Here is a 239,840-nt window from a genome sequence, read left to right on the forward strand (position 1 = left end):
TGCACAGTCAAACTTGCACATGCGGTGTTACTTTAAAATGCAGTGATACGTGGTGTGCAGGATATCGTTTTCCACATTGGCTAAGCAGATGATGACCGTTGGCTATCAGTTACTTATCTGAATAAGCTGTTGCAGTGGTAAGCCATAGAAAAGTATTTTTCGCAAAAAAAAAGATTTTATTGTTGCTTTTATATTGAAAAATCTGCCACTTTATAATGTAAACATGTTGTTAAAAAATGTTCTTGGTCTCCGAAAGAAACATATGTATTAAATTTGCCAAAGACAAATCTTTTGGTGGAGCTAAAAAAAAAACAACTGTGAATTTCTCAGCTACGTAAATCCCACATGAGCAGAAATGCCAAAGCATCTCAGTCATTTAAGCAGCCGGCGGTGAACTCGCAAATCCCTTTTCTTCTGCATCTCATGGCTTAGGGCTGCAAAGCTAAAAAAAAAAAAAAAAGAAAGAGTGGCGGCCTACAGCACGAGTCTTTGAGGTATTCAAACATACATGACAGGATAGATAGCCCGCCCGGCACATGCTTACGTCTCACTATCAGGTACGTCTTAATATGTATTCGACGAGCCACTGGAGCAGAACATGCCTGCAGATTTTTCCAGGCGTGAAGATTGGACACAAATCGACACGTATAGTTTCCATAGGAGCCACATAAAAAATGTAGTAGAATATAATCTTAACATTGCAGTAGCAGGAGTTACGTCACATTTCCATTTTTTCACCAGTTTATCAACTCCACGTGTATAGTTCAGGTTGGATTGTAGGAATATCTCAACTGAAAAATGTCTAAATCATGACTGTCAAGTGAGACATGACTACTCTCACTAACCTTCAGCTTTATTCTGATCGATTTATGACTTACGACTCATAAATATTGTGCTTTACATCTGATTGCCTCAAGGCCCCATGATGACTTGCAATCCTGAAGTGAGGATCACCACGTTCCCCTGAATTTTGATTGACAAGTCAACCTATCGTCCTGGAATCTACCCAGGCCATAATTCATTGATCCAACACACAGAACCCTACAAGTTGCACACGCAGAATGACCCAACACAGAAATACAAATGCAGAAAAATCTTTTGACCAAAAAAAGAAGGAAAACATGTAACATAACATATTTTTTAAAGACATTGGTAACAGTTTAATAGTACCAGACTTGTCCTTTTAACATAAACTGAAAATGAAACTTAAACTGTTATAGAACTAAAGAACCAATTATAAATAATAATCAGTCTCTCTGTCTTTATTCAATCTAGAAAAATGTCAACAGTTAGTTTGTCAATTTGGCTGGATATGGCTGTTTTTTCTTCTTTAAAACCCAAAGTTCATGATCTTCATTAGCCTTCTTGGAAAAAATAAACCATTGATTGCTGTTAAAAACGAATTTGTCTTTATATTTGGCTAAGCCTGGAATTGGCGCTAGGGTCTCAGAGCAAATACACAGTTTCTTTAGAAAACGTGTTTGTGCAGGTCTGGGTGTAAAGTGTGTATCCTGTCTTTAACCTTCTTCAACTCAAATGTTTTCCCCATTTCCTTCTTTACTCCACGTAGCCTTAAAAACTAGCTCGATGGGCAGGGTGACAATATACTTATACTATAATGACGCTTTTCTTGTTGTTGATGAAAATGGAATTGGAAGGATTTAACATTGGTAACAGTTTAATAGCACCAGACTTGGACCAATTACAAAGGAATTGCAGAATTGAAACCGAACAACAAAAGAGGAAAAGGCATATGATTACCTGAGCCTTTTATTTCCTATACGGACTAGGTGGCATGTTGACAATTTAGATGATATGCAATGTCTGTTTATCCCACATTTATTAAGAAGCTCTTAACTGCTACGAAGTTTAGAACAATGGGAAGAAAGGACGTATTTCCCACACTCTCAGCTTAAGATTTTTCACTAAAAAGAATGCGTTGACACATTATTTATGGCCAGATGCTCAGTGATCAAGCCGAGTCATGGAAAATATATACCGTCCACTTTTAAACTAATAAAACAATGCTCAGTGAAAGGAAAATGCTTTATTGTGATATTGTGAGTTTTCCACACCTGCATATATGAATTTAAAGTACTACTATAACTAAACCTTAAAGACATGAAATAATCGTTGAGAGTCTCGTTAATCTGTAAAACTACATTAACTCGACTTTTTTCATTTATGCATTGCAATAAACTCAACATATATTTGTGTAAGACAGGATGAAACACCCTTAACTTTATAGGAAATGATGCATTCAAGGATGTAAAACAAAACGAGAAAAACACACTTTAACTGTTTCCACTCCATTAAAACATTAAAATTTCTAACAGAACAACACACATAAAAAACATCAACACTACATGTATCAAGGCAATTTAACTCATAGAGGGTCCGTCCTATAAACGTATTGCCAAAGCTTCTTTAGCATGATCTTAAGGTTTTTCTTAGAATACAGATAAGAAAGTGCCTTGGAAACAACATTATCTTAGCAATTCTTCTCAGCCTAACCTTTCTTAAGAGCCTACTAACGTCCTTAGCCCTTTTGTTATATCATTTGTTTTAGGCCTTAGGGTCACCTTGACCCTGATAACGCAATGGTTAAAAACAATTGAATCTGGGAAACTTGCCCATTAACGGTATAAATACAGAGACGTAAAGAGTGCTTTAGCTTCACTTAAAAGTTATCTAATGGTATTCTTGTTTTGACCATTCACAAGCTAACGTCTGTGTGTCTATTTTTGAAATATCAAAAAACTCATGACTTTGTTTGGAAGATCATATCAATCTTTTCATCCCCATGTTTTGTTAAGAATTCCAAATGTTTCTCATCTAGTGGGAGTAGATTTTTAAGAAGGCATCCGGTCACCACAACCTTTATATCACAACGTATTTTATTGAAAACTATTCTGCCTGCTCAGGTCATTTCACTTTAGTCATTTTTGAGTTACTCCAGTATTAAATTTTTCTTCATCTTGTCACAGCCGTGCTTTGCAGAGGTCAAACTGCCAAGATTGTAGATTTACAAAATAATTCAAAAGTTTCTTCTTCTCTGCACGTAAGTGGTGGGTGAAATGATTGAAACTAGCACCTAACATTTTTTTCTTGAAGTAAAGGTCCATCTGGAGTATGACTTTGTTTCGCAGAAACTATACTTTGCCTTCTGGTTTTGTCAATTTATTAAAGCTAAATTGAGGTATAGGTGAAGGGATGTTAGTCCTACTTCCCATTCATTGGCGACATAATGAATTGAAACAAACATTTGTTAAAAGAAAAATAAATGGGGCTTTGTGTACGTCAGAGAGAAGTACCAATATATAAAACGCCACTTTAGTCCTTTTGACCCCTGATTTATTCCTGAAGACAATGTAGAGGTGATTTTTGACATACAAAGTTTATTCCAAATGTTGGCGCTATTTTTTAACGTGATCTCTGACTTAAGATTTATGTTATAGGGTTTTGAAAGAAAGTTTCTGTCAAAAGTTACACCCCCATGTGCTAAGGTTTTACAGAAACAACATGAATAGTTAATTTAACTTTCTTTACTTCAAGTATCATTCTTTATCTAAGTTAGTTTTTGGACGAACGACTGAATCACTTTTTCAACAGAAGTGTTTCCCCAATATTTGAACAATATAAAAGCTCCTCATTATCAAAGTCAGACTCCAAAGAGATTTTTTCTGCATTACATTATTAGTATCCTACTTACAGAGTACATTCATTGTACTTTGTGTTTTAGGCTGAACAAACATGTAAATTACCTACTTATTAAAGACAAATACAGTTTGAGGTTGTTGTTTGATGTTCTAAGTTTGTAAGGATGACCAACATCAATGTTTTACAAAAGTGTTTCTTGAAAATTTGAACAATATAAAGCTCCACGATCTCAATATCAGACAACAAAGTTGTTGTTTTTTTCTATAAAACCTTACTAATACCTGGAACCTAAATGAGAGGACGTAACGTTAAGGGACATGGAAATCTAACAAATTAAGTTTGAAGAATGCCATTTTGTGTATCTCTTGTACAATTCTGTGCTGTTCATGTAGTTTTCACAAGAGTGTTTTTAGATGTGATGTTGATTCAATCTTTAAATTCAGATCCAAAAAGATCACTATTGTTTAAACAGGTTTAAGAAAGAAGAGTGGTTTCCTAGTAGATAGGGTCTGATACTGAGGGTCCCTTTGATTCCTCACTTTCACTAGAGACTTTGTCAAAGACGGTTTTGTTGCAACAACGATATATATTTTGATCAGACAGGGTATTTTTTTTCCTATACAACTTTATCATATGAGGTCGTAAATTTTGACTGAAACTTTCTTTCAAAATCCTGTGTCACAAAGGAGTTGATGAATGGAGAGATTTGTAGCTGAACTTCTATGAACCCTTAATAAAGACGGACTGTGAAGCAGAAATGTACAACAGCGTCTTTAAAACTAGTTTTGTAATCGTCATGAATGATGGTTATGGAATACTGAACACAGACAAGGACAAAAAAAGAGAGTGAAGACTACCGGTGTTTCCAACTACTGCTCAGTTCTTTTTTTTTTTTTACCATTGCTAGGATTTGAATGTAGAGGACAGTTAAATAAAATATGCAGCTACCAGGTGGACAACATTCTCCATTAAAAAAAAGCTCATTGAATTGAAAGAGAAGCAAATAAAAGGACGTCCGGTTTTACACACTCACATGTCAAAATAAATAAACATAAACTTACAAATACAGTACAAATAATAACAAATAAAACAGATAAGCATCTCCTTTTTAAATAACAAACACACCTAGACATGTAGAAAATATTAACTAAAACTTTGTACGGTAAAAACAAAAAAGGTTTTACCGAACTTCGTAGTGATTATCGAACTAAAGCACGGATGAATGAAAGCCTCAACACACCATAAAACACTAAGTATTTATAAGAAGAAAAAAAAATCATAATCAAGATTATTTTAAACAGCAGTGTGAAGTTGTGAAAATAAACTTTACAGTATATTCTTTATTTTAGAACCTTATTATTAAAGGTTTCTAGTCTATTTATGTTGATGTTGTATGTATGAACGGACCACCTCCTCACACCTACAAGACATTTATTACATAACTATTTTGCTTTCTTCTAGAAAAATAACTGAAATGCTTTGTTTTCATTCGAAATACAAGCGGTTACATCATACAATTTGCCTGAAACCAGCAGAAAGTCAGCATTTTGTTCATCATTTCACAATTAAAATAAATAAACGACATTAGTGGAACAATTTCACAAACTATTTTGTTTAAAAGTTGGACCACTTCACGTGCATTTTTAACTCTTGAATTGATGTTGATAGTTTGCTGCCACATTACTAACGTGTCAAAGAGATATAGACGTAACATGACTCATTTAAAGCTGGAAATATTGACAAATAAATCAACTGTTTTTTTGGTCAGAGCCAGACATGCCAAGTTAAGAACAAATGCCTTTTATTCCATATTACAATCAACTGTCATCAGCTCATAATATTCTGAAAAAAGTGAATAAAGTCATAATCCTCAAACAAACAAAAGAGAACTTTCTGAAACATTATTTTGTTTCTGAATTTTGGTGAGAAGTAGTGATGGTCTGATGAAGCTTCATGAAGCAGTGTCATTATTTTCAGAGTCCACTAGATGGCGGTCTCTGAACTATTTTCCTTTGTTCTAATGAAACATCACATCATTTTTAAATGGATGGCGCCACCTACTGACCTCTAAACAACATGAAACTGCTTCATGAAGCTTCATCACTAGCGATAAGTAACCGATCCTCCAAACTTATGAAAACACTTAATTTAAGAGACAATTGGCTAAGAAAAATGGACTGAAGTTGGACTTTACAATGAGTATAATGACTGAGTATTTTTCTGAAATATCTAAACGGCTCATTAATCCATGCAGATGGCAGCAGAAGCTTGATTGATCGCGGGCCAGCTTGAGCGTCCGACATTCATCTCTTGTACTGGACGGCCCCCGCTGTCTCATTAATTGTCAACACTGACCACCTCCTCGCGCACCTTTTTTACGACGGGGGAGCTCACAGTGGCCCCAAACAACAGCCCTGCCCATTCGTCATCTGGCTGCATCAGATTCTAATCCATCTCCACTCCCTTAAAAAAAAACAAAAAACAGATTGTTCTCTGCTTCTGGGAATATTTCTCCCTGCCTCAAGCCATGATCAAACCTTGGATTGGAAAAAAAAAAAAAAGTCCTTGAGAAAAGCGTATCCAGAGCACTTGGTGTCAGCGATACAGCCTGTCTCCCTGTGATCCTCACCCGTCCATCCATTACTCCCCTAAAGACAACCTCCCCCCTGGTCCTTTTCCTCCCACTCACCGGGTCTTCTGATATACTAAATCACTTTGAGCCGTTATCTTTTGCCACAGAAGGAAAAGAGGGGGAAGCTGCAGGGAGGTCAGACAGAGAGAAGGGCGGGTAAAACATCTCCATTGACAATTCACCGAGGTTCTGTTAAATACAAAACTAATAGAATAATCAAGACATTTCCAATCCGTTACAACAATTTGCTTGTGAAATGTTCTTAATGAATTAAAATCGCATCCTCGAGCATCTGTGTTACAACGAAAAAGTGTGAATGATTAGTGTAACTTTGATTGATGGAAATGGCTAATCGATCAAGCCTAAAGGTCGGAACAGAAATATTGTATTTAGGATTGATGACTCGTGCTTCTTCTCACAGACCTCAAGTGCTTTCTATAGGAAACATCGTGGCCTGTATTCTCCATCTTTATTGCATTACTATGTTCCTTTTTAGGATAGAAATGACAGCTAATTGGCTATTTTATTCGGAAACTTTGTAGTTATAATTAGTTGTTGAAGAAACTTTATTTCTGCTTTTCCCTAAATATAAGCATGAATGTATCTCTCTTTCTTATCTTAACGTCTTTTAAACTCCCAATTTACTTGAAAATGATGAAGTAGACCAAGAATTTGTGTTTCACTCAAGAAAAAGTTTGTGTTTCACTGATTTTCACTAGTTCACAGGTTCATTAATGGAGTAAACTTGACTGAAACTATTGTCTTGACATGTCATGAGTCACAGGCTAATGTCGTTTCAAAGAAAATACTACATTTTTCCATCATGTCACTGGAAAGGGGAGACAACGGACCCTCATTGTAGCTCATTGGGTTTGTTGTAAAAACAGTTAATGAAAAAGAAAAAAAAGTATCAAAAACCATGGATTCTGGAAATTCCTGCAACTCTTTATTATTAAAGATATTAAAGGTTATTCTTCAGTTTTGGTTGACTTTGGAGGTGCAAGTAAAGCGGTAGTGTTTTTGCCTGAGGAAGACCACATTTCCTTGTGAGGACAGGTGCATAGCGCGGTAAAATTGTCCTCTCCAGACTGTCTGAAAATCATTTTGATTACCAAAACTGCCAGTGGATGTGTGAAGAATAAAAAGCCATGAGGTAATACATATAGGATAAACCATCAAACGACGAAATTGAAAATATGAAGTTTTATGGGTTGCCAAATGTTAATGTTTTTGTACGGAATTTGTTTTACTGATCATTCAGAGTAATAATGTGGTCAGACTTCTTCTTCAGGAATCACTGCAACACAACAACAAGACGACAAGAATCCTATTGACATTATCATCAAAACTCAAACTTTATATGTGTGGCCTTCAGTCATTGCCTTGTTGTTTATTTATATTCCTAACTTTTGAGTTCATTGCGCGGTTGGTTGTGTCAATATGGAACTGAAGTATTATCTTATGGCTATTTATTGCTACCATGACGATTTCCTATAGCTCATGTTTCGATCTTGATATGAAACTACTTACTTGTCCAGCCATAACAACGCCAAGGCAGGATCGCAGTTTCTTTGCTGCAGTTTCTGCCTTCATAGCGTAATGGTGCATGGACTCTCCTGGCTTTGGAACAGAAAAGGAGGAAGTGACGTATGCCATTAAGAAGTCCACACATTTATGGGTTTATTTTGCGCCTACCACCCTCCTTGTTTTTTAGTGGCAGTGAAAGTAACACAAACCCCCTCAGGCCGTGAAAGAGGTGTCATTGAACTATTTGTAGGTTGATGTATCATCACAAAAGTAGTACTAACAATGAAGGATAAGACAGGACAGGGACAAACAGGCATTATGGAGAGAAACGGGAAATGGAACCCAAACCAAAATAAAAATGAAGTATGTCAGGGTTGAGGGCCGTGTCCCAAACACACTTACACTTAGTATTTTGAGGGCACAAGTGTGTCCTCAAACTGCCAGAAAATTGTGTGTGGATTGTTGGACACTTTCCACCCTCAACAACCACCATCTACGTTACCGATGACATGTCGTCTGAGCAGATACAAGCGTAAATATCTTGAGAAAATTTTCATTTTACCACAAAACAACACAACAACATTAATAACGTATTTAAACACAACTTCATAACTTGTTTCAATGGGCGATAAGCGCAATCAGTGTTAAAAAGTAGTAGAAAAAGAAGCTTTGGAGTGAAGTGTGTAGCAGCAGTGTTTGATTTAAGACAGTACTACCCAGTCGAAATTTGCACACTGGCCAAGTAAATGCACTGACTTACAGTGTACTTTAAGGCAGTGCACTTAGAGAAGTGCACATTTTGACACACAGCAATAGTTTCAGATTTTTGTCTTTTTTTAATGCTGCTTTTTCCAGTTTTGAAACGTTTATGTTTTTAGGAACTTAGAGTTTTTGGACTAAACTAATACTTTTACTCTTTTTGGTCAGTGTAAACTTAAATAAAAAAATGTCATAACACATTTCACAGTATGTGCCAACCCTGGACATTCCAAAAGGTCTGATCTTAATTACATCTCTAGCATGATTAATACATATTAAATAAGGACGGATTCCCTTTCTCTATTTTTTATTTATTCCTTTTCTGCAAACCCCAACCAAAACAAACCTAGAACTTATGGAGCAAGGGCAAATATAGTATATAATGTTTAGTTCGATATATAAATATTAAAGCAACATAATATCATAATAAAAACCTTTTGAGTCTTGTACTTAAAATGTAAGGTTTATTTTATGTGGTCCTATCATAAAAAGGCTATTTTTGTTTTTTGGTTAGATGGTTTCTAACTATGTCCTGGTGTATTTCACTTCAAACCCTGCTATAGGAAGTCTGATTTTCTGAAGTTTCTGAATAGACAAAAAAGCCGGCGCATGACTCAAGACTAAACATTTCCATCATAGTAAATATGAACAGACGCCTCAGTCTGCATGAATGAAACCCAGAGATGACCTGCTGTACACCACCTGTGAACCAATACTGTGATTAGCTCCAGCCACAAGCTCTTTCCTCGATCAATATCGTGCTGCCAAGAATGAGAAATAGAAGGAATGATGGAGCGAGGTGGGACACGCAGTTGCGTATTCGCCGCCGCGCGGTTATATTCGGGCAATATAATAAAAATGCATCATTACCTCTAATAAGATTACATTTCACTTTGGGTAGGCCTTGTAAAAAGTGATCCCAAACATTCCGAATAAGGTCATTTTATGATCAGATGAATGCTTTTAATTTTCCTAAAAGCTACTTATAAAGCCTGCCTCTGGTGCACAATGTGCCATTACATGAATATATGTTAAAAATGTGTTTTGCAGTAAAGTGTGGAGAGAGGCAGAACAACAACAGGATCTATTTAGTTGTACTTTTCTCTCTTTTTTTTTTTGTTGGCAAAGCTTTAACTTTAGCTTTTTCAACCGTGAACTGGTGTAAAGAAGCAGCGAAATGTACCGTCTGTCTTTCAGGACGGAGCTGCGTCTCGACTACTCTCTTATGAGATGCTATTCGCGTGACAAACAGCCCAAGGCTCGCCAAGCCGAAGAGAGAGAGAGGGACGCAGGCTTTTTAATATTGGGATGATGGACACACTGTTCTCAGCTGAAGGGCCCTAAGCCAAACCGGAGTCTTTAAAGGAATGAATTAAGCCCAATGTCCCCCCACAGGAGACAGGAAGTTTGCAGAACTCGACAGAATCACAGGTGCTACACTTACACGCCATTGATTGATGAGATGCGAGGACACGTTTTGCTCGGTTACAGTCTTCCGCTGAAATTAGAATATCCCCTCGCCGTGTTTTCTCACTCCTACCTCGGGCTCGGTGGCACTGACGGCTTTTTGGATGTGTGTGGCAAATCTTTAAGGGACGACGCCGGAGCTCCCGCCAATTTCCTACACAGCAGCTGTTTAAGGCGAGCGTTCAAGCATCCCAGTGTTGTTTCCATGAGCGATTGCAGTCGTCAGCGCTGTCGCGGCGAGGAACAATGGAAGAGCCCCACAGTGGCGCCGATGTCAGGGACTTTCAGGTATTCAGCGGGAAACAGCCTGAGAAATCAGGCTATTGTTTTAATAAAGTTTCATTAGAACCTCAAAGGTTGGATTATTGAGTGAAGAAAAAAAAGAGAATATTCATGTGATTTTTGTTCACGGTCTTGTTGAAGTGAATCATGTTAGTTTAGACTACACTGCTTTAAAAGGTATTAACTGAAATAGTGACATTAAGAGCCTATCTTGGTATTACTCGTAGTATATATTATATTATATCATATATTTATTCAGGATACAGGCATACAGGACTACAACTGAGATGATGTGAATCACATTAACCTCTTGCCCGAGGGGCAAAATCCAGTCCGCCAAGTCATTTTCTGTGGCCTCGATGGATGGTTGGCTCAAAATCAAAGTAGATTAATGTTCGTATTGATATGGTGATCTATAAAGATGTCAGTGGATAAGATCGGATAAAGAAGAGAGATGATGCATGCCTGGTTGGTGAAGATAAATAAGATAAATTGAGCCTCAACTAAAAAAAAAAAATGCTTTTTTAAAATCAGCCGCCTATGTCCTCTTATGTTCCCCTGTTAATGATGGTCAAGAAAAAAATATACATATGGACAGTAGGGAATCTTAAAATGCTAAAAAAAAATGTAAACATTTCTTTATTGATTTTTCAAAATGTAGAAAAACACTGCAAATAAATAAAGTAAAGAAAAACAATACAACAAAATAAAATAAAAACACATAAACAAAAAAAGGGGCAATTCCCAATACAATAACACTGTTCAGCTTTCCTCAGACCAAAGTTTCATTGACATGACACTCATGTTCAAGGAAGTCCTAAAAAAAAATCCAAAATTGATAAAATATGCCCACGTAACTCTTTCAAGGGCTAGGTAAAAAGTAAATCCGTTTTTCCATTGTGAGACTCAAATGTGAGTTTTTTTTCCATGATTTTTTCAGGATTGGCTTCCAACAGGCAAATATTCAACAGTGATTTTTCATTTTTATAATCATAACGCTGTTTGATTGTTTTTTTTTTTTTTCATAAAATATTGATTTTAAATGAGAAATATAATCCTAGCTATGATTCTTTTCTACTTATCTCCTTTTACTAACTCACCCTATTCAACTTACATCTATCAATTCATTTCCATTTTTCTATCCAGGTATCCTGTTGCCTTTAAATTTTGAGCTTGATTATGCCAGGGTCGGAATAATGCTTATTCCAAGTGCAAGTGAGAGCATCCGGCCTACAAGGTAAACAGCAATAGAACACGATTAAATAAAAACAATGTACACAACGAGTACAAAAAAGTAGATAGGGCTGATGAAGCAGTGTCATGTTGTTTAGAGGTCAGTAGGTGGCATCAGTTAAAAATGGTGTGATGTTTCATTAGAACAGAAAAAGAACAAAGAAAAATAGATAGAGACCGCCATCTAGTGGACTCTGAAAATAATGACACTGCTTCATGAAGCTTAATCAGACCATCACTACAAAAAAGGACAATACTCCAATATCTTCAAGTTTCTAGTACAAGACAATATCTCAACAGTCCAAACCCAGCTTGTCTACCAAAAAGGGGAAATAAACAAGAAACAATTGACAAAACAGTCAACCTGGAAACAGAAGAGAAAACAAAGAGGTTAAAAAACTTGCAACGACAAGGCACCAAATGATGCATAAAAAGTCCAAAGAGGAAGATATAAAGGTCAAGACTGTAGAAACAAGTTCAATGATGATGGTCAGGACTCAGAGAGAGATATATTGATGATATTGACAACATGGTGAGGGATCTAACTATGTGAAATGATGTATTATGACCATCTTTCTTTGTCGATCAAGGAGTTTGTATGGATTTATCTGCATTTATCTGTGTGTGTGACAAGAGTTACTAAAAAAAAAAGATTATTCAAACTCAATAAAATCTTGATATTGAACAGATGGAGTTGACGTCTGCTCCCTGCTCACAACTATGTGGGTTCAGCAAGGTTGTTCCAGAAAGTTACTACCACACATTTCCCATTGAGATCCCAGACTGCAACTGTATTTTGTTACCATTTTTTTACACTTCAGGGATATGAAATTATATGAATTAAATAAATGATGGGCAACAATATTGGGTAGAATAACAAAAAAAACCACATTTGTGTGAATTAGTGGCTTCGCCCTCTTGATTACTTTTCTATCACCAGGTTTGTACCTTTTTTTTTTACTGAAAATATGTCCTTGTAATTTAAAAAAAATAAATAAATTGGCCCTTTGAAAGTATGACACTTCTTTTTTTCTGAATCAAGTTTAGCTCTCTACAGCTTGACCTTCACTTCCCGCCCACATTACATCATCCTGTAAAAGTTCTGTCTCAGAAAACATTCATTGTTATTTCCCTCCTTTATTTCACTGTGCCCTTTAACATCATCCAGTATGAATGCGATGAACCGTACAACAATAAAGTCAAGTACATAATAGCAGGAATGCTACTCACACCACTGACCTTGCTATCTACCGGTCGAGTGCTCAAAACCAATCACTCTACCAATTAAATGCACTACAGTCCCCAAGACCACTTCCGATTAAGCAGAAAATCAAATTGTGTGGCTTCCCTTTCATTGTTGTGTGTTTCATCAAGAATTGCAAACATTTGTAAAACATACCATTGTCCATCCTTTTCTAAAGAAAGCAAGATTGGGCCCTTTTTTTTCTCTTGGTCAGGTTGAGATGGAATAAGCCAAATGTTTTCTACGCGGAAAAAAGGTAAATGTATGTTTTATGGTGTGTGAAAAAATAATAAAAAATGGATTGATATTGATCATTTCTACACCAAAAGAAAACCCTTATCGTAACCTTCAGGTGAGAATAGGAGAGATTATTCATGGCAGGAGTCCCCTTTATAGGTCAAGAGAGCCTGCCCCCTGCTCGGTGGCAAGTGCATTGTTTTCTTTTCTCAGTAGCGGGCCAGACCATCAGCGAATCTCTCCTGAAGGGGCAAAGCATGCATGATGTAGAACTTCGGAATCATATAACTTTTTTACATGTTTTATTATTTTTTTTATTATTTGCTGTGATGATGGTTTGATTGTGAATGATCATGACGCCTGTAGTAGAACTATTTAAACAATTCTCCTTCTCTTTGCTTAACTGTGCATGGAAGACCTGCCTGGAGATTGTTTAAGATACTTTTTTGAACTAACCAGGAAGATAAAAGAAGAAACTGACACAACAAGAGGTGTTATCTTGTTTTGTAAACAAATCCACATGCAGCCGTGTGACAACATCGCTCAAAACAATGTTTTCAAATTACGTATTGATGATTTAAAATCCCCCTCAGCTTCAATAATCCACATTGCACCTGGTCATAAAATAATTTCTAATATAGTAAATGATGGTCGTTGTTCCTGTTATGAAAAACGATAACACAAATTATGTTTTGTATTATTTGTTAAATTACAATTCTAATGTATTACGGTGACTTAATTGTAAAGCTCTATTTGTGAGTAGTTTCAGACACAAAGTCAACAGAAGCTTTACATTTAAATTTAATTTCTCACAAATTCCTTCCTTTTACATTTGCCTTCTTGTTCTTTACAACCGTAATGTTTTTGTAAAAATAATGTTCAACCATCCCGAGAGGTGGTCCAAAATAATTCGGATAAACTGTAGCTTTAGATTAGCGACTAGCATTAGACCGCAAAACCATGGAGGGTATTTCCTCGCCTCACGTATTCATGTAACTCATAGTTTAGTGAATGTAGAGGGAAGATAAGTGGAAGGAAATGAATAAATGGATGCATTTCAGAGTGATACTTAATAACGGCAGTTTGTATTTGAGGTTGAAACATAATTTAGTTAGCCTGAGCTTTTCACTTTGTAGTGTAATATTCTATTATAAATAGATGGTGTAAATATAAATATTTCATATCCCAGGGTTTAAAAGCTGTTATTATTGCTTTTTCAAAAGCTATTTTTAGTCGTGGAATATATTATTTTTGTTTGTGTTTATAGATACATAGGTCATTGGTATCACACTGCCACCAACAGCAACTGTGACAAAAAAAATCCTCTAAGTGTCCGTAACACAAGTATGGCCCAGTCAAGAGATTTTAGACCAACAGATGATGATGTAGCTACAAAAGTAAGAACAGTTGGATTAGCTTACTCGGGCAGAAGCAGTAGAGCGACAACAAATGCTTCAGGACACTGTTACTTCCCAACGATTTCATGCCTAGGATTTGACGTCATAAACTTTTCAAATTTAAAGAGATCCAGAAAACATCATAGAGCCACTGCAGTCACTCTGGGTGAGACCTGAAGGGACCATGACTTATTGGCTGGAAACTGGGTGACAAAGCTAGTCTGATCTTAAAGCGGTGGTGGGAAAAAGTCATTAGGATTAAAACCCCAATTAGACACTCGTCACATGATCATTGGGGACCCTCTCTGGTTCCACTCTGGCTCCAACACATCCGGACTAAAGCAAACTATGCATATTGGAGGCACGAAAAGACGCTGGCGTGACTGACAGATGGGCAGACTGACAAGGTCGTGCAGAATTTTCACGTCTCTTAACCGGATGCTGGGAGGGAAGAAAAGGGCGTTCATGCTCCTGAAGGGATCTTACTCACTTATTTAAGCACACAAACCATGTCACCGCCAGAACACACACATACACTTATACACAAGGGCAAAGACGCATCAGTGATTAAACAAGCTTATTTAAAATGTGGGGCTGGCAAACCAAGGAGCACAGGCAGATGGTAATAAAAAGAAAGGAAAGGAAAAAGAAGTTGGTCAGTGAAGACATGTCACTATTTGGAGGTAATATATATATATATTAAGTAGTTTAACATGCACATATTCTACTGCTTACATACAGTCAGTCCAGAGAATTGGACCATACACACGAACAGTGGCGGCGAGAAGCAGGCCAATGGTTATGACAGGAGCTTGACAGGCAGCCTAAACCGCATTAGCAGAAACAATGGACCGCTCAATATCTTTTGCATTCCCGAGGGAGTTTCCGGAGAGGAACAGTGCGAAAAGAGGAAGGAGATATAGACTCGTACGCGTGGTTACAGGCCGAGGCTTCAGCGTGACCCTGTTTCCATGTGCTTGTCTGTCAGCGGGTAATTGAGGAATAGCCAGGTATGGGCTGATGTCAGCGAGTCAGTGGATAAGTAATGATCTTCTTGGGTCATTGACCGCCGTCCATTATGGTTAATTTAATCTGAAAAATAAATAATGGTAGTCGACTCTAACTCTCGGCAGTCGTGTTAAAGTGTCGGCACTGGTACTAAAAGGCCATTTTTTACACAGTTAGTTCAATAAGGAATGAAAAACTTTTGACCATGATTTTAATTGTTGTACTGTATTTTCCACACTTTAAGGCGCACATAAAAGCCTTTAATTTTCTCCAAAAACGACAGTGCGCCTTATAATCAAAAAAAACAATTTCCCGAAGGAGACCTCCTGAGGGATCAATAAAGTTTTACCTTACCTTACCTTAATCCGGAGCGCCTTAAATATAAACATTACCTGGTGGGTGACTTGTTTACAAACACTTTCATGACTTTGCGCCGACTGAGCCAACACGCCGTGAGTGGGATTTACGTCATTGCGCCATCACAGGGTGGGTTTACGACGTATGTCACATCGTGGCGGATGTCTATGGAGTGATATTACTGCCACCGGTTTGAGCGAGTGTGTCTTGGTTGTTGTACGCTCAAAATTACTCTGCTGCCTGCTCAACCAGTCATACACGTGCGTTCAACATGTCATAATCCGGTGCGCCCTATTTATGAAAACGGTTCTAAAATAGGCCATTCATTGAAGGTGCGCCTTATAATCCGGTGCTCCTAATAGTGCGGAAAGTACGGTATGTTAATATCTTGTAAAAACTGTCTTACATCAATGATCCCATTGTATGATATCAGACATGCTTGTTTATCCTCTTTAGTAAAATAATAATAATTGAGACCAAACGGCGTGAGAAAAATCTGCTGGGTGGAGGGATGACTGATATCTTTATGCCTCATATAATGGATGCAAGTTGAAAGAGTGTTCCGCTTCAGAGGTACAAATGTTGCACAGTTCCTATTCGCATGGTATGTTCCATCTGCTCTGTCAAGAATACTAAATCCCAAATGTAATGGGAATTTTTTCCTCCAGATGACTCAGGAACTGACTATACAGAACTTCTTGTTACAATCTTGGAGATGATACCTGAGTACTTGTCCCATTTTCAGCTCAAAAAGTTGTTGTTCCCTCTGTAAAGGTGTCGTATCAATGCTGCTCTTGGACTTGAGACGGGGCTCTTATAGTCCTCCACTGGTCTGGCATCATTCATCAGCAGATACTGCAACTCTGGACTAAAAGACGGTGTGGCACCCACATGTATTTATTTCGTTGTTGAAAATATCAGCAGTAAAACTTCTTTTTACCATCAAAGTAAAAAGGATCGAAGGATTGCTCAATGCTTGTGGGAGAATATCACACTTTTACCTAAATAAACACGACTAGTTTAAGACCCAATGCCTAGAAGCCTCCACCTCCTATTTAAAAGAAAAAAGGATGGTTGGTCGTTTCAATGAGATGCTTAGGGTACATCAGAACTAACACTGCCTTAACACTAGAAGTCCTAACATTTTGCTTTTCTACCCATAAAACCAAAACCATTTTGTTATGTAAACATCGCGATCATTGTCACAACACAGGAGGGAACATGCTGATAGGGTGAGGGGAAGGGGTGTGGCAGGGTGAGGATTGTGACTGTAACCTAACAAGTTTCGGGGTCGTTGAACCTCCTCACTCACTGACGCCTTACCTCTTTGGTAACTCTCTGGTAAGATCAGTTTAAAAAAAAGATGTGGCTCTGTGTGGACAAGTCATGGAGCAGAAGGCTAATGCTTTTGCAGTTTAATTTTGGGCTAAGGTTATATATAAGGTATATGAGAATATATATATGTGACGTTAACTTTTCTTTACAGTGCAGAGTATATAACATGAAAAACTTCCAATTATCTTTTGATGCAACATTTCAAATATATAAAACGGAATTAAAAATCATCAAAATTTGTGTTCTTGTTAGGTTGTTTGTAAACTTGTGTAACTAGCCTGGTTGAAGGTTTGTGTAATGCCACTTTCCTCTTTGAGAACGTGGGGCCGTGTGTGCAGCTGGATAGCACACTTATCTGTGTGATTCATTCGGTTGTCAGCTTGTCAAAAACAATTCTTTCAGCCATATTCATGAGTAAATAATCAGCTCCATTACTCAGCAGGACTAACTGCTGCCCCACCGTGTCATCACTCTTCTATTGATTGACTATATTCTCGCAAGTTTAAAAACATGACAAATGTGCAACAAAACTGGGACACAACACTGCATTATGCTGTTCTCATGATCACCTTTTATTATGACAGTCCACTGTAAACAATTCAGAGATGTAAAGCATGTTTTCCACCTGATTTATTTAGCTTTTGTCATTGTAATGAATGAAGCGATTCTGAGATATAGATATCAAAACAAAAGCATCTTCAATAATCCTTGGAAGTGTAAAAGTCTTTTCCCACCCTTGAGGAATGACTCACATAATGACATCTAATTAGTATCAAAGATTTACACACAGCTACTCACAGTTTTTTTTGGTTCATCCAAGTATAGCCAGATATTTTAAGTGACGATCAATAGTGTTATAATCCTTTTTTTTCAATGAAATTGACCTTTTTCATATCCTGAAGTTGCATATATTTCAAATCCAAAAAAGGTTGGATTATTTCGTTATTACAGTTTGTCCTAAATATTATGATTTATTTAATCTTTTTAGGTAGTTATACAAGGTAATATTAAGGTAAGGTACACATCTTTACAATTGGGAAAATTGTTAGAAATTGTGTTTATTTTTGTATTATTAGAGGTATGGCGAGTGGTTTATTATGATTCTTATGTATATTATGAAAATATTATTGCTGGGCTGGCCATTCATTTTGTTTATTTTGTGTACTTTGCGTCTTATTTGGATGTTCAGGTTTAGTTTCCCATCCCAAGAAATCTGTATTGACATCTATTTTTTGTATATTTATTACATCATCATATACTCTATGTCTTGGTCTTATACATGTGGGAGATGATCTACAGTATAATAGGGGCCCGGATGGTAGAGTGGTTGCTCACGGTCTGAGAGGTTGCAAGTTCAGCTCCAGACGAGTTTGTGGCATTGTGTCCCTGAGCAAGACACTTTACCCTAATTGCTCCTGATGGCAGAGCTGGCGCACTGCATCACAGCCTACTCCCATCAGTGCTTGATTGTTAAAGTACTTTGTGACCCTGGTCTAGAAAGGCGCTATAAAAATAGACATTATTATATACCCTTTTGTTATCAATGGGTCAAAACACAAATTAATCAGTGACATCTAACATCAGATTCTTGTATCTATTTGAGCAATTGCAACATTTTCCAATTACATTTTTGATTTTTAATACAAGATGTGCTCTGGTGAAAAGATTTAATTTAATTTCTAGTGTCATATTGTAACATAATTATCTCACAATATAATTTAACAGGCAGAAGCCTCGAGCAGAACCAGAATGATTATTTTTCCCTCAAAGTATATCTCAGCCAAAACACAAATTAAATGGTAAATATGGCCTATAGGTAAAATCCAGCAAATCTAGTAAATTCAAGTAAAAACTAAAAAAACATTCTAGTGATGGGTTCATGGCATCATGACATCAGAAATGAGATTAGACTGAAGTCAAATAGTTAAACTACTTGATGGAACTTTTTGAATCACATTTGGAAAAACAACTCCTAAAAGCTCTGCTTTATATACAACGTACATTTTAGTAGAAGATACAAATCCAGTTTGGATCTCACAATTATAATGCAAGCCGCTGCTTGTTAAAAAACTCCAAACTGTGATTAAACGGTCATAATACTGCATGTAACACTGCAGGCATAAATGATGAGAGAGAAAGTGTTGCAGTTCAGGGGCAGGGATGCAAAGATATTCATATCATATATATTATATTATGACCATTAATGTCAGTGATTAATAAGTACGAGTAGGAGAAATAAATGAGCTTGAGGCAACAAGTTAAAGTGCAGATATCTGCTTTGAATTTGTTAGAGTTACACAGACATATCTGGCTATTTGAAGTGAGATTCCACTGCTGGATTATTGATTCATTTTAATGTCAGCTGCAAATTGGATCCATCATGGAAGAGGAGTTGTGAAGCAGAATAAAGAGAGACTTGGATAGAACTTTCACACATCTGATCGAGATGTAACAGAGAATTGATTCATATCATGACTCGTATGATGAAGGGTTTCTGCTCCTCTGGATGATGGAGTGTTTCAACTGGTCCAGAGCTTTTGTTTAAACCGATGTGTTGCTTGGAAAAATCCACAAACACAACAAGTGTATATCTTGATGTTGGTTTATTTTCACCGCAGTAATAATACCAACCGTCGACCAAAGTCATGCTACAGTCCTGTCCTGCATCTGTAAGAATCCCAGTGGCACTCCAGTACCTCCACCTCTATGTCTGAATCAGAACTTTAAAAGAAAAGTATCATTATCTAAAAACTATTGACCTTTAAGCCCATGGTGTCCAAACATTTTTTGATGATGCCAAAAACTAAGTTGGGACATATGTGAACTTTTAAGTCACACATAAGTTTATAAAAATGAAAATATCTTCAAAATATGTATATCTTTAACAAAAAATGGTCAAATTCATTAATTTTTCAGTATAATTAGCATTGACGCTTCTTGTGTTTTCTTCATTTAACTCATGAGATGTTATCAGAAAAAGCTTGTGTGTCATTTGAAATAAAAGTTTTATCTTACAATTCAAATGTGTATTTTACGTTAAATGACACTGGTTAAAACGTAGACGACCAGGGGCCGCATAAGATCGATTAAAGGGCCACAAATGGCCCCCGGGCATTGGCTTTGGACGTCCCTGCTTTAAGCTAACCAAACTAAAAACATTTCTACAGATCACTCTCTTGATGCTCTCGACAGAGACAGTGGTGGAACAAAACAATATCAGGCGTATATAATGGAAATTGAATATCCCTCAAAAGAGTTCACAGCTTTAAAAGTAAAGAACTGCTCATTTGAAAAAAACACCAACAAATTCGAAGAGATTCACCTGAACTGGGGGTTTCATTTTGACAAGTTTATTACCTTAAAAACAAGAATATGTCTTCAAGACAATTCAAATTGACTCAGCTGCCAAAATAATAGTCATTTAAGGGGCAAAGGACTGACCTTGTCCACCACAACTATGTGTTTTATTCTCTGTAGTGATGGTTCCTCTTATTATGGCTGTGATTGTGCATTCAGAGTTGACAGGCTGATTTGAGGCCACGTCCCAAGATGTGTCAATTTTTTTTTAACCGTTCTCCTTTTCTTTCCCCTCCTCTCATTTTTCTGCACGCAATTGTGCAACTTTTTGGTCCAAATATTCCATTCAGGTTAAGAGAAAATGGGAATATAATTAAAAGGGAAATGATACAAAAAAACAACCCCCCTTACAGTTCGTCCTGATAGTGAAAGGAGTATTTTTTTAACCAGGTTGTAATTATTTTTAACCCTTGTGTTATATCTGGGTCAAGGTGGCCCGAAAACAAATGTGTTTGTGGTATCCTTTGTGTTGTGTCTGGGTCAAGGTGAACCCAACAGATATCGCAAACACATTTTTTTGGCCTCAGGGTCACCTTGACTTTGCTTGTGTCAGTGTTGTCTTGACCTTTTAAGTATATATATATTATTGGGTATAGCTTTGATTGTTTAATAAATGACTTACTTACGTAACATACGGTCCTTCCGGAGCCAGCTAGTGGACACTCAATGAACTGCAGCTTCTTGCAATTCATTAAAAACAAACTGGATGCAGTTCCTGTAATAACTGGAATATATTTAGCCTGAACAATAAACATTACCACTTGGTAAAGAAGGAAGAAACTAAGCATACTTTAGGGGTCACCAAAATGTTTCCCGGTGGAAAATTGGCGCACATGGGGATCAAAAACGTAGCTTGGCCTCTTTAAAGTATATTCTGTTAGCTTTCTTGTAATTTTTGATTATTTATTATATATATATATATATATATATATATATATATATATGTATATATATACTGTATATATATAATTAGAATTCATTTATTTTTCAATGTTTTGATTGTTGTGCTACGGTGTGCAGCAGTCTAAAACAATGTTTTTATGTTTTTATAGTGCAGATTTATGAAACCAAACTGTCTTAAAGATTGCATAAGAAAAGCTGTGTATATTACCTGTGATGTCAATGACTCCGCCTTGACCACTTTCACCTTCATCATGACATAATATAATTGTGTTAAAACAGGAAGAAAAATTAGATGTACTTTATGTTTTGTATTTCAAATGTGGTTAAAAAAACTAGGTTGATCTTGGGATTAATGGTTTTGAAATGGATAGGTTTTATGTACACACAATATAATAAACTTTTGTTTGTTAATACAAAACCAACTGCTATTACAATGTAAACTAATCAAGTAATTAGTATTATATGTTTTAATGACCTGTAATATTGTGGTTTAAAAAACCCATTCAGTTCTAATATTCAATCTGTGGGTTAAATTAATGCCTAGTCTGCTGTTTTAATTATATGTATTGAGATATTTCAACTTGAAACCTAAGCCACAACTAAAGGATAATTGTGTCCATAAACTGTTTTAAAACTTGCTTGACAAGAGGAAACTTTATAAAAAAAAAACACATCTGTAAAATAAACCAAATTTTGTCTCACTGTGTGACAAAATGTGTTCATATCTTCAATCGATGTTGCTTTAAGAGACCGATGGCTCTGTAGTGCTTCAGAGCTAATGTTGGTGGTGCAGATGTTTTAGGACATTGTGAAAGTTGTGATCTTGATATATACAAGTTGTTTTTGTTAAGTTTATTGTATTATTTGTTTTTCTTAGTTGTTATTTGTCTGTTATTTGAAGAGATGAACACAACTTCTATTTAAAAAGAAAATTAATCTTACAAACCCAAGGTGATAAAACATTAGGCAAAAAAATCTCAACAATTTTTCTACTAAATCTATTTCTCATAGTAACATTAAATATAGTATAGGATCAAACATGGATACATTTGATTTGTCTGTAGGCTCAATGATTATACTTTCTGCTCAGGAAGCAGCCAAGAAGACGAATAATTCAAAGTCTGTCATGACAGAAACTTATTTTTTATCCGTAATAGTGAAATTAGCTTCAGGAAAAATGTCTTACTGAATTAAATGCTCTGTGTTGGTTTTCATGTTGTTTTTCTTCTTCTATATTCTTTGACGTGTCCAGTTCGCTGTTTATGTTGATCACACAGCTTTGCCTCTACCTTTTTTTTATCTCCTTCTCCTTGATGTCCTTGAGATTAGGACCGAGGCTGAGACGAAAAAGAAAAAGGAAAAACTTGCTGGAGTCGAAGCACATTAGCATCATATTACGGTTGATATTGATGACATTCTACTCTGTCAATTGATCTCTGTGGGGTTGACTTTAATGCCCACATTTGTGTCAATTTGTATGAATAGAAGAGCTGAAAAATCACCACTGTCTTTCAGACCACTAATATGGCTGGAGAATAAGACAGGACCATAGAACCTTGTTACCAAGATAAGGCAAAGACCACAAAAACGTGGTCTCCAGACCAATGCCGGCCCCGAAAACTAACACGACAAACAAAATAATATTGAATTAAACAAGGCTTAATACATAACTGACCACCAAGATTATACAATTTTATTTTTTAAGATGTATTCGCTAAGTTACAATGTAGTTAAATTGCAATTCGAATATATGTAAACATTTAAAAACCTTTAAACCAGCTTGTCAGATTAGGAATCTAAATTAATTATTTAACTTAAACAAAGAATAAAAATCAGATCTGGTTTAAAGATACATGTTTACTTACTAGTAAAAGTGAGAAAAGAAAAACAGACTTTACGTTCGCTGAATCCTATTTGAAGAACGGAGGTGTTAGTTCGCTATTATATCGCATTATAGGGCTGCCAAGCATCACGCTTTGCGTATGACAATCACACAATTCCACCGATTCTCTGACTACACACAATTTACTTATTTAATATTCTATTTATGTTTTCTTGACAGTAGAAGTTCATACTTTTTTTGCTCATCTAGCCAATCATGAAATGCACCACACTATTAACTGACCACTAAAATTGTTAATGTTAATTTAAGATGTGTTAGCAATTTCAATATACTCTATATTCTCGAAACCCTATTCAGAAGAAGGAAATAAACTTCAGTCTTTCAAATTAAGAGCAGCGCATCATCACAACGTTCTGTCTGCACTGATATCCTTCATTATCTTTTTTTATTATTATTCATTAGTTCACTAATTGAAGTTATTTATATTGATTGATTAAAATTATGTTGGTCTATATTTTCTCGATTAAATAGGTTTTAATAATTAAAAAGTTTAGGCTGCAAAATAATAACCTTTCATAACATTTGAATGTCGAATTTGGATAAATTGATTATTATAACATCATATTTTACAATCAATCTTCTCGAGGATGTTGACTACTATCCCAAAAATATCATGAATTAAATATAGACTTTGTAAACTGTAGGACCTATTCCTTTGATTATTCCGGGTGGAGGTCTCTCAGTGCTAACATTGACTTTACTGGCGTCTTTAACGCACTCAATGAGCAGGTAAACTACAATTGATCCCATAGAAAAGTGTTTTTATGCCATACTCTTGACGACATCATTAATTAACGTTAACTACTGGAGGCGAAGAAATTATGAGCGCTTGTAATTTGGTCACGTGATGATGAATGGCCATCATTGTGTGTGGTTTGAAAGGCGCCGGCAGGGACAGAGGCCTGCATCATCTCTTTGTCCTCAGGAGGATTTTGCCGATTGCACCCTGCGACCCTGCACTCCCGGAGCATTTAGCGCGCCCGCTCACTGACTGCTAATCAATGATTCAAATGGTCTTATACATAAAAAATGATGTGACAGCACCTGAAGGTGAGCCATAATGAGTGCGGGCTGTCAAACAAAACTGTCTCGTTTCTTCAGATAAAAGTGCAGGTGGATTTATCTGAAGATCTTTTTCCTTTTGGAATAAAAAATAGTTCTGCCCTGAATATATTTGAACGATCATCTTTGGTTATTCTTGTGTAACAGATGTACAGTAACCATTTTTTTTTTAAATACATGTTTTTCCAGTGCAGTTGGCATGAACATGCACTTTTGCAAAAATTCTCCTCCTGCAACCCACTCTGAAGCATCCATAATAGTTTTCCCAGCCTTGACTTCTGAACTCGTCCAATAGCTCCCGGTGTTTTCCAGGCTTTCCCTCGTGTGCCTTGTCTGTACACTCCTCCCATGGCAGGCTCAGCTTGGGGTTGTCTAGGGGGTGGTGTCTGCTGCTGGAAGATCTGAGACACCCAATGACCTGCGGCTGCATCACTGAGGATGATTCCAAGTGCTTCCACAAGATGGATATTTCAAACTCTTAGTTTGATCAGCTGCTTATTATCATGATTGCATTGGTAAAAAAACAAAAAAACAATATTGAAAAGTACTGTGAATAAGGAAAAATAAGCCTAACTTTGAACATAAATAAGTAAAAAATGTAATTATATATATATATATATATATATATATACATATATGAGTGGGCAATGATTAAAATTAATTCCCTGATTTCTCACAATTTAGTGCAAAATCCACTAATTCAAAGCAGTAATGTGCACTTTAATTTCAATATTCTTCTGCCAAAACATTTTTTGCAAACACTTTTAACAGTACTTGTAATAACGAAAATAACAATAATGAATAAAACTGCCATGGCATTAATATGTCAACTTGTTTTCTGTTCTTTATGAAAAGTAAAGAAGAAAATGTATGCATCAAAAATTAGATTTTTTTTATTTTTTATACATACTGTTGGCTTGGCTCACGTCTGTATGGTTTCTTGCCACTTGTATGGGTGTATATATAAGTAAGTAAGTAAGTAATTTGTATTTATATAGCGCTTTTCCAGAACAGGGTCACAAAGCGCTTAAACAATCAAAACAATACTCAATAAAATATATTCTTTAAAGGTCAAGCTAATACTGAGAACAACACAGGAGTTCCAGAAAATCAAGGAAAAGCCTGAACAAATAAAAATGTTTAAAGATGTTTCTTGGATGAGTCAGTGATTATAAAACTAATTATCTTTGATGATCATCATAACAACATTCATAATTAAAATAATTATACATTATTCTGCACATGGAGAAATGACAATTGACAAACACAACATCTTTGTGTGCAATTCTCTGATCTCATAATAGACTGTTGAAAGTTTTTCTTTTATCTTCTCAAAGATACGCAGCACTTTAAACAACCTTCGGAGAACAGTCTGAGCTATTATTTTCTTTTGTTAAGCACATCCCTGTTATCATGATTTGCAAGGGCCCATAATTGAAAAGACCAGATTCAACTGGAACACATTATATTGAATATATTCAAATTCCCATTACAGTTTTAGTTATCCTGGCTGCTAGCTTTACTGCTTGCCAAGATCTACTTCTAGTCAGGAGAGGATGGGAAGACGTTGCCCCTGGTTATAGGTTTGGTTTCCTTCTTTTTCTAATGGCTGAAACATAATTACTTTAGGCTTGTGATGGTCATTGATAGTTTTTTTTTATATCAGGATAGTAGCAAATGCCCAAAGGCACCTGGTGGTAGCACTAGCAATAGTGCCTCTCTTCAAGCGGCTTTGGGCAGCAGTTGAGGGTTCCAGGATCTCAACCCTCAACTTTAGGCACATTTTTCATCGAGGAATATATTTGTAAAACTCAACATTTTTAAACAGAAAGAAAAAAATCTCAAGAGTTAGCAGACATTAGAATAATGGGTTCAATTTAGTCCTGTATTGGTTTGATTCATCAAAAGAATCAGGGGTCAACAGAAAGATTTTTTTGTTGTTGTTTTTTTTTCAGACAATATATTAATAAAGCAGGCGGACATGGTAGAGAAGCGTTTTTTTTTGTCACTACCTTGAAGTTTGTAGAAAGTAAAAACATACACAGAGCTTGATTAAGTACTCTAAATTGTAAGTAAGTAAGTAATTATTTCTAAAGCGCCTTTCTAGACAAGGGTCACAAAGCACTTTAACAATCAAAAACAATACCCAATAAAATATATACTTTAAGGTCCAAGACACATAAGACAAACACAGGAGTCCCAGAAAATCAAGGAAAAGCCTGAACGAATAAAAATGTCTTAAGATGTTTCTTAAAGTAGTCAGTAGATCTATCAAACAGAGAGAGAGTGGAAGATCGTTCCAAAGCTTAGTATCAACAGTCTGGAAGGATTTCTCTCCTCTGGTCCTGAACCGTGTGCGTGGAACCATCAGTAGATTCTGATCCACAGACCTCAGAGCCCAAGCTGGGTTGTAAGGCTGGATCAGATCACTGATGTAAGGAGGAGTCTGACCATGAATAGATCTGATAGTTAGAACCAGAATTTTAAAATTCATCCTGAAAGAAACTGGCAGCCAGTGAAGAGTTTTAAGGATCGGAGAAATGTGAGTTCTTCTACTAGAGCGGTCCAGAATTCTCGCTGCAGAGTTTTGTATTAATTGCAGGAGAGATATGCAGATGGATAATGATGGATAAAGAATGAGTAAAAAGTTACATTTTATTGGACAAATTATTGGGGAATTGGTACCACAACCCACGTTTTGTATCTTGAACATTCATTCGGTTAATTTCATGTGGCCAGATCCTATAAGAGAATTACTTAAAGGGATAGTTCGCCCAAAATTCTATACTCAATACCTCCAAGTGGTACAATGGAATGATATCCTATTTAGCTCAGGAGTGAACAACTTATTTAACAGAAAACTAACTCGCCGAATTCTAGTTTCTAAAAGAAAAAAAGACTAATGGACAGATATTGATACTTTTATATTGCTATTTAAGTCTGTATTCAGCCACCTTTTTCCATTTTGTTGGACTGTATTTATTTGTTTTTATTTTCTTGGGGTTTGTATTGTTTTTGTTCTTCCACATCTTGACATAATTTTTTGAATTTGAATTGAGGATTTATCAATACTTCTAATTTTTTGAAATTTTTTTTTTCGAGTTTCTATTACTATTGGATTTATGTTTATTCATTTTTTTCTTAGTACACAGCTAGAGTCTTGGGCTTCTAATGCCAATGTCTTATTCGTTTTACATAAAGTTGAGGATTATTTGACACTGTAATGTAATGCTTCTGTTGACAAAATATGATTTATATGCTAAATAAAACACGCCCTTACAATTCAGATGATTAAAAATTAATACATGATCTTAAACATAAACCCTAGGGTGGGATTAAAAAAGAAACACACAAGCCATGTATATCTTCTGTCAGTCATAAGACTTTAATTATTTGGAAAAATGCTGAATTTCCAAAGTGACAAGGGTTTTATTCACAAGCATCAGTCACCACCAGCTGCCCCCCGGAGACCAAGAGTACTCGGACCCTTTTATTGGATCTGAGTGTGTGTGTGTTCATGTGCTTGACACCAGGAGGCGAGAAACACTGCCGGGTTAAAGGAGGATAAGATATTATTTTTTATTTATTTTCATTCCAGGACCATACCTCATAGGGATATGGCAGCCACACGTGGATTCATTTACAGAACAAGAGACACACACAAGCACACACAGACACACACACATTTCAAGGATTAAAAGCTTCCGTTTGGTCACAAATTAAATGTGTTTTTTTGGGGAGGTGAGCGTGTGTGTGGTTAGAATATTGTGAGAGGGAACTTCTGCTGGAGTATCGAGCGGCTAAAGAGATGAAAGCAATGAAATACATATTTCTGCCTCTTTAAATTTGCTGGGAAGCTTCATGACACATGAAGTGAACATCCCTATAGACTGCAACATCACTTACCAAACAGCATCCCGCCATCAAGACCAAAGAGCTCTCCAAATGAAAGTGACCAGAGGAGCACCATCAAATCCATAATCATTAGAATCAAAGGGAAATCAGAGACAAGAGAGTTCACCTTAAATGAGCAGCAGTTTACCTTCAAAGACTACAAAGTATTATCAGGTTTTTATAAGAGAGTTTTTGAGGTTCCCCAAAAAGCACGTGAGCAGCACTTTAATGTGTGGCAGGATAGCTTCAATTTCGGGCAATGTTTAGGTAACATCTTGCTGAGGGTATGTTTTACAGCTGCAAGGTACAGGTCGAGGGTGAGATATCCGCTATAAAAACTGCTTCAGTCAGCCTAATATTAGAGATTGGGATTAGGGATCACCTTCCAGCAGGACAATGACTCAAAGTCAGGGATTCCCTGAGCTATTTTTCACATCAGACTGCTTCACTTTAGGTTTCTCACAAACCTATGTTTCAGGTATGGTGGGTAGAAGCAGCGAGATTATTAGCATGACAGTTTTTGATTGACAAAATGTTCTTTTTTTTTTGGAAACTTTACCAGACAGTGACTTGAAATGTCAAGAGTAACTTTAGGGGAAATATGTTTTTTGTTTTTTTAAACATACACCCGTCAGGCAATTATATGACCAAAACCCGAAACTAAATACATTTATCTTTATATAACAATGGTTTGGAAGCACTGGTTTAAGGGGAATACTTAAATATTAATGTGTTTAAGTGTATTTCTAGTCATAGCCAAGACTTGGATTTAGTTAACAATGACCTGAATTGACTTTTAGTATGTTGTTTACGTTAAGAAACCAACTAACATGCAGGAACTTAAAGGGCAATTAATGTGAAAAACCCAACTGTGATTCACTCACATGTTTCAAAAAATGACTTCTTTATCTCCAAGATAAAGTAAGTCCCTCATCATGACCATGTTTTGAAGTTATTACTATATAAAATTCTCACTCATCTAAAAATCTCGGCGAACGAGAGGTAACGAGAGTGGACCCCATTATGACGTAAGAAACCAACTAACATGCAGGAACTTAAAGGGCAACTAATGTGAAAAACCCAACTGTGATTCACTCACATGTTTCAAAAAATGACTTCTTTATCTCCAAGATAAAGTAAGTCCCTCATCATGACCATGTTTTGAAGTTATTACTTTATAAAATTCTCACTCGTCTAAAAATCTCGGCAAACGAGAGGTAACGAGAGTGGACCCCATTATGACGTAATAATGGCTTCACTCCTCCTTCAGCCAGCTGTAATCACGCCCGCTTTGTTTATACAACGAGTCCTTTGGAGGTGGAGACTTCCAGGATTTATGACAAACTCCAATGCTTGACCATCGCAGCAGAGTGGGTGTGGTTATGGTAAACAAGTTTTCATCTCCAGAAAAACGTGTTTTCAGTGGGCGGGGCTTTTTCTAATGTAAATAGTTCAATCAAAAGAGAGTTTTGTACAAACAGACACATACTGATGAGTAAAATAGAGGTCCAAGATCTAATTAAGACACACTTAGATCTGCACATTAGTTGACCTTTAAAGCTTGGGAACAACTGCCTCAACAAATCCATTTTAATTCCAGGTTGAGAGTGTTCGGATATTTTCAATTTGGGTTAATACCTTGGCAAGGTGCTATGCATGCAAAATAAAACAATTTCATAATCACCGACTACAGATGAGCAAGTGAGGAAGCGAATTTTAGTGTCGGCTGTAAATGGCACTTCAGTGTTTTATTTGCAAAGCAGTCAGATGAGTACAGTTCAGGCGAACTCCCCCCGCAGCATCGTAACGCACACGCACTGTTGTGTTCTGGGATCAGTCAACTTGCATTTTTACCGCCGGTTTGATTTACATTCACAAGAAAGAACCAAACACGTCGCCTTGAGTAAAAGATAGGAGAAAAGGATAAGTACACAATCTTGACAAACAGGGTAAAAAAGACACAGCAGGATGCAAACACGAGGTAGTTGAGAAGAACGAGGAGGAGACGAGGAAGTCTCAGCGCAGATGTAGATGGAGGCAACGGGAATCTGTCAAACGGCGGGCACGCTGAGAAATGCTGCTCTGACCTTCATGGGACGAGCTGCTACCACTGGCAGCAATTTATGCACACGCTCACTTTGTATTATTGGCTTTGTACCCGTGCGCTCCGGCTGACGTGCATACGTGCATGTATGCCCAGCTTTTTCGGCATAAATGTCTTCCCCCCGCGAGTTAACGACGGAGCTCTTTCTCTCCATCGCACACAATCTCTGTCCTCGCCGCCGTCCAAAACCCCCTCGACTCTCCCCTGTGAACTCCATCAGAACTTGCACTGTGTTATCTTATCCCCGAGAAATGGCCGTACCGCCGGTGGTGGAGAGCAATTATTGAACACCATATCTCAGGAGGCGTATCAAATTAAACATGGCTCGGGTCATGCACCTTCAGCTTTAAGCACATTTAGTCCTCCGTTCTGTAACTGTGGCACACCTTGATATTTGCCGAAGCAGTGGATGAATACATTTATCTGATTTTCTCTCTCTCTCTCTTTCTTTTTTTTTTTTTTTTGCTGCACATGCAGAGTTGTGACAACAACCCGAGGCGGAGAATACAAGAAAAGGTCACTGTTCAACGCTGAGTTACACAAACTTAGGGTAAAGACGTTAATCATAAGGCAAACTGAACGTAATGCTATATGTGTTAGTGACTCCCCCGGCAGGTGACAGGGAACGTCAAGGAAAGGTGGTCGAGGGAACATAAGTGCATTAATTGTGATGCAATGGCGGTGCTATTCCTTCTTAGCAAAGCGGCCCGCAGCCTTGTACAGTGATCCTTGCTGGGATATTAACCCTTCCGCTTCTCAGGGGGCCTGGATTGACACAGCCCTGTGCGTATCCAGGCGGGTATTTATAGATAGCATTGTTGGCTTTTCATAAGCGGGAAGCAATGGTACCCGCAAACGTAACATTAGCCTCAACAGGAGGATTATTCATCTTTTAACATCTTCAAATGAAACCATCCTGAAAGGAAGTTGATGGAAAAAAGCATTAGTTATAAATAAGGTTCTACTTTTATCTGGTACACCCATGTTGAAGATAATTATTATTATCTAGAGAATTATTTCTGACAGACTTAAATGTATCTGGCCATTTGTTTGATGCACAATGTGTGTGTCTGGTTGTAATCTGTTATGTGTTAAGCTGCTGAGAACATATTGTGGAATACATTTTATCCAGGAATGTTGCATTCAGGAGATGTTTTATTGATGCTTCTTACAGGGTTTTTCCATGTTCAAAACTCTTAACACAGTCTGCTCACCTCAACAGTTAATCTTATGAACACGTGTCTTTGTCTCCATCAACGAAACACTTCATACTTTAATAAAGTTCTATTCCGCACATGGTCTCACTTTCGTGTCACACACTCTTAGAAAATGAACGACAAAATACTAACAAATAAAGATTTTAAATCAAATACATTTCATATTTCAAGTAAAAATGATTTGTGTCAGGTAAATCAGTATTTTATGTAGGATTTAAAAATAATTGAATATAATTATTGTATATTTTGGAACAAGAAAGTATCAGGGATGCAGTGATTTATGCAAAAATATTACGATTTAGGATGATAAAAAAGATAAACTTCAAGAACGGTCAAAGAATAATTTAGAATCTCAGAATTCCATTGTTAGAATACAAATTATAGAAATATATTCAGATCCTGTCTTCTGCATTTGCCCACATGTTTTCATCAACATCACATATTGTGTCTTCTCTGGCAAAAAATCTATGCTATAATATTCTTGAGTGTCTGCTCCTTTACTCACAGGAGAAATATCTTAAAGATAAGCTAGACACAGTTTATCTACCATGCGTGTCTGTTTCGCAGACTGTGTTAAGAGTTTTGAACATCGCTTCAGTTTCGACCAATGCACCTTACCAAAGGAAAAATCAATTTTGTCCAGCACTTTTGATCTTTTTTTCTTAAAGTGATAGGTCGCCTAAAATGCAAACTTCAATCATTTTCTACTTGCTCTCATGTCAACTAAGGGTTGGGATTATTTTAGAGTCATCCGTTCCGTTAAATGTACATCCATTTTAATGTAGCGACAGGCGCTCATTTGTTTTTGTCTTCATCTTCGTCCAAAAAGACACTTAAAAACATCCAAATACTGCCGTGGTGCTCGTCTGTAACGTCTATCTTCTATTAAAGCCTTGTATTGAAGAGAATTTGTTCCGAAAAAAATATAGACAAGTCTATATTTTCAGGTCGTTTGTGGCAGAAGCTCAAAGGCTGAAATGCTACACTGACAGTAAAAACTCCTTAGTGCTTCTAGCAATACAAGATAAAAATAATAATAAATACTGATAAGTATATCAATACATGTTCGAATATATATGTTCATTTTGTTTATGTTATTCAATTAAAAGTTAAGACCATGGCAGAACTATTGTTCCAATTTCTCTGAGGGTGTTATTGAGCGACCCACAGACAAGCTACTACTATTTTTTTCTCGTTCGTCTTCCTGGTGGTGTGAAGATCATGAAGTAGTTTTTGCAAGTACTGCACCCAGAAATAACTTTTGTAAATACTTTTGTATATTTGTAAATTTAAGTAGTCTTTAAATCTAGAATTTAGTTATATTGTATTCTATTCTTTTTATTCAATCTTTTTTTTTGTTTTTGTGTGTGCTTTTGCTTGCTTTGCTTTGCTGTGGAATTCCCAAAGTGAATTAAATTACCTGGATGTGTCCTATGAGATGAGTTTTATTCTAATATTATTGTTACTGTTGACAGAATGCTGATTTAATGTCTTTTTTAAAATGTAGTTTTCACGCCGGTATTTCCAAAACCATAAAGTTTGTCATTTTGGACTTGAGGAAAGTCACAGAAATATTTAGCTCGGATCTATAAATTCAAACTAAAGTGCCATCTAGTGGTCTTTCAAAATGAAAACCCTGTATCATGATACCTAATCAACCCATCGCTAGTCTTATTAGTATCTGTACTATTGTACTCTACTATTATTCAACAAGTTGAGTTAGTGATTGCAAATAATCACGATTAAAAGGTTTCAGAAATGAAACAAATGACAAACCCCAGACTCACACAAATCTTTGTTCAAAATTCTTATGAAGTCTGAATTTCTCACTTCCGTTTTGATATTTCACTCTACCCTTGGCACTACACATCCCAGGAGCAATGCTTTTGAAATTCCAAGTCTTTGGACCATTCCTCGACTAGTTAGAACATTAATCAATGAGACATTTTTTTCAAAAGTATAGAGTCTGAGTGCTTTAAGAGTTCATTAAAGCCATCAGCCAGGTGTCAATTAAACAAGCAGATTTGCTGTTTTCTATCTGGCTGGATTAAATGAATAAAATTGTCTGATTGCATCGACCCGAATATGCGACGGCCCCCGAGGCATTGCCCAGTACTTCTGATTACCAGTCCAATCCAGTGTCGAACAAAATTGGGAACTGTGGAAATTTCAAAATGAGCCTTTTTTTCATTCATGGTTTGAAGTAAGTGAAGCGAGACTCTCTTAACAGAGGGATGCGTCTGTGCACACGTCGGTTATAAACTTTTGTTTATGTGTCAGAGTTAAAAGCAATTTAACTGTCTGCAAATTGTGTTTTGCAAACTCACCTGACGTACTTTACTTTCATAACTAATTTCCTGCCTGAATGATCCTATCGACATAGACCACATGAAGCGGAAAAAATAGGAATCAATCCTACTATAGCGGCTCAGTGTGGCAAAAATAACTGCTTTTGGTGAGGGAATAAGTGAACTAAATGAACAGTTAAGACCTGAACGAAGGTCAAAAAGAGTCAAAAAAACAATGACACTTTGTCAGGGAGCTGGTGAGATACAGTATATATTTCAGTGACGTTACAGTGCCTTTATTTTTCTCGGTTTTCATCACAAGCAGCTCAAAAGTGGATGCATTTCCACAAGCACGGAACCTAGAAGCCAATACTACTTTTAGTACGTTGGACACACAACACAACATTAGTGTTGATTGGAGTAGAGGAAAAGTGCAAGTAGAGTCCCACATAATGAAACTGATTTTTCTTGAAGGGTTCTTTACTTTCAGAAACAACATTTTTAAATTCATCCGGAAAGAAACTGAGAACCAGTGAAGAGTTTTAAGTATCGGGGAAATTTGACTTCTTCTACTATTGCACACTGTTTTCAAAAGCCTTGTCATTTATTACATTTTTCAACAATACTTCCAAATGAATGCAAGTGAAGACTGCTTCACGAAGGAGATTTATTGAAACATGTGTTTACCAAAACACAACAGAAGCATCAAAAAAACATGACCCTGAAACAATAACGCCTGCGTAGTGGCCTTCTTTATCACAATGCCATTCAAATTAGCAGGATTAATAATCCCACCAATAAAGAAGGTTATCTATTAAAGTATATCAATTCCATCCGAATATTGATAACGGTTAATATTTTTTCACAAAATTTCAGATATCTATGACGTTTGTTCAAGTCCCCTCGCCTACTGTCTATCCCTCTTTCTGTCCAAATGAAGAATTTTAAATTAAATGAGTAAAATATATTGATTTGAATATATACAGTATATTGATATACAGATTTGTAACACCAGTAACACTGTCCATCCCTGCCTTTGATGCACCATGATTAAAGGCACTGAACTTGTTTGAAGTCTGCACTGTCTAAGAGCTTTTCTAACATGTCTAACATTAAAATGTAACCTTCCTTGTCAGAAGACAAATAAACTGGAACGTTAGTTTTATGAAGAGGTCATACCACATAAGCAATGAAAAATTGAACACCACCTACTGTGTGTACCAGTCTAGTTCATTAAAGCATCAGTATACACCTCAAGACAAGCAACTGTTGTGTAGCGCTGGCTCGTGCCAGGCTTCTGTCATCTTGGTCCAAAAGTCTGTACTGGATTCTGGCTGAATGAGTAATTTCCTGCACGGTTCCTCCAGGGTGGTGAGCCACTGACACATTGCTTGTCAAGTACCAAGTGGGAACCTTTAGGGATATTTCGGTCGAAATATAAATCGCTGTACAAAGACACGATAATTACTCAATTTTTTGGGTTTAAAGTGCACCGCATGACAAAGTGCATATAGCACGTTGCAGCTTCGAAGTACTGTTGTAATACTACTGAGCCTTGCGTAGCAACTTCATAACTTACTAAAGTAAGAACTGCAATTAATACATAAGGCAAACTAGATTCGTTTTTTTAAAATTAAAGTTTGCCGTTTAGTCTGAAAAATACGGTACAATAAGTATAACTGTTTTAAGTCAAGAGAATCTGCTGATAATGCAATTGTGTTCATGCGGTCCAACATTTTTAATGTACGAATATGAATAAATGCAGTCCACAGAGCCGCTAATATATTATACATGCTGGGGTTTTGCTTAATCCTTGGTCAGGACTGTTGATCCCCCTAAGATACACTGCTGATTTAAATGATCCGTCACAGTTATGAATTGGGCGCGAGTCGGAGCTGTGAAAAAAGGATACAAAAAGTAATGATACTTGATTTTAAAAGGTAGAAGTAGACTGTTTAATCAGCTAAAACCCAAATGTGCTCTTATGAAATGAGCTCTTCAATGCGCTCACACATTTTGATCAATAAACAAGCATGCACTTAAAATTTAAATAAATCTTAAATTCAAATTCCGTTAAAATATGTCCTTGTAGTCTTTACTTGTCAATCAATTTGTTATTCATTCATTCATTCATTTTCTTTACCGCATTATCCCTTATGGGGGTTGCAGGCGGGCTGAAGCCTATCCCAGTTTCCCAGAGTAAGAGGCGGGGTACACCCTGGACAGGACATACAAAAATACACACATATTCACACACACACTCCTACCTATGCACCCCGGAGGTTTTTTTTGTTCTTTTTTTCAAAATTCAAACGTTGTTTTTTAATCAAAACAACCTAGTACTAAGTGTATTGATTTCTATTCAACTAAAAGTCTCACAAGAGATTTGAATCTGAGTATTGTCCGTTTTTTTTATCGTTGACTTATTACTGAAATAAATGCAACCTGCTGGGATGAAAAGAGATGAACCAGGAGTGACATGTTTCAAATGCTTTCCACGCGCTGCCGTACCTATTCTGTAAGCAAAACAAATTACTTCCCCGTAGCTACGCTGCAACAATAACGTGCTAAAGGAGACGGCACAAGGGAAATGTACCGATTGCTATAACTGCAGGTCCTTTAGATGCAGAATTACATGTATATTATCAGAAAATATGGATACAATGGGGATACAGAATCATTTAGTTAATCATGTGTTCTTCAATATTCTGTCAAATGTTCAAGAAGCAGAACAAAAAAAAAAAGAAGAAAAAATTTAATTTAATAAATGAACCAGTGCGTAGCATTACATGTTACTATTCCCTGATTAATCAACTGACTCTAGGTTCTGCATTTTACATTTTACACTTCCCTATATACGATGTTGGAACTATGGAAACATTATGTATTCATTGTTTGTTTTGTTGCATTTGAAGGCTAAATATGTTAAAATAAATATTTTAAGTTTTATAAAAAATGTCCCTTCTTTGAAATAGTGAGACGTTTATGATATACAGTTCTGTGTAAAAGTTTTAAGCAGGTTTAAAAAATGCTGTAAACCAAGAATGCTTTCAAAAATATAAATAATAATTGTTTATTCTTTAAACAATCATCTTTACAAAATGAAAAGTGAACGAACAAAAGACAAATCTAAATCAATTCTATATTTGTTGCTACTACCCTTTGCCTTCAAACCAGCATCGATTCTTACATTCTAAGGTACATTTGCACATAGTCAGGGGTTTTGTAGGATTATAGTGTATGATCAACAATTATACCATTATACTCTTTTGAAAAAGCACAAAGAAACAGGCAACGTTGAGGATCGTAGACGCAGTAGTCGGCCAAGGAAACTTAGTGCAGCAGATGAAAGACACATAAAGCTTATTTCCCTTAGAAATAGGAATATGTCCAGCCATGCCATCACCTCAGAACTGGCAGAAACCAGTGGGAACCAGCTACACCCATCTACTATCCGGAGAAGTCTGGCCAGAAGTGGTCTTCATTCCTCCGACATGGAAACAAGGCCAAGCGACTCAACTATGAAAGCATATGAACTGGGTGCAGAAAAATGGAAGCAGGTGCTCTGGACTGATGGATCAAAATTAGAAATATTTGGCTGTAGCAGAAGACAGTTTGTTCGCCGACGGGCTGGAGAGTAATAATAATAATAATCTCTATTTATATAGCGCCTTTCTAGACCAGGGTCACAAAGCGCTTTGACAGCCATTCACACATACTGATGGGAGTAGGCTGCACCACATGGCGCCGAATCTGCCATCAGGAGCAATCAGGGTAAAGTGTCTTGCTCAGGGACACAACGACACAAGCTTGTCTGGGATTGAACCTGCAACCTTTTGGACTGCAGGCAACCACTCTACCATCTGAGCTATGACGACCAGAGTGGTACAATAATGAGTGTCTACAAGCAACAGTGAAACATGGTGGAGGTTCCTTGTAAGTTTGGGGCTGCATTTCTGCAAGTGGAGATTTGGTCAGGAATAATGGTTTTCTCAAGGCTGAGAAATACAGGCAGATACTTATCCATCATACAATACCATCAGGGAGGCGTATGATTGGCCCAAAATGTATTCTGCAGCAGCTGGTTTGAAGGCAAAGGGTGGTCACACCAAATGTTTATTTGATTTACATCTCTCTTCTGTTCATTCACTGCATTCTGTCAATTGATGAAAATAAACTATTAACACTTCCATTTTTTAAAGCATTCTTAGTTTATAGCATTTTTTTCCACACTTGCCGAAAGCTTTTGCACAGTACTGTGTATGTATGTATGTATGTATATATATATATATACACAGAACATCCTTCAGCTGATTCCTTTAATTTGGCCTGGAAAAACAATGACTTCAGCTTCCATATCCACACATTTCCCAACAGCTGCCTTTTTATCAATTGGTCCTGCAAATATATAATCTTGTTCTCTTCCCCCAAAATCAACATCCTTTTTTAAGTATGAAGCAAGTTTATAGAATAAGGGACAACTGATTTGGTCAATCTCCTGATCTCTGTTGCAGTCATTTCAGTATTAATCTTGAAAAGAGTGCGTTATAAAAACGCTTAATTAATTACACTTTAGTGGCAATTCAAAGACAACTTTACCCAGACATGAGTGTATTAAACTTGACCCATCGCAAAACCAGTACCTGAAAGTGGCTTCCATGCTTGTCGCTAATGAAACAAATATGCACCGTTACCGTTGAAAGTACTACTGAGAGATCATTTTTCAATCACCAATAAAACCTTGGATTTCAAATCTTCCCTTCTTAGTGTATATATGTAGAGATGGTCTGATGAAGCTTCATGAAGCAGTTTCATTATTTTCCACTACAGAAGATGGCGGTCTCTACACTATTTATTGTTTTGAAAGAATGTTTTAATGAAACATCACATTATTTTTAAAGTGATGGCGCCAAATACTGACCTCTATACAACATGACACTGCTTTGTGAAGCTTCATCAAACCTTCACTACACAGCATAACTGCTTTGTATCTGGACAAAGCCTTATTGTTCATCCGCAAAAGCCAAAAAAGTTGTCCGCTAATACTCCCTTATTATTCTTATTAGTGGCTCAAATATTAAGCAAGTTAGAGCTTACAGTTATAGCTTTTCACATATGAAGTGTAACATACTTGAAAGAACAAACGTTAGGGATTGTCAGAATGCAGAGCGGAGAAACCCAGGCGCAGAGTTCAATTGTGGAAGCTTGCTTTTATTCCGAAGGGGAAGGCAAAGACGTAATCCAACAGAACAGTATTTGGTAGTTATGGGTCGAGCTCATAGAGCATAACCCCGTGTCTGTGCGCGTACCGCTTTTAGAAACCGATCCTGAGAGGGTTCGGTCACGTGATCGATACGCGAACTGTGTCGAACTGATGTCTGCGCGCCAATCTGTGTTTATAAGGAAGCGCATCGGTCAACGAGATGATGCTGCCAACAGAGTCGCCTCACTTTGACGAAGACTTATTTCAAAATTGCTGTCGTAAGAGATTATTGAGCAGCCTCCAGCAAAAAGAAAGATTTCGCCCGTGTGGGAATATTTCGATCATATATCGGAAAATAAGGTATTCGTGTTCATATCCTTGTCGTTTCATCCTGTTTTCTCAAAGTTTCCACTTGATCTATTGGAATTAAAAATAATTTCAAAATGATTCTTAGTTTACTATTCCTATTATTTTCTGCAGGTTAAATGGCGCATATGTACGACGAGAATTGTCGTATTTTAACAAGTCCACCTCCTCAATGCTGAGGCATTATAGGGCCAGGCATGAGAATGAAGTTCAAGAGACACCCAGGATAAACTCAGGTATACAGCCATTCTACAATTTACTCAGTTTCTTTTTTTCATAATTAATTCCTTTCTTCTTTATCTCATTTTTAACCATCAAGCTACCAGGAAGCAGATGCTGGATGAGGCTCTGCTGAACTTCATTGTCAAGGACTGCCAGCCCCTCAGCATTGTGGAGAGTGAAGGGTTCAGGGATCTGGTGCAGCCATCATATGTTTTGCCAACCAGAAAGGTTTGTGTTGAAATTATCTAAAGTTGTAGTGTATATTTCAAATTTATTTAATATATAAATTAAATATGTTGATTTGCTTTTGGTTTAATTTGGTGTTATTTTCAGACCATCAAAATAATGCTGGCTAAAAAATATGAGGAGGAACGGGTACGAGTGAAATTGGAAGTACAGCAAGCTGTGTCAGTGAGTATAACGGCTGACATGTGGACATCAGTAAACATGGAAGCTTACTTGGCTCTTACCTGTCACTACATAAATGCTAATTTGCAGTTGTGTACATCTGTGTTGGGAGTGCAATACTTTCCACAAAGTCACACTGCAGACAATTTGGCCCAGGTCAAAAGGGGCATGATGGCGGACTGGGCCATAACTAATAAAGTAAAGTGTTTTGTGACAGACGCAGCACCAAACATGATTGCATCCACTAGACAGCTCCAAATTCGACACTCAATTTGCATTGCACATAGTCTTAATTTAGTAGTTAGAAAATCATGTGACCAGATCCCCACACTTGCATCCATCAGACACAGAGCTAGGCACATACTTTAGATCAAGCACTACAGCTAAGGATAAGCTTGCTCAAGTGCAGCAGCAGATGGGACGACCAACCCTGAAACTCATCAATGAGGTGGCAACACGCTGGAACAGCACATATGAAATGCTGTCAAGGCTAAATGATGAGAAGGAGTCAGTGTGGGTATCTCTGGCCTCTCTTAAAACAGATTTGACTCCACTTACAGCTGATGAGTTTAACATCATAGGAGAAACACTTATTGTGCTTGCTCCTTTCCATCAAGCCACAGTGGAGTTGTATGAGGAGAGGCGAGTGTCAGGGTCAAAGGTCATCCCGATGATGAAAATGCTCTACGTTGCACTAGAGCACATGTGTCAAACCAGTCCAGTAAAGGGCCAGGGTGGTGTAGGTTTTTGTTCCAACCAGTCAAGCACACATGAGTTGAACCAATCAGGCGTCTGAAGACAGTAATCAATTAATTGTCAGTCAGGTGTTGCTTGTTAAGCCGACACCTGATTGGTTAACTCATGTGTGCTTGACTGGTTGGAACAAAAACCTACACCACCCTGGCCCTTTACTGGACCGGTTTGACACCCCTGCACTAGAGCATAGTGCTTCAACCTTGCACACACAGGCAGCCAAACACCTCCATGAACACCTGAAGCGTCGAATCACAGACACTGTTTCCAATCTGGAGTCATTAAGTGTGTTGACCATAGCAACACTTCTTGACCCCAGATTTAAATCACTTGGGTTCCGTAGTTCAACAAAATTGAACGAGGCCATCATTCGGCTGCGTTCTGAATGTGCGTCAGTGATCGGACGCACAAATGAGCCCCTGCCAGGACCATCTGCAGAACAGCTGTCTGCACCCACTTCAGGCATTTATTAAGCATTATTTGTTTGTTGTTTGAAATCATGCAATAAAATGCATGTTTGTTGTTTTTATGATGACCTTTGGAAACATCTGGACATGGAAGTGGGAAGGCAGACAAAAAATTCTACTGCAAATGCAATACAAGAGGTCCAAAGGTACCTGGCAGAGGGAAATGTCCCTAGGACCCAGGACCCCTTAGAATACTGGGACCATCAAAGAACCACCTTCCCCAACCTATTCCAGCTTTCACTGCAGTTCCTATGCACTCCAGCCTCCTCTGTGCCCTGTGAGCAGGTCTTTTCGAAAGCCAGAGATATAATCACGAAGAAGCGAAACAGACTGAAATACAGCACTTTGGAAAAACTAATTTTTTTGAATAAAAATGGGTAAAAAAAAAAAACAGTCCACAAGCATCCTTATTCCCAACACGTTCTCTTAGATGTCCATGTTATGATACATATTCACATTATTTATTGACCATCTAAAAAAGATAAAAAGCTATCTTATTTAAATGAAGATATGAAATAATACTATATGAAATACAATGACTTGGATTATATTAGTGTATATACTAGGTCTTAAAATCAGTGTCAGTTGAGTCGGTTCATAGGTTGCCTGTAGGGATTTTTAATGTCCAGCAGATGTCAGTATTCAGTGACACAGTATCGACACAGTATCAATACAGTGTTGCTATGTGTTGAAACGTTTCATGACGCCTCATCGACCCATCACTAGTATTTGGCAACAAGAGGCAGGCAAGAGGTACGGGTACTTAGCGTATTCATACGAGTCCAAAACGAAGATGACATCAAGACGAGGACGTGACAGAAAGTGGGGTTTTAAATAGACAGGGGAGCAATCAGCCACAGCAGGGGGCGGGACTAACAAGACACAGCTGGGAACACTTACAACTCAGACAGGGGGGAAGTAAGACTAGCACAGACACAGAAGGGAGCTGATTTCACAATAAAACCGGAAACACAAGGAGGGACATGTAGACTCATGACAGGGATAATAAGATATTTTTTATATGATAAGAATAAAGAAGAAAAAAAGAATATATATATATATATATATATATATATTTTTTTTTTTTTCTGAGACTCGTGTTTGTCTCTGTGACCGTAGTATTTATTTTATTGGGCATTTTTTGATTGTTTAAGCGCTTTGTGACCCTGGTCTTGAAAAACGCTCTATTAATACTAACTACTTACTTACTCCATTTACTTACTTATTAAATGCATAGTTCCGATAAAGTGTCAGAAATTCAAAGGATGGAACTAAATACTATGAATTCACTTAAGTTCTTTAGGTTTTCGATCAGTTCATTTTACAGTATATACACAACGTTATTAACATCGGAGTTATTAACATTAAAGTTATTAATATTACCAACAATTTCTCATTTCTAGAATAAATTCATATTTGTATTCACAGTTTACAACCTAAGTTGCACAACCTCAGTTCTTTCTCTAGGGTCAAACTTGGACTTCAATGGCTGAAGACTTTTGGTTCCTTGTGTGATTGCGTTTGACACCCCTGCTATATATATATTAGTCAATTGACCCCTCTAGACTTCGACACACATGATACACGGACCAATAGGCAGCTGATTAGCGGACCCTCCTAAACTCCCTGCTGGTAGCACACACACATACACTGTACACACAGATAGTCAAGGAAGTTAAAGAGGTTTTTCTGGCCTGTGCTTGTCCTTGGGCAATATCATCACAGAGAGAATCAATAGAGCCATCGCTCAGTCCGAACACAGAGAAGGAGCGAGACGTTGAGAAATGTATGGGGACAGAAGAGAGGAGGGGTGCACAGAAAGAAGGAGAGAATAATGGATGCGAGGTGAAGAAGGTGACGGGAAGAGCCAGCGCAGCAAAGACACAGGGAGAAAAGATGAAAAAAAGAAACAGTGACTAAGGTACAGTATCATCGGCGGGAGTGAGAAGCTGGCCAAAAAAACCAAGCCGGAGACAAAGTGACAAGGATGGATGAGGGGTGATGGTTAAAGAGGAACAGATGGAGGAAAAACACGGCGGCAGAAAATAGACGAGTGAATAAAGCGTGCGAGGGAATAAGTAGAAAAGAAAGATACAGATTAGGCGAGTGATAAAAAAGGAAGGTGGGATAAACGCAGAGAACGGAGGAAATGAACGCGACTGACAGAAGGGAAACATGGCGACGAGAGACCAGTGAGTAAAGGGTTCTCTGATGAATGCCGACAGAGTGACCCTGTAGTCCAGCCTGGGAAGATTCATGTCACACTTCACATTAGTGACACTTATTACGTCTGATAATCAAATTGTGCTGTAATTGCTTTTGTCACGCTCTGCTATTACATTTCAGACAATAAATTAAAGCATTAAAAACATGGCTAATGATTTAGTGACAGATCTATTTAATTGTTTGAATGTGCAGAATTGATTTGCTGCTAGAAAAGAGGGATTTAATCACGCCCGCGCCTCTAGGTTTTTCAACAGAAAGTAGTTTAGGGAGTTGTTGGATGTAATGTAAGATTTGACTGCCGAAAACAACTCAAATATTGTTTCTGAGATAACAGTTTCATTATTGGTCCAGACTTTTATTTCCTTGCGTATAAATTCTCTAATGTGTTTTGGACTGGGGTGACGTCTCCTAGGGTTAGAGGTTAATACAGATGGGTCACATTGAAAGAATTCAACTGCTGCTCTTCCGCAGACTCATTATAAGCGCCAAGTAAGTTGTACTTGAATGATGGTTCATGAACACATTTTTGGAAAACATGAACTGAAGGTAGTTGAGTACTGACTGATTATTGTGAACATTTTTCTGAGCGTGATACACCGGGCCGAAGGTGTACAACAACCAAGACACACTCGCTCAAAACAGTGGCACTCCGCCATGATGTGACGTGCGTCGTTAATTAAACCCCGTGATGAGGCAATGACAAAATCCCGTCCACGCCGTGTCTGCTCAGTCGGCGCAGAGTCATGAAAGTGTTTGTAAACAAGTTACGCACCCGGTAATGTTCATATATAAAGCGCTCCAGATTATAAGGCGCACTGCCGTTTTTGGCTTTTAAGTGCGCCATATAGTGCGGAAAATACGCAACTCAAGTACAACAACAATACACACAGGTCTTAATGTAGAACTGGCAAAGTGCCAAATCTGTTAATACCAGCCACCAGTTGCGCAGAACCACTTGCGTCATCCAAACAAAAAGCAGCAATCGAGAAGCTACAGCAGCATGTAGCCGAGAGACGCGACAAAGTAACAACGATCATCCTATAATCATTGATAGAAACTTTAAGCCAAGGTGAATGAAGATGGGAACATTTTTCATTTCAACTTTCATCTCTGTGCAGACTTCACCCGCTGGGTTTTCAAATATGAAATTCAACGTCAGTGCGGTGAAAGCTGCAGCTGTTATTGTGGACTGAATAGACAGAAGCATCAAGTGTTGAAAAAAAAAACCTACTTAAAAGTAGTTTTGGAACTGTCAACCTTTTTCAAAATGTAGAATTATGAATTATGACTAGAAAGAATAGTTTATTTTTAAATTTGTCAACTAAACTTTGAACTAGTTCCAGTAGAAAGTGAACTTTCCCAGCACAGGCGGCGACATTTTGACTTTGTTCTTTTATTCTGTTTACAAAAGTAAATTTATATCTCCATTGACGCTAATCCTGTAAACAAAGTGGGTTGGTCAAGCCATTTTCTAGATAAACAAATCTGCGGATTTCTTTCTGTTTAGGTCTCTTTACATCGATGCTTCAATTACATTTCCATGATCCCTGGATACAATTAAAAAAAGTCGTCCGATTCCATCAGCCTCGAATGTCATGTCCTGTCATTAATGGTCCCTTTCATCTCACTTCCTGGTTTTATTGTGAAGTCCAGTGCTGTGTCTCAAATCGCATACTAGCGTACTAAAAGCTAGTATTTTTAGTGCGTTAGTGCGTCTCAATTCTTAGTATGCGAAATTTAGTGCGCCATGCACACTAAATTGGCGTACTAACACGCCCACAAAACTGAGCATGGTTCGATGGACACTAAACACACTAAACAGCCGCCATCTTAGTGACGTTTTAAACGGAAGTTACGTCATATATAAATGCATATATATGCATATACTTACAGGTGCATTTTCCGCAGCAGTTGGAGGATAAACACGTCTTCGCTGCTGATACCAGCTTAAATATCTCGCGATTATTTAGATTCTCATATTTTTTCTTTATTTCTTTTTCCAAAGTTGCAATACGTGCTGCCAGCAGGTGTCGGTGATAGCGTTCAAACAGCTGGTTGAAACATCGTTAAATAGAAGTAGAAGAAGAAGCTGTCATGTGATCTCCGGTTAGTGTGTAGCAGAAGTGTTTGATTTGAGACATGCTGTGGAGAATTTGCGTACTAGTTAGTACGTACACTAAACTGATGCATACTAACTTCTAGCATACTAAGAGTAGTATGCGATTTGAGACACAGCACAGGGCTGTGTCCTAAATCGCGCACTTCTCTCTGTGCACTGGTTTACAGTACACATACATACACATACAAATAGTGCACGTACTTGGCCTGTGTGCAAATTTGGACATGGTAGTACTGTCTCAAATCAACAGTGTCACTACACACTTACCTAGAAATGCCTCAAGAGCTTCTTCTTCTACTACGTTTTAACGCTGATCGCAATCAGAAGTTTGAACACTATCGCCGACACTTTACAGCACTTTTCGCCAATTGAAACATGTTTTAAATTGTGTTTCATCGTGTTATTGTTTGTGGTAAAATTAGTGTTTTCCTGAGACATTAACGCCGGTATCTGCTCCGAAGACGTGTCGTCAGTGACGTAGCTTCCGATTAGCGTCGTCTACGTCACTAAGATGGCGGCCGTTGAGGGTGGAAAGTGTCCATCGATCCACACTGAATTTTTTGGCCATCTGAGTGCTTATTGCACACTACATTCTTGCACACTGCTAATCAGGACACACTTGTGAACTCAAAAAACTATGTGTAAGTGCAGAAGTGCTTGATTTGGGAAAAACCACTGATCCTTAGCTGTGTCTATAATCGCGTACTTGCCTACTTAAACTTTGTATTTTTAGTGCATAAGTTCTCATACAATTCTTAGTAATGCGAAATGTAGTGTGGCATGCACACTAAATTGGCGTTGTAAAACGCTCACAAAACTTAGCATGGATCGATGGACACTTTCTAACCTAAACGGCGGCCATTTTAGTAAACGTTGACGTTGTAAAAGGAAGTTACGTCATATATTTATATATATGCATATACAGGTCCATTTTCAGCCAGCAGTAGGAGGATGACACGGTGCTGACACCGGTGTAAATATCTCGCAAATATTTAATTTTTCATATTTCGTCATCCAAGTCACGTGACCGATACCCGGACTGTATCGTTCTGAAGTCAACGCGCCGAACTGTGTTTAAAAGGAAGCGTGATGCCTTTGCCAAACTAATCGCGGATCGTTTGCATAGTAAAACAGTCAAAACTGGAGTCCGTTCCGTTGCTCCATAAACGGGTCTTAATACTTCGCTTTGTGGAGAGAGATGAACAATCAGTGTGTCACGGGTCGTTTATTCGCCGCTTCAAGTCAAACAAAATACAAGCTTTACGATCGCGACTGGACACACTTCCTCTCGGCGACTGTACAGTTCAATAGTCCCGGAGAAAAGGTCTCGAACTGTAGAAACATTGCGATATTTAAGGCAAATATCCCGGCCGGGAGGTCTTCCCTTTCCGGCTAAACTGGTTCTTTCAAGTACCTTGTCTCTCGATCACAAAACATCCTAACTTGCCCTCTTTCAATCTATCATTCAAATGTTTTCTGGTGGGGGCTTCCGTCTTCCAGCCCCCCCTCCCGGATGTGTCCAGCTTCATTCTTTGATCCACGACCCAAGTTGTGAAAGGGCAGACAAACAGATGTTTTAAATAACCGGTGTTGTATCTCTAATTCTGTTTCACGCTTGAGACAGTGTGTCAGTCTGGAGTGAAATGTTGATTGTGAATGTGTATTCAAACTTTAAACTCTTAGATGAAGCGAGTATTTTATACTTTATATTTTGATTATTTTTTAGCGTTAATTTAAGTATGGCGTATACGTATAGTGTATAATAATTTTTAATCTAACAATAGATACAGATTGAATCATGGAGCAGCCCAAAAATAAAAGATAGCTTTCCACCATGTGGGACCACTTTGATCTGGTCTTGGAAAATAAGGTATTTTCGTGTCGTTTGGTCCTGTTCTTCTCAAAGTTTTCCCTTGGTCTGTTTTAATTCAAGTGTAGAGTTTTAACTTTTCATATTTTTTCTGCAGGTTATGTGTCGAATCTGTTTGAATAAATCCACCTCCTCAATGCTGAGGCATAGTCGGGCCAGGCACAGGTCCCACAAACGTCCAGGATGACCTAAGGTACAAAACATTCAAGATGGCTTCATTCATAATTTGTTTATATTACTTTATTGTCTCATTTTAACCATCAAGCCTCAAGTCTTGTTTATTTCCTCTTGTGCTCCTGATCGGATTGCCTTGATTCATGTCACCTGTGTCTTCATCTCACCTGATCCCTGTTCCTCTTGATTGTTGTGAGTTTAAAAACCTCCTTTATTTAACAGTCTCTGTTGTGACGTCAAACTTCTGTGGTTCTGTGGTCCTGACATCAAATTTGCGACAACAATGCTGGTGCATCTAAATGCAATACAATACTATAAATTTTAGTTAAAAGCAACTCACCTTCTTAAAACACTTTGATTTTGCCCAGATGTACTTTACTTGTACAACTGATTTCATGAGTGCATGAATGTACCTGGTAGCTCTAATTTGACACTGCATATCTATTTTAGTGGCCTGGAAATCTGACGAAATCAGAGTCCACTGACTGACTAGTATTAATTATAATAACCATATGACAAAAAAGAATAAATCCTGGACCATGTTCTACTTGTTAGTAGTGATGGTCCACTAGATGGCAGTCTCACAATGTTTAACTTTGTTTTGAACAACTGTTCTAATGAAACATCACATCATTTTTACACTGATGGCGCCACCTACTGACCTCTAAACAATGTGACACTGTTTCATGAAGCTTCATCAGCCCATCACTATGATCAGTGCATGGCATATTACAACCTAGTTATCTATATTCAGTATGTATGTATGTATGTATGTATATATATATACATTTAATTCATTATATATACAGTATATATTTAATTCATTCATTCTTTGTGACGGCTGCATGCACAACTTCCATCTGTTCTGTTTTAATTTTGTGTATCACTTTAAATTAGCATGTTGACAACCATATTTCAATTCCTTGTGCTGATTTTAATATATCACTTTAGTATCATAATTTGTTTATTTACAAAAATAGTTCAAGAAGGAATCTCTCTGAAGAAAAATATAAACCATTGAAACGATAGAATGATTGATGTCTAATCTGTTATCAGATCGACATTAAACGGATTGAGCAGAGAAAAAAAAAATCTCTTTATACTAATTGGTGTTAAATTTCCAGACTTCCATCATCTGAAAACTTTTAGTTTCACCAGCAGTCTTGCCATTTCGTCATCTTACTTAAGCTTTGATCCGCATTATCTTCCACTTACGCTCATTTCCATACAATCTTCGCAGATTGCCTCAGATGGAAATTAGGGTCTTGTGTCGTTAAAATGTGAACAAATCACGCGACGATTGTTCTTGATCAGTGTAAGCAGGGTAATGTGTCTTAACATATGTTCACTTGTTGGCGGGTGTGTTGCTTCGCGCCTGCAGTCTGAGCGGAAGAAAACATCAAAGCTCATTTGCATCGTAAAAAGATTAGCTCAACTGTTTACGCTTTATGGGAATAGACGTTTCTTTTCCCGGGTGGAAAATCCTATGTAGCAGCAGCCAGTCTTGGTGCGATGCTCTGGAGGGGATATCAGACGGAAGCAGACGGTTAAGGTGGAGGACGATGTACATGGTGAAGTCCAAAGGTTAACGTGCTTCAGGCTGACACTGGGCTGTAATAATAGGTGGAAGCTGTGCCCGTTACTACCATTGTTGTAGCCAAGGATGGACTTTGCTGAGCTTGCATTGCTTTCGCACAAGTGATTACATTAATAAAGGCCAGAATGTGTTCATGGCACTGGGATGTCTATGCAAGGAGCAAAGAGGAGAAGAGAGAGGGCACAGCAGCCATTGACCGGGATATAACAAGTGTGTTAGACCTTTTATCAGATCTCACATTATCTATTACTATCAGCCTATTTCAAAAGAAGCCGGCTCACCACTTGAGTGACATGAGTCAATAAGCAGGTACCTGACCAGGGTCATAGGGGAGGCTTAGAAAAATGTATTGCAGTTCTACATATTACATATATATTTTATCTAATAGTCATCATTGATTCAAATCTCTACATCAGATCTTTCCACACAAGCTTTATCTGTGTGTAGACTGTTCAGTAGGATGGTGTTACAGAAAATATTTTTCTGTATCGTCCCTGTTGGCGTCTAAACCCCAGAATTAACTGGATCCAAGTGCTTGAAATGACTTAAGGCAACAACACAGTTCAGTACATATACTCCAACAATCTATTTACCAAAGAAAAAAACACTAAACAATTGATAAATACGGAGAAACATAATGCATTGCTGAAAAAATAACTGTTGAAGAAATCTGAAACAAAAGGGAAAAACAAATATATCAGCTACACACATTGATCATATATTGCTACACACATTGATCATAGAAAATGGTAAATAAAAGATTTTAAAAAAAAAGATCAGATAAATAACCAGAGCGAATTCCTGAGAACACATGCAGAGGAATGGTGAGGTTTGACGTTATCAGCATTTTACTATAGATGATCAGACACCACGGACTGGAACAAGGGAGCTAAAGACCAGCTGATGCAGAATGGTTCCAGCCAGGTGTCATTTATCTGTCAGGATCACACAATGGACAAGAAGGGACAATAAAGAAAGCGCGCAAACACAAAAAAGATCATGTCAGTGGGCAGAATGATATACAATCATTCAGGGCTATATTCAGGATGAGGTCAGTTTACCTTAGCTCATACTGAAATATAATACCAATATTACTAAAAGTACACCTTTTTTTTTAATGAACATAAATACAGGTAAAACAGAAGACTTTACTTTAAATCAGTATTTCTTATGATCTAAATCAAAGCAACACCGAGAACCGCAAACCTTGCATTTAACTGAAGCAGTGTCTCTCTCAATAAACTGTCTATTTTTGAGCTTTCATGTATAAAGCACACCAGTTTATAATGCACATAAAGCAGGGGGAAAAAGTCAGATAATTCAGTGCATCAATCACATGACTTTATTAGACGCGTTCACAATAAATTTTTAACGCATTGTGGAAAAAACACCGTCTGATACAGATAAATCAAATGTAACTATATCCAAAGTTCTTCAGTTATTAACTTAAAATACAACACAATACACTCATTTTTCTGTTTCTAGTTCATTCCTCATTCCTTATCTTCAGTGTCAGAGTTTAAAAGGTGGGTGATTAGAAAATTAAATACTTTTAAATGTGCCCCAAGTTAGTTATCGTACATAAAAAGCAAACATGCAATATGTCATTACAAAAAACTTTGACAGAAATCCACTTATTCTTATGCTTAAGTACCTCTGTTTTAGGGGTGCCACTGTTGTTCCCATGACCTCGAGATGCCAGGATGACGGTTTTGTATCATCCATAACTTAAATTTACGCTTCACTGTCAGTGCTTCCATGTGTTCAACCATTAATCCATCTCTCAGTCTTCCTCAGAGAATCTGGCTCTTGGGAACAGACTTAATAAAAGTTTGTAATTTATACCGTCATCAGCAAGGAAAGTGTTTTGGGAGACATTGTTTATATCCATCTGTGGCCATCAGTGACTCCGATTCAGGAACAGAGAGAAGAATAAGGATGAAGAAACACTGCGGAGAATGGCTGGGAGCAAGATCAAACTACCACCTTGGAAATGTTTAAATGATTAAAAAGCTGGGAGTGAAAACCCTTGACTGTCCGACTCTTTACTCATTGTGTCTCACAATTTGCACCTCATCATTTTTGATAATTGCCCCCACTGGCAAGACTTCACTCCGGCCTTCTTTTTTTTTCTGCATTGTGTTGAGAAATGAAGGCATTCCTCCCGCGACCCTGACCCGCTCCATGCTTGGCATTTGACTGACAGACCATTAGCGAATTATTGATTGGTTGAATCAAGAATTGTGAGAGTCAATCTAATTAGGCCAGAGTCCCTCCTTGCTGAATAACAATGGGGACCCTTTGAGGATGGGGAAAAAAAAGTCATGGCAAATTAGGCGTCTCTAATCCTCAGAAAGGAGACTAGTTTTTTTTTTTAATGAAACAGGATCAGTTCAATTGAAGTACAAAAGATTACCAGGCCACGACTCTTACCATCACGGCTGCTGGAATAAGTGAAGGAATGTATTGTACTTAAAGACCTTTGTTCCCTTTTAAGATGCCGTTTTAGCTCAGCTGTTAGCTGAACGAAACAAAAATATAAAAGCCCTCCGAGAGTAGATTAATTTAATTTCACTAAATGTTTTTTATATTAATATCTGATTTACATGAGCTAATCTTTAAAGGGTTGTGGATCTGGTTGGTAGTTAAAAACACATCCAATATGTTGGCTGCTTTTCCTTTATCAAGATTTTCTTTCAAATTAATTTGTATAATCTCAATATGACAGTCATACAAACAAATCTGCCTGATTCTTCTCTGCCTGTAACATGAATCACTGTATGTCTTTTTACTGCCTCCTCTTCCCTGTTCGGTGATGGTTTGATCTCCCGTCTCGGCTTAACCTTCCTCCTGCTTAATCACAGCCCTGTTGTGTTGTTCGCCAGCTCTGACCTCTAATTTGTTGTCCATGTCCTGTGTCTGACCTTTGCCCTCCAGCCTTTATGATACACTCTAAGTCGAGGAGTTGGATGTTGCTATTGTGTCCTGTTAAAAAACAACAGAAAATGGGGAAAAAAGATTCTGCTAGAAGTGCAGTAGCAGCAGAGTCAATAAATAGTGTCATACAGAAACGAATAATCTAAAGGTTTAATGATAATATGCAGATGACCTTGATCAAGAGACTTATTCAATTTTTCGTTTCTTTTTTTTTATTCCATGCACCGTCAACTCTAGTGAAAAATACACTGAGCACATACGCATCGGAAAATCGATAGCGCAAGTTCCAAGCATGGACTAAAAATATCAAAAATGTGATCATTTGAGGAAAATCACAACAATATTCAATAAAGTATATACTTTAAAGGTCAAGATAAAACTGATAACACAAAAGGAGTTCCAGAAAATCAATGTTAGATAAAAGGATCATTGAAGGGGAACTTATTTGTTTATTAGCGTGTCTTACATAGATTTTGACCCTCTATCCCTATCATCAATATGTGTCTGTTTATACAAAACTCTCTTTTCATTGAAATATTTACATTACATGTGCTTAAGCATGGCCCACTGAAAACATTTTGTTTTTATGAAGATGAACACTCCTCTTCCAGGCAGCTGGAAACCAGTTAAGACCATTATTACATCATAACGGACTCTGCTCTCGTAACCTCTCCTTTGCAGATATTAAAGACGGGTGAGAACTTTGTAAAGTAATAACTTCAAAACATCATCATGATGAGGGACTTACTGCATCTTGGAGAGGAAGACTAAAGGCCTTGACACACCACGCTGATTTTAGGGCCAAAGGGACTCGGGGCGCCGCCGACACAGGACTGCCCGACGGTGCCCCGAGTCCCTTTGGTGTTTTTACCCCCCAGTCGGGAGTCGGCGTCCTCGTCGGACGAAAAAAGAGGTGGGTGCACGCGTTCAGTCTGGAGTCGGGAGTCAGGCTCAATGGTCGATCTGATTGGTGGAGTGCTAGGTTTGAAACGCCGCAGGACAATGAAACGGAAGTGACTATTGTACACACTAGGAGTGATGGATTAAACTACACTTTTATTGAAAACTTCAAACCAATATTATCACGTGAACGAAGCAGCTCAATGCGGCGCAGTCTAGACATGGTAATCGGGTCCTTTCACATGCATCGAGCGAAAGATAACGATTTTTTAAACATGTGAGTGAGTCAGGAGAGTTGGTTTTTCCCATGAGTTTCCCTTTAATTTTTTTTTTGTACAGGCCTTTCTCTCTTTGAATCATTGCTACTGGCTACTTTGGAATTCAACGTTTCAAAAAGCAGATGTAAATCTTTTTAATAACATTTTGATTGCCTCAATACTTCTGCAACGGTTTAAATGAAATGATAAAGTAGCAGTTGTTGGTGCCTCTCTTCACAAAATGGGTTAAAATAACCTCAAAAAAAGAAGCAAGCACTTCCTTAGGGACTGGCATTGACACGAAAAGTGGTGTGCAGCTGCTGCTGTCACCAAGGCACACTACAATGTGAAGAGAGTTTCTTGAGATTACGGGAAGGATTTACCAACGGCCTTTAAAGTGGTTTAGTCCCATCATTCAAATGCTCACGATGAAGGAGAGAAATTGTCCGCACGATTTTAACTAGCATGAAAAAGTTATTTTTAGTATTACTACGACAGAGATTCCCCTCAGACTGTTTTGAATGTGTGGTCCTTCCTCACTTGAATAGGGATTTATTGGAGAATCTAAAGGCTACGTGATCTACAATTCTGCAGGAAAAAACACCCGGTAAATACTTGTGGAGAAATGGCCTCTTCAATAATACCCTGAAACCTCCTTTGTATGTTTACTTAGCAATATTTTGACCTACATTTTTGTGTTGGGTGGCTGTATTTGAAAAATCTAAAAAGTAGAGGTGGTGCTCCTACACAGCATGGGAGGGTGGTTAAGATGACCGTTTGTTTTCTGGACTGTTCTGGGCGCGGTCAAGTCCTACCCTCTCTGATCTGACAGCTGCTTCTCTGATCGACCTTGGATAAAAGAGATAGATGGATGGATGTATAGAAAGCCTCATATACTATAAGCCTACTAACCCCCCATTTGGGAATACATATAGTTTACGTATTTACATAATCCATGTCCTAGTTGAATATAAATGTTGGTAACTGCTGAGAAAATCTCAAATCACAAGAAATTAACTGCATTTTGCAGTCTAAGTAATTAGTCCAAATTGCAAATGTGACATTTAGCCTGGTGTTAATGTCATCTTTGAAATGTTACTCAAGTAAGATAGCTGTTTATATTCTGCTCATGATGTGACACCACCCACAAGTCAGTATAATCGAATCTAATCTTGGAAATATTTTCCTTTTTTAATGATAGTTTTACTTCATTGTCTGTAGATATGTCTATTAAATGAACATGCCCAGTATAAAATAAAGATTATTCACTCTGAAGCAAACATGCCAATCTATCCTCCTGCGTAGTTCCTGTATATATTCCCATGGCTATCTTTTGGAGCTTGAGGCTATGATTAACGCTTCACTAGGGTCACCAAGCACAAACCCTGACCGTCTCTGAGGGATGGTGATTGAGAGGATAAGCTTACATTAGATTACATACCTATATAAGAAACAGCTCTCCTTTGCTCACGTGCCAAAGATGCTCAAATATTCCGTCATGGGTAAGATCTGCCCTGAGTTCAGCTCCTTATATTTTCCCACACTCTTATTAAGCCATAAAACCACGTGACCTGAATTTGGGAACACGTATATTTAATTGGAGACCACACTTATTCAGATATTCTGTTCCGTCTTTGTCTAAATGTATCATTTACAATAAAATATTTGAAATGTAAATTAACAAAGAATTCTTGTTATATATATATATATATATATATATATATATATATATTAAAGTTTGGAGCTTTTTATCCTCAAAGTTGGACAAGTAGGAAGAAGATGTTGTTGGGAATGTAAGACCTTGTTTGGATATGGGAAGGTCTCATCGTGTTGAGAAAAAAGATGGTCCCCCGAAGACACCTCAAGTTGTCATCAATCTATTCAAAGTGACGTCCAAACCTCCCACTTAATCTAGAGTTTGAAGGATTTTCTTTGGGGAACCAATGTTGAATGCTGTTGGGAATGCTTTTATTTTGAAATAAATAACACTGGACAAGGAGGAAAGAGTGGAAATAATTATGATAATTTAACATAAATGTATGATAGCAATAACAATACACAGTTCGAAGATACATCTGAAGTCTGAGACACATCATGCTACCACATGTAGTTCCTCCCAGCGAGGTTTGAATTCTATAAAGTGGAAATAAAAGTCTCTAAGCACTACTTCAACAGGCTCCTAGCAACACTCTGGTACCTTATATGTTTTTGTGATGCACTATACTAAATCTTTACCTCTTTGGTAAACCACTGTTGAAAAAAAAGCATATAGATGGCCAGAGATGATTTGGGAAAATATGTAAATTATGTTCAGCCTCCCTGCATGATGGTCAAAAGTCCTTGGGAAAACCCTGCTTGTCTATTTAATGAAATGCATTCTACATGAATTTATTCATGGTCCAGATCACAGTGCATTTGCCCCTTGAAGTAACATGTGACATTTTTCATTTTAGAAAAAAAACTGTTAGCAAGGCGATATCAAGATAAGCTTGATTATTATTAACTATTGCAGTACCAAGAGACCTTCCCTGACCTCATTCGCAAAGCTAAAATGCATTTTAATTCAAATTAAAGATCACTTTCACATTCTGTTTTAAACGTTTTTTTATCTCAGATTTTTTTCAAAAAGGATATTATTATAAATATATAAGTAACATACCTTTACCTTTCTAATATTGATGGATGACATGATCTAACAGAACAAAAATGTAATGTTTTTAAGTGCTGTCAATAAAATTTAGACTCATAGAGCATTTATAATCTGGACAAGGGGGTCTTGTAATAGAAAAATCTGTGTTTCAATAAAGAAGTGTGTTAACACTCACTGAATCTGATATTTTTCGGAATACACAATGGAAAAACAAGACAGTTAAGATGAATTAAAAAGATAAATTCATACTTTGCATGTGTACTTTCCAGCAGGCAGCCCCTGTTGTTTACCTAATAAAAATAGATTGTTTAACCAGTGGCTTTAGATTCCAGGTTGTATTGCCAAAGTCCTTTAGACTGAAGGCCAATAAAATATTTGCTTCAGATAAATCTTGGTTGGGAGGTAGCTTTACGACGTTCAACCAACCTCTGCTCACTGTGCCACTTGAAACACACACATATAAACTCCCAGACACACATGCGCTCACACACTGGTGCAGCTGTTGCCGGCTGATAAGTCTCTCTCCACAGTGTATTTGCACATCAGTGGAAGCAGAGGGTGAAAGGAATTGAGAGGAATGAACTTATGTTGTTAATTTGTTTCAACACCAAAAGACACGGCCGACGCCAAATCTTCCCTTAACATTCCCTCGCACTTCATCTCCAACTCCTTCTAACCCTTCCCAGCTTTGTCTTTCTTTTGCTCATCCGGTCTTCCGTATTTGTACCTCACCCTGTCTTCCTCCTTGTAAGTGAGCGTTGTGCTAAAAGGTGATATTAGCCCCCTTTTTGGGTTGTGCCAGGAATACTAACGCACAGCTTCACTGGCATCCGAGCAGCATTACCAACACCACCACAGTCTGCACCATCCGATTACACAGGATTACATTTTCACACACACACGCAGGCACGTGGATGGAAGAAGCGGCAGGCATGCACGGTGGGAGATTCTCCAATTTACAGAAGAGTACTTACCTCGAGAAGAATTGGCAGTTGTTTCTGGCTCACCTCTCAGTTAAACCACTGGGTTCTCCAGCAGTCCTTTAGCAGCCTAATTGCAGTTTCGGTTCAAGGATGGATCAGTGATTTGGGCTAATGGTGAGGGCGTCTTAGATTTGGGGTGGGCAACTGAAAACGTGATAATAGATCAGAAGGATGGGGAATGAAGGTGGTATTTGTGATTGTACATGGAGGCCAACGGAAGGATGTCAGCTGGAGCAAACAGAGGGCAGAGGGTGATGAGGGATCTAGCACTGTGAAAGAGAGACACTGCATCGCCAGCGGAGATGAAGGGCTATTTTAATTGGGTTTCTGATGACGGCTTAATCCTATTCACCGTATTAATCCTTTACAATGTACTTAATCAAAACAAACACAGCCATAAGGGAGTTCACGGTAATAGGAAACAGTAATACCCATATATTGTGCATGTGGGGGGCCTGTTGTTCAACCTTTAGGGACAAACTAAGGACATGTCCCTGGCATCGCTGTCCCACGGCACCGGCTGAGCGCCGAAGAGCTTTTCAAGCAGATGTGAGAATCCTAAAAACCAACTGTCTCTTAAATTAATTTATTGTACTCATCAAAACTCTTCCAATCACCTCAAATCTATATCTTCCATAAATTGCTTTCATCCATCCATCCAAAGGTAAAATCCAGCATCATTCCAGAAAATATATTTTACTAAATATCTCAAAACCACCTTTATATCCAGATGGCAACTAATCAATGAAGAAGTCCAAAGCAAAAGATCTAAATATATCAGCAGTACACTTACAATGAATGGATGGTAATGTATGATCACTCAGCTCAGCACAGAGGCTGGAAGCACTAAGGAAACAAATTTATGACTCGCAAAAAGAAGGCCAATGTATCATAGATGGTGAAGACACAATAGACAAAATTTAAAAAGTAATAATATAAGCAACCGCACCAATGGTCTTAACATCACTATATGAGTCATGCTGTTCAGTGCATGTAAATGCAATAACTACATGGATTGATGGTAACCATGTAAATAATGTTCTATTTACCATCCCTGCTCTGCTGCTAAAGTACACCTTCAAGTGAATATTGTGTGTACTTTGAAAAAGTAGGGAAAGTTAATTTCAAGTTAGAGTTTTGCTACATAGAAGAAATTATGAACCCAGAAGTCATATTTTGAACATGATTGTTTTCATCAGGACTGACAAAATGTTTCCAATTCCTGTCATCTATGAGCCATGGCTGATTGTATTCCTGTTTCACATTCACTGTCGTTCCTAATGGGTCACAGAAACAGAGCAGTGTTTCCAGTCATTCACTGTCTGTAATATTTATGACGGAAACAAGTTGTATATTTTTGTTTTTGGTGTGCAACTTTTCTTTTAATAATTTGGTTAAAAGTAAAAAATGTTATTATTAATGTCAGTCAACGACAAAGAAATGGACTCAGTTAACTAATTGTTAAAAACTTAAGGAAACTAAAAGTAACTGTTTAATTAATACTGAAATGTGGAATTAAAATGCACTAACTACATTTTAAAGGACATATTCATCCAAATTATTCCAACTATACCTTCAGGATAGTTCCAAGTGTAATGTTCGTACAAGCAAGGTCTGCAGCTGCTCCTGTATCCTATGATCCGACATATCAAGTGATGGACTATCATAGGAACACAAAATGAATACTCACAATTCACATTTATTCCATAGTGACCATGTTTTTCTAAACAAGATGCACAATAGCCTGAATATCTCCTGGAGGTTTGCTGCTTCTTCGGAGAGAACAGGAAGTGTAAAGTAAAAATAGTGAGTTATTTTGTTTCAAATATAATAGTCTGCTACATGCAATGAATCCAGAGATCTAAGAGGCAGCAATTCAACTTGCAAATCTTTGCAAACGTGCTATGGTTCATCAGCGAATGCAGTAAATGGTTCAATATTGTTCTTGTTGATTCATGCACTATGCTACAGTGAGATCATCATAGAGCTAGCTGTCACAATGGTTTCAAACTAGTCTTCAGCCTCTCTGAAAGCCAGATCCAATTGTCCTGTGGTGCTAATATAATTTCCTTACACCAATAAATCACATACAGCCCTACAGAATAGGAAAGTGGTCAGAGCCAAAGCTGCATAGCTGTAGATCAATGCTAACACAATCTATAGCGCAGTTGAAAGCAGGTGTGTCTGTTAGCACAGACATCAACTACACCAGGCCAATGCAGTGTGTACCTATAAATACACTTGGTATTTGATGTTATTACATCATCTTAGGTTCTCCCTGTGGAGTTGCCAGTTCAAGGTGGCCCAGATGTTTACTCGGGCACAGATCACCCGGACTGAAATTAGAATTTCTCATAATAAGGTGTTTATATGCATTAAAAGCCAGATGAACTCTCAGTTGTAAGAAGAGGTGATATGTGTTTGTTTTTTTTGTTAAGAGACAAATTGGCACATCCAGGCCTGATCACTCTGAGCTACTATTATCAGGCCGACCACTTCTCACTCGGACTTCCCTCTCCGCAGAAACATCCTCCAGCTCTTTTAGAGGAGAATCAAAGCTAGCCCAGGCTAACCAAGAGACACAATCTCTCTAGCCTTTCCAGGATACAGAAAATAATCTCCAGAGACTTCAAATACAAGAGTGATAAAAATGATAGCAAAGACCGGCAATAGAAAGTTTGAAAAGTAACAATTTGTGAAGTGCATTGCAAGGCTTGCTCAAAGGACAACCTGACGGATTTAGGAAATGGGTTTTCAACCAAGATAGGGTTAGGGTGGCGTATTGTCCAAAATACATTGAACAAAATACATGAGAATACGTGTGTGCATTAAAGATGAAGAAGAAGTTTGCCAAGCGCTCAGGTATTGCTGGGGTTTAACTGGATATCATTTCTGTTTTTCTTACAACAGACCCAAAGTATAAATTGCTTGAAATAACAAATCTTTCAACCATGTATCTGTTAAAATGACAACACAGTTCAAAACACCATTACACTTTATACAGAATTCACTAAGATGACCTTCTAAGCCGTCTAGAAGAAAGGCATCAGTTATCTGCAGTTAATATTAAACTCTGCAGCAACAATTCTGACCCGCTCTAGTAGAAGAACCCACATTTCCCCGATACTTTAAACTCTTCACTAGTTGCCAGTTTCTTTCAGGATCAATTTTTAAATTCTGGTTCTTACTTTCAGAACTATTCATGGTCAGACTCCTCCTTACATCACTGATCTGATCCAGCCTTACACCCCAGCTTGGGCTCTGAGGTCTGTGGATCCCAATCTGCTGATGGTTCCTGAACACGGTTCAGGACCAGAGGAGAGAAATCCTTCTGTTGCTCCTAAGCTTTTGAACGATCTTCCTCTCCCTCTGTGTTTGATGGATCTACTGACTCCTTCAAGAAACATCTTAAGACATTTTTATTTGTGCAGACTTTTCCCTGATTTTCTGGGACTCCTGTGTTGGTCTTTTGTGTCTTGTTCTTTTAAAGTATATATTTTAACTGTGTATTGTTTGTGATTGTTAAAGCAATTTGTGACCCTGGTCTAGAAAGACGCTTTACAAATAATCTTTACTTACTTACTTATTTGTTGATAGAATATCCTTTAAACGTTTCCCTGATACAAGTTTTTTGCTTTTCTTCTGAATGTAGTCGTTAAAAAAAGCTTTAAATTTTTTTTGGTTCACAATGCATACTGTATTTATGTGACTCTCATGGAGTCAGAATAGAACATGTAGAAAGGTTAACAATTTCGTTTTTAATATAATTATCTTTTATTATGCCCTTCTTAAGTTATTTGTTCCCTTTTTTGTGACTAATTTGAGTGAATATTGAGGCAATTTAGAAAAAAAACATCATTAATCATTCAGGTTTTTAATAAGGGATATTTTTTGTGTGTTACACATTGGATTCATCTTTTTCTTTTCTCCCTGTGTTTTGTCTGGAGTTTGGTAAATTATAATTTACATAATTTAAATGATGTGGTACTAATAAAATTCATTAAAAAAAAGCAGGGTTTACTGAATTAAAGGTCAAATAAACTAACAGACCAATAACAGAACACAGTGTGGTTCGCAGGTTGTTTTTTTTTTTTTTTTACATTAAAAGGCATATTTTGGCATTTAATGATGTAACCAGTGATGAATTGAGAAACTGAAGCAGATCAGGAAAAACGACTGAACGATGAATGGAAATGACATGAGGTACTGCCTCTCACAGGATCAAGCTGACATCCTTTTTATACCTTCAGGCAATGTAACATTTCTATTACATCCACCTGTAACCAACGTCTCTCTTAAGGCCTCCCTACTATAAGATCTTTTTTACTTTCATCAGCACTGACAACATTTTCAATTCCTGGCTTCTATGAGCCACGGCTGATTGTATTCCTGTTCCACATTCATCGCCGCTGCTAATGGGTCACAAAGGCAGAGCAGCAGTTCCATCCATTCTTTGTCTGATACCTTTCTGACTCACTAACATGTTTTGTTTGGAAACGTCATCATCCAATTATCCATACATCCACCTGCAGCCATGTGTAGCAAACAACCTCTTATCTGTTCCCGGATAAATAATAATGAATCATTTCCTGTAAGACTGAATATTGTGAAAGTTGACAATGTTGCTGTTCTTCAGGATTCTGCTTAGGTGTCCATCCATCCATCTGAGGTTGATTGGGGTCTTCAGGGAATCGTCCTTGGGTATGATGTGTTTGTATGTCTTTGTGTGTCCTGTCCAGGGTGTCCCCCGCCTCTTGCCTGAGAAAACTGGGATAGGCATCAGTCTGATTGGGTTTCTTCTGCACAAATTAATACAAATAGTAAGATGGAAATCATACCATTAAGAAAATGCTGATAAGGCACACTTGGTCAATGGTATCCTGAGATAACCTGAGCTACTAATGTCACAAGATTTAACAAAAACACAGATCCCACTAGTGTTTTTTTTCTTTGCCTATGGTATCGTAATGATGTTATCTTTCTTACCACTTAATAGCTTCAAATTAATAGCTTCAAATATTAATAATAAATAAATAAAAACACAAACCGCTTTACATAAAAGCCGAAAAACAAACAATTCTTCTTAAATTGACATAGTACACACACAATAATAACAATATAATAGAAACTAAAATGGATTTTTTGAGCTTATAAAGTTATACATCAGAATAAAATGCAATACAATTATTTTAAGAGTTAAAAATCCTCATTAAATCCTGTTAAAAGTTTAAAAAATCTAAATATGAAAATACATTAAACAAGTCTGTAAAAACGTTTTTAAAGGGATTTAAAAGAAGATTTGAGGCAAACCAATTGCATGATGAAAATGATTTCATCATATATACATATTCAGAATCTCCCTGTTTGCAAAAGAAAATGTTTATTATTCGTTCAGTAAACTTAATAAAGGCATAACATTACATACATTTCATCAGGTCATTAGGAACGTATGGTTGACCTCAGCAAGAACTTCACCAACAGTCTTTAGTCATTAGTTTCTTGCATTTCTATTTCCTATCCAGCAAGTTTTCACAGATCATCGTAAAAACAATACTGTAGTCATTATGTATTGTTTGTTTTCCTTTGTTTCACTAACCTTTAAAACAATCAGTCAGAGCAGGTCATGACCCTGAAATAAGATCACCAGTGCAGTACCAAAATAGGTACACCTCTTTATATGAGCAAGAATGTGTCTTGTATGTCTTTGTTTGTAGAACACTCAATATTTATTTTCTCTTTAATGCGTGCACGACATACAAGCCTCTGAGGGTTTTGGACATTAGCATTTCAAACAATAAATTCCATGACTCATGCTAATCAGCCTCACTTTGGATTAAGTATTGACTCATTTCTCATTTCTTAATGGTATTTCCCAAGTTCTGTTCATGAACTTGTAATGGAATACATTTTAAAGGCTTTACTTTTGATTAGCACGATCGCTCAATGGAGAAGAAAAGCTGTTGTGTCAATACACATTGAGAGAGTTTTGCGAACGTATATTTCAATTAAAATAAAAATTGAAGTTGGTAAAGTTCGACAATTACTGTTATCATTGACGAATATCACCCTACAAACTACTGGATCTTATCATCCATATACCTCAGACCCTGACACTACTATTGTCTTCATGGCTGGAAGCAAAAAGAAAAATCAATATTTTTTTTTAATTAACTAACATCACCCACAACACCTCAACTCATGCCTTAAAAATCAGACTAAATGAGCCAGAGTCCTTTTTGAAAAACTGTTCTAATGAAACATCACATCATTTTTAAACTGATGGCGCCACCTACTGACGTCTAAACACTATGACACTGATTCATGAAGCTTCATCAGACCATCACTACCTGCGGGTGCTGGTTTGGCTTATTTGTTTTTTCTGTGTTAATGAGTTATTTTCTTGTTGTTCAAAGGTTTTACTCTAATCCAAGAACTTGGTATGTAATGAAAATTGTTTTGTTGATTTGATAGTATCTTGTGCTTGTCAACGAATAGATATTAAAATATTTATACTTATTTTCTACTGTAGAATCACCCCTTTTTGCCATTATTTCTCCACAGTAATTTTTTACTCATTCCTTAGTGGTGAAAGGAAAGTAGATGTTTGTGGTTTCTGAAAAAATTCAAAAAATTCAAACACATTACCTCACTTGTGTTGAGTGAATATCTGATTAAAGGAGAAGCAGCCAAGGTTGCATGCTGGGTGCTGTATGGTGCAAACAAAGCTACCACGGCTGCTCTGAGCGATACAGGAAAAACACGCCTGGCTCCAACAGGTGCACAAAGGCTTGCATGAATAGCCATGAAAGTTTAATGATGCTGATGCAGAACTCAAAACTGTATTCTGTTTTTGAAAAAAAAAAGGATTGCAGTGTGGAGGTATCTGTCACCTGCATCACACCAAGTCAACCAGTGGGCTGTGAAATAACTTGTTGATCCCTCCGTTGCGAGTAAAGGAATCTGAGGCAGTGATATCATCCCCAGAACACTTTCATGTCAAAGCAAACATTGGTCACGGCAACATCGGAGAGTTCCCTTAGCCAGATATTGTTCTTCTTTTCAAACATAACTGAGTAAATGTAAACTGCAGAGACAAATCCAAGACACCCACAGCTACTTTCCTCACAATTGGCCAGACTTTAATCCAACATCCTATTCTTCTTTAATAAATCCAAAACTTTTGCATGCTTTGGATTAAAGATTAAATTGGTGCTTTGTGAACTGTGCTGGCTGACGTGCTGTTCTGTTGTTACACGCAAACACACCACTCTCAAGTTGAAGTTTAGTTCACACGTGGTTGTGCTGATGACGTTTTATAAAGACTGTATGTGTTGGATGTCCATTTTGAATCCCATTTCAAGTTTGAAAATTCCTGTAAAGCAAACAAAGAATACAATATTCTTGCATATCTTTAAACCTGTAATATTTTAGGAACGAGAAGAGGCTTATATGTTCACAGGAGCAATTAAAAAGAAAACTGAACTTGTGTTTATTTTGTTTGATTTTATAAGATAAAGCAACTTCTGTACATCGTAAAGACTAATGATGGTCTGAAGCTTCATGGAGCAGTGTCATTATTTTCAGAGTCCACTAGATGGCGGTCTCTGCACTATTTTCCTTTGTTTTGAATAACTGTTCTAATAAAACATCACATCATATTTAAGATGATGGCGCCACCTACTGACCTCTAAACAACATGACACTGCTTCATGAAGCTTCAGACCATCACTAGTAAAGACGCATCTCAACATGAAACACAATTTTTGTCAAGTCCACCTCTTGTTCAGGTTCCAAAGGACACAAGGACAACTCAAAACTTCCACTCAATCACTTTAATTTGTTCCTTTCAGCTTCTCAGTATTTCGGTTGTAAACCTTTAAAGACAGACAAACAAAAAACATTTAAATTAAACATTTAACGAATTTTATCTTAGTTTAAACATTCTAAATTAATTTTAAATTAACTTAAACATTCAAAAACTTTAAATTCATTTAAACATTTGAATATTTTAAATTCATTTAAACATTAGAATATTTGAAATTCATTTAAACATTTTAATCAAATATTGTAAATGAATTAATAAGCACTAAATCTAATTTCAAAACTTTTTAGTAAAGCTCTGATATTTAATTTTTTACTATTCTTTTGAATCTTTAACCTTTAATTTTCCAAACTCAAATGAAATGTTATTTTAGCAAACCTATTAATCACAAAATCAATATAGTAAATGCTGCAATGTGTTCCTTAACTAATATTTACCGCAGTTAAACATAAATTTGAACATCTCAGAGGCATTCCAAACACAATGAAAGTAAATAAAACATTTCACCAACCATTGGGGTCTTTGGACTGAACCCATTGTGCACCTGGAGTGTCTTCTCTCTCTGACTGACTGAGAATGCTCCACATTAGTGCCAATGACTGAAGCAGCTGGTTTGCTGCTGCCGGTGCACTCTGGGAAGTGTGGTTCTTTGAAACATTCTAAGATTCAACACCTTCCACTTGAGCTCCAGGTTTTCCAAACCCAGAGAGGTCACACAAGCCCTTTACGCCTCTGCTTGTTCTTCAGTGGGAAGGAGAATGAAAAGGCGTCTGACGTCTCGAAGACGAAGAATTGTGCCATTTGTTTCTTATGAACAGATTAGGTCCAGCCAATTGGCTCCACTTCCTCCAGAAATGGCTTACCTCTGCTTGAATATGTTTAAGTCTCTTGTAAGGGTAGCCATCAAACTGGAAATCTCCCGGGTCTCCCTTCGTATTGGCACGTCCTAAAAGCAGAGAATTCGGGATGATGTTCACTACACAGTCAATTTCTATTTAATTTTTTAACTCTTAATACTATAAACTTAATTTGTTTAACTTGTTTACAGATTAAATTCAGTTCCCTTATCTTTGTGAAGGTCACTGTATCTTAATGCACAAACGTCTCATTGTGAGCCGCAGCCATGACTACATGTTTATTGTGATAAAACTATAAGCAACATAAATTCTTTAACAAAAACGCTTGCTTTTTAAAATGTGTTTTGGATAGTTCAAGGACTGTAAATAAAACAAAACAGAAAGTTGCCTCTCAGAACCTCTTTATTGTAAATCAAGACGATAATAATTCTTGAGATCCAGGAGCCAATGCCTCGTAAATAAATTTAATTTAATAGCTGATTTATGCTGATAACAAATCACTTAGCTTAGAAAACAAAGTTTAAAGATCGGAACATATAATCAATAGTTAATTTTTATCACATAATAAAAATTCTATCATGTCAAAAAACATCTTGCACTATATTGAGGCATATTAAGGATATTGTTCAGTCAATAAAATACCTGTTTTTACTAAAAAGTGAAAATCTCCACGCCTCAGTGGCTCCTGGCAACTAAAGATTTGTGAGCGTAAAGTGTGCGACGTGAGAGCAACAACGCAGATCAAAATAAGCAGCCGACAAAAACATTTACCGAATGCTCGGCTCAAACGATGGGAATTAGATGCAAGAGGAAAGAAGTGAGCGCTGAATGAATTAAAGAGGGTCTGAATGAGCGAGACCTAATTGGCATTCACACTGGAACCCTTTGTGCAGCATTGGTGCCAAAAAAAATGTAGATTCTCAACAGATAATGTTTTACTTGGACACCTGGAAGGCACAGGAGTCAATCTCGTGGTGTTTAAGTTGGCCAAACATTTCAACTCTTAAGGAATGTTAATATAATTAAATTGAATTGTGTATTAGTGTGTCGCAGGATCACAGATGAGTCTCTTCAGTATATTTGGCAAACAACAAAAAGGGTATTAACATTATATAAGCTTGAAATGTTAAATAAAAATGATGATTTAATTAAACAAAATGGACGACTTTCTATTTACGGTGTGTTCAAATGTGTATTGGGCCGCCTGGTGAGACCAGTCCGGCTTTGCCATTATAAGCGTTCAGAGAGAATTTAAAAATCCCAGCGTAGCTCCGGTTTATTAATCTTTCGTTTGTGTAACTTTGCTCTTTCAGCTGCAAGATAACCTCAATTGCAGGCACTAGCTTTAACAATAAAATACATTAACGTGAATGAAGAAGTATATCAGGAAAAAAGAAGGTTAAACGAGTCAGAGGAATGGAAGATAAAATATATATTTTTTAGTTTTATATTTCAGATTTTTCTGAAAGCAAGACAAAACGCATAGTTGACCAACTCTCGCATTAAATATATATAATGTAGATATATTTATTACATTTAATAACACAAATATTACACATTTTTAATACGTAGAAAAACACACAGCACTCGTAAAAACACAAAACGATAATAGATAGATGATCCAATTGTAAAGTATACGTTGTTGGAAGTAAATTGTTTTTGTGCAAAAATAAAGAAAAAATGTGTTATCCAACGACATGTTTCTTTTCCTGTCCATTCATGTCCATGTAAACTAGCAAACGGTGGCTCTAACAATCACTTGTTACAATGTGCTTATTGTTATATTGTATTCACCTTTACGCAATTATCTCTTATTCCTGCACACCTTTGGTAGGCTTCAGCCGTTTCTTGCAAGTAAACAGTTTACTTATTTTTAAATATTAAAGGACAAAAAGTCAAAGTCTGATATTTTGTCAACATGTCGCCATGAAGAAAGCTTCACCATTTAACTGACAAGGAGTGTCACAAATCGCGCACTACTGCACTTAAACTACTTTGAGTACACAAGTGCGTCCAGATGACTAGTGTGCTAAAATGTGTCGATCGATGGACACTTTCCACCCTTAATGGCCGCCATTTTATTGACATATTTGATGCTAGACTGAAGATACGTCACTGACGATACGTCTTTGGAGCAGATACCAGCGTAAATGTCGAAAAAACAACACAACAGTCAAAACAACATTGAACACAACTGAATAACTTGTTTAAATTGGCGAAAAGAGCTGTCCAGTGTCTGCGATAGTGTTCCAACGGCTGGTTGCAATCAGTGTTAAAAGGTAGTAGAAGAAGAAGGTGTCGAGTCATTACCTTAAGTGTGTAGCGGCAGTGTTTGATTTGAGACAGTACTACCCTGTCTTTCAGTGTACTGCTTTACAGTACACTGTAAGACAATCCAGGGTGTCCACCCCCTCTCCCTCGCCTTGACCCCCATTAGGGATTAAGTGGTTAAGATGATAAATGAATAATTATTGACTAAATAACTTGAATTTTAACAACATTTTTCTAATTTGCTCTACATTTGTTACCTGGGATATGATGGATTGAGATTGTAACAATAGTAATACAACAACAACTCTTATAATTGTTTATTTTTTTTAATAAAATGGAATCATTCTTGACAGAAGCTAACAGCGTGGTGTGTCAGAGTCGACCTGAGATAACCTTTGTTGAGATGATGCTAAATAAATAAATTCTGACGTGACTTTATGTTAATAATATAAACAACCAAAGCCAGGGTTGTGATCAAATATTGATAACCTCTTTATGGTCTAGAAAGCAGATACAGCCAGAGGTTAGATTGTCTCTTACGAATACAAAATATCTTCAGGGTATTAAAATGCACGAGAGATTTTTCCTTCTCATTGCAGTCCTCGATGAATTTCAAAAAAATGGAACAAAACACTTTAAATTCAAATAAGTCGTTTATTTTGTAACAACAGAATTTGTCTCTTTAAAGAAAAACGTTTTAACGTTTCAATACTTGTGGCTTTAACTTTGAAATATTTACAAGTCAAACTAAGGTAAAATAAAATTCATAATACGCCACTTCTTTTTTTTACCTTTTGGAATGTGAATGTGGAAAATGAGAACTGAAATGATGTGACACTTTAAATAAAGTTGAATTGAATTGAAACCACAAGGACCGTATCTTGCTTTTGACATCCGGCTCCAATACAAGCTGTTTATTCTACGGAAAAAGCCCAGGCTTCAGCGGTTATTGTACTCAGGGCCCTCTGATCTCTGTAGTTAAAAGTAATTAAAGCGAGACAGCTGTGAATTAATGTTCCACAAAACGTTCCATGCTGGAACGAGGATGTCTTTGTTAGCAAACAGATGTTGTATAGAAATGCTGTGAAAGTAAAGTCCAAAAGTAGATGTAGAACAACCTTTTTTTATATCATGCGGGACTGCTGGCGTCTTTATTTACACCATGTTATCCAGGTGAACTTAATTTTTAATAGATTCATTCTTGGTTAGGAAATATTTTAACCATCAACAGTGAAGACAGTTTGGGTATCAAAGGTTGAAACATTGTTCTAGAAGACTTAATTTGCGAGAATTAAAGGTTAGTCTTTGTGAAGAGTGAAGTAAATTGTCAGGATCTCCTTGAGAGAATCATCCATCATAGCTAACTTTATTTATTTCTAGAATTTTAGAGTCAAATATTTTGTGGAGAAATTTAAAGTCATCGAGAACAAGACCTTTTTCATAGAACATTCCATATTTTTGAGCTACAATTCCCACAGGGGATGATTTATTGCAACAGTTTGTTTTCATGTCTTAGCAAGAAAGAGCTGTCTCTCCTGCAGTTGATTCAGAACTCTGCAGCGAGAATTCTGACCCGCTCTAGTAGAAGAACTCACATTTCTCCGATCCTTAAAACTCTTCACTGGCTTCCAGTTTCTTTCAGGATCAACTTTAAAATTCTGGTTCTTACTTTCAGCTCTATTAGTGGCCAGGCTCCTCCTTACATCAGTGATCTGATCCAGCCTTACACCCCAGCTCGGGCTCTGAGGTCTGTGGATCAGAATCTACTGATGGTTCCTGAATACGGTTCAGGACCAGAGGAGAGAAATCCTTCCTGTTTCTCCTAAGCCTCCTCTCTCTTTGCGCTTGATGGAGTCTTCTGACTTTCATCTTTAGACATTTTTATTCATGCAGGCTTTTCCTTGATTTTCTGGAACTCCTGTATTATCTTGATATTTTAAGTATATATTTTATTGAGTATTGTTTTGATTGTTTTAAGCGCTTTGTGACCCTGGTCTGGAAAAGCGCTCTATACATATAAATTACTTACTTACTTACGACACACATTCTCTTTGTTCTGTAACTTAAAAATCCAGTGTCTTTGTAGTAGCCAATACATGTAAAATGGTAATTTAAACTATGGGATGGACATACATGAACATTTATCTTGTCCCCCCCCGCCTCTCGCCCGACGAAACTGGGTTAATGCTCCCATTAGGGAATGAGCGAAAGAAAACGAATATTACTGCAACCTGTTTGTTATTCGAGATGACAATTATGTAGAACTTTTTCCATGAAATGACATGAAAGGTGGGAGGTTTGTTAGACATCTACAATCAATCACCGTGTATCCTGGCTTGTCAAACACGATACAGAGTAGATTTAATTGAGGCAGTTGCTGTTGTGATCAGAGAGAAATGTTGGGAAGGAGATTAATGAAACGTTATTTGTTGGAGCTGAAGCAGATGAGACGACTGATGTCACAAGCAAAGCCTAGATCTCTGTCAATTTGCAGAAAATTAACTGACAAAAACTCCACATATATATACTCTAATTTGTTTTAGACTTCATGTGAAGAAAAAGACACAAGAAGGTAAGTAAGTAATATTTATTTGTATAGTGCTTTTCCAGACCACGGTGACAAAGCGCTTAAACAATCAAAACAATATTCAATAAAGTATATACTTCAAAGGTCAAGATAATACTGATAACACAACAGGAGTTCCAGAAAATCAAGGAAAAGCCTGAACAAATAAAAATGTTCCAAAGCTTAGGAGCAACAGCCTGGAAGGATTTCTGTCCTCTGGTCCTGAACCGTGTGCGTGGAACCATTAGTAGATTCTGATCCACAGACCTCAGAGCCCAAGCTGGGGTGTAAGGCTGGATCAGATCAGTGATGTAAGGAGGAGCCTGACCATGAATAGCTCTGAAAGTAAGAACCAGAATTTTAAAGTTGACCCTGAAAGAAACTGGCAGCCAGTGAAGAGTTTTAAGGATCGGAGAAATGTGAGTTCTCCTACTAGAGCGGGTCAGAATTCTCACTGCAGAGTTTTGTATCAACTGCAGGCGAGACAGCTCCTTCTTGTTAAGACTGTTGCAGTAGTCCAGGAGAGAAGACACAAACGCATGGATTTATGGTGTCATATGAACCATTACCAGTTTTTGCTGTATGATTTAGTGACTTAAGATGCTTTTTTTCGCTTCTTACAATCGTAAATATTGCCCAATAGGAGTCAGTGCCTCACCAGCCACCGCCAACAACACGTATGTAACGGGAAATATTTAAAATACAAAATAAACACTTAAAATGAATTAAAAACGCTTTAAATAATAGATAGAAAGGGAATAAAATCCTAAACTCAAGTTGTAAATAATGGAGGCTGTGGATTAACTTGGAGGAGAATTAGAAAATCGATTTGGAGGCGGGAGCGCGCGTGGACTGACACCCGTGGTCGCGTGCGCGCGCCCCTCACAGCACAGCGAGCGCTCCTCGTGCGTGTGAGTGACAGACGCGCTCCGCTCCGCCGTCCACGACGCGTCTGTCACTCCCTGAAGCCCCAAAAAAACTTTGCCTATACGCCGCCGGATGGTCCTCGCCCGCGCCCACGACCCACCACCCAGGAGCCGCTGAGAAAAGTCCGGGAGAAGGCGTCCGAGAGAAGGGAGCTATGCCAGTCCTCCTCTGCTGTGTGTCGGAGCTGCAGCATGGTGTCTCTCCCTGGACTCTGGACCTACAGCTTCACCCCCGGGAGACCCCGTCTCCATGCAACTCTCCCGCTGCTGCTGCTCCTGGTCGCCTCCGTCTCCGCCGCCGCCTCGCAGCCCTGCGCCCCGCACACCCGGCCGTGCCACCTCCTCACCCGGATCGGACACACGGTGCGCCTGGGCGCGCTGCTGCCGACCCGCCAGCCGGCGCGGATCCAGAACGCGCTCAACCGCGCCCTGGCGAGCCTCCGGCACCAGTCCGGCGGGTCGGACTCGGGGGGCTCCACGACCCCGTCCCAGACGCCCCCCTTGCTGCCCTACAACCTGAGCCTGGAGATGGTGGCGCGGTCCCCGGCCGGATGGGACCCGGTGTCCTTGTCCCGTAGCGCCTGTCAGGACCTGGTGGTCAGGGGGGTCTCGGCTATGTTGGCCTTCCCCCGGACCAGGGAGGAACTGATCCAGGTGGAATTCCTCTCTTCTTTCTTGGAGATCCCCTTCGTCTCCATCCTGGAGGACACGGAGCCCCTCGTCACTAAGGTATGACTTGTTCTTTACTTCTTTATAATAACACTATAATAAGCTTTTTTTTTTAAACTTGACTTTTAATTTGAGTTTATTTATTACTCTTAAAAAACGCCGAATGAAGGTGAAATATACTTTAAAAAAGCGAGATAAATCATCACCAAAATGTCAAAAGATTCTTACACTAAGATGAATAACGTGCAGCATCTTCACGCACTTGTTACACAGCTCATGTCTATTGATTCGGTATATACTGGGGAATTTTTCTGACATTCAGTTTAAAAAAAAAAAAAAAAGTACTGAAGCCTGAAATGACCTCCACAGCCTGCGCACTAAACCTGAAATGTGTTTTTAAAGTGTTTTTTTACGCCTCATTTTTAACAGCAAAGGTCATGTGATGTTGTTCACAGGTTAACAGTTTCAATGCATCAATTGAGTTAATCAGTTTTGGTTTTGAAAATTTATTTCAATTCATGTTAATAAAATTGATCATAAATCTGTGTGAAAGAGTGTTAAACATTTAACAAATATACGTGGACAGAGACCCTATCGGTAAATATACTCTGGCGAAATATGAAAAGGTAATTCAACAGATGTTCATATCCTTAAACAAAATGCATGATAGAAAAAAGAACATCTATCCATCCTTGTACCTGCTAATATCAGGGTGTTCTGGTGAATCTTGGCTCATAATGTAACTTTAGAATTCTAGTTTTTTCTTTGTGTTGTATTTTTGTCACTATTCTTGTAGTCGAGTTCGTGGAAACCTGATGTCAGATCGATACGGGAATTCTTTGTGGATGGAAAGGAGTGTAGATTCTGAATAAATGGGCTGAAATTCAGTAACCTAATCAAGTTTTGAAAAAACATATTTAATTATATTTTAATACAGTGTAATAACTAATAAACAACAATAAATAATGAATAACAACTGGTTCCCTTTAAGGATAAACTGTTTTATTTCACAACCCAAATACCAATGAAAAACAACCGAATATGTTTATTAACACAGGTTTTTCTTCCTCAATTCACTCATTGTAATAAACCAGCTTCATATTCAACAGGTAAGAAGCTCACGATACAATACCTTCTCACGGTATTTATGACACGATGTTTTGTCACGATATACAGTTGTATACTGCTGTGTTAATACATCCGAGCGATGTCTCTGAAGATGAGTCAGTTAGAAGCTGTCGTCGATCTTTCTAAAGTATTTTATGGCAGTAACAGAACTTGAAAATGTAATTTTCCGTTCTCAAACATAAGCAATATTTCCAAATCTTTGCTCTTAATTGTTTCAGTGTGGTTATTTTTGTAAGCCATATTTGCTCCCTTCACCATCAAATTATTAACATTTCCAGATGGCACATCTATATCATATCGGAAGTCGAAGTATCGGAATATATTTCTGGTTCAACATTCCTCCATTCAATAATCATTTTCATGAAGTTACCGTATGAGTAACTCACCATCTTTAGTTCAGTTGCTGTTAAAAAAAAAAATCGAAATATTTACGCTGTTCAATCCTATTCTGAGTCTGAGATAACGATTTTAATCTAAAGCGATCATTTATGTTCACTCACCATAGGACATACCTTTAGTGATGTTTCCCCCACTTTTATGTTTTCATATGAGCCTGAGTTTGGACGGAAATTGTAGTAATCTTTGGAGTTTTTACTGTTGGACACCATTTCAGTGAAATAATTTCACTTATACAGATTCTCCACCTTTTACAGGTGAACTCGAGAATAATACTTTGTTGATATGGTCAAACTTTTCCAATTTGTAAGACCCAAAGCTAAAGAAAAAGGAAAATAATAAAAAAAATAAAAAAAATTCCAGTGGCAAAACCACATGAAATTGTGATTTTTGAATTTAACAGCTGGTTCAACCGCCCTCAACATCCATGTTTAATATCCACGCCGCTGACTGAACCTTCACGCTGGGAAGGTTTAGTGCTCAATGTGTGTCCAAGTGTGTTCGTGTGCACGGGCGCGTGCACGTGATTGAAGGCGGCTGTGTTTTGGCACCTATCTGAATGAATCATTCAAACACTTGAAATAGTGAGAGATTGATGTTGTGCAGAGGTGCAGTGCTGTACACACACACATACACACACCAATGGATCGTGTTGCTATGTGTGTGTGTCGGCTGGAAGTTGATAGTGTGTGAGTGTCAGGTTTGTATTCCCTGCAGCACTGGGGATGCTTGTCAGTCAGTTAAATCCACCTTTGTCCTTTTCAACGGGCAAGCGAGGCACACAGACACACACATCTCAGTGCTTTATCTCGACTTTCTCGATATATATTCTATAATATTGAGTGTCCCTTTTAAAAAAGATTTCAAAATCTACCCACTTGATGACCACGACGTTGGAAGGAGAGGGAGAAAGCGACGGATGATGCAGGAGAGGGGAGGGAAAAGGGGATTTTCAGGACTGTTGAAGGCCCTTTTTAGTTTTGCAGAAGTGGGCCACTCGGTGCAAAGGAAAACAACCATCACTTTTTTTTTTTCTTTTCGCTGAGTCGGCTTGAGCTCCTCTGTATTTCTAATCTGCAGCAGGATAACAAGAGAAAAAAAAACACATTGCTTGTCAAAACATTCTGTTGGTGTGTCAGGGCTTCATTTAAGAGTCTCGCCCTCAGAATCACGTGTTGATTATTTCATATCGTTCGTCTGCCATTCTCGTGTGAAACATATCAAAATAAAGTGATTTTTAAGGTTATAATACAAAAATTGTCAACAGTAGTAATTCCAAAGAAAGGAAATTTATTATAGAAGTATACAAACATGAAGGATTTTTTACTTTTTTCATTTGCTACACTTGAAATTTTCTTTTTTCTTATGGTCAATTCAGACCAAGATGTTGACAAAATTAAAGTATTATTGTTGTTTTTTTGGTTTATTTTTGCAAAACCCTTATATATTAGTTATTGGTGATGGTCTGATGAAGCTTCGTGAAGCAGTAACATTATTTTCCACTAGAGTCCACTAGATGGCGGTCTCTGCACTATTTCCCTTTGTTTTAAACAACTGTTCTAATGAAAAATCACATCATTTTTAAACTGATGACGCCACCTACTGACCTCTACACAACATGACACTGCTTCATGAAGCTTCACTTTACTACCACAAACCACTGCAAACGAGAATTTTGTACAAGAAACGGTGCTGAGCTTCAATGATAACTTCTTTACTTAAGGTAGGTTTTAAATTAAAAATTTGCTTTGAAAATATCAGAGAAGGTCAGCATGAATAATTACGTATATGTAATTAAAAAACAAACATTTTTTAACATTAAGATTATGATGGAAACAAATGAAACAAAACCACAAATTAATGAAAATCACATTATACCTGAACCTTGGTTTTTCGTTTTATTTTACAAAAGAAGTTACAATTATTAAAAAAAAAATTCAGATCGACCATAAAATGGGATCATTGAGTTAGAATGGACAAAGTATTATAAAGGGACCAGAATAGCAAATACTGACCCATAGAGGGCGCTTGGGCACAGCTCTCCCACCAATTTGGCTGTGTTTATTGTTAGTCTTTATATTTTTGTATTTGATTCATTATTATTATTTATTTTTTAGTTAGAAATACTCATCAACAGTTATGATTTCGTTTGTTTGTAGAAGTCTTCACACCAATATACTATATTTGCATAGATTTACGTTCTGATCATTTCTATCCGGGGTTCACTTTCTGAAGAGAACATCCCCATGATCTCATGTCGGTTAGCTCAATTTCTAACATTTTGCACTTTTTTTGGAAGTTTGAGGAACTGAAGTTTTGCCGGTTCGATTCCCGCTCTCCACATTTTAATTTTACTTAAGTTTTTTAAGTTTTTCTTTGCACTGTATGTTTGTGTGTTTGTTATAATTTGGTAGAAAGTATGTTTTGGTGCAGAGGACAGTGTTTTAATAATTTCATTTATTCTGTATGATGTATGTCATAGTATCATTTAAATGTGTTTTAATTTGTATCTAAACAAGGCGCATAATAAATTATTAGCTTCCAAAGTGTTGATTTCTACATGTAATTAATATTGTCTAAGTTTAGACACTTTTCGACTGATTCTATCAATGGTATAGGCAGGAAAATGTTCTGGAAAAGAGGCCAACGAAGAATGTTTTTCACCAGCCGCCATTGCTTAACAGGTATTTAAAATGGATTATGAAGGAAGTTTCATTACACATTCACAAATCAAAATTAGTTAATGAAAGAAAATATTATATTTGATAGAAAACAGTAGTTGGACACAGTGTGGCCTTTTGCTAGTGCAATTAAGGTTTTAAAAATATACATATACATAACTAATCATAACAAATGTTAAAGTAAATAAGTATTAAGAATTGAACTAGATGCTAAAATTCAGACACGTCACTATTTTCTTAATAAAGCGCACAGACATAATGATAATACAATACAAAAAATCCTTCATTGTATACTCATTCAAACATACAGGATTTTGGTTAATCCATACATTTGATGCAACATAATATGCTCTTTTAAAGAAAAACAACTTTTTTTCTTCTCAATAATAATTCAGACCAAGATGCGAACAAAGAGGAAGTATTTTTGTAAACATGAGGACTATTACGTTCTTGGAAAGCCAATAGAAAAAAACGCACAATTGAATATTCCTCCGGGCTGCGGTTTAGGTGTATAAACAAACTGAATTATTTAACATATGTCAGGTTCCTCTTTAAGAATATCAACATGTCAACATTTCCTGGTAACAGTTGAGACCTCTGACAGCTGACAATATCCACCGCTGTTGAAAGAAGCTGCCTCGCAAGGAAGTGGCAGGAAGTGCTAGATGTGCTTTTGGCAGTGAGAGTTCTCTCTCCACACCAGCGGATGACTTCTGCAGAATTGTTTTGGCGTTGCAAATGATGCGTCAGGTTCGTACGGCCTGCTGCAGTGTGAGGCGTAGAGTACTGCGGACGGTTTTGTGGACTCCATAAACTCCTCTGGCTTTTTTTGGCATGTGATCCAGGAGTATTCTGTAGGTCCTTGTTTTCCCACTTGTTGTGTGTTTCTTGAAAAAGAGAATTTCTTTGCAATCTTAACCCTCGTCTCAGGGTCAAGGTGACCCAAAGGCCCTAAAACAAGTGTGAATAGATGGACACTTTCGACCCTCAACGGCCGCCATTTTAGTGACGTAGATGACGCTAAAAGATACGTTTCTATTTGTTCAGGCTTTTCCTTGATTTTCTGGAACTCCTGTTGTGTTTTCAGTTTTATCTTGACCTTTAAAGTATATACTTTATTGAATATTATTTTAATTGTTTAAGCGCTTTGTGACCCTGGTCTGAAAAAGCACTATATAAATAAAAATGACTTACTTACTTACTTACGAAACCAAAGATACGTCACTGACGACGCGTCTTCGGAACAAGTTACCAGCCTAAATGTTTGAGAAAACACATTTTACCACAAAACAAACGGTTATAACAAAAATAAAACACAACTCGACAACTTGTTTCAATTTGCGAAAAGTGCTGTCAAGTGTCGGCAAATCAGTCGAGTGATTTCCGACAAGAGTGTAACTTCAGTGTTTGATTCGCGCACTACGAAAGTATGCGCACTGCCTTAAAGTAAACCAGTGCACTCGGAGAAGTGTGCAATTTAGGACACAGCCCTCGTTTGAGGTAATTGAAAACCTCTGCGCCTGTTGCTGCAACAGCTGCAGCTCTTTAGGCAATCAATCCCAGCAGCAGGCGCCAGATTATAATCCTCGCTAATTGGTGTCACATATGCGTCACGTGTGTTTCCAGACACCACAGTTGTGCTTCAATGATACGTTTTTCCTTGTTTACTAAAGGTATATTTGGAATTGAGGGCGCACGTCGCCTCACAGCAAGATGGTTGCCAGCTCGATTCCAGGCCAAGGCAACCTTTCTGTGTGGAGTTTGTATGTTCTCCCCGTGTTGCATGGGTTAACTCCGGTTTCCTCCCACAATCCAAAAAACATAGAAGTTAATTGAGAACTTTGTGAAATTGTCCATAGGTATGAGAGTGTGTGTGAATGGTTGTCCGTCTTTGTGTGTGCCCTGCAAAAGACTGACATCCTGTCCAGGGTGTCCCCTTACTCTCGCCCTATGACTCTGGGATAGGCTCAATACAATGAATGAATGAATGAATATTTGAAATTAAAATAGTTTTAATTGAAAATACTTGTGTGTGGTGAAGGTATTGGTATTGTATCATTATTGTTTCTTAAGATTTGATTAAGAAAAAAACCCCAAACTGCAATAAAGGTTTTACTGTGTATCTCAGAACTACGGTTTGTATCAAAACTTGTGTTATTATATGACCATGTACAGTTATAGTAAAAGAATAACCAGTAGTGTAGTAACAGTACAGTTTCAAAATTAAGTTGGTTAAGTTAAAATATTTTAAATAATTGGTGATAAATATTTATCATGGGAATATGCTGATCAGTCTTCTGACTTGAGTTGCACTGTGTTGATTCTGAAACTGTCTGTAGAAAATAACTTAGAGTAGATTTATTTTTATTTTTAGAAATAAACCTCAAAAAGGAGAAGTTCACATATAACCAGTGGCGACTTGGCCACGTCGACAGCTTCCTGCACAGAAGAGGGAGAGAAAAAAAAAAAAGGGAAGATCGTATTTAGTGGACAGTCAATTTAACTGATTAGCTTTTCCGTTGAGTTCATCCTCGTCTTGACCCTAAAAGTAATTAACCATATTTCACTGCTAGCATGACAGCAATTCCAAAACCTTGAAACGATTGCTTGGCACTAACACATCTCTGTTGAAGTAACACAACAAATGACACTGTTTCCTGTTAGATACACAAAGGCTACAGACTCTGATTGAAGCATATTTTGCGGACGGCAAATTCAAATGAACCTATTTGATAAGGCCACGGACAGTGCAGGTCTGATGAAAGAGTGTCAGCAGATGCAGTGGCATTTACAAAATTACTTTGACCTGCTTTTCACTCACCACTGGGTTGTTGTCTAAACACGGACATATTTACATGAAGCCTTTCCACATCTGACGAGCAAAATAAATACACTGTTTCTCTGCATATAACAGTGAATGATAACCTTTTTGTCAAGGTTAGCTCCAACTAAAAACAATATATACTGTGCAAATATAATGTGTTAGCATGTTAGCTGCAAGAAAAGATGAATTTATTGGAGTCTGATTTTCAAATAACACATTTTTCTTCAGTCTTTAATAAGTTATTTTATCACTTTATGAATATTTGATATCATTATACAGTAGGTTCTGTTAAATTAAGTTCAATGGGCCATTGGGTGTTAGTAGTATAACAGTTAACTGAGCGAGAAATAGTGATTATCTGGCTCTAAAATACTCTCTTATAATAATACACACTTTCCTGGAAAGTCTTTATGAAGTATGTAACATGAGCAATACCACCATCTTTAAAGTGTTATTTCACCTCAAATCCAATTCATTTTTTAATCCTGATGCCGACCGAGGGCTGGGATTATTTTCAGAATAATCTGATTCTATTTAGGGTTAAAATGTACATACATTTTAACGTAGTGAATCTAGGTCAGTTGTCTTCGTCTTCATCCTCGTCCAAATACCTCAGTGCTGCTCGTCTGTAACATCCATCTTGTATTAAAGCCTTCACATTACATTTATTTTCCGAAAAAATGTAATAATTCTGTTTATTTAAGGATTTTTTGTAGCAGTAGCTCCCAGTCTATTAGCTCGAACTTCAAGAATTTCAAGATTTACACTGAAAGCCAAAGATCTTCCACTAAAACCAAGGTTCAATTACACTTTTTTTTTTCTTCCAAATTATCACTAAATACTTGCATTTATGCCCATTTTTAAGGTATAATATTTATTTCCAAGAGTGGTCAAGAGAATAACATCAAAAAAATAATCTACCAAACAAAGATGATATTTCCTTTTTTGTGTTACGTTTGTATATAATAATACATTTACTGAATTGGATTTGATCCTCAAATAATTTTTCTACTGCACGTTTAAAAAAATAAATATTATCCTAATAGAAATTTATCATGAGTGCAGGAAGAGGCTGGTAACGAAACAGAAAATGCAGTGCTTTTAAAGTCTTTGCTCTTTTGCTTACATACTCGGCGGACTTTATTGTCCTGTTTGTTCATTAGTGTGGTGGTTGGCGAGCCGGCGCTGTGATGCTGAGTAGGTGTGAAACTGGACAGGTGTGTAAAGATCAGCTAATTGTGTGGAAATGTTCATTTTTTTGTATCTTGCACTTCAGGGCGACTGTAGGAAACAGATGGTCATCCAGCACCTCACCAAGATTTAATCACAAGCGGAATAATGGACAAAATACCAGAGTTTTTGGTAGGAAGACGTCATTGTTTCGAGCTATTATTAGCTATTTCACAGAATTGAGAAAAAAAAGTGCAGTAACAATTGGCCATTATTCAAGACAAAGTCATCACAGTTCTATTTCTTGATACTTTACCCGTCGATAAACTGCTTCATTGAGGAGAACAGACGTCAGTAAACAGAATTTGAGATGGATCTGGTCAGTTTTTCTAAATAAAAAACTATTCACAGTCGTTTATTTGAATCTAATGTGGAATAAAAAAAGGTAGAGTGAACATTTTCAGCTGACAGGGTTTTCCTGAGTGAGCTGGTCGACCACTTTTCCTTCTGGTTATGACTTCATCTTTAATTTCTTTCCCACTAGTCCTGGTTGTATCTATAGGCAGACTATTAGTGTAAATAATAAAATGTAAACTTTTATTACAGCAGATCAGAGTGTGATCTATATAGTAGTGTTTATAATGAATGGAAATTCAAGTTTAAATTTCTCAGCATCTCAGGTTCACGCTTTTTATTAAGTATGATTTGTGTATTACACAGAATATAATAATATTATGGGTCATGAGCAAACAAAGAGATGCCTGGCCAAACATTAATAGATCTGAACGTTTAACCCTTGTGTTATCTCAGGGTCAAAGAGACGAGAAGCACAAATGAAGGGAAACAAATGTGTTTGTGGTATCCCTTGTGTTGTCCCTGGATCAAGGTGATCAACGACCTCCTTAGCTTCCTGATATAAATATATATATATATATATATATATATATATATATATATATATATATATATATATATATATAGATACACACACACACAGGGACCCTGAGGTAACACGAGGGTTAAGTGTGTACTTCATATTTTTGATTTAAGTGTACGCAAGTTATTCAACTATAGTATAATTCGGAAAATAAGTGTATTTTTTAGTTCTCCTTCCAAGACACATCAAGGTCAGTCGCGGCATATTTATGGCGTCCTCTGATTTGTTACTTCCTACCATTTGTAAGGCAACTAAACTTTAGTTTTAGGAAATGTTCTGTTAAACATTTTATAGTCAAATAATATAAATAATTTTAGGATCATATTGTCAATAATAATTACACAATAAAATCTGTCCAAAATGTTGTCTTTAGGGTGGAATGAAACGTATTTAGTGGTGAAGCTCCTATTTTTGTGCTGTTTGAAAAATTGAACCCTTACTTTTAACAAAAACCCCAAATAAAAAAAAATAAAAAATTCAATATTTGGGTGTAAAAGGAAAGATATCAAGGTGTAGCTCGCTTCTGGAACCAACACTTTTCGAGCAGCATTGACCTGAACCAGGAGAGAAACAGAACATAATCCTACACTCCCTGGGAATTATGACTCGTTTTCTGCTCTGATGGCTGGAAAAATACTCCGACAAATCACATAAATCCAATTTAAGTTCCCTGCACTACTGAGGAAGGCGTTCCTGAGAGAGAAGGCGGTGGAGTTTTGGAGGAATTCACCGACAAAACAAACCTGCTGCCAAAGAAATTGTGGCGAAGCTTTAACACCAAAAAGAGGTTTGTTGCTTTTCGGAAGAGCAGTCGGTTCCCCGGAGCTACTGTGGAAATATATCGGCTGGGTACTGGGAATGGAGCTCAGGTTTGTTTGTTTTCTAGTGAAAGATGGAGGGATAGAAGGAAGAGAAAGAGACTCACACTTGAAGATAGAAATCTCAGGTGCATTTTTATATTTAGTCGAGGTAGGGTATTATTCAACAAAGCAATTTTAGTCAATATTGTTTTCCAAGACTTTTATATTGATTTACATTTAGAAAAAAACGCAAGTGAATTATGTGTATTTCAACTTTCAAAAATAGAGTATGACGCTTTTCAAGAGAAAAATCTATTGCTTTTATACATTTGTTAATTTATTTTTGTCCATCAGAAAATTGAGTCAACAAATTTGACTAAAAAACAAATCGAGTAAAGACATAAATTAATTATTGCAAATAACTGACCAAGTGGGAATGTCACAAATATATATATAATAAATAAAGTTGTATTCATTTTTTAAATAAATAATTTAGATAAATTACATGTTTCTTTTTTGTTTTCTTTTATAAAAATAAAACTAATAAAAAATAAAAAATTCATTATTATTAGAGTTAGTAGTAATATTATCGTTATTATTTATGTTGTTTTTTTATCATAAAAATAAAAGCATTTTAATTTTATTTTAAATCGTTTTTATAGACAATCGTTTTTAAAGACAAGTTATTATCTGGTTAGCATGCTAGTTACTTTTAGTTCACGCCAACAAAACTGATCAGATCACACAACAGTTTAGTTTGACTCCCATTATGGGTGTTGAAAGTCAATCACACACTTTACTGAGTTTTTTTTTTGATTAGTGTTAATATTTAAATCTTTTATTCAACCATTTTAATAAACTGTTGGATGCATATATTAGTATTTTATGTCCCAAGTATCAAAAAAGTTGGTTGAACTGAATTGACATTTCTTGACATTTTATTTTAATAGCGAAATATTTTACTGCACATCATTTAATTTAGGGAGTATTTTCATCCTCATATCTGATATATGAATGTTTTATAAAGTTGAATTCTGCACCAGCTCTTTGAGACGGTTGACGTTCAAATCCTGCCGAATACTGTCAGTCTCTGGTTAAATGTCTTCATTGTTTATTCATTGTACATTTTCTGCAACGTGAATCATGTTGGACGTGGAAACATTCCACTTCTGTCAGACCTGTCAGAAAGATTCATACGTCCGCATGGGGACACATTCGGAGACCGTAATGACGATTCTCATGAATAAAAGACCCTAATTGAGGAACCATCATCATCCAAAACCTCAGGAAGGGACTTGTATATAATTAAGTTGCCATGTGGAGAAAACTGTCACTGCAACATTTATTCGTTAATGGAGGATCGCCATAACTCCTCATGAGGGATGAGTCAGAATCTTGAAAAAGAAAAACATGATGCGACGCCTGCATAGTCTTCTTTAAAATCGTTCTTTATAATACAGCACAAAGCACAGGGAAAATACGTTAAACTAAGTGATGACTTAATCCATATTTAATCTGTCTATTCCCTCCAGGTTTATACTTTCAATTGTGTCTTGGCCTCATGGATTTTGCACTAACGGAAATCAGAATTTGTATTGATTATAATACTGCCCCCTAGTGTTTTGAAGTAGTATATCTGCTCTTGATCTCGGGTTAAATTTGGATGTCTCTGTTTCATGTATTAAATGCCATAATGGTGTGAGGTGGTTATATTTTCTGTTGACACGGCACAGTTTGATATAAATATAACATGGACTCATATAAATATCCGCTTTCATTCTGAATCTCTGTCTTTTTAGGATCATTATTTTTTCATGACTGCATTAGTGTGTGCTCGTCTACAGTTCCAGGTCAAGTAGTGAATTATTTAAGGAAATCAGTTCAAAATGAATTACTCTGTGGAGTGAATTACGCAAAATAATCGGTTTTATCTACATAATTGTGTTGATGGAAAATATTTAAATATCTCATGCCCAATCTTAAAGTATGACCTCAGCATTTATCACTAGATTGATCCTTGTTTTAGGGGTTTTCTTATCAATTATTTGTCAACACAAAATGCAACTTTCCATCCTTTGTTTTGCAGAGAGGTTTTTATCCACACTTTTATATACAAGATCTGTCCTCTGCAGATGGATTTTTTTTAAAGGTCATGTTTTCTCTGACATATTCTCACCTTAAACACCTTCCTTGTTATCTTCTCATGTCAGCACCACACTGGGAATTTGTTGCATTTTTGACAGCTCACATCACTGACCTTACTTAGGCCCATAGCACCACGGATGAGCAGAGACCATCCCAGATCCTCCACCGGCAGTGCACTCTGTCCTGGGCTTTTCTCTCCGCCTTCATCCAGTTGTTCCCCTGCTGCTTCAATTATGCCTCAGTTTTTTTGCCTCCTGTAGTTTCCAGATAGGCCTCTCTTGAAGTTCCTGGCATGTGGACTGGATATTGGTTCCCTGACTCTATTAGTGTTGCATCATGGGAGGAGCATTCGTTCGCTCCATCTGCTTCTGTGGTCACTGATGACAGTGTTGAGAGGATGACTGTCATCATCCATGATGGACGGTAGTTTGTCCAGTGATCTCCTCTCAGCAACTGTCACCAGTGAGTCCAGCTTCATGCCAACCACAGAGCCAGCCCTTCTGATCAACCTGTCCAAACTGTTGACACTCCTCTTGGACACATTCCCAGTGTGTGTCAGATCTAGCGCCACTTCCAAAGAATTTGCTCTGCTACTGTTTCCTGCCCCGATCTCTCCCACACAACTTCATTCCTAAAGCAATGTATCTTAAATATCCTCCTTAGACAGGTGTTTAAGTACCGTATTTTCCACACTATAAGGCGCACTTAAAAGCCTTTAATTTTTTTCAAAAAACAACAGTGTGCCTTATAATCCGGAGCGCCTTATATATGAACATTACCTGGTGGTTGACTTGTTTACAAACACTTTCAAGACTGCGCCGACACGCCGTGGGCGGGATTACAACATTGCGTCATCAAGGGGTGGGATTTACAACGCATGTCACATCATGGCGGACGGCTATGGAGTGATATTAATGTCACCGGTTTGAGCGAGTGTGTCTTGGTTCTTGCACTCAAATTCACTCTGCTGCACGCGCACTCTAGCTGTCATACATGCGCTCGACTTCTCTGCTGCTTGCTCAACATTTGTTTGCTCACAACACCAGTCTCGAGCGCTGCTGCCTGAAGCCTTTTAAATTTCAAAGCCATTTGAAAATTGTTAACATGGGAGTGAACGGAGTTGTCAGAACGCTTAATAAAGTTTTACTTTATTTGACTGTTTTATGGACATTCCCTTTAGCACAGCTTTACCAAGTGGATTCATAACACAACCTCAGTCAAACGTTTGACTGTATCTTTTATTCTATGCGCCTTATAATCCTGTGCGCCCTATTTATGGAAAACAGTTCTAAAATAGGCCATTCATTGAAGGTGTGCCTTATAATCCTGTGCGCCTAATAGTGCAGAAAATACGATATGACTGGATCTCTTGTCTCACATCGTAGCGGAGCACTGTCTTTACATTGGAGTTGAAGATGTGGAGCTTGGGCTTCATGCTAATAACTTTGGAAGCCCGGTTGTTCCTGAACATGACAGAGGCTCCCCTCGCCTCGCCGATTATAGGTGTAGCCTCCTGGTTAGTGCATCCATGTCGGTTAACCACTCTTCCCAAGTGTACTCGATGGACTCTCCTCCGACTGTGAATGGGGTGTTGATCTTCTTTAGCTCTGTTTTCTTGTCCTGCATCTTTTTCGGTTGTGTGACAGGAACGCAGTGAGGTCGAGGTCATTGAGTCCAGAGTGTCCACTGTATTCCATTGATCCTGCCTGTGGCGAATTCCAATCTTCGCCTTAAAGACGTCTGACATTTGACCATCATGGAGGACCCTTCGGTTTATGTCCTGATAGGTGTGGCGGATTAGGGGGATTATCTTCTCAGGGGACTCTGTAAAGTCTTAGCAGTTTCCACAATGTCTCTTTAGTCTACTTTATCAAAGGCTTTCTCAAAATCAATCAAGTTGATGTAGAGAGGGGTGTTCCACTGCAGCAACTGGAAATCTGATCCACAGGATCCTATCAGGACTCCGCACTTGAGAACTTGGCCTGGTAGTGGGTAGGGCTGTGTATAGGTTCTCATAAGATGCCTTCATTTTGATTTAGGTTCCTGAGCGATACTTTTGTCGACATCATTTTTATAAGCTCAGAAGAACATACCTTGATCGTGCCACAAATGAACCAAACTTCGGTACATGCAGTCCAGCTCAAAACACGTCAACCGTTGAAAGGTTTGTCTTCTGGCTCAGCTCTGTCTATAAACACAAGTCATTTCATCTTACATTAACAAATTAGTTTCTGCTAAGCAACTAGTTGTTAGAAACTTCCCCAGCATGACGCTGTCTATTTATTTTCAGTGTGTACTTGGATGTTGTCTACACAGTCAGCAAGATCGTTTATTAGTTGCATTTGTTTTATATTCCAAAATTCTTCTGACATTTACCTAAGTGTGTCATTGATTTGTTGCCAAAAACGAGCCGGAGTCGGTTCAATTGTTGTTTACTTCATGTCCGCATCTCATCGTCCTCTGGTGATTACCTCCTGTGACACGATGTCCTTCACTTGTGTCTAATTATTCATCGTGTACGTTCAAACATCTCCTGTTCTATTGTTTCTTTGCCAGATGTTTCTTGTACCTTTGAGCCTCGCATTCCCTTCGCATGACTCGACTGTCTTTGACCTTTTTGGCTGCATTTCATTGACCTTGATTATTTCGCCTCGTGATTTATGTACCACAACCTTTTGACCTTCTGTTTTTGTGCGTGTGTGTTATAGAAAAGTGTGTACCAGTGCATCTCCAAATCCAAACTGAAAGATATATATATATTTGATGATTCTATTGTCTGAATGTATTGGTATTAGATGGAGTTAAAAATAGACTTGCAAAAAGATGCAAACGAAATCCCCAAACCACAGATTTATAGGGAGGGGAGAGGAAAAAAAAAAGGACCAGATGCAAGATGTTACAAGACAAACTGGCAGGGATGAAGGTGCAGATGAGGATAATAAATTCACAAGAGGAATGTTGAGGACGTGAGAGCCTTTGAGGAGAGACAACCTGTGAAAATCCTAAATAACGTTCCAGCTTGGCTCGGACTAACAAGATAACTAGCTACAGTTAATTATAAAAATGCATACAAATGTGAACATTGTATCACAAAAGTATTATATTTCGGAAATTATTTATTAATAAATGGTTAATTAACAATAATAATTGATGCTTATGGTTACAGTTATCAACACCATTTGCAGGCTTTGTTCCACAGTCAGACCTGAAGACACAGCATTTACTGGGATCGGTGAGGGAAATATGCTTTATTTTTATATATTAGATATAAAACATAGACCAAGATAAGTCAGAGCTTTATGACTGTAAATCTTAAATGAAGACTCTTCATAGTCAGCCTATGTTTGTGTTTGCAAATGTGCCGCAGATCTCAGTCATATTCAAAAATAAAAGAAATAATATATTCTAGAATTGGAAAATAGATAAATTGGCCTTGGCTCATAAGAGAAATGTCCGCACTGAGATTCAGAGTGCGCGTCTCTGAATATGTTCTTTCGATAAAAAAAACTAAACAAACCCAAAACACTTTTCATTAAACTGTTTACCAAAGTCTTCAAACAAAGAAATGAATAATTAAATGAGCACAAATAAAACTAGATGATACTCTGAGGTGCATTTTTCCTGTTTAGAAATATTGAGTGAAGTTGATTTTATTTTTTACAAGCAAAGAGCTTAGAAGCGGAGAACAATTAAGTTCTTCAAGGTACGGTTAAAACCAGAGAGTTGCCGTCATCAGGAGACATTTAAATCAGTCGGTCATCAGCGTAAGTGTGAAGGTTAATTTTAAAGATATTTGCTCCAATAGACAACTAATATTTCAGTTTATAGCCACCAGATAAAATATAAATTGCCTTCTTCAATTGATCATACAGTGTCTGGGCCTTAACCCCTATGTTATCACAGGATCAAGCTGACCCGAAGGCCCGAAAACAAATGTATTTGAGGTATCCCTTGTGTTGCATCTGGGTCAAGGTGAACGACCTTGTCATCTTGACCCTGAGAGAACACAAGGGATGAAAGTTAAACAGGACTAAATGGTGTGAATTTAAGAAGAGTGCATTTTCAAACCATATACTTTATATATATATATATATATACAGTATATATATTAAAACAGCAACTTGAAATTAAAGGTAAGGCATTTCTTCAAACTCTTTTAACACAAGTTGTACAAGAGAAAGGTTTGCAAAAGACGGTACAAATAAAACATGAATTCCTGAAAAGCAAAAGCACACACCTCATTGTGCTGAGTCTATTTGATTAATCTCAGTGCAGCAGATGGAAAGGCGGAATGAAGGGATTGTCGGCAAATGACCAAACAAAGGAATAATTGAAACAGTTGAGCTTCCAAGTATGTTAAATTAGATACAACATGAATGTAAATTTCTGCAGAACATTGGGAATAATTAAAAATTCCAATACTCATGACATAGGAAAAAGTATGTTTTTAATTAAAAAGAATATACATTGTACACGTGTATACATTGTACACGTGTTCATGTTTTATAATGTATTCTCTTCCTGGTCATTAACCCTTTTAGCGCAATTAATAGTAATATTAAATAAATACATTGCTTAATATCATGAGATTATCTCTAAAATGGCTTTCATTAATAGATTACGTATATAAAGACTCAAAAAATAGGACATATTTAAATGAATATTTTAGGAAATGTCCAAAATCATTTTGGTGCAGATTCATCACTCTCTGTTGTGCAGTATGAGCTGCAACATGAGCTCCTGTTCATGCTAGCGCCCTCTATTTCAGAGGACCTTACAAAAAAAAACCTAATCGAATGTCATTAAACGCTGATCAACAAACTTGAAAGTTGAAATAGACCATAAAACTACTTTTGCAACACTGTATATTAGTCCAGCTCGTTGGCTTCAGCCTGAGTTAACAAACATATCGATGAAAATAAACAGACTATGACCATTCATAATGCAAGACTGTTTGCTCACCACATAACTAACATGGATTTCCGATGCTTTCCGGTCCAACGGGGCTCACTCAATCAACGCATATTCCTGCACGACCTGCAAAAACGCACAGCTTTATCAAAGCATTTAAGAGTTACTTATTCAGATTACATTTTTAAGATTGTCGTTGGGATAGTTTACTTGCTTTATGTGAGTGTAATCCTTCACGATCAATGAGCAGGAATGAATCCAGCTCATGGCCGCACCATTAATCACATATTATGCTCCATCACAGTTTCGACTTTAAGCAATTGACCGAACACAGTATTTAATTGCCTGTAATATTGGCATTCAAACATTTTTTTTTTTTTTTTACAAAGCTGCATATGAAATCCAACATCAGCGTATCGGCCCATTGGTCAGCACAAAGACATCAGCACACACCCGGAATAAACAGCAGGAGAATGCAAAGAGTAGCAAAAAGACATATCTTTTTTTTATCACACGATGAGGTTTCGACCAAAGTGTCAAACATTTGTTAGGCTTTTGCTCTAATTATATTAGTATTCGCTGAAACCCTGTCACTGGTGCAAACACATAAAAAAAAATCTTATTTTCTATTTCCCTCATAGACATTTTGTCCAGCTGGTTTGGACATGTGCTGCTTTTCTGGCTAAAACACACGGGAACAGTGACTAGTCTTGAAGGTCTTACATATGCTCGTTTTTCTGCTGAAGCTCCTCAAAACTCTATGGCAAAAGCATTTCTATCCCCCCCGGTGGCTTCCATCCCATATTTTACATCTGCAGCTCTACACCTGCAGCTGTAACAGACCATTATTTTTTAACAAGTCTTTACCACTGCCAAGGAGGTTATTTTGACATTCTGTCCGTCGTTTTTTTTCGTAAGATTTTTTAGGAGACATTGATGACATGAAACAGATGGTGTCGTGATGTTCCGTGGCTCTGGTCTGTTACATGATCGTATAAAACCGCAAACAATCGATTTAATAAAAACAAAACACAAAGAAATCTGTTGTAAGACTGCCGAGCTCTGAAAACCTGGGAATGTGACCATGTTGTCATCATTCATAATATAGGGGTTGGAATAGCGAAGGAAAATAAAGTGTGGAGTACCACAAGGGTCAGTACTGGGACCCTTTTTTATTTTTATTTTTTGATCAGGTAAAGTGACTTGTTTTTTATTATTTATTTAAACATACTTCATTTAGCTTTATGTGGTTTGAATGCAATTATATGTAATATTGAAGTTATGGTGAGTTTTAAAAGATGCCGCTTTCCTCAGTGTGGTCATCTGTGACGTCATAATTTGTATGTGTTAAGGATGATGAAACCGAACATAAAATTTGTCATAGAGATATTAAGCTGTATCGCTATGAACACTATTTAGATTGAAATCTTGTCTTATTAACTGTAGATCTGTCTTCATAAAACAGTTACCATTTTTTATTTGTCATTGATTGTTATTATATAATGATACGATTATTATTAAAATCAAAAAATACTATTGAAATAAAATATTATACTTTATAAAAGATCTTTTCTAATTATTTTAATCTGTTGTTGTTTTAAACATTAAACAAGGTAAATTAAATAGAAAATACAAATTTGTAAATAAATCCACCTTTATTAGCAAAAACACAACATAACAGCCAGTGAACAGAAATAAGCAAGATATTCTCCACTAAAATAACAATCAATATTCCTACTATGGAGTAGAGTAGTAGTCGCTGAACTTATCAAAAAGGGTTGACAGTGGAGGCAAATGTCAGCATCTCGTACACCTTCAGCACGGACTGCAACAACACAAAACCGCCGATGAGAGATGAAGCTTATGATGTTGAAGTGAACTACTGAAGGAATTACATTGTCTTTGATTTTGAGTATAATGAAAGTTACGCGGGGTCATTGACGTCAAGGGGGCGCACCTTCTAAACGCCTTTAATGTGTCGTGAGTCTCTTTAATGTAGTTACAATTATATATATTCTAAAGATAATGTTTTCTCAATATACAAATTGCATAGATACCCATTGAGGTCATTTACGGTAACTCAGCTGCCCGAAGACGAGCTGCGGACGTTGGTGTAAAAACTATTTTTCACCTTAGCTGCCCTTTACTGATGGATGTGATTTATATATTCATTAAGACGAAAAAGCCTTCACAGTCCTGGCAATGAGACTTTAGAATAACCTGCCTGAGGACATTTTGGCTTTTTTAATGTAACGTTGATTATATATGTACATTTAAAAAAACTCTTGAATTGACAAAAACATGTTTTACGTATTGTCATCGATTCTCTTCACTAAAAACTATGAAAAGAAATAGAAAAGTCAGGCTAGGATTACGTTCACGTCTCTTCCCCGACACACATACGATCCCTGGATAGATTTAACACGCATCAAAGGAGAGCTGAGGACTTAATGTCATTTTAATGAGGTGCATCACAAACTGTTTAGAATAAATTACAAATGGGTGAGATTTTACTGTATATATTAATAAATAAGTTTACTCATGCAGTAGGATAAAATGCTTGGAATATTTGATTTCAGTACTTTTAATCCATGATTTTAATTCAATTTAAAAAAAAACAATGAACCAGGGGTTCTGCCTTTTACGTGGGTTTTGATTTTCAAACATTGTTTAAGTCACTTTTGCAGACCATTCCTTTGTTGTTAATTGTATTTCCCAATGTCAGTGGCTTCTATCAGACCTTCATTGTGAAATAAAGACAAATCCGGTTTGGTTTGAGAAACACAGCAATCAGTCCAAGGTGTTGACTCTTCCACGATATTCCCCAGATCTCCATCCAATCAGGCGCCTCTGCAGGATGTCTGGACAAACAAGTGTCATCCATGTCATCAGTTTCCACAATCTTGAAGGAGAAATAGCACGAGTTTGTACCTATCCTGACTGCAGTGTTAGTGTGAATACATTACATTAAATGGCAGCTAATGTGCTGATTTAATTGTCTCTTAAATTGTTCTAGGACCTCTAGTATACTCATCAGTATGTTTCTTTTTGCACAAAACTCTCATATAATAAAGATATTTACATTAGAATATACGCTTAAGCCCCGCCCACTTAAAATGTTTCAGCTGAGACTAAATCTCGTCCAATCAACCACGCCCGCTCTGCTCTGATTGGTGACAAAAACACGAGTTGCATTCAAGGACTCACGTGAATTTCAAACTAACCCCTGAAACTCCCGTGTTGGACATTAAAAACGAATAACAAAAATAAGGTTTGCTGCTTAATGTACACATGACAAAAACACCTAAAGGCAGAAGTAACTTTCACCATGTTTACCTAAATCTTTCTTTTGTGTCACGATTAAGATGATTTAGGGCTTCTAGGGGAGGACACCTCCACCAGAGTGACATCAGAATGTTTAATTTAAACTATAATCTCGTTTATATAAATGACCTACTGCATTTTGAAGAGGACGACTTCAACATTTACAACATGTAAATAAGTCATGAGGGTTGGGTTTTCACATTAGGTGCCCTTTAAAAAGCAAGTTTTGTCTCCCATGGTTCGTGGGCCCATTGTTCAGTAGCAGCTTCTTCTCTTTTGTAAAATTAGCTTGTTATCAAATAGATCTTTTGGTTTGGGGTGAACCAAATAAGAAATGATTTGATTCAATGTCAAATAAGGATTATGGGGTTGTGAACTGTGATCACTGAAACAAAGTGATTTTTAGTAAAGCTGACATTGTTCCTTTTTTCCGTTAAAAGCATAATTAACGCAACATAGTTTTCATGAGAAAGTCATAGACTGTTTCTATTGAATACATTTATGTCCTATCTATCTATCTATCTATCTATCTATCTATCTATCTATCTATCTATCTATCTATCTATCTATCTATCTATCTATCTATCTATCTATCTATATATCTATCTATCTATCTATCTATCTATCTATCTATCTATCTATCTATCTATCTATCTATCTATCTATCTATCTATCTATCTATCTATCTATCTATAAATACTTAAGGTTACCGCATATATGTTGATACTTCACAGTCAGAACAGGTGTTTGACGACGTCTCACAGATTGTGAGGTACTCAGGAGCTTCTTTTTCAGCGAGATGATAAAATCCTGCCACCCTTTAATGATGCCAATCATTTTCGGTATTTGTGCTTGCCAAAAATGGATTTTTTATATTTCTGCCTACATTTCCATCCCTCGGCTGAAAAGGAGTTTAGATGGTGATCTGGAATGTTCATGTCGTCGCCGCCAGCAAGTTGAAAGGTCTATCTTTTATTCGAGATTCCTGTTTAAGCTTGAAACTTTTGGGTACTATTTTCTTAAGAGAAAAAAGGGGGATCATCAGAACTGCTATATCTATACTGAGATTAAGTTGACGACTCCTATCATGAAGATGTCAGCAAGTATTTGTAACTCGATTGATTGACGAAGGAAACATAACATTCTATCTATATCTTGCTGTGTCTTGATACAAGTGATGCAACTTTTGAACCAAAAACATCATCATCATCATCAGAACCCTTGCCGATCCCAACAGAAGTTTGTGTTGTTGTGATACCAACCTCTCTTTTTCACATAAATCCGTCACCTGTCGGAAGTCATCTTGCGATCGACGCCAGATCTCAATGTTAAACTGTCGTCTTCTCATTAAAAGAAGTGAGACAAATATCTAACGCTAAGTCCAACGAGAGGCAAAAATGGAGGTCAGTCGTCTGCTTAGTCAGACACAGCGCAGGGAATTGGCGATTTGTCTCAGTAAAGAAGTGCGTTTTTTTTTTCCCTCCTACTTAAGCTAATTAGAACCACTGTGTGACCCCGAACTGTAAATCTCTCGCGTCCATCTACGACACTGAGAGGGAGAGTGGGATGAGGGAGAGTGGGATGAGAGGACAAATGGGGTGAGGGGGAAAGAAAAAGCAAATGTGTTTTTAAATCCCATCAGGATTCCTCCGTGTGTTTGGGAAGGTGATTTGTGCTTTCTATCAAATGAGAAATAAATTGATTGATAATATAATTGATATGTGGATTGCAAGTATCACCCTTATTAACCTTCCAGAAGGGAAAACTGAAATTGCCCTTTTTTGAAGTGCCATTTCCCAAACAAACCTGTAATCTCTAGATGCTGTCCCGTAAATTATTATGTGGATTTAGATTTTTGACTGTGCAGTTGCATTAGCAGGAAATGGCCTTACTGATTCTTCAATACGATTAGGTGAGAGATGATGTGAATTCATTATGTGCATCCCTCCAGCTCACTTACTGTCACTTTACTGCTGCCTTCACTTATAATACCGTCGAACACACCTGGAATTACATCTTCTCCTCCTTGTAGTCCCCTCTCCTAAATCATTGCCATAAATACTTTTTTTTTCTTTTTAATGTGGGCCTCTGGTTTAAATGCATAGGTGATAAGAGTCTGCGTACATAAAGACAAATCTTTTTATTGCCTTCTAAAGCAGACCTTTTTGTCAACTGATGGAACAAGATACTTCTGATGTTTCGTGTTATAAATTAGCCTTTATGCTCAAAAAATACAAAAGAAATTAGATTGTATTGTTGTCCTACATTATATGGCACCATAGAGGTTTCAATCTGTCTGTAGCGAAATACTTCAAAAAGGTCAGAAAAAATTTAAGAATCATAAATTTGTTTCTGTGGCAGTAGAGAGTATAGAAATGAAATAATTAATAAATAAATAAAATAAAATACATCCTAAGATAAAATGGCATATTAATAATGGATAATAAATAAATACATACATAAATGAAACAAAGTAAATCACTCACTTTTAATTTTGAACTACATTCAATTTAAATTAATACAAAAGTAAAAACATTTTTTACTATGTAACCCATCACTACATAAATATGCTATCAAAAAGTGAAATAACAAAGTGCACAGCACCTCTGGTTTCTCCTTTTCTTTTCTTTAAATTTTTGGTAGTAAAACTGCTAATTCCCTGTTTTATTTGTTTGTTATTTAAGGCAGTTTAATACATTTTGAACTGCCTGTTGCCTCCCTATTTGTTGGCGGACTAGTGGTTTAACAAATTGCATTTTGGATGTAATAATAGCAATTGATCAGGGTTGTAAAACAGCGATTCACTCTATCATCCGGCTCAGAAAGGGTACATCACCGCTTTGTTGGTTTGTGCAAAATCCAGTCCGATCAGAAAGAGATTTGTTTTTATTTCTAATGCGGGAATATAGTATGCGTCACGGCTGAAGTCGTTCCCCATCTTCCTCCACTTCCGTCTTGTCATTAAGAGACTTCTTTTTAATGACAAACCTAATTCTGCTTCCCAAAATGAAGATTAGTTGGGTAAAAAGAAACAATTTGGCACTTTGAATGAAATGACATTCTAATCCAGAGACCCTGCTGAATAAGAGCCATTATTGCTCCGAGCTAGCTCCGCTCTCACAGGACGCTACGCACACACACACTCATGGAGGGATGCAACACATGTGACTCAGAGACACACATGTTTTTAAAGTTAATGAGTCTCCAGGAGACAAAAGAAGTCTGCCGCCGTTGCGTTCCGACGACGAGGGGATTTGTGGGCCCCGACCATAGAGGAATAATCGAATGAGAAGAAGAGGAGAAAACTCACGGTGCCGTGGGCGAACTGACAGTTTGAGTCGAGCCGGCCACTTACTGCACACAGCTCAGGCTTCTTCTTTATTAGCGTCATGATGACAGCTGAGTGCCGTCCTGACTGAGCCAGATTAATTGAACAGAAACGGCAGCCAACAGAACTCACGGCTGGTTCGGAGCTGTTCAGTATGCCATTTGTGTTTTTAATGTTTGTGTTTGCTTCACTTTTTCGCCTCGGGTGAAACAACAGGATTCTGCAGCTCCACGCCAGCGATACATTTATTACAGAGAAGTGAAAACACATTTGTAAGTGAGACAGCAAGCTAATAAATATGGACAGAAAAGGAATAAGACATGAGTTTGTATAAACCGCCAAGTGTGATGACTTTATTCTGTGTTTTACAAAGGTTTTAATTAAACGTTCATGATGCAACAGGTAGGAAACACCTAGGCCCCTAAGCTGTATTGTTACTTAAGGTGATTCAAATTTCAATCATTTTCTACAAGTCTACTGTAAATAAGTAAGTTAGTAAGTAAGTAAGTAAGTAAGTAAGTAAAGGTTATTTGTAAAGCGACTCTAGATCAGGGTCACATAGCAAATCAAAATGAATATAGAGCTAAAATACATGCTTTAAAAGGCCAAGACACATAAGAGGAACACAGGAGTCCCAAAAAATCAGGGAAAAGCCTGCGCAGATAAAAATGTCTTAAGATGTTTCTTGAAAGAGTCAGTAGATCCATCAAACACAGAGGGAGAGGAAGATAGTTCTAAAGCTTAGGAGCAACCGCCTGGAAGGATTTCTCTCCTGTACAGAAGCGTGTTCAGGAACCATTAGACGATTCTAATCCACAGACCTAAGAGCCCGAGCTGGGGTGTAAGGCTGGATCAGATCACTGATGTAAGGAGGAGCCTGAACATGAATAGATCTGAAAGTAAGAACCAGAATTTTTTTTAATTGAAACTGGCAACCAGTGAAGCTTTTTAAGGATCGGGGAAATATGAGTTCTTCTACGAGAGCTGCTCTGTCTACTACTACTACTGTCTACGCTGGGAGCTCTCGAAGATTTTCCTGTCAGTGGTGCATGTTAGCCTATGCTACAAACAAGCTTAAACTATAGACTTGTTTAAGTTTTTCCGGAACAATTCCCCATGCCAATGCTTCAATACAGAATAAGGACGAGCAGTATTGAGGAAATTCAATGTTGTTAAGTGTTTTTTTTTGGACTCTGAAAAGGAAAATTATCCAAACCCTGAGTCGACATGAGGGTTGAGTAGAGTAAGGTAGAACAAAACATTGTTAGCAAGCATAATTGTAATGTAATTATTAGGGATTGTATTGGCAATAATCTGCCAATACGAGACGTATCACGATACAGGCGCATACATACGATATATTGCCATACTGTAACAACCACGATATATTTGTAGTATTGTCCGAGTATTTGACTCTGAAAATTGACTTTGAAACCAACATATGTTCAAACATCAGCTTTAAAAACTATGACTTTATCCTCTTGTCCTAAGTCATCGGACCTAACGACTGCTGCCATTCAAGTGGCCGGAAGTTTAATTGACATTGTTTTATTTTACAAACACTTTATTGAACTATAAACCATTAAATAACTATGGTAACACATAAAAATGGAAAGAATAAAAAAAAAATTGAATGTTGTCGAATATCAATACATTATTGTGGAAAAACAATATATAGATATGGCAATATATCGCCATATCTATATACTCTAACTAGTAATTATGCCATGACATAATAACAATATGTAAAAGACAAGAGAAGAAAATAAATTCCTTAAACATAGAATGTAAACCAGATACATCTACTTAAATACTGGCACTAAAAATATGGAATAAAATGTTCAAGTTAGGCCAAATATCTTGACCAATTTGATTTTGAGTTTAATGACTTCAGTTTTCCTTCATGTCCGATCATTACCAACTTACAACGGTTGATTTGTCACAGAAACCAGGATGTCTCGGCCCTTGTACTCACTTGCAGTGAGCCTCATGTTGATTAAAGTATTTGAGCAAGTGCTCAACATGCTGGCGCTCTATTCACGCTTAGGGCAGGAATCCTTTCCCCATATGCGGTCTTGGATAATCTCCACAGGTTCGAGTCTTCACTGGAAACACTGAAGGATCTGCCACTAGTCAAATAAAGCTCAAAGTTGTTCCCACTTATAGAAGCACTAACCCCTCCTAGCCCTCTAGAGAACCACAAAGAAACACAGTCCAACACCTTTGCATCTCCTATAACCCTTCTATGACCCAACTGCTGTTAAAGTGCTTGCCTACTGCAAATGTTAAGATCATCGATGAACGCTATTTGATATCTGTGTCAGGTATTGAACTGCAGGAAAAAGTAAATTAGGATCAATTAAAAAAAAGCCATTGTGTGTCAATATTGACTTGACCCTTTTGGGTATTGATCATACTGCCATGTGACTGCGGTCTACCTATAGACCTATTGACAGCATAATCAACAATAACGTTTACTGTAAATGGTCAATTTTCCTTTTGATTGAAATACCTGCTGCATAAGCTTTAGGTTTCTTGATATTTGTTGTGACACCGAAAGTCAATATAGGTTTGTTAACAATTGATTTTCAGGAGAGTGAGAATAATATTCTAAATGAGGGCCGAAAGATATTGGAAGTATGTGCAATATGTGATATGGATGTCTGGTCATGCGATAACAATATAATTACAATTTCGATTTTTTTCTCCTAAGTATGCAAATTACATTAAGAAAAATATATTTAAAATCATTAAACATGTAATTTTATACCAAAACTCAATTACTTTCCAGCGTACTAAGATAAATAATATTTACACACACAACAAAACACGAACAAGCATTTTAAGTATTTTATTTGCACTATACATGTTAATATGCAATATTTTGTACAAATACTACTACATTAAAATGGACATGCATTTTTGCCTATAACTGTAGAAAAAGAACAGAATAATCTTATAATAATAATCTTAACCCTTAGTCGACATGAGTGTGAGTAGAAAGCTGGTACAATTTGGGCTGAAATGTCACTTTATCAACCTCTATTATATCATATGTACTCATCCCGTAAAATATTTTAACCATTGAGTTTTTGGCTATGTTTGGTTTTGAGTTCAGGATTTTACACAGGTCAGTTAAGCTGTCATGGTACTGACTATGATTTGCTGAGTGGGAGGAAGTTTGTTCGGATCTTTGTCATCTTTATCTGACCCAATCAGGATACAGAAGAGATTTGGCTTGAGATTGAGTGATATAATCGTGAAAGATTTTAGAATCTTGAAATCCTCCTGCTCGTCATACTGTTAAACAGAAGAATATAGCGATGGAAACACAATGATATATTCTCAAAGTTCGTAAAATTGCTTCCAGTCACGTCTTTCTGGCAAGAAGTGACAAATCATCCTCGCACACTTATGTACTTATATGTACTTTTATCTCTTCAAAGCCAGACCATCTGCAGATAAAAAGCTTTTCCTGCTTTTATCAGCAGATGCTGTCGGGGAGGCTGCAATCAGAGATTAATAAACAAGACACTGGCGGACTATTGTGTGGTTCACACGTGTAGTAAACATCATAATTGTATTGACTTCTGCTACAGTACTACATGTGTATATAAAAGTAGAAATCATTTTCTTAAAGAAATCATGATTTAATTCTGAATTACTTACCTACAAGTTAACTTTACTTTACTTTCCTGTCACTGGGTTGAACAAACAGCTGCTTCTGTCGGCTCCAATGGTCTGTAACTAGGAATCTCATGGCAACTCTGCTGGCAGTTGAAAATGAAAAGTGACTTAAGTAAGTGAGCTACTCAGATCATATGAGTGCATTAAACAAGACTGATCGGTTTAATGTTTAACTGTACGCAAAGAAAAGTGTGCGATTTAACAGCAGACTGATGCTGCTGATGCCACAAGATAACTAGAATTCCTGTCACGGTGCGGTCCAAGGGCCAAGAATTGTCAATTAGGAAAAAACCCAAAACGTTGTCCACAAATGACAAGAAAATAAATAAAAACGAGAAAATCCAAAAACAAGAAAGCAGAAGTCACAGGTGGAGACAGGACTCACACTGGCATACTAAAAAGAGAAAAACCAAGGGAGTTGACAACGTCAGACAGCATGTTCCATAGTCATGCAGAGAAAAGAGTGAGCGGATGTTGTGATCAAGTTACCTAGTCATGCCAGGATTGCTCATCTGAAGCCCAGAAAACATGGTTACGTAAAATAACTACAGACAACATTTATTGACCTTTTCCTGCCTATTTATCAGTGTAGCTAATAGTGTCATGTTCACTTCCTGTCTGTCAGGAAACCACAGGGTTTTAAAATCATTTAAGCAAATGGTACAAAACTGTTATAGATTTTTAGGTTTTTATGGAATCCTGGAGAGTATTTGTTACTGTGTTTTGGGATATTGGATATTTTCAGCTCAATTAAACTGTTTTCCTATTCTTATTTTTCCTTTATCTTTTTTTTAATTATTTTTTTTAGACTTTGCTTTTGATTCGAAATGTCCTTTTTCTTGTATTGAGTTTGATTCCAGCAGTGTCGAGATGCAAAACAGAATATCATCGCACAGCACCGTCCAAACAATTTTGTTAAGTAGTTTCTGTTCTATTCTGTTCTATTTATGGCTCCCGCCGTGGTTACAACACTGCAGTCGCTTTGTTGTGCAAACTGAAGCCGCACCAGACCATCAGCCGCAGTCTGTGCGTGTATAGAACCAGAGAAGATAATATCCAAGTCTTGATGGTTCAAAGTGAAACCAATCAATTCTGAATGAATCATCACATTATGGTATAAGAGAGTTTTCTTTTAAATCTCCTCCACTACACTGTTGTAGTTAATCTTTCACTCTCTGATAGTTCATCATTTTTCCTACTTGGTGACTTGAGAAAAAGAAGTTTAACATTTCATATAACGCTAGCTCTTTTTTGATGATCTGATACAAGTTTTTTAGTGTTTGTTTTGAGAGGTACATACGACTTATAACCAAAAAATGATCTTCCATTTACGATTTGCAGTGAAGGAATGTTGCTTAACTCAAGTAAGCGAGTTAATTCTCCTTAAAAACTAAGCTGTTCAGTATGCAAATCAAGCGACTTCTGGAAAACATACGGTTGAAAAGATCACATAGGTTAACAACCAGTTACACATGTGAGATGATACATCTAACATTTAATCCGAACAGAACGGCTCCCCTTCAAAGTGGCATCCCTGTGAAAATAGCCTGGAGCGTAAAGAGGTATTTCCTTCACGCTACTACCTCAATCCGTTTGTTAATAACACGACACTAGAACGTACGAACGCAGGGAATTATTTCTTTAATATCATTTCAAAAGGAACATTTTCCCTGGAGCCACAAAAGGTTATGTTTGCGGTGCTTTTGCTTTTCAAGCAGAAAGCTCAGTTGCTCTACTCAGTGCTTAAAGAGCAACTAATGTGTTGATGGAAGAGTGTCTTAAATAGATCTTGGACCGCTATTGTATCATCAGTCTGTTTCTGTTTGTACAAAACTCGGTTGAAAATATTTGCAGTAGAAAATGTGCTTAAGCCCCGCCCACTAAAAAGCTTTAGTTTGTCTGGAGTTTACTATAAGCAGGCCCACTCTGCTGTGATTGGTCAAGCATCAATGGTTGTCCCAGCGCGTCATAAATCCTGGAAGTCTCCACCTCCAAGGGACTCATTGTATAAACAAAGTGAGGCATGATTACAGCTGGCTGGAGGTGGTAATTATTACTTCATAATGGACTCCACTCTCGTAACCTCTTGTTTGCCGAGACGAGGGAGGACTTTATAAAGTAATAGTTGAAAACATGGTCATGATGAGGGACTTACTGGATCTAAGAGAGGAAGACTTCAACATTTGAAACATGTGAGTGAGTCAGGAGCGTTGGATTTTCACATTAGTCGCCCTTTAATTCATGGACACGTATGGTACCGGACCCACAATGATTAGGAATTCAATAAGTCTACCTTACTCGAATATACTCCAGGGCCCAGTGGATGAAGTTTAGAAAGAAACACATGTAGTATGTAATTTGGGGTAAACGCAATGACACATAATACAGGGAAAGGCGAGTAGGTTAGGTGAGCACATTGATTGTTTTAAATAGATTATAGTATTAATACAGTTACTTACTGTATTATTGGAGTAGCTTCTTATCACATAGTTCAACTCTAAAACTTCATGACACTGACCTACTTTGGGTTCAGCGATTTTCTGAATGTTCTACCATTTTTAACTGAGAAAGATATAGTTATGTTATATATAAATATATATATTCAGGTATAGTTTATCACATGCTTTATTGTCTGCCCTCTCATATGATACCACATGTCGTCCATAAATGTGTGATATTTTTTAAGTACCAACTGCAAAGAAATGTTGTTGATGATGTCAAGAGTCCTTTAGTGCGAAACACGTAGGTTTTTAACACAATCTCCGCCAGCACCAATGCGGTGGAGGGAAGGTTTATCTCAGGGAGGAGAAAAGACCTCTTGGCATTTATCAAACTGACATGGAGTCTGTTTCTATTAAGAAGGCGAGAGGAGAAAATCAAGAGCAATTACCAGATGTCACTGAAGGGACGTGAACCTCGGAGACGAAACAAATCATAATCACACATACATTAAGAAAAATGACAATATTGTGATTTTATTGGCCAATATTTACCCCGATGGTCACAAATGGCTGGGAGCATATAATTAAATCAACCAGTATCTAATATCAATGTTTACAGACACCGTGTTTGTGTGGAACAATGGATGGTATCGTGAATGAAACACAATTATGTTTGAGGCAAACACCGTTTATGTTGCTCCAAGGGTGTCATTAAATAAATGATACAAGCTTATGATAATGTGCCACAAATTGAATATTCGATGTATGTTTTACATGGTTCTTAGTCATACATATTGGCCATGAAACAGGTGGTGTTTGTAATTTACATTAGAAAACTGATTTTCCATTGTGTAAGACATTTATTTGATTTTAATTCCTTTTCAAAGGTAAAATTCATTTTTTTAAATTGTCACAGTGACTGCTATGGTTAGCTAAACTTATACTATGATTAATCTAATTATTAAGTTTAGAAATGCAAAAATAACAAACTTTCTGTCTGGGTTTGATGGATTTACAGTTAGATTTGTTTTCTAAGATGAACCCATGAACCCTGCTCATAAATGGTTTATATCTTAAAAATGATTTGGTTCAGAAAAATGTATAGAAACATTCTGAAAAGTACTATCTAGTAGTGATGGTCTGATGAAGCTTCATGAAGCAGTGTCATTATTTCCAGAGTCACATCATTTATGAGCTGATGGCGCCACCTACTGAACCTCTAAACAACATGACACTGTTTCATAATCTCCATCAGACCATTGCTACTGTTATCTCACAACATTCGGTGGCTGCCTAAAAAAAAAATTTGACTTGATCCTAATAAATATATATATTGTCCAACTTGAAATGGAAACTGTAAAAAATGTGAACCTTCAATTGAAAGTGCTGTCAATGCCTGCACAGGTCCAGAACACACACTGGAGTTGTGCTTGTTTGTCATTTTAAGGTCGCCAGTCTGTCGCAGGTCACACCGAGACATCTAAAGCATGAATTTGAGCCCAAACCTTAAATGTGTCAAAGTACAACATGAAACGAAGTCAAAAAGTTGGAGACCGGGGAGAAGGTTGGATTTCAATGAAAGTGGGGCACAGAGAGGTAGAGGAATTAATGAATATGTGATTGAGGAGTGATGGGATGGCAGCGGTGAAGTAAAGCTGGGACTGATAATCGGGAACCTGGACTTTTTTTTTCCCCGCCACTTTGATGGAGCTTGTCTTATCGGAACAGTGGCAGTTCATTAGAGAAGAAGTCACCGATAGCTGTGAGTGAAAACACCTTTATTGGCCTGCACACGCTCAGACGGGGCAGATGCTGGCTTACAACCATGCTAATTCATTTTTAGCGCAGTCATCTCTACTTTTAGCATCCCACGGTGTTGCAGATGTTAGCGTAGCCTTGCGCGAGAGTATGTGTTATCGTCAGCCGGGCCAACTGAAGCAGAAAAGCAGACATCTAGGCCAGGTGTGTGTTGTTGATAAGGGCAGACCCCTGGATATCGCAAACACCTTGCAGACACCATGCAGGACCCTAAACAGGTCACACAGGTGAAGGACAAATAGAAAGGCGGAGGCAGACAGAAGGCGAAACCGCGGAGAGAAGGTGAGCGACGTGAGCTGATGTGAGATTAAACTGATGCTGGCAGATGGTTTTGGGACACGGTTGAGCAGAAGCCAAAGCGACAGGTTAGCCAAACACCCCCTGGGTGTGGATGAGAAAGTGGAATAAACATCCAGACGGGAGCAAGAGCAACTTCAGAAAGTTACAGGAGATCAAGAGAGTAAAGCCAAAAGAGACACTGGAAGATCAGACAGACAACAGAGATTCAGACAGGCAGGGATTTAAGAAGAAGACAGGGATGTGAGCCAGCTTATGAAAGAGCAAATGGGAACAGGAACAGGTAGATGTGAAAAAGTGGCAGGCAGAATGGTTTTCAAAGCTCAACGGGGAAGACGGGGGATTGAAAAATGGTAGATCCTGGCTGGTTGGCAAAACATTTGGAAGACTAGAATCCACCTGGATCCAAATCAAAGGTATGATTTGGAACACTTCTTCTTCTTCCCAATAATGGAACCTGGTAGTGATGGTCTGATGAAGCTTCATGAAGCAGTGTCATGTTGTTCAGAGGTCAGTAGGTGGCGCCATTAGTTTAAAAACAGTTGTTCAAAACTTGGGAAAACGGTGCAGAGAATGCCGTCTAGTGGACTCTGAAAATAAAGACACTGCTTCATGAAGCTTCAACAAAACATCACTAGAACCTGGGCTAATATTCTTTAAAAGTTAAAGTCATCGTAATTCTTAACCAATAACACCACCCGGCTTTTTAAAAGGAATGTGAGACATTCAGTAAACAGTAAGTTAAAGTGGCTCTAGTGACTCAAAAGAGCAAGGGTCAAGGTGAATGACAACACAAGGAATACCTCAAACACCTTCGTTTTCTGACCACTGGGTCACATTGACCACAAAGTAAATAGTGATGTACATCGTACCGTATAAGATAATGATGATGTGATTTGACTGAAAGCAGAATCGAAGTCTATGTTTGGCCGGAGAGATACAATTCTGTGACCACAACAAAGGAAAATGGTCTTCAGCCACAAAAAAACAATAAAAGAAAATGACTAAATATTGTAATTTTGAAGATGGATGAAATGTCCTGGTTTGAGATGTAAAGGGTTGGGAGGGGGATTGAATAAGAACCATTTCAATAGATTTCCAGACCCACATTTACTGAAGTTTGTTACTCTGGGGAATTGGGATTATAGTCAAATGCAGGCTTGGGCAGAAGTGCACGAGAGATAGCTTGACAAGAGATGTTGAGGTTCATTTGAGGGCAGGTTTCATCACTTTTACATTGAAGTATTGGATGGAACTTGTTCTCATTTTTAAGAAAGTTATGTCCAGTGTGCAGAGTGCATCTCAGGTCATGGCCAATGCTTTACCTCAACAGCAGGGTTTTTCCTATATTTAGCATGAAGTTGCTTTAAAGGGTTAGTTCAACCAAAGTTCAAATCCACTCATTTTCTACTCCCCCTCATGTCAACTAAGGGCTGGGGTTCTTTTCAGAGTAATCTGTCCCTATTGAGAGTTATAGGCAAAAGTGTAAATCCATTTTAATGTAGTGACTGGTACTCAGTCGTCTTCGTCTTCATCTTAATCTTTGTCAAAAATGGTACACTTAAAAACCTCCAAATACCTCCATGTTGCTCGTCCGTAACCTCCATCTTGTATTGAAGCCTCGTCAAGAGGAATTGTTTTGAAAAAACAATACGCACGTCTGTATTTTAAGATGGTTTGTAGCTGAAGCTAAAAGACTAACATGCTACACAAACAGGAAATAATCCAGTCTACACTAAGATAATAATGCAGATAATAATAAAAACAAGAAAGATTGCACTTTGAATAGTTGCAGCTCTAGTAAAAATGCTTTTAGGTTAAAAAAAAAATTATGAGAAAAACGCAACACTGCTGGACATTACCTTCATAAGAGGTTGTTGTTGTTTTACATAAAATAGATCCATAGGAAAGTGGAATTTAGAGTAACCAAAAATATAAAATTTGATCAAAATTTCATTTGTAAAAATGGTTGATTAAGAAAGAAAGAATATAATAATGGTTCCTGAGAATGAAGACATAGATACGCAAAAAAGAAATGGAAAAAAAGGATTATTATTTAGGTTATTGTACAAATGATCCTTTAAAATAATAATTGGATGTATACAAACCATGCCTGTTGTGTGTGTGTGCGATTAGCTTATGCTTTATTTGTTATATTTAAGTTGTATATTATATATTTAGAACAAATTGAACTATTTTGAAACCGTAAGCTTCTACAATGGAACTTGCAGGTCCAGAAGGTCTACAAGCACTTTTATAACCACTCAGTATGAGATGACTCTGATCACATTGACATGACATTGATTCATGATATTCACCAGCTCGCAGAAATAAAATGTTATTATAAGAAGCTTCAAAACCATGTATTTGAAAAAAGGTTTTTGATTTATCAGAGCACAGACATGAAAGCACGCTCACACACAGAGATAAGTGTTCGTAACTGACATTGTGACTGAGATATGAGCAACTCTCCAAATACTCAGGAAGACCATCCATCACATAAGGGAGCACTTGTCATGTGGTTTGAAGCCTTGGTTTACATCTTCTTTCTCCCTCTCCCTTGTCTGTCTGCATTGACCTGTGTGTTCCAGTCGTCGACTCCGGGCGAAACAGAGCGGAACGACTGATACATTCTGAGCGATACCGTCGTGTAAACGCTGCAGCAAAGAAGTGTCCAGACAATCTGAGATTCACTTGGTCACTATCAATTGCTGAAAATGCCATTCATGAGACGGAAGGAAGGAGTAAGACTAGGGCAGTACCAGAGGGGACGGGATTTGTAAGGGTGACGCATATGGATTTGTGAATGAAGAAGGCACGATTAAAGGCGACATGAAAATATCAAGGTTAAACACAAACAGGACCTGAAAGTGTATGAAGACTCAAATGAGATCCAAAACAGCAAGAACAATGATCGTCATATATTCAAAACTAACTGAACCAAATTCAATTTGCTTTCATTTTAAGTGGCAAGACTTTACAATTTGAGTAAACCATATTGGAGGAAAGAAAAACAGATCCCATCAACTCAACAATGAGTGCATCACAGCGTGACAGTGTTGAGGAAAAACTGAAGCCGCTAGTTGGTTACACAGCAGAGGGGCTTAAAATTGAAGGCCCTGGCTCCAAATCTGCATTTAGAGATTAGTGGTATAACTAACAGATCTAAATTTAAGGATCATAACGTCCTATAAGGTTGATAAGTTTGGATTATATCTGTGATGTACCTTGGTGTTAGACCATGTAAAACTTGGAAATGTTACGAAGTTGGAACTAGGCAGTCCGTGGGATTTGTTTTATGTTTGAGTCCTGATCAAAGAAAACACCAAAATGTTGTACAGTGGTGCTAGCAGCAGGATTAAGTCCATTTTGAAAAGCGTGGTGAATGGAGAAGGGAGAGGGAAAAACCGGCCAGACTTTATAATATTTTTGTGAAAAAAAAGATAGCTGCCAATGCAAGCGTATTGAGTGTGGTGAGAAAAACATAGAAGAAATGAAGGAAACTTAAGAACCAACACGGAACAAACAAGGGTATCAAAGACATCATCGAAAATTCATAGGAGAGTGGTCAAGATGACACCATGGACTGGAACCAGGAAGTGTAGCTGATAGATGGTGTTAATTGCTGATCATTATCCGCTGGTGTGTCTTTGAGTTTCAGGAGTGACACAGAAGGGTGAGGCATAGACCAGAAAAAAGAGAATACATTTAAAAGCAAATAATACATAATAATAAATAAAAAACAAAACACAAGACATCATTGTAAAAATTTCTAAAAGATCAAAAATGAATTACATATAAATGCATCAAGAACAATAAAGAGAAGGAGGAGCAAAAGTTTTCATTGGAACTGGAAGACATGGCTGAAAACCGTGTAAGAAAACCGTAAACAGATGACTAGTCTAGAAAACTGTTAGCTAACAATAACATAGCTGTCAACTCGAGCATATTATAGTGAAAGAGAAGAAAACGTAAAGCTTGTTGAGGATGAGAATCACACACAGAACAACAGAGAGTTTGGAGGATACCTGTGAAAAATAGGGAGGTTAATGTTCAGAGAAGAATGGTCAATCAGACACCACGGACTGGAACCAGATGTAGCTGAAAGCTGTTGTTAATTGCTGATTAGATCCAGCTGGTGTGTCGTAGAACTATCAAAAATGACAAAGAAGGGAGAGGTATAGGAAGATATATAAAAGCTAAATAAAAGCAAACAAAAAACAGGACTTAAAAAATACTCAACAAATCTATTGAAAAGTAAAAATAATAAACATTTTTAAAACACATCAAAATAAAAAATAAATAAACATTAGACAAAAATCACATTTTGACTTTTATTTTATTATTAATTTGATTATGTAATAAGAGCGTAAAAATCCTTATCTAAAGGTCAAGGCTTCCAGAAATACAAATGCAGTGGTGGAGATTGTTCACCTTGACCCAGAGAGAACACAAGGGTAAATACAAACACAATTGTTTTCGGGCCTCCTGGGTTCAAAAGATTTTAAGAAGTGAATGAGGGAAAAATCTTCTGTTATTTTGCTGCTATTTTGCTGCTATTTTAGTTTTCATACATTCATTTATATATAGATATATATATATATATATATATATATATATGCTTTCTAACAACTAAAATCAGTTACTTTTCAGATTCTTGTGACTTGAGAAAAAAATCAATAAATAGAAAAGAGATACATGCATTAACAGTGAACCTTAACCTGGTATTTCTCTTATACCTCCAACATTTACAAGTTTTACATACATGTATCACATATATGAAGGTAAAACGGTCATCCGTCTGTAGCAATAATCTGTGATGAATGTGTTCGAGGTCCCCACTCATTTAAAAGTACATAATATCTGTGAAAGTGAACCGACTGGCTGACGTGTGTTCCTGCAAATGATATTAAAGAAAAGAGGTTAAGGGTGAAAAAGGAGGTATGACAAAAGCCGAGATGTGATCAATTTTCTTCCTCATTGCCCTTCGCAAAAGAAGGAGAGACCGTCCTCCAGATAGCTATTATCTCGTGCCAAGTCACACACCACGTCGCCGAGCAATTCTTCAATGTAATTCAACCTGGTATCATGCAGATATGTCGCTTATTTCCCTTCATCGGTGCAGCTTTACTGAAGAACTCTCTAAGGGTAAAGTCTCGGATGTATTCTACACGGCCACTCATGAGTGGGACCACGCATTTGTTTTATTTCATTATTCATTATTCATGACAAACATTGTATCATGTTGAAACTTAAGGATATGTTTGTTTATTCAAGAATTCGAAGTTGAGTCTGGGAAGACAGCAACATGTGTCTGTGACCTTCACGGCGTATATGGAGTCAACACAGACTGCAGTTTTTATTCACAACAATGATATGAAAATAGAAATAGAGTCATCATTTATCACCAGTTTTTAGGATCACAAATTTACCGATCTTTCTCACTAAAATAAACATTTTTCTATTCACCTGGGCAAAGTGTGGGCCACTTGAGGTCAGAGTTAAAATATAGAATAGAATAGAATAGAAAAGCTTTATTCATCCCCAGAGGGGAAACACACTTTCACAACAGCGCAGTTGAAAAAAAATAAAGTGCAAGGAAAAAAGAAATAATAAAAGAGATAATACAAAATAAAAATGATCTTAAGAATATACAAATTATTTACAAAATTAGAAATTTGACACTATTAACAAAATAAAATAGAATAAAAATAAAATAAAATAGAAATAAAAAACGGAAAAAAATAAAATAAAAAGCACACGAGAAGAAAAACACACTACGGATTAACATCAGGATATTTAAAGTAGAGAGTTAAATATCCTGACACCAGTTGGGATGAAGGACCTTCTATAACGCTCCGTCCTACACTGGGGGTGCCTGAGCCTGCCACTGAAGGAGCTGGCCAGCTCCTCCACGGTCAGGTGCAGTGGGTGAAGAGCGTTGTCCCTGACGGAGGATAGTCTGGAGAGTGTCATCCTCTCTCCCACCTCCTCCACCGAATCCAGCGAGCGGCCCAGGACAGAGCCGGCCCTCGTGACCAGCCTGTTCAGTCTCTTCCTGTCCCGGTCCGTGCCGCCTGCTCCCCAGCAGACCACAGCATAGTGGATAGCAGAGGCTACCACGGAGTCATAGAAGGTCCTTAAAAGTGGTCTGCACACTCCGAAGGACCTCAGTCTCCCCAGGAGGTGGAGGCGACTTCGGCCCTTCTTATACACGGCGTTGATGTGTGTGGACCAGTTCAGTTTATTGTTGAGGTGAACACCCAGGTATTTGAAGCTGTCCACCAGCTCAATGTCCGAGCCCTGGATGCTCACCGGTTGATGTGGTGGGGACTTTTTCCTGAAGTCAATCACCATCTCCCTTGTCTTACCGGTGTTTAAGCAAAGGTAGTTGCTCTCACACCAGTCAACAAAGTCCTTGATGACTGACCTGTACTCCAGCTCGCCCCCCCCAGACACACAGCCCACAATGGCCGAGTCGTCGGAAAACTTCTGGAGGTGACAGCTGCTGGAGTCATAGGTAAAGTCCGCCGTGTAGAGGGAAAAAAGGAAAGGTGACAGCACTGTACCTTGAGGCACCCCGGTGCTGCAGATGGTCACCTCAGACCTGCAGTCCTGCAGCCTCACATACTGCGGCCTGTTGGTGAGGTAGTCCATCGTCCATGCTGCCAGCTGTGTCCCAACTCCTGCGTCCTCCATCTTCTTCCTTAGCAGCGCCGGCTGGATGGTGTTGAAAGCACTTGAGAAGTCAAAAAACATGACTCTCACAGTGCTACCGGCGGCTTCCAGATGAGTCAGTGCCCGGTGCTGCAGGTAGATGACGGCGTCATCCACCCCCATCTTTGGCCTGTAGGCGAACTGCAGCGGATCCAACGCAGAGCTCACCGTCGTGCGTAGCTCGCGGAGTACCAGCCTCTCCAAGGTCTTCATCAGATGGGAGGTCAGGGCGACTGGTCTGAAGTGGCTTGGCTCCTTCGCGTGCACCGCCTTGGGAACCGGAACCACACAGGAGGTCTTCCACTGGACCGGGACCTTCTCCAGTTTGAGGCTCAAGTTAAAGATGTGTGTGACCACCTCACAAAGTTGATCAGCACAGTCCCTGAGCAGTCTGGGGCTGAGTCCATCTGGTCCAGCAGCTTTTCCTGATCTTGAATATGAAATGAATCAGTCACAAATATTTCTCACAGGTTAAAACTCTAAATAGTAATTAACTGTTTTTGTTTTTTTTTCATTTGTTTGTTTTAATGGTTTTGTATAGCATCATTGAGTAAAAAACGTATGTATTATTATTATAAACAGAATTAATATTAAGGAAAAATATATTCAGTTTATTTGAAAGCTTACTTAATGTTTATTTTATAAACAATGTTAAGATAAAATGTATATAAAAGTACATTTTTATTTTCAATAACAAATATTAGTCATTTTAACTTGCTGATATCCCTTTAAACAACATTTTTCTTTTACCTTGTTACCTCAGTTTTGGGTTTAAGGGTTTGTTGGTAATAATTTATTCCCCTTTTCTTCATCATATTTTGTTTTTTGTCTTGGTGGCCTCTCACAGTCCCAGTATAAATTGTGGCTCATTTACAATACGATACTAAAATCCAATTTGCTTCAAAATCCCATCACAAGGTTTTTAGTTTTTCAGGAAACTAAATATACAAATACACCTTCTTTGGACTCTAGAATCCTTTACAGAGTCTGTGTCCAGAACAGGTGAGACAGCTTTAACAAGTCAGATCAAAACTTGTGAGAGAAAATAAGAATAAAAGAAAAAGAGATTTATATGGAGGCAAATTAGTAGCAGATACGCTTCCATGACTTGCCCCCTGCAGTCATGACTGGCACTTCAAGTAGATCTGTGGTGTCCTGCTGCTAGCAGACTACAAGGCAGACCAAGGACCAGATGGAGAGTCAACATCTCCACGCATTAGTCATTTACAGATATCATGACACTGTTGCATCTGCTCCTATGAGCTGAAGGTGACAGAACTCATTACCTCACTTGCTGCTCCAATTCTCAGATCAATCTCATGTTGTTATCTTCCTTCAGTCACATGCTCGCATGGAAGATGAAAAAAGTCACGACAACCAGACATTGTTTGAACATATCGGATCATTATTTATTCCCTTCAAAATTGACTGCCTTGAACTGCTCTGTGTCTGGACTAATCCTGACTTTTTGTTTTTGGCCTTTTCTTGAATACAAAGGTTAACATTCAGAAAACTGTCTCGGTTTACTAGTCTCTTATTATTAGTTCTACAATATGATGTTCTTTGTCGTTTTCCAAGGAAAGTTTTTAAATAAATTATAGCGCTGTAGCTCAAATATCAAGCATGTTATTATCATTTTGATTTTGGCTTCATTTTTAGAATTTATTAACTTTTTGTGTCTTGTTAAAATCCCTGGGCAACTCCGGGTATGTCAGCTAGTTCTTTATCCACCTATCCATATTATAATATATTACTAATGCTGTAATATACTAATAAAATCTAGATGGAATATGACATGAACATGTAATTTATTCCTTATTACGCCAACACCAGAATATTCCCCGGTCAGAGTGTAAAACTGCCACCGGACATGACAAATTGGTGCTTCTGCTTGAGAAGCTGTCGCTCACAGAACCAATGAGACTTGCTTGCGTTTGTCAGCCGTCAAACTGAGAAAGGCCTAATTTGGTAATTTAGAGAAGCCTGTGTGGCCAATTCTGGATGCAGAGAAGCAGCGGGACGTTCTTAGAAGCTTCTTCTGGTGTACAGAAGACAAGAGAGTGAAGCGTGTTCTTTTTTTTTATTATTCAGAGTTAAACTGCGACTCTTTTTGCACTGAAGTCTATCAAAGCTTCGTAAGGAGATGACTGTGACACACCATTTGCTTCGAGTGCCCGGACTCACACCACAGTCCAGACTGGCACTGGCTGTACTTAAACAATAGAACAGCTGGTCAATTTAGAAAACGAAACAGTGCTTACAGGCGTTAAATTAACTTTTTAACTGTGCAACGTCCGGATAGGGAATCGTGCTTCATTTACTGGATTCGGGTCTATGCACATCCTGGACCGATCTTATCGTTCTATTTCATTTATTTAATCCAGTGGCCCTCGAAACTCAAAGCAGAAGTTATTTTTGACGGCAGGCTTATCCGACAAAATCTTTAATCACTTTGACTCAATGGGAAAACCATGTGATAAAGAAAGCAGCCGATTTCTTTTCACTGTCTTACTGGTAGCGGGCTGGTCCAATCAAAGCTGGAACTGCACACTTGTTTTTTGGGAAACCGACAAGTATTGTGTTGATTTAAGTGTGTCTTAAATTGATGTGCGACCTCTATTGTACTCATCAGTATGTGTCTGTTTGTACAAAACTCTCTTTTCATTGAAATATTTACATTAGAAAATATTATTAAGCCCCACCCAAAGAAAACGCTTCCTTTTCCTGGAGATTAAATCTCTTTTACCATTGCCACACCCACTCTACTGTGATTGTTTAAGCATTAATGTATGTCACCGTGCAATCCCAGAAGTCTCCACCTCCAAGGGACTTGTTAAACAAACAAATCAGGGCTTGATTACAGCTGGGGATGAATTTAAAAAAATAATGAGTTCAAAACATTGTCATGATGAGAAAATGCATCTTGGAGAGGAAGACTTCAACATTTGAAACATGTGAGTGAGTCAGGAGAGTAGAAGTTTCACATTAGTTGCCTTTTAAGATGAGATGATTGGTTGATGAGGGCTAATGAAACAGCTCATAGGGTATCATGATACAGTGTGGTCATTTTGAAAGTTAGAAAATGATGCCAAGTTCCATTGAATTAGTAAACCATACATACATATTATAAAGTAGAGGGTGTCATCTAGTGGCCTTCCAAGTTAAAGACACTGTATCATGACACCTCATCAGCTTTTTTACAAGGCTTTATCAACCCATCACTAGGGTATGGGTTGAAAATGGGATGCCCTTGATGCAACTTCCTATAATGATTACTTGGGATTATTGCCAGTGATGGTGTGATGAAGCTTCATGAAGCAGTGTCATTATTTTCAGAGTCCACTAGATGGCGGTCTCTGCACTATTTGACTTTGTTTTAAACAACTTTTCTAATGAAACATCACATCATTTTTAAACTGATGGTGCCACCTACTGACCTCTTAACACCATGCTTCATGAAGCTTCATCAGACCATCACTAGGTTCTGACCCAGGAAACAGTGTATACATGTGGCCAAAATGGCCGACAAAAGAACTTGTTAACTGCTGAGTAGAAACATCTAATGAGTCAACAAAAAGGACCTGTCGTACGAGGAATGTTCTATGACAAGTAACATCTCCATTGGAGAGATTGGTCTGAAGCATGAGTTAAATGGTGGACACCCTGAGAAGGGGAGGATGCGACATATTCAACACGGTCATTAATTAGCTTCCTGCAGCATCATTGAAGATCAACAATCTCCGAGATCATTCGGCTAATTGACGTCAAGCTGTGAGTGTCTTTGAGCAGTTTTCCTGTACACCCCCTCGTTCAAACGTTGAAGCCGGCACCAACACTGCCATTACTATTGAAGAGGCCTCTCGTAGAAAGGGCTCATGAGCACAACTAATTTGCGATTTAAATGCAAAATGGAAAGCATTTAATTACGCAGACAAATACAATTAATTTCCACATGTGACGAGTTACTGGTCTCTTATCGCGTGTCTGCGGGTGAACACTCGTGCACATGGAATTCATGTGATAAGGACAGCTCAGTGTTTTAGAATTTTATTCCTAATGGATCCAAATCAAAAGTCAATGTCTGTCTGAACTTCTTGAAGACATTTACCATCTTAAAAGTTATAATAATACCTTTGTTTAACTTTAGAATGGTTAGGTTGTCTGTTTTTTGTGTGTTGTTTCTGCGAGCATGGAATGTCAACTGGCATCCGAGCATTCATGAGTTTGTTTTTGTCTTGGTTTTGTGGTTAAAACTGCTTTAAGAGTGACTTCAGGTGCCTTGTCAAGAGAAATCAAACCTAACAAAATCAGTCGTTTTTCCTGTTGTCGTTTGACTGATTGATGTCAAATAAAATCAGATTTGTCAGTTTCCTTCATGCAAAAGAAACAAGACAATCAGCATTTACAACACAATGTGATCCGGTAAAATATATCGTAGATACATTATATATTACATTGAATTGTATTTAATTGATAACATAGTGCATACTTTCTTTGAGCTGTAATCTACAATATTACATTGTAAAAGGTTTTGTTCACTTAAGGAATATTTGTTTCCAGGCTGTGTCTGTTGTTCATATGCATCAGCTGCAGAAGTATTTCTTCAACGCTGAGGTAGAGACGTCTTTGGTTTTGGTTGAGATATCTCAAAAAGGACGGATCAATAACTACACGTGGAAAAACTTCCACCACCATGCTTCATGCCCCCAAAAGAAAAATACTGCACTGTTAAATCTCATCTGAGACACTAACACTGTAAAAAAAAAAGACGTTTCTTTTTCCTCCATTTCATGGCTGAGCTTTGTGGGAAAGTACAAAAAGTAAAATACTCCCAGCCTTCATCAAATTTCTCTTTGTCCTTCAGGGATGTCAGAATAACTATTTCACAGTGGGATAAAATTAACATTTCTGTCCCAAAGGCGCCTGCAAGTCCCCATCCTAGAATAGTAATTGGCAATTCATTCACTGAATGGTGAATGCAAATTGCTGGTTTACAATTATTGGAAACATTCCAGAAGGGTTTTTGCATAGATAATAATAATAATAATGGTTTTAAGAATAAAAGTGATGCGATCCAGCAGGTAACTAAGGCTGCGTCCCAATTCTATCCCTTACCCCTTGGTTTACCCCTTAAAATGAGTGGTACAACTACTATTTGTACTGGACAATTGAATTTATTTGCTTTAATTTGAACAATTTCTGCAAACACTGTGCTTTGTATCTATTTAACTTATTCCTGTGAGCATTTAGGAACATGAAACTATAGAGCAGTATATTTTAATGGATATGGCATTGAACGCCGTCGCTGTTAAAATGGTGATGTCGAAGAGTTGTAGCAGTCATTGGCAGCTACATCTGCTCTTGTTTTGCGATGCCTGATGCACTAGAGTGCTCCCAGTATACTAATTCTGGTATTGTTTTGAGCCCAATCCGACTATTGTAACAAAAGTTACAGCGGTCTACAAATGCCAGTTTTACAGCTCTGCCAATGTTCCCGCCGTGTGCGGATTCTTCTCGTTTTCTGTCATTGTGTTTATTTGTCCTGGATCTCCACTGGCAAACTCAGGTTGTTGTGACTCTGGTGGGTATTTGTGTGGGACTAGCGTCTGCCAAATGACACTTGAGCACACCAAAACGACTATTAAATCCTCTGTTCAATCAATAAAAGCATGACATTCCTACACCTGACAACAATGACTGTGTCGCTGGCACGCTGTCTTGTGGATCATCAGAGACCTCATGGTTCGTCAATCCAACACACCATGGGAGCAAGAGATTCATCATCTCATCATTCATAATCATGTCTCTCTCTTTGTCTTTTCACCATTCTTGTCAGGGGTTGCCTTAGAAGGTCAGCCTCATCTCCAACCCTGTTAGCATCCTCGACACATCCCTGAACTTCAGTGCCTGCCTTCCTCTTCTCCTTTCACCCAGTTCTTCCATTCCTAATGTCCGTCTTTCAAAATAGTTTGTGTGACAATCTTTGTCACGGTTGGAGGTTCACAGTTTAAGAAGTACTTATGTGTGTATTTGAAGTTACACTTCACAGCTTTTCATTCGAACGCCTCTTAAAACCAGGCAGTCTTGGCCACTTTCGTCCCTCTGAAAAAGCGACTACGAAGAGCTTTCAATTCAGCACCAGCCAGGTTACCGAGGGGGTAGATTGAAAAATGTATTTTATAACACTAACTTTTTCACAATGCCAAAATACCAAAAATGAATATTTGTCAAGTAAAATCCTTGAGAAAGTCAATTTAAGTGCACCTCTTTATTCTGGACAATCTTCTAAACCACTTAAACATATATTATAAAACATTGATTGACATTATTCCGTTTGAAGCTTTTAGAGGAGAATATCTGACACTTTTGTGTGTTTTACTTTGTCTGTAAGGGTTTAACAAAAATTGTTTTGTTTATGACTGTGAACACACTCAATCTCTCTGTCTACAAAAGTGGCCTTGATTTAAGTTGACTTGAGTATAGTACTTATGTTCATCAACCCATGCATGTTATTGTTTCTTTAACAAATTCCTTTTTTTGTTGTTTCTTAGTCTCCATTTTGAAAAGTCTTGGTCTTGACTTGGGTTCTCTTGGACTTGGTTTTGTCTCTGTCTCTTCACTCTCTAGTCTTGATAGTGTCTTGGTTTTGCCTGAAAGCAAGATTTTTTTTTTTTATAAAACAAAACTGAGGGAAACAAATCTATATTTCCAATGGAAAAAGGCAACACTACTAACCAATAGGATTGAACAGAAGAGTCACACATTAAGCACAGTGGTTGGCACAAAGTAGCTTAAGATAGAGACACACAAATACAAATAAAATATTTGGTCAATCAAATATTCATTTATTCAAATACAAAAACATGTCATTGTAACCAGTTTAGAGCTCTTGCTGATTTATATTTTCATGCACCTAATTGTATTTTTTTTTAAGGTCATTTCTATTTGGTTGTTCCTCTTGACTTAGATTCATTTTTATTCGGCCACCAGGTCCCCTGACCCATAGATAACACAAGGGTTAAGGCAAGCCTTTTGCTAGCAGTAGAAACAACTTACTTTTTATTTGGCTGTTGAAGTGAAAACATTTTCTTTAAAGAATTTCAATCATTTTTGTTGATTTTGAACTCAAAACAAGACATTAGGATTCCACCAGTCAGACACATGACTCCACACAAATGCAAATATTCCTTTCAGGCTGATGGCTGTGCAAATGACTATTTGTTGACATGCTCTTTGGTTCCAGGTTGTTGTCATTTCCTCATGTGGCTAAAACTCAATAATGCATTCGAACTGACCTTTATTATCAAACAAAACATTTCCAAATCCGCAAAAGTCCTGTCATGGGTGATTCTGACCACCACTGAGGAGAGGGAGTTGGTCAGTGATTTGGTTACGGTTAGAGACGTCAGCCTCTTTGAAATGATCCATTGACTTCTTAATACTATACTACAGAAACTGTACGAGCACTCACATAGATCACTCCTGTCAGGCTTAGTCATGGTTTTGTAGCATCTTGACAAAACTACATTTTAAACATGACTGGCTTCTTTCACTCGGTTAACATTATTACATTCTTATCTGCAAAGTGATTCCCTGACGGCCCGAGGTGCATACTGGGTATCAGTTTCATCATCGACTGTGTGGATTACTTTTTCCCTGATAAGACGAAATGAATGGATATATAAACATAAATGTGTCGTGACAAAGCACAAAGAAATGGTGAAGAGGAGTAAGAAAAAGGAAAGTGCAAAAGTTTGATTTTTATGTTCTTGTTGCAGATATTGGATCCCAAAAAATCTGACAGATGTACATTGACAATGTTGAGTGTGTGTGAGTTAGTTATAGGTAGTTATTTTTATAGCCTTGTTTGACCAGCCCCGTGGTGATAGTTACTTATTTATCCACCACAATTCTAGGTATTTAACTCGTAACATGCTTTTAAAGCATTATGTGTCTTATATTGAATGTGAATTTTCTGCATATTTCTTCATCTGATTTTGTTTAGTTGTTTTTTTTACATTAAAATGTAAATTAAACAGTTTTTTATCGGTCCACTTTGAACAAGCTACAATCTATTTGTTGTATGTATATTAGGACACACTTGTTACACTGCAGGAAAAGCACCTGGCATTTGTTACTTGAACATTTGTTGCATGATTTTAATAGTCCCTAAAAAACTTAAACACCCCTTTTATTTATAGTGTCGAGTTTCATTAAGCAAGGGAAAAAAATGTCCAATAACATATGTATAAAAGATAGCTTCTCTGTGGTCCATGGCAAATACAAACATCTTACGGTCTGAGGCTCAAAACAAACAAACAAAATGCAAGTTTTTAACCACTTGTTCACATGATGATGTTAGCATGCATTGTAGGTGGTCTAGTTTTTAGTGGGACACATAGTCAGTAGGTGTTTAAAGCTCTTTCGGGTCCACAAACAAAGAATTTTCAGGCTCAGGATTTCGCCCACAGGCCTGAGTTTGCCCAAAAAAGAGAACTCTGTGTGACAAACCACAACTTGAACGGTAAAACCATGAGTTAATCCATCTCAATACAGTGCCTGTCACTAATCCTTTATTTAAGTATATAGGAAATATGGGATTTTTACTATAATGGTAACAGCTGAGGTTGTGACAATAAAGTTTGTAAACAAATAGAGTCAGCTTTTGTTCAGTCACGAAAGACAATTTATTTCAGCTCTGCAAACAGAGAAGGTCAAATTGATGTTGCGATTGTATGATTGAGTATTAGGTTGTTCAGCTCACTACATTACTGATGCGCACTCCACAGTGAATGTAATCAATTTCACAGTGTACTAAGCACACTCTATTCATTTTTTCTCTTTATCCAGAAGGTTGCTGGGCGAGGGAGCTAATTCATGAGCAGTTGAAGTGGGAATGAACAAAATATGCAGAAGAAAAACTGCAGTGTACTTTGAATTAAATGTATTAAGGTCAAGTGGTTAATTATTCTACTTTTACCATCAAGTTGAGTGTATTGTGGATATATGTGGTTACATTACCTTAAGAGATTCAACGACATTGATGGTCCTTCATCGTCTGGTTATGCCTAAAAAGCAATTTATATAAATCTGTGATGGTGTTTACACAACACGATCTTGAGCTTATAATCCATGTGTTTGTGTCTTCTCGTTTAGACTATTGTAACAATTTTTTTTCGTGTCTAAACAAGAAGGAGCTTTTCTCGCCTGCATTTAATACAAAACTCTGCAGCGAGAATTCTGACCAGCTCTAGTAGAAGAACTCACATTTCTCCGATCCTTAAAACTCTGCATTGGCTGCCAGTTTCTTTCAGGATCAATTTTAAAATTCTGGTTCTTACTTTCAGAGCTATTCATGGTCAGGCTCCTCCTTACATCAGTGATGTGATCCAGCCTTACACCTTAGCTCGGGCTCTTAGGTCTGTGGATCAGAAACTGCTGAGAATTGTTCACTATTGACTAAGGGAATTTCCTTGATCAATACAGTAGGGGGTAACAGAAAGTGGCTCCTTTGAGGCAACAGCTAAGATGATGGTTAGCACGATACCTTTGATGCTTACAGATGAGGAACATTCCTTGTTAATTAATTACAACTTAAATGTCCAATTTGCAAAACTACTACGTTTGTTGGTTTTTAAGACTATGAATAAGAATGTCCTCCATCTATACAAAGCACTAACACATACTAAAACAAACAATTCTAACCCTCACGGTTAAGGTGACACATTTGTTTTCGGACCACCGGGTCAGGGTTGAAACCAATCTGTGTAATTATGTTTACAGTTTTTCAGAAATCACTAAAGCCAATTATCTGTACCTCTGTGAAAAAAAAAATCATTTTAGAATGACATGCTCTTTTGGTCAAACCTTAAACACTGTTCGGGCAAATGGCAAAACTCACTGGTAGCAAAATTCTAAAAGAACTCTGAACACAACAACTGACATGTTGTTTTAATTATTTATATTGAATGTAAACTTAAGTTATAGAGGGACTGAGTTTGTATAAGAGTTGGTGGACGAGTTTTAGGTAAATCATTGCTTGTTAGGGAACACCATGTCCTCGATCGGGTATGGTACACCAGAGGGTTTTTACCCAAAGAGAAATATTGCCTGTAATGTGGATGAAGTCCTCCTGACCAGACACTGCGCGAATACAAGATGTTGGAAATGACTCTGGTAGTGACTGTGCATTAACATCCTCCTATTTCTGATTTTTTTTTGTGGTCTGTAGATGCTCAAGTTTTCGAGACAACGTGTGGAGCTTTAAGAAATGTGCTACTGCAAGAAACTGTAATGCATGCTCTTTGATACTTGTGTTGTTAACAATGAATGGGGAGTGGAAGACTGACCACAATGATTGATGTAGAAATTATCTTGCTGTGAAGTTTACAGTTTTGACTTGACAAAAAATAAATATATAAGTCATATAAGGCTATGATTTTCCTCTGTTGTCCCAATATAAACCTGCTAGTTTTACTGTAAATTTTCACACGTCTTAACAATAATTAAATGTAGGTAAAAAAAAATGGTGTAACCGCGATAAATCATTGATGAAATGCATCAAATATTTCAGTTCTTCTGAGATCAAATAAGCTTCAGTCCAGCCTAATATACAATAAAAGAAGCCAAACTTACTCAGCCATGTGATGATGATATGCATCTGCTAAAGGTTTTTGTTGTTGTTGATGATGTTAGTAAATATAATCAGACCTCAGAGAGACAATTTCAGGATAATCCCCCGCTGGCACTTATCGGATGAGATATTGATTCCTGGGCATAACTTATTTTCCAGCTGTACGTAAATCATTGTGCAATAGACAAGGCCCAGAAGTGGGGCTTTCCATCCTGTTGGCGGTTTATTTCATAGATAGAATCTTGGCGCCTACCCCCCATTCTGTGAGCAACCAGTGGGTTAACCATGCTTTTAGGCCAGCCTCTGGGAACATTTATCACCAGTGGATATTTTCTCCAGCAAATGATGATGCCGATTTTATCTAGATTCCATGGCTAAGATTGTAAAACCCTAAGTGATTGGTTTTGCAGTAACACAAAATCACTTGAGGGGGGGATTGTCAAGGGATGGTATCGGAGTTATACGCAGAGGAAACATTAGGTCCTCTAGCTATCTAATTACGAGGCCAGCAGACCCTTCTGTCTGGGATTTCATTTCCTTGATACAGTGGCTGGCAAACAAACTGGTGAGTGCATGTGATTGATCCAAAGCTATATGCGGTGAAAATACAAAAAGCTGTGACAAGTGCTGAGAAGCGGGAAAGGAGGGGCTTGGGAATGCAGGGTGGCCGTGGTGAGTGGAATTTGAATGGGCAGTGAGATTTAGGTGGGCAAGGTGTCCTGCATGGCACAGCACTTTCCATTGTTCACTCAACGCTGACCTAAAAAATTGCATTAGGTCAGGACATGAGAGGAAAGCACAATATGGTGAGTTGTTGTGGTTCTCAGAATGAGGGGAGTGGGATGTGGACCAATTTGCATAAGTGGCTATTATACGCCGAGTCAATGGACAGCAACGGTGGCTAAAGACAAGATAAAGCTTTCATTGTCTTCACCATCTCCCTATTCATCCCTCCATACATGAACTCTCGGCATTATTTCTATTCATCTGAAGTGCATTTCTCCCCAAGCAATTCCACCTAAAACAAACAAATTCATCCTTTTTTTCTGGCGCAACACACCGTTGCACACCATCCAACACTTCACCTTATCTTCTTTGCTTAACTCCCAACTTTTTCAATTACACCAGCGTCTACCTCTAAGGGTTTAGGTGTGGAGCTACTGTTTTGGCAGGATTTTAAAATCCTGCAGAGGAGAGAGTCACTCAGGAAAAAACCCTAACGGGGGGAAAATAGAGCAGAGGAAGAAAAGTTGAGGGAGAGAATCCGCAGTGACTCAGTTCCAACAAGTCGTCTCTCATTTTTACGACTTCCATCAAATGTCCTTGGAGCTTGAATTTTCAGAGATCGTGCACTCATATCCTTGCTGGAGGCTCTCTGTTTAAGTGTAACACCCGATCAGTACTTTTTTTTTTTTTTTTAACTTTTTGCTGTGTGTGCCAGTTTTCAATGCATCTGTAATAGAGCTGCCATATAGTCAACCTCCTGACATGGTTCTGTCTAACATCAGTGTTTTTTTCAAAAACTAACTGTTTCAACACAGTTGCAATCCCGGAATCGTTGCCGACATCAACTCCAATTCTCTAATTAAGGTTTTCACTCATGGTACATATGGTGATAGAAAATGAAATACCATATTTTCCGCACTATAAAGCGCACTTAAAAGCCTTTAAATTTCTCAGAAAACGACAGTGTGCCTATAATCCGGAGCGCCTTATATATGAACATTACCTGGTGGGTGACTTGTTTACAAACACTTTCATGACTCTGCGCCGACACGGAATTACGTGATCACTGGGGTGGGATTTACGACGCACGTCACATCATGGCAGACGGCTATGGAGTGATATTACTGTGTGTTTGTGGACATTCCCTTTAGCACAGCTTTATCTAGTGGTTGCATAACGCAAACCCAGTCAAATGTTTGACTGTATTTTTAATTCTATGAGCCTTATAATCTGTTGCGCCCCCTATATATGCAAACAGTTCTAAAATGGGCCATTCATTGAAGGTGCGCCTTATAATCCTGTGTGCCAAGTAGTGCGGAAAATACGGTAATACATATATTTATTAAAATGCTTATATGGTTACAGGCTGGACCTTGTTTTAAAACAATTCATAGACATTTACCTTGGAAAGGAATTTAATAAAGTTTAAACAAACCAAAACCCAAAGAAAACTGTGACAGAAATGCCTGGATTGTTTGGTGATGGGAAAGTCTTTTGACACTATGTATTTTCTGCATTACTGGTAGAAAATGTATATGATATCATTTATATTTTGTTAAAACATATTCAAAAACTTTTCCCAGAGAAAAAAAACACTCTGACCCCTTAAATATTTCCTGTGGAGAAAGTCGGTGAGGGTTGTGCCTTTTTTTTATAACTTATATTTGAGCTATGACTTTGGATGGAATGTTTCTCCGGTAAACACAAATCTCACTGACCAAATGAAAATTCTTTAAACATTTCTACTTACCTCAAATATAACAGTAAAGTGTTTAAAATAATAGAACTTAAATTTAATTAGTGTTATTATATAAAATATACCCTTTTATTCCAAATGGATTTTGATTTGGATGATTGAGATAAACAGTAATAATAATAATAATAATAACATTTTTTTTGGCAGTTATTGGGAAATGCAGTCCTTCGAAGAAAAGGATAAACCAAACATATGTCTCCACAGGGTTTCTGGACTCTACCTTAGAAATACAATGAGGAGCTTGATCATCCTGCAAAGATTCCGTAGATACTGCTACCCCTCTACATGTACATATGGCAGTTAAGGTGGTTCTGGTCATTTTTCAGGATGTCTCCAGGACACAAGTTAGATGCATAACCTACTGAGGGCAGATCCAAGACATGCTGTCTCCTAGTTGGTCTAGGATTTTTTTGTCGATAAAGTGCTGAAGGATGTTTCCAGGGAAAGTAAATGTCTAGACTTCTTTGGGTAAGTAGTAGATGTGGCATGGATGGCTAGCTTGTTAGGTGTTGTGAGTTTTCTGGTGTTGGTTTGGGTGAAGGAAAGGGTTTTGCTCAGTTGTATTCCTATGAGTTCATGGTTTGTGTGCACTTTTATTTCGTACAAAGATTTCCACTGAATGGCTTTTGCCACTGCAACATTTCACAGTGTACTAAGCGCACTCTTCTCCATTAATTTTTTCTCTTCATCAAGAAGGTTGCTGGGTAAGGGAGCTATTACATAAGCAGTTGAAGTGGTAATTAACAAAACATGTATAGGAAAAACGAAAAAATACTAATATTCTTTTTTTTACCATACTGTGAGTGTTTTGTGGATATATGTGGTTTCATTATCTTAAGAGATTCAACGGCATTGATGGTCCCTTATCGTCTATCGGTCTATGTACGTGTCTAAATAAGAAGGAGCTGTCTCGCCTGCAGTTAATACAAAACTCGGCAGCGAGAATTCTGACCTGCTCTAGTAGAAGAACTCTCTGAATCCTTAAAACTCTACATCGGCTGCCATTTTTTTCAGGATCAATTTTAAAAACAATTTGTCTGTGCAAACATTGAAGAAAATCTCCTGATTGTCATCGTTTAAGTTGCTCATGGACCTCAAACATTGAATATTGTGTGAATGAAAACTGGGTTATTCAGTTTATGATGAAATGATGGAGCAGTTTTTCTATTTAATAAAATAAATCTACATTTACATGTTACATCCCTTGAATTAAGCTCTTGATTCATCAGTTAATCAAGTTCTTGGTTATATTTCCAAACACAAGAGATGCTCTCCTTCTTTTCTGAAAACCCGAGTCACACACAGAGCTCACTGCTCCTGGCAACAATCCACAGCAGATTGTCTCCCACTGTGCAATATGGTGCAGTCTGAAACATATAGGTGCAGAACTGACAGGTGCAGAGTGGTAACTTGGACTGAGGAAGTAACCTTTGTACGAGTTGTGATGTTTCTGACAGTCAACTATCACCTTCGTGTTTGTTTGAAGAGAGCTTAGTCTGACAGCGTCCTTCCCCTTTTTCCCCTCAAAGAGGAACAGTTTGTTTTAAAGGTGAAGTAACTTCATGGACTGTAAGATATCAGTTTCAGAAATCATAGCAGAAATGAAATTTCTTTAAAGAATATATATACATACAAATGATCTTTAAGTAAGGAACTATGCATGTTGAAAGGAAGTTTAATCATGGGATGGAAACCTGGTCCATACTTGCTTTAAAAAATGTGATAATATATTCATTACCACTCTGGGTACCACAGTATTTTCGGTAAATATTATTACATAGTATGGATTCACTGTAATGTTTGATGAAACTTCATGAAGCATGAGGTCAGCAGGTGACGCCATCATCTTAAAAATGATGTGATGTTTCATTACAACAGTAAAATAGTGAGAGACCACCATCTAGTGGAATCTGAAAATAATGACACTGCTTCATTAAGCTTCATCAGACCATCAATGCAAAAGTTTGGTATGTACGTTTCACAGAGTAACTAAATCCAATGGGTCGTCTTGAGTTCCTCACCATTGCATTGATCAATGGCCAAACAATTCAAAAAGTTAACTATTTCTTTTTTTTTTGCTTTTAAACAGTAAACAAATGTGAAGCAAAACCACGTGTATTTTCACAGAGCTCCACCAATATAAATGAAACAAACAAACAAAAAAGATTTGGTGTTTAAGTTTTTCTACTAAAGTGAACATTTATGGTGACGTGCGAAGGTTGAACATTATTCTCTGTGTAGTTTCCACGCTCGTTGTGTATTCATCTCTTGATCTTCTTGTTTTACTGTTTCTTTAACTCATGTCGTTTCACTGGCACTCATTTTCCAAGCTGTAAGAGATTGGTGTTCAGCCCTGTGGCGCCGGGAGCCTGTAATACCCAGACCAGAGTTATTTAACTGCACTATGACAGGTAGGGAAATGAAATCACCACTGGGCTGTGTGTACTTTCCTTTTCATTCCTCTTCAATGTCCCTCCTTCCCATTTACCCCGACCTGCCGCAGAACTATTTTTGGTAGACTGCCATCTTCTCAACCCACTTGTAAAACTTTGACCGCCAAGCACAAGACATTGCATGAGTGATGGACACAATTGTTTTCTGCACTTCTGTTTTGGCATCAGTCACATCTGCAACACTTTCCCAAGTACTTGATTGGTGCAGAGTCCAAAGCAGTAAATAATAGGATAAGAAATAGAAAAGCACCGTCTCATATCTGCCTGGTACTGAATCATCGTGAGAGGTTTGACGAGCACATTCTTAATTCTGCAACTAAATCATTTCTTTAACTCAAAGACAAGAAGAGAAATTGCTTAAAAAGTAAATTATTTGTTCAAGTACAACATTTGTATAATTACATATTTTTGAAGATGAGTCCTCCTTTTGATATTCCAGAATCAGAGTCCATTTTTTATATTCACAGATATCTTACACAAACTGTCTATGGCCACTTTGGTAACACTTTAGAATAAGGAACACATAATGACTATGAATAGGCAATTTATTCATATATGTGTTAACATACATTTAGCCACGTACTACACATTATAAATAACTAACTCTCAACTTGTTCATTGTGACTATATTCTACACGTAATAGGATGATATATATCACTCTTAACAACACCTTAATTACTGATTATTACTAAGAGAAAAAAAATGAAAGATGAACTTGACAGTTCAAGGGTCAAAAATGTTTTTACTGTGTTATTTTATTATTGGGAAAAAACACTAATCTACAAGTAAGTAAGTAAGTAAGTAATTCTTATTTGTATAGCGCTTTTCCAGACCAGGGTCACAAAGCGCTTGAACAATCAAAATAATATTCAATAAAGTATATACTTTAAAGATCAAGATAACACTGATAACACAACAGAAGTTCCAGAAAATCAAGGAAAAGCCTGAACAAATAGAAACGTCTTAAGATGTTTCTTAAAGGAGTCAGTAGATCCATCAAGCGCAAAGAGAGAGGAAGATCGTTCCAAAGCTTAGTAAGTAAGTAATTTATATTTACAGAGCAAGTATTAACGGCATCCTCATTAACATACCAAGGGTAGAGTATAGTTATAGTACCTTATAATGCTTAATAAATGGCTAATTTAATGTTAATTCACATGTGAATAATATCTTATTAATAGTTAATATGTGTTCCTGATATGTAAGTAAAACAATAAATATATATTATTAAGATCTTTGAATTCATGTATATTAATTAAAAAAGAATTGAAGACATATCATTTGACCAGACTATAAATTTAACATTTCATAGAAGCTAAAGCATTTATTGGATCGGTTACACAAAAACATCTTTTTTAAATGGCATCTCAAAGACAAGGTCAGCTCTGAAAACTTCAATGACGCTGATTGCGCAGCGTAGGATTGGACGCCAATATTTGTACTAGAGAAACTTTAGTCATAATTCCAAGTGGTTTGTTGTGTTCTTTTCAAACTCCACCAGATGAGAGCTCAGACCTTTCAGCTGGAGAGGATGGGCAGCCTATTAAAGAGTGAGCTGCATGTGACGCTCTCCTCTGTAAATGCCATTTTATCGTTTGGCTCTCGTTCAAAAATTCAATTTTCTCCATCTCTCTAAGGGTTGATAACACACGCACGCATACACACATTCACACCCCCACACACATTCCTTCGCCTGATCTGATCTGATTTTAGTGGCAAATTCGAAAGCTACACTCCCTCCCCGTCTGAGACACTTTCTCACCTGCCACTGACTCTACCTCCTCACTTCTCATCCCCCACTTAATCACTTCTGGAGGGTTTTTAGAATCTCTTGTGCGAAGCAGACTATTGGGACTGGTTTTGACAAAATGAATTCAGTTAACAAGTAAGTGCAAGGCGATAATTTAACTCAACTGATGGGACCCGTTTTAGAGGATTGCCGCTCTTTGCCTGTGCGGGAGTTTAGTTTAATCTACCTTTGTGGACAATGAAGTGTCGTGCTCCCCAACAGTATTAGACAACACGCCTGGCAACACTTAGCAACACCTGCTTTTACGGCAGGGAGACTTAAAAGATTAAAACATGACTCCTTGAGACAAGGAATTTCCTAAAAAGAAACAAAGTACACAGACATCCTGAGGAGTCTTTTCAGGACAACTGAAGGACCTGGGCTCCGAATTTAGTAGTAATGGTCTGATGAAGCTTCATGCAGCAGTGTCATTATTTTCAGAGTCCACTAGATGGCGGTCTAGAATTTAATAATCACTATCATGTGTAGTTCTTGGTATCGATCGGACATTTCCAACACTGGTACTGCTACTGATGACCTTCACTTAGATCAGGGACACACTTTTTCCGATGAGGGCCACATTTGATGAAGAGAAATCTAGTGGGGGCCAAATATGAACCGGGAAATCTTACCCATCTCATCCAAAAGTTCCAAATATATTCCTAATAGCATCAATAAAAAAGTTTTGTTTAAAAATAAATTGAACTTCCTGGTTGACTAAAACAGTTTTTATTGGACCTCGCAGGCTACATGCAATCTGCTTAAGGGTCAAAAATGGCGCCCGGGACCTGACTTAGAAACTGGTTCCTGAACAACACTTTTTTCACAATTTCATAAGATAATTTCCAACACATAGTTTAGTAAGTCTTGAGTTTATTTTGTATTCAGCTTTGGTAACCTTCCACTTCAAGCTGTTTTCTTACAAGTATAAAGAAAACCTGCTGACAAGTGACAAATTAATCTTCACCACAGTTTTCTCAGGCGTGGTTAACAAAACTTACTGAAAGACAAAGCATTTTCAGTTACTCGTTACTACTGTAGCATTTCGATAGCCAGCCCTAATCATGTGGGAGAAGTAATTTTCTGGTTTGGAAGACAGTATGATAAATTGTCAACAGTAGGCACGATAGAAATTGTTTCAACATGCATAAATGTTTATTTAAATATATTTTGCTAGCATGTTATCTAGAAGCAAGACTTCAAATATAATTCTAACATTATTTGACACTACTTTGACCCTTGTGTCATCTCTAACAAATGTGTTTGAGGTATCCCTTCTCCTAAAGTGTTTGCTTTTTCAGGTATATTTTTTCAGACATCTCTAACGGCAGGCAAATTATTCAAGTGATGTTTCTTTTGTTTATTAATATTAATACTTTAGGGACCTAACTACCTTACATTAAAAATTAAAACTAAAAATCATTTATGATCGTACTTTTTACTTTTATACAATGATTGATTTAAACTCATGTTGGACATATATTTAACTAAATGTACTTACATTTCAATTATAATTATGATAGGTTAAAAATTGTTGTATGATGAATATACAATTTGAGTTCTACCCATTGATTATAAGACCCTTAAATCTATGCACTTGTTTACTCTTCAAATATTTGCAAGAAACTGTAGCGACCAAAAATAGATCAAAAGACAAAAGGCTAGGAGGCACCAATGTGTCAACAAGAATACTATCATCTATTTTATTAAAATATTTGTATCTTAAGCAAAATAAAACTCAGTACAAGCCAACCAGGATCTGAATGTGAATACCAAATAATAATTTAATAAATAATTATACATTGAATATGTAAGAAACTAGCATATTTCGATAACTGCGGGTCATAACTTCAATAAACAAGCTTGTGAAGTTGTGCAACAGAAACTGTAGCTCACAGGAATTTTTCAAACTTGGGGGGGAAAAAATGTCAAAATACCCTCATTCGTTTTAAAATGATTGTAAGCCAAACACAAATGTGAGTGAAAATTAACCGCGTTTGTTTTGAGATTTTTTTTAATAGGCCCATGTTTTCTTTCCACCACAACTCAACACTCCGGGGAGAAAAAAGGCAACGAAGCAGAACACACATAAGCCGAACAGCGGTTGATCCGAATGGGCACAGAATAGAAACATTTTTATGGCAATAAGGAGCATGCCACCAGACGCAATCTGCTGCCAGGCCCTGCGGTGCCTGTGCATAATGAACACAATTTAAAACACAACTTTTGCACAGCATTTTCCTCCAGGGAGTCAAATCGTGGACAAAAAAAAGCAAACTACTGCTATGATAGCAGTAATCTGAGGTTTTACAGGCTTCACTGTATAATACACTCGGCATACTTCAAGAGATTTTAGCTAACAAAGAACTCCGGTAATGAATTGGCCAAACAGTACCATATCAACCGAAACGCACTCTGGCACCTGCCTTTTATAGCACCGCCATCCAAGAAACCTTGAGGAACACAAAACATATCTAAACTAGATGAGAACACTCACATGAATCTTTGAACATCTTACTGGGGCTGAAGACCTGGTCCAATGTTCCGTTACCAGGACAAAACCACACTGATCCGGATCTTCCTCACTAGTGTCTATGAATGGAACTTGGCTTAGGAGGTTATTGGATATCAGAACCCACTCCCCAGGACTCACCCAGATAGCCACTCTTGATATGGCAGTTCAGATAAACAGTGATCTTCCCCTGTAATAATGACTGGAATTTTGCACGTCGGTATACTTTTACTATTGTTAAAATTGAGATGTACATTTTAACTTTTATGTGTTTTGATGTCAACTTTATTTTGTATTACTGTATTTTCCGCACTCTAAGGCACACTTGAAAGCCTTTAATTTTCTCAAAAACGACAGTGCCCGTTCTAATCTGGAGCGCTTTATATATGAACATTACCTGGTGTGTGACTTGTTTACAAACGATGTTCATGACTCGGCGCCGACTGAGCCGACACATCGTGGGCGGGATTACGTCATTGCGTCATTACAGGGTGGGATTTACGACGCACGTCACATCATGGCGGACGTCTATGGAGTAAGATTACTGCCACCGTTTTGAGCGAGTTTGTCTTGGTTGTTGTACACTCAAAAAAATTTTTTTTGCACATTTGAACAAGTTTAACTTTATCTGACTGTTTTGTTGACATTCCCTTTAGCACAGCTTTATCTAGTGGATGCAGCAAACCCTATTTAAGAAAACAGTTCTAAAATAGGCCTTTCATTGATGGTCAGCTTTATAATTCGGTGTGTCTAATAGTGCGGAAAATACGGTACTGTTTCTCAAGTAACATTTACAGTACTTCCTCTACCCCTGATGATATACACTATATAAAGTATATTCATTTTGGGTCCGATACACCTTGAAATGATCAGCAGGAAAGTCCAGTGAATCTTTTTTTTTCCCTTGTGCATGTGGCTTCATGAATCAATGGGAAAAGGTGAGTGATGAAAGCAACAAACTCTGGGGAAATAAGTTGTTGCTGATTTGCTGAAGTAGCAAATGACAGCGTTGACAAATTTGGAGATGTTGTGGCTGCAAAACTGCTCCGAGCATTTGGCTTGAAAAGCATGTATGAGACTCTTATAGATCATAACATATTTTGTGAGAAAAAAAAACAACAACCCAGCAAGCTGAAATTTCGTGATGGCCTCAACTAATTAAAATAGCCCTTCGACCCTCTGTGACATAAAGGAGCTAACCTTCACTGTAATGTCACTTGGGCTTGCTAATAAATGTGCGGTCTGCATAGTTGTTAATAGGTTTGCGAGGAAGGAAGGACGGAAGGAGGAAAAAATATACAGATTTGGTCGACTTATAGAAGTTTCTTGCCATCTCAACGGAAAGATACATTTTGTACTGCTATATCCCTATTAACCCTTGTGTTAACTTAGGCCTGAAAACGACCCAAAAACAATACAATTTGTTTTCGTGCCTTCAGGTCACAAGTGTTAATGTAAATCAGCAGAAGTACTCTCATCAGTCATCATCTATTTTAGTCAGCTAAAATAGAAAATAAAGTTCCGATCAAAATGTAGACGTGAGCAGGTGATGTTCCCGGTGAATGTATCTGTTGGTGGAACGCTTATCTTATGAAGTTACTCAACTCAACAGAACACTGGATACAAAGGTTGGTAAGCAGGAACTATCAAGAGCCCCTCTAGGTTAAAACGTTTTAACAGGCCGTTGCAGCACTTATAGAAAGATTGCCCCCCTGCGTTGCGAGTACATTCATTTTTAAGGAGCTTCGGCCTCAGAGTGGAGTATAAAATACTGCCCCGGTTGCAATTCTTTGACAGCTTCCATGTCATCAATGTCAAAATTGTATTGTACTCCCGCAAGCTCAAGGCTCAGGTTGCTAGAACTTTGCAGAGTCGTGGGTTTTTACATTTCAAGGTTTGTTTTATTTAAACTTTTTCATTGTGGCTCCTATGCAACTTATCTAGCCTCTACATAAGTTACACTCTGTAATCTATTCTTCTTTAACTTTCTTGTTTCTTCTAACTTTTACGTCTTTGATGCCCATCAGTTGGTATATCCAGTTACTTTTAGGTCTTTGCTAGGAGAAAGTGGATCATTGTTATATAAAATAATTGGGTTGATTTTAAATTTCTGTGTCAGCAAAATGTGTCACTAATGTGAAAAACCAACTTTCTTGACTTAGTAACATGTTTAAAATATTGAAGTCTTCCTCTCCAAGATGTAGTTAGTCTCTTATCATGACCATGTTTTGAAGTTATTTACTTACTTACTCATTACTTATACTTATAAAGTTCTCCCCCATCTGGCGAACGAGAGGTTACGAGAGCAGAGTCTATTATGACGTAATAACGGCGTTCACTCGTCCTCCAGCCAGCCGTAATCACTCTCGCTTTGTTAACACAGCGAGTCTCTTGGAGGTGATGACTGACGGGATAGATGACGCATGGTGACAAACCTTAACCCCTGACCAATCAAAGCAGAGTGGGTGTGGTGATGGAAAACAAGATTTTATCTCCACAAAAACAAAGTGTTTGCAGTGGGCGGGGTTTAAGCACATTTTCGGATGTAAATATTTAAATTAAAAGATAGTTTTATACAAACAGACACATGCTGATGATACAATAGAGTCCAAGATCTATTTAAGACACTCAAATAGTAATCAGCTTCATCAATAAATAAGCTATTGCTATTCTCTAATGGTGAATCTATCAAGCAAGTTAACTAACCTGGACTTCAATGTTGAATTTTTATCACTATGGACAGCAAAATGTTTGTGGGATTGTACATCCTCCAGGCTCATACAATGTACTATGGTTCTCAAATGCAAAAAAAAAAATCCAAGCTTAGAAGGCCAGGAGTGGTTACTGGCAATGTGTTGAACATTTCTGTAGCTTTTGAGATTACTGGATAGCAACGCAGTCGTTTTTTGTTAACATGCTGAAGCTTAATCTAGAGTGTGCCCTGAAACTGCCAAATGTTGCTCCACCACTTAAGAGAATTAGGATATACTTTCCTCCGCAAAAGCACATCATCAGCAGCTAAGTCGCTGAAGAGGAAACCCAAACATGTTAGCCCTTCTCACAGCGTTAGCTAATAGCCGGTGTTGTTGATGAACTACAGGAAATATTTGCGTGTTTAACAATGTGTTATTATGTAGTCCCTCACCATTCTCTGCAACATCATTAGACGTGTGTTTCAATATCAGGTTAGTGTTGTACTATTGTATAGGAGTGTATTGTGTGTATAATTACTGTGACAACTTGAATGCTGTGCGAAGATGTTCGGGTCTAATGAAAAATCTGGTCTCATTATTCTCTGGTGACTTTATCATGCTTCAATCAACATCAATCAGCATTTACAATGCCCAGTGAAAAAAGCCTCGGCAGACTGAATACAAAGTTGTTTTCGCGGTGTAAATCCTCCTCTACGATATTGTTTTGTGGCGGGGTCAGTTACTTGAGCACTGTAGCGAACATTAACAGTAACATACACACAAACCTCTGGTTCCCAACTGATCACACAACACAACTCGTGTGCCAATTAAATCCGTCTCCCACAAGCTCCGGTACTTAGGAAAGTCCGATGCACACACCGTTTTTTTGATGAATCTCAATTCGCGATGACTTTGTCAGGTGTAAACTCTGAAAGACCTGCACGGAGAATATTGCTGTTTCCCTCGTCCGTCTCTGCTCCTCACCTTTAAGCAACAGAACCCACGGCACGGTTCTTGATCCTGTGGCAGATCTGCCGGGTGTTATTTGTCGACAGTATATCAGGATGTTTCAATATTACATGAAAGAAGATATTTGTTGAATGTTCAATGGTTGGTCTTTTGATCCTGCAGGTACCAAATAAACACAATTCTTGCTAAAGGAATTGACTTTAAAAATTGAACGTGAAAAAAATAATTATGATAACAAAAACGGAACCATCGATAGCAATGCGGTTCTTTTATAAGCAAAAATTGGCATTTAATGCTATATTAATAAATGTTGGTGCAAAAAGCATAACAAAAAATTCCTTGTATGTTTTTACACAAGCAAAAATGGTGTTAAGAATATAATGTTTCACTTCTTCTTAGAGTGATTTTCAATTCATTTTTGCTAAGATTTTGCTTGTTTTTCGACAGTGATAGCAAGAAATAAAGACCTTGGGTTATTTTAGGAGATCATTTCTTGGCGCAGACCTGGCAATGAGAGTCTTGTGGAGAAAACAAAAGCTGAGCCAAAAGGTGTAGCTCTTGATTTACAGGTTGATTGTTGTGCTTACTCTAACCTTTGGTCCAACAAATTGGATAGTTACGGAAAGAACAAGATCATTACAAAATTAATAGGCTCTGGGTTTCTGCACTCAACCAAAGAGATAAGGTGAGGAGTTCAGTCCATCATCTGCATGAGCGATTCAAAGAACCATTACTCAGCGCCAACAGGGAAAAGATTCAGGAGAGATTGGAAAGGATGATGTTATTCTATGTTAATCTTTGTATCCTTTTCTTTGTGTTATTTCCTTTGATTTATGTTATTTATACTTACACTTTGTCATCCCTTGAACTTTGTACTTTTATTTGCACTTTGTTCTTGTTTCTATGAATCTATTGTCTACTGTGAACTGGAAACCCAATTTCACAAAGGAGATCTCTAGAGGGATGAATAAAGTCTATCTAATATAATATAATCTAATTAAAGAAGGATGGATGTATATATTGATGACAAATGGATTGATGGATGGATGGATGGATATATTGATGACAGATCTATTGATGAATCGTTGGATGGATGAGTTGATGGTCGATGGATGGATGGATATATTGATGACGGATGGATGGATGGATTGATGGATGGATGAATGAGTTGACGGATGGATAGATGAGTTGATGGTTGATGAATGAATTGAGGGATGGATATATTGATGATGGGTGGATGGATAGGTGGGTGGATGGATGGATGAGTTGATGGTTGATGGATGGATATATTTATGACAGATGGATGGATAGTTATATTAATGACAGATCTATTGATGGGTGGATGGATGGATGAGTTGATGGATGATGAATGAATGGATGGATGGATGGATATATTGATGACAGATAGATGGATAGATTTATTGATGACAGATCTATCGATGGGTGGATGGATGGATGAGTTGATGGATGATGAATGAATGGATGGATGGATGGATATATTGATGACAGATGGATGGATAGATTTATTGATGACAGATCTATTGATGGGTGGATGGATGGATGGATGAGTTGATGGATGATGAATGAATGGATGGATGGATGGATATATTGATGACGGATGAATAGATTGGTGGATGGATGGATGGATATATTGATGACAGATGGATGGATAGATTTATTGATGACAGATCCATTGATGGGTGGATGGATGGATGATGAATGAATGGATGGATGGATGGATATATTGATGACGGATCTATCGATAAATGGTTGGATGGATGGATGAGTTGATGGTTGATGAATGAATGGTTGGATGGATATATTGATAATGGATGGATGGAATGATGAGTTGATGGTTGATGGAAGGATGTATTGATAACAGATGGATGGATGGATATATTGATGACGGATGGATGGATGGATGGATGAGTTGATGGTTGATGGATGGATATATTGATGGCGGATCTATTGATGAAAGGTTAAATGTGGATTGAAGCATGAATGGGTAATTCAAACGTACACTACAATGACACGCCCACATAATACATATTCATGAGCACAGGACGGATCCTTCGTCAGTGAAGTGACAGTAAAGAGTGTGTTTAGGAGACATTAGTGAAACCCTTACACTCTTGTACGACACAAGTAAACGATGAGAAATATGTTAGGATAAAAGCAGGACAGCAGAGTATATTACAAGAATTTAGAGCAAACAATTGTCAACAACTCTCAGAGACTCTCTCTTATCACACACAAACATTTGCTCAAATGTCCTGCTGCCTGGAATTGATGTTTTCCTATCAACAGGCGCTTGGTAAATGTCACTTGATGAGACTGGAAGTGGGCTGAGGATGTTTTGTATCCTGAGGTTTCTTTCAGTAGATGTTAGCCAGAAAGAAAATAAGTCTTGATACGATACAAGTGTCTAATGTTTCGGGACATTTAACATTTAAAGCATGGATATTTAGGACGAAATCATATCCTGAGGAAACAATAATTTAATTTAACTCAATGTTTTTACTCTCACTACTTCTGAGTTAAAGCGACCGAGTCGGTGAATTGTGTGTTGGAGACTGTACACTATGTATGGCCGCCCTCGTCCTGTGGTCCGCTTCAATAAACACTGATCATTTGGATAACACCCTGTTGTGTCGCTAACTTCCGCACAAACGCACACACAGTCAACACCACACAGCTCAGATCTAATCCGGTTATTTTGATCCGAACTCAACGTGGGCCACCCTGTCGTCTTTGTAAGCAACTGTTTCAATTACGCCCCCTGGCCAGAAACATTAATTGCTGATAAGTGATTAGAAAACACTCGCTGTGACTTGACCCGTTTATTTGATGCAGCCATGAACGTAGAAACAAAAGGTGACACACAGACTCACTCGCGATCTTTCGGCCCAAAGAGAGCGTGACCCAATATTTCACCCTGAAAAGATGAAAGGTTTTTTTTGTTGTTTTGAAAATGTATAGTATAAGTCACTATTTGTACATGCAAAGGAAATAAATACAAATAAACCTAAGAATGAAGCAAATGTCCAAATATTTGTACACAGATATCTATATAAATATTTTTTATGTAAACACCCATATCAACACATAAACTAAATTATATGAATTTTGAAATTAAAGATAAAAATGACATTACATATATGTACAGGTAAATACACTACAATATTAAATAATATAGTATAATAGATGTGTAAATATACCAACAAATATCCATATAAATAATGTATACATAAACACCTATATCAATACAATACACAACATTAATATTTATTTAGATTTGTAATATAAAAATAAACATTCTATAAAATGATACAGCATAATATATATGCAGATACTTTATATACTTATGCATATAAATACACGATGTATATATATATATATATATATATATATATATATATATACATTCATAATACCTACATGCCCACCTTTTTAAACTAGCATATTGTATTTTTCTTTTTAAATATACTTTTTAATTATTAACTTAAATTAATAAAGTTAATAGAGTCATCATTTTTATCACTGTTGCTTTTGAACCTGTAATCAGTGACCTTGAGTGTTGTGAAAGGCCCATAAAAGATATCATTTATTATAATTATTAGTCAAATTATTACATAAATATCCTGTTTAATATAAACCATACACTAAGTTGATGCAATATAACCATCAACACTGTTCTATTGCAATGGAAGATTAGGGGGTCTTTGGACCAGAATGAAATGGATATGGAATGAAATCTGTTCAACTTACTATTCTGAAAATGTTCCCTCCTAGCAAAAGAAGAGCCAGTCTTCAGACTTATGAAATTGAATCATGAGAGGTGGCTTTGAGCTAAAATATGTATCAATCAAAGCTGGAACTGGAACCGCAGCGTATTCCTAGAGTTCACATATCTGGACAAAACCCAGCTTTTTCTTTTTTTTTGCTTTGTCCGTCATGTGAACGCATTGTCCACCTGGGCACAGTTCCAAATACATTGTGGTCACAAAATAGATTCATGGAGACATATGTCATGCTTTTTTTTGGTCCTGTCTGGACTGATTTGAAGGTATAATGGATCCACTGGAGAGTTTTTAAAAATGGGTCACACAGGTGCCCAAGTTCTAAAGAAGTTCCACTCAGTAAATGTTTATCTAAGAATTAACATTTGACCAGAATAAGCTAATTATAAATCAGGTAATTAAAAATACATTTTTTACTTTTTTCAGAACGATTGCCTTGCTTTAAATCGTGAGTGACACAAGATATCCTGTTTCATCTGTTTATGAAATACATAATATCCAACATAATGACAAAAATAAAGAAGAAAAACACATGTATAAGATTAAAGGGTAAATTAAGATTAACAAGAAAAAGTAAGAAAAACAAAAGTAAATATAGAGAGTATGTTGAATTCAAATTAGACATGTTGATACCAATAGAAAAAATAATACATTATTTGAAGAAGCTGAACGTCAAGAACTACAAAAAACTACAAGAACCGTTTTAGAAATCTCTCACAGTGTCTCTCACAGAGTGGTCTCCATGGCCACATTAGTGCTGAAAAAAAATGTTTTTTTTCTGATGAATCATCCATTGAACTGCATTCCAATCGCCGCAAATATGACAGAAGACCTGTTGGAACCAAAATGGACCCAAGATTCACCCAGAAAACAAAAATGTGGGGTAGGAAGAAAGACCACGGTATGGGTTTACATCCAGTATGGCTGTGTGCGATAGATCTGCAGAGTGGATGGCAACATCAACAGCCTGAAGTAGCAAGAAATTCTTGCTGCCTATTACATTCCAAACCACAGGAAAGGGCAAATTCTTCAGCAGGATAGTGATCCGTATTCATTATTTTTCCCAAGGCACCCTGACTATATGTTCTGATGTTATTTTAGCATTTTTGTGTATTCAATATAAAGTAAACATGTATATGAAAGATTCCAATTCATGCAATTTCTGAATACCTTGAATGAGCATGAAAACTCTTGTTCTACTAATAAAACTAGAAGTACTATCAAGTGCTTTGCTTTCATTCAGTGGGAGTTAATACACTCATCTATGTATATTGAATATTAAAGCTTCTGATGGATAGTTAGTCACTATAATGTAATGATTAACACAATTAGTGATTTATTATTATACCAACGCAATTGGTCCAATTAAGTCATTAAGCTGAGTATGCATATAACACATTTATAACTGATAGTTATTAAAGATTCTACTCCATTGATTTGAATGAATTGCATAGCATTTATTGGAATTATATTAGTTGAACAAAATTAATAGTACAATCCCTTAAAGTGTTGTAATAAATATAGCATTTAAGAAAGCATTTGACAAAACAAGAACAATAAAACCAAATATTTCAGACACATACCTATAGAATATAAAACATACACTAAGTTGTATTTATATATATGTATGAATCGACTAAAGGTTCCCGCAGGTTAATTCCAAAAGGAAGAGGTTGAAGCAAACAATTCGATTAAACCAGCATATGCTGGGTAAGCCATCAGAATGACTAATGGAGCATTTATGAGGAGAAGTGAGGGACTGAGGGGCTTGCTTAAGTGCTACGTTTTGCTAATATTACTTGCATATTTTAAAATCTGCAACATTCCCTGGGAGTCATCTAATGCGCCTTCTAAATCCTCCGAGTAACAAAACATTTTCATTTATTTAATGGACTCCTTTATTGCGTAAAACTACAGTTTATCATATGGTGGAAAACCCTCTCTTTATTTTTCACATTTGTAATGTTTGGAAATGTGAGCAATTCTCTTTTTTTATATCAAATTTTAACTGAGGTAAAATGTTATAAGGCATAGCACCGAGGGACTCGATTAGTTCTTTTGGAAAAAAAGCCAAAACAAGTTTTCAGCCTCTCAGTGAACCTGCGAGTCTGACAGTGAGCTCAACATAATCTCAGAGAGGAATTGTTTCCTCCCCTTTGTTTTGGTCATTATTAAGCACAGAAGAAATACTGAGAGAAAAATAAACTTTTTGATAAAGGTTGAGGAAAGAAAAGATCTGTATGCAATCAATTCTAGAAATAAAGAAAAAAGAAACAAACTCTTTGCAATGAGAACCTACATTAACTTAGTTCACTGGAGATTATTTAGGTTACATAGTTTAAGTGGAATACACAACCTCTTTAATGGAAATATCCAGGGATAGGGCTAGGGATGGTTCTGATTGGATACCGGTACCGAACGGTACTCATATTAAGGTGCTTTTGTGTGTGTTTTAAGTAAGTAATAAATAAGAAAATAAGAAAACACAGAGGAGGATGTTATTCCCAATTTAAAAATACAAAACCTAATACACAATACCAAAATGGTAATAACCCCTCTTAGTTTCAAACCTTTGAAATAATAAAGTTAAAAACTGGCTCACAGCCGTCAAAACGTAATAAAGGAAATGCTCGTCAACATTTGAAAATACGAACAAAAGACTGAAGTCGCAGACGAGAAGACAAAGGAGGTCGACTGTTCACACTGAAGCAACCACGAGGAGTTTTAGCAACATGTTTATATCAGGTGTGTGACAGGTGAGATGATCGAGGACGGGGGCAGGTAAGGATGAACAGGGTCACCCAATCACTGTGAAGGCAGGCCGGTGGATAGTGGTGGGAGAAGACAGGGACCACAAGAGCCGGACAGGGTTAATTATTTATCTTTTTATTTTACGAAAAAATCAAATGCTGCTGCTGGCATTACTCTTCGAGTGTTGACTCAATAATTTTTTGACTGAAGGGATCCTCAGCTACTGACATCACCATGTCTCATGTGGAATGCTGTGTTTATGTTCGTCATGGAAAATCGCTCTCTCTGCAATCACTAGCCACAACATTACTGTTTTTCACTGCAATTTAAATCTCCCCCTCTAACCACTCTGCACTTGAGAAAGGCCATTTTTTTCTGTTTGTAATGTTTGTACAACCTGTGAATGTGTGTGCCCTCTGGATGTACTGATGCAGAGAATGGTTAAGGAAAATGAGTGCACTGATTTCAATCAGCAAAAAAAAAGAACACAAACTAAAATCTGACAGAAAACTTCCACTGCTCTTATCAACAAGAGAAATGTGGTCACTAAAGAATACATGTATTCGTCAAAAAGCAAGATAAATAATACCACAAACTACACACGCATCCACAACAACACAATATATCACACCACCTACACAAATCCATATACTAACTGTTTGAATCGATCATTATTCGTCAACCATAATCTACAGCTTGCAAACTGTGCCTAGTTGCTCAAAGATCTGTCTCTTCAAACCAATTAAAATGTATATTTCCTACTAAAGCTTCTGAGCATTGGTTGTGATCCCAGATGATGCAAAAAAATAAGCATAATAATATGCTGTTCTATATTTCTTATATTTGTAAATAAATCTTCTCTGTATCCTTAGAGATCAGTCCTTCATTTTCTCAACAAAATAACAACGTAATGCGAGTAAATATCAGATTGCATTTATATTCCCACAAAGATCATATTATTCTACCTTTCAGTGAACCTCAGGGTTTTAAAACAAGATTCACGTAAACTTTGAAATTGTTTCCTTCTGTTTGGATGCATAATATATCTTAAACATGCTTCTTTTTTTTACTATTATCATAGAAAACAAGGGGAAACATTTTTCTCCCAAGAGCTATTTACTCTCAGCTTTACAATATGTGTTTCCGCCGCTACGGTGTTGGTGCTAATGTATTGCAGTTTGATGAAAAACAGTATGATGAATGTGTTGTCATTACTTGGAAGCAAACAGCCAAATAGTCGAGGTGGCTGGTTTGATCACCACGGGGCAAGTCTACGTGAACTAATTCCTTCAAACGTCCACTCTGATGTCCTTGAGGATGGAAAGATAGTGGTGGAGAACAGGCGATGATTCGAGTGCATAAGTCAAACAGCCGTGATAAATGAAGCGAACTGCAGCTACCTTGTGCTGCTGAAACTTTGAATCACAGTTTTTCTCTTGTAAAAAAAAAAACATCAGCTCTGTTTATTCACGGTCTATTGGCGCTGAGAGCCACTGACAGGTCCAGATGCGCAGAATGCATGTGGACCCGAGCCTTATGTTGTCATGGGGGTGGTTTGGAAAGAAGAGGATGATGGTCGGAAACAGCTTGGTGTGTGCTTTGCTCTGAAATTATAATTGAATTTTTCAAGCTAATTGCTACCAAGTCATTGGCAATAAACACTGATGATCATTGCAAGCCACGGGGTTCACTTTTATTGTTCTGTGTACCAGGAGGATTTGTAGAGATGGTGGAGCACTGCTGTATTACTGATCCCCAAGAGGCATGTAGTTACCTCAATTAAACCACTATTTTGGTAGCAGAGGGGCTCAGGTTTATGTCTAAAGGTCACCTTGAACTTGGAATATATGTGTGAACATGGAAAAGGGTGGCAGTTGTGTCAAGTTGTGTAGGATTGATATTATAGGAACCCAAAAGCGAATCAGTTGTTCTTGGTGGTTTCAGTAAAACATGTGGCAAATCATGGGCAGTGAAGGCATTTTGTAAAAAGGCATTTTTTTTCTGTGTATACAAATTTAAATACTTATTTTACGATAAGCAAGAAATACAATGTGAATGTGAACTTTCAACAATGCCTTCAGAGATGATTTACAGTACAGGCCAAAATGTTGGACACACAAAGTTTTAGAAATTTTCTGGTATGGCTGATGTTTTAAAAATTAATGATGGTCACTTGTTTCTCTAGATTTTATTGATTGGTTCTTGTCATAATATGAATGAAAACCAAGTCAAACTATACAAAACAAGTGGCTACTTTTAAGAAACTAGACTATAAGACATGTTTCAAGTAATTAATAAGTACATAATTCCAAGTGTATTCATTCATAGTTGTGATTCCTTCAGTGAACTAAATAATCATGAAGATAAAGAAAACACATTGAATGAAAGGGTGTGTCCGAAACTTTTGGCCTGTACTGAATAACTTACATGCGGCGAAAACTCTGCTAGAGTTAAAGATGAGGGTTTTCAAAAAAATGTAATTGGCCAACTATTGCACAAAGCACTGCTATACCTTTTGAAAAAAGAGCCAACAACTACTGGTTGGTGCATTTGGTATACTAATTTTGGAGTTAGTTTTAGCAAGTAGACGAAATCTTAGTTCTGTTGTTTACCCATATCTTACAACTTCTATGAAAGAGTCTTTGTGGGTGAGACACTTGCATGACAAAAGCCTTGGAAAGAAATAAAACCAAGATGTTCAATCTGATCCAAAAATCACATCCATAACAGAAGCAACACAACGGTTTAATCCGGGGTGATTCCTTGTTCTGCTGTTTTAACTTGAACTTTTCAATCACAACGTATTGTTATTGTTTTAACCATTTTTAAAGTAGGAAAAGGGGTGATTCTATGAAAAATAAATACTCCTGTTGTTAGATGTGCCTCCTACAGTAATGAAAATATATTTTTGGTGGTAAAAGTCCTTGTTTTAGGATTCTGTCTCATCTAGGGTCCACACTACAGAAAAGTCTTTCGAAAAGAAAGTGTTTTAAACACTTGCTTTCAAGGTATACTAAAATATTGATGGACCATTTTCCCATTTGAGTCGAGACCACATTAATATGTGTTTAGTTCGCAATTCAAGTCATTCACATTCAAGGTTTGTAAAGTAAGAGAAACAATTATAGAGAAGTCTTAGTGGGAGCTTTGTAAAACAGAAAAGTCTAAACAACTACTCATGACTTATTTAAAGTTTAAAGTGTTTAAATTCTTCCACATCAATACGTTGATTTCCAGACATGTGCTTGAAATAATGGTTTGTGACAACGAGAAAATTAGTACAAGATAAAAAGAGAATACGACGACTTAACATGTCCTTGCCCTATTTTTCTTTCTTTGCCTATATTGGAACCGATATCCTTGTCACGGTTTTATTACAGATGCTGTGAATTTTGAATTACATTATACAAACCATTTCCCGAAGATGGATTCTGGGAAAATGTAAATGTCTGAAAAAATCAAAAGGTCTCATTTGTGGTGAGTGTGGCGGCTGTTAAATGGAAAAGGCAGATTGTTTGTGAAAAATACAGAAAACAGCAGGAGCAATCAAATGTCTGTGGAAAAAAACAACACATTTTTAAATATGTTTTGAGACACAAAATGATTTTTTCTTTGTTGCAAAGGTTTCAGAAAATCTTCAACACCATTGTCATGGTTGACATCTGAGAAAATCAGACCGTCACTGCCTCTGAGTGGACTGGGCCTGTGGTACTTCAATGGACAATCAAATCACACACTTCTCTAAGTGTACTGCTTCACAGTACACTTATTTGCACAGTGCGGAAATTTCAACGGGGTGGTACTGTGTTATATCAAATCGCCATACACACTACGCACTTACCGGAAATTACTCGACAGCTTCTTCTTCTACTACTTTTTAACGTTGACTGCGACCAGCAGTTGGAACCATATCGCCGACACTTGACAGCGCTTTTCGCCAATTAAAACAAGTTGTGTTTCATTGTTTTATTATTGTTGTTGTGTTGTCTTCTCGAGACACTTACACTTTCTAGTAGCATCATCAGCATATGTAGCATCATCCACGTCACTAAGATGGCGGCCGTTGAGGATCCAAGGTCAATTTTCTGGCCCTTTGAGTTCACCAATGAAGCGCTACATTTTCGCACACTGCTCATTGTGAACGCACTTGTGTCCTCAAAAATATTAAGTGTAAGTGCAGAAGTGCGTGATTTGGGACACACCATCGGTGTCTCTATCAACATCTGTGCCAGATTTGAGAATTCAGTGTATTCATATATTTAAAAAAAATATTTACGTGGATTCAGATGAATCATCTTCAGCTGTGTTTGAGCGCTAGCAACCTTCACACAGTCTAGTTTCAAGGCTGTTAGTTCTCAAAAGCGTGTTTAAGATAGATAATTTATGGGTATTAGGACATTTAAAATTGCAATGTACATTTTTTATTTGACAACCCTTTGTGTCGCGGAAAGCTTGGTAGTGGGTGTCTGTCTGTGATTTACAGAATATTTTGGATTCCTCATAGAAAGTAAATATCACATAAGATTAAAAATAAAATAGAAAAAAATATATTTCAACCCTGACCAGGAACACCCACCGTCTCACTGACTCATCTCCCTGTCACAATAGAACGGACATTTTGGGTCATAAAGCATCGGGATACCAGCAAACGCAATGATGATTTTATCCTCCGGAATATTCCCCCCGCTCATACATCACTGTGTAGTCTGGCTAACTGCCATGAAATGACACTGAATTACAGACTTTTTTACCTTGAGGGTCAGACAGGGGTGTGGAAAATGAAAAATCGATACATACTGTATATAGTGATGTTTTTTTCGATATTCAATAGCACTTTTAATTTATTTATTTTGCTTTCAAATCATGTTTTAATTATATAATATGTATAATTATATTAGTATTATTATTATACATTATAATGACATTATTTTATTTACAATTAACATGAAAATAGTCACAGCGTTTGTTAATTTTTTAAGTTGCCAATACGTTTCTAGCCAGTAGATGGTAGCAGTCAATACATCCTCCACAGCTAAAAAAAAATGAAAGAAGATGACTGAGGACTAGAGGATACAGCTGTGTCCAGCTGCTTTAAACCTAATGTTTGGGTATATTTTGGCTATAAATTCTATTACTTTAACCAAAAGATATAAGGAGTTTCCCCTTAAAATGTCAGTTCAGAAAAGTATGCAAGTGCGTCGCAATGTATTGTTTAAAATTGTATCGTCAATATTGTATTGAATCGTATTGCGAGATAAGTGTATGGCTACAGCCCTGGCGTCAGATTACGCTGGTGTCTAATGCTTGAAACTCTTTAACAAAGCGTCAATGAAAGATATCAAATAAATTGTACTACTCCTATCTACTACACCACCATTTATACAATCCAAAAGCCAAACAACCATGGCGGTTGTGTCATTTTAACAGACAATACTAATTCCAGCAAGACAAAGAACACAACCTTTTCCCTGGATTATATACAACCAGCTGATAGTGTGGCTACTCCAGGATGATAAAAGTGTTAAACTATTGCTGCAATGTCCTGATTGTGAAGTGTGTATCAAGTTAAACATCCGTCTCAGTCAATATGTGCTCAACAGCTAATTCTGCTTCCTAATGGCAGGTCGACAAAATAAAAATATATCTTATCTTAATCAAGCTATGCTTATTCCAGTGTTTGTGTATTTAATGCCTGTCAGCAACACACAAAAGTTGTTGTTCTGAATCCTGGTGGGTTACCAAGTGTCATAATTTGGACATTACTTGTCCCCCCTCCTGTGCCATAGCCAGCAAAGAAACTTACTTTGGTCAAATATTTTTAATATTCCAGCCAAATTTGAAGTTACATTTGAGATTAAAATAGTAGCAGAATTGAACAAAAAGCGTGGGATTCAAATAAACACAAAAAACAATAAATAAAATACCAAAAATATTTTCACCAAATTACGTAATAATACACAAACTGGGTATAACGTTAATAAAAAAATATATATATACAATGTATACAATTACTCCAAGCACTCCGGTTTCCTCCCACAGTTCAAAAACATACAGAGGTTGATTGAGAACTTGGGGAAATTGTCCGTATTTTGAATGTCTTTGTGTGTCCTGGGACAAACTGGCGTCCTGTCCAGGGTGTCCCTCGCACCTGGCCTGAACAAACTTAGATAGGCTCCAGCCCCCAGCAACCCTCATAAGGGAATAAGCGGCACAAAACAAATTAATAAATGAAAATATTTATTTTAAATATTCACAAAAAATAAGAACAACAATAATTTCACAAAAGGATGTAATCATCCAAAAACTAATGAAATAAGTTTCATTACGCAACTCTGTATTTAGAAAATGAATGAATGAATGAATGTTCTTATTGGTCAGCGGTTTTTTACAGATATATAAAACACATATATATATACGTTCAAAACTTAATTAAAAAAAAAGGTGAACAATAACCAACAGTGACAGTAGCTCTGTGTAACAAGGTTTATAATATCTTATAAATCATAATATACAAAGACAACTTTCCCGCGAATCAGAATTTTTCCAGCGTACTTTTACTCTTACCGGAGTGTGTGCACGAAAAGATAAAACACACAAAACAGTGCAGATAAATCCCTCCATGATTGCTTCTGTGGGTTATTTAATTTGAATCGTCTCAGTTAACGTTCCTGAAAATCAATCACCTCCTTTTTGTCATTTCCTTTGCCTATACTCTGTTCACTTATTCAGCCCAAATGTTCCCCGCTTGTTGAATTAGCCTCTCCTGCACCGGAGCTCCTTTATTATTTTGTCTCCATTTCATCTATTCATCCGTCTGTCATCTCTGGTAAGAGAGATGGATGTCAGTGGATATTAGAGAGTCTAGGTGTAGCGCTCAGCTGATAGGGCGAATCACGGCAGGTCATTTACTCACCGCGAGTCCATCCATCCTGGAGTGTACTTCCCTGCACACACACACACACACACACACACACACACACACTTGAACAAACACAGTGGCCCTAAATGACTTCCATCTCTCTCAGCGTGTTATTCCACACCTGGGAAATCTACTCCGAGCGTATTCAACACCGATGCAGCAAACAACACTTTACTATTAGGACAAAATATCCCTGAGTCATATGCACAGCCGCTAACCGAATCCGGACACCTCATTAAAGGCTAACATGACAGTGTGTTTTGAACAATGACAGCGACCTCCTGCTGTGTGTCAGATTCCCTCCTCATGAGATTACATCTAATGACATCACGACGGATTTTATTGCCTCTTGTGGCGACTGTCATTCCGATGCTGACTAAATCAAATGGCATCTTATTTCTCGGACCACCTGCTGTTGCTATTAAGTTGCAGCGAGGGGGACTGTTTTTCCCACCGTCGCTAACAGCTTATTTTACCCCCCAACATGACGGTGTGATTACAGCTAATGCCCGCCGCCACCCCGGGCAACGCAAGCAGGGAAATACAAAAGGCCGACTTCAAGCGAGGAGGAAGGAGGGTTATGAACGAGGAAATTGAGGTGATGGAAAAGCAGTGGGTTTTTTTGCAAAGGAAGCCGGTGGACCTTTCCATAGCAGTCGCACATTCTTTGTGCGCTTATTGGCATGTGTGCGGGCATACACACAATACAGCACATGTAGGGAGCTGTGCACGGATGAGTCAGGGTGGCAAATGCGATTATGGTGGCAATCATACCTCAGATTTAGCTTATTCTCTTCCTCTCGCGGCGGAAATCAATCAGCAAACGTACGAGAAAAGCACACAAAAAACTGGGAGAAGCTTCTTCTGCTCCTACATTTTACTTTTGTTAAGATTATAATAAATTAACATGTACTCTAATATATTCTAGATTACGCTTGTCATGATACCAATATTTCAGTAGTCGAGACTAATACAAGAGCATTTTTTGATAGATTTTGATTAAAAACCTTTACTTTTAAGAATACAACTATATTTAGTTAATAAAAAAAACAATAATCACATCCATCTATCTATCTATCTATCTATCTATCTATCTATCTATCTATCTATCTATCTATCTATCTATCTAGCTATCCATCCATCCATCCATCTATCCTTGATCTTTTTTTCATTCAAACAGTGCTGATAAACGGCCTTCAAATATGAAAAGAACATGTTTTCATACTTTCTTTGCTTTTCAGACATTCATGTGACATCATGCTGGCTTCTTGTCAATGTCATCCAACTGATGCTGTATAGAAAAATACAGTTTTATTTAAAATAACATTATGTTAGGAACCACGTAACATAAGTTATAGGGAACTAAAATTCACTCACCTTGAACTCTTTAAACATGTCATGATGTTTTTAAATGTTTTATCATTCACTTTTAAATCTTCAGACTTACCTTTTTCAGGTTTAAAGGTCTAATAATCACATTATTACGCCTCCAATCTAAAGTATTTCCAAATTTGACTCCGAATGGCAGGTTTACCAATAAGATAAGGTGTCTTGTTTTCCCTTGAAAATGTAGTCATTGTTTTAAACGTTGTGTGCACACGCTTATACTGCCCCTGTCGGTTCTGCCAAGAATACACTAATTCGGTACTTAAGGTAAAAAATAAAGCTGTTATCATTTAATTTTTTTGCGAAGTATTGGTATTCTATTCCTTATGTTAAACCTGGTGCGACTCACATCCCTTTCAAACAGCATTAGGTTACAATTTTTCTCATGCATGTTGGATTTCAATGCACACAAATTATATTCAAATAGTGGATACAGCACATCATGTTTTGTGATGTGTAACTACGAATACCAGTATTTCCATTGTGTTCCGGAAAGAGATTTAATTATAGAAAATGTGAAAAACCTCTTCATGATAGTGTAAAATCTAGTAGTTGAAAGGTTTTCCAAACATCAAGGGCATCATGTTCTAAGGGGTCGCATGGCAGATAAAGCGCGGCCATGCTTTTACAGGTCAAAGTTTATATATATCAATAAGGAAAAGAGCGTATAAAAGGTCGGACTAACCAACAAGAATATGAAATAATTTAACATAGTTTTATTTAGAAAACACAACAAAGTACTTAGGGGTCTACGCACAAAAATCAGTCAGACATACTTTTCCTTCTTGTAGGTTGCGTTCGTCCTTATTTACTGCTCAGATGCATGTCAGTTTCACTAGCCATGTTGAGATGTTCACATCAGAGTTAACTTAATGATCAATATTGATCAAAAACACACAAGTGTTTGCATTTACACGGGTGGATATAAAAATTATTCAAACACTTTTACACACACATTTATTAAGACAACATAGATCGTTTTATCCTGAATATTTTAATCCACTATTTCGTGCTATTCAGAAAAAATGTGATTGAATTATGAGCTTGTTTTTTATAATATATTGGACAAAATGATCAGTGTCTGATCGCTTCAAGTCTTTCTCTATAAGAGTCACAGTTGTTCTTGTAAAACATTTTGATCAAACTGAAGCTGCAGAATGAAAGCAGCTAAAGTTTCCCTCATGTGTTCCAAGCGATCTCCTTGAAAAACACTTACATACACGTGACATGATTTGTTCATTTGTAGTTTGTAACCAAAACCCTTTTATTTTATAAATGTAATAAGAATTCACGCGTGTTCCAAAGCTGCATCACACATGCATATGAAGCTAAGACGATCAGACCATCTTCATCATCATCATCATCAATATTCAATGCTTTAAGTTATTGATTTACACTTTTATTCTTGTTAAACTCCATTTTGAGATGTTTCAATTAAGTCCCTGATCGTCAATGTAAATAAAATATTTGCGCTAATAACTGTTGTTGTAAAATATAACATTAACATTTACACCGTAGCTTGTATGCACTAATTTAAATTCAAGTATGATATTCATGTTAAAATGAACAAATATAAACAGTTTAATTCATGTTTTCATTAGTTTTTTCTGATCACAGAGAGAAAAATCACTGACTCTGGTTCATTTAAATAGGATTTAAATATGTAAATGGTGGCGTGGAAAGGGACGAACAAGGCTGCGATTAATTCCACGTTGATTGGGATGTACGAAGAAAAAGTTCTTCTATTTGTGTGCACGCACAGATTCATATATCTGAATATTTTTGTATGTGCACCATTTTTCTGGATTTGAGTGTCCGACCGTTTTTAGTAGAAAATCCACAAACTTCTTTGTACACGAGGCCCCGGGTGTTTAAATCAACATTTTATCATTGTGCTGTGTAAAGTTTAGCACAAGGTTTTGGAAACACAGATGAAATATGTTTTTTACTTCTGACCTTCTGTTTGAGGTGTGTACACATTTTTAAAATCCAACACGTCTGAGAACAAACTGTAACCTACTGATGTATAAAAGAGACATGAGTTGTGAGCAGGTTTAATAAAAGGAAATAGATACACATATAGAACGTATCATACATAATGATAAAGCATTGAATTATTTGCAACTCTATATTCTTTTTAATATGTTGCGTAAAAAGTGACAAGTTAATCAAATTCCACTGTCATTATATTAAGATGACTTGACTTTTATCCTAAATTTACAGCTCAGCAGCTGTGATATGTGGGTTTTAAACAAGAAAAAGTGATGAACAAAAAGCTCGTTATTTACATTGTGTTCTTCTGATCTTGTTGTGCCTGAATAAAAAAAACAACTATTGTCTTTATTGAACAAGGGAAACATTTTCTCTTTTTAATAAATCACAGATTATATTATGTTCATAAATAGCGAGGGTGCTGGAGGGTGTTTGCGAGGGGGGGTTGGGGGGGTAGAGGGTGATACATAAATCTATTCAGCATATTTCTGCTCCGGGTTTGTATCCTCCACTCCGGGGATGAAAGAAGCTCCTGACAAAAGAGCTGCAACGTGCTGAGATGACAGCCTTCACACATGCTTAGCATGGCACTTACCATGGCTGACTAGAGACCTGACGAACCAGACCAGACCAGCAGATTTACTTCCCCTGCTGTTGGTTCCATCTGATTATTAGCCATGACATCAGGGCATCTGCTGACCTATGGGATGCTCATTAAATCCAAAAGTCTTGAGATAATGAAAATTAACCCTACACTCAGGAATACTTTTTTTTTTTTATCATCTGTACGTAGTTCGGTGCTCGTGTACTACTTAGCTTTTCCCTTTGGGTCTGCTCTGTGATTAATTGCCTGCTTTGAAGCTTTTATTTTCAATTAGCAGAGAGATTTGAGTTTCAGCGTCAACATCTGACTGAGCGAGGAAGTGAGGGCGAATGAGGTTGTGTTGATGTGTATTAAACGTTCAACAAACACACAGACTCTACAGTGTCCTACCAGTTGAAGCAGGATTGAAAATATTGTCGATGGGTCCCCCTGAGTCGGAACAGTGGAACTACATCAGAATTGCTATTCTGTTGCATACTTGCTTCTTGACTTTTTAAAAAAAATGAAAGATAAACACTCCTGTTGTGTGAGGTTTGGCTCCTGGTTACTTAAAAAAAAAAGTCTCATAAGAAAAACCCTCTCTGACCCACTGCTGAAAATTGTTAAAAACAATAGTTAGAGAGTTCTATTAAAAGAGTATGGAATGTTCAACAGTAAACCAATTTATACAGAAAATATTATTAAATGATAAAATGGTTTAAGGGAAACTACAGTGATGTGTTTAGTGTCTCTTAAATAATTCTTGAATTCTCTGTGATTGGTCCAGCATCTATCTATCTATCAAGGTTTGTCACCGCACGTCATCAATCCCAAAAGCCTCCACCTCCAAGGGACTTGTTGTATAAACAAAGCAGGGTGTGATTACAGATGGCTGAAGGAGGAGGGAAGCCCATTGTTACATCATAACTACATGCTCTCGCAACCTCTTGTTCGTCGACATTTCAGACGTTGGAGAACTTTATAAAGTAATAAGTTCAGAGGTCAGAACTGTTAGGAGCAGATGAGCAGGAGTTAAAGGTGAGATTCCTGCTGATAAAGCTTCATGAAGCAGTGTTATGTTGTTTAGAGGTCAGTAGGTGGCGCCATCAGTTTAAAAATGATGTGATGTTTCATTAGAACAGTTGTTCAAAACAAAGGAAAACAGTGCAGAGACCGCCATCTAGTGGCTTCTGAAAATAATGACACTGATTCATGAAGCTTCATCAGACCATCACTAATTCCAGGAGTCAAGATGAGAGAAAAAACATAATTAATTTAGTTAACATTAAGTTGATAAACTGATTTCTTTCTTTCTTTTTATAACAGTCAAAAACACAATAAGAGACTGAATAAGAAACAAAGTAAGAAACGCAAATGGCCCGGTTACCTGTTTGTTCTCGACTCATAATGACATGCAGTTTAAAGTCAGTTGAATGCAAATGTTCCCAGAGTGAACTGCAGCACAATAACAAGGGGGAGGCGAGACAAATATGGGGAGTAAATAAAATAAAATTCCAAACAGACACAGAAGAAAATAACATGCTTCATTTAGCATAGCCGGCTAAACAGGTTTGATATGTAAATGAAGCACGATAGACCATGATTTGTTCCCTTATTTATGAGGTGTCTTTGAACGCAGCACGGTTGTTTCGCGCTCCGTTTTACTTCACAGTCAAACCAAAAATATTTTTTACTTCAAATAGTTCTTCTGCATGTCAATGGTAAAGGGTAGTTTGGGTCCCTCTGACATTCCTCATGGGATGTACTTTCGCTGATGTTTGTCAGCTCTTACTAAATCGAGACTGGTCTTTTTTTAGTTGCTTTTTCTTCATTTAATTGATCTGCTCTCTGTAGTTTTCGTTGTCCAAATAGCTTCTGTTCTCACTCCAAATATACAGACGGTGGTCATAGACAATAAATACAGTACCTGCATTTGAGAACATTCCATTGAAAAGTAGAAAAAGTGAATTAAAATGAACTTTAAAGTCATATTTTCTGCATATTCAGGATCGAGCGAGTGACTAGCTGAAGTAGCTGATTGTCAAACTTGGAAGAACAAGATCAAATTTAATGGAATGAAAACAGCCACTGCTTCATAAAGCACTTTTGCATCCCTTTCTAGACCTTGAAAAAAGGCAAATAATCTTCCTAACAAGACCATTCATCTTGTATTTAATTTTAAATTCTGGCAAGCTCAGCACCATTTCCTGCGTATGAGAGTAATGTGATGTGCTTGTGTGTCGAGGATCTCTGATTTGTTTTCCAGCAGAGCAGTTTGTTGATAGCATTATGAGAACAGTCTTCTTCTCAATACGTCCATATTTTTCTTTACTGAAATACTTTTGTCACATCCATCAACTCATTTACGAACGTCTCTTCCTCCTCAGGCCGCGAAACACTGATGGACAAAATAGCTCATTTTTAGTCTTTCAACTTCTAACAAAGAACCCCATAAAGCCTGCAGGATGAGCAGAGACGCACTCTGACACTGGGTTTATATCTCTTAGTGCTCTTTTTTATGATGCCGCTGTAAAACCACCATCACATCCTTAACCCATCGTGTGAGCAAGCAACCTAGGAAATCTTCTTAATGGACTCAAAAAGAGTCTTTAATCAAAGCTAATTCGGAGCCGGGGGTCCAAACTTTCACCGGTTTCATCTCGATCCATCTTGGTATTTACATTTTTCACGATTCAACGTTAACAATCAGAAAAGCGCGGCACCGTCTTCACCGAGTGTGAAACGAGATTCAGCCTCACAATCTGTGGCCAGTCCTGCTGTGGTGCCTAATAGTGTGTATCTCACTGCTTATCACTGTTTCTCTCAGCCAACAGGCTGTTATGCTTAGATAAGCGCAGTCATTTGCTGCGTTAAGTGGCTGATTGCTTCACAGTCTTTTCGCCTGCATGTGTGCCCGCCATGCTCTTTAATGGTGGTGCGAGTGTGCAAATGTAATTTTCGCTACAAAATGTATTGAGTTGACCAGCATCTTACACACATCTGGGCATGAAGCTGCCCTCTGATTCCACCCATGGAGCCTTCATGAGGAAAAAATAATAACATAAAATTGACCATATATTAATAGAAATGCTAATTTAACAATTGTATTACTAGCTCAACTTTGTCGTTTTTATGGGTTTTAACTTTATATTTTTGTTAGTCCATTAATGTTATATTTAAAAAATGAAATATGTAGAATATATCTACTTTATGGCATAGTATCAGTGTTGTTATTGCATTTAATGTTTTTTTATTTAACTTTTTAAGCATTTCTGCCTTATTGTCTGACATTGTGCGTTGACTGTTTTTGGCATTTGACCTCCACAGCTGCATTTGTTCGTGCGGATTTTGATCTTTGGTATGGAGGTACTCCCATACCACCCCTCAGATCATTGCTAGACTCACTAACCGTCTGTTGCTACAGCAGGGAGGCGTGTCTGAAGCTTCTCAACACGGAAAAGCTCGTAACTCTTTTGTCATTTTGACATCGCGATGTACAATTTAAAGGATTGATAACATACTGTTCGATCTATTGTATATGAATAGAATTATAATTTGTTTGTCAACATTTTTTATTTTGCTGTCAGTGCATCCACAACACACATTATAATGCATTTATTTATAATACTTGTTTGGAAAAAACATAATTATTGTACTCATTCTAGTAATGATCAATCATACAATACTAGATTATAGAAAAAGGTATATGGGGAATTTCTAATACATATTAAGCTACTTTTTTCCCCTGAAATTTGAGTTGTAACACAAAAGATAAAAACAATGACAAACTGTTTAGAATGATAGCATTTGTATGCTGCTCCTATTCCCAATGAAGGTTATGCTGCATCACCCGCCTAATGTTAGGATTACATTCAGAATGACAGTGGATCATTTTGCGGTTCATATTCGAGCTCCTATAACTGGGTGTTGGGAGTCAAAGGTGTGACCTTTTAAATAGCCGGCCAGCCGCTCAACCCGGCAGAGGTCCTGAAACAATTTAGCACAAAGGTAGTCAGAGCAGAAGAAGTAGTGCTGATAAGGAGCTGACATGCATACACGGCTAAGAGGATAAAAGCACTCAATAGCTTGAACTGATGCAATGAAAAGGTTTTTCCTACCAAAGGATCTGACAATTATATAGCATGTCTAGAACCAACTCTTAGCATATACTGGCAGGCAGTGTTACGAAGCTGTAGTAAGTCACCTTCAACTTTTAATTTAGCGTTTAAAAAACTCAAAGAAAGTAATAATTTCAGAATGAGAATTCACTAATACGTTTTTAAAGGTCAACCATTGTGTTGATTTAAGTGTCTCTCATCATCAGTATTTGTCCGTTTGTGCAAAACTCTCTTTAATGGAAGTATTTACATTAGAACATGTGTTTAAGCCCTGCCCAATTAAAATGCTTGTTTTTTCTGGAGATTAAATCTTGTTCACCATGGCCACTCTACTATATTGGTCAAGCATCAGGGTTCGTCACCATGCGTCATCAATCCCGGAAGTCTCCACCTTCAAGGGACTTGTTGTATAAACACAGCCAGTCTGTCTGCAGATATACTGTCTAAGCAAATATACTCCAAAAACGAAAAATATACTGTATTTTATTGAATTAGCATCTCAGTCGAGTGCTGTAATTCCATCTGGATTTAGAAATGTTTTTAAGGATTAGTCATTCACTTGAATGGCTTCTGGCTGCTGCTGCTCATGTGCCTTTTTCCGCTCAGATGAAGGTGGGAAAAAGACAAAGTGAACATTTGATTAAATATAACACAGAGTCAAAACCATTGAAATAAATCAACTGTCGCATTGGTTGCTGTGACTAATCCTGTTATTGTTTAGTCGACACGCATGGATTTCCATATAAACTGCAGGGGATTTGACAACTTACTGCCGGGCCAACTTCACGGATCCTGCCGAGAGCCTAGTGATCTCACGCCTTTAACTCGCTGGTTTGTTGAATAATTGACCTGTGAGTCAAAGCAACAAATAGACATTGTTTTATTAATCTGACCCATAGGGTCTGCTACTGGTCAATGAAGCATATAAAGGGTATATCATTTATTTAATTGCTGTTCTTTTGATTATTAGAGTCTAAAAGGTGGTTTTCTTTTTCTTTCTTTTTTTAGTTACTCAGACTTAACATTTGCTGTTAATGGACTGAATTAGCTGAGCATGATGGACCGAATTTGCTGGTTGACACAGGATTTTTCTCTGCTAACCATCTGAGTGCCATGTATTTAAACTAGACTCAGAACCTGCAGAGAAAATCCTCCTCCTGCTGCACACATTCAGATGCAAACCACTGCTCTTTACCTCCCACCACCAGTACGGATATTAAATCTCGTATCAAATCCTCCTCCGTCTTTCATCACAAATTTATTCGAGATCAACACCGTCTCACTTATCTCTTCCCTGAATCCTCTCACACACCCGACTCACCTGGTTTGACAAAGCCGGGTGAAATATTAATGCGGTCAGTCAAGTGTTGTTGTTTTGGAGAGCTGCCCTGACCATGCTTTGTTTTCTGGACCGACCAGGAACTTTGGCCTGCCCTCTTTCAGAGGCTCGGATTAAGATCCACACCCCAGTAAAGGAGCAAGATTGTATCTTACCTGACTGACTGGCAGTCACCAGACCATCTCGGTTGTACAGTGCTTTAAGAGAGATTTAAAAAATGTGTTGTTGTTTGATGTAAACCCAAAAAAATCTATACAAAAACCAATCTCTAGTTCAACACTGCACAAAACTGACCAGAAACTGTTTTCTCCAACTGAGAAAAAATTCTTAATTTAGGAAAATTATGTCACAACACCATCTGGAGCTTGTAATCCATGCGCTTGTGTCTTCTCGTTTAGACTATTGTAACAGTTTATTATTGTGTTTAAACAAGAAGGATCTGTCTCGCCTGCAGTTAATACAAAACTCTGCAGCAAGAATAGTAACCTGCTCCAGTAGAAGAACTCACATTTCCCCAATGGAGTTGCTGGGTGTTTTGGGTCCTACAACACCCTAGGAAACTCCACAGAGGCGGATCAGACCCTGAATTGTGTCATAGTGTTCTATTTCTTGCCTTTTTAGGTCAACTGTAATCGTCCAGAATTGGACCATGGATAGAAAACTTGGTATGCTCTCTGGCTTCTGTAGCCTCCTAGGCTGTAGCTTTGGTGTTTCTAGAGGCATTTATCCCATTACTGATGCAATGGATCTAAGCACTTGGTCGTGCCTCCATTGATACCGGCCCTTGCTCAGCGCTAGGGCTGCACGATCGCATTTGTTATATAATCAGGATATTAAAAAATGCGATTTTTATAACGCAAAGGTTGCAATTTAATTAAATTTAATGTTCATAAAATTTCAGAGCCGTCATGTAGTCACGTGATTTACGAGCGGCGCTGAACGCAGCCGAAAAGAACAAGTGAGAGAGAGCAGCGTCTCTGCTGCAGAGAAGATGTGAGCAGATGTTTGGAGAGGAAAAATCACTTCACAAGATTCAACGCCACAAACTTTATTAAGCGTCCAGAGAAGCATCATGACAAAAATATTAACAGATCACAGAAAAAATGAAGAAAAAGCAGTTAACTTTGCTGTTCTGTAGAGACGAAACTTTCAGTCTAGTGCTTGAAAGTCAACAATAACAAACGCTCTTGTTAGTGTTAATGTTGAATTCATCATTGGAATCTGCCTCGATCTAGCAAATAGTGAGTTTGTATTTAAAACTGGTTGAATAAAGACTGATGGCGCAGAGTTCCATGTGTGTGCGCGCTGCCACCGTGTTTGTGAGTGTGCTTATCCAATGTTTATGACCTTGTACAATCACACGATTCAAATTGTGTTAATTACAATATATTATTGTGTATTACAGGAGATGCACTTAAAAATGACAAGAAAAACTGCAAAAATGTGCAGTAAGAAAAGGCAGAATGGGTTTGTGGGATTTTTTATTAACTAATAAATATAAATGTTTACATCACGCTTTTGAGCGTGAGTTTTTTGGAAGTGAATATATTATGTTTGTTTACAACTGTAGTTAAAAGTAACTAAATGAACCTTCTCCCTTTATGTCAGTGTAATGTATTTTGCCTCCATCTTAGAAATGGCTTAATAACTTAATCTTATCAATCAAAAAGTGAATTATTTATTGTATTAGAGAAAAAATGCACAAATAAAACGACATTGAAAAAATAATCACAATTATTTTACTTTTAATAATCGTCAGCGCCTTCGTAAAATCTGCTTAGGATGTGTTCTAGTGTGGCTGTCTTGAAAAACCGGAGGCATCGTGCCCTTTCTATTTTACCCCATGTGCACATGTTAAATGGACTTTGTAAGACTTTGTTAACCCCTTGGACTTCATTTTTCATTTCACTGGCTACTGAATTAAGCCGATCAATACCCCTTTTTTCCAAAACACACACCATGTCTTTATTTTTGTCTATTTCGTCTACTGGGTTCGATATAAGACCGTCCCCTTATATTGAACGACTGGCATTGATTTGAAGGAGCGGATTGACCAGAATAATACCTCAAAAAATACCTTGCTCTGGAGCAGAGTAAGACCATAGTGATCTACCTCAATAAGAAATGAACTGGCTTTGATATTGATAACTCTGAACTTAAATAGTGACGACACCAGAGATGGCTCATAGCCATTGGTTAAGGCAATACAGCTTGTACTTTACTAGACAGGCGCACAGGAAAATACTTGTTGGGCATTTTTGTTTGTCATCAAAATACCATGATATTCCGTTCCTCCCGAAAATGACAGGGATTCCTCGCCTGAAGCTGAAGTTTACACTCAATTTTGCAGAGTCTCCACTTCTGCCCTCGACCCCTTTCAGCAAGTCTCATCCCAAAGCCCTAATAAGCCCTAAAACCGCAGGTACTGCTCAGCCAAACAAAAACATCGGGCTGCCGTTTCGCGACTGACGGAGGTCTAAATAAAGAATGAGCTTAGTAACTCCCCTCCTGTTCTGATTCAATGCACTCGTGTTGCTTTGCTTACTTCACTTTCCTTCCAGGTTTACTCTTCAGCATTCACACCACGGCAGCGCCAGAGTGGTATCAGGATTTGATGTACAGTGTACATCTCCGAGTCAATATGTCTTCTCAGGAAACTCCTTGACTTTTTAAGCCGTAGACCAAGACCTTAAAAAAAAGGAAATATTATATTTGGTTAATATAATATATTGAAGGATATATTGAGGCTAAAGTTCTGTTCAAGGAAGTAGTATGTTTCACCCCTTTTTTTTTGTTTTACGTGGGAATGGAATCCTTTTAGCTACTTATCTTGGATCTCTACTTTCTTTTTGGTGTGGGAGAGGGGGTTCTTTTTTTTTAAGCCATAATGCTTTTACTGATGAAGCTTTTACTGGGAATAGAACAAAGTTAAGAGCTGACACACCAACACACAAGCACTCTACAATGGAAAAATGCACACCTGCTGTGTGAAATTACACATGCTTTCAGTGGTCATGTTCAGATAAATGCGCAACTCTTTTTTTTTTTCCTATTTCAAAATAAATCATATTGGGGTGATCCATTTAAAGATGCCACATACATTGCTTAATCTACCAAATTCTTCACTAAAGCATGAAACTATAAAATAGGTTTATTAAAGAACCATGAAACGGTGTCTTTTTTTTTTTTTAATAGAATACTACCTTAAATAACAGTAGGTCTGATGTTACAAGAGTCTGAAGAATAAAATACGAGAAGAAATAAAAGTAAATATCATATAAATGAGAAAGGATAATATTTGAATTATTTATTATTTCATCCTAAAAATGATTGCGGAAAGGAGCTGATATTAATAGCTAATTAATATTTATTGAGCATGATAAGTAAGTAATGGTATGCATTAATTGTGTTGTCCCTACATTTTCATGGGGGGTTTCTGGCTTTCATTGCACCCCCTTACAATTAGTGAAATAGACTGAAATTCAGGAAATATCTCTTCCTTATATGTCATACATATTTATAAAATCCCATTGAATTTTCCAGTGAAAGCTTTTATGCTGAAGACTGTAATTCGTTTACCATTTATAACCAGTTAGTAACTAACACTAATACGCTAACAATTGACAAGCAGTAAGAGGGAGCTCCGGTATTTTATATTTAGATAACAACTTTGCTTAACGTTATCACTTCATGCAAGTTCAATCAGACCATCAGCAACCACCCACCAGAGGACATCACCAAGTTAATGCTTGTTTTAGTGTTTTATAGAACTGAGAATCGCATTAAAAACAGTAGTTCTTTATTGATGCGTGACAGTCATCGTCCACCTGGCTCTGAGCTCATCCATGCGGATGTTTAAAGCCCCAACTATGGAAAATACGATAGGCAAGGTTGCCAAAAATGATTTATCTGAGCTAAATCAACATTTAGTTGTTGTAACAATCACAGCAGTAAAAGGCTGTCGCGTGACAGAAGTTAATGCTTGTTTTTTTGGCGCTGAAGTTGTAGGCTTAAAATAAGTGATTTGAGATTCAAGGTGGATTTTTGCTTCTGTGTTTTTTTGCAATTCATATCCATTCATCTTGTCTAGACACTGACCTCATAAAAATATCCTCAACTCTGCCAGAAAAAAACAAAACTCAAGTTGGATTTCGTTTCAGCGTCCCAAGGACAGCTGTATTCTGTGGAAAGACGAAGAAAGTCAAATTGATTTAGAAAAAGGCTCACTAAAATATGTCGGTATTGATTAAAGAGGTTATTTTTTATCCATTGTAATCGAAAATGATTACATGTCATCTTCTAAATGACTTAAAAAAGATGAATTCCTGTTCCCCAGTTAACAGTAAAACGGAGGAAACAATTTATTAATCATCAAATATAACACATGATTAATTCGTAGCATCAAAATAACAGGTGTTGGTGGTTAGATACAATATACAGAATAGTGTTTAACAACCTAGTGCTAAGCAAAATATAAATACAAAAAGAGAACAGGCCAGAATGACATCAGTACACGTACCCTATCCAAACTTTGTGTTTGTTTAAACATTATAACTTTTCATTTTTCGATGACCTTCCTCAACCATCATTGGCTCCCCAGTGCTTCCAATCTTCTGCCGTCATGAGTTCCATGCTCCACTTGACCTGTGGTGGCATCTGTTCAAGGGAATTCAGAGAAAATGCCGCGATTTTGCCGTTGATGCTCCATTTTGTGGTAACTTTTCATTTTGCCTTACATGGCAAATGCAACAATATGGTTTACATGGATTTATTTTTTTTTAAAACAGAAATTTATCTTTTGAAAGATTATTTTTCAACCACCGTAGGCAAAAATATTGGCACTCTGTCAATTCTTCTATGTACATTTTCACACAGTTTTTGAAGGAACTCGACTGGTAGGTTGTTCCAAACATCTAGGAGATCTAACCTCAGATCTTCTGTAGATGTTTCTCAAATCCTTCTGTCTCTTCATGTAATCCCAGACAGACTCCATGGTGTTGAAATCAGGGCTCTGTGGGGGCCATATGATCACTTCCAGTACTTCTTCTTCTTTACGCTGAAGATATTCCTTAATGACATTGACTGTATGCTTGGGGTCGTTGTCCTGCTGCAGAATGCATTTTGGGCCAATCATACGCCTCCCTGATGGTATTGTATGATGGATAAGTATTTGTATATCTATTATTTGTGTATCTGTATTTCTCAGCATTGAGGAAACCATTATTCCTGACCAAATCTCCATTTGCAGAAATGCAGCCCCAAACTTACTCATTATTGTACCGCTCTCCAGCCCTTCAATGAACAAACTGTCTTCTGCTACAGCCAAATATTTCTAATTGTGATTCATCAGTCCAGAGCACCTGCTTCCATTTTCTGCACCCCAGTTCATATGCTTTCATAGTTGAGTCGCTTGGCCTTGTTTCCATGTCAGAGGAATGGCTTTTTTTTTGGGGGGGGCTCTTCCATGAAGACCACTTGGCCACATGAAGACTTCTCTGGACAGTAGATGGGTTCCGATTCTAAAAAATAAGCTTGATGTGTCTTTCATCTGCTACACAAAGTTTCCTTGGCCGACCACTGCGTCCACGATCCTCAACGTTGCACATTTCTTTGTGCTTCTTCAAAAGAGCTTGAACAGCAGATCCTGAAACCCCAGTCTGCTTTGAAATCTTTGTCCGGGAGAAACCTTGCTGATGCAGAAGAACTACCTTGTGTCTTGTTGCTGTGCTCAGTCTTGCCATAGTGTATGACCTGTGACATGAAACTGTCTTCCACAACCTCAGCTTGGAAGCACAGTTTGGCTGTTCCTCACCCAGTTTTAAGCTCCTACACAGCTGTATCTTTTTAACCTAATGACTGTGTTTTAACCTACTTGTGAAATTGATGATCATTAGCACCTGTTTGGTATAATTGTTGATCATACCACTCACTATAATCCTACAAAACTTTGTGGCTTTGTGCAAATGTACCTTCAAGAATTGATGCTTGTTTGAAGGCAAAGGGTAGTAACACCAAACAATGATTTGATTTAGATTTCCCTTTTGTTCGCTCACTTTGCATTTTGTAAATTGATAAAAATAAATATTTTTTTATTACTTATATTTTTGAAAGCATTCTTGGTTTACAGCATTTTTTCACACCTGCCTTAAACTTTTGCAAAGTTATTTATGTCAGATCCCCAACCCTTTGTATATATCTCAGATTGTTTCAATGTCAGAATTATATTCTCAGACCAACCTCCGGATTAATAGAGTAAAAATTAATCGTAAAGAATTGAGTTAATTTTACTTGTTTACGGGTTTATTTTGTGCATAAACTTGCCTGAAACATACATCCTTACGTCACCAAAGTCACAGGCTAGTCATATTTATAAAAAACAAAATCTCTTGACATTGAAATTTAAATTGTGCACACTTTCAAAGGGCCATTTGTATCTTAAAGGGTAAGTGGTCAGTTTTCTTCACCATGCAAGAGCGTCGGCCCTTTTGTGACAAGTGTTCTTTCCGTTTAACTCTGATCAAACACTGGTTTTGCAACAAAAGTGCAGAATTACAGACATGAGTGCCTGATAAGAGATTCCTTTGGGGTCGGCTTGAGAAGTTTCCTATGTATGCCAAAGGATTAAAGGATGTCCCTAGATTGCCTTCCTTTGGATTCTTTGTACGGTTTCTGTAATCCATATAAAGTTATTTTCAGGTTTTCAAAAAATTCTGCCAGAAACTATCTCTGGTGATCTTCGTTATGAACTTTTGATGGTCCTCAGGAGTTTTTTGATCAGAGCAACTGAAGATTGTGCATGAAGTTAGATCAAGATGTCTTTGAAGATGGTGTTGTAATCATTGATGACATTAAAGAGGCAGTGAAGCACTTCTTATCCCAGTTATCAAGTTCATGACACGGATCTGCTCTGATGGAATGCAGTGGATTATTTTAAAACCCCTTTTAAAATTCATCGTTATCTGGTGTGTAGACATGTCATATTAGTCAGTCGGTCTTTCTTTTGTTGTATAATAATCGACTGATGTAATGTTGAATTATTTTTTATCAAGGGTTTCTAGCAAATGGAACTTCCGGGGATTTAATACTCTTGATGCTTGACCATGATACAACAGTATGTGATGTGATGAATGCATAAAATACATGTTTTTAACAAAGAAAAAAAGGATCAGATATTGAGAAAACATTTAAATATCAATAAAAAGTAGAAGGAACAAGTATGTATATATATATATATATATATATATATATACAGCTTGTATGTACGGAAGTAACCAAAACCATAACCAAGTAGCGGGTAGAGAGCACAGGAACATCTCTACAGAATACAAAGTGGACGGGGCAAAGGTCAAGCTAGGAAGCATCTCCCGAGGTAGTGGATAATGAGCCAAGATCCTGTAGGACTTCCTGGTACAGACCAACAAATTGTAATAACCAACCAACCGGATATTGTGAGCATACAATAGACACATCTGGAAATTCATCACAGGCTGACGGAATATGTAGTAAAAAACCTGAAGGAAAAGTAAGTAAGTAAGTAAGTAATATTTATTTATATAGCGCTTTTCCAGACCAGGGTCACAAAGCGCTTTAACAATCAAAACAATACTAAAAAAAAAAAAAAAAAAGTATATACTTTAAAGATCAAGATAATACTGAGAACAACACAGGAGTTCCAGAAAATCAAGGAAAAGCCTGAACAAATAGAAACATCTTCTATTTGTTTCTTGAAGGAGTCAGACCAAAGTAATGGTGGTGGTCATTGGAGCACTTTGAGAATCGACCCCTAGACTAAAGTAGTGGCTTCCAAAGATTTGTGTGGAAATATTGAATCGGAAATTAACAGTAGGTAGGATGAAATTAAACTTGTTACATTTTTAATATAACCTACATACCAGTGGGGGCTGGTAACAAATATTCTAGGTGGGGCTCTTTGTGCCAGTACATATATCTGCCTATACTATTTAAATAAACAGTTGAACTTATCTGAGACAATATTAATGTCCTGTAGAAATTAAAAGTTTGAGAGCTAATGATAAATTATAATTGTTAATTATTCTCATAGTTTACAAACACATTTTAAATGTTACTATGATATACATACAGAATAAAACAAACTATTAAGCTATTAGCAACCTGTTACTTACTTCTCTGCACCGATCATATACACTTTCTCCCACTCAACACAAATACACACAAAGACACTTAAAATAAAATAAAAACAGAATTAAATAATTAAATAATCCATAAAATGAAACTGTTGAGAGCGGGAAACGAACAAACAAATCTCTGTGTCCTTAAATTTAAAAATTATACGTGCTACCATGTGAGCTAAGCGAGTAAATAACATACGTACGTTCAACATTATGTTTTGCAACTCTTAGGGGCGCTTTTTTCAGTTCCCCAAAATCATAACTAGAGACGGCGCATCTCTGTTACTTTTGCTCCAGTGTATGATTCAGTTTCAGAAACAGGGCGTCACTGGTGGGCTCTTAAAGAAGCGCCCCCAGATAGACAGGAAATGACAAATGACTACACAAACCAAGATTACAAACAGTGCGAAGGATTCTACAAACATACGAAATCATCACTGTTCATGACTATTTCTTAAGCAAAAGAGAAAAGAAAAAGGAAATGTAATTAAATAAAGGTAAAGAAAAGCTAAAACAAGAGCCGGGTCAGCGGGAGGGCGGCGCCCCAGCGCCCTCTATGGGCCAGACAAAAACTGTGCATGCAAAACAAAAAAAAACACCTGAGAACCATATTAAACAAGAAATACTTGCTTTTGACTATTACAAATTCAAATGAAAATGTTTATTCAGATCATTGTAAAGAGGATCTAGGATCAATTGGTTGATCTCCATATCAAAGGAGATCCGTATCATAATGACAAGCTTTTGTTTACAAATTCAAGAAACAGATTGAGTAGTGAATTACAGAGCTTGAAGTGGAGCCATTCAGGTATGTAGCATTCTAACCCATCCCTATGAAGAGCTAAGTTCACGGCACTATTTCCACTCTGGTGTGCAAACTACCCGCATAATATTAAAAGCATGTTTGACAGCTGTGCCTTGTTAACTGATTGCCAAACAAACAAAATCCCTGTTTGGCAGTGTCCCCCGGATAGTTTTGAAGAATTTAACTCAACATTTGCGTTCATTCTCTCCCCTTCACCCAATCTAAACAGCCTAATCTGTCAGTGCAGCGGGCAGCTGTGATCGCACAGCTGTGGTGGAAACCACCGTACGCCAACCCGACGCGCGCACCAAGCCAGTCAAATCGCGGCCGTAATTGAGCATTTTGTTGCTAAATGCGGAGCCGTTGCTCCGCGAAAGGTAATGGACGGTGAACACTGTGAGCTCAATTGGTTGTGAGGGAGTATTCTAGTCGGCGGGGTCGACGCGCTAACCGGCTCCGCTGATGCGAGGAAATGTCTGACAACATGTCGGCGCCGTCACGTTGAGTGAGATTGCTGATGATTGTGATCAAGATGATGCCATTACTTAGTTTTGACATGCAACGCTTGATGCCAACAACCCTAATGGGGAAGACCCACGCAGAAAAGTACGGTTAAAACACAGGAAAAGTATGTTTTCTTTTGTCAGATGAACAACTCGAGTCAATAATCTGCCACGGAAGAATTATGACCCAGTAATACCAGAAAAGGTTTTTAACCCTAATTTAAATACGATACATTTTCTCTGGAATTGACCCAATTTTTGCCCTAAATCTATGAGGGAAACTGTGAGAGTACAGGAGGTGGAATCTACTGCACCTGACTGGCAACCTGATAACTGGAAGAACTTCTGAGATGTCATTGATGTGAGATTTCAGACATTTTCGGTGTGCACAGTCTGCCTTTGAATAGGATCTAGCTAAAATAGGCATCTGTTACAAATGTGATTTCATGAATTTCTGAAGAGATATTTTTTTTGTTATCATTAGCATATTCATGTTAACACTTTCTACCGAACATGAACCAAATAAATCAGGTAGGAACAGATTTTCTTTGAGGAAAATCTGGGTTTTTTTTCGTTTCTAAAGAAAATAGAAATATGAAGGAAGAGGATGAAGCAGAGTAAAGGGACTGCTTTTTTGGACTGGGGTGAGATAGACAGGTCATTGAGTTGGTCCAGTTATACAAGTATACCTAAGAGTCCACCTGCTTAGCACAGGTGAATGCAGTGTACAGGAAGGAAGGGTCAGAGCAGACTCTTCTTCCTGAGGAGGCTTTTGATGTGAGCAGCCAAATGTTGCACCTTATCAGTGGGTTGTAGCCAGTGGCATGTTCTTCGGGGTTGTGTGTTGGAGCGGAGGCAGGACCTCGAGAGACGGTAACCGGCTGGACAGGCTGATCAGGAAATGTGTGTCTGTGATGGTAAGAAATGTGGGAGCAGCGCTGGGGAAAAGGATGAAGGCTTTCATGCAGGACATCCGCAGTAACCCTTGACACCCTCTGCATGTCACTATGGCAGCTCAGAACAGTGACCGCAGCAACAGGCTCCTCTCCATGCACTGCAGAATGGAACGTTTTCAGACGTCCTTTGTTCCTTCTCCCTCATGCTTAACATGCACTTTTCACTTTTTGTTGGCAACTTTTGAATTGTATATTTATACATTTTTTTATGTATTTATTTGATTGTCTTTACATGTATTTATGCATATTTATGATAGTGTTATGTCTGCTGGGCAAACTTGTTTCTCTTTCAGGATCAATAAAGTATCAATCTATCTATCTAAGAAAAAAGGTAAATGGGTCTTAGCTATAGTATGTAGCGCAATATATGCTCTGGCATTCTCTCAGCTCAGCCATTGAAAAATTCAAAACTAATTTTCTTCTCACCCTCATGTCGACTAAGAGTTGGGATTATTTTCTGGGTAATTTTTGGGTGTCTTTTTAGAGTTATAAGCAAAATTGTATGTACATTTTAACATAGTGGCTCGAGCTAACGTTCATATTTTTCTAAAATGACACACTTAAAAACTGTGAATTACCTCCATAGTGCTTGTATAAAAGAAGATTGTATATTTAAAAAAATTCAATAGTGAGGCTTAATAACAAGATTCATTTTACAGACAAACACCACGGAGGTATTTGGATATTTTTAAGTGCGTCATTTTTGGACGACGATGAAGACGACGACAACTGAGCATCTGTTTCTTCATTAAAGTGAACTTACATATTTGTCTTTAACTCTAAAAGGACACTGATAAGTCTAGAAATAATCCCAACCCTGTAGGTTGAGTAGAAAATAAGTGAAATTAGAAATTTGGGTGAACTATCACATTAAGTGTTTTCCTTAGGAAACTGCTATTCAAAAGCCATCCAATTAATGGTTGAGGTAATTTAAGTAGATTGGCCTGGATATTCCTTGACGCAGCATTATCTTGTAATTTGAACTCTTGCTGTTTAATGACGCTCTTTACTTTTTTTCTGGAGAGTTTGTGAGTGTCATGTGACCATATGAAGTACCGAGATACTTTAAGTTACCAGGAAATTATATATTATTGAACAAAATAGCATGCAGACTGGGATAATTGCATACTCATCAAAGACAGACAGAAACCAATATATTCCAATATTTTTTTTCAAACTATTTTTAACTATTTTTATCTTTAAGGCTGACGCAAATAATGAATAACAGATAATCAGATGTATATGGAAATTATCACGTTGATTTAACATTCTAAAACCACATCCAATGAGGCTAGCACGAATAGTAAGAGGGTCTCAATGACTGTGGCACCGAAGACATGGTAGGATTAACAGTCTGCAGCAAATGTCACCGAAATAGATGGTAGGATTGTCCAGGCCCTCGCCTTCCATCTAAAACCTGTGTCTCTTGTTCGAGTGTCGGCTTGTCAGCTCAGTTTAATGTCCAATAAAACATGCTGTTGTTGAAGAAGCAAGCGATGGGATAAAAAAAGCATTTTCTTGATGTCTAAAAGCAGCTTGCTAGCTTTATTTGTGTAGCACATATTGAAACCAGATGTAACAGAATGTTTTTGTATTGTAACATCAGATAGAAACGTGTTTCATTCAACCCTATGGTAAAATAAACCGCAACTGCAAAAAAAGGTGGTTCTTCACTCAGTGATAAATGGTGATCATCTTCACATGCTGCTTTTCATTTCACGAGCTAATATCACCTCTTTCACCTCATCCGTTCACTTTACATTTCTTCCTCCACTAACGGCTGCAATTCCAAATGCAACTTGAACCCCTTTTAGCAACTCACTCGTTCTAATGATATTGCTGCACTTTCTGTGAGTCTCAATACATCAACTCTATTGTAATTTGTCCAAAACCGTCCCGAGCAAGTCTGGCATAATGAGAAGTGCAAGAGAAGAAGAAAAAAAAAAGCCCACGTCAAAGCACTTGGTTTCAGCTGTTGAATCAGCCGTAATCGCTTCCCGTCGTTATATTCAGAAGACGCGGCAACTGTTTGCACTTGTCACTTACTTTGTTTGCATTCCTCAAGTGGAGACAATGTTCCGTCTCAGGGGGTTCTATCACAACCAATGATGCAGGACGAGCGAAGTGATGAGATGCCGCTGTCGTCGGTGAAATGAATATGCAGGTTTTTGAAATGAGCAGAAAAGTAACTGAATCCATTCACCGTCAATGGGTGTTTCTTGAGCTGCCATACACATTATGACCACATGCTGGTCATGAAGTAACGCATGTAGCTATTAAGAGGTTCTGCAGTGGACAGTTTCCATGCACTGGCATTCAATTGTATAAATAAATAAGTAAGGAAAGATGTTTTATTACGTATGTTATTAGTATGTACTTGTGATTGAGTGTTGAGGCCTCATGAAACAGATGATGAAGTATCATAAAACGGTTTCTTCATTTTGAAAAGCTTTGTTGAATTAGTAGATCCGATCCTAAGATTATAAATCAGAGAGTGCCATCTGGTGGTCGTTCAGATGAAGACACTGTATCATGATACTTGATACTACATTTGGGGCTTCTGATCGCTGTTGCTCAAAAGAAAACGTGACTTTATTAAACATAAAATAGAACCCACAGACCTTACTAGACTTGTAGTTGAGACTAATTGCAGAAAAAAACCAAAGAAGCACATAAATAATATATAATAACTTTATCGAGTTGAAGAACCTTAATATCATATAAGAGTGTATTTTAACTACATTCTGCAAGACTAAGATCATAGACTGTAAATGAAATTACTGGCAACTAATATCACTTGTTATATTATTATTCCACACAGATTATTTTATATGTAGACATTGATCCTTTTTATTTGTTTTAAGTCATTAAATATATATTTTCATCAACTTTTTGTTGCTACGGGGAAAGAAATTGCATGAAACACTTGTATAATTTATATTTAAGAAGAAAAAAAAGTAATCTGCTGAGGTAACATAAAGATTGAGGTCTTGTTCATCTTCGGGTGTAATTTATGTTTGGGAAACGCATTGTCAGCCCATGAACAAAAGCAAAACATCTGTTCAACCAGATGCTTTAAGAGTCTTACTTACTCAAATATAAAAAACCCAAATACAAAGCTATCATAATCAGACTATGATTTAAACTGTGGATTATATGACAAACATCAATTTCACTCTTCTTTTTTTTAACCCTGAAGGTAAGAGGTCATGGTACAAACGTGGTGGAGTGCATATATAATTTCTAGTCAAAGGGAATACATATGGGGCTATTACTGCTTACGCTTTGTAAATGAGTGAAAGTATTTGCAAATATATGCATGTATCTGTACAGTGATCCACAAATGCGTTATTCGATTTACGAAAGTGGAACTTGATTTGTAAATGTGTAATTCAAAACCTGCTATTTTTGCACATGTGACTTTTGCAACAGTCCTGCCACGGTTTCACAATCTGCAAATGTGTAACAGGATTTGTATACAAATGCCTCAGCCGCGGTGACACCGTTCCGCCAATAGGGGGCGGATACGTAATTTGTGGCCAGGAAATATTGAGTTGTGGCAATGAAATAAGTAACTTGTGGTATCACAAATTAATTTAAATCTTTTGATTCACACATGGCAATTTACCCTGATTATGTTTAGCTCAGTGCTACACTTTACGGCACTAACTCAAGTGGTTCGAGACCCGACTAGTCGTTTTCATTTTAACGTGATTGTTTTTAAAATCTTCTAGTGGTTTACAGAATTAAATATTTAGCTAATAGTCTCAATAAGAAACATTGGTGTGATAAATGTTGGGATTTTTAACCAAATTCAATGTGATATCTCTCTTCTAGTCTAACAAATGGTATTAATATCAGGAGAGTAAATTATTCAGAACAAACTCTCTGGTGTCAATAATGTGAGAACAATGTCTAAACAAGAAGAAAACAATGTGTTATTGAGACTAATACCTCAATATTCTTTACATCATATTTATTCTGAATTACATTATTTGTGGATCACTGTACAGATACACGTATATATTTGCATTTACAAAGCTTTAGCAACAGTAATAGCCCCGTAAATACTGGTCTTCACAGACGTTAAGCTTATATAAAATGCACCTAAAATTTCAGTTTTGAGAAGCTTTTGTTTTAAAAACACATTTGAAGAAAAGCTTTTTGGATCATTTATCATCAAAGTGTAGTATTTGTCACATACTAAATGTCCACTCCCTCATAACACCGCACTGTGCTTTGAAGTCTCCTCTATCCCAGCCTGAGAATCATGGTCTCAGAGTTGAAAGGACATTTCAGATTTGATCTGAACATTGAACGTCACAGTAACAAAGTTTCCGGTTTGAATACAGAAGAGGCCAATGCACTTATAGATTTACATATAAATCCCTTTAAATGTCTCCCGGCCGAGTTCCCGTCTTTCATCATCACATCACACATTCTCAGGAGCGATTGATTCTATTTCTGATAATGATATCGTGGATATTACCTACACCTGTACTGGACACTTCCTGTCTATTACGCTGCAGGGCTCCCCCTGCTGAGGTACAGCCACCCCCCTCGCCCCGCTGCCTCCCCCACCTCTGTCTCAGCACCCTGCTGGGTTCAGAGGGAATATTCACTTCACACACACCTACCACCTCCCAGCGGAACAGGAAACACACACACTGCATTAAATCATCCATGTCTCTTTACACTTCAGTCAGATAGTTTTTGTTCCTGCCTTCTTCAGGGACTCAAGGACTTTGAGCAGTGGGCCGCTCTGTTTACTTTCTTCTCCCCCGTGGGGGATTTCCATTTGAACGAACATGAATGAGTGTGTTGTGCTGTCAGGCTCGGATAACTTATCTTTCAGATGGAGAGGCATACGCGGATGCATCGCACACACACAACCAATAAACATACAGATATGTCTTTTCGAATTTGTCTAAACTTTTGAGCCTGTTTTTAAAAGATCTTCTGCGGTAACGGAGATATCCAACGGAGTATAACCTGCCACATTGATTGCAATGGTTTGCTAGTTTGATTGCCAGTGCGGGACTTTTTGTCGATTCCTCATCATGGATGTTGTCTTTTTAATTCAGTTGTTTTTTTCTAATAAATTAGCTCCTTGGCAAAGGTATGTGCTTCCTCACTGCTTTTTTTTATTTCCGAAACTCCACCTGGGTTTACAATAATCATAATCATAAGAAGAGGATACTGAAATGCGATGTCAGCACTGTAGAGATTTTTAGGATGTGAGAGCTGCAGCCAAAGTAAAATTAAACTTTCCAGAAGCCGAGCTTTTAGTAGAAAGTATAAAATAAGGTGGATTCGAAAATTCATTTATAGCAAAAAGGGTGCCAGGGAAAAAAAGGGCCGAAAGCACAGGAACATTTTTTTTAGTTTTCTTTACCATTTTCAAAATATAGAGACAATATACAGCCTTTTTGTCCACTCTTATACCTTTAAAATCAGAGTTTTTATTTATTTTGATGGTTTTATGGGATGTCAATCATTCAAGGATATTCTATATACAGCACTGGAAAAAATTAAGAGACCGCTGCAATATTATGAGTTTCTCTGATTTTACTGCTTATATGTATGTGTTTGAGTAAAATTAACACTTTTGTTTCATTCTATAAACTACTGACAACATTTATGCCACATTCCAAATGAAAGTATGGTCATTTAGGGCATTTATTTGCAGAAAATGACAAATGGTCAAAATTAAAAATAAGATGCAATGTTTTCAGACCTGAAATAATGCGAAGAAAACAAGATCTTATTCATTTTAAAACAACACAACACTAATGTTTTAACGTCTAACTAAGGGTTCAGAAATCAATATTTGGTGGGATAACCCTGATTTTTAATCACTGCTGTCATGCGCTCTCCAACAGTCTTTCACATTCTTCTTCGCATTATTTGAGGTCTGAAAACATTGCATCTTATTTGTTATCTTGACCATTTTTCTAGAAATAAATGCCCTAAATGACAATATTTTTATTTGGAATGTGGCTGAAATGTTGTCAGTAGTTTATAGAATGAAACAAAAATGTTCATTTTACTCAAACACATACTTATAAGCAGTAAAATCAGAGAAACTTTTGAAAAAAATTTGCAGCGGTCTCTTAATTTTTTCCAGAGCTGTATTTGTATAACAGAGAAGGTGTGGATGATGGTATTATTGTTCTTAAGGGCTTTTTGGGGGGGGACCAAAAGGAGATTTGGGGCGAAAACGCAGAAATTTGACTCATCTATATGAAAGAATACCCTCTCTTAACCCTGCATGAAGCCTGCAGCGCTGAAAATGGACAGAAGCCCCCGAGGAAGGAAGGGGAAGGTCCGTCTGCGAGAGGATTCAAGGACAACAGTGTTATCCACTTTGGTTTAGTGTGAAACAAGCCAGTGTCTTCGCTGGGCTTTGGAAAAGGCAGGCTTCGGGATGAACTGTGGCAGCCATTGTTGTCTTGCCAAGCCAACTGTGATGTCGCAGATTAGATGCAAATCATCGACTCTGTGTTCGACTCGCCACTCGCTCGTCTCATTCAGGGCTCGAGATAATGAACAAATGTGACCGATTGTTTCTGATCGGTGTGGTCGCGGCGCGGCAGCGGGGATTGTTCGGCGACACAGTAATCTGTGGCTCATAAAAGCCGTTCTTTAATGTGATTTTATGGGATTCAGCCCCCGAGGTTAGGATTTATCTTTTCATCTCAGATCTTGATTTTCGCTTCTCTCTTTTATCACTTTGTCACTTCGGCTTTTGCGCTTGTTTGCTCTTCAACTTTTTGATGTTTTTTTTTCTCTTTTCTGCTTGACAGAATCAATTCCACCTGCAGATGTCGGCCCGCGTCCCCCCGTCAACTCTGGGCGATCTGCTGCTGGCGGTCCTACAGGGCGGTGACGGCGAGAGGGGGAGCCGTGAGCAGGGTAGCTGGGGGGGCGCGGCGGTCATCTGCCCCGGGTGGGAGGAAGGTGGAGATGGACTGCTCGCCCATCTGCAGACGCACAGCGGACCTGCTTGGCATCTGTGGGACATCATAAACTTGACCCACATCTCAGGGAGTGGCGACCGACGAGGCGACACAAGCGAGGAGAGACTGGAGGACCAGAGGGAGGAAGAGGCTCTGAAGATCATCTCCACCAGTTTTCTACGCTCCACGTCCCCCATTTCCTCCGTCCTCCTGCTGGGTTCTGACCCGGAGTGTCTCTCGTCTGTGTTGCGCGCCGCTCAGAGACTCATTACATCACTACCAGCGCTGCAGTGGATCATGGGATATCCCTTGTCGCCAGACTCACTGCACACCTTAGGAGGTCCCCTCAGCTTATTAGCTTATGGGGAGGTTGGACGCAAGCCAATCAGCTTCTACATTAGGGATGCTCTGCAGCTCATTGGACGAGCCGTCACTGCAGCGACGATGTTGAGGCCGGACCTGGCGCTGGTCCAGAACATGGTCAACTGCTATGAAAAAGGCAACCATGAGGAACTTCCGTCATCGGGACAGTATCTATCCAGGTACACACACACACACACACACACTGCTGTATCATAAACTTGTGGATTCACTGCTTTTTGTATATATTATTGTTCATTTGGCATTTTTAAAATCAAAATTATGTTTCAGAGTTATTATTATAAAGTGTAAGGTCGTAGCCTGTTAGCATTTTAATAACCTATAACTGATTTTTGGTTATATCCCAAATTCTTTGTCATCCTCTGAATCAAATTCATCCTTTATTCTGATTTAAAATGGTAACAAAAACAACCGAGTTTGTTACCAGGCGCTGTCTCACCTGCAGTTAATAAAAAACATCTGCAGCGAGAATTCTGACCCGCTCTAGTAGAAGAACTCACATTTCCCCGATCCTTAAAACTCTCTCGCCTTTTATTGTATATGTTTTAACTGTGTATTGTTTTTGTTTGTTAAAGCGCTTTGTGACCCTGGTCTAGAAAGTTAATTACAAATAACCATTACTTACTTACTTGCTTAAACACACTTATAGATCATTGAAGGAAATGTCAACCCACTTAAGGTCCTCTTTGTCACGTTAATAATCGATAAATAAACAAACAAACATCCAATAATTAGAGCAATTAAACCCAGGATTAGGATTTATTTTCTAGTAACTCTGCGTGTCAGAACAGTGTAACTGCAATGCAGTGAAATCTGACAATATAAAACAATATTTTTAGTCAATATATAGGAACCTATTTTTAGACAGTGAATTAAGCTTGTTTTTCAAGAATTGTATGAAGACATTAAATCTGCTTTTTTAGAAAACAGCCAACAACACATTTTCTTTCTTACATTTATTTTTTAACAGCCAATTTCAAGGCTTCAATTAATTGTATTTATTTTTGTGTTAAATTAATCCCCGCCTAGGGCCTCAGGAGGTACCAAGGGGTCGGAAGCACAAAAAATGCCCGGACATACTTTTTCACTTCAACGTTTATATGTATCAATAATGAAAAGAGTGTTAAAAGCTCCGGACTTCCCGTCAAGATTGAAGGTGGTGTTCGTCCTTATTTACTGCTAGGATGCATGTCAGCCTCTCTAGTCATGTTGAGATGTTCACATCAGAGGTACATTAATGATCAATATTGATCAAAAATTAACACAGAAGTGTTAGCGTAGCTACAAGAGTGGATATTAAATTATTTACAAACGTGTAAATATGTTCTCATTCACTGAACTGATAATCTGTATTCATTAAGACAACATCGATCGTTTTTAATCTGCTATTTCACGCTATTCAGAAAAAATGTAAAGGAATTATGAGTTTATTTTTATAACATAATGAACAAAATGATCAGCGTCTGATGCTTCATGTCTTCTCTACAAGAGTACAAACAACGTCCATTAGATCAAAGTGAAGATGCAGAATGAAAGCAGCTAAAGTTGGTTAGAGCGATCTCCTTGAAAAACACTCTTTTATATATATACACCGTCACATGATTTGTTAATTTGTAAACAAAATCCTTTTATATTATAACTGTATTAAGCATTCACGCATGTGTTTCATGTTCACATTATCATCACTACTCTTTAGTGATACTGATTTACAGTTTGATTCTTGTTAAACTCTATTTTAAGTTGTTTCAATTAAGCTCCTCATCGTCTCTGTAAATAAAGTGTTCGCATTATTAACCCTGTATGTAAAATATAAACATTTACACCAGAGCTCGTCTGCATTAATTTAAATATAAGTATGTTATCCATGTCAGAATATTTTTTAATGAACAAATATAAACTATTAATCCACTTTAAATGTTTGTTTTTATTAGTTTTTTCTGATCACAGACTCTGGTTCCTTTATATAGGATTTAACTGCAGACTCATACATCTAAATATTGAACATGCACCATTTTCAGCTTCTTCAGGAAGGGGCAAAAATCTTTTAGCATCTTAAGTCACAGGCCGAACACATTTTATATTTACCAATTCCTTAACAGGGATTATCAAATTCCCATGAAGTTCCTTTCCTTAAACCTCTGTTTTACCTTTGTTTAAAGTTTCTTCTTGGCATCCATAATCTCATCATCTCGACTTAAATCCTGCCATCTTTATACGTACAACATGAACATGAATCTACTTTTGATTTAAATCCAGGAACAAAATAAATGACATATATAATTTAATGTTATCATAACACATAAATAATATGCTTCTACTCAGTATTATTAAAGTCTGATAGCTTTGGACAGATGACAGAACATGGCTGAGGGCGTGTGAATCGAGACCAGTCAGGTTTTAATAATGTTGCCACGAACTATAAAAATCAACTAACCCTGATTTATAGATTTATATTAACAAATACATACAAATCAAGATAAATATGTTACATAACTTTTGGGCCTTGCGTTGCCAGTCATGCAGACCTTCCTGTGTCTCTTTGCACTTCGTATGATAGTGTTTGTTTCATCAAAATTGAGCTTCATTCTTTATTAAAGTGTTGATTTAAGCATCTGTTGTATTGATCTTGGACTCTATTGTACTCATCAGTATGTGTCTGTTTGTACAAAACTCCCTTTTCATTTAAATATTTATGTTAGAAAATGTGCTTAAGAACCGCCCACTGAAAAAAATCATTTTTTCTGAGGATGAACTCTTGCTTACCGTAACCACACCCACGCTGCTGTAATTGGTCAAGTATCATGGTTTGTCATCAATTCCTCCAAGGGATTGTTGTATAAACAAAGCGGGGCATAACCTCTCGTTCGCTGAGATTCAGAGGGGGGAGAACTTTATAAAGTAATGACTTCAAATCATGGTCATGATGAGGGACTTACTGCATCTTGGAGAGGAAGACTTCAACATTTAAATAATAAAAATCATAAGTCCATCTGAATGCCTCACCCCTAAATATGTTCCAATTAAAATTATAATCATGTTGTCAATAAAATGTCAACAGATTTTTTTCAAAGAATGTTTTAATAATTAATTGTTATTATTAATATGTTTAGTTGAACTAAGAAACCATGTTTTTCTTTGACACATACAGCATTGTATGACGGCCATACGTCAGTCATTGCGTTTACTTCCTTCAACCACATTTACTACAAACCAAACACTCTTTGGATAATGCGATGCATTCACAGGGCAACACATTCCTTTACAATCTATCGTGAAGCTTTTCCGCTCTTCAGTAGCACTTCTGTCAGAAGCTGCTGGCACCACTTGGGTGACTCTCTGCTCCAGACGTCGCCCTTGCCTGTCCTCTGCACTGTAGGGGAGGAGCCTTCTGAATACTGTCGTCAAAGCCTGCAGGAGTGTTTTTTATGGCATCCAGACTACTTGTCCTCAACTGCTGCCTCTTAAAAAAAAATCTCCTCCAGCTCTCATACATTCCGTCAAGGTGTGTCCCGTGATAACATATAGTCACCGCAGGGGGCCGAGCATCTTGACATACATATTAAACCCTGGATATTTCTCTTGAAAGCAAACTAATCTCCGCTCGTGTACATGTTGGAAATAAATAACTGAAACGGTTGCTTTGACAGCCGTGTGCGCTTGTATCCCGGGTGGGATGGGTATGTGGTGTGAGTCAAATATTGACCACACACAGCGCTGCCAGCTAAGAGGGATCATCGACTTCAACCACATAATCACAAACTGGGCCCTGGAAGCATTTGCTGTTGAGCGGCAACATCCCAGCAATTGGAGAAACAACAGAGGCTGTAACAGAAGCCAATGTGTGAGGAAACAGTATTATTGGAGTGTGGGTGTCACAGTGCTGTCTTTCTCTTGGATTAAAACCTCACAGTTTATGTTGGCAACTACAGCAGCATATTAAAGGTGCCCACAGTTATTAGTGTCATTCCTTGGAAATCATGTTTTATTGTTTAAGATGCTTTTGTTAGAAGGTGAGGTTGTATCGAAAAATGATTTCTTTTTTAAGCAAATGAAAATATATTTGCTTAACTGCCTTTCAGTGCAGTAGCAGCTTCCAGTCTGCAAATCACTGGCTGTCATTTATTTAAACTGGCATGACAGCTCTGCTGCTCAGTTTAGCTCCAGTGGTTCAGTCCAAAACTTCAGCTTCACGAAAGTGACTGAGCTGATGCCTTTAAGATTACGTTGTTTCTCTGAATACATTTCCTAAACTAAGCTAAGAGTTTTCATGTATGGGCTTGAGCACATTTTCTAATGTGAATATTTAAATGAAAGAGAGTTTTGTAAAAACAGACACATACTGATGATACAATATAGGTCTAATATATATTTAACACACACTTAAATCCACACATAAGTTGCCCCTTAAATGAGTATTAGTATTGCACAAGTAGTCCAAATCCAGACCAAGATAATAAAAAAAGAAAAGGTACTGGTGTTGTTTACGGCAGCTTGATTACATTTTTATTTTGACCATTTTTTATTTTTTATAGTAAGAAAATGAATGTACTGTTATTATTTTTTGGCAGCTTTGTTGAATTTTGATTTGTTTTTGGTTGTCCCACACTACTTAACGCACCATACTTGCATGCGTTAAATGCAGAGAAAGTCTATTGGTGGATTTTTAGTAATTTATTAATGTAATAATGAAAATCTACATAAAAAAAAGTCATTTAGAGGTTGTATATACATAAAATAAATGTAGTTGGTTAGTCATCAAATATAGTCACAAGCAGTTACGTTACATGTTGCCTTCATTACATGATAAATAGTTATTACAACAATACTATTTAATAAAAAAAACTTTCCAGATCACTATAACAGCCTGAGAGCCCGAGACAGAAATAACCCTGTAACCCAACCTTGACCAAGAATGGGTTGTCTTTTGACCAAGACCGTTTTTTGGGAACTTCATCACTAGTACTATGTAAAGTATTTGGTGAATACACTGGTATCAAAATGTTCATGCTTTTTCTTCAAAATAGGTTATGATTTCTAGATATTGGAATTCTAACAAGAACATTAACCTCAGAACCGAATTAAGCAATAGAATGCAGTGAGGGATGAAATGATCACACCTTAAACCAAAGGTTGGAAATATGATGAAAACTCTGTCACATAGACAACCCTGGTATATTGAGGAGCACAGCAGGCGACAGAGGCTGAGGTTTCCTGTGGATTTAAGGTGTAAAGGATGAATAAGAACAGTCTGAGACTTGGCAATAATAGATCATCGTAAACTTCTCTACTGTTTTTTATTTTATTTCACATTGCATTAAAATGTATTGATAAAAGAAATAAAAAAGTAAAAGCAAAACTCTCAATATTACTCATTATACTCAACATTAACCACATTTATGTGTTAATGGAAAAACTGGTCCTGCTACGGCCATCGCTAATGTTTTAAAACTTGCAAAACTTCTCGGCGACACCAAGGATTAAGAAAATTATCATAAATGGGTAATTAGGAAATTGTTCATCTTATCAGAATATTCTTTAAAAATAAACACTTCTTGAGATAATGGTGTCAGTGACCCTTGTCCCTTGCTGGGCGACAGATAAACCGACTTTATCACACTAATGGAACATTCCGGTTCTCCTCTCGGCTCTCCGGTGTCGTCTCTGATTGGTTATTGTCTCGTGCCGCAGGCGCGCCGACAAAGCTGTAGGAAATGAGAGACTTCCACAAGGAAAAGGCAATTAACAGCTGGATTCCTTGGAGACACTTGCAGTGTCAGGAACTATGTATGTATTAAAAGTATATTCATTTATACTTAACAAGAATATAGAAACTTTCTCAACCGCTTTACATTTAAACACATTCATTTGATCTATGACAAAAGTTTACTTTAAATAAAATGCATTTTTTTTATTTGGGTACTGAGTCAGACCTGCAAAAGGAGTATGTGGACATTGATTATACAGCAAGGAATTATATTTACTATTTTAGCTATTGCTTCATTATTACATTACTAAACATCAATGCATTACTGCAGATCATTTAATCAAATTGTAACCTTTCTGTCACATGTTTGTGTCTATGTTGTGTTATTGCCACGTCTTTAGGTCACTTTGTTTTTAAGTTATTACTATTTAAATATATAGTGAGGGCAAAGAAAACACACCCATGTGGACACTTCAATATGAGATTTGAGAGTTTGAAAAACCATTCAAAGGTCCAAGCGTTTTCAGTCAAACATGGAGCTCATGGCCTGTTTCCCTAAATACTCTATATCAATAATAATAATTCAGTATTTCCCTCACTTGACAGGGTTCTGTAGATTAAGCATGATTGACAGATTTTTATTTGTGCATTCATAACTGTGCCTTTAACTTAGACAGGTTTGTTGCCTCACTTAAGTTAGGTTGAACTGAAAATTAGGCATCATTTTTAAAGTTTACTCAAGCCACATAAAAGACAACCAATGTATTGCAGTCAAAGCAAAAAGAAAACTAAAACGAGACCTTGAGAATTAACCGAGAGAACACGTTTACTCCCACCTTGTGATTTTTTAAGCACTTGTTTTTAGTCTACAATTAAAGCTCACTTCAATCAACGCCTCTGCCTTCAGGTTCGAGAATATCCGAGTACCTGAGTTGGCAAGCCTGCAGCAGTCTTTTTTATCAAGACACTGCTTAATTGACAACAACACATTTTGGGTCCACAGCTATTCATTGTTTCGGGTGATTTAAAAGTGCCAGTTTCCATTTGATTTCTCCGTTTGTTTGTTTGTTTGTTTGGCAAATTGTCCTGAGGCGCAGCGATCGCTCTTAACCAAATCATATATCCTCAAGACCTTTCCTCATCACATTATCAACATCCTGAAAATTCATCGAAATCCTTGGAATACATTTTCCAGTGACTTTGCTAACACAAAGATAAATGCTGGCAGAGGAATCAGTAGATACTGAAAGTCTTCCTTCATGTGAAGATATTTCTTGTCAGAAGAAGATGTAAAAGGATCAGCCGACCGAGTTTTATCAGGAACTCCATCCAATGATTCCATCTCCCATGAAAAGATTAGGCCTCCAACATCAAGCTAGTCTTGTTTTTGGGGTTTTTTTTGGAATGATACAGTCCTGGAGTGAGAACAGATGTATCACAACCGTGAGAGAAATGTACCGTAGCTGTGATGGAGTGGCCTTTTCGCTGACGGTTCATATCTGACACCTTCATTTATATGTCGCTCATATCTCCGCTCATCATTTAAATGTAGCATTTTCTCAGATTTAGTACAACCTTTGAGTCCCATAAGTAAAAATGACACTTAGTAACGGTCAGATTTATCGTCCGCTTTCATCTTCAAAAGTCTCAGAAACAGGACAAAAGCACACTTCAGGGCTCTGATAAGCCATCTATTGTCCCTTCAGGGTTTTATTTTATTGTTGTCAGCCAGCGTCACCACTTGATACAGTGGTGCCTTGGGCTTGATGAATCTGCTGTCTGTTGGATATGATGATTCAGGCACGCAATTATCATGAGCGATCTTCCGCTCGCGGCATGGCTAGCATTCCCGTGTTACCGTCACAGACACCCTGGGAGTTGTTGATGAGGAAACCTACGTTTGCATGCGGTGGTGAGCGAGAGGGTCTGAAATCAGAGACATGTTTAATCAGTTTCCTGGGAATCCCTGTGTAGGAGGGAGAGGGGGGTCGCTGTTCCTCCTGAGATATCGTTGTAGTGATTTAGATTACAAAAGTATCTTACCTAGAGACACAATGTAATACACATCTCATTGTAGAGAAATAAGGCAGCTCATTTAAGGGTGTTTTTAGTTTTAGAATGGAGGTTTCAACTTCTTACACTTTAGAAGGGTCGTTGGAAGCTGCCATTATGGTCTAGATAAAGGCTCAGATGAAAATGATCCAAGAACTTTTTCAATTCCTCCACTTTAACCAATAGCAGCATCCAATGGCAGCGGGTGAATAATATTCTAGGTGGGGGTCTCTTCCTGTACATACTCCTGCCTATACCATTGAAAGAAATGGTCGACCAGCGACCTCTATGTGCCAGCCACCACTGGCGGCATCAGGAAGTTGTCATCTTCTTCTATTTACCATCAGGTGTTGGCACAGTAAGTCAGTCTACTTAAAGTTCAGCCAATCGTCAGTAATTTTCTTCCGACCCTCATGTTGATTTAGGGTCGGGATTATTTCAGAGTAATCCGTGTCTCAGTTCAGGGTAATAGCCGTGAACTGAGACACTGGGAGCTTCAAGTTCAAGATTTACCCTGACAGACTTGACAGGAACTTCTGCAATAAACAAACTCACAACAGACTTATTCAACTATTTTGGAAAAGTTTTTCTAGTTTGGGCTTCAATACAAGAGGGACATTACTGATGAGCAGTATGGACATATTTGGATGTTTTTTGGTGTCTTTTTTGACAAAGAAAAGTGAGCACTAGTTGCTACATTTGCATGGACATGTGTTTCTAACTGTGTCTGCAAAAAGGAACATATTAATCTGATTAATCCAAAACCTTAGTTGACATGAGGGTAAGTAGAAAATGAGGGGAATTTTGGGCAAACTATTCCTTTAACCTTCCTAGAGTATCCTTCCTAGTTTGTCCTCTCTTATCCCATCCATGGACCTGACTGTCTACGTAATCTCCTACATATTGCATCTATTCCTAACTTTCTTCATGCTCTGAAAGCCCAGAAAAATACTGACCTTCTTTCTGTGTTCAAGTAAACACTAGTTCCAGACCTGAGGGTCTGGTACCTCACGGCTCATGTTTAAATGCTCTTCATCTATTTTATTATTAGACTGAAAGAGATTTAAAATTAGCATTCTCGACGTGGCAGTAGATAGTTTTGTGAATGTGCCTGCCGGATTCGTAGCTCAAGTGAGACTTTTTTTTTTAATCAAATTGAAATTCCGGACTTTGTTTTGCACTCCTCGGGACACCATAAATTAACTCCTTGACCAATTCTTCAAATCCACCTAATTGTTTCTTCAGCTGTCGTCCATATATCAAGCTATTTATGTTTGGCGACACTAGAGCTGTTGGCAAGAAGTTCATTCAGAGCTTTCTCTTTCAACAAGTCAAAGCTCTTTTTGTTTTATTTCAGCTTTGTGTGTTGGTTGTTTTGTTTTTGTTGGAACAAGCATCATTTACTGATTGTTATTTAACATCATCAATCATTAGATTGAATATCACGCCATCGCTTAATTCACCATTTTCCTCCTTTTAAAGTAACTTCACTTTTATCTAAGTTTGTGTTGTATAATATGTATGCATAGGTTGGTAGTAGCAGTAGCTAATTAACTCATTAGTAAAACTAGATTGTTCAGATTATACTTTATAAAGGGAAGGACTAAGGTTTTTGGGGTTCACAAAGAAGTTAAACTGAGGATGTGTTGGACTACAAACTTTTTGAATTATTCATAGCAGGATTTTTGTTTTGCATAAAATCATTTTAATAAGAAAGATATGGGAGCAGAAGAAGAAATATATTTTGCTCAGTCTACAAAATGCTACCAACTAAGTACACATTTTGAATCCTTAATATCTGGTTTACTATAGTATAATGATCAAACTACCTTCCTATGCCAGACAACCAGGTAGGAAACTTTATGGGTCCCTCATACAAAATGAAAGGACCAGACCAGAAAGAGAAAAGCTGGTTTCAAAGAATAGTCCAAGTAACTTCTCTATGGCTGCTTAAGATTCCTGAAAGCTGTCATTTTTCTAAAGGATCCTGATTGTTCAGACTTGGGGGTCAAGATCAAGAAACTTTAACATTCATTCAGTCTTTTCATTTTGATATCTATTATTTACCCATGAAAGATCACCAGCAGGTGAGACGCTTTCCAGATGTGCATTCATATGGAATTCTTTCAGAATAACTTGAAAGAAGGACAAAGCCGAGAAAGAAAATGATATTCTCCCGCAGTAATAGAAGGCAATGGCCTCACCAACCTTTTCTATTAACAGGAAGGAAAAACTTGCCATTTCTATCCTTGACTCAGACATAATAAGCAGGCTCTGCACGGTTCAGCTACCACACCAAATTCACTGATCCCTGCATTTTTTAACATTTAAACAACCAGCCGCAAGATTTACAATGACCTCCAGGAAATCCCCCTCGCACTAATCTAGACATGATCACGCTACACTTGTCAGGGACACGATGTGTCACCACCTGTCAAATTTCCCATGATAGAAAAACAGCTCACCCGCTAACAATTCCCAGCACTTCCAAAGGCTAGACAGATTTATGTGAAATTGCTCTTTCTATGAATTGTATGCTGCCAGACATGCCTAAAAGAGAGAGCAGGGAAAAGCAGCTGGTTTGGACTGGCAGATTGGAAAAGACCCTCACTGCACCGCATTAACATTTAATTATGACTTTTCTGGCTGATGCAATAACCCATTTAAAACCAGACTCCACGCCATCTGCAACTTCACTCTCAAATACACCCAGCTTCCCCGTCTTGATTGGTCACAAACTGAAACGCATGAGAGGATGACGGACGAGGACATCAAGGAAAAGATTTTTTCATGTAGTAATTATTTTCCAATTTATACTGTTTTGCATTCATTGCTAGCTTCCTTTCATATATGAGCACATCGACAGCCTGTGGTTAAATAACTCTCGGTGAATAGAGTAGTTCTCACCTCTAATTTACCTTCACCAGACTTGCAGTCAAGACCGAGCCATCCGAGAAAATTTGTGGTTAATGTGAACCAAAAAAAAGTCTGAGGAAAAAAAAATTCGGAGTCTAAAGCAAGCCTGGATTGGATGAATGGATTATTTTAGATGAAGAGTGATCAACACAGTGGCAGTGCAGTTCATGTTTGTGAGCTCGTCGTATATGTTTTTTTTTTTTGCCAATTTGTCGCACACAAGCGGAATTGTCGATGCAAGAACACAGTGTGGATGATTTATTTTAGTGTCATCCTGCTTGTTATTTTATTACATCAGGCCAACATTGACGCACCTGGAGAGATCAAAACAAGACCATAAACTGCTTATAGATTTAGATCTTGATACCAACACTTCCATTACCAGCCTACTACTGAATCCAGGTTACAGAAATCACACCCGCGAGCTTTTCCCATCAAGCTATACCATGTAATTTAGTGTTCTGGCTTTCTCGCCTCAAATTATATTCTAGCAATACAGCGCTACCATTAATATTTAAAATAAATTACAGAAGGAAACACACCCCATAGGAAGAACTACTTTAAAGATAGTGCTTGTAAAACGGCTGGATAATGAGGAGATCTGAGGTTTTCCTTAACCCATCTAGAAAAGCACTTTGATCAGTAGTTTGCAGATAAATAACATGCATAAATGCTTAACGCCTCTCTTTAAATGACTAACCATTTTGGCTACATGAATAAATGTGTTTTTTCATCGTGATTTCTTATAGCACTAAAGTAAACATGGAAAAACGAGTCGCATGTGTCTCTAACTGATTCTCTGAGTCCACATTTAAATGGTAAAATATGTGTTGATAGGCAAATAAAATGTTTATGGTTAAAGGACTTGATATAGAGGCTTGATTATAGATACTTATGTTATTTTTCTTTGAACGATTTTCAGATTTCTCTCAAACTCAACATTCACTGGATCCACCGGACTTATTCAAGTCGACCCAGGATGCTCCCGAGTTCTGTCATCCCAGCTTTTTCACGTTTGGAGTCTTAAACGAGGAGCTCTTGGCCAACCGGCTTGGGTCACCGTTGGCCAGTGGACCCGAGGACGGCTGGATTTGGAAAATGGAGTACTAGGCTTGGTAGGTGGTCTGGGAAACAGTCAAGGACAAGGTCTTGGAGCCGGGGTGAGAGGGGCGGATGGACAGGGGGAATCCAACAACGGAGAGCAGTGGAGACCTGGGCTTTCTGTGGAGGGACACCGACTCCGGGTGGTGACCCTGGTGGAGCACCCGTTTGTTTTCACGCGTGAGGTGGACGAAGATGGACTGTGTCCTGCTGGTCAGCTTTGTCTCGACCCGAGAACGAACCGCACGGACGTAATCAACGGACTCTTCAATCAGCTTCACAACCCAAACATGTCTTCTACAGACTGGGATCCCGGTGGTAAGGCATTTGAATTTTACGAGTCCAGAAAGCAGGAAAATGTTAATCAGAAAGAACGTTATTATGTATAAGTATGAGCTTCTCATTATAGATCCAGCTGGAATGTCACTGCACGGCCTTGTGTGATCCTCTTTAGGGCTGTGTTTGATTTAAGGAGTAAAATTATTGAATTATAGGCCTTAAATATTAAGTTCAAGATCAAGACTTGTACTTTATAAACATCAGGTACTTGCACCTGCAACTCAGGGAGGTAACTACTTTGCAAATACCCTTTGGCTACAATAACGGAATATATGTGTTAGTGAGCAAACATTTTCAAGTATAGTCACTTTCTTAATTAGGTTTTACCATCCAACCCTTGTGGGAAGTCATTTGTTGCCACAGTTAAAGACACAGTAGACTCCAGGTACCAGGAAGACTCGAGCAGGCAGCAAAAGAAATCCCCGCAAGATCCGGTTCATGACCAGCATGGACGCCCTAATTGAGGAATAGAAGCACGATCCACCTCTCAAATTTCTGCTGCGTAGGCTCCCAGTTGATAATTTATAATTCCTTCCTTAGATGACGATCCAGCAACCTTGGATGACTCTGCAAGAGTTGATATTTTCAATCAGTAACTCACCATTGATGAAATTGCTGAAAATGCACGACATAAGTCCCCCCTTTTATCGATGTAATAAAAGTATGATGTAAAGTAAAATGATACCGGGTTAGTTTCAGATACAATACAACCCTCACCTACTAATTGTGAAGGGCTTTATTTAAATAGTACTTCAAATTCAAGAGTATTTCAGTCCCAGATTCACCAAGTTCAATGATAACTTTTAAAACTCAAGAGTAGGTCACGGGTTGTGTTTGTGGTTCACAGTTTGCAACGTGTGTGATTCTTCTTTTCTCTGCTCAGATCTCCCAGAGGACTTGAGGAAGTGCTGCTATGGCTACTGCATTGACCTTCTGGAGAAATTAGCAGAAGACATGGGTTTTACGTTTGACCTGTACATAGTGGGGGACGGGAAGTACGGGGCCACGAGCGGGAAGGGGCGCTGGACTGGGCTCGTCGGAGACCTTCTTAGCGGAACCGCTGACATGGCCGTCACCTCGTTCTCCATCAATTCTGCCAGAAGCCGAGTCATTGACTTCACATCACCCTTCTACTCCACGAGCCTGGGCATTCTGGTACAGCACCTTTGACCTTTTTACTAATGAACAAAAAAAAATGCAATGCGTAAATTATGAAGATTCTCTTAAAAATGAAAGGGTTCTTATGATAATGAAATGTGTTTTAGTCCCTGTGATTTTTGTCACGATTCGAACTAATTGAGTTTCCGCTGCTTTGTTAAACGTTCTGCTTTTAATTGCAAAAAAAAGCAATCAAGGCTTGCTGGGAATGGATGAAATGTCTTTGACAAGAATGTGTTTGCTCATCAGAAGATAAAATACATATTTTTGGTTTTGTTTTAATAGTTTTCTTTTTAAGGGCTATGGGTGGGCAATTACATTTCCAGTGGGGTCTTAACAACAAATAACATTTATTTATTTATTGAAAACTGATTCCTCTTTCGGCTAAATTATTGAATAATGTGAAAAAGAAATGGAGGAATCATTTTAATTGATAGGGGTGTCTATCTAGAATAGAAAAATAAAAATAAGACTCATATGTTCAATAAAATTAAATTTAGTTTGGCACATAATTAAGAGTTATTCTTTAACATGAGTCAGTTATGACACCAGGCGTCAATTACAAACAGCTCAGGCTACCGGCCTCGGCAATGGCGGACCAGAAGGCAGCCCTGTTGGACCCGATGTCCCCTGGCTAACTCTGGATTTAACAAAGCTCTGTCGGTGGTGGGAGTTTAAAATGGAGAAACAGGAGATTATGCCAGAATACCCTTAGTGATGATCAACATGGTATTCCTTAAGGGGTTTACACAATTCAAACTTCACTCGTTTTCTACTCATCCCTCGACTGAGGGTTTGGATTATTTTTAGAGTTATCCGTTACTTTTTAGAATTATTGGCAAAAATGTAAGTGAAATAGCGACTGGAGCTTCATCTTCCTACAAAATGACTCACTTAAAAAATCCAAATACCTCTATGGTGCTCGTCTGTAATGTCCATCTTGTTTTGAAGCCTTCACATTAGAAATTGATCCTAAAAACATTTAAACAGTCTATATATTAAGCTTTATTTTTAGGGGATGCTGCTATGCTAGCATCCTGTTTCATAACAAAAGACATCATACATGAGCTGAGATACTTATCTTAACTTAAGTATACAGATTTACTTATGTTTTTCTAAACAATATCTCTCGTCAAGACTTCAATAAAAGATTGGATATTACAGGCGATCACCATAGTGGTCTTTAAATGTTTGTAATTGAAAGTGTCTTTTCAGACGAAGATAAATACATAGACAACTGACCTTTAGTCGCTACATTAAAATGAACATACATGTTTGTATTTAACTCAGACAGATTACAGACGTATAACTCTGAAAATAATTCCAGCACTTAGTCGATATGAGTGAAGTACTCATTTTGGGTGTTAGAATTTAACTTTATATTTACAAGTTTCCTGCAATAAAAAAAACAACTCAGATTTATCGCCTCACACCTATTTGATAATCAAAAAAGGGAAATAATTTGTCACATGCAAGTATTTGGGCGAAAAAATATTGCTGTGTTTGTTCTTCACAAAAGTTCATGGAACACCAGCTCAACATTTTGACAGGTAAGTTTTAACTATAAAATAATTGATGAATATATAAAAATGTTGCTTTTTGATTTATTAACAGAGCTCACAGAGTTAATTTATGCATCATCGGGACATTTGTGTTACAAAGGCGTGTCCCTGGGGAACACCACGGTTCCATCCACCGTGCAGAGATTTATTGAGCGAAAGATTATATAAAAACATGCAAACACAACTATTCCTGTTGGATCATTGTACATTATATATTCCCCAGTCAATTCTCATATATAGAAGCAACTTTCTGTCTAACTATGCATAAACTAAAGCCAGTTATCCTGCAGGAAAAAAAAACTATAATTAATCACACAGAGATCTTGAATTGCTTTAAGGACTGGCTTAACACGTCTGCTGCTTTAAAGCAGAGCAAACAACTAATTACGAAGCGAGAATGTTCTCCCTCTCCTTGACATTTATCTTGTTGAACAGAGGGATGTTTATTCCTGATATAGTCAAGCAGAGGAGTTTTAGAATAAAAAATGAGCACCAGGGCGATCAATCAAAGAGGTTAACACCTCAGCCAAGTCCGGAAAAGTGTTGAACAAAGAACGTCTGAGTGTAGGCATGGCAGGAATTTACATGAAACTTCAACAGTTTTATGAAAAAAAGACAGAGCTCGGATGCTCAGAGATTCCTCGACAGAGATGAAATTCTCAGTCATCTGCTGGTTTGGGGTCTTTCAACATCAGATCCAGTCTCTCAGTGACCCAGCAGGGAGTGAGCAGTTCCTAGCATGAATCCCGGGAGCGCCGATCCATAGCTTAGTTCTCTTTATCCAGTCCAATGAGAGTCTTTCACCAGACCTTCAGTAGCTGTTTTTGATCTAACTATTTTGGAAATTCTCTTCATCCAAAATATTTTTGTCACTTTTTTTTTCTCTTGAGAGAAAGGATCACTTCAAGTTGTAATCACACCAAGTGACTTCAAGTCTTATACTCACTCTGATAATATTACAGTATAATAGTGATGGTCTGATAAAGCTTCATGAAGCAGTTGAATTATTTTCAGAGTCCACTAGATGGCCGTCTCTGCACTATTTTCCTTTGTTTTAAACAAACTGTTCTAGTGAGACATCCCATCATGTTTAAATTAATGGCGCCACCTACTGACCTCTAAACAACATGACACTGCTTCATGAAGCTTCATGAGACAATAACTAATTACAGGTTTACAAAATGTTAAAAATGGTAGAAAATAAGAATAAAGTGTTTATATTTTATTCACTAAAAACATTGTTTTCAACAGATCTTGCACATAAACACTAACATTTCACGATGGTTAATAAAAAAAAAAAATAGAGATTATAAAGATTGTGTCTGGAAAAATGTCTACACTTGGGATTAGATAAACAGTAGTTGCTTAGTTTTGTCAAATTCTTTATCGTTAACCTTATGTAAAAAATATATATGTATATATATATATATATATATATATATGTTCATCTTATTTAATGTGTTTGTTTATGGTTTATAGTTCAATAATGTGTGTGTTAACGAGTTATATAATATATAGATAGATAGATAGATAGATAGATAGATAGATAGATAGATAGATAGATAGATAGATAGATAGATAGATAGATAGATAGATAGATAGATAGATAGATAGATAGATAGATAGATAGATAGATAGATAGACAAATATATCCTTGTTCCTACAGTATCACAATATTTCGCAATATATCATATTGTCGCCCCTGTATCGTGATACGTATTGTATCACAAGATTATTAAACAAATGAGAATGTAACAAGAAAAATCTTTTTACAAAAGTAAAACATTTTCTTTTTTTTTCTTAATAAACAGTATGTTTGAAATTGCAAAATGTAGTCAAAGGCTGGAGATCCTCTAATTATACCTGGATGATTCTTATGAAATTCATATTGACACATCCCATTTTGTTTCAGTGACTGGTTCAATGTGTAAGCCGTATTTAGAATTCACAGTTGTCCTCCGTGGTTTTTGAAGTTTTCTGTGACTCATCTCAACATTCCAAAGTAAATATGATTTCCCCGTTCGCAACCGCTTCAGTGATGATTAATCCCTCAATACTTTTTTTTTAAGCTGACAAAATCATTAAGAGTCAAAATGACAGAGCGGTGTGTGCGTGCCAATAACACGCCACAGTCTCTGTCGCGTGTGTGTGTGTGTGTGAACATGTCTCTCTGCGACTCACGCACTGTGATGTGTAATATCTTTGGACAGTTTCTCCAAATTAGAAAATCATGTCCCTGTCGAATCTGTCTTGCCCCGACTAAATCGAAAAGAAGCTGCATCTTTTCACGAAAATGTAGAAAGTGTCAGTTGGAAATGAAGTCGATTTAAGAACTGTTGTAATTCTTTTGTTTCCTTAGGTTCGAAGTCGGGACACTGCAGCCCCGATCGGCGCCTTCATGTGGCCGCTCCACTGGTCCATGTGGGTGGGCATCTTCGTCACGCTGCATCTCACTGCCCTCTTCCTCACGTTGTACGAGTGGAACAGCCCCTTCGGCATGACGCCTCACGGCAGAAACCGGCTGCGTGTCTTTTCCTACTCGTCGGCGCTCAATCTTTGCTACGCCATCTTGTTCGGACGCACCGTCGCCACCAAGGTAAGCGTACTTTTGAATTCCTGTGGCCTCAGTAGAAATACTCGGATGTGTGATAAGGTGGAGAAAGAAAGGGTGCAGATGGATTGGGATGAGGTAAAGGAGGCGGGCAGTGATGAAGTAGTGAGGTGCACAGAGGATAATGCGTACACAGGGAGGGAGAGGCTAAAGGGTAAGTGAGCTGACAGAGATTGAAGCAGTTATGGTCAGTGGGATGGGGATAGATGAAGAGGAGGTTAACTCACTTACAGCTCCAAACAGAAGCAGAAGATACGAGAAGGTGAGGGGGCCAAACAGAAAAATGAAATAAAAAAAAGAAAGTAATTGGGAGGTGGACAGGAGGACGCTGGGATTGGGTCAAAGGGGTAAGTGAGAAGCTGGTACGAAACCTGCATGAGAGTGTGAGCAACTTAACTTTTAGGGCTTGTTGTTAAAGGTTTTTAACACCTTATCTTCCTTAAGGGATAGTTCCCCCGACATCCCGATTTCACAACATCCAACATACCTTGATGGTGCTCGTCTGTGACGTCCATCTTGTATTGTAGCATCAACAAGAAGATTTTTTCCTTAAAACTTCAACAGGTCTATAATTTTAAGCCTGTTGTGAGCGGATGCTGGTATTTAGGTTTCTTGACCTAAATCTTACACAGACATAAAGTTCTATGGGTAAATATCGTGAGCGCTTCGACATAAAGTGTAAATTTCCCTCCACGTTGACCAAAGGTAGGGGACATGTCTTTTTTGGAATATGGGAATAAATACAAGTCAATACAAAGCTCTCCTTTCTTCGTCCAACTTGTCCGAAAAGAAACACATAAAAACATCCAAATACCTCCATAATGATTGTCAGCCATGTCCGTCTTGTAAAATGTAGACTTATTAAACATTTGGAATGATTTCTCTTGTTTGGGCTTCAATACCAGAGGGACATGTCCTGGTTTTATTGGATGTATAAAAGTTAGCCCTGTTCACGACTGTCATATATACCTACATTTCTGCCCATAACTCCAAAAAGACATTAGACAAAAGACAATGACTGCCCGAAAATTCCCCCAACCTTTGGCGCAACTAATGTGAAAACTGAACTCTCCTGACTCACTCACATGTTTCAAATGTTCAAGTCTTCCTCTCCAAAATGCAGTAAGTCCCTCATCATGATGATGTTTTGAACTCATTACTTTATAAAGTTCTCCCCCGTCTGAAATCTTAGCGAACAAGAGGTTATGAGAGCAAAGTCCATTATGACATTATAATGGCTTCACTCCTCCAGCTGTAATCACTCCTGCTTTGGAGTTGGAGACTTCTGGAATTGATGATGGGCGGTGACAAACCTTGATCTCAATCATAGCAGAGTGGTTGTGGTTATGGTAAACAAGATTTAATCTCCAGATGAAAAAAAACTTTTCAGTGGGCGGGGCTGAAGCACATTTTCTAATGTTAATATTTGAGTTTCGTACAAACAGACACATACTGATGATACAACATATATTTAAGATGAACTTAAATCCACACAATAGTTTTCCTTTAACATTTCTAAAAACACCACCCATTAGGTTTAGGTTTTGGTTTCAACCAAACAAGAGAACCCATTTCAACTCATCAGGTCTCTGCAGACTTTAACCCGTGTGTTATCTCAGGGTCAAGGGGACCTGAATATTCACCTTGATGCCGAGACAACACAAGGGATACCTCCAAACACATTTGTTTTCAGGCCTTTCAGTCACCTTGACCCTGAGATGAGAGTAGGGTTAATCAGTTTAACGTCATGCATACATTGGCTGTGATCTTCATTTGGATTATCAGAAGACGTGCAACATACCATGTGGTCAAACAAGAGCAGAGAGATGATGACAAATATAATATATTATATATTATTTATATATAAATAATGATATATTTTATGATTCTGTCGTGGTGGCCCAACAACAGCAGCCCTAGAGGCGACTGCAGCGCTCACAAATCAACATATTTGATGACACAAACTATATTACCAAGCGCATGATCGGTCTGGCTCCTGGCTGTCATTATTATGGTCTGTTGTCCTTCGGAAACCTGGACGGAATCATATTGTCTGCACTTTTCTACAATGTCCTATTTTTTTTATTACAGAGCCAAAGTTATGACACAGTGAGTTATCTTTTATCGCCCGAGGTCAAAACGATCCAATTTAAAGACCTCTGATTTTAGAATAAAACATTACGGTTATTGGAAATGGAAATACTAAAAAAAATCTAAAACGATTTTCCAGATTAAGTTATAAAAACTTTTTTATATAAAGTAATACAGACGGACAAACAGGTTTAATCATTACCTTCAGGTGTTATCATATACTATTACTACATATATCGGAGGCTTTAGGAGACCTGGTGTGATGTATGGTTAAGAGACACTAGCTATGATAGTAAGCAGAGTTGAGGAGGCCCAGGTTTTCATTGGGAGTGACTGCTAAGGACAATCTTAAACAAATTAGAGGGACAGCTGATGCGGAAAAAGTTTCAAGACAAAGTTAGGAGGCCAGAGAAGTGGGGAACGAGGGGATGGTGGAAATGGAAGTGACTGGTAAAAGGAGAAGAGGAGGACAATCAATGAGGTTCATGGATGTGGTTCAAATGAGGTCACGAAGAGGATAAGTGACGTAATTTATCATATTCTCTATTAAGACGTGCCACATGTTGTCTGGAGTTGTTAATGTATTTTCCGCACTATTAGACGCACCGGATTATAAAGCGCACCTTCAATTAATGGCCTGTTTTAGAACTGTTTTCATAAATAGTGCGACCGGATTATAAGGCACATAGAGTAAAAGATACTGTCAAACGTTTGACTGGGGTTGCATTATGCCTCCACTAGATAAAGCTGTGCTAAAGGTTATGTCAACAAAATACTCGGATAAAGTCAAACTTTATTAAGCATTTTGACAACTCCATTCTCAAAAAAAAATGTTGTCAGTGTACAACAACCAAGACACACTCGCTCAAAACGGTGGTAGTAATCTTACTCCAAAGCCGTCCGCCGTGATGTGACGTGCGTCGTTAATCCCACCCCGTGATGGCGCAATGACGTAATTGCGCCAACCCTGTGTCGGCTTAGTCGGCGCAGAGTCATGAAAGTGTTCTAAACAACTCAACCACCAGGTAATGTTCATATATAAAGCGCTCTGGATTATAAGGCGCACTGTCGTTTTGAGGAAATTTGAAGGCTTTTAAGTGCTACTTGTAGTGCGAAAAATACGGTCAAATTAAGAACTTTTACAATGAGTGTCAACTTTAAACTGGGAACCACAAAAAAAAAACATGTCAACATCTGTAACAAAATCCCCCGTAATCACTCCCAGTCTCTCCCATCACAGCATCATAATCTACCCTACCTCTCCACATCAGCATGCAGATGACTGGAACAGAACCGAGGCGGAGTGATTAGAAGGAACCTTGCAATAATTAAAAGGTCACAGGTTTGATCCTTACAACTTGCAATGTGTCAATTAGGATTTTGAGTCCATTAGCAGCCCGGTGACCTGTTAAAATGCCCTTGTGCGATCATTTATACTCAGTTCATGTTCGCCCGGCGCCAAGAAACATGTTTATTAAAAGAAGAGTGTGCAGCCACCTTGTCCGGCGCTATTGTTTTCCAAGGTGAATCACTTTGCTTGTGTTCAGGGGAAACTGAGATTTTGGATGGTATCTCTGGCAACCAAAGCCCTGAATAACAATACCAATGCTTGCTGTGAACTTCCAAGATTGTGGAGACGTCGCCCCAATCCCCCCACCTCATCTTTTAAACTTGGAATGAAAATGAAAATTGTAGTGGGATGATATGAAAGTTTTTCACTAAGTGCCAGTCATTTTGGAGAACATATTCTGATTAAAAACAGAGAAATGAAAAAAAAAAGTGGAATTGGTGAACCAGTAAATGAGATAAGTCTCTGGGCAAGTATGCAATGTGCATATTTATCTGCCCGGATAAGTTGTTGGTTTCTTGCAAGCACATTGGTTTTACTACAACAGTAAATACAAGTCCAAACACAATGGGCTCATTTCCTTTTTTTTGATTGTAAGAGGCTAATTACGCTTTATGCTATCTCGTGTCTTGGCATATAAATGGACCAAGTCTTGCGTGCAAGGTCATTTTTAAAGCCTGCCAGATTGTTGTCTAGTATCAAAATAGATTAATGTTCATGTTAATATCCTGAACCATACAGATCCCAGTGTATAAGGAACACAGCTTCAACAATAACATAAAGGCTTCCAATAACAGTAACACTGATGTGGAAGGAAAGGAATTTGTTTGGTGAGTGTTTGATGGAGGAGGTTGAAAACAAAGAGATAATTAAGAAATTCTGAGCCTCTGAGAATAAAAAATAACATTGAAATTACTTATACGTATAATTACCATACTTAATGTTAGGGGCAGCTTTGTCATTTTGGCCACTTTTGTGTTTATAAAGGGCAACTAATGTGAAAACCCAACTCTGCTGACTCACATTTTTCAAATGTTGAAGTCTTCTTGTCAAAAAGATGCAGTAAGTCCCTCATCATGACCATGTTTTGAAGTTATTACTTTATCAAGTTCTTCCCAGCGTGAAATATAATAATCTTCTTTAATAATACTTAATAAAGTCACTGACGATGCGTCTTCGGGGCGAATAACGGTGTAAATTTCTCAAGAAAACATTGTTTTTACCATAAAAGCACACAACAACAGTAATAAAAAAAATGAAACACAACTTAATAACTTTCGATCGGTCCATAAGCAGTCGGATCAGCCATTGAGAGGAATATTTAAAGTACGGATTCACATGCGTCGTTGTCAACGAAATACAACATCCCAAGTTTGTAGTGTTTACAGAGGTGCTTGCACATGAGAGCCTTAAGGCAGTAAAAATGCACATGAAAACTAAGCACCCCTCTCTTGCTGCTAACCCGCCAGATTTTATCCGCAGAAAAGGGAAAGAGTTGTAAGGCCAAAAGAAAATCCTCACTAACCAAACAACAATCCCAACCAAAGCTCAACGGGCTTCATAAGAGGTGGCATATATAATTGCACAGGCAAAAAAAAGCCACACACAATCGGGGAAACACTAATAAAACCAACGAATCCACGGATGTATCAAACTGTGCCCAGCTGCTTGTTTTCGTTGGACATAGTTTTGATGGAAAACTTAACAAGGACCTGCTAGTTTGCGCCCCGCTGAACAAAACTTGACAACAAACTGAAAGAAGATAGGGATAGTCTTGGGATGAATGCAGTCTTACAAGTGGCGCCCCACATAAAATCCACGCACTGTATTATCCACAGAGAAGCTCTTGCGAGTAAAACAGCTCGAACCGGAGCTAAAAGGTGTTCTTGAGACTGTAATAAAAAATGTCAACCACATTAAATGGCGTCCACTCGACACCAAGCTGTTTGACACTCTCTGGGATCGCAGCACGAGGGCCCGCTGTTCCACGCAGAAGTCAGATGGCTTTTTGCAGGGAAATGTTCTCGGCCGCCTGTTTGAGCTGCGGGACGAGGTGCTCTTATTTCTGATGGAGCAGGGGTCCCAGCTCACTGACCTCCTGACTGACCCTGACTGGTTAACAAGGTCAGCGTATCTGTCTTGCATTTTTGGCAGACTGAATGGATTTAACCTGTCATTGGAAGGTGAATTCACAAGCATATTATCAATGAGTGATAAAATTGGCGCATTCAAGAGAAAAGTGGATCCCTGGACTGCAAGAGATGGGCAAGATTGACATGTTTAATGAGCTGGATTATACTGGGCGAAATTCATGGAGGAAAATGATCTGAATGTTCACATTGTGAAGAGGTTTATCACGACCCACCTCCATTCCCTCCTGGAACACTTTGACAAGTATTTCCCTGCGGAAACGGCTCCGGAACTATATGACTGGATAAGATCACCGTTCAGTCTAACCACCGCAAGTCATCCGTCAGCCGGCGGGGAGGACGAACTGGTTGAGCTGTCATGTGACTGCACTTTAAAAACAGACCTGAATTCCAAGACGCTTGCCGAGTTCTGGATTTCAGTCGAGAGAGAATATCCACAGCTGGACATACTGATGCCGTTTGGCTCCACATACCTGTGCGAAAAATAATTTTTCTACACTGACATATATTAAAAAAATATATAGATCGCGTCTGAATGTGGAGAATGATTTCTGTGATTAAACCACGAATAGACTTGCTGTGTTCATCCATCTCATTAAATGAGATTAACACAGAAAAAACAAACAGTTGCCAAAATGTACATTTGCGCAGCAACAATGTAAATATGTTTAGGTTCGTGGATATTACACTGACTGAGATTTTCTTCTTCTTGTTTTGTTTTTTTCTGTTCAAAGTTGAGTTTGCACATGACAGCAATAATGTGTACTCATGTTGGATATTATTTTGACTGAGGCATTCTACTTTTATATTACAATCGTTTCTAAATGTAAAATCATAACAGGCTGCTCTGAACCTTTTTTTTCTTTTTTTCTCTTCAACTGAGAAATGATCCATTATTATCCATGCGTTTGTGTCTTCTCGTTGACTATTGCAGCAGTTTGTTTTTGTGTCTTAACAAGAAGGAGCTGTCTCGCTTGCAGTTGATACAGAACTCTGCAGCGAGAATTCTGACTCGCTCTCGTAGAAGAACTCACATTTCTCCGATCCTTAAAACTCTTCACTGGCTTCCAGTTTCTTTCAGGATCAACTTTAAAATTCTGATTCTTACTTTCAAAACTATTCATGGTCAGGCTCCTCCTTACACTGATATGATCCAGCCTTACACCCCAGCTCAGGCTCTTAGAACTTATATAAATATAATATAAGTATATATATAAATATAAATTACTTACCGGTACTTACTTACTCTGTTCATTTGCGTTGTCACTAAGCTTGTGTTTGGATAAGCCTAGTGGGTATGGCCTGTGCCTCACATTTTATTTTATTTTTTTCAGCCACATCCAGGGATAGTGGGGATCGCAAGTCTCTGACACCGTTATGTGGGGGTCAAGGGTTAAGAAATGTTTGGGAACCCTTGTTCTATGTCTCTAAGATTGCAGCCATTAAGGGTGGAAACTGTCCATAAATCCACACTCAATTTTCTGGCCGTTTGATTGCGCTAATTGAGTGCTCGTTGCGTTAAATCTCTTGCATACATTTACAATATAGTACACGATTTGCCATTGACTAACAACCTGTCCAGGGTGTTCTCCGCCAATCACCAGTCCTTCCTTTCTTTTAAAAAATAAAGAAATAAATCAATTAAACATTCATCAGGATTTGTTCCATTTATTCATAGAATAGAGAGTAACAAAAAAATTAAAGTGCTTCCATTATAATTGCAGCGAAGTGGAAATGAAAGCTTAGGATTAGATTGAATTAGATTAGATATGCATTCTTAACAATCGTTTTAATCAGCATGAATAGGCATGAGTCGGTGCGAAACATCGTTTCAATCTTTTGTTCTCTGCGCCTCAGACTCCAAAATGTTGGACGGGCCGATTCTTGATGAACCTCTGGGCCATCTTCTGCTTGCTCGTGCTGTCCAGCTACACAGCCAACCTCGCGGCGGTCATGGTTGGGGAGAAAACCTTTGAGCAAGTATCCGGGATTCACGACGACAAGGTGAGTACAAAGACACCAAAAACACCTTTACTATTGAGGAAACTGCTGTGAGGAGGGAGATGCAGAATTTCTGTGAAACACCGTCTTTTTTGAATGACATTCTTGACGATATTTTATCTCTCCACGATCGCCGATCTGTCACTTCCTGCATTGATGCTTCAGCTCCATCATCCCTCACTGGGGTTCCGCTTCGGCACCGTGAAGGAGAGCAGCGCTGAAGATTACATGAAAAAGAGTTTCCCTGAGATGCACGACTATATGCGACGCTTCAACCAGCCCACCACACCGGACGGAGTTCACATGTTAAAGTAAGTCAGAAAAACAGCTTCATCTATAGCGGCATCTTCTTCAGAGCCACCACATATAAATATTCAATGTGGACCTCTACTGAGGAGGTGCGAGTTATAAAGGATGACTCTGATGTGCTTGTTAAGTAAAGAATGGTGGTCCTGAATAATCAGATCTGACACAGTCTCACAACACTTTATTTAAAAAATATGGGTTCAGCATCAGAATTAGAATTTCTTTCATTGCCATTATTGGCAGTAGGTAGCACCTTTAATTACATATGTGCAACAATAAACATGAAACAATAACATATTAAACATCAATAAAATGCCAATTATTGTTGAGTGTTTGAACTAAATGAAATGACTCAACCTTTCCAGCATTTCAATCGCTTCATGCAAGGTTGCCTTTTTTAAAGGCAACCTTGCACGTTGTTTGATGTTGTTTAGAACTGAGCACAGTCAAGTCTGAGAGAATTTGCCAAACCTTGGACGACACAATGGGTGTGTGCTAACATGCTGACCACAGTTGTATCATTTATTTTCAATTTAACTTGGTGTTTATCATCCTTGAAACTTTATTCAACTATTGAGTCAAGTTGCTTTAACTAGATAAATTACTGATACACTGTAAAACATCAGAAATCCCAAACTGTTTAGAAGTAGTCTCTGTTAAAATCACCAGAGTTGTGGGCTTGAACAAAAACAATACAACCAAATGCTCAAGTAGGTGTCCATCATCTGACAAATAAAGGTCACACACCACTAGTGGTCGTATGTGACAATAAAAAAGTCCCCATCTTGCGATTATAACAATAGTTATGTGATCATATTTGGGGTTATTATTTTTTCATAAAAGTCACAAATACGTGAACGTTTTTACAATTATCTACGTGTCCGTCCCGTGATTGGGTAACACTTACCAACTTACTAACTAAGTTAATAGATCATTTAACTGTTGATTATGACTTGTAGAGTATGTGTGAACAGTTAATAGAATATTCGTAACTGTACCGTATAGATAGTCAACAATTCATTAATAAACTCTTGGTTGATAGGTTATGGGTGTGTTTTTAACTATATATGAATGGTTTATAATTACAATTTAGAAATAAGTAATATATCAATAACAAGCAATTAGTACATTTCTGAGTAATGACTCAGAGCTCATGAGCTTAAGGTAAGGTAAAAGGTAAGGTAAAACTTTATTGATCCCTCAGGAGGTCTCCTTTGGGAAATTGTTTTTTACCAATAGCCAGCAATTTTTCATAAACAATAAAAAATAATACATAAAAAATAAAATAAGAAGAACATAAAGAGGAAGAACAAGATGAAACAGCTTATACATGTGATACATCTATAAGATACAGTTACAAATCATTTACAAACTGTTAAAAAAGATTAGTTAATAACTCATCAATTACTGGTTAATAATGATCTACCTATTAACTAGTTATAATGGATAGTTATTCTAAAGTGTTACAATAACTTGATTTAGAAATGTGTTTTTTCCAATAAATGTGCACAATTCTCACAGACAAGTCAAGCACAACAAGAGTATTGAACAAATAAAAGTCCTATAGTTATAACATTAAGCTGATGAAATTTGTTAGATATCAACGTTTACCTGCTACACAAAGTATGTATGGTTCAGGTTCGGTACCAGTCACATGTTCGTGGCTTCTACTTCAGTGAGTTGGACCGGGTTAACATCTGGCTGCTATTTAGATCCAAGCTGAATGTTTTTTACAGCCCATTAATAAGCACTAGTGACCCATTCATTGAGTTGGTGGTTCAATTTCTTAGCTTAGTTGCTCTCAATTGTTTTTCCCAGCATGAATATGAAGCTTCACCAGGATGTTCATGTGGCAGCACTGATGATGGGCGGATCCATTATGGGTCAGATTTAAAGCCAATTAAATTGAAAATGTGCATGGCAAAATTTAGAGGTGATGTTAATACCAAGATCACACATTTAAGGAGTTAAGGATCAGATTATAAATGTCAACAATTTACTTTTAAGATTGTCATTTTTCTGTTTTACTCCACTAATTACAACAATACTTCAACATGCAGTGAAAGACAGTCTGATGTTACATTCTGTTGAGAGTCTTGTTAACAGTTTTAGTTTAAAAGTTTGTCCGCTTCAGTGATTTGAGTTTGACATCCTAACCTTATTACTTTTTCTGTGTGATTAAGTTTTGTCAGAATATTAAAAAAAACAGTGAAAGATAATGGAAAACATGCCATAATGTTTCATCTGCTGCTCAAAGTAAAATAGATTGACTCCATATGTCATCTCCATATATAGCAGTGTTCGGCAACCCCTTATCTGTTTGTGTAGCTGCACTGAAAAAAAAATGATATAATGTATTCTTTCTTGGTTATTTCTGTTGGACAGAAGTTCTGTTTTGAAAAATATTTGTAATTTCTTAAACCATTAGCCTTGAAACCTCAGGTTTATGCAAAAATAAACCTGTAAACTTGTGAAAATTAATGAAACACAAACCATTTATCATTTATTTTCACTTTTTTATCTTTGAATATACATTAAACAGGTCTGTGGTGCAAAATAAATGCTGTGAACACCTGGTATAGATTTATACATAATAGTCAAAGCTATTAACTTGCATTTTATGTGATGCTTTTCTTTTTTTTTCGACCTAATTGCAATATTCCAGCATTCATGTATTTAACATGAGTTGATTAATGTTATTTTATGTTCATAATATTTTTTGTAAATAACTTTATTGAACAGCTTAAAATCTATCAATCATTTATCAATTAAATGTGTATTAAATTGCTCTTCTTTTGAAGTGTCATAATAAAAATTGGATTCTATACTTGCATAATACAATTGTTGTTCAATAAAAGGAAACACTTTATTATTTATGTCCTCTTTTTCATTTCAGTCTGGTAGAAAAATGACATCTAGAGTAAAAAATAAATCATCAAAAAGTGCAAATAGCAGAGGAAGATGTCAAATAAATGTCAAACCAGAATGCGTTTGTACCACAAAATATCCCTAAAATACCTTCATGTATGGAATATGTTTGCTCAGCTCAGCATTAGCACGCTCAACAAACACCGCTAACTACCGCACATATGCTTCATAGACACATTCGCAGCAGGCAGAGGCGGCGCCGATGCTGAGATAGTGCCTGTGCTGACTTGATGATACAGGATGAAGATACAAAGCACTTCTTCAGCATGAGCGGGGGGAAATGAAGGATGCCTGCGATGCGAAACAGAAGTCGGAGCAATACAGTGAAGCAGCGTGTGGTTGGAAAAAAACGGTGCTTTGCAGATTTACTGACCCCAATACTGCACACAAAAGAAAAAAAAACACATTTATACCCATGGAGGACATGATATATGAGCGACTAACACAAAACTTTGGCAAGAATTAGAAGTGTTTTTTAACGTCCACAGCTTTATTTACTTCGGTCGTATTAGATTTGTCTATACTTTGAAATGTCAATCAATATGAGAAGAAGAGTTGTCTTTGATTGATGGGAGGAGGATCGTGCAAACACAAACCCACGCTCCTGTCGACTATTTCCACACCTGTGTTATCTCAGGGTCAAGGTGACCCGAATGCCCGATAACAAATGTGTCATTGAGTTTGGTACACCTGTGTTACATTATGTCGACGGCAATCCGTACGTGAAAACAGCTTCTCAAATATTTCCATTCCAGTCCATTACAGCTCCGTAAATTATGCACATAAACAAATTGACAACACAGGTGATGGTCTAAAGCCGTTACCATGCCGACGCAAACATACCTCCGTGCCACTTGTTTTTGATCTGAACATGAGATTTCCGCCTGAGAGCAGGGTCACCGTCGTGTTAACAGAGTGAGAGCAGTCAATAGAAGGATGGAGAGGGTGTCAAGTTAATAGATTCCGGGGGTTGCAGTCGTTCATTTAAGTTAAATGTGCCTGTGAGCCTATTAAGACTTTTACGATGGCGGGAGAGGAGATGTTTTAACGCACAAATGATTGGGGTCATTAGCCGAAATTAAATAAAGTCTTAGAAAATGTTGCTGGTGTATTTGTCCGGAGTAAGGTTGCATTACTCAGGTTGGACCGCCAGTCAAACTAGGAGTCACTAAGTATGTGTTTAACTAGTGATCCAGTGGTCTGAAGAAGCTTCATGAAGCAGTGTCATTATTTTCACAGCCCACTAGATGGCGGTCTTTACCAAATAACAAGTTTGAATACTTATGCTCATGTGTTTTTCTAGTGTCTTGGTTTTTCAACAATAAAAATATGAGGAAGAACTTTTTCACTGCATCATTATGAGGTATTTTGTTTAGATTTATGAGAAAAAAAACATGTTAAATACATTTTCAAATGTGGTAAAAGCGAAAGGGGTGTGAATACTTTCCTTATTGACCGTATATGAATGCAGTGAAGGTCACATCACATTACCAGGATAAGCACCCATAAATACTAGTCAAAGGTGTCAACCTCATCAACATAGGAAGATGGAACATCTGACACCACGGACTGGAACCAGGGCTCTTGTATTGCAGCTAAAAGTAGAGATGGGCTAGTGAAGCTTCATGAAGCAGTGTTATGTTGTTTAGAGGTCAGTAGGTGGCGCCATCAGTTTAAAAGTGATGTGATGTTTCACTAGAACAGTTGTTCAAAACAAAGGAAAATAGTGCAGAGACCGCCATCTAGTGGACTCTGACAATAATGACACTGCTTCATGAAGTTTCATCAGACCATGATGATATGAATGTCTTCTGCTTTTACACCAAATATTCTGTTTTAGCACATCATAGATTCTCAATGAAAAAGGGCTAAAACATTTATTTGCATTTTTTTTCTTACCATTACATTTTTCTCGTAATGTCAAGTGTAGACAGTTCTGACCTGAAGCTGTCAATAGTGATCCAGTATCTCTTTGAGGCCGGTTGAATATCCACGGTTGCCCCCGAGCTTATATCGTATCTTTGTCTAAACTGCACACGCTCCTGTCTTCAGTCGGCTGGCATCTATCAACTCTGAGATCCAACAGTGAACACATGGGTTGCTACCAACACAGACCTTGTGGCTACAGCTCAGGCTTATCTTTTCATTCCCTACACTGTTAAAAGAAAAGTATTGTTTATATGCCACATTGGAAAAGACAGGATACTAATTACAATCAAAGAAGAAAGAAGGTTGTTATTATAGTGTAACGTTGTATATCCCGAGGGTAGAAGACAATATACAGTATATATGTATATATATATATATATATATATATATATATATATACTGTATATATTGGTTTTTTTTTAATAATAGCAAGCAGTCTTATAGAACAGAACATGCTCTTACCTAATGTATACATTTTAGAAAATACATGTATTTTTATGAAATAAAATGATATGTTATTTATATAACCTGGAAATATCATAACAAACCATTATAAAAAAAAACTATTATACGCTATTATTTATTAAAAACTACTACCCACAACTGCTACTAAAAAGAGTTTTGCCTCTTGTGTGTTTGAGGTAAAACACCCCTGGAGGTCCCTACGGGCTACATAAAGTCCAACCATTTTTTTATACACAGATTTCAATAATTGCAGCTACATTTAATGCCTCTAGTTTATTATTGTTTTGGGAACAATTTCACAGATGACCGGTTTTTTAAAGTCCTTGTTAGAGATGGTTTGGGCCTAACTCGCTGGAGCTTTTTAGTTTCTTCTTCTTCTTGCGGCCATAATTATCTTCTTTCATTAATATAATCATGACAACAATTTATTCTGGAGAGCGATCAAATGTCAGCAGCTCCACCTTGTAGTTATTCTTTCTGTGTCTTACATGAGTTGATCTGGGATTTCACCCGAGGCACAGCCGAACACAGAGACATGTCGACAGTTCAAAAGTTAGGAACACAGACAGGGTATTGTCGATGTCAATCTAAACTCGAAATGAGGATGATTCCCAATTATTGGTGAGTTTACACTACGCCTTGAAATCATCAAAAAGTGACAGTGATGAGTTTGGGGCTGTCGTTCGTCCAATCACGACTGCCATGCACACGAGCAACTACTCACGTTCTAATAGTTTGAGCTTTAAAAGAAGTTCGATTTGAAGATCACACTCGAGAACTAAGACAATGGAATGATGTGTTAATGCTAATATTGTGATATTTCCTCTTTAGCTGCTGCATATGTTTGACAATAAGCAGGACACATCACTTTAAACATGTGTTAAGATCACATAAACCAATCAGAACAGTTTAATGTGACTTTATTTTAGAAAGTTGATTCATTGTTGTGTTTCCAGTGTATGATGTGTTTTATAATTCTATGATTTTTAAAATAAGAGGAAAAGATATTTGTAAATCCAGACCATCACCGAAATGTATAACTGACAAGTCAGTCGTTTCTAACTTTTTTTTTTAATATATAAATATATATATATTTTTTTTTAGTTATTCTGTTAACCAACGAACTAATGCACCTGTCATGTCATTTAAAATTTGTGTGTGAAAATATGTAATTCTCAACAGAAATAATAATAAAATTAGAAATAGTTACATTGACAAATTAAAAAACACATTACAAATTAAAATGACATTACAACAGTAGGAAAAAGGGGATACATTAATATTTGAGGAATAGTATTAACAGTGTTGTAAATATTGGTACAAAAGTAAAAGGGCTAAAAAACATTAAAACAAATATGTACAATCCTGTTGTGCTTAGTTAGATTTTCAGAGATTCAAAGAAACAGAAAGCATGTTGAGATTCAAAAAAACACATAGGAACATAGGAAGACCAGGGCACTTGTACAGCAGCTAAAAGTAGTTATGAGCGGATGAAGCTTCATGAAGCAGTGTCATGTCTTTAGAGGTCAGTAGGTGGCGCCATCAGTTTAAAAATGATGTGATGTTTCATTATAAGAGTTGCTCAAAACAAAGGAAAATAAACCGCCATCTAGTGGACTCTGAAAGTAATGACACTGCTTCATGAAGCTTGATCAGACCATCACTAGCTAAAAGGAGGTCAGAAAGCTACTTGTGACTGACACCGACCTTTTCTCTCTAAGTACGTCATTCTTCAGTAGTAACTTTGCTTCCACCATCTCTGCATTACCTAGTATCGGGTTTTAAATCCTATCTCAAAAATGTCAAGAGGTCAATTCCAATACGAAACACCCGCTCAATGACATCCAGTCGTTCATAAATGTGCTTGATTATGAGTTAGCTTTCTCAATCTGCGCCATTAGCCTCAGTCATGTTGCATTTGCCGTCTGTAAAGTTATCTTCTGCCAGCGTCGCCTCGCTCGGGGACATTATGTAATTAGAGGTCAATTAGGTTGAGGGGGATCGATATCTCCAGAGTAACAGAGTCATCGGCGGTATGTGTTCGGCCTTATCGGGCTGCCACAGTCCCAGTGGGTTTAGGTGATGATGTATGTGTTTACACAGCGCACGAGAAGGTAGTAAATCTCATCCTCTTTATAAATGACAACAGCACAGCTCCGCGCTGAACACAGGCTGAAGTTTGGGACAAGTTTGAGAAAAGTTTATAGTGGTTTATAGATGATTAGAGAAGTTTATTGATTACATATTGCTTCTTATTTTTTTTGGGTTGTGTGTGTGTGTGTTTGTGTTTGTGTGTGGGTGGTGTTGAAGGACAGATCCTCCTACCCTGGATGCCTTCATCATGGACAAAGCCCTGCTGGACTTTGAGGTCTCGATCGACGCCGACTGCAAGTTGCTCACTGTGGGAAAACCGTTCGCTATAGAAGGTAGAAACACAGACACTCAAACTTACATGCACACACATGTACACACACACACACCCACACACACACATACAAGGGCAATGTTTCACATTTCAGCATTTGAGTCACTTCCTCAACAACAGAAAAAGGGTCATTTTCAAAAGCAATTTCATGCTCATTCAAAAAAATGACATGTTTTCTAATATTGTTGCAGGTTAATTTGTTTGAACACATTGTTAAATAGATATTAATCATGAGTAAAGGTTAATAAAAATGACAAAAAATGAAAATTTAGTAATGTAAAAGATTATGATTTATAAGTATTTGAAAACATTTTGGTAGTGATACAAATACTCACATACGCACAAATGTATTTTGAATTGCTTCAGTCTTGGTTTGTCCTGTTCACCATTATCTTTTTATGTTTCTTCTTCATTGAATCAATGTTAACTGTTATCAAATAACCTTGTGATGTCATCGAAAGTGTCTGGAATTTGCCTCAGTGACCCTCGCAGACATAAAATAAGCCTTTATCTTCTTTTTAAATGTGGTTTTATGACACACAGAAACACTTTCCCCACAAAAATCCCTTTTTTAAACTACAATTATGGCCTTTTATTGATTCAAGTATTAGAAAAATGATTTAATGGAATGATAAATCAAAAACGTTTTTGAGTGTTCATAGGGGTCTTCTGCCTTTGTTTCAGGCGGTAACTGAAATTCTAGAAATAATGACATATAGATATGTTACCATTACTGTATATCCATATGGTAGATTTATTGGCCAGCACTGTTCATAACTTAAGAACAATCCTCTCTCCTTCATCCACAATCCTACACTTTTACCTCAAACTGAAATTTGGCAAAAAATTTAATTTTGGAAATTAGTTTGTTGTCATGCAGGTTGTTTTTTTCCCCAGGAAACTATTTTTTTGTTAACATGCACATGTCATTGCACTTAAAGTGATTCCCTCATTTTCAACTCACCCTCATGTCGACCAAGGGTTGGAAGTATTTTCAGAGTAATTTGTTATTTTTTAGAGTTATAGGCAAAAACGTTTGTTTATTTTAATGAAGCGACTGGAGCTAACTTGTTATCTGTTTCCTAAAAAACACACTTGAAACCATCCAAATACCTCCATTGGTGAAAATTAAGTTTGAACCTCCCTGAAAACTAATTCCCTAAAACATTCCCAAGTTAATCAAATGCAAACACACATTCATACGTGACTCCCCTCAAACATTCATATTCACACAACCATACATGAAAACATGTATGAAAACAAGCCCACAGGCTTTTTCTCCATCAGTCATATCCATCAGGCTGGAAGATCAAATGCAGTCGTTGCACCGCTGACACAACATTCCCTGTCTCAACGGAGAACCCGCGGGGTAAAAAAGAAACATGAAAAATTAACGGTCCGAACATTTATTTTTGGCTACTCATACACGGGTCGAACCCACTGCAGAGCACGGAGATCCCTTCTCTCGACATCTCACCTCTGACACCTGCTCACTATTCAAGAAGTCTTGTCTGTGAAAGAATGTAATTGATGTTTAAATCCACTTGAGAGAAGTATATTCAAAACAAATAGAGTGCAGAACAAGGTTACAACAAACAGTCCACATGGTTTAAGGGTTTGACGCGGTTCGACTTTATTGTGTTGTCAGCGGCGGTTCAGGCCCCGTGACTGAAGATAGACAAAGCTATTATTGAAAATAAACAACCCTCACATCAGAGGTGAAGAGGCATTTGAGACAAATGGGTTGTTGTAAGAAGACGGCGCAGGATGAAAAAGGAGAACATGACGGCGAGATGAAAATCCGTCTCAGCCGTCATCAGATAGAAACAAACGACGAGTTTAAAAAAACAACAACAATGGTTTCAGTCTCTTGTCGAGCTTCAGAACGTCTCACTTCACTATTGAAGTGATTGTCGTCACCAGCAGATCCCCGAAGGAAATGTTTTTGAGTATCTTAAATATAGACGCTGAGCTAAAGCAGGAAGGCTTGTGACTCTCTTAGATACTAATGTACTGTCCTCCTCCTGCGAGTGATTCATTATTTGGCCTTTTTTTTTTTAAATCCTTAAGAAAAAGGAGAATCAAGAATGATTTACTAAAAATATATAGTTTCTCATTTTTTTGTGATTCTCGTGTCTGCGGGTGTGCAGACTGTTGCCGGGTTCGAACCAAACATTCATTTCGATGCCTTATTGCTCTGCATTCTGTGATCTATGGTGTTATTTTCAGCGTTTCCTCTCTCCATGATGGAGGGAAAAGTAACACACAATAAGGTGGGCTCCTCTTTTCTTTTATGCAGGGCATTCCTGAGACTCTTTCAAGCTATTTCTTTGGACTAAAAAAAATGTTGTGACTCGCCCCAGGAACTACACATTGCACAGTTGGAATAATGCTTATAATAATAATAATAACAATATCAATAATAATAATAGTAATAATAATAATCATAATGTTACAAATTTGAGGTGCCCGGTTTGAGAAGGCTCGATGCCCATTTTATGTCAGCCTATACTTTGGAAAAGCCATCATTGACCTGCCCAAGGATAAGTGGCCAACACATCTGAGGTGTAGCTCGGGGTCAAACCAAATCGAGATATAAAAGTAAAAGGTAAAACTCGATTCTCAAACGGACAGGAAGCCAGTGATATGATGCTAAAACTTTGGTGTTTTGATGTTGTCTATTGAAAAAAAGAATAAATCCTAATAAATAAAATATAAAAAAAAGATTTTAAAAATATATAACACAGCCAAATCAGTGGGAGGGCAGTGCCCCAGCGCCCTCTATGGGTCAGCTGCCTCTGGAGCTAACTTAAAAGCTAATAAACTGAAAATAAAATGTGTTTAAAGTAATTTAAATGACAATTACAACTCCAGACAAAGAATGGACTATTTAAGTGATATTTCACTTCTCACCCTCATGTCGACTAAGGGTTGAGATTGTTTTCATTGAGTGATCTGTTCCTTTTTAGAGTTATAGACAAAAATGTTTGTTCATTTTAATGTAGCGACTGCAGCTCAGTTGTCTTTATCTTCAACCTCGACATTAGAATTTAATAAAACAACTTAAATAAGTCTATATTTTAAAGTTTGTCCGTAGCAGAAGTTCCAAGTCTATCAGGATCAAGTTTATCCTCAGTCGACATGAGGGTGAGTAGAAAATTAGCATCATTTTAATTTGAATAACAACAGTCCATAATGGATTTGCTGGAACAAAAGAAGCATTTTGGATTTGTAGCCAACACACCTGATGTGTGATGCTATCATGTTAGTTGCATATGTGTGTGTGTGTCAGACTTAATAATATTAATAATAATGAAGTTGGTCGGCAGTGTTTGCGCAGAAAAACTTTGCCTGCAATCTGTCAATATTGTTTCATTGCAGTCAGTTTGATGTATGAACATCAGACTAATCACCAGCGTGCTCACTGGTGTAATGGCTTATTTAATTACTGTGTTTGGAGAGATGTTCATTATTGTAATCAGCTTCTGTGCTCATTATGGTAATAACACTGTTTGATTGTCACACTATAAATTTCTGCTTTAAGCACAAGAATACTTTTCCATAGAAATTAATATCAACGGTTTCATTTTGGGAACACGTTTGTCTGAAGCATCCGTTGAAATGATGTTGAGTAAATTGACCTCAGCACAGGATAAGACTTAGTGTGTCTTAAATGGATCTTTGACTCAATTGTACTCATCAGTATGTGTTTGTTCGTACAAAACTCTTTGAAATTGAATATTTACATTAAAAAATATGATTAAGCCCCGCCCACTGAAAACATCCTTTTTCAACTTCCTTTTTCTCAAGATTAAATCTCCTTTACCATAGCCTCGCCCATTCTTCTTTGATTTGTTTGATCAAGGTTTGTCACTGCGCGTCATAAATCCAGGAAGTTTCCATCTCCCTGGGATTGTAGTATAAACAAAGCGGGGCGTGATTACAGCTGGCTAGAGGAGGTGTGAAGCCCATGGTTACGTAACCATGCCCTTCGCTCTATCTAATCGAGTCTATAAATGTATAAAAGTAATGCTTGACTGTAAAAACTAGGATTTTAGGTATTTCTTTCAAAAACTGTTGTATGGAAGTATATCAGTGCCATCAGACTATTGAATGTTTGAATTTATTTTTAAATAAAATAAATTCAACAATTCAATATTTTGATGGCACTGATATACTTCTATACTGTTGACACTTTGTCATGGAATTATAATACAATAAATGCTTTTTGCACAGTGTAACACAACAGCAGTGAGCAACCTGGCTAGAAAAAGAAAAAAACACTAACCATAAATGTGTTGGATCAACATCGTTTTCCTCGTTGCTAAAGTAGTGGCTTGTTAAATGAGAAATTATTTTACTGAAGCGAATAAGGACGTACAATTAGACTGGTTAACTAAGGTGACATAATTAAAGGGATAATTACACCAAAATTAAAATTTTCTGTCAGTTTCTACCCACACTCATCGACTAAAGGGATTATTTTCAGAGTAATCAGTGTCAAAGTGGAGTTACAGCGAGAAATGTATTTCTATATCGTCCTCGTCGTCCTAAAATAAAACTTAAAAATATCCAAATACGTTCATACGGATCATCTGTTATTTCCATCTTGTATTGAAGCCTCAACTTGACAAATTGTTCAGAACATTTTTTTACAAATCTATATTTTAGGCTTGTTTGTAGAAGAAGCTAAAAGGCCTTTTTAGCTTCTATAGTATAAGATGGAAATTACAACCTGGAGATATTTGGATGTTTTTTCGGTGTGTATGTTTTGACGAATATAAGTGGACTTTAGTTTCTACTGTTATAATAATAATGATAAAAATAAACATTATATTTATTTAGCGCTTTTTTGGGACACACAAAGACGCTATAGGGACATTCATTGTTGCCTGTAACTCTGAAAAGACACAGATTACTCTTAAATAATCCTAACCCTTAGTCGACATGAGGGTAAGTAGAAAATGAGTGAAGTTTGAATTTGGATTCAAAATATTTTTTTGTATTACGTAAACTATTGTCTGCTGCTACAAACCAAACCAGGAAACAAAGAAGACAGTGACACCTCAAGGTTACGAGGATAATGAAACTGCCACATTCCAAGTGTGTGAATGAGAGACAGTATTTGTCTCTGTCTCCTGTCAATGATGTAGGATTAGGAAAATGTCTGGCTATGTTTAAATATACTTGACATGAAAGACAGAAAAGAAATGGATTTATTAAATTTGATCATGAATCAAAAAACAATTGAATCAAACTCAAAAGTAAAAATAAAAGCAAATGGCTACATTTTAGGCTTCACCAAGAAAAACTGAGGTGAAGGACAAAAGACAAGTCAGGAACATATCGGTAAAATACGTGCGCCTCCATGAAACGAATGTAAATCAGCTCACGTGTTCTTAGCAGCGATTGAAAGTCGCAACATGGGACCACAAACCAAAAACCACCTTCAGTCAACGCTCAGCCTAAGAATGACCCCAATCCCACGTTCCCTGGCTCACAAACAACGTAATAATCGCCCGAGACTTCCGCGGCTTTTCTTCAGTGCGTTCGAAAAAAAAAAAAAGTCAGCCAGGAGACATAACACACGGTGGTTGGGATGGGCCTCATCAGTATGCAGAGCGGGTCAGTTTTCATGACTGCCTGATTCAGAGTCGACATAAAAAAGGCAGACGAAGGAGGCACTCCTTCTTTGGTTACTACAATGGCTTCTGTGAGGGCAAGTAAATTTTGTTTGGAAGCAGGAAATGGATCCAGGGAGGAGGAAATGACATCGGATTTGATGAGAATAAATGGGCAAGAGCAATAGAGATAGAAGGAGGGGGGGGGAACACTGCTTGAGAATGAGTTTTCATTTACCCAACAGCACTTGCTTCTGCACCAGCAATGATGAATGGCACAGCTAGTAGGGTCTTCTAATCAAGAGCAACCTTTACCCTAAAACAGGGGGGGTAGAAAAAAGAAGGTAGAGGGTTAGTATCTGGGGATGGACTAGGAAAAAGAGATGATGCAGTCAGGAAAGAGAAGAGGGAGTATATGGACAATGGGAGGGTGCTGGCAGGATAAATAGAACACCTTGTGGTGGGGAGATATTGCAGGAATTGTTGTCTGAGGAGTGGAGCTCACATCTTCAGGCGAGAGAGGCGCGGGGGTGTCGCAGTGCTTGCCTTTCCGCTGAGTGCTGTTGGGAGATGTTTACGACAATCCAGACACACCCCATTAATAATATTGCCTTCAAGCACGCGCCCTCACTCTCCACTGGTTTGTTTGTGTGTGGTTGTGCATAAGTGCTCTCCACGAGCGCAGTCAAGCAGGAAGAGGCACGGCTGAAGAGCAGATGAGACTGTCAGAAGACGCTGTTGCCAAGGTGAGAGGAAGGCGGCCTCGCTGTTTTCTCTCGCTTTCATCAAAAGTAAATTTCAATATAAACTTGATAAACTTTAAAAACTGTTGGAATATGAGTACTTAGATATAAATCTTTTCAGTCAATACTTTGGACCTCAGAAGAGCACAAATTCAGTGTATATGTTGTTGGGGGTTTTGTGTTCCGATGAACCGACCCCTCCCCAGTCTCGTACGTGGTGGTGGAATGAAGGACAGACACATGGATGAGTTTAAGAAAAATGCTCGTTAAGTGATTTATGCAAAAGTCAAGAGACAAACTTACGTGAACACGGGCGCTAGCAAGCAGAGAGATCTATCGCAGACGTCTTCGAATGCCAGAACGCAAAGATCAGACAAAATGGTGGATCTTTATAGTACAATATTCAGGTTAACGCCTTTAGTCAAATGTACATGTAGGATTGGTCAGTAACTGTAAACACTTGATTCTAAGATGGCCGTCGCACGTGATCGTAGTGGAAACTTACCAAAAGTTGTTGACTTCTAGAGAGAGAGTTTGTTCCCAGCAACTTACTGGACTGTTGTGTCTTTCAGTGCGAGTTCTCAAACAGGTGTCCAGACTTCCTGGAATCTGGGATTGTTTAATCTTTCTGTGTGTGTGAGGGTTTCTGACCTCGGCCTTGTGTTGCAGTCAGTGAATGCAATGCAAGAATAGGATTATTTAATATGAATTAAATATGAAAGATTATCAGTTAATCAAGTGACTATTTGAAATGTGTGTTAAATCTAGATGATTGATTACAGTAAAGTTGTCATTTCCTTACAATACTGAATGTATGTATAAATATATATATCTATGTATATTTTCATGACAGAATGTCTGTCAGTGGACCACTATGATTCAATAAAAGTGAAATGTGATTATTGTCGTAGTTAAAGAAGGAAATAGAGATGCAGCTCCTAAACTTGGTAACAATGAATCCATGGGAAGACGTTGGAGACGGCAGAAAAAGTAATCACGCAACCTTGACAATGACTCTTCTAGTCGGCTTGATATTTTTATAATATAGCCTTGTTAACTGCTTTGCACTGATCGCACAAATCCTTAAAGGTTGTCTTTTTTCAATGTCTCTTAGCATTATATCTAAGGAATAATAATGACGGTACAAGAAACAGTTGATTCCATTTTGGTTGTCCTCTGGAGTTCCACCTGGCGGTAGATTTTGTTGTTCCTTGGGCAAGAAAACACACACAAAACCACATCAAAATCACAAAAAAAGAAGATCAGGTAATTCAAGAACTTATTTGAGGGCCACTCGGTCAATTCAATGATAAGGGAGGCAGAAGACCCATCTGAAATTGTAATGGAGAGAAAATCACTTGTAATAGACTACTGACCTATATAAATTACTTACTTACTTGCTTTTTTTTTACGTCAGTGGAAAACTGGCACAAGGAAGACAGAAGACCCTGAAATTTAAACTATATTTTTCAGGGAATCGACCAAAATATCAGCTCATTTTTACATACAAAGGTTCCAATTCATATATATTTAATAGGTTTAATGCAAGAATTATTTCCAGAATTTCAGCTCCTTTTCGGCAATTATAAAGCCCATAATCCACCTCAACTTCTCTCTTCTCATCCGGCCTCTTTCTTCCGATTTTTTGAGTAATTTGTTTTTCTAATTTATTTTTAAACCTGCAAATGGGCAAATTTCAGGGTTTCAGGGCTTTTTTTAAGGGAGGTTTCGCAGATGTTTTTCATTTTACAAATGCAAAAATAGGTGGAACTCCAGAGCACAACCAAAATATAATCACCTGTTGAAAAAACATAACCTCTTTTGCTAGTTAGTGATTTACCCATCTTGCAGTTGCATTGCAGTAACAATGCTGCCTTTAACTACTAGAACTTTCATTGTCAAGGCTGGGTCATCAGCTTTAGTTATCCCTGAAGGCTTTTATCATCCTTTTTGCATCGATTTCTTTACGCTGCCATCTCCAACGTCTCACCATGGATTCATTGATACCAAGTTTCAATCATGGGTGTGTGCATAGAATCAAATTACATGTTCCTATTCCTTTTTTGCAGCCGTTCTGTAGCAGTAGCTCCTGAAAAGAGACAGTTAAATTGCCAAGTATTGCTGTTTTCTGTCGTTTAAAATTAAATAGAGTCAAGCCTCTAGGTAAAATAATGCCAAAGAAAAAAGATTGGGACCTTTTCGCCGTCTTATACTAGTGGGAGTAGAAGCGAAAATGCTTTGACACTACAACAGAGAATGCACTGTATGCTCCATGTGAAGGTATATGAAAAGAATCATGGAGAAACCAGTTGAAAATATTCTGCTCACATGACCCATGAATGATCACATGACACATATAAAGCTCACATTACATTGACGAATCATCAAATGTTAACAGTGTGTAATGTGTAATGGTCACAATAATGGTAGTAAAATGTAAAGGCAACAATATTGAACACAAACAATTAATATACAAAATGACATAATGCTGGTATAAAGTAAAGTACTCTTCAGTGACATAGGAAAAGTATGGGAAATAATAAAAGATAAATAAATAAATAATAAAAATAACGACTGACAGAAATATTGTTTGATTACAGTGAAAATAGTATGAAATCATTTTGATCTCACGTTATACATACAAAATAGGTGATAGTCAACAAATGTATTTTTACATGTTTTTTTGTTTGCCTACAATGTTTTGTAACCATCTGTGTTTATTTGTCTATCTGTGAAACATTTTCAGGAAATACAAAGTGGACAATGAGACAAGGAAGAACAAAGATGTTTTGTTAGTGATTTGGATTAATAGAAAACTTAACTTAACTTGATTTTTGTTGGACCTCTATTGTACAATACGCAAAACTCTCTTTTCATTTAAATATTTACATTAGAAAATGTGCTTAAGACCCGCCCACTGGAGATTCAAATTGTTTACCATAACCATTACCCTCTCTGCTGTGATTAGTCAAGCATCAAGGTTTTTCACCGCGTGTCATCAATCTAAAGTACTCTTTTTATAATCAAAGCGGGGTGTGATTGCAGCTGGAAGTGGAGTAAAGACCATTATTACATCATAATGGGCTACACTCTCGTAACCTCTTGAACTTTATTAAGTAATACCTACAAAACATGGTAATGATGAGAGACTTACTGCATCTTGAGGAGGAAGACAGTGAATAAGTTATCGAAGGTGTGTGCTATAGTGCTGTTCTTCTTTGCTACAGTTCATTTTTTGATCACATTTTCAACATCTATTCTCTAAATGATTATTTTTTCAAAAGAGGATAAACAAAACGATACGTAGACTTAAAGACCTATAAACATGTTCACTTACACAACAACTTTTGGGGGGCTTCAGGGCACAGTGGTGCACAGGTTTAGCCAGAGGGACTTTGTGTGTTGGGGTTTGTGACTGGCAGCTTTGGGACTGGATGCCTGAGAAGGGAATATGTTGCCGTCTTGGTCTTAGGAGGAAGAATCAAAACAAATGACAAGTGGCTGCCCACTTGTACTCGATGACTTGACAGAGTGCCTGAAAGGAAGGGGGATAGAGATGAGGGCTGATGACAGAACATCCACCACGCTGCTGGGGAATAAGAAAAAAAAAAAGGACAGATGGGAAAAACAAAGCAATGGGCACTGCCGAGGAACTGTAAGATAAAGAGAAGAACGGAGTGGAGCAGAAATTGAATGAAAATGATGGGATGACAGAGATAAGCAGTGGACTTAAATGAAGACGAGCCCAGCGGCAGTGTTGGAGAGGACGGGGAGGGAAATGTCTGCGGGGATAAAAATGAAGACAAGCGTTGTCATGTAGGAGGCGGAGTGTGGCAGTTTCACGGAGCCCCGTTCCTGTCCATATCCCATGTTTTATTAACGCTTCCTGACATCCTGCTGCCAGATATTGGCCAAGTTAAAAAAAACAAAACATGTGGTGTTGTTAATACTGATGCCGTAGATTGAGTGAATAAAAGATATTGGATTTTTGACACTAAATGATTTATGTTGCACGTCCGAAATATTGATAAATTCCACAGATGGACAGTATAAATCAGTATAAAAAAGTTGAATCAGGCCATACTCTCAACAGCCCTGTGGGCCACCTGGTGCCTGTAGGGTGCCAGAGCCACATCCCCCTTTTTTGATGGAAGCATTTTGACAGATTCAGATATAGCTATTCACCCTGCAGGAGGTTCTCAGGGGCTGGAATGACAATAGTATCTCTTGAACACAGGCTCCAGAGCGTGTGCAGAATCCATGGTTCTTGTGGTGAATTAAGTGTTTAATTATCTCGAAATTAAACCACATTTTATGCATTATTTATATAAAGTTAACAATGTGTGTGTTCACTGCATATCTATGATGACCAATCCTATTGATTTAATTGGGTTTTCTCATTGTATTCTGATTTAAAAATGTCATGTTGTTGTTGTTTTTTGTTAATTATAGACTGTGCCTGAAGCCAGACCAACTTTACTTTGATTAAGTCTTTCTGAGGTTATTTAAAAAATAAATCAAAAAAGTTTCACATGACAAAATATGTATTATGATGTACAAGAGAATATATTTTTCCATGTATTTGATAGTGTATTTGACCTCCAAATATTTGCTCATTTCGTACAGCTGTGTTTAAACTGTCTCCGGAAAAGTGAAAATTATAAATGTTTTGGTATACACGTCTTAATTTCCTTTAAGTATATTGTGACAACACAAAAAAGCAGAAGAAAAAAAGCCAAATTCTTCAGCATTTTACACAAAACACAACAGTTTTTATACACTGTCTTTACCTGTCTATTTGTGGTACCAATACAAAAGAAAAAACATCTTTCACTCCAATAACATCAACTCTACAAGGACAGCAACTTTATTTGCAGGAACTCTTGAGACTCTAGGTGTCCCTCAGTCCTGGAGGTGCAGTGCTGACGGATAGAAAACTGCTGACGAGGACTGTGGGCTATTTTGCAATCTCCTCTTGCTGAAGCTCCGGTCGATGAGTTTTGATTTTTAATCCTGGTGGTGGGTGGTACGCTAGCTGCAAATCAGATCATCAAGTTGGTTGGTTCCAGGGGAAGAAGATCCATTTATGGACTTAGTTTTCAAGTTATTGTTATATGAATATGTGCTGATCTTTGACTTTATGATAGGACTTAGTGTTTTTGTGTGAGTATTATTGGTTTCATTTAATTCAGAATAATTAAGTACTCTGATAGGGGGGTTTGAGTCTGTTTTTTCATCAACAAAATAATAACTTAGAAATGTATAAACATATACAAATATAATATTCATGAATTCTTGGCAATAGGAGAAGCAAATTTGAGTATGTTTGCTGGTTTTTTTTTTTAAAGGTTTTCACTTAAATGGCTTTTAGCTGTTGAATTTCCTTTCAGAAAAAAAGGAGAACTTGACTTCATCAAACACAAAGTCGTGAAGACCCAAAAAACTTGAGTTAATCATCATAATTCTTAATTATTGTAGTTATTGTACGTGTAGTTATATATATAAAGTATGTAAAGTTAACTCCTTGGTGGAGGTATACGATTTTATCAGTGCCAGTGGTTATCAGAAAGTGGTTTAATATTTTTATATCAATTTGTTTCCTTATCATTTACAAAATGTATCTATTTATTAAGTCTTTTTTAAAATATTTATATTGTCAATATATACTTTTTTATTTACATTTTTGTCATTAACCCTTTTATTTTTCTGAAAACAAATAGTTTGTGGTACTACTTGTGTTGTCTCTTGGTCAAGGTGAACAACCTTCCTGGATTCAAGAAATACATATGCAGTGGTGGAGGTCAAGTTACAAACAAAAAAAAGGGATACCAAAAACACTTTTTTTTTCAGGCCTTCGGGTCACCTTGACCCTGAGATAACACAAGAGTTGAGTCGATTTTGTTTGCTGTGTGTTTTACACCTGCATTAATTTGCTCTTGAGAGAAACATTGAATCAACAGCAAACCCATATTAACAAGACATTTTTGGAGATGTCTGAGGGCAAATATAGAACCAGTAGCGTTGCCTTCAGGCATGTCATAGTATGGTCTCTACTGCTTCACAATAGTCCCTCTAGGGAAGAACCACATGTTTGACAAACACCCGAAACTAAGAGATATGACCAGTCGGGTGTGTGGAAATACAGAGGAAGGGAATTAACCAGTCTACCAGGGGATGACGCAACACCACGAAAAAGAATAGAGAAGTCAAATCCTTCATTATAATCTTTAACTTTATTGCTATAATGGCTAATTTTTGTCTCATTGCACGTCCCGAAAACTGCAAGTGTTGCGTCCACAGAGGCAAATACGGTGTTTGAGACAATCAAGAGGTGGAAAAAAAGCTTTTAAAACTCCACCGCGTGGTTGAATATTTCATGTCCTGTTATAATGAGATGTAATGGTGTCCTTGCAATTAGAACCGCTATCGCACTGGAAGAAATATTCTCTAATTAAAAGTGGGCATTCCTTAGTTCATCGCATGTTTAAATCATCACTAGGAAAAGTAATTATGTCAAAGTTTTAGTGCAACCAAACATCCATTCATTTATCCTCAGTTGTTAACAAACTGCCTATCGCTCAGGGAGTTAATGGTTTTATGGTGTTTGGTAAGTCTTTAGCGGCGTCCAATGTACAGTTTCTACGCTGACTAAATGTACAATGATTAATCGACGTGAAGCATCAGATGTACAATATTTATGCAATTAATCCTTTTAAATTTAATGAAGTGCGTCTTGTTACTTTGATGGATGCAAGTCATGTTTTGCGTTGCCTTTTTTTCTTTATCTTTTCACTGTTATCTGGAGGTAATATTCTTTTTTTTTTGTTATTATTTGTAGTGTTTATGCAATATACAGTCTTGAAAAAAGAAGATGCCACCAGGCTAGCCACATCGTCACTCTTGTTATCTCTCATTTAAAACTCCCCCTTTAACCACTCTGCTGAGATGACGTTGAACCGATTTCATGAAGGCGACAGGCTCTGTTTTCTTGGCTCGCCCCCGTAGTGTGATTGTTCAATTAGACAAAATTTTGGGCTTTTATTTTCCCACGGATTCCTGAAGTCCTAACTTTAGGGCTAAATAGAGACAGATGTTATCGGAATCGTCAGAATTGCTAGATTAATAATAGTACAGTAGACTTACTTTGCAACATATATGAGAAATAATACATAAAATCTTCTGTATTACATTAGAAGAGGCAACAATTGTATTTGAGGGAAATGTTTTCCAGTGGTAATGTAATGGCTATATAGTTCTACTGCACAGTTCATGAAATTATAACCGACTGAAAATATATAAGGAAAATAGCAATTTATCTATAATAGTATAGTATTTATATTATAAACAGTAACAACACATCCCTATAATCACACAGAAGTAAATTTGTTGATAAATAGTTTGTAAGTCGATCGTATGCTGTTTTAAATATGACTTTTTTACTTTTTTTATAATTCCAAATAAGAAAATGTAAACATTTTTAGTTAATATTTGGTTAGAATAAACAATTTCTATTAAAGTGTTTTATTGACATTTACAATAGTGATTTGGTATTATTGCTATGAAAACAAGAAACATACAAACATCGACTAGAGCGTGGACAGGTTAAATGTGGGCATTATATTCATGGTCCATGCTTCATATAAAAACATGTTCTACTAGTTTAGAGGTTTATTCTTTTGAGTCAACTTGACTGAAACAACAGTCTTTAGGTGTCAAGAGTCACAGATCTTTTTTTCAAAACAACACCTTTAAGACATCAAAAACCAATAGAATATATATATTTATATATTAATATATATTCCGTTTCTTTATAGAAAACTTTTCACACATAAAAATAATGATTTGGTGTTAAAATGCTGTTTGATTTTCTTCCATTTATCGTTAATAAGTCACGATCTATAATAGTAATACGAATGCAAGACCTCCCACGTTTTTGGCTCCTGCACTTAGTTGGGAAAGTAACTGGAAGTTATCAGTGCATATCGCTGGATATTTCGTCTCATCGCCTCAAATCAAATATAATTATAGGTTCTCTCAGGAAACAATAAAAAAGAAACACTCCAAGAGTAATTACTGAGGAGCACCATCAACAACAACAAAACCAGCCACAGTGAAAGTGGTACGTGGCCAGCATGCGATCAGGAGTATCAGGTTAGGAGCGACACTCATGTGAAGCCGATCCCCCTGATGGTTCCACCGCATGAATACTGTTGTTAAGTTGACAGTGACTAAGATTCAGCTATTGTCCTGTCTTACCACTGGAAGGAGAAAGTACATTTAACACTAATACTGACGGTCTGTGATGTTTTATTCAGAGGATGTGCTATTAGCTGTGGCATTAAATAGACAACAGATTGATAGGAGGATGCTGTCATTTCTCTTCATTTCCCAGGAAATATTTTCGGAAGAAGCCTCTCCGATAGCAGGAATAAATGTGAAATGGAAAGGAGCAGAAACCCAGAAGATGACAGCATGTGGAGAAGAATGAGGGTTGTAAATATTAAGAGTCAACACCCGATGAATTACATTATAGAGCAGTACGTGTTGAAATCATGACTGAATCATGGAGCGTATGCCCTTCCCAAACAGCATTTCCATACAATTGATTTATTGCTGGCGATAAATAATGGCGAGAATAAGAGGGATCTGCCACAGGTATCAGTCAATGTTAGTTGCAAATGTTTCAGTTTTCAGCTTGAATTTTGGGACTATTTTTTAATTATTTAGACATGGCCAGAAAATTTCCTTTTTCAAAAAGTGAAACCGAACAATCTGATCTAATTGTCTTTTTAGAAAGGAAATTGAGCTGTCAGTCATTTTTCTCCAAGTACTTCCAGTTTAAATCTCTATTATTTCGACATCTGCTACACAAAAATCTCAAATTAATGTTTCTTTATTTTTTTCTGAACAATTCTTCATGTTGAGGCTTCAATACAAGATGGACGTTAAAGACAAGCACCACTGCAGTGTCATTTTGGATGAAGATAAAAAACAATGACCGTCAGTTCATTCAAATGGATGTACATTTTTGTCTGTGACTCTAAGAAGGAACAGATTACTCTGAAATAATCCCAACCCTTAGTCGAGATGAGGGTGAGTAGAAAATGAGTGAAGTTTAAATTCATAATGACTTAAACCTTTAAATTTAAGAAACTGCAGCCGACAATCAAATTTAAGTTTTCATCAACTACCATGTGACATATCGACTGATGTGCAATCTTTAACTGCAGTAAGAAAACTGGAATAGCATTTTCAAGATAAATTGCTTGTACTTAGACAGAGAGTACCCTAATGGCCAATTTTTCAGTTTATTAAATCGTTATTATTGTATTATTATTATTATTATTATTATTATAACAAGCAGATATAAATCAAAAGTCAAAAACTTAGTCCCTCATTCACCAATTTACAATGACACACCGATGGGAGTAGGCTGCGATGCAGCAAGACATTTCGCCATCCGGAGCAGACGGGGTCAGTGTCCTGTTCTGGACCCCGATCATGGCGACACACTGTATTACTTTCAAAAAAACGACACCATGCATCAACAACACTTGTCTGGACTTTCGTCTGAAGAGTCTCCAGGACCTTGTGTTGAGTGAATGCTTTAATACATTTTGAGGCTGAGTCTGTTGTCCTTGACCACTTTTGTCCCTGCTCCTTGATATAATCTGCCACAAAATCAGTTGTGGGGGCCCTTCAACGGCTGCAGCCGAACTCCTCCTATATCCAAGGAGACGTGACCCCAATATCGCTAGAGTGACCACAAAGGCCGTTAGCTTGATGAATGTTACAGCCGAGAACAAAATTTGTGTCCAGTTTGCCCTCCTTTAAATTGTGAATATATCATTTTACATGACTTATAAATGCAGGGTGACGTTACTTATTGGCGAATGATTAACATTGTGACACAAAGAGGAAAAGAAGATACTTATTCTCTAATCATATGCAGATGCATCTGTATGGCACACATTTTCACCAAGTATTTTTTGTTTGTTCTGTTTGCACTAGTAAAGCATTTAGCAGCTGCATCTGCGACAGTGACACAGGGGAACAGTCTATTGTGTACACTTGTTACACAACAGCTTTAGGGACTCAAGAGGAGCCAAAATAATATAATGGCCCACAACAAATAAGTAACTTTATTCTGGTTCTCCCAGCAGATTTAGGATCTCATAAATCTCTTCCGGGGGGCATTTGCCCTTTTCCAAGCTACAAAAGACTAACAGGGTTTTCCTCTGGAATTGCCACATCTGCCTCGTCGTCAGGCAACTCTGTTCTGGTATTCATTGAGTGCCGTTACATCTGTGTTCTCTCTCCTTCCAGGCTATGGCATTGGCGTGCCGCAGGGTTCGCCTTTAACCCGCAACGTCTCCGAGTTTGTGAGTCGTTACAAGTCGGATGGCTTCATGGACATGCTGCATGACAAGTGGTACAAGGTGGTGCCGTGTGGGAAGCGGGTCTTTGCAGTTACTGAGGTGAGTGTATGAGTTTGTTTGCTAAAATCCATTATTTTAGGTCAACAAAGATGATAATTCAAATGACTTCCAAGTTTGATTTATATGAGTTAAGCAGCAAATTCTACAACTTCCTTATTAAACATAAATATATGTTAGATGTGACAGGTATTGTCTTGGTCTAAACACTCCCCAGTCTTTTAAATGCCTTTGTCTGGATACACTCTGGTCTTCTTAGTGTTCAGGTGCTGCTTTTGTTTCCATTTCGACACTTTGGTCTTGGTAGTGTCTTGGTCTCAAAACTCTACAGTCTCGGTGGGTTCTTGGTCTCAACAAGCTCCAGTCTTTGAAGTGTCTTAGTCTTGACACTGTCAGGTCTTGAACTTTCTCATCTCTGAACTATCTGGTCTTGGAAATATCTTGGTCTCGACACTCTCTGGTCTTTGGCATGTCTTGGTCTGGATAAGCTCAGGTTTTGGTATTATTTTGGTCTAAACGTTCTCTGTTCTTGGTAGTTTCGTGGTCTGGAAATGCTCCAGACTTTCTGGTTTCTTGGTCAATTTTCAGGTCTTAACCCTTGTGTTATCTCATGGTTTTATCTGAAAACAAATGTGTTTGTAGTATCCCTTGTGCTGCTTTTTGTTTAAAACGACCTCAGCCACTGCGTATGTATTTATGGAAGCCAGGGCAGTCATGCATGTTGGCCCCGGAGGTAACACCAGGGATACCACAAACACATTTGTTTTCAGGCCTTTGGGTCACCTTGACCCAGACATAACACAAGGGTTAAAAGTGTCTAGTCTTTGTACTATCTGGCTCTTGTAGCATCATGACCTGAACACTCTCCAGTGTTAGAAATGTCTTGGTCTGGGTACGCTCTGATCTTGAGGGTGTCTTGGTCTCCACAATGTGGGTCTTGATAGTGTTTTGGTCTCAACACTCTCTAGTCCTGGTAGTGTCTTTGTCTTAACACTGTCCAGTCCTGAAAGTGTCTGCTCTTGGTACTATCTGGTCTTGTTAGTATATTGTATATATAGTAAGATGAACCAATGTTTCTATGCTGTTGCACTTTTCACGAAATGGGAGCGAATTGAGTGTCAACCTTCCCAGACGGCCTCCCACCTCAGGCTTTTACACATTAACATGGACAAAACCCAACTGTCGTATAAACATCAGCCAACACAAAATGTGTGAGGAGTCAATCCTCCAGAATTACGTGTGCTGCAGGAGTAAACTTGTTCCTTTCAGCTCTGAAAAAAAAAAAGGCCCAAATCCCTCGACGATGCACAGTGTCTGCATCTGTATCTCTTGTTTGGGAATAGAGAAGCCGTGCAATTCCCCTCAGCCATCCTTTTAAATCCCACTTCAAAGTTGAATCATATTATGGCAACAAACACAATTACACAGTCATTGCTTTCTCCAATGAGGTGAAAACCTTCACTTCACCCTGCGCAGGGAAACTTATTTTGCTTTCACTATTTGAAAACTAGAGAGAGAGGGGGGAAGGGAAAGAAGGTTTTGGGGGTTTTTGCTTTCCAGCAAAATAGGCGCTGGTGCCACTGCAGCCCCTGGATTCAGAGCTTAAGGAGGTCAGTGTCAGTTTGTGATGGAATTGTCGAGTCAGCATGGGGCTAATTGACAGGAATGAGCCGGACCGAGGAAGCTAGATTAGATATCTCCATCCTCAGCGTGGCCAGTGAACTCATCACAAGAGATTCAGGACACACACATTTTCTCTCTTTAATGCTGGTTCGCTCACTCGCTCTCATTAGGCCTTAGCGGCTGTCTAGCTCATTTTTCCTGTCATGTTGCCTTAAGAATTCGTTGCTGCTCATTCTCAGCAAATTAGATGAACAACAGCCGAATGCCAATAGCTCAGATAACCAAATTATGTAAAGCATCTTTTGCCTTTTCCCTACATGGCTACGTCACTAGAAGCAATGAACTTCTAAACCCCTCATGAGACACTATTTCTGGGGGAAAGCTCAGATGTCTACACAAGGAATCATTGTAATATATATTCCAAACAATGATAACAATAAGGGATGTTGGCTTTAAAAGTAATCGAATCTAAACCAGAAAAATAAAGTTGATTTAACTAATTATTGTATCAGATAAACATATTTCCAGTTATATTTGAAACACCAATTATTATGTATCAAAACCAAAAATGTAATACACATTCATAACATGACACATAAAATCATCTGCAAGTTATTTTTCTCAACAAAAAAGTGTGTTCAAGGAACATCATTCATCAAAAGCTCAGTAAACAACAGCGTGCCGTGGGAGATACAGATGTTGCGATGTGATCTACAATTCAATCTGCAGGGAATATTTCAAAAGATACTTGTTTCTGTTAATTTTCCTGCCGACCGAGTTCAGAAATAATTCTGCATCATTTTGAAACTTGCAATGAAAAATGAGAGGAAAAACAGTCTCTGGCCCCTCATTAAAATTTTAAATGAGAGTTTCAAGAAGGGTATGAACATCAAAGACATCAGAGAGGTCACTAAAAAAAAGCCAGTTTGAAAACCCAAAAATCAGGGATTAATCACAATCTCATATCGTTTTGGGAAGACAGAAAAAGCACCTGTTGGACATTAAGGGTTTTGCTGACGCATATGAGTGCGAAGTTTCCTGAAAATATCCAAAATACTGAAAAAAAGGGTCAACACTGAACCGCCGGAATCAGTGGACAAAATAAAAAAAAATATGGATTCACGAGGCAAGAGGGGAAAGTAACAGCGAATTAAACTCCAATACAAGTGAATAGTAGGGAACAAGATGATCACAACCTCACTCTGAGCAAATACTAGTACCATATTTTCTGCACTATTAGGCGCACCGGATTATAAAGCGCACGAATGGCCTATTTAAAACTGTTTTCATAAATAGGGCGCAACAAATTATAATGCGCATAGAATAATATAGATACAGTCAAACGTTTGACTGGGGTTGCGTTATGCATCCACAACAGTCCGATAAAGTCAAACTTTATTTAGTGTTCTGACGACTTCAAACCCAAGCAGCAGCGTGAGAGACTGGTGTTGTGAGCAGACAAATGTTAAGCCAGCAGCAGTGAAGTTGAGCGTGCATATGACAGTTAGAGTGCACGTATATGACATGTTGAACGCTCGTGTATGACTGATTAGGCGCGCAGCAGAGTGATTTTGAGTATACAACAACCAAGGCACACTCGCTCAATACGGTGGCAGTAATATCACTCAAAAGACATCCACCATGATGTGACGTGGGTTGTATATCCCACCCCGTGACGACGCAATGATGTAATCCTGCCTACGGTGTGTCGGCTCTGTCGGTGCATGACAGTGTTTGTAAAGTCACCGACCAGGTAATGTTCGTATATAAGGTGCGCTGGCTTATAAGGCACAATGTCGTTTTTTGAGGAAATAAAGGCTTTTAAGTGTGCCTTATAGTTCGAAAAATACGGTATTCAAAACCTTGACATTTATTTTATTTCAAATGAGTTATAATTGTTGTAATCATGTCTATGTGTATGTATATTTCTTTCAAGACGTTACAGATGGGAATCCAGCATTTCTCCGGCCTCTTTGTGCTACTGTGTATGGGAGTGGGTGGAGCGTTGCTCACCTTGGCTGGCGAACACACCTTCTATCACCTCATCATCCCCCGTCTACGTCGCAGACACTCTCTGCAGTACTGGATGCACACCAGTCAGGTTAGTTCTCTTGATAACATATTTCTATAACAGAGTTGAACACAGGTTCACTGGAAGTAGCCCCGGTTCTATAAAATAATGCCATCCCCTCCAAACCCTTCAAGGCTTGGCTGCCAGGCCTGTGTGGTATACCGAACTCGTTTATTTTTTTCATGATATTAATTTTTAATACCCCACTATACCGGCGAATAGCCCGAACAACGTCCAAAACATTTGTTTCAGTGGGGGACCCATTTCACTGATGCACACCAACAACACAGGAAAAAATTGAGGCCAGAATGGCTGCCGGCGAGCGCACTCAAAGCGAAGCCCACGTTGTTCCTTCAGAGGAACTAATAACAAAAGAGGAGCCACGTCCATGGTGTGGAAGTTCTTCAGTTTAAACGGACTACACAACTAGGTTTTGAAAATGCTGTGGAGCAAAAGTGGTAGACGGCGGTGGCACAAGTACCAATTTGCTTCATCACCTTAGGCGTTTTGGAGTACCAGGAGTTTTAGATTACCGTCAAATACTGTGAAACAGATATGATTTTAAAAAAAAACGTGATATGAAAGTTTTGTCATACCGCCCAGCGAACTCGCTGCCTCAGAGGGCAGCATCGACCCACTCTCTCAAACAGCAGTGCACAAAACCCTCAAGTTATTAATCGGAAGCCAGATGTTCTCAAAGTGAAAATAAAAGTGAGAAAAAAAAAGAAATCACAATTTAATAAACACAAGGCCAAAAAAATGTCCACAGGATGGCAACAAGGTCCAAAACAGTGATTTACAAAAAAAAAAACAATCAAGTCCAGAGTCCAAGGAAAACAATGTTGTACATTCCGACAGGGCAGCAAGACACACAAACCACTAAGGGGGAAAGAATAAAAGTCAAATCAAACACTCACTAAAAACCGACTAACAAAAAACGCTGACTAGAAAAAGTCAGGAACAACAACGTCCGAGGAACAAAGATGGAACAGCAACCAGGTAGAACTGAGTGGAGTCAAAAAATTACCAGGTGGGACTGGAAACGAGCTGACACCTGCTGGCTGGAGATCAGCCCCTTAAATCTGTCAGGGCTGATTCAAGATCACTGTGCGACTCTGCCAACCACTGTCAGGAACCGCGCCCTTCAACTGCCAAAGAAAATGGCGAAGCAGGAAGTACGTTGACAAAATAAAACAAAAAAGTGGATCGTGACATTATATCTATGTCTGTTATCATTCAACTGACCACCATCAAAAGGTATTTAGATACGATCACAAGTATCTGTGTTGTGTTTCCGAACGGGCTACAAATTCCCAGTCCAAACCGTTGCTAGGACTGACAACATGATTGATTCTTTAAAACGTATCTCCTTGTGCACGGAATTGATTTCAGAGCGGAAGATCCTCCATGATTGACTGCATAAAGAGCAGTCGTCAGCCGTTCCTCCTCGCGCTGTTCAAGTCTACCTGAGACCGTTGCACTAGAGCAGCCTGATTTAAAGGTCCAACACCGGACTCCCCTTTGTGTGAGAGTACCAACTTCAGCACCTTGTCTGGGATATCAACAGCAAACGCCTTAGCCAATCCAAATTATTTAGTGTTATTGTTAGTAGTGTGCATGTCATTGAAAGGTTGTATTGGAAAGTAATTCAAACTTCACATCTTTATTGACACTTTATTGACACGCCTTTCATATTTTTCAGGTTTCTAATCTGATTATTTTCCCTGGTCTAATCTTATCCCTTGAGACTCTTTGTGAAGTACGAGTCAGGCTCATAAACAGGCAGCAAAGTCCCACCCATGAAATCAGCTGCCAGTGCAAACAAACAGGGAACTTATTGAGTTTCTTCTCTGGCACCTCTTCCTCCTTGTCATTGCGGTCGAGGACAACCCGCCGATCATGATAGAGTCGAACTATTAACAAGTCGTATTCAGACTTATACCACGGATTGCCTCTCCAAGAAAAATAACCTTTTTTTTGCCAAAGGGTTCTTCATCACTCAGGAATTGAGCAGCTCCCCAGGCAAACAAAGCACAACTTGAAATATGTTGTTTATCTTTGTATAAACATTTGAACTTATTTTAATGTTTTTTTCCTAAAACAAATGAGTCTACTCTAAATTTGACCTTCTGGTTTTTTAAAGGCCTTTTCTCAATGTTTTTTAACGTGCTATTTAACCTATACTATGAATTCCCAAAGACGCACTTGACCAGGAATCTTGGAGATTCTGAGAAAGACAGCCTTGAAAAAGGACATAAGGGTAAAAGAGGAAGTATGGTCACCCTAGTATCGATTTAATTTGGATATACAAGCATTTGAAGGGCACCTTATGTGAAAAGCCAACTCTCCTGACTCACATGTTGTAAATGTTGAGGTTGTCCTCTTCAAAATGCAGTAGGTCATTCATCATGACGTTGCTCCATTTTGAAGTTATTACATAATAAACTTTGTCCGTCTGAAATCTCACCAAACGAGATTATGGTTTAAATTAAACATTCTGACATCACTCTGGTGGAGGTGTCCTTCCCTAGCAGTCCAATCAGTTAAGTACCTACATGTTAATCGTGAAACAAAATAAATATTTCTGTAAACATGGTGAGAGTTACTTCTGCCTTTAGGTGTTTTTTTAATGTGTACATTAAGCCGCAAACCTTATTTTTATTATTTGTTTATAATGTACAAAACGGGAGTTTCAGGGGTGAATTTTGAAACTTACGCGAGTCCTTGAATGCAACTCGTGTTTTTGTGACCAATCAGAGCAGAGTGGGCGTGGTTGCTTGGACGAGATTTCTTCTCAGCCGAAACAACGCATTTTAAGTGGGCGGGGCTTAAGCGTATTTTCTAATGTAAATATCTTTATTAAATGAGAGTTTTGTGCAAAAAAGAACATACTGATGAGTATAATAGAGGTCCTCGAACAATTTAAGAGACACTTAAATCAAGTGTTGTTGACTTGATTTGTGTAATTCCTGGATTACACCGGGGGTGGGGGCAGGGGGTGTATATGAATGAAACTTGGAGATCAGAGCGCAGTGTATGTCGTTGCATCTCCTCTCACATGTTGAAGAAAGCTGTGTCAACATTAGTTCTTCACAACCTCCTGCACTTGATAGAAGACGTTCCTTCAAACACCCTTTAGACGCTGATACATGGAATTAGCATTAAATGAAAGCTTCAGGATTATACTTTTTTTCTTTTTTTTTTAAAGTACATTCCGGCATTCCAATCAGAGAAGAAAGCATCTCGGTGAATTACCATTTTTTGATTCAAGTGCTCACAAGGATTGCGGTGCTCACACAAGAGACACAACTACACAAGAGAGCTCTCTCGTATTTAAATTCATGATCTGATCCACAGCCGATTATCAATCTAATGGCTCTCCTGTGCTTTCGCTTCTCCTCAGAAAATCCACCGGGCCCTGCACACCACCTACGAGGACGTCGGGAGAGAGCTGACAGGCCTGGACCAAAAGTAATAGACCCTAACTTGACCTTTGTGCTTCATTGACTTAAATGTCACCGGCAGAACAGAGCAGTTGAAGTCATCAATATGCTCCTCAGAATCAGCAGATTTAGCCCAAAACTAATTATGCTGAGGCGTTTTTATTGCCGAGTCACAGATGTGCCGACTACTTTATGTTGGACTCAACTCGGGTGTTTTATCTGTGAGTTTCATTTGAGCAAAATATCATCCAGATAAGATTGTGCATTAGAATCTGGCTAAAGACTACTTCCATATACAAATCATATTATATTGAAGCTCGAATTAGCCAGTAAAAGAAATAAGGTTTCTGTACTTCACTGGCAGAGGATCAGCACTCTCATTTTAATCATGTGAATGATCCGAAAGTCAAATCTTGGCTGCAAATGAACAGCTATAGTTTATTATAATTGAAGTCCAGAGCAATTGCATATCTGGTAATTTAATCTTTCTACCTTGTTGCTGGCGTCCTCTCCCTGCTAGCTACTAAGTGAGTAACTGGCGGCTGTTGAGGATTATTGATTCACAGCATTGTTGCACCTCAAGCGTCACTTTAACTTTGTTGTTTATTAAGAAAATGGACAGAGGAGACTGTCAGCGATAACCCTCAGTAGACGCCTTCCAGAAACTAGTGGCTTATTTCCAATACATGTTTTATTTCCAACTACTCTGCAGAAATGCAAAGCAGGAAAAAGTTGAATGTGTCTTCAGGAAGGAAAATATCACCAACATGTTGCATTTATAATAGTTATAGTCAATATAGTAACAGTTTTATGGGAACAAAGGGACACATTAAAAAATTCAATAAAGAAACTTTTTGCACTAGAAACGTTCGCACGTTAAAGTTTTCGGCATTAACGCCAAAGTATATTGTCTATTCCATTCACCAGTGGCATTTCAGACCTAGGCCAGCATTGACGTCATACTTAGTCCAACCTAAATGAACTCAGTTTTTGAGGTTATAACTTTATAAGTTGTCCACTGAAATCTCGGCGAACAAGAGGTTACAAGAGCGGAGTCCATTATGATCTAGTAATGGTCTTCACTTCTCCTCCAGCCAACTGTAATCACACGCTTTGTTTATACATTAAGTCCCTTTGGAGGTGGAGATTTCCGGGATAGATGACACACGGTGACAAACATTGATGCTTGACCAATCACAGCAGAGTTTAAGTTGTTATGGTAAATGAGATGCAGCGTTTTCAGTGGGCGTGACTTAAAAACATTTTTTAATCTGAATATTTCAATTAAAAGAGTTTTGTACAAACAGACACATACTCATGAGTACAATAGAGGTCCAAGATCTATTTAAGACACACTTAAATCAACACGTTAGTTGAACTTTAATGCACACAATGCCACAATATGGCATAACTTTCAACATACGTTAACTTTTCTGAGAAGTGTTGGGCAGAGAATCTCTTGCTGGCCACCACTGCCATTTACTATAAGGGAACCTGCAGCTTTGCTTCATGGTTGTCTCAGTACGACTGGGGGTCTCTAGAGGAATGTAAAAGGCTTGTTTCAGCACAGGGGTTACACAGGTTTGGATCATGTATTCACTTCATCGAGAACAACATATACATCTGGCCTGACATCTCCTGCTGTGATTCATAGAGCTAAACCCAGAGGGAAAAGACCTCAGTGCACATTAAATCTGTTACTGTGGAAATGCAAACAATTTCTGTGAAAATATGCAATTTTTGCTAGCGCACACAAAGCTTTCTGGTCTGCATGCCAATTTTTATTTTTATTTTTATATATGTCCCTTAAGGGGCTCCATAGCTTTAAGGAATCCAAATTATGTTTTGTCAAAAAATGGGCAGACAAATGTGTAGCAAGGTTATTATTATGATTATAAATATTAAGCTACACTTCTCAAGAACCAAACTTTTCTTTTACTCTTGCCTTTTTTCATCAAATGTATTGCATAGTTACAAAATAACAGTTAAGATAGAAATACTGTTGTTTTTTACTGAAAATAAGAAAGTAGTTCATTTATTACTGTCCAATTTGTGTTCCCTTATCTAAAGCATTACCAGATATTCAGCATAGAAATGTTTTTTTTTTTTTTTTAAAGAATACTAACCATTCATTCACACAATTTCTGGTTGTAGCTCGGCGACAGAAATGTTAGCAAAGACTACCCTCTAGTGGTCAAATGAAACACAATTTAACCATTTAAAATGCATTTGATTCAAACTATCGATGACGTTCATGTTCAAATTGGAAACGGAAACTCATTCTCATATATTGTACAATTTTTTTGTGAAGGGAATCTCTTTCTCTCTTTTTCAATTAAATTAAATGTGCGACTGATTTAATATTAAAGATTTTCTTCCCTTATTTTTAGTGTCATTGTGATTTTACACTCCAAATATTAATTCATAAAAAAGACGAGTCTCAAAATGAGCCAATTCAGCAACTTCATTAAATAAAAGATTAAAATTAAAAATGTATGTTTCCTTAATATTTTTAATACTTCCCCCCCATTCTTTTCTCCAGTGTGTCCTCGTGCATCTCGGAGAACTGCACTCTACACCGCAAACAGCACCAAGCGTCGCCGCCCTCCCCTCCCACGTCACTTCCTGCTTCCACCTCCGCCGGAGACACGGCGAACTCCTCGCCGTCGCACGAGCCCAAGGAGAAGCGCGTGCACTTTGACCTGGAGACGCTTCACAGCTACCGCCTGCGCACGCACACCGCCTCCGTGCGGGGTCGGCCGGGGATGGTCGGCCGCCCCGGCCTGGGTCTCGGCGGGTTAGGGTTGGGCACCCTCGGTGGTTTCGGCTCCCCTACGCAGATGTGCCTCCACGCCAACGGCGGCCCCGTCTCCTCGCTGGCCTCGACGGGTTTGGTGCTCTCGCCTCTAGGGAACCGTGGCGCCCAGACCAGTCTCTGGGAGGGGGAGCTCCAGGAACTGCAGGGGAGGATCGAGATCTTCCGAGCCCAACTGAGGGAGGCCCTTGCGAGAAGAGCCGAGATCCAGAGCAGCCTGGAGAGAGAGAGGAGTGGACATGTTCGCAGGGACAACAGTATGGATCGAGTACAGACTATCAGCACCGACAGGAGCAATCAGCCAAGTTTCCCGGACGGAGACCGGAAGAGCCAAACCCTGAACAATCAGCAGGCGGCGAGGGTCAACCAACCTGAGACTCTGGAGCGAGGAAGGAGTAGCCGCTTGAACACAGTGAACAGTTTGGACAGAGGGCGACCCAACCAGGTGCGCTCGGCGACCTCTCTGGTGGACGAGCGAACTGTCCAGTCCCGTACTTCCACCAGTTTGGAACGGAGTCGGAACAACCAGCCGGGCAGCCTGACGCGGAGCAGCTCCAGCCTGGACAGGCAGAAGACCTTCCTGTCTGGCACGCTCAACACTTTGGAGAGGACAAAAGCCAACCAGTCGAGTCCCAGCAGCGCGACTTAAAGTGACGTTGAAACGTTGTGTGTGTGAAGTGAACGCATAGCCGCGGGAAGGTGGCGTCGGTTTGGTCAGAAGAAACGTGAGCGCCAACTGGTGGAGAAACAGAAACTGAAGAGGTTAGATGGAGATATAAGACTAGTGGAGCCTGTTTATTTGACTATGAATGAGGGTTCATAGGGTGAATATGTTTACTTTATATCTAGAGTTTTCTTCCGAGTCGATTCATAATCACCTCCAAGAATATCTGACATGAGTTTGTGGCCACCATCTGCAATCTTTCCTGCATGAGAACATGCTGTGAGGAAGTAGCGCTGTTCACCACTATTTTTTAAATGTATTCTTATATAACCAGTTCTGTAGAACAATTTCCATATCAAGCTATCATTGAGAAAAGTCCAACACCTGATACCAGCCTCAATATATGGTTTTCATAATATTATGATTGATCAGTGTGTGTGCAGAGTAGTATATGTAATTTTTTTATTATTATTATTATCCGTAACAGCTGCTCCTGCTAAACTGTGTTTCAAAAGTTTTCTATTTTATTTCCAAGATTTGCAAAAACTTGATTATTTAGTACAAAACGAAACAAAAAAAGCAGTGCTACATTTATCCACAAGATGGCGGCAAGTCTTCAACGTCAAATCTCTACATTAATCAGTTTTTATCGAAAAACACAAACAGGGGAATTCTAGACAGAGTGGAAACGAGACTCAAGATCCAATGAGGGAAAAGACAAAAGAAAATAAAGTAATTAAAAAAGGTGGAATATTAAATAACAAAATGCCAATAATGACAAAGTCCACGAACAGAGGGTGGTCCAACAAACAGGAAGTACAAGAGAGTGTCAGGGAGTTACCAGGTTTATCGAATCATGAGCTGACGCTGGTCTGCAGAAAGAACAGCGTATAAGTAGGGCTGTTACGATTGCGTCTCCAGAGGACGAGGAACACAGTCAGGAACCTCCCTGGTCAACTGCCATAAAACACAAAACAGGAGGGAAACAGAAAGTAACTAACCAAAATAAAATGAGTCAGCAGAAGATCATGGTATTAACATAACTTTAATAAATGTATTCAGTCTGTTGAACTATTAAAAAAAATCATTTTTGTTTTCGAGTTGTCTTAGTACAAAATACCCTGATTTAGTATCATCAAATTAAAGCTTCAATAAACCTCAGTCACAAATAACAAAATGATATATGTAAACTATACATTCCTTGAATTGAACAAGAGAACAATTCATTTCACACCAGTAATGTATTTTATGTGATCACCATAATACATTAATGGTAATAGTTTATACTGTCATCATATATTTTGAATTATACCTGGTGAGAACAAAATTACGATTTGATTTAAACGTCTTAAAATGTTTTTTTGATCATATTTATCTACACATCATCCCATAAAACTTGAATCCTCCTACAGTTATAGCCACTGTGAACTATAATGTAATAATATCATATTAAGTAACGTTGGTTGCCTAGATTATACTTATTCCTGAAGATTATTATCACACACACCGCACTCATGTCCAATAAAAATAATGATTTGACTGGGTGCATCAGTGTGTGGGTTTTAATGGTAGAGATGTTGAATCATCAGAATGATGACTAATAAAAATAAAAGCTAATATTATTAATTCTGTGTCCAAATGTTAAGTAAAAATGAAAATAACTTTAACCAATACATTCTAAAAGAAAACAAGCTTCTCTGAGGCAACCAAAAAGCACATGAAAAAAGAGAAGCTTGTGTCATATATATATATATGTATCAGTTAAATGACTATCACAGATCAAGGAGGAACATTCAACAACTTTAAAGCCAAAACTACTTCTTGAACAAATGGTCCAAATGATTTTGGATCACAATGTTGTCCACATACGAGAAAAACACATGGTATAGAATGAAAACTTCACCTCACTTGACTTGAAGTGTTTTTCAGCTACAACGTAAATTATTTTTCTGACTCTATGATGCAAGTTTATTAACATATGTAATAGAACATCACTGCGATGTTGACCCTATCGTAAAAGTCTAATTTTGTTTTAAACTTGACATAAATGAGCCAAAAAAAGTAGTTCTCTATTGTGAATTTTTATTTATTCCAAAGATATTTGTTATTTTAATCACTTAAAATGTAACTCTTTTAATGCAAATATAATATTAAATTTATTTAGAGATGCATTTTTTCTTCATTCTATTGAATTGTAAATTTAAAAAATATTTATTCCAGCATTAAATTTGTAAAATTCTTTGATGTAGAAATTTAATTCAGGACTAGATTTTCTAGTCCAAACATAATAATTATAGTAATATTTTATTTATTTAAAATAATTTACACAGTATACAATCATTTATTTCGGTTGTTTAACAAGTTGCTTCCCTATAATTGTGTTATCTGAATTTATCAAACATATTTTTTTAATTCATTTTTAATAATTCCTATATAAATAATAAGTTTCACTTTGGCAATATCACTTTTGCTTTATCTCAATAAAATGAAAGAAAAATTATTGGTGCAGCTTATACAAAGGATTATATTTTTTCTATACGCCAATTTCAGTGTGATATTTTCATACAAGATGTATATGAGTGAGTTGGGCCACCAGAGGTCGCTGTAGCCTTGCTTCCCGCGGTTATGGACGCTTGAGTATAGACTGTCTACTTTTAAGTGTAAAAAAAACAACTACAAAACAAAGCAATGACTTTTTAAATTACGTGTAAAAGATGAAACTGTGTTTTTTCTACTGTCCTGTCTCTTCAGAAAAGGCCTTTGAAGATTCCTCCCGCTGATATTGTCATACTAACTTCGACTTTTTGGCTTTTGCAGAGACACTGTTTGAACCCTTGTGTGGTGTGTGAGGTGATCGTGTTCACACTGAGTCTAAGAGGAATTGATATTTTAGCTCTTTATTAAGAAAAAAAAAAAAAAGCTTGTGGTACAAAATATATTTAACAAATGATTTAAAAAAAATTATCCCTTATAGAAATATTGTATCGACATTTATTGAAATTATATCTTCATGGTCATTCTCATGTTTTGAAATAAACATTTATATACTTGCTTCATTTTTGATCAATGGTGCATTTTTACACCTTGCGTTATCTCAGGGTCAAAGTGACCCGAAGTAGTGATGTTCTGATTCATGAAGCAGTTTCATGTTGTTTAGAGGTCAGTAGGTGGCGCTACAAGTTTAAAAATGATGTGATGTTTCATTAGAACAGTTGTTCAAAACAAAAGAAAATAGTACAGAGGCCGCCATCTAGTGGACTCTGAAAATAATGACACTGCTTCATGAAGCTTCATCATTCACAGGCAGTTATCTCAGGGTCAAGGCGACCCGAACGCCCTGAAACAAATGTGACCTCCACCACTGCATATGTAGTTCTGGAAGCCAGGGAGGTTCACCTTGACCCAGAGACACTGCAAGGGATACCACAAACGCATTTGTTTTCAGGCCTTTCGGGTTAGTGATGGTGTAATGAAGCTTCATGAAGTGTCATTATTTTCAGTCCACTAGATGGCGGTCTCTGCACTTTTTTCCTTTGTTCTAAACAACTGTTTTAATGAAACCTCACATCATATAAAGTGGGTCAAAGAGCCATTGTGTTTTTTATAGAAGGACTCAGTCCATTTGTGTTGGTTCTACCAACAAGTTACGAGCCCTTTTCTAAAACTCTACAGTTATATTGATATGTGTTACACATCGTTTCACCATGCAGATGATTCATGGCTTCATGATACGACAATAATCGCACCATCATGAAGTCAATCGGTGGCACGTTCATTGCTGACGTTGTCGTCGCTGTAATAAAATCAACAAAGGGCTTTTTGTTTAGGTCGTCTGTCCGGCCTCTGTGCACAGATCGTCCTGTAAAAAAAAATCAATGACAACAAACCGGCTTCGGGCCTTCACAGAAAAATCAGATCAACAACAATCACAATATCTGAAACCACTTTTTTTCACTGATACACGTTTGTCTCCGTGTCGTCATGCTGGGTTAGAGGGTGGGCTTCTCTTCTTCAGATGAGGTAAGTGGGTCACAAAGCAAGTAGAATCTTAATCAAACACATGAATTCCCGACGTACACGTCCGCCTGCAGAGAATAATAATCCATTACTGAGCATCTTTTAAAGAGGATTTGCTGCCAAATCTTGTGATTATAACGTGCAACATTAATGTATAACAGTGCGTTTAACCACCTCCGCCTTCGCTTGGTGTTCTCCTTCTTGGATGCTGTGTTCCTCGGTAAACAGGATCACTGAGAGTGATGAGTTTATTAGCTGCCAGCAGCTGTGGCCGACCCTCGGGTATCATTGTGTCGGGCCACAGAAGGTTCGGGGTGGGGGATGGGGGGGTGGTTCGACGGGGAAAGTCTGAGAATCAAGAAGAACACCCCATGAGAACCAGAGAGATTCCCTGGCAACCACGGGCAACACTAAATGGGGCGCCTCCTTTCAGGA

General features: G+C 37.6%; 1 protein-coding gene across 1 annotated transcript; it reads left to right on the top strand.

Annotated features, from left to right (window-relative positions):
- Nucleotides 1–71,589: 71,589 nt before the first annotated feature.
- Nucleotides 71,590–237,369, top strand: LOC148060840 (glutamate receptor ionotropic, NMDA 3B-like). Its single transcript, XM_087779978.1, has 12 exons — nt 71,590–72,168; nt 174,353–175,047; nt 186,481–186,977; nt 187,882–188,153; nt 192,078–192,314; nt 199,776–199,922; nt 200,085–200,230; nt 207,858–207,973; nt 224,663–224,814; nt 228,332–228,496; nt 231,870–231,937; nt 234,452–237,369. Exons 1-12 carry the CDS (start codon nt 71,632–71,634, stop codon nt 235,371–235,373), a joined length of 3,954 nt encoding a protein of 1,317 aa, XP_087636104.1. The 5' UTR covers nt 71,590–71,631; the 3' UTR covers nt 235,374–237,369.
- Nucleotides 237,370–239,840: the final 2,471 nt, after the last annotated feature.

Source organism: Callionymus lyra, chromosome 18, assembly GCF_982586985.1.
Source record: "Callionymus lyra chromosome 18, fCalLyr1.hap1.1, whole genome shotgun sequence".
Lineage (NCBI taxonomy): Eukaryota > Metazoa > Chordata > Actinopteri > Syngnathiformes > Callionymidae > Callionymus > Callionymus lyra.

Coding starts and splice junctions, on each gene's coding strand:
- LOC148060840 (XM_087779978.1), top strand. CDS start 71,632: ATGGTGTCTCTCCCTGGACTCTGGACCTACAGCTTCACCCCCGGGAGA. Junction 199,923..200,084: donor CCGGGATTCACGACGACAAG/GTGAGTACAAAG, acceptor TTGATGCTTCAG/CTCCATCATCCCTCACTGGG. Junction 224,815..228,331: donor GGGTCTTTGCAGTTACTGAG/GTGAGTGTATGA, acceptor ATTTCTTTCAAG/ACGTTACAGATGGGAATCCA.